Below are 246,108 nucleotides of genomic sequence, written 5' to 3'. Positions count from 1 at the left end.
TCCCTGGTCTTTTGTACCCAGCTGCTTCTAGGTCTGAGTGAGGACCTGGGAGATGATGTGTTAGGCCCGCTCAGCCAGTCAGTGGCCGAGACGGGGACCTGCTACGGCCACTGACTGGCTGAGCGGGCGTCCCAGGTCCCCACTCAGACCTAGAAGCAGCTGGGAACTGGGGGGTAGGACCCCTGCGATGGAGCTGGGGAGGTAGGTGGATGTTATGTTCTCCCACCTCCTTCCCAGCTGTTTAAAAAAAAATAAAATAAATAAATAAATAAATCTGAGCATTGACTTCTCCTTTAAGAGTGGTGCTGAGACCTCTTTATATGGGATGGGGGGGGGGGGGGGGGGGGAGTGACAGTATCCCTTTAAATGACACTATTCTTAAGCAAATGTACAATTGTGTTTGAGGAAACCACCAGAAGCGTCTACTGTATATTTTTATAAATTGTTGGGATTGTTTACCATTGTTTATTGCTCTCCAGCATTCCGGGTATTTCGAAGTTTACTAGTTTTCATGATCGAATCCGTCCATATTCAATGAATGGATAAGCGCAAACTGATTGCAGAATTATCTGTTTTTTTTTTTTGCATTTTGTCCATTTGCATTTTAGCTTTAAGGACTTTAGTCCGTCCGTTTGCAAATCAGATTTTTTCCTTCCTAGTTTCTCATTTCTTCTGCACATGCTCGGTAAAAATAAACTGATGATGGATTAGGCTGGGTTCACACTACGTTTTTGCAATCCATGTTTTTGCAAAAACAGATGCATATGTGTGCATCAGTTTTGATCCGTTTTTTTCCATTGAATTCCATTATAAAAGAAAACGGATCAAAACGCACCCGTTGCCAAAACCAGAAGTGGATCCAACAGGAAAGAGAAGTACAAGTCCTCCCTTTATATTTTCCTTCCCATTTGAATCCAATTCTGGTTTTGCCATAAAAACTACCGCGTGTGTTTCCAGCCTAAAAACTATCCATGGTACGGGCAACCTAAATCTCCTGGTGGACAAAGCTTTGCCTATCCAGGCATGATGGACACCATGGTGTAAACCATTGCTGATGTAGAATTCACCAGTGAGGCATAATAGGGGGGACAAGTTTTTACCAAAAAGACTATAAGCTGCACAGTCTTTTCCCTGAATGCCACCATGTCTGCAACATTACTGACTTATACTTACCTACTTATACTTACTTATACTTATTGTAATATTATACAGAGTTTATCAGACAAATGAAAGGTAAAGGTAGACTGAGCATTAAAAGGTAAACTACCAACTGTATTGCACCGATCCACCCTGGCCGGCCCACTCTCCTGATATTTATTAGAAAGGGGCAGGCAAGTGTACTGGGGGGGGGTTAGCCCACCCCCAGTGCACCAAAACGATTAAACTGCTAATATCATGGAACCATCACAGAGCATGAAGATAGAAAAAAACTTACCTTCATCCTCAGCTCCCTGTGGGGACATATTACTAGGTTAATAGACTTTCACTAAAGATGGTGAGGCCCAGGCATTCTTTTAAAGGAGAAGTCTGGGCAGGGACCTTTTTTTTCAAAAGTTCTGTGGAGGGGGGAGAATTGAAAAAATAACATGCACTTACCTCCCTGGCTCCAGCGCTGTTGCCCGCATACTGCTGCTCCGGTCCCCCGTCACTTACTGGTTTCCTGCCCCTAAAGAGGGGAGCTGGGGCATGATGCTCCAGGCCCGCTCAGCCAGTCACCAGCAGAGGTGGGACCCTGCTCCCCTCATCCCAGCTCCCCTCTCCAGGGGCAGCAAACCAGTAAGTGGCGGGGCACCGGAGCAGCAGTATGCGGGCAACAGCGCTGGAGTCGGGGAGGTAAGTGCATGTTATGGTTTTCATCCACCCTTTCCCCGGGCATTGTGAAAAAAAAAGGGGGGGTCAGAATACCCCTTTAAGCTCTGGATATAATAACGTTTGTAACTGATCACTTCTTGATTATAAATCCCTTCCTTTATTCTGCCTTATGCCGACTGAACACCATTTTCCATTCTTCCCTATTGTCCATCCGGTCTTCCACCTACACTTTATCGATATGTTTTCTTACCAACCCGTTAAACAGTAAAAAGTACCAAACCCTTTGGCTTAAGCTTCCGCCTTCCACTAATGTCCCATAATTTTCCACCACAGACCGACATGGAAGGATCCCAGAGTTCTATCCAGGATGGGGAGAGGAAAGTAATACGACAGCTTCCCAATGTGGTGGAAAATTCCCCTTTTTATACAAATATCCAGAGTATTTATTCAGTTTCCTAAACGCAATGAATTATGTAGAGACATAGTCGTATATTTTTGTACTATAAATAAAACTTTTTTTGCAAACTAATATATGTGATTGTGTTATTTTCCGGCACATTCTGCTTTTACAGTTACCGATGCCGGCCTTTAGCTCTTTGCCCATTTGCTCCATTCTGTATACTGTCAGACTACTGATAAATGGATACTCCGGCGAAGTATTGATTTTCTTTCAAATCAATTGGTTTCATAAAGTATATTTTGAAATGAAAGTAAATTAAAAATATATGTCTAGTCATCCAGTATTTATCAGCTGCTGTATGTCCTGCAGGAAGTGGTGTATTCTTAACAGTCTGACACAGTGCTCTCTGCTGCCACTTCTGTCCATGTCAGGAACTGTCCAGAGCAGGAGAGGTTTTCTATGGGGATTTGCTACTGCTCTGGACAGTTCCTGACATGGATAGAGGTGGCAGCAGAGAGCCCTAAGGTGTCCATGTTTTTCAGGACGCCTTAGGGCTGCATTTAACTTCAGCCACCGGTAATCAAATGCTGCATGCGCATGTTTGATATAATGGTCTAAAATATGATTTACCATCTCCAAACTTTCAGGGGCGGGCTGGGCCGGGGGGGAGGGCAGGGTGGCATCTGCCCCCCGGGCCGGTCTTCCCCAGTATACTACACGGCCGCGCTGAGGCTGCAAAACCACCCAGCGCTTTTTTCTCTGCCATATAAAGAGGCTGCAGGGCCGTTTTCTGATGCTGGCAGGCTAAAGCTGCCTCCACCCCGCCCCCGGACCTCCTGCCCCTACTGAAGGGGGAGAGGACACCCAACAGTGCAGGGAAGCACACTTCAGTTACATTCACAGACTGTCTGCTGTTAGTGTGCCATAAGTGCCTAATGCTCCAGCTACCACCAGCAGGTCCTGTGTGTGTCCTCAGCAGCTGCCAGAGCAGGAGTCCATCAGTCTGCAGATACAACTAATGTGCAGACTGCCAAACTCCCTGTATGACAGTGTGGTGAGGAGGAGGCTCCCCTTCTGGCTGCTGTGCCCCCACACACTTCTGGCTGCTGTGCCCCCACACAATTCTGGCTGCTGTGCCCCCACACAATTCTGGCTGCTGTAATATGTCTTTGTTTGTGTATGTCCATATATGTGTAATGTTTATACATGTTAGGCTTGGTTCACATTTGTGTTTTGTTTTTTTTTTTGTTTTTTTTTCTGCTCCTGCACAGCACCCGACTGCATAAGAAGGTTGATGTCTGACTGTAGGCGAACATTCCCCATATGTGCTTTAATCCATCGGTTTGTCATGGCCGCCAGGAAAAGGTTAATATCTCTTCCTAGTTTATACCACCTCCCCCCCTGTTGGGTGTTTGACTTTATGGGCCAATGTTTCGTGTTCCCGGGCTTAGGAGCTTAGGATCAGAGTGGGAAGGGAACGTAGAGCACGTACCTCATATAAAGCAGCTTGCAGCCCGTGCTTTTCAGTGACCTGCCTCTCAGAAGTGGTTTGAGAAGCGGTCTGTGTACCATGGCATCGGCTGATGAGGAGCTGCGTGCCGCGCTTCAGGGTGAGGGCTGGCTCAGCAGGTTCCTTGCTGGGTTCAGCCCCCCTCCGGTTGGCGACATCCAGCGGAGCAGTGGTCCGCGCAGTGATCCCATGCAGCTCAGTTCCAGCCCCCAGCCCCCAGCTTCCGTTTTCCGGCTCAGCGCATGGTAGGTCCAGGAGAGGCATCTCTGTGGCGCTTTCCCCCGCGGCTCCGTCATCACCTCAGCAGCGTGCCAGCACAGTCTCCCCGCAGCCGGCCCCCTCTTCAACAGCGGCATCGTTTTCTGGGGCTCCCCCTGGAGGTTTGCAAGCCCCCTTACCTCTATTGCGGTGCCGTCTGAGGCATCCGGTGCCCGTCCTACCACACCCTCAGCCTCCTATTCCCAGAGAGGGGTTGCCTTTTTTGTTCAGCCCCTCAGGCCCATACCTGTTGGCACATACTCAGCAGTGCCTGTTAGGCTGCCTTGGTTAAGGATGGGGAGCCAGGCTAGTGTGTCCTCCGATGAAGCGCCTCTCCCCTCTGCTCAGCCTACTACTGTAGAGGAAGCCCCTAGTGTGGCGCAGACTGGCATGGGGACTAGCTCCAGTGTATTGCCCCTCCCCCTCCTTTAGTTTCGGGACCACCCCCTCAGGGTAGTGTAATGCCTTCCTCAGGGCAAATACTACCCACAGCTAGCACTGATGAAGCGGGCCCTTCTGGCTCTGTGCATCCCCCTACTGGGGGAGTGTATTTGCCTACCAGGTCCTCACGGCATTGCTCCCGTTCCCACCGTTCTAGGCACAGCCGCACTAGATCACGTTCCTCGTCTGCATCCCAGGATTCTCTGCATCATAGTCGCTGTAGATCTGCTGGTCATTATCATCGCCGCTCCAGTCGTCAATACAGGGTGTCCGGTGGCTCAAGGCGTTCCAGATCTTCCTGTTGGCGCTCTCCGTCCTCATCAGACGGTTCCTCCAGTGTCTCGGAAGTTTCCGGACCCTGAGTGTCTCGGAAGGTGTCTCGGACCCCGAGGGATCACCGTGGACTCAGGGCGCCTTCTACCTCTTTCAGACGTTCCATCCTGCCTGCTTCGGTTGCAGTTCCGGCAGATGCTCCAGATCCTGATATCGCGTTTATGGCGGTTCCACAGACCGTTCCACAGGTGGCTCCTAATACTTCTGGAGGTGGTGAGTTTAATTTCACGGGGGCTTGGGGTGGGGGTGGGTCTAAGGAGTCAGACATGGTATCTGTGTTAGTCTATTTTGGGTAGGTTGCCAGCTCCGGCTTCACCGGCTGAGCAGGTTTCTTCCCCCCGACCCTCCATTGTTAGACCTCTTCCTCCTTTAGCGGGTTTGCATAAAGATTCCTTCTTTTGTGGCATTAGTCCGCTTGGCACCCACCTCGATTCCGACACCAGAGAAAAGATATGGGGTAATTAGTATCTAGATATATGGTCGCTGGTTTCTGTGGATCAACATACTGTAGACAAGGAGAGGCGTCCTTTTACTGACAGCAGTTCCAAGTTTGTGGACAGGAAGCCCCGCGTTGCCAAAATGATGAACAACTGGATTCAGACGTTCTTGGCTGCATGATGGGGCAAAAGCACCCTGAGCGCTGCTCGGTACTTTTTGTCTATTTTAACAGTATGTACAATGCATATGAGTCGCATGGGGGTTCCGCCTGGTGGCGGTATATTGAAGACTTCCGTAAGCGCCTGGCTCTTCAGCTGAAAATCGGCTGGGAGGGTCAGGGCCACGGACGCTTGGATGCCCAGATCGATGCTTTTTCATGGCGCAGCCACTGCCCATGGAGCGCCCTCTGCAACAGGGACATGTAAATTTGCCGGCATCTGTAAGTACAAGCTTGAGTGCTCCTCCTGTGGGGGTGCTCACGCCGCTATGCGATGCCCCAGACCCGCAGGTAAGCAGTTTAACAAGCTGCCCACGGCCGAAGCCAAGGCCAGTGAACGTTCTCTCGATGCGCCCTTGGCTAGACATGTACCCCAATAGGGAAGACGCTTCATTTCTGCTTCAAGGTTTTACTGATGGTTTTTTCATTCCCTTTTTGTATTCTAATTCCCCTCAGTCATAACCTCAAGTCGGCGCGTGAATCGGTTATGCGGGATAAAATCTCAAAGGAAGTTGCCTGGGCAGATTGGCTGGACCGTTTACCTCTTTACCTTTCACTAACCTGCGGGTGTCGCCACTTGGTTTTGTCCCAAAAAGGGAAGCGGGTAAGTTTAGACTTATTCATCATCTTTCCCATCCCAAAGGCTTGTCGGTTAACAATGGGATCCCAGAAGATGATGCTTCAGTCTCTTATGTTTCTTTTGACAGTTATGTTGGTTAGGAAAGTGGGTAGAGGTGCCCTTATGGCGAAGTCTGATGTTGTATCAGCGTTTCGATTGCTTCCAGTCCATTCTGAATGGCACCATTTGTTGGCTTGTCAGCTGGAGGGTAGTTTTTATTACGATATGTGTCTGCCTATGGGCTGTTCCATCTTGTGCCGCTACTTTGAAGATTTCAGCTCCTTTTTGGAGTGAGTGGTACGAGTTCAGACATGTTCAAACGCAGTTCTGCACTATTTAGACGACTTTCTTTTTGTTGGTCCTGGTTCTGATGAGTCTTGCGCTTATTTGTTAACTACTTTCCCGTTTTACATGCAATGTTTTGGTGTCCCGTTGTCAAGGGAGAAGACGGAGGGCCCCTCCACCTGTCTCACCTTTTTGGGTATTGAAATCGACATAGTCGAAATGATTTTCCATCTTCCCAGGGATAAATTAGAGAATTTGTTGAGTTTGATTGAAGGGTTTTTGGCTGTGAACAAGGTCACTCTTAGACAAATGCAGTCGTTGCTGGGCTTCCTCGTTTTTGCTTGTCGCATTATGCCCATGGGACGAATTTTTTCTAGACGCCTGTCCATGTCCACAAAAGGGGCCAAGCGCCCAGGGCACAGGATACGCTTATGGAGGCAATTCTTGTCATCCTACAATGGGCGCACTTGTCTAATGAGTGAACGTATGACAAATCAGGAGTTATCACTACTCACTAGAGATGAGCGAACCTGGAGCATGCTCGAGTCGATCCGAACCCGAACTTTCGGCATTTAATTAGCGGTGGCTGCTGAACTTGGATAAAGCCCTAAGGCTATGTGGAAATCATGGATATAGTCATTGGCTGTATCCATGTTTACCAGACAACCTTAGAGCGTTATCCAAGTTCAGCAGCCACCGCTAATCAAATGGCGAACGTTCGGGTTCGGATCGACTCGAACCCGTTTCGCTCATCTCTACTATTCACAGATGCGGCTGGTTTTTGCGGCTTAGGCGCCATATTTGGCAACGATTGGTGTGCTGCAGCATGGCCCGAATCTTGGCGGTCCCACTGATTTTGCAGTAACGTAACACTTTTGGATGATTGGCCATTGATATTTGGGGTTCGCAGCTTTCTAATCGTCATATTTGTTTCTGTTGCGACAACATGAGCATTGTTATATGTATAAATAATTTATCCTCCTCTTCCCCTCCGGTGGTTAATCTTTTGAGGCATTTGGTCCTTCGTTGTCTTGATTTTAACATTTATTTCAGGTCCAGTCATGTTCCGGGCGTGGATAACAAGGTTGCTGATGCTTTGTCTCGCTTTCGTTGGCAGGAGTTCCAGATGCTCTTGCCTGGGGCCGACAGAGTGTGCGAGGTATGCCTGGACCAGCTATGGAATTTGGTGGACCTGAAGTGATGTCCCTTATGTCAGCCTCTGTCACGCCGGCCACGTGGAGGCAACATGATTAGGCGTGGGAGGAGTGGTGTTCCTTCGTGGATTCCTGAGATGTTTCCAGAAATGAGAATGCACATCTGAAAGTCACTATTGAGTTTTTGTTGCGCTTGCGAACGGCTGGTGTTCCGGGTTCATACCAGCTGGTGGCGCGCTTAGTCACTCACTGCCCAGTAGCTTGTCATTCTTCCTATGAGAGTGTTTTGTTTGCAGCGGCTTTTGGGTTGGCCTTCTTTGGGGCGCTTCGGGTGGGTTAGCTCCTTCCCTCTTCTAAGAGTACAGCGGGCGGGTTGCTGGAGGCTGAAGTGGTTATGGGAGATGGTTCAGTCCGGGTGCGGATTAGCAAGTCAAAGACTGACCAATTTGCCCGTGGGGCCTGACTGTCGCTATGGTCTATTAATGGCCCGGTGTGCCCAGTCAAGTTGGTCGTTGAGTACATACGAGTTAGGGTTCCCGGCGGTCAGTTCTTGTTGCACGATGATGGTTCCCCCCCTACAATCTATCAGTTTAACTCCCTGTTTCGTAAGCTGCTCCTTGCGTTAGGGCTTAGTGCGAATGACTATGGTACCCACTCATTCAGGATCGGGGCGGCCTTGGCGGGCCTTTTGGAGGAGGCTGTTAAGAGGATCTGTCGCTGGCGCTCCGGCTGTTATGCGCGTTATGTTAGGCCAGAGGTGTTATAAGTTTACTAATTGTTCTTTCTTTTCAGAGAGCGCCCTCGGTGCTCATAGTTGGCCACTCATACATCTTCCAGGCTGGACAATGGGCGGAGGTGCATCCGGGAGGTCGGAATCTCTGCTTTAGACATACGGAGTGTCATGGAGAGGAATTCGAGGCCTACGTTGGCCGCAAGTGTTGCCTGAAGTCATATCTTTTGCAGCCACATCTACAGGCCCTGTAATTTTGGTTGGCCATGCGGGGGGCAATGATCTGTGCCACTGCAAGATAGGTGAGCTCATGACGCTCATGCGTGCCGATATAGAGCGATTTGGTCCGCTCTTTTCTGAGTTCGTTCTTGTGTGGTCGGAGATTGTTCCCAGTGTACTGTGGCAATACGCCAGAAATCATGCAGCTGTGGTACTGGGTAGGCAGACTCTCAATGCCCGGATGTCTAGATTCGTGAGGTCCAGGTCGTTCGTGGTTGTCCGACACCGTCAGTTGGAGGGAGAAAGCAGGGGGTTGAGGTCAGGGGATGGAGTTCATCTTTCGGAGATCGGTATGGATATCTTCTTATTCGGTCTCCAGGATGGAATAGAGCAGACCCTCTTCCTGCTGGATGGTGGTCGGAGCCCTGTTTAGATATAACAGTGCTCCTTCGTGGCGGAGAAAACCTGCTTTGCTGTATTGGGAATTAGCGGTCGTTCGTGTACAGCGGGAGTCCACCGGCTGCACACCAAGGCTACCCCACTGGTAAGTTGGGTCTCTAGTGCCTTGGTTACTTAACGGTTAAAGAATGGTTTAATAAAAGCTGTGGCCGGCCATCACCCAGCAAAGAAATCACTGTTGTCTGTCTTTATTCCTGGCGGCGGTGGGGAATAGTTAGTGTTTGGCATGGAGCTCTGTACAGTCTGATCAATGAAGGAGGAGAATGAAAAAAAAATGCAGATGCTGCACAATTGCTCCAGATAGAACGATACGCACTCATACAGAACAATATGCACCCATACAGACCCATACAGTGTAATATTCACCAATACAGTACAATACAGTGCAATATACACTCATACAGTACAATATACACCCATACAGAGCCATACAGTACAATATACACCCATACAGAACCATGCAGTGCAATATACACCACACAGTACAATACAGTACAATATACACCCATACAGTGCAATATACACCCATACAGAACCATACAGTACAATATACACCCATACAGAACCATACAGTGCAATATACAACCATACAGTACAATACGCACCCATACAGAACCATACAGTGCAATATACACCCATACAGTACAATATACACCCATACAGAACCATACAGTGCAATATACACCCATACAGTACAATATACACCCATACAGAACCATACTATTATAACATATGATTTTTTTTTTTTTTTTTTATGGTGACATTGCCCATTCCTCGCACTGATGTGGGGAGCATGATAATAAGTGAGGGCCTTGAAGGATGGGCCGCTAGCCGGCTTCTCATGGGCCAGTGCTATGTGCTTGCCCCCCAGGCTAAAATTTGCCAGCCAGCCCCTGCAAATGTTGCATCAAAGTCACCTCCCTGGAATCTGCATATAAAGTGCTGTTGAGATGGTGCTTAGTACCCTCTAAGCGCATTGTGTTCCAGCCACCCCTCCTCTTGCTTTAGAGGCAGCCTTGAAGCTAGGGACACGCATAGATGGTGTGCTTGCCCCAAGCTGATCTGTTTCAGGTCCCGCATATATGGCCAAATCCGCAACCTATTTGATGATGATTTCCATTGTGACCATTGGGTTGCTCCTTTACACCATGAGGGAACAGAGTATTACACATACCCAATTTAGCCTTTCGATTAGCGATGAGAGAAGCGTGGTTCGTTACGATTCGTACAAAGCAGCCAGGGCCCGGACAAGGAGTTTTGGTGCCCTAGGCAGAGAAGGCAAATGGCGCCCCCCCCCCCCCCCCCCCCAGTGTAGACTGTACACTATGCGGGGACAGTCAGGAGGCTAAACTGTATGTGGGGGCTGATACTTGGTCATCACAGGCTCTGCAGAGTATTACTACACTGCAGACTATATGGGAGAGTCCAGTATGTATATTGTACCCTCTAACAGGACTGTAACAGGACCGTGTATACTGTACCCCCTGACTGTAACAGGACCATGTATACTGTACCCCCTGACTGTAACAGGACCATGTATACTGTACCCCCTGACTGTAACAAGACCGTGTATACTGTACCCCCTGACTGTAACAGGACATGTATACTGTACCCCCTGACTGTAACAGGGCTGTGTATACTGTACCCCCTGACTGTAACAGGGCTGTGTATACTGTACCCCCTGACTGTAACAGGGCCGTGTATACTGTACCCCCTGACTGGAACAGGACCGTGTATACTGTACCCCCTGACTGTAACAGGGCCATGTATACTGTACCCCCTGACTGTAACAGGACCATGTATACTGTACCCCCGGAGTGTAACAGGACCATGTATACTGTACCCCCTGACTGTAACAGGGCCATGTATACTGTACCCCCTGACTGTAACAGGACCGTGTATAGTGTACCCCCTGACTGTAACAGGGCCGTGTATACTGTACCCCCTGACTGTAACAGGACCATGTATACTGTACCCCCTGACTGTAAATCACTGGTGTCAGGGGAATTAGCCTGTACACAATAAACAGAATATAAGTGTTCACCAACCTGTGGCTCCCGAGCTGTGGCAGGACTACAACTCCTATCATGCTGTGACTGTTGTAGTTTTGGAGCAGCTGGTGACCCACAGGTTGGGGGACAATATGGGAAGTGCTGTGTATAGAGGAGCAGTGCAGGGATATGGGGCAGTGTTATATGGGGCAGCCCTGTGACCTAGGTGACCTCCCTCTTCCCAGCTCTCCCAGCCTTCCTACACCTAAAGAATGATGAGTCAGTCAGTGAACTCACCAGACAGCAGCCCAGAAGTTGGTACAGCCTCCAGCAGTCAGACAGAGAAGAGGTCACATGGTGAGGAGGGGGCGGAGCCTTTGTAGGTCCTGGCAGGTCCTGCAGGTCCTGGCAGGTTAATGATTTTTTATATTTTTTTTTTAAGAAATTGAAATTGCGCCCCTGTAATTTACCACTAGATGGCGCCCTAGGGCATCGCCTACCCTGGCCTACCCTTTGTCCCGGCCCTGAAAAGCAGCCGCTCGTTTTTTGTCAGGGCGCTCCATGAAGAAGGTGGAGACAGCTCCAGGACTGCCTGGAGAACATGGACACTTCCACCTTCTCCACGGAGCGCTCAGGTATCTGGATTGAAAAGCCGAGGGGGGGGGGGGGGCTGCTTTGTACGAATCGTAATGAACTACGCTTTGGTCATCTCTATTTCCCACCTTTTTACTTTCACCCTCTCTTCTACTGTGTGTCTTGTCTGTTTCCAGCATCCTTTCAGATGCCATTCTAAGGCCTAATGCACACGTTCGCAGATTTATGTCCGTGCAAGGACTGTGTTCTGCGGACTGGACCTTGGAGCTTCCATCATAATAATTGTCAACAGCTCAGATACTGTCTAAAAGTTTGCACTAGTGTACTGACACAGCTCATGTGGCTTATGGTTTAGGAGCTCTCTAATTATGATGCTGGGAGCCCCGAGGTCCAGTCCGCAGGACAGCGTTCGTGCACAGACGGAATTCTGCAGACGTGTGCATTAGCCCTAAGTCTCATCTATTGTCTCATCTAACTTTCAAATCAACTTGTTTTAGAAACTTATATAGATTTGTAATTTACTTCTATTTAAAAATCTCAAGTCTTCCAATACTTATCAGCTGCTATATGTCCTGCACAAAGTGGTGTATTCTCTTCAGCCTGACACAGTGCTCTCTGCTGCCACCTCTGTCCATGTCAGGAACTGTCCAGAGCAGTAAAGGTTTTCTATGGGGATTTGCAGCTGCTCTGGACAGTTCCTGACATGGACAGAGATGGCAGCAGAGAGCACTGTGTCAGACTGGAGAGAATACACCACCTCCTGCAGGACATACAGCAGCTGATAAGTACTGGAAGACTGGAGATTCTTTTTAAATAGAAAATTATATAGATCTGTAATTTAGTTGTGACACCAGCTGATTTGAAAGGAAAAAATTCTGAGTTCACACCTGTACCGATTGGGAGAACGAGCAGAGAGAAGACCGGACTAAAGGGCCTATTACACGGGTCGTCAGAGGAGCAAACGAGCGCTCTCAGCGCTCGTTTGCTCCTCGTTCCCCGCTTGCTGCCACCGCTATTCAACGCGGCTACAGCGAGCGGGTGAGTGCAGGAGGGGGCGGTGGGGACTTGTGGGGGGGGCTGCCCAGGTGATCGCTGATCGTCCGGGCAGCCCATAGGATATAGCAGCGTCTGCTGCCGATGCTCCTATTCAACGGAGCGACGACAGCAGATCGCTGCTATATCAGTCGCTTGTTTTTCAACATGTTGAAAAACAAGCGACTGCAACGATCAGCCGACATGAACAATGTCGGCTGATCGTTGCACTCTATTCCACGGGACGATTATCGGCCGTAGCGGCCGAATACGGACGATAATCGTTCTGTGGAATAGGGCCTTAAGTGCGCTGCTCTCCCGGCTCTGTCGTGATGAGTCAGGCTTAGTCTGGCACAAAGTGGGGCGCTGCATGCAGTGCAGTCCTCTCTCCAGTCGTTCTCCCGATTGGTACGGGTCTGAACACTAATACCGGGGCCAATCAAAACTTGAGACATGTTTAAAGTTTTGCCTAGCAACGGGTACACTCTAAATGCTATCTGACAATATATGACTGATTCAAGTACCTAGGGGGGGATTTCTCAAACATGGTGTAAAGTGAAACTGGCTCAGTCGCCCCTAGCAACCAATCAGATTCCACCTTTCATTCCTCACAGACTCTTTGGAAAATGAAAGGTAGAATCTGATTGGTTGCTAGGGGCAACTGAGCTAGTTTCACTTTACACCATGTTTGAGAAATCTCCCCCCTAAAGCGCACACCTATCACCTATCATTTTGCTGGCATGGCAGGATATGTTGAAAAACTCCTGCACGTGCAGTAAGTGTATTACATTGCAGTCTATGGCGCTTCTGAGAGTTCCATCGATAATTTGCTTAAAAACGTGGTAGCACACCTGTAGGATTATCCTGCCATGCCAGCAATGATAGGAGTTATCCAGAGACAGCACCGCTCCTGTGTCCTGGTCAGGTGTGGTCTGTAGTTAAAGGGGTTATCCAGTGCTACAAAAACATGGCCACTTTTCCCTCTCTCGTCTCTAACGGAACTGAGTTTGAAACCCCACCCAATCTGGAGACAAGAGAGGGGGTTGAAAGTGGCCATGTGTTTGGAGCGCTAGATAACACCTTTAAGCTCCATTCCCTTCCATGGAGCGAAGCTGCAAAACCTACTCCCAAACTGGAGACAAGAGTGGTGCTGTATTTGGAAGAAAGTGGTCATGTTTTTCTAATGTTGGATAACCCCTTTAAGACACACTTTATACAAGTCATCCACAAGCGGCCTCAACCGTGAGTATAAAGTGTATAGAGACCTGAGTCCATCTACAGATTACTCGTGCAGATAGTGATGGGGCATGATGGATTTTTCACTGCTCAACCCCTTTGTTCTCCTTATAAAGAACATATGAACAGCCGTGCCAAACCTTCATGTCTATGGGGAGGAAGGAGAGAGAACATTCAGCTGAACTGAGGTGTTTAAGGCACCGGCGGCTGGGGGACCCGGAGGTTATCAGCGGCTGTGTGGCACTGGGGGAGGCTGGGGCGTCCGGGAGGTTAGTGTGCGGCGGCAGATGGGGGCGATGTCAGCCAGGGGGGGGGGGTGTTGGTGCTGGGAATCTCCCTAGTACTACTCCTCTAATCATCTGCTCATACTATGAGCAGATGATGGGGGGAGGAGGAGTAGTATCTATCTGTCCCACAGCACTGAGCAGGGAGGGAGGAGGTAGTTAGATGTACCGGCTCCTCTCTCCCTCCCTGCTCGGTGCCTTCCATTTGGGGAGCAAGTGTCCTTGCTCCCCAAGTTATTCCACACACAGTCCGTTATCCCATACCCATGGTCTACCAATAAAGTGTAGTTTTCACATTACATTACATACTCCATGTACTTCAAAACAGTACATAGGCTTTTGCATATACTGCGCCCCCTGCTGGACACTACATTGGAATTACACCTGATTCGTGACGTCATGGGATTTGAGAGAATTTGAAGTCTCCATGATCTACTAAATTAAGGGACATAGCAGTATATGTGCATTTCCCATAATTAAAGTATATTAGGAATTTGTCCTAATAATGTCCTTTAACCCACTCCTGTATGTAAAACAAACTATCTTTGTAATGACTACCTTTATGATAAACAGCAATTTTTGCAAAAGGAAAAAAAAACAAAACTGAAATCTCAAATTTGTTGCCACATTTTACATGTAAACTTCTGTGGGGCTCCAAGTTGCATTCAAATTAGAATGCAAAGTTCATGTATACTAGTCAAATTTACAACTACAAGTGCGTGTGTATACAAAAGAACAAAACACAACCTGCAATGAAATATATGTACAAACTATCCCCCTGTAAACTTAGTAGTAGATTCTTGGAGCAAACTTCCAGCAGATATGGTTGGTAAATCTACAACATGGGTCTCTAAACTGCGGCCCTCCAGCCAATAACTGAATGTAAACCTGCCTGGTATATACTGTCCTAAGATGATAAGGCAAATACTAAGAGGGCAGAATAGATGGACCAGGGGGACTTTTGCTGCCTAAAATCATGGACACTTTTACTGCAAGATATCACTTATATTCCAGTTTGTCACTAAATTTGTAACCATAACCAAGTGTACACACAATATTCTTCATAAATACACGTATGACAAAGAGAGAGATCACTAAGTTTAATGGTGATAAATACACAGTATTTAAACATACAACCTGGTAAAATGAAATGCATAGTAAAAGAGAAGCATAATGCAAAAGAAAATCCAATAAAAAAAGCTACAGTCAAATATTTATTAATTTGTTTATCAAATATACAACTTTAACCAAACGGCAGGACGTCTCACATCACGGAAGCTTCGTAACACGTGGTGCAAAATCGTAATCGTTTATTTTCCCCCAATAAAACATTGGTGCGACCCTTACAAAAGCATATAGAAAACATGTAAGTAAAGAGAATATTTAGCAGCTATTTGTGGGCGTCCGACCCTACATACATATCTGCAGATAGTTCACCATGCAAGAACAGACTTACGTATCTATACTCAGAGTCCGCAAACTAGACGACTACACCACGGCTAAAAACACAAAAATCCCTTATCAAGGTTTCCTCTTTGTTAAATAGACGCCAGGAAAAGGTTCCTGAAAGCTGTAAGTAAAATCTTTGGCTTTTTGGCCAAACAAACGTCACGATACGTCAAGTGTTTTTGTAAATATTAATATATACCCAAGATGAAAAGAGAAATCCTCCAGTACAAAAGTACATCTGTTGTGTTCATCTAAAAAAAGCACAAAATCTAGAAATGACTTGGTAGGACTTGGCGTCTGCTGCCGACTTGTGCAGTGTCCGTATACTGGAAACGTTTACATGAGCTTGGTATAATATAAAACCTAAAGCCAGCAGTATACAGCCCATATAGAACGGTCTAGCATCCGCTCCAAGTCTACTTGTGGTTTAGTGTAGGATAGGAGTATAATGTAAAGGAATAGGGTATGGCATGGGTTTTGCACCAGTATTAGAAGTCTATTATAAAAATAAAAAGTAAAAAAAAAGGGGTTTATTATATATTTGAGAAAAAGAAGCCATAACATGTCTGGACCGAAGCTGTGCTGTAAACTACAAGGAAAGCTGCTTATATGTACAACTACATAGGCATATACTTAGAAGCATGCAAACACCGTCTATACGTGTTCAATCAAATTAGCAATTTACAATATGGAAACATTAGAGTACCAGGAACGTCTCCAAGAATTGGCCATGTAAGGCTGAGTTCACACTGCGATATTGCAGTCCATTTTATTTTTAGCCGTTTTATGCACACAAAAAAAACGGATTAAAAACGGATTGAAAACCGATTGTATGTGTGCATCCGTTTTCAATTATGGAAAAAAAAATCCTATTTTTTTGTTGCTAACACAGAAAAAAAAGTCGGCACCGTTTTTGTATAGCTTTAAAAAAAATGGATGCGTTTTGATCTGTTTTTTTTTTTTTATAATGGAAGTCAATGGAAAAACAGATGAAAACAAATACATACGTTTTTTGCATACAAAAGATGAAAAAATGGACTGCAAGAACGCAGTGTGATCCCAGCCTTATTGATCAGACAAAGTTTTAGTCTATGTGGGTACAGGGTGTAAATCATATGTCTAAAGTGCTGAACTGAGCCTACCAAAGTCCAAACGTACCAGAGGAGAAAAAAAGCTAGAAAAACACACACGTGTGACCATATGTAATTTCACAGCCACTCTGGCGCAACTCACCCTCCACTGGAAGTCAATATAGGACCAGGGCTGATCCCCACACGCAATGGAGTTCTCAGTGGGGGCCAGATGCAGATCGTGCTGAAAAAGAGGGGTAAATGCCCACTATGTATATCTTCAAGAATAATGTGATATAACACAATAGATCTATCCATGCACTAATCCATCAATCAATGCTCACTTAATAAACACCAGTGCAACCCTGACCAGCGTATAGAATGTATTCCTAAATACATTTTATTCTATTTTGAGTCATTGCCCAAAAATTCACATAATCTGGAATTTGAACCCAATTTATCATTTGCGCAATAAAAAAAATAAAAATGGCAAAAACAGGCCTACGTTTAGTCAGTTACTTTTTGCCGTTATTCTCCGATTGTTTTTTTTATTTACAAATGTATGAATATTTGTTAAATTAGTCCCATTCGAAAGGGTAAAAAACAAATACTCTGTAGAAAAATTGCACTTTTTAGACTCAATAGTAAATATTCTCCTTAGATATTATTTGTAAGTTTTTTTGTTTTTTACACACAGTATGTCCCCACTCTAACATATTATTATATTACTGTTTTTCTCTGTATTCCACACCCGGTGTTATATTGCTTTGTAGCAATATACTGTGGAGCTGTTCTGGTAGGATCGGAGCCTACTCAGGGTACCGGGCAATCGCGTATGATGTATGGAGTAATTGGGAAGACAGTAACAGACCCCTCCCCCCTCTATCGAGATAACGTTCAGAAGATCTGTCACGTTCTGCACATGTTCAATGTTCAGTATATTACTCCCCCCCTGTGATTATTGATCATACATTCACATACTGATAGAAAGAACTAATAGGAAAATGACTGCGCATGACAACAAGTCTAATGATCATGGGAAAAGAAATTATATATCTAGCCCTGCTGTATGGGGCAGTTTTGGAAGAAAATCACATTTGTTTTTTTAACCCTTCACGGCCCCTTTATTGCCTGCAAGTGGTGCCATGTCTGTGATATATGCTGTAATATAGGAGGCACCAATGATGCTCATGATATGTTAAACCAGGGATGGGGAACCTTCGGCCCTCCAGCTGTTGCAAAACTACAATTCCCATCATGCCTGGACAGCTAAAGCTGTCCAGGCATGATGGGAATTGTAGTTTTGCAACAGCTGGAGGGCCGAAGGTTCTCCATTAGAGATGAGCGAACCGGGTTCGGGTTCGAGTCTGAGGATTTAAAGGGGTTGTTCACAAAAAAAATGTTTTTCTTTCAAATCAACTGGTGCCAGAAATTTGTAATTTACTTATATTAAAAAATCTCAAGTCTTCCGGTACTTATCATGTGCTGTATGTCCTGCACAAAGTGGTGTATTCATTCCAGTCTGACACAGTGCTCTCTGCTGCCACCTCTGTCCATGTCAGGAACTGTCCAGAGCAGCAGCAAATCCCCATAGAAAACCTCTCCTGCTCTGGACAGTTCCTGACATGGACAGAGGTGGCAGCAGAGAGCAGAAAGAATACACCACTTCCTGCAAAACATACAGCAGCTGATAAGTACTGGAAGACTTGAGTTTTTTTTTTTTTTTTAATAGAAGTAAACTACAAATCTCTGGCACTTCCGGGCACCAGTTGATTTGAAAAGAAAAAAATTGCTGAGCTACCCCTTTAAGCACTTTAAATGAATGTAAATAACATTCGGCATTGGTGAAGCCTTTTGAACGACAGACATGTAGCAAGAATGGAAAAAAAATGACCAACATAACCAAGATCCCCCACAATAAGGGTGAATGATCGGACTGGCGGTATATTATTTTACACATAATGATGATGATTATTATTGGTGATTATTGATACTCTAGGTGTGGCATCTATGACATCTAGTAGTCTATGAAGCACTGCATTGTGGGATAATAAAATAGCTTTATATCGCTTCTGGGAAAAACTTTAAGTATAAAATCTATTAAACTAGAGTTTATAAAAGCCTTTTCTTTCAACAGTCTTTTCCCCCTTTGTAGGACGTACTTATTACTTACATGTTACCCCTAGAGCCCTAGTGCGGCAGGACGGACCCGGCACAGTTATCGGAGGTCACAGATCCAAAAGTAACGTGTCCTGAGATGCTAGAAAAACCCCTGGAGCGATGGACTGAGGACCCCGCCAGAAGGGAAGACTTACAGTACAGCCTGATGGTGGAGAATCACCACAGCCAATGAGGAACTCAGGAAGTTTCCTTTACATTGTACATTGTGGCTTTTGTAGTTGTATCCAAGGTTTAGAGAGATTGGGTAAGTGATACAGCTTGTCCACTGAGAATCCAATATGATTTGGATACCTGCAATTTTATAGGCCAGGGATTGCGGCCTATAGCGTGGGATGGGGATTGCGGCCTATAGCAGGGATAGGGAACTTTGGCAAAGGTTCCCCATCCCTACTATAGGCCGACAACAAAGCTTGCAGGGTTCCTGTGCTTATTACACATGTCGGTCAGTATTTGTAATAGGGTACCACGTTTTTGTGTACATTAAAAAAAACGATGCATTTTGATCCCTTTTTTTTTATAATGGAAGCCAATGGAAAAACGGATGCACACAAATGCATCAGTTTTTTCATCTGTATTTTTGCAAAAAGAGGTGCTGTGGCCTTTCTGACCTGCTCTTATTAGCAGATATTCTGACGCTTGCCCCCGCATCTCCGCCTGGGCCATAGACTTTATTCTATGGTCAGGCAGATTCCGCCATCCGCCCGAAGAATTCGGGTCCTATTCAATGGGCCGATGGGGGCCCGATCAATAATGTAAACGAGCGCCGATCTGCTAGATCAGCACTCGTTTACTGGGCCTATTACACGGCCCGATAATCGTTCAGCGAGGGCTGCAGGGACATAGTTACCGATGTCCTTGCAGCCCTTGTTTAAACACCATATACTACCTAACCATGCTGCAGGGCTTCTCCTGTGCTCCTTCCTCCTGGTCCCGCGCGCAGCAGCAGCTTCGGAGCAGCCTGTCTGAGTTGACAGACCGCTCAGCCAATCACTGGCCACGGCGGTCCTGGCCAGTGATTGCCTGAGTGGTCTGTCAGCTCAGACAGGCCGCTCCGAAGGAGAAGCCCTGCAGCATGGTTAGGTAAAGTATGCTGTTTGTGAAATTGTCAGTCGCCCGCCGCGCCGCTTTTCCACATAGCAATGCGCGGTCCGTGCCAGACCATTTTAGGTTTTCACCTAAATAAACGATCAGCCGACAACATGATCATCGGCTGATCGTTGTCTCTATTTCACGGAGCAATAATCAGCCGAGTCGGGACGATTATCGTTCCGTGGAATAGGCCCCTTAACCTGTCTATTCTATGCACAGGCAGATTCTGCCGTCTTCCCAAAGAATAGAGTCTATGGCCCAGGCAGAGATTTACACGGCCGTGAGCGGGGGCGAGCTGTGGAATTTGTGGTGGGTGACACACCCTGAATAACAATTCTAGAGCATCTTCTTACAACTCTGCGTTCTTATTAGGAATTGTGAATAAATAGCAAAGTGGCCGTTACCAGTCAGGGACCGTATCGCTGTATTGTCTGACAATATCCAGTTGGGCACTTTATCTGATGGGGTGAGTTGCATCTCCCGAAACGCGTTATATATGCGCCATGTTGAGTAAACCTCCATTGGATTGTACTTCTGCAGTCTCCTGGATTATGCTTGGATAGCGCTGACCACTTTTTCTTTATTTCATAATTCTGTTATTTACCCATCAGCCCCAATTTGGGAGCCCCCTATTATCATACTATAGTGAGCCTTGGCATATCTCCGGGTCCATTGCACAGATCCCCGGAAATCATCTCAGCCTTTGGAATGATATGCGCAAAGCTCAAGTGACTACAAGCTGAGCTTAAAGTGAATCTGTACCGGATGCCACCCACCCCCAAACCGCTGGTACCATTTTCTAGACTTCATCAGGGCATGTCCGCTCCCGGGGTCGGCCTTTCCCCTGGGGCCAGTATTCTGTCTGAAAACAAGTTTTATTCCAGTGACAGGGAGTCAATAAGGTGGGACATAGAGCATCAATGCCCTGCAGCCTCTCTTCTCGCTTCTTTTTTGGCACACCCCTGGGCTGCATGAAGGCTGTAGGCCTAAGGCACAGATGCTCTAGGTCCCATTTCATTGACAACTCGCTGCGCTGCCGGAATAAAACTTTTTTGCCAGAATACTGGCCCCCGGGGAAAGGCCGATCCCGGTACTGGACATGCCGTGATGAATTCTAGAAAACCATACTGGCAGTTTAGGGGTGGGTGGTGTCATCTGTTACAGATTTGCTTTAACCATATCTTTGCGCCTGTTCCTACCATATCACACAAGGCGCCATGTCTTTGCCTATTTTTCTTCCTCTATAATATCCAATCATGGGAGATGCTCCCAACCAGTAACACAAATCTGGTCATTTAGTCATCCATTTATAGTAAGAGTAACGGCACAACACAGAGCTAAAAAATAAAAAGATCGCAAATTGTTATTTCAAGGAGAATAAAACATATATGCTGCAACAAACCGGTCAGGACGGGCCACAGCTTCTCCTTATATTACAAACAATAATCCATTGGCGTAAACCTGGTAGGTTCCAGAGTCCATGACCAGGTGTCCTATTTATTCTGGCCATCGGTAGACTGACCAGCCACATATGAACGAGACCGAACAGTGATTGGTAGAAGGTTGAATTTGGGTTTATTGGGCCACTGGATCTACAAGCTCAGGGTGTGGACCTTCAATGATGTACTACGCACAGGAACAAAATAGTAAAAAAAAAAAAAAAGTTCACATTTTATATTCCGCAATAAATTGGCGTCTATCTAACGCTCTTAATAGTCGTCTTTTCACAAATCAATCAAAAATAAGAAATATTCTGCATGTGACGAGTGCTGTTTTAATATATACAATACACGTAGCCCACTACTGTCCCGGCCCTCGTACAACAGAGTGTTAGGATATTCCCAAATACACATGTAAACTTTGCAGAATCCATCGGGACTACAAAAATGGAAGTTGTTGTTTGTGTGATGACGTGACCTGGCGCTACATCTATCCACTGTACCATCACGCTGCTGTTGGCTACTTTTCCAGAAAAAAAATAAATGGCACCAAAATCTCAGTCTATAAAGAACAGCAATGCTTATTCTGAATACACGAAAATGTTGTCAACCTCCATATAATAGCAAATCAGAGCCACTTTGGCAAATGTTCATGTGTCTGCTATACTCTCTGTATATATACTATATACACCTCCAGCAGTATAAAGGCCTTGAGAACAAAACAAGAGTGTATTCTCAAGAGAGTCTCTTTCACGCTTCCCCTACCGGAGTGTCCATACGGTACATGACTGTACGGTAAGACCATGGACTGTGACGTGTAGTGTCCCGACAGCCTCATATATATATGTGCACAGTTTGTAATATTTGGCATCAGTAAGACATATGCTACAAGCCACTTCATTTTTTTTTTTTTTTTTTGCAGTATACAATACAAGCACCTTCTCTGGATCAGTCTCCGTGAGTCCTCTGGAAGGATGAGCCCATAGTAAAGGAACTGATAACGTTTAACAACCAGGACATTAAGGTCTTTAGCGCATGCAGCAACATAAGGTGCATAAGTAGCATGCATGGTTCGGTTTACACATGGTGTGTTCACATACACACGCCCGATCACGGATGAGCCCAAGCCACGTCCCATCATGGCAGACCCCCTTCAAGATAGAACTTCGTCCTCTCCTAATTCCTGCAGGTCGCTCTCTCTCAGTATTTCTTCACCGATTTTAATCCTGGGAATTAAGCACAGTAAAAGGAAAATTGTTACATACATATCACATAGAAAGTTTATTATAAGATAAAGGACAATGCAAGAAAGCAGAGCAAAAGATGGCAAGAGAGCGGAAGAAGTGGCGGCATGCCTGACCAAGGCGGGGTGCGGTGGATAGAGAGTTCTGCTTGTAGAGCAGGGATGGGGAACCTTCGGCCCTCCAGCTGTTTCAAAACTACCAGCCTGTCCAGGCATGATAGGAATTGTAGTTTTGCAACAGCTGGAGGGTCAAAGATTCCCCATCACTGGTGTACAGTTTCAATGAAGTAACTAACTGGATGGACAATATAATTTAAGGGGATCTGTCAGTACCAGGGCTGGGCTAGTGTTGGTGTGTGTCTGTTACCCTTCTTTTTGCCATTGGTGCGGTAGATGTGTCACATGGTTGCCCAACACAAGTGTCAAAGAGGAGTAGTGGCTTGGCGTTTGTGCCGCACTTTGGCACGCCTCACTGCTACTTCCTCCTCTCTGTTATTGTGCATATATAATTCTGCCTGGCTCCCTTCTGACTTCATCTTCTGCCGCGCATGCGCTGTTTCTGCCAAGGGCTTCACAGTTCGCGCCTGTGCCTTGGATCAGTCAGGTCCTGTGTCCGAAATTGCGCATGCACCATAGTGTGGAAAAGCAGCGCAAGCACATTGAGCGCACCAACTGAGAGCCTTGGCTTCAGGTCCTCAGAGCTTCTCAGCACTACGGCGCATGCACGATTTTGGACACAGGAGCGCGCAGAGAGCTGAGAGAGCAATTGTCCTCAGTTGATATACAACCTTGTGTGAGCACAGAGGACGGGGACTTCCTGTGTTTGGTCTCTTTTTTTGAACAGAGAAAAGACCAAATATCAGCACGGAGGGAGCATGGAGCACGGTTTGGCCATAGGTATAATGTTGATTTAAACATAGAAAATGTATAGAGAAAAAAAAAAGCGAGTATACTGCAAAACTGCCTGTAATCTCAATCCCTGTGGATTTCTTAAAGAAATTGTAATAAATAGGTATAAAAGGAATTGTAGTGGTCCTACTATAGGGCTCATGTTTTAGCACAGAGTAGCTTAAGTCATGCAATGCTGTGTTAGCTTAAAGTGTCACTGTCGTGAAATTTTTTTTTGCAGAAATCAATAGTCCAGGCGATTTTAAGAAACTTTGTAATTGGGTTTATTATCAGAAAAATGCATTTTTATCATAAAAAAGCAGTTTGAAGCTCTCCCCCCTGTTTTCATTGTTCTCCTATGGAGAGAGCTAAACAAAAGACCAAAACAGGACAACAAAGAGTTAATCTACAAATATCTCACGTTATCTTCTTGGACAGTCACCAGTGACCTGTCTGAGCTCAGATTACAGCTGTCACCCAGCTCCGTGCCTGTAATCCTCTGTTATCTGCTTTCTGCTGCCGGCTAACTCCCTCCTTCCTCCTCCCCCCTCCCCTCTCCCTAGAGCAGACAGGGGACGTCTCCTGCAACAAGTCACAATTTTCAGATTTTTCAGAGTGGATGAAAAAGAGGAAGGAGGGGGGGACCTGGGAAAAGGCTTTTTAAATACAGATAATGGCATATTTGGCTAATAAACCCAATTACAAAGTTTCTTAAAATCGCCTGGACTATTGATTTCTGCAACAAAAAAAAATACGACAGTGACTCTTTAAGTGTAGACTGTTAAGAAGGAGGCGATTATTTTCCGCTCTCGTTACCTTTCATGGGTATATTCTCTGACTTGTGTTTTCTACAAGTGAAAAAAAATACACCCATTATTCTGTACATTTTAATAGAAAAAAAAAAACCAACTCCAACAATTCCAATACGTGATATTCATTGCTTGGTTAATTGTGGAGACACAATTAATCTATATGAATGCTCAATAATAACGGTCCTAGCAACCAAATTACCTGGACATATAAGGAAGCTTAAAGAGTCAGTAGGTTTATGGCGTCCTATCTCAGGGTGGCATAAACTAGTGACAGAGAAGCTGAACAGAATGATGGATCACTTACATTGTTCTGTGCAGCTGATCCAGAGATATCCTCCTGAATAACATGGACAATAAGCAGTCCTATCCATTATGTGCATGAGCCCAGTACTCCTGGATATTGACAAGAAGTAGAAAACTCCACCCACCAGTTGGTGATTGGCAGTTATCTATCCATGCTGTGTACAGGCAGTCACCTGTCAATCAGCAGCTGGAGGACGGGGGTAGAAGTATGACAAGAATTCCATTCTCCTGCATATTAGGAGAACGGCTAACCAGAATGATGTAAGTAATAAACCCATTTGTTCAGCATTTCTGTCCAGAGTTTATGGTGCCCTCATTTAAGGCGGCATAAATCTAGTGACGAATTCCCTTTAAAGGGCTCTGAAGAATTTACAATAATTAAAAGGGTTTTCCAGTCCATCCTCAGGTGAGCACTACAGCTCGCTGTAAGCAATACTAACAACGAACAGAGTCAAATCAGAAATCACATAGCACAACTCCAGATGGGTGGAAACTTACGTCTGTAAAGTACCCGGAGAAGACAAAGATCTTTCTTCTTTTCGGCTTCCGTCGAATGGATTCCCAAAAGAACGTTTCCGCAGCATAGTTTTTACCAATATCTAAAAAGAAGAACAAAGGCCACAATAATATAAAAAGTGATGGAACCAAAAGCCCAGAAAAGGCACCAGAGCTCAGAATCAGAGGAATAGGCCATGTTATTACAAAAGTCCTACTTCCCAGTATAGGTGAGAAAATTTCCCATAACACCATAATCTAGAAAACAATTATTTATTAAAAAAAAAATAAAAAATAAAAGAAATTAAGGGGTATTCCCATCTCAACCAATATTGTTAATCTCTAAAGACCCATTAAGTTAAATATTTTTGCAAATACAACCATTGAGCAAACTTTCCTCCTCCTGATACCCTGCTCTTTCTCTCCTGTTGTTAACAGCTTGTTGCCTAGGTTATCGACCACCACTCTGCTCTAAAAGCAGCGGTCTGGCTGGTGTGTATGTAAATATAGTTTTCATATTTCTATATTATATTGTATATATACACACTATATCTCTATACGTCTACATTATAACTATATATACGAACCAGACCACTGCTTTGTTGTCGGCCTTGTTTTATTAGCTATGTATATTCGTGAACTTATACTGCTACTAATATTTTTCTTCGGTACCAATGTTATATTATGTGAAAACTCAATAAAATCGTTGAACTAAAAAAAACAAAACAAAAAAAAACAACTCAATAATGGGAAGGAAAGAGCAGTCTATAAGGAGAAGGAAAACAGTTTGCTAAATAAATGTATTTGCAAAAATAATTAACTTTATGAGTTAAATAACTGAGATTAGAATACCCCTTTAAAGCATTGAGAACTTTAAGAGTATTTTTGTCAATTTAAACACATTTAGCATCCATGATTTGCAGAGCCCCAGAAACAACAGAGGATCCAAAGCAGAGACTTCCCTGATAGCGTAGTATGGGCGAGAATAGGAGAGGAGATGGGAGAATAGGGCAAATGGCAGCAGACACTGGACGACACCCATTGCTTTGCACTGGGGTTATACCTATTGCCCCTGAAGGCTGTATCCACTGACCAAATGGTTGCCACTGGGTTCAAATTTAGAGGAGACGTTGTATGTCTGTGACGACCTCTATAAACTTTGGCAGCAGGTGCTATGTTGGACTTACCACTGTCGCCAAGCTGGGAATGTGCTTCACTGAGTTTTCCACCTCTTCTTCAGTAACTTCTATTAGGGTGCAGTTTTCATCCTCACTAGGTAGAGGCTCCGCACCATGCTTGGTCACCCATAGATGTAGCTAAAAGGAAAAGGAAGAATATAAGGAATAACTTATAGTATGTTCCTATAACAGAGCGGGAGCGACACTCAACTATTTGCACTTGGGTCATGGTATCACAAAAACGCCTTGATTATAATGTTGTCGGTTCGGGTGGCCACAACCCGCCCACATCCGATCTTGTCCTGTGGCTGAACATCACTCTGGAGCCTGCCGGAATATACAGGAATATGCAGGAGGCCCCCGAGTGAATTAAAGCTGCAGGGCTGTCCCTGAGCACACGCACTAATCACGTGTACATGCGCCAATGACAGCCACCTGGGACTCCCAGCACAGGCAGCATCTGTCACACACTGTGCCGGAAGACAGAAATGGAGGGCCAAAACCGCGCCGGGACAGCAGCAGCAAAGGGGGAACGTATTGGAGGAGAGTTTTGTTTTTATCATCATCATGGGGGCCATGTACTAAAGGGCAGACTACACAGGAGGGGGTCATCTACTAAAGGGGGACTACACAGGGAGCCATCTACTAAAGGGGGTGCTACACAGGAGGGGGTCATCTACTAACATGGGGAAATACAGAGGGGGCCATCTACTAAAGGGGGACTACACAGGGGGCCATCTACTATAGGGGGACTACACAGGGGGCCATCTACTAAAGGGGGACTACACAGGGGGCCATCTACTAAAGGGGGACTACACAGGGAGCCATCTACTAAAGGGGGTGCTACACAGGAGGGGGTCATCTATTAACATGGGGGACTACATGGGGGGCCCCTCTACTTAAGAGGGACTACAATGCAGGGCCATCTACTAAGAGGGGGACTATACAGGGGGCCATTTACTATAGGGGGACTACACATGGGGCCATCTACTATAGGGGGACGCAAGCGCTCTAGATCCCGTGTCAGTACGCCTGTGCACTGTGGTTTCGGGGGCCCTGGATGGGTGGACAGCCCAGGGCCCATTAGTGGGAATCTTTACCACTAGTTGCATGTGATGTGGGGAACCCTGGTATACACTGGGATGGGATGATTTATTCAGCGTTTCCTTGGACTGTTACCCTAATGAAAGTTCACACAGGACAACAAAGTTAATGCACTTTTATACTTTACAGAAATTACAATTCTACACAACCTCCCGTAAGGAATAACCCTTATCCTGAAATTCTAATTCACCATAAACTGTACGCCCCTTCTACCCATCTCCGCTCTATGATCAGCGCACCTTTATATCAGGAACTGAAATCCTAGACTCTGGGTTTTTATCCAGCATCTTCAGAATAAGATCCTTCAGGTCTTCGGAGATCTCTGGCCTGTGGATACAAACACCACTTATTACCAGTGGGTTAAGAAAATTCAGCAGTGGTGTTAGACCTAGGTCACCAAAATTATAACAATAGAAATAGAACTTACTGGTCTGGAAACTCCAGAGGCTGATTCTTTATTTTACCATGTAGTGTTAAGATTCTCTCGTCCATAAACGGACACTGAAAATAGAGGTAAATATTTCATCAAACAAAAGCCGGCAACAGGCTGGAGAGGTCAGTAGAATGCTCATTTGGCCCTCTGCTATTTCTTCACACCCCTGCCATAGACATGCGTATTACACAGCCCGATATCCTGGGTAAGTGAGCACTGATGTGCTTGATTGGCCTATTACACTGCTTGATTATTGTGCAGCAGGGGCTGTATATATATATATGTGTGTGTGTGTGTGTGTATCTCTCTAGTGATGTCCATACAGCCCTTGCTTTAGAAGGGGTAAAATAATAAAGATGTACTTACCTCCCCACATTCCCCCGGTGTCCTCCAGCCTCCGTGGGATTCCCCATTCACCACAGCTCGCACTTCTGGTCCTCTCTGAAATAAAAGGCTGCTCAGCCAATCACTTCGCTGAGCAGTCTGTCACTTCAGAGGTAGGACCAGAAATGTGAGCTGCGGTGAGTGGGGAATCCCACTGAGGCTGGAGGACACCGGGGGAATGTGGGCAGGTAAGTACATGTTTATTTTATTTTTTTTTGCCCTCGCATCAGCCGACAATCAGCTATTAGACTTAGTGATGCATCGCCGATGATTTTTGAAGTTGCTGAAAGACAACTGATGATTGATTCCTCGGCTGATCGTTGTCTTTATTACACAGACTGATATCTGCCTAAATCGGCCCGATACAGCAAATAATCGCTCGGTGTAACAGGGCCCATAAGGTGCATATTTTTTTCAATGGGAAGAGGGGAGTGACACCTGTGTCAGGACCCAACATGTAGGATCCCACCAAGACCCTGCATACACCAGATGATCACCCAGTTTAGTTGGATCGGTCATATGTACTGACATTTAGGTTTGCACTCATTCTATATTTGTGGTGTGTGGTCATGGGCCTGTTATATAACATGTATCATTATATAAATATATATATACAGAAACATATACACTACCTGACCGAACACAAAGCAGTACAGGGTGACTCCCATGGCCCACACATCCAGAGCCTGCGGAGAAACACAAGCACATAAGTGTCCAGGTATGGGCTCCGCTCACCTCTCACATACAGGCTGCAATATTACAGGATTCTGTATCCATGACAACGTTACAGAACACTCCGCACCTCCACGCGTATCTCCGCAGATATATCACACAGGTCGGATTAGTAATAGAAGATGTGTCACATCTGAAAGCATTTATATACCTCCATGGCCGATCTGGTGACTCAGCCACCTGTACACCTCAATGGTAACCGCTTTACCGCCAAGGACACACGGAAAACATTCGGATTCGTTACACTTTAAATGCCAGAGCTTAGACTTTCAAAGGGAACCAATCGGCATGACTGTGCTCATATGGTTCCTAGCAGCAGGGGAAAAGATGCTTTATTACACCCTGCAAGGCCGGCAACTGGTCATCTGGACAGGGAGCCTCCTGTGACTAGTCACAGCTCTCTGCCTGTGTGGGGGTGAAGGCCACTAATGGGTCTCTCTGCCTGTCAATCATCTCCATCTTTTTTCCCCTTTGTAAAGCTACTGCTGCTATATGGCTGGTATATGCTCCGCGAGCTGCAAAGTAGATCTATACTCTGCTGCTGGGAACCATATCAGCACAATGCTGCCAGTTTCCAAATGCCATCACATCAGCAGCGTATACTTACCATCAGCACTGCTGTGATCCGACATCTTCACCTTCACCCATCCCATTTTGCTCTCGCTGCATCTTTCACCCTTGCTCCTCCGGCTTTCAATCACTCAAGAGAAGTGGGGATGGGCGATACAGATGCCAGAGATCGAATTTGGAACAGGACGCATGTGATACTGTCAGAAGAAGGGTGACGATGCTGAATCACAGCAGCGTTAAGAGGAGAGTATACACTGCTGATGTGATGGCATCTGGGAAACTGCAGCACTGATGTAAAAATACACGGATGTAAAAATTACATTTTCAGAATCAACATCTTTTGTCCTTTGACACTAAGGGCCCTATTACATGACCCAATGCGCCAGGTAGGCGAGTGCCGATTTGCTAGACTGGCGATTGCTTACACAGTCTATAATATGACAGGGTTTTATATATATAGTCTACAATGTCCGTGCAGCCCTTGCTGTATATAGAAGATAATAGGTGTATTACTTACCTCTCCGTCCTGTTTCCCGCTGACCACAGCCTCTGAAGCTTCATCTAAACCAGTCTCTAAAGGGACAAGCGGCTCAGCCAATCACTGGCCAAGACAGGACAGCACAGCAGCAACCAGTGATTGGCTGAGCAGTAACTTCAGAGACGGCTTTAAAAGCTTCAGCAGCGGAGGGGCGGGGTACAGGCAGGAGGACACTGGAAGCGTGGACAGGTAAGTATACAGCCTTATTATTTTTCTATATAATTTTCTACATATCTGCCACCGACTGGGCACCTCCTATTACTCATAGTGATGTGCGGTAGGCGGAGAATGATTTTTTTTAGCATACTAAAAGACAAGGATCAGCTTTGATGGGCTTCTCAGCTGATCATTGTCTATTACATGGGGTGATATCTGCCTGATTGGAGATGAATGCCCCGTATAATAGGGCCCTAAGCTTTAGTCTTCTGGCTAACAGGGCCAGTATCATATATGCCATATGTTTTCTGAAGCATTTGGGTCCACATTTGCTAAGACTGATGGTATCAAGAGGTGAATACTTTTTAAACATTCAGCCCATCTGCAAAAGAAAATCTTATCTACTCCTCTCATGATCAGCCGCATTTATTTTTACGGCAATTTTTACCATTTTCAGGTTTTTTTGTTCATAAATTTTGACTAAAGTTATCTCCATGGAGGTCAGCCCCATATTACCAACAGACAGATGTATAGGTCCTCCATCCATACAAACTGCACAGTATTATAGTATTAGATGTTTTATTTACCTTTCCTGAAAATATTTTACGTGTTTCTGAGAGGGTCTCGGGAGCCATGAACGCTGGAGTCCCCACTGTGTTAGTCAGAAAAGCGTCCGTCCCCTCAAACTGGTTACTGACTCCAAAGTCGGCGATCTTAATGTGACCATCTTCACCCACTAAGAGGTTGGATGGTTTGACATCACGATGTATGATTTTCTGATAATGTACTGTAAGATAAAAATGCCGTTTAGTATGTAAAACTACAACGTAGAAAGTACATTCTAACACTTTCAAGTGACCTGAATATTCTACATAGGCTTCTTAAATGCATTAAAGTTTTTTTCTTTCAAATCAACTGGTGTCAGAAAATAATATAGATTTGTAATTTACTTCTATTGGAAAATCTCCAGTCTTCCAGTACTTATCAGCTGCTGTATGTCCTGCAGGAAGTGGTGTATTCTCTCCAGTCTGACACAGTGCTCTCTGCTGCCACCTCTGTCCATGTCAGGAACTGTCCAGAGCAGGAGAGGTTTTCTATGGGGATTTGCTGCTGCTCTGGACAGTTCCTGACATGGACAAAGGTGGCAGCAGAGAGCAGTGTGTCAGACTGGAAAGAATACACCACTTCCTTCAGGACATACAGCAGCTGATAAGTACTGGAAGACTGTTTTTTTTTCTTTTTATAAATAAGGTTACAAATCTTAGTTATGAAAATTTTTTAGATCCAAAAGGACCTTTACTTGTAACTTGATGTATGGAAATGAGAAGATTTCTAGGTTTTCATTATTTTAAATCTGTTGAAATGTGTCCTCAGCCCTTATGGAACGATAACAAGAAAACAAAGACTCACAATACTCAATTCCCTTAATGAGATCCTGGAAGTAAAAACGTGCCTGGTCTTCTGTTAGGGGCTTGGTAGTGGGCACATCCATAACCGGCCTAGATGGTGAACAAAACATCAAAGTCACTATATGTATAGCTATACAATACATCCACATCTACTTGTTGCCCTTATAATGGACAAGCCTTGTTTTTGTTTTCCATGCAGCATGCTAAGTGCGGCTGTCATCAAATTTTATTTTTGCAGAAATCAATAGTACAAGCGATTTTAAGAAACTCTGTAATAGATTTTATATAGCAAAAAAGCCTCTTTCTGTATTCAAAAAGCTGTTTCCTACCCCCCCCCCCCCCCCCCGACTTATCCGTGCATTATCAGGCAAAATTGTCCTCATTTCTGAGGAGCAAAGTGAAGACGGGTTTGCTGAGTCCATTATAACCTATGGAGGGGGGTACAGGGTGACGGAAGGGGGGTGAAGAGTGACCAGTCTGGGGTGTGTGTGTGCGCGTAGGGGGGAAGGGGGGGGCTACAGGGTGATGAGTCTGGGATAAGGGGGGGTAACAGGGTGACCAGTTTGGGGTGAGGGGGGGGGGAGAGACAATAGAGCAACCAATTGATGACTACATTCTCCAAATATTGAGAAAACAAAACACCTTTTGATAGAAAGATCATTACCTACTGAGAAATGAAACATGATTGGTGTCGCTGAACATGGAAATGCCCCAACTATCTGCTGTGTACCTGTAACTGTATGAACAGTGACCATGAGGCAGCACTGGGTGTAGTAGTCATTTATTTATTTTTTTTATTTACTTAGATTTTGTACCTGTGCATTAGGAAATGACACTATTTGCACCAGTCTCCATCAGTCCGGGCCTGGTGTCATGCTGGAGATGGATTAGGAAGCTCTGTCTCCTAATTCACAGGTAAAAACAGCAGGGAGTGGAGACAATGGCGCCTCCATTGGTGAACAGCGTGGGGCCTATGGGAAAGTTAATCCACCACTGCATATAAGACGCTCACATGGATACAACTATTCGGTCTAAATTTTGACCATTATCCTCAGGATAAGCAATCAATATCATCTCCAACACACAGCACCCCGCCGGTAAGCTTTAAATCAGAACCGCAGCTTAAAAGGGGTTATCCACCCAAGAGTGAAAAAAATTAAATGCTAGCCCGTTTTACTCACCAAGTCCCCCTGAGTATTTTGAGACGTCTCCTGTCTTTCTAGTGGATGTCTTTCCTGAGTTACAAGTTTTTCTAAAAGCCGATCTATAACCAGGATAGGAAACTACATTTCCCATCATGCATCTCCCTGATTGGTCCGTCATGCTATCATAAATTATTGCACAGTAAACACAGGGCTGTTTTTTTCCCCGATTTTGCATCAGATCACCCCAGTATGTATTCCATACTAGCTGATGATGTAGCAGTGCTGACGCGCACATGGTGTAGCTATGTGCTGCATATCTGTTTGCTGGGGGGTGAGAGGTGTAGTGTAGGTTTAGATCTCCGCTTGCTGACCGTGAATGAAAACATTCTAGTTCAATCCAGACTCTAAGAACATCTATAATGCTTACAATCTACAGAGCTGAGACACAAAGACAGGTACATAGGCCTGCATTCACTGACAGCAAGCAGATATAGAACTAGAATGCTTCATATTACAGAGACCTAGGCTCAGGGACACATGTAAGTCTATAGAAGCAGCACAGGTGCATGAAGATGATGCAGATAATGTCTCCTGGGGGTCAATAGACAGTTAACCTGGCCCCCAGAGAGATCGCATGACCTGTGTCTACAAGGGGGAGGGGGGAGAGGGAGCTGAGCGTTGTCAGAATGAGCCCAGAGTAGAAGATTTTAGACATCCAGAGCGGATAAGAATGAGAAAAAAAAACAGGGAAAGGGTGCAAAATAGGTTATTCATGTATATTAGATATAGGACAATATTTTGAAGGGGGATTGTTTGGAATATTGTTTTTGTTACCCGGATAATCCCTTTAAGCATATACACTATGAACAAAGCTGGAAGCACAAACCTCCATTTATTGTGTAATGGCAAATGTTCTATTAGCAGAAGACATTTGTTCTATTCATATCTGAAGCATTAGTTCACATCTAGTTGAGTAACTTCTGAAATAAACTGCATTACTCATACTGTACTGGCCTTGTATATAGTATATACCACAACTGTATTTGCAATTGAATTGGACACTGAGATATCACTTACTAGTGATTGCTCCATGTAAGGGCCCATTAGCCTCTTAATGTAATGGGATCCTGCCGTCCATGACTATAAATGCGGCTTCTCAGGTCATCAATGCTCTTTCTCCAGTAATTTTTCTAAAGAGCCACTAAATCTAAATTCTCTTCAATCTCTGTTTGCTGTAGAGATGAATGTGACCGACTGTTCCTTACAAATGCAGCAAAGATGATCCAGCACCGATTGATGGAGGAAAAACTTTAAGCCTTTATTCAGAACTTCATACCGGACATAAAACCAAACAAATGCACAATGTTAATGTGTCACGTTAACATTGCACTTTTATGTGGCTTCACAGCAGTTTGGCCCCCTCTCCTTTATGAACAGTGTCACCTAGGCGGGGCTTCACGGCAGTTGGGCCCTCTCCTCTATGTACAGTGTCAGCTAGGCGGGGGGTTCACTTTTTCTACTTCAATCGGTGTTGGATCATCTTTGCTGCATTAGATTGTTTCTGGACTTGAACCTACCTTGCACCTGGAGTAGTTGTTTGGTTTGAACGGCTTCTAAATTTTTTGCTGCAATTGTTCCTCATGTGGTGTCCCTCTACTAGTGTTTTTCTTATGCATCTGTCCTAAAGTTCTCACTCAGGTTAAACAAGTGGTGGATGAGGTATTTTAAGTTTCCCCGCTAGGTGTAAGTATTTATTATATGTATACTATTGCACAGCTGAAGGAAGGTAATGGGTTAATTGTCTATTTGTACCATTTTTTATGTGCTGACCACTAGGAGGTGCTCTTTTTTTTTCTAACCTATCCTGTTCTTGCTCTCTTACACTCGCAGCCCTGTAGGAGGAGTTAGCTCAGTGTGGGAGTAAGGCTGTTCAGTTCAGACTAGGTATCCAGTGTGAACAGATGCCGGAGAGTCTAGCTCTCACAGAGAGTTCTTCTATGCAATCAACTACTTTCACTATCCAGTGCTAAGCAACAAGTAGGTGAGAGTAGCCACCGAGGAATAACGTAGTCCACGCCATGAATGTGTCAAAAAAGTGCAGGACAGACTGTTGAAACAAGAGGAGCTGATCCCAGTAGGACAAAGCTCCCGTATTAAGAAGGTCTAAGTATCCTACAGCGCAGTGCAGATAACTGGGAAATCTCAGACACCTAGATAAACTAAGATAACTGATGACTAAAGCTCGTGCTACCCACCTGGGACAGGTTCTACGATACCAGGGGGCAGAAGGTGGTCAGACATAGTCACAATGTGAGTACGAGTATCAGTTCACTACAAAGAGGGCTACATTGGGCATAGGGCTCCTCTGGCAAACTCCTCTCCTCTACCTTCTAAAAAGCACTACTACTCTTTCCAAGAATCTACCTCAAGCCCTCAAGTCTTTATCAAGATTATTTCTGTCTGCAAAACGTGTACTGTTGTATTCTCAAAGCTCTTCAGTAAAGTTCTATTTTTATATATCAAACGCATGGGACTCTGTCTGCACCTGCACCTATACACACGCCACAGGTTATTTTTCACCCTTCTGTGGGTGGTGGTACTGCCATCTCGGGTGAGTCAGTTGCCACTCCGGGTTGCCATGACAAGAGCCCAAGGGACCCACAACAAACCCGGAGGTTACTGAACATTTGGGACACAAACTGGCCATACATAAAACAGGTACCAACATGACACCTGTGTGCTGGACTAGCATTGGCGTCACGACAAATAACATCACTGGCTGAGTACCACACATACAAGCATATAGGGCAGGAATAGATTAACTGCGCTCTTACTTAATGAAAGTCCAGACGTGCAATGTCTCACAAGATCCCTACTTTACGACATCCCAAAATTTCTGCTAGGTTTAATACTCTTTAAACTGTCTGGTGTCAGAAAGTAATAAAGATTAATAAATTACTTCTATTTAAAAAAAAAAAAATCAAACCATCAAATACTTAACAGCTGCTGTATGCCCTGCAGAAAGTGGTATTTATTTTCCAGTCTGACACAGGGCTCTCTTTTGCCACCTCTGTCCATGTCAGGAATTGTCCAGAGCAGTAGAGGTTTTCTATGGGGATTTGCTGCTGCTCTGGACAGTTCCTGACATGGACAGAGGTAGCAGCAGAGAGCACGGTGTCAAACTAGAAAAAATGCACCACTACTTTCACTATCCAGTGCTAAGCAACAAGTAGAGGAGAGTAGCCACCGAGGAATAACCTAGTCCACACCATGAATTTGTCAAAAAAGTGCAGGACAGACTCCTGAAACAAGAGGAGCTGATCCCAGTAGGACAAAGCTCCCGTATTAAGAAGGTCTAAGTATCCTACAGCGCAGTGCAGATAACTGGGAAATCTCAGACACCTAGATAAACTAAGATAACTGACGACTGAAGCTCATGCTACCCACCTGGGACAGATTCTATGATACCAGGGGGCAGAAGGTGGTCAGACATAGTCAAAATGTGAGTTCTGACCTGGACAGAGGTAGCAGCAGAGAGCACTGTGTCAAACTGGAAAAAATTCACCAACTACTTTCAGGACATACAGCAGTTGATAAGTACTAAAAATTTTTTTATTATAAATAGAAGTTATAAATCTGTATAATTTCCATATTTTTCTCTGCAGTTTACCTTTAATAGTTAATATACAAGTCTGTTTTCCCACGTTCAGTACCATCCAGAGGTTAAGAGGAGCACATGGTGCTCCTGCTGCTATCTGATGTTGTCATGGTAACAGTCACCACTCTCTAAACAGACTGACTTGGTGACGGCTGTAACGTACATGTGTTAGAACAGTGAAACATGTTTACAACCAATGGAGCCATCACCAGTTTTTAGATGTGTACACCGTTTTTACACAGCACATCAAACTTTATTAGAGTGAAAAAAAGCAAAGAAAAAAAAAAAGTAGAAATGAATACAGCACTTGCATCCAGGAGCTCTAACTGGACAATGAAGGGTTAAGTCATAGATCCAAATAACAAATCCTTACAGAAATACCAGGCAGGGGACCTCTTGAAGGGTTTTTGTGTTTTTTCTTTAAGTATACTCACCCTCCTTTATCCACTGCTGTTCTGACACAAAGACGACTGGCTTTTCTGGTGTACTGCTCTAGCCAATGACTGGCTCAGCAGGGACTTCCTTGTGCCAACACAAACACCAGGAAGCGCTAATAGCAGGGAGGGGCACTTTCAGAACACAAGTGGATAAAGGAAGGTGAGTATGGCTTTGTATTTTTATTTTTTTTTTATTGCAGCGTTAAAACAGAATTATACTGTACACAAAAGTAGTCCCTGATATACCCCTTTAAAGAGTCCAAAAGCTATTGCCTAACATGCGAATGGTGAACGTATAGGGGTTTTCTGGGACTACAATATTGAAGGCCTCTTATGACTCTTACCTCTCTGCTCTTTAAAGGGAATCTGTCGCTAGGTTTATTCCACCTTAAATGAGGGCAGTATAAACTAGTGAGAGAAATGCCTAACAGATCGGCGCATTACTGACATCATTCTGTTCAGCCGTTCTCCTAATATGCAGGAGAATAGGATTCTTGTCACACCCCTCCCCCCAGCTGCTGATTGACAGTTGCTGCCTATACACAGCATGGATAGATAACTGCCAATCAGCAGCTGGTGGGCGGAGTTTTCTGCTTCTCATGAATATCCAGGACTACTGAGCTCATGCACATAATGGAGAGGACTACTTATTGTCCAGGTTATTCAGGAGGAGATCTCTCTGGATCAGCTGCACAGAACAATGTAAGTGATCCATCATTCTGTTCAGCTTCTCTGTCACTAGTTTATGTCACCCTGAGATGGGACACCATAAATCTACTGACAGAGTCTCTTTAAAAATAAAGTGAACTTCACAGTGAAGCAATTGGTTTTGGGCATGTATATAAATAATCTCATCTGACATCACATTTGCATAGCACATCTGTGAAGAGATCATGAAGTTGTCACTAGTTTCAGATGTGCGGTGAGGCCCCTTCACTCATCCAGATACACCAGCGGGCTATGTGATCACAGCTAGCTATGATTCACTCCGGGAAGTGGGAGGTGGGCCGGCGCTGACTGACAGGCCTCTCTGTACACTGGATCCAGAAACATTCCCAGGATAACAGTGACGTTTTCCAGGGCTAGGTCATCTGACGACATCCTTAGGATCCTTATCATATCCGTCTGAGGGGATCTGTGGCGCTGCTCTGCTACAAGTATAACGGCCCCTTAACCCAAGTGTGGCAGACGTGGTGTGTAAGTACAGAGCTGCACCTGATAAAGAAAGATAGCTCATCGATGTTGTAGTGTCTGGAAAAACCCTTTAAGAGACATTTACAAAATACCATGAACTGTGAACTTACCCCCGCTTAACCAACTCAAACACTGCAAAACAAAAATATAAAAAGCTGGTATTAATATGTATCCCATATACTGGCAAGAGGTATGCATTCTAGTCATATAAATATAATATGAAGAACATATGGTATTTAAAAGGGGAACTCTGGTGAAAATTGTTCTCTTTAAAACCAACTGGTGTAAGAAAGATTTGTACTTTACTTCGATTAAAAAAAAATCTCTTACAGTACTTATCAGCTGCTGTATGTCCCACAGGAAGTGGTGTGTTTTTTCCAGTCTGACACAGTGCTCTCTGCTGCCACCTCTGTCTATGTCAGGAACTGTCCAGAGCAGCAGCAAATCCCCATAGAAAACCTCTCCTGCTCTGGGCAGTTCCTGACATGGACAGAGGTGGCAGCAGAGAGCATTGTGTCAGACTGGAAAGAATACACCACTTTCTGCAGGACATGCAGCAGCTGATAAGTAAAGGAAGACTGGAGATTTTTGAATTAGAAGTGAATTACAAATCTATATAACTTTCTAAAAATCAGTCAATATGAAAGAGAATTTTTCACCGAAGTCCCCCTTTAAGGATGTGGAACAGCAATGTTATATTCTGGACCTTACAGATCTTTAGGGCCAGTTCACATGGCGCGCCTCCCCTCTCCGTGCCTCTCTGCTCGTAAGAATCGACAAGTCAATTCTTACAAGCAGAGAGGCGCAAAGGGCTGAGGTGCGCCTTGTGAACAGGCCCTAAAGATCTGTAAGGTCCATGGACCTTCTCTATAGGTAGATACATCACAGTAGGCTCAGGGTTTCTCAGAAAATTACATCTACCCTGAAAATAAGATCTGGCGTAATTCTGCAAGGTATTGGAGTAGACTGGAAATATAAGCCCTACTCCAATAATAAGCCCTAGTTAGTCAGCTGACCAGATCCCTGACACTGGGTGCACAGAAGGGGACATTGAATATGGGGGAGAGGGAGGGGGGAGGGGTATACAGTATGGGGACTACCTGCAGAGGGGGAGGGAGGTGTACAGTATGGGGACTACCTGCAGAGGAGGGATTTATACAGTATGGGGACTACCTGCAGATGAGGGAGGTATACAGTATGGTGGAAGTACTACAGAGGGGGGGATGTATACAGTATGGGAGAACAACTACAGAGGGGATGTATACAGTATGGGGACTACCTGCAGAGGGGGATGTATACAGTATGGGGACTACCTGCAGAGGGGGATGTATACAGTATGGGGGCTACCTGCAGAGAGGGATGTATACAGTATGGGGACTACCTGCAGAGGGGGATGTATACAGTATGGGGACTACCTGCAGAGAGGGATGTATACAGTATGGGGACTACCTGCAGAGGGGGATGTATACAGTATGGGGACTACCTGCAGAGGGGGATGTATACAGTATGGGGGCTACCTGCAGAGAGGGATGTATACAGTATGGGGACTACCTGCAGAGGGGGATGTATACAGTATGGGGACTACCTGCAGAGGGGGATGTATACAGTATGGGGACTACCTGCAGAGGGGGATGTATACAGTATGGGGGCTACCTGCAGAGGGGGATGTATACAGTATGGAGACTACCTGCAGAGGGGGGTGTATACAGTATGGGAGAACAACTACAGAGGGGATGTATACAGTATGGGGGCTACCTGCAGAAAGGGGGAATATGTGCAGTAAGGGGGTGAACAATTACAGAGGAGGGAGGGATGTATACAGTATGGGGACTATCTGCAGAAAAGTGGTGTATACAGTATGGGGGCTACTTGCAGAGGGGGATGTATACAGTATGGAGACTATCTGCTAATGGGGGATGTATATAGTATGGGGGACTAACTACAGAGGGAGAGGTATACAGTATAGAGGAAAGTAGTACAGAGGGTGGAGGGAGGTATACAGTATGGAGACCTAACTACAGGGGAACCTACAGTATAGGAGCCTAACAGCAGAGGGACATACAGTATGGTGGCTAACCACCATATAGAGGGAGGCTACAGTGTAGGGGTGCACCAAAAATAAGACCTACCCCGAAAGTTAGCCCTAGCCCTTTTCATAGAAACATGGTATGTGAAGGGGCTTCATGTACACATAGTAGTGCCGTGTGCACCGGCCACTCAGTGGGGTTAATGTGACTACATGACCTCCGCAATAAAAATAAATAAAATAAATAAAATATATATTCACACAACAGATTTTCCATATTTATCCATTTCAGAGCCCATGCAGATTTTGTAATTTTTTTTATGAAGTGAACTGCTATTGAAATCAATGGATCACGGATTATGGTATGTAGCCTGCAAGACAAATATACGGTGTGAATATCGCCTACGGGTTTGTAGAACATTTTCTCATTGTTCGGGATCCTGCTTTAACCATATAACCCTTCGTAGGTCTTGTACTTGGACTCTAAATCCCACATCACAGTTGTGCCGAGGGAAGCGGAAAGGGTTACAGAGCTTAAAATACGCTAAAGTTTCCCTACCCATGTACAGATGGTCCTCACTGGGGTCATCCAGCACCTAGCAACAGAAAAGAAGCGGCAGTCAGAACATAGCCATGGGACATGGAGAGCAGGAGCCATCAATGTGTTCATTACATCCGTCTAATGTAATACAGAGCAGACATAAAGGTGCTGCACATATCGGGGGAACAACACTTATTGTCCTGAAATGAAGACACGTATAAAGCAATCCAGGCCCTTTATGAAGATAATAAAAAACTCTTTCATCGTCAGATGATAAATATACAGTTCTGAAAAATTTGCTTTATATTGAAAATAAAAAATAATAATAATAATAATAAATAAACAATAATATTTTTTATTTTCTATTATTATTTTTCTATTTTTTTAGCTAATATATATTACTCACCAGTGATGATCGGTGTTCCGCGGAGCGGCCTAGTTCTGGTCCCACTGCGCCGTTCAAATCCCGCGCACGTTCACGTCACCACTTTTCTGTCTCCATGTCAATTGAAGGCTGGAAGTCATGCTCTCCAATTCAATCTCTATGGGAGAGCAGGACTTCCGGCCATCAATCGACAGGGAGACAGAAGAGGGACATCCGCGCCGCAGGACACCCATCATCACTGGTGAGTACATGTGCCAGCAAGCAGTGGGGGGACAAATAAAAAAAAATAAATATCCCTCCTTTTTGGAGACTAACAATTCCTCCCATACTTGTTATTACCTTTTCAGTCTCCTTCCCCCAGTTCTGAGCTACTGCTTTCTGCTGAAGACTCAGAAAACTGTGTGTAAAGCCGGGTTCACCCTGTGTTTTTGCAGTCAGTTTATGCCAAAAGGATGAAAAACAGATGTATTTGTGTGGATGCATTTTTTCCACTGACTTGCATTATTAAAAAAAAATAAATCAAAAAATGGATCAAAACGCATCCTTTTTTTATGCACACAAAAATATGGTCAACCACGTTTTTGTGAATGTTAAAAATGGATGCTTTTGATCCCTTTTTTTTAGTAATAAATGGAAATCAATGGAAAATGGATCTAATAAATGCAGACAAATACATACGTTTTTTGCATAACTGTACTGCAAAATCGCAGTGTGAACCCAGCCTGACCTGTATCTCTATCAGATTCAGCACACATACACACCCATATAAATAACTAAACAGGATACGAGCAGTGACAGTAAGCCCAGCCATATACTACACGGTGGCTGAAGCAGTTAATCCCATCAGGACGGACGGTGCTCGGCGTTTGCTTTCTATCACACATCTGTACAGTTTTCCACCTCGGCCGCCAAGTCAGTAGCCAATCAGAGGGAGGCAGCCATGTCGGAGAATTCCACTTATCTTATTCCGTTTAATCATGTGAGCGCCGGCTGATGCCCCCCCAGCTGTGGCGGCTGTAACTCTGTAACTGCTGTTATTGGTCTGATATGTGTACACAAGGCCCGAGCAGGAGAACAGTCACAGGATCTACAATGAGCAGGGACACCAATCTGTAGACTCTAGCCTCAATATGGGTTACAAAGTCGAATTTTAGTCACATTTTTGTGATACAAGATATTTATCACTGATTTCCACCTACAGAAGCCAATTATTGCTATGATCACCCTAAACAGGTTACCTGAGCTATCAGCATCATGTTATAGAGCAGAAGGAGCTGAGCAGATTGATATACACTGGTAACTTGGTTTAAGAGCTCAGAGTTTTTCAAAATTGTGACTTGGTGTAAGAGCAATGCTTTGGTGTAAGAGCTCCCTGTTCTGGGTGGGAGGGGGAGTGGGGGAGGGGGATGGTCTGCATAGCGGGGTCTACAGCCCTGTACTCTGACCCAGGAAGTCTCCCTCAACTTCCTAATCATAACAGATCCACATCAGACTGGGGCTTACATCAGGGGACAGGACTGTGGAGGTAATCTCTCCATAGCTGTAACCCCTCTCTCCCCGGACAGAGAGTGCTGCTATACTGTGCCCACATCTGCCCTGCTCATTCCTTCCTGCTCCCTGCAGTCTCTGTCCGCCCTTGTGTTTCCCATCCTCTCCATTACTGTACAGTAACTTATAATATCACAGATTCTGTTGTTTCTGAATGTTTGTTTCATTAGTTTTACATGTTATTAAGAATAATAAATCATTATTTTTGGGGTGTGGAACCAAAACCAATTGCATTTCTATGATTTCTTATGGGAAAATTTGCTTTGGCGCAAATACGCAGCAGATTAGATCTAAATAACTGAACACAGCATCAAATCTGCACCATCAAATCTGCTGCGTATTTGCTGCGTATACGGTGTGTGGGTTTGTACCCTAACTTGTAATTTATTGACTAAAATCTCAGATCTTTCCATGATAAGGAGTCCAGTGAGTGATCCAATCATTGAGTGACACCGCCCATTGGACTCCTTAACAGAGAATGATCAGGGATTTTTTTCCAATCTGCTCAGCTCTGTAACATGATGATGCTAGATTAGATAGCATTGTCTTGGTGACAGGTTCCCTTTAAAGGGGCACTAGGACAAAAAAGATTTTCTTTCAAATCAACTGGCTTTAGAGCACATATAAGTATGTATGAACAAAACAGTTAGATGATCTGTGGTTTGCTATGGAAGTTGACAAACATCCGCATGCCGGGCATTTCCTCTATTACCACAACAGGCCGTACTGCACACATTGGGTAATGTCACTAGGAAGTGACAACTAACAGTATACAATATCATATTACCCAGGAGGGGTTTTCTTACATCATAGTTACATCTTCCTTAAAGTGACACTGTCACCCCCTATTTGCATTCTGACTGCTCTCCACAGGTGTAAAGGGTAAATGTTACAGCTTTCATTACTTATTTTATATCACACCTCATGGTGCTTGTTCTGGTAAAAAGTCGTTTTTGTCACCTGTGGATTGGTATATGTGGGCGGGGCTCGCAGGCTATGTGCCCCATTGCTCCGCCACTAGTGTCACTTAGCCCTGCCCCATCCATGACGTCATCGCCGCATAGGCCCCCCCCCCTCAGCGGCTATTGTTATTTTAGAACAACGGCTGTTATATTGAAATAATGGCCGTTATTTACTGTTATATGGCGGCCATCCACTCAATTTCAACATTGTGTGAACAGATCCTTTCTGTATTTTTAATACACTCCTGGTTTTGGTTGCAATACTGACTGAAATATACGTAGTCTGAACCTAGCCTTAAAGCAGATGTATAACTAACTAGTAGACCTTCTCAGTTTCCAAACAAAATCAACAGTAATCCATCAAATAAAATGGCAGACAAAGGGGGGGGGGATGCAGCTGCAGGAAACATCTTATTAGAGAACACAAGCCTCACACTGTACAACAGGGATCCCCAAACTTTTCCCACAGGGGGCCAGTTCACTGTCCCTAAGACCGTCGGAGGGCCGGACCATAAAAAAACAAACAAAAAAAAACTATAATCAAATCCCAGTGCAAAATGCCACAAAGCCCCCCCCTCCCCAAAAAAGTAAAAGCATCCCTCTCTTTCCACCCCTCACCCAGCCCCCACTCAACCCCTCACTCCCCTCTCAACCAGCGTCCCCTAACTCCCCCTTCACCCCATATACTAATAATGTATCCCTGCAATGTCCCCCATATAGTTATATTGTCCCCCTGCAACGTCCCCCATATAGTTATATTGTCCCCTGCAATGTCCCCCATATAGTTATATTGTCCCCTGCAATGTCCCCCATATAGTTATAATGCCCCCCTGCAATGTCCCCCATATAGTTATACTGACCCCCTGCAATGTCCCCCATATAGTAATAATGTCCCCCATATAGTTATAATGACCCCCTGCAATGTCCCCCATATAGTAATAATGTCCCCCATATAGTTATAATGACCCCCTGCAATGTCCCCCATATAGTTATATTGTTCCCCTGCAATGTCCCCATATAGTTATTATGCCCCCCTGCATTGCTACAAAAAAAAAATAAAAAAATTATACTCACCTAATACTGTGTTCATCTCTTCTAGCCTCTACAGCCGGTCAGTCGCCGGAGGGATCCCCCAGCAGGAGCAGCAACGTCATCACTGCCCCTGCCGGAGGATCCCTCAGAGATCATGTCCAGGTTACATCCCAGGCGGGGGGTTGGTGGTCCGTGCGGCGCGGAGGAGGCAGGTGGCAGGGATAACATCTGACACTGCTCCAGGATCTGCGGTCCGTTGCACCAGACCACAGATCTCAGAGCAGGACTGCAGATCTCGGAGCAGCGTGAGATGTCGCCCTGCCGCCAGCCTCCTTCGCGCCGCATGGACCACCAACCCCCCCGTCTTGGATGTAACCTGGACATGATCTCTGAGGGATCCTCCGGCAGGGGCGGTGATGACGTCGCTGTACCTGCTGGGGGATCCCTTCGGCGGGGATGTCGGCAGCAGTGTGGATGCGGGGCAGGGGCTGGCGTGATCCGGAAGGGGGAACGCTTTTATTGGTGGTCAGTGAGAGCAGTCTTCTCACTGACCACCAATGAAAGAGTTGTTCCTTCCGGAAGTGCGGCGGGGGCCGGATAAAACGCCTCGGGGGGCCGCATGCGGCCCGCGGGCCGTAGTTTGGGGACCCCTGCTGTACAATAAAAAGTGCATCCAGCGTGTTTCCAAAGGAACATACAGCACTTTTTTATTTTTTCCCTTTGGAATAATTTATTTCCCAAACTAAATAAACCTGTTCCCGTACGCCAGGGACGGGGAATCTTCTGCCCTCCAGCTGTTGCAAAACTACAATTCCCATCATGCCTCGGCAGCCAAAGCTTCGCTTTGGCTGTCCAGGCATGATGGGCAGTGTAGTTTTGCAACAGCTGGAGGGCAGAAGGTTCCCGATCCCTGCTGTATGCAAAGTAACAGTATGGGAGTATGGTATATCCCACAGAACAGGATATGACCGGGGTCTGAGATACACGCAGTCTGGCTGTTCTGTGTCTGACAGTCGATGCTTTTCCCGTTCTTTTTAGCCATGTTTGTGGATTTGACAGTTTTTACGGCTGCAGAATAATTTATAATGTTCTATTGCACTTGGGAATATACAGCTCTCTGTAAAAACCAGGCTAATCAGGCTCCACGTATGCCGACTTTGCATAGAGCTCATCCAGTTTGCCCGTTTCCAAGGGAACTGATGTATCCGCTGTAGTGGCCTCTAAAGCTTCTCTAATTAACCCTATAAAAAAAAAAAACTCCAATGCTACAGGGGCAACATATGCTTCCCCCACTACCCACACTGACAGGGGCATTAATAATAGGTGGGAAGCAAAAACCTGTTCCAGCATCACAGCCGCCTATCACTCCAGAAAGGAAACCTGGCTGAAAGGGTTAAAAAAAAAAAAAAAGATGCAGCATCGTGAGATTTCATCCAATATTTTATAGGCATGTTAAACACTTCTGTGTATTCTACATTGGATATACAAGACTGTTACAGCAGCAGGGTACACGGGAGAGATGGCTGGAACTAGCACCAGCCTTTTTCCTGCACAGGAACATTTTACTTACATCCTTAAAGGGGTCTTTCAGTAGAAAAAAAATTCTTTGAAATCAACTAGTGCCTGAAAGTGCCAGAGATTTCTAATTTACTTCAATTAAATAATCTCCAGTCTTCCAGTACTTGTCAGCTGCTGTATGTCCTGCAGAAAGTGGTGTATTCTTACCAGTCTGACACAGTGCTCTCTGCTGCCACCTCTGTCCATGTCAGGAACTGTCCATAGCAGTAGCAAATCCTGATAAGAAACCTCTTCTGCTCTCCAGACTGGAAAAAATACACCACTCCCTGCAGGACATACAGCTGCTCATAAATACTGAAAGTCAGGAAATTTTTTAATAGAAGTAAATTACAAATCTCTGGCACAAGTTGATTTCAAAGAATTTTGTTGCTGCTGCTATTGGATAAACTGTATTGCCAGTATGAGAGTCAGCTTGGGAAGAAGGTCTGACAATCTTCCCATTAAAAGGGAACTGTGGTTAAAAAAAAAAAAATTAAACCTGTTCAACCCACACCTATAATCTAAGCTTGTGTGTAATAGGTTTCTATTACATGAATTGGTCAGTTTGTCCTGACTCACATCCTGAAGCTGCTGAAAATTCTCACTTCCTGGTCCACTCTGTCTCCTCTCTTCTGTCCTCCCCCTCCTTTCTGAGACAGAGATCACATGATCTCTGTCTCTACTGTTGCCAGGCAAGCTGTAACACCTCATCTTTACCTCCACAGACCACACATCACACAGTGATCACCTGACCAATGGTGGGGAAACAACAGCCTCTCCTGAGTAGTATAGGGTATAGGAGACACTGTTGTTCCATCTCTCTGATCTATTTATGTACATAAGTAGATCGATAGATAGATAGATAGATAGATAGATAGATAGATAGATAGGAGTGCTTACTATGTAAAGCAGAAGCAGTGGAGCCAGTGGTGGGCAGATACTACAAGACAGGGGCGGGTACTTAGCAGTTGTCTCTGAGGTGCAATGCATGCTGGGAGATGTAGTTTTCTGTCTGGGTGCCATGATGAAAAAACTGGGATCATTTGTAAAAGTGTGAATCTGGGGCTGGGAGCAGCGTAGAAAAGTGGGAAAGGTGTCAAACAGTCAGAGTGGAATCTGTGAACGCATCTATATGATTTCTGTGCATTTTTTTATGGGATTGCTGGAGTTCCCCTTTAATTCTGGACCATGGAGACAATGTTTAGGAGGATGAAAGGCACTTGGCGGTAAACCACCTTCACCTGAAGGATGAGAAAGGACGAACTACTGCAGAATGCTGAAAATTTGTGTCTTTTGGACACTGAAACCACAAAACCCACCAATACAGAGGTACAATGTAGGAGATATAAGACCTTTAAAACAAGCCATTTTGATAAAAATATATACACACCTATCAAAAGATCATAGATGTGGAGACACCCAGGCAGACATCTTATCATAGGCAAATAAAGGAAATTACCTCAATCAACTTCACAACATTAGGATGGTCAAGTTTCTTCAAAATTGCAATTTCCTGGTAGACTCGCTCTATAGGCCCCTTGGCTTGTGACCCCCCATCACTAGCTGCCTTAGTTCCCCTGGGGGGTGGACGACCTATAGAGAAGAGCACAGGATCCGATAAAGAGAATTATCTGCACCAACCAGACACAACATTAAAACCTTAAAGTTTTACTGTCATTTCATTTTTTTTGCAGATATAAATAGTCCTGGTGATTTTAAGAAAGTTTGTAATTGGGTTTATTAGGCAAATATGCCAATATCTACATTCAAAAAGCCTTTCCCCAGGTTCCTACCCCCCTCTCTCTCTCATTCACTGCTCATTATCAGGAAATCTCTTTTACATCAGTCCAGCCCTGTGTAACCTACGGAGAGGGAAGGAGATTAGTCGCCAGCAGAGAACAAAGGATTACACAGTGGGATCTGTGTGAAAGCCAGTATTCAGAGATCAGAGAGGTCAGTGCTGACCTCAGAGGAGATAGCCTGGTGATGTAGCTGTAAATTAACTCTTTGTTGTCCTGTTTTGGTGCCTCATCTCCTTCCACCCCTCCCCTCTCCATAGAGAACTTCAAACTGCTTTTTCATGATAAATTTTTCGGATAATAAACCCAATCACAAAGTTTCTTTAAATCGCCTGTACTGTTGATTTCTGAAAAAAAATGTAAACGTTAGGTATACTTTAAAAAGAGGGTTTCCAGGGTTTAAAAAAAGAAAATTAGATGTTAAGTGAAAAAAAAAAGTACCTATGCTAATATGTTATGATTAGAGAGGAGTGAATCGGGTTCAGGTCGATCCGAACCCGAACGTTCGGCATTTGATTAGCTGGGGCTGCTGAACTTGGATAAAGCTCTAAGGTTGTCTGGAAAACATGGATACAGCCAATGACTATATCCATGTTTTCCACATAGCCTTAGGGCTTTATCCAACTTCAGCAGCCACCGCTAATCAAATGCCGAACGATCGGGTTAGGATCGACTCGAGCATGCTCCAGGTTCGCTCATCTCTAGCTATGATCTGCAGTACCTGTGCGCCCAGTCCTTCCTGGTTGCTGATGACATGTCGTCCCTGAAGGAACTGCCCCTTAAAGGAGAAGTCTGGCGAAAATTTTTATTAAAGTATTGTATTGCCCCCCAAAAGTTATATAAATCACCAATTTACACTTATTACGGGAAATGCACATAAAGCGCTTTTTTCCCTGCACTTACTACTGCATCAAGGCTTTCACTTCCTGGATAAGATGGTGATGTCACGACCCGACTCCCAGAGCTCTGCGGGCTGTGGCTGCTGGAGAGGATGATGGCAGGGGGACACTGAGGGACACAGGACACTGGAGGGACACTGAGCATCCCTCTGCCATCATCCTCTCCAGCAGCCACAGCCTGCACAGCTCTGGGCGTCGGGTCGTGATATCACCATGTTATCCAGGAAGTGAAGCCTTGATGCAGTAGTAAGTGCAGGGAAAAAAGCACTTTATAAGCATTTCCTGTAATAAGTGTATATTGGTAATTTGTATAACTTTTGGGGGGCAATACAATACATTAATAAAAATTTTCGCCAGACTTTTCCTTTAAGGCAAGCAGTGACTGAAGTGTGATACTGCTGCATTGAGTGGGGAGGATTCCTGTGGGACCCCTGCATGCCTCTTATATTCAGGAGAAGGGCTTCTCTAATGGTCGGGCAAAGTGCTGATTCTGCATTGTACCTGACTGCTGAGTAACCTGTGCAGCTACTAGACAGAATGTAGTAGAGCTGTTTGTATATTGTGATGTAGCAGGTGTGGGCGGGTATGTATGCTGATGCAGCACTGTGCATCTGTGGGTATGTTTTTGTAGCAGAGCTGTGTGCGTGTTTTGATGTTGCTGTGATTAATCCTCCCTGCTACAGAGTTGCAGATATGGACTTGTTTACATCAGGAGACAGAGAGAAAAGCTCACACACAGATTTTTGTGTCTTCAGCAGAAAGCAGCAGCTGAGAACTGGGGGAAAGAGACTAAATACATAATAAGTATTCAAGGAATTGTTAGTCTCATCATGGGCTGCAAAATATCAAATGTTATGTTTGAGTGGAATACAGCAAGGGATTTAAAGTTCTGTTTAAGACACACAAAGCTCCGATAAAAAAAAAAAAAAATGCAAAAAGAAAAGTTTGAATCCATTAAGATGAAATGAAATAAAACAAAAGTGTTGAAATTCCGTTTTCCATAAAGCTTGGATAATTGCTGCCCATGTATTCTGCAATATATCAGTGTGTCACACACTCACGTGGAAATCCCGCCTGTCTCATCAACTTCTTCTTGGAAAGAACCTTCATTGCCTGCAGGAAAATGAGCAGAAAATTATCTCCATGATGTAATGATGTAATGATGTAATACCCCCCTACATTCTAGGAGATTATTTGTCTGTATGATTTTTTTTATTTTAATTGTCCATTATAAAAATGGACATCACACCATGTCCCAGCACAGCAGCCCTGACTCACTGTTATTAGGATATCGCCACTGATCTCAGTGCCAGACGGTACAGAACGTCCAAGTCATAGTCACCAGCTGACCTGTCATTACTGCCGCCAGACATGATCTGACTGCTTACCAGGAACACTATGGCCTGACCCATATAATCAATCATATGACCATATAATAACTGCCTACATACAGATTCTATCACGCGGAGTCATTACCAATGTATGTGTATGAAATATACTCACAATCGAGTGGGAAACTATCAGCGGGTTAGAAGTATCTAAGCTGCTGATAGCTTCCTATAGGGCATGGGTCTCTGAGGATGTAGGCAGTTTCTTAGCTTCATCCTCTGCTCCGTTTCTGAGATATTCAGACTTTAATTCTAAAGCAAATAGGTTGTATTGGTGCACTGGGGGCGGGGCTACAACCTTCAGTGCACAGATCCGCCCCGGGCAGCCCCCTCTGCTAATATTCATATAATCAATAGCAGAGGTGGATTGGTGCACAGGGGGCTGTAGTCTCACTCCCAGTGAAACAAAACGACCTGCAGTAATACCTCTGTTCTCAACAAAAAAAAAAATCAGTTCTGGAAGGCTGTTCCAGAACAGAGCTGTGTGTTTCCATGAGAAATAATGTAAATCAGTTTAGTTGGTTTTTACACTCCGTGGATCAGGTGCAGAGTGCCCAGCCTACAGAGTGTACAGAGTTAAGTGGTGATGCACTAGCATCACCACTTACCTCCTCTGGACTAGCAGTAAGTAGTGATGCATCGTGCACCATTACTTACTGTAAAGGAGCAGAGATTCCCACCATAGTGATGGGAATCCCCGTTCTAAACCGGTGGGTGGCAGCCAGAGAAGGGCTCCCCGCTGAGCATTTATGGTAACTCCGATCTCCTGCACAGTCATGTCCTCCCTCTCCAGGTAGCCAGCACGCTCAACTGACTAGGAGACACGCCGGCCACCTGAGGAGGGAGGACGTCACTGTGCACAAAGCTCAGACCAGCAGTCTTGTGAAGGAGAAGAATCAGAGCAGCTCCTGCAAGGTGACATCCTCCCTCCCAGCCTGCAGAGAGAGGATATCACCGTGCAGGAGCTCTGGGTCACTAGAAATGCCCGGCAGGGAGCCCCTCTCTGGCTGTCACCCACTGGTTTCGGTTACAGGAGCAGGGATTCCTTTCATAATGACAGGAATCCCCGTTCCTGTAACCTTGGTACCGGAATACTTCAATAAACGATCAACTGATTTTTGCTCAGCTAACAAACACCACTCCAGTACCGAACACAAAACATCAGGGGAAAATGTGGCTCGAATACCAATGTGTTTGTGAACCGATGTATTACTGTATTTGACCAAGGATTAAACCCTAAATATTTCAGAAATGGCACCAAGGGTGAAGTTAAAGGGGTAGTGCGGCGTTTTCGTTTTTCCGCTTAATTAACACACATACCAAATCTCTGTCGACCCTGTCCCCCTTCTCCCGGGCGCCATCTTGGGTCGGTGTCGTCACAGCAGGGGGTGTTCCTTGCGCATGCGCACCAGCAGCCTTTTCATTGGTTGGAGTGCATCACATGGCTTCCAGCTTGCTCAGCCCTGATTGTCTGAGCTTGCTGGAATCCATGTGATGCGCTCCAGCCAATGAAAAGTGGGATGGTAAGTATATTTTATGTGTGTGTGTCTGTGCTTGTTTTTTTTTTGTGTGGCTGCCGCACTACCCCTTTAAGAAACTGCCATCCTCCGCAGCTCCCTGTACCCTGCAGGGAGATCTCAGCAGGTTAGTGACTTATAACCCGCTGACAGTTTCCCTCTAATCATCAGACAAATACATACAATATACAAGAGCCCCTTTCCCTTTCTGGGCAGAGTGTTTTATCCTGGTCCACTTACATAGTACGTGTTATCATCTTCATTGTACGCCAGTTTCACCACTCCATATGAGCCCTGCAGGAAGAGGAAGAAAAGAACACTAAGACCTTTAAAATTATTATTCCCATTCCATTGTATTATGTTCTAATGTATTTGCTTTCTGATGTTCTGTATGGATATTTAGCCAAATTTAGCCGTTTTAGTTCGACACTTTATACAATTAAATTTTTTTTCTAGGGTTTATTTAATTTTTTTTAAGACGACATCTCGCTCTTCATCATCATCCTGCACTGTGTGCACTTCATACAGTGTTACATTTCCTTATTATTGAAGGGAGTGAACACATATAAACGCCCTTCACAGTGACACCAGATGAGCAGATTACAGTAATGACCGCGGTTCTGGTAACCCTCCTACTCTGTACACATCCGTCTTTTATGATGTAATATAAACCAGGAAAATCCCAAAATGAAGGGAATAGGTTATAACTGAGCCCCCGGGGCAGATCTAAGCTGCTATAATCCCCCAGATGGGCTGAATTTTAAGTCTTCACAGTCCATGTGAGCTCAGAGGTGTTTATTTCATTGCTAGATCTATGGACTGTTACTGTGGTCACTTTCAGGGTTGTGCTGGTATCTGCTATATCTGATGCTAGACGTTAAAGTAGATAAAGTGCAGCATAAACCACATGTCGCTGCAAAAGCAGTGAACTAACTTTTTATAGCAAATCTCTATCATGCATTTTGTCTGCACAAAAAGTAACACAAAACACACATACACATTCATAAAAACACACAAACATAAAAAATACATATATAAAACACACACACAAAACACAAATACTTAAAAATACACACACATACATAAAAACACACGCATATATAAAACACAAATACTTAATACACACACATACATAAAAACACACGCATATATAAAACACAAATACTTAATACACTCACATACATAAAACACACACACACATACATATATAACACACACACACACATACATACATACACATATAACACACACACATACATACACATATAACACACACACACATACATACATACACATATAACACACACACATACATACATATATAACACACACACACATACATACATACACATATAACACACACACATATATACATACACATACAACACACACACATTTATATTTATATATATATATATATATATATATATATATATAAAACACACACAAAAATCAACATAGCAGAAAAAAATATCACATAACCTCTATGTGTCAGCCCCATATTTTAAAGAGGTTATCCAGGCTTGGAAAAACATGGCTGCTTTCTTCCAGAAACAGACCCACTTCTGTCCTCCGTTTGAGTGTGTGGGTTTTGCAGTGGAGTTCCATTTAAGTGAGTAGAGATTAATTGTAATACCACACACAACCTGGGAGAGGGGTGGCGCTGTTATTGATAGAAAGTAGCTCTGCTCTTTCTAATCCTTAAGGGTATAAACCCACACACCGTATATGCAGCGTATTTACTGCTGCAATACGCAGCAAACTCGCAGCAGATTAGATCTAAATAACTGAACACAGCATCAAATCTGTACCAACAAATCTGCTGCGTATACGGTGTGTGGGTTTATACCCTTAAGGCCTGAAGTGGATCTGCTAAGAATCCCATGCACTCACCTTCCCGATTTCATCTTTAAGCCTGTACTGGTTGAGCTGGACACAATCCTTTTAAAAGAGAAGAAAATAAAATAGATTATTTCAACAGAAATTTAAAAAAACACAGTTCACAACCAAAAATGTATTGTTTGTATGACCTCTGAAAACAGGAGGCTGGTGTAATACATGGAGATTATGTAAGTGGAAGTCCAACATATCCTTCTTAATGCATCAAAGGGGTTGTTCACCAGATTTTTTTTTCCTTTAAAATCAACTGGTGCCAGAAAATGCCAGAAATTTCTAATTTACTTCAATTAAAAATCTCAAATTTTCCAGTACTTATCAGCTGCTGTATGTCCTGCCGGAAGTGGTATATTCTTTCCAGTCTGGACAGGAGGAGAGGTTTTCTATGGGGATTGGCTACTGCTCTGGACAATGCCTGACATGGACAGAGGTGGCAGCAGAGAGCACTGTGTCAGACTGGAGAAAATACACCACTTCCTGCAGGACATACATCAGCTGATAAGTACTAAAAGACTGGAGATTTTTTAACAAAAGTAAATCACAAATCTCTGGCACTTTCTGGCACCCTTGAAAAAAAAAATTGGGCGAACAACCCCTTTAATTTTAAACTTTTTCTTCTTTACCTCTGTAGTATTTATTGCTTTGTAGGCTATATAAAATGGGGAAGGTGTTGAGGTGCATACCTGAAAACCCGTAATAGAAACCCGGTTGGACTCGATGGTCGGCCTTCGTGGCAGACGAGGAGAAGACTGCGGTGAAGTCACAGGAGAATATGGAAGAGATGGGTAAATATAGCGTCCGTTCACACCTACATCATCACTCGGAGACTGAGCGGTCGGAGAACGTTCTTGAAGGGACAGTTTTCTATTGGTCATGTTGAGTTTGCCTTTATTATCCCGGACAATCCCCTCCGTGCTGTCCGTTAAACAGCCACGCTCGGTCAATCTATGGAAGTCAGGTAGTTCCTTGCAGTTCTCCCTGGGGTCCTCCACTTGCTGCCCAGACTGTCCGTTCTGGCCATGGTCCTTGTCCGAGATGCTGGAATCATATTCTGTGACCACGATAACCGATTCCATCCCTAAGTCTAAGCTCAGCGCTGAGAAACTACAGACGATATGGGGCTGACTCGATGTTTCATGGTCATCTTGCAGGATGGACCTCTCAGAAGACGCCCTCTTGGACACGCATGATGACATGGTGTAGGACCACGCTTCATGCACTCACTTAATGCGATTCCATCGGGACCTAGAAACAAATAACATTTATAATAAAAAGGCAGATTACAAAAACACGATCATTTTCTAGTATTTAGCCAAGTCTCCCTGTACTTATCAGCTGCTGTATGTCCTGTAGGAAGTGGTAATCTTTCCAGTCTGGAGAGCGGGAGAAGTTTTCTATGGGGATTTGCTCCTGCTCTGGACAGTTCCTGACATGGACAGAGGTGGCAGCAGAGAGCAGTGTGTCAGACTGGAAAGAATAAACCACTTCCTGCAGGATATACAGCAACTGATAAGTACTGGAATACTGGAGATTTTTTAATAGAAGTAAATTACAAATCTGGCACTTTGTGGAATAAGTTGATTTTTTTTCTTTTTGCTGAACTACCCCTTTAAAATGTCTGGTCAATTAACAGAGTATGGCACGCCAAATGTAAAAATGTCCCTTCCCCCTTCAGCTAAAAACAGGAACATCTGCCCTAATACACATAAACTATTAAGAAAAAGAAAAAGACTAAGTAAACAACGGAGATTTACATAATTCCATTGCTTAACCATCAGCGAGATGTTAAACGGGAGCTTAAGTCTCGCTACTTAGAAGATTATCAAAATTAGGTAATTTGACTGCGAGGATACGGGGGAAAAAGTTCCTAAATCACTAATTGCTACAATTATACATAAAGATACTGGAACCTGGGTGGTGGTTTAAAGGGATTCTGTGACTAGGTTTATACTGCCAGGGCCAGAATAAACTGGTGGCAGAAATGCTGAATATAATGATATATTACTTATAACATACTGTTCAGCCTTTGATATGACATGCAGGAGAATGGGCTTTGTGCTGCGCCACTTCCCTTATGGAAAACACGGCACTTCCTGTGTTCTGACACTTTTTTTTTCTACAAAGAGTCTGAGAGACTGGACCTGGATACAGTACGTATAGCTGTTATATAGCAGCCTTCAGGAGACTGGACCTGGATACAGTAAGTATAGCTGTTATATAGCTGCCTTCAGGAGACTGGACCTGGATACAGTAAGTATAGCTGTTATATAGCTGCCTTCAGGAGACTGGACCTGGATACAGTAAGTATAGCTGTTATATAGCTGCCTTCAGGAGACTGGACCTGGATACAGTAAGTATAGCTGTTATATGTCCTAAGGAGACTGGACCTGGATACAGTAAGTATAGCTGTTATATAGCTGCCTTCAGGAGACTGGACCTGGATACAGTAAGTATAGCTGTTATATAGCTGCCTTCAGGAGACTGGACCTGGATACAGTAAGTATAGCTGTTATATAGCTGCCTTCAGGAGACTGGACCTGGATACAGTAAGTATAGCTGTTATATAGCTGCCTTCAGGAGACTGGACCTGGATACAGTAAGTATAGCTGTTATATAGCTGCCTTCAGGAGACTGGACCTGGATACAGTAAGTATAGCTGTTATATGTCCTAAGGAGACTGGACCTGGATACAGTAAGTATAGCTGTTATATAGCTGCCTTCAGGAGACTGGACCTGTATACAAGTAAGTGAAGCTGTTATATAGCAGCCTTCAGGAGACTGGACCTGGATACAGTAAGTATAGCTGTTATATAGCTGCCTTCAGGAGCTGGTCCTGGATACAAGTATAGCTGTTATGACTGGACCTGGATACAGTAAGTATCGCTGTTATATAGCTGCCTTCAGGAGACTGGACCTGGATACAGTAAGTATAGCTGTTATATAGCAGCCTTCAGGAGACTGGACCTGGATACAGTAAGTATAGCTGCCTTCAGGAGACTGGACCTGTATACAAGTGAAGCTGTTATATAGCTGCCTTCAGGAGACTGGACCTGGATACAATAAGTATAGCTGCCTTGAGGAGACTGGACCTGGATACAGTAAGTATAGCTGTTATGTAGCAGCCTTCAGGAGACTGGACCTGTATACAAGTAAGTATAGGCGTTATATCGCTGCCTTTATGAGACTGGACCTGGATACAGTAAGTATAGCTGTTATGTAGCTGCCTTCAGGAGACTGGACCTGTATACAAGTAAGTGAAGCTGTTATATAGCTGCCTTCAGGAGACTGGACCTGGATACAGTAAGTATAGCTGTTATATAGCAGCCTTCAGGAGACTGGACCTGGATACAGTAAGTATAGCTGTTATATAGCTGCCTTCAGGAGACTGAACCTGGATTTCTGATAAGTATAGCTTTGTTTTACAGCATGAAAAAAAATAAAATGAATGTAAATTACAAACTTGCTTTATATCACATCTACTGTTGATTTAGATTTTGAAAGTTATAACTACAGGGACACTTTCAGCATACAAGTGCATTTTATAAATTTTAAATATATTCAAATGCTTTCAGAGATGACTACAATTTTCTTTAATTGTCAGTCACTTAAATGTTCTCTGTAAGTGACATTACATTCCTAGGGAAAGAACAATCTGTTTGGAATCTTTCATCAGCTTCTTCCACCAGGTAGGATAATATTTTATGCAAATCCATTCTGCATGAATATCAATTAAGAAGGAAATTATTCTGATGCATAAAGACAATGTCGGCGCACCTTGCAGCTCCGAAGTGTTAATTGGTACCATAGAAACTGGAGGCGCTAAAAGCCCAGCACGTCCCTCACTCACCAGAGAACGCAGAGGAAGTAAACTCCATGCGGGAATATGGGAAGATTCTTTTACTTGTTGGCGATATTAAATATGCAACAAAAATCATTTCTATTTCTTTTATTATATTCTCATAGCCTTAAAGGGGTTTTATCCAGCGCTACAAAAACATGGCCGCTTTCTTCCACAGACAGCACCGATCTGGTCTCCAGTTTGGGTGCAGGTATTGTAACTCAGTTCCATTGAAGTGAATGGAGATTAGTTACAAACCGCACCTGGACTGGAGACTTGAGTGCCGCTGTCTCTGGAAGAAAGTGGCCATGTTTTTGTAGCGCTGGAAAACCCCTTAAATACATTGTCCCGATACAAACAAAATCCCCCCAGTAACACACTCCCGCCAACCTCCCACCCTCCCTCGCAGGAATGGGGTCTTGCACCCACCCACATTATATCAGAACCAGTTACAGGGACTCTGTCAGCTCCAAAACACCCCCTAAACTTAGGTTATACATCAGTAGAGTATACAAGGCTGATAGCTACAATTAGTATATTTCTATGTACTTGCAATATTCCGTTGCTATAAACCACGTCTTAGTCATCCTCTCCGCTATATTCTGGGGCTCAGTAGCCCTCTCTATGCAGCCACATGCTCAGTTTGTAACTTACAATGGGGAAATACAAAGGAGTGAAAAGCTACAAATTTGGCATCAGCATCCGTTATCCTTCTTACAGGTGACTTTAGTTTAGGGCGGTGGTGACAGAGTCCCTTTAAGTCTCAGGGACACGGTCGTTTGTGGGCATATCATTCGTTAACCACCTGGCTAAAAGGCAACGTTTGGCTTCCAAGATGAAGGTACGGAGTGGGAGAGTGGCGGACACCTCTGGAGGACATCTGTGTAGTAAGATAGGATGCTGAGCAAAGGAAAGATTTAATTTACCAGTAAGTCATTCAGTTACGTCCAGAATGGTGCACGCCTCCTGCGTAGCATAGACTGGTGTACAACATGCTAAAAAAACTATGGCAATGGGGGCACAAATATTGATACACTTTGTTCACCGGGAGGTCCCGCCTCCACCATCCCATCTCTGCCCCTCTCTTTTGCACACGGGGAGTATCTTTCTTCCAGGTTTGTGCTAGGCACAGACCTTGATAAATGTGGCCCCTAAAGTGGAGCATCTTTTACACGGACAGGCTGATAATTGCCCCATAAAGGTCCTTTTACACGCCCAGATCTTCGGCTGTCCGCGGCACAAATGAGTGCCGATCAGAGAGACTGGTGCTGGTTTGCAGAGCCTTTAGATCGCACAAACATTCGTGCAGCTGTTTAACTCTATTGCTATTGGCCGCACATTCTGTTTATACTAGGAGATGTGCAGCCGATAGTGATGGATTTTAAAAAGGAGAAGTCCAGGGTCTGCTAAGACCAGGAAGCAGCTGGGGGACCAGGAGCAGAAGACTGGAACCCAGTGCAGGAGCCGGGGAGGTAAGTGTTGTAATGTTATGTTCAGCCACCTTCTCCCCGACAAAAAAATAAATAAAAAAAATTATGGATCTCGGACTTCCTCTTAAAAGCCAGCACAAAAAATTTGATCAGCTAATAAACGGACATTTTCCTGCTCCTCAGCTGATCGCTGTAAGCATTACACGGGCCGATTATCGGCCACAGGAACATTTCTAGCAACACTCTTGGCCGATAATCGACCCCTGTAAAAGAGCCAGGTTTTTTTTTGTTTGATTTTTTTTTTTTATTAGCACCAATTACCTTTTGTTCCCCTGATCCTAACTTTTACATTGTTGCCATCAAATCTGTTATTTTTTATGACTTGGATAACGTCCCTTTCCGCATCTGTTTGCTTGTGAACAAAATAGGGAGCTATGAGATTTACAAATCCGTGCGTTGTGCCTTTATTCACATTTTACCCTGTGTCCCGGTCACAGAACGGCTTATCCTGAAAAATTGTTCAAACCTTAGTGACTATTTAAACGATCAATTGTTTTGTTGGCAATACAAGCGTTTCCTGTGAGATGGTCGGGGACACATTGCTATCTGATACAAAAAGATCTGGTTACCAAGAAGATTAAGCAAGTTTCATATCAAATCTCAAATCAACATGAACCTACTATACAGTCTGCTTTATCTGCAGTCGGCTGTATGTAGCAGATATACAGCTAGAACCTCTACATGTAATGTCTGCCACCTATTACCTCCAGGGAAAATCTAGGATCCTTTTTTTCCCAAAAAGACAGCTGTTCTGCAGAAAGCTACCGGAAACATAACATTCTCAGCTAATTATTCTGAAATCAGCAGGATCTGCCAAATTCTAATTGTGGAACTATGTCGCACTAGTGGGGGGAATTAACTGTTTGTGGGGCACTATTGGGGGAATTAACCACTATATGGGGACTATTGGTGCAGTGCAGTATTGTGTTATATAGGTGGAACAGTATGTATTGGTGCAGTGCAGTATTGTGTTGCATTATACAAGTGGAACAGTATGTATTGGTGCATTGTGGATTTAGGTTAAACAGGTGGCGCAGTATGTGTTGGTGCAGTGTGGTGTAGTGAGGTGTTAGCTTACTAAAGGTGAAGTAGTACTTATTTCTGCACTGTGGTGTTAGTTTACTACAGGTGGAGCAGTATTTATTTCTGCACTGCAGGGCTGTGGAGTCGGAGTCGAGGAGTCAGAGCTAGAACTTTAAAAAATCTTTAAAAAATGTAGAATTGAATTTTGATATGAATTTTACAAGTTTTGCTCATGAATATATATTATGAGCAACATTCTAAAAGGACACTAGCCCTATTACATAAGGGTGGTCGGGGAATATATCAGTAATAGGACACTGGCCCTATTACATAAGGGTGGTCGGGGAATATATCAGTAATAGCACACTGGCCCTATTACATAAGGGTGGTCGGGGAATATATCAGTAATAGGACACTGGCCCTATTAGATGAGGGTGGTCGGAGAATATATCAGTAATAGGACACTGGCCCTATTACATAAGGGTGGTCATGGAAAAGTTGTCAGCCACTATTTGTCAGTTTGTTTCTGAGCTGGAAGAGTCCATTGTGTGGGGGGAGATCTGTGCTGTTCTCTTCCTGGATGCTGGATGACTGTATATGAGCAGCAGTGTAATATGGAGATATCCTGTGTAATATAGAGGAGGAGGAGAAGACATAAGTAGTGTAGCTGTAACCTCTGTCCTCAGTGTGGTGTTTTCTCACTGGGAGAAGATTGTTTGTTTTTCTTCAGTGTTCTATGGCTGCAGCTGTGTGTGTGTGTGTGTGCTATGGCTGCAGCTGTGTGTATGTGTGCTATGGCTGCAGCTGTGTGTGTGTGTGTGTGTGCGCGCTATGGCTGCAGTAGGCTGTGTGTGTGTGTGTGCTATGGCTGCAGTAGGCTGTGTGTGTGTGTGTGCTATGGCTGCAGTAGGCTGTGTGTGTGCGCGCGCTATGCAGCAGGCTGTGTGTGTGTGTGCTATGGCTGCAGCAGGCTGTGTATGTGTGTGTGTGTGTGCACTATGGCTGCAGCAGGCTGTGTGTATGTGTGCTATGGCCGCAGCAAGCTGTCTGTGTATGCTATAGCTGCAGCAGACTGTGTGTGTGTGTGTGTGTGTGTGTGTGTGTGTGTATGTATGTATGTATGTATGTATGTATGTATGTATGTGTGCTATGGCCGCAGCAAGCCGAGTGTGTGTGCGCGCTATAGCTGCATCAAGCTGTGTACTTACCGACTCCACAGCCCTGCTGCACTGTGGTGTTAGTTTCCTACAGGTAGAGCAGTACTTATTTCGGCACTGTGGTTTTTGTTTGTCACTAGTAGAAAAGTACAGTAGTACCTCGGTTCTCAAACTTAATTGGTTCCAGAAGGCAGTTTGAGAACCGAGCAGTGTTTTCCCATAGGAAATAATGTAAATGTATTTAATTGGTTCCAGCACCCACCAATAAATAACTACTGTACAGATTTATTACATTGAAAAGGGCCCGGTTTAATCTCTACAGTACAATGCAGAACAGCACTATATACTGTATAGGACATTATACACAAGAAACATTCAACAAAACCAGCAATTATAGTACAATAGTCACTTACTCCTCACTCATCCTGTACTGTATAGCGTCCCCCCATCCCAGCACTGTAACCGATGGGAGATGGTGGTGCACTGACTGTACTGTATATGGACTTCAGCAATCCTATACAGTACAGGATGGGAGATGGTGGTGCACTGACTGTACTACTACTGTACTGTATATGCACTCCAGCAGTCTTATACAGTACAGGATGGGAGATGGTGGTGCAGTGACTGTACTACTACTGTACTGTATATGCACTCCAGCAGTCTTACATAGTACTGTATAGGATGGGAGATGGAGTGCATTACAGTACGGTAGTAGTACAGTCAGTGCACCACCAGCAGACTTATACAGTACAGGATGGGAGATGGTGGTGCACTGACTGTACTACTACTGTACTGTATATGCACTCCAGCAATTCATGCAGTACTGTACAGGATGGGAGATTGTGGTGCACTGACTGCACTACTACTGTACTGTATATGCACTCCAGCAGTCTTATACAGTACAGGATGGGAGATGGCGGTGCACTGACTGTACTACTACTGTACTATATATGCACTCCAGCAGTCTTATACAGTACAGGATGGGAGATGGTGGTGTACTGACTGTACTATATATGCACTCCAGCAGTCTTATACTGTACTGGATTGGAGGTGGTGGTGCACTGACTGTACTGTATATGCACTCCAGCAGTCTTATATAGTACTGAACGGGATGGGAGATGGTGCACTGGCTGTACTACTACTGTACTGTATATGCACTCCAGCAGTCTTATACAGTATAGGATGGAAGATGGTGGTGCACTTACTGTACTACTACTGTACTGTATGTGTTTCTAGTTTACAAGTTCTGTGATGTTGAAAAGCAATTTGGAGTTCATGACGAGCAATAATTGTATGTTTCTGTGTGTGCGCCATTCCTGGTTTCAAACATTGGCATACAGCAAATATATGTATCCGGGTTTTCCAGGACCCCCTAGGGTTGAATCCAAAATCTTTAGCAAGCGGTAATGTAATACAAAGGGTTTGGGTGAACCCGAAGGTGCTCAAGGTTCGCTCCTCTCTAGTTTGGGTGACAGCTGTTGCATCACATCTACATGACGCGTCTTACAAACATTTTCTTGAGCAACACACAAGGTAACAATTAAAAAGCTGCGTAAAACAAGAAGCAGCAAGGAGCTCTTCCAGACTTTGACAAAGTTTAATATCCACGGTCTCGCTCGGTGTGGAAAGGTAAATCCAGCTGTTCTGACTGTGTCAGACTGGAAAGAATACATGACTTCCTACAGGACATACAGCAGCTAATAAGCACTGGAAGATTTTTAAATAGCAAAAACTTTCTGACACTGGTTGATTTAAAAAAAATGTTCTGGATAATACAAAATTATTTCTGGAGTACCCCTTTAATTTTCCATGTGGTGGTGCTGTAGGTATATTGAACCCTTAGGGAATGTGCACACTACAGAATCCCAATGGAACACAGTCACGGATTTCGCAGCTCGCACTCGCTTGTGGAATCTGGCAAACCATAGAATGGAGTCTATAGGAGACGTCGAGATACGCACGGACGCCAGAGTCTATAAGCGGGTGTGAGCTGCAGAATCCGCGGCGGGTGTTCCCCGTGCCCATACCCTAACAGTCAAGTTTCCCTGCAGATTACGGATTCTTCCTCTAGGTCCAAACAAATGTAATCACATGTAATCATGTTTATGTGTTCCGCAAATCTAACATATACTGGTGTAAAAAATACCGTAGTCACAAGCTGCCTATTTCGGGTGTTTTGGACCCTATGGGAATGCCGCGGTATACACAATACTTTGTCAACAGGATACTTAGACTTACAGTAGGGGTAGGGAACCTTGAGTCTCCAGCTGTGGAAAAACTACAACTCCCATCATGCCTGGACAGCCAAAGCTTTAGCTCTCATCATCCAGGCATGATGGGAGTTGTAGTTTTGCCACAGCTGGAGACCCAAGGTTCCCTATCCCTGACTTATAGGGTATGGCTGACACTTGATGTGAATCCACCCTAAGCGCAACAGCTTCATTTGCAACTTAAATTGAGATAAATGAGCGCCGGCACGGTGGCTGCCGTTTCTTGTCACGGCTAATCTAGGCTTCCATCATGATGAGTAAGTGCATTCTGCTCCCCCTGAAATGTTTCCGCAGCTCCTTAGCGGGAGGTTTTAGGATTGGTGCCAGACAACAAAATAAACAGGTTTCCATTAACTCAAACGTTCCTTTCCCTAAATCCATCAAGGAGCCAAAAACCCGACTGGCAAAAACTTTAGAAAGATCCTGGTACGTACAAAGAGAATACGCTGTGCTGGACGGATCAGGTAGCGGGGGCACAAGCCGCTGCCGTATACCCACACAACTCTTACTGTATATGGTGCTGATCTATGTACTGCCTCATCGACTCCTGCTGGAACATCTTATTCTCTGGAGGTAGTCAGATGCCTATTCATATGGTAAAGTGTTCAACATATCATTAATAATAAAATACACAACATGTCAAATGATCTAATGTGAAATCAAGTAACGCGAGGGGAGGAGGCGGCTGAACATAACAACATGCACTTACCTCCCCCAGCTCCAGCAATGGGGTCCGCTGTCCTCTGCTCTGATCCCCTGCCACTTCCTGGTCTGAGCAGGGACCTGGGACGTGACGTGTCAGCCGGAGCAAAACCCCACTAGAGCCGCTGACTGGCTGAGCGGGCCGGGTGCCCTCTTAAGACCAGGAAGCAGACGGGGGACCGGAGTAGAGGACAGCGGACCCCAGTACTGGAGTCAGGGGAGGTAGGAACAAATTGTTATGTTCAGCCACCTCCTCCCCGGCTGTTTTGGAAAAAAAATTCAACTCTGAACTCCTCCTTTATGTTAAAGGGGTAGTGCGGTGCTAAACAATTATTCAGTAAATAACACACATTACAAAGTTATACAACTTTGTAATGTATGTTATGTTAGTGAATGCCCCCCTTCCCCGTGTTCCCCCCCACCCACGCTAGACCCGGAAGTGTAGTGCTCTATACTCACCTGATCCGTGTCAACCCCCGTCCGCCATCTTGTGACAATGATGTAATCTTCTGGCGGTCGGCCGAACCGCTCCTACCGCCCCTCGTGTCAGCCGCCCTCTGCCGCGATTGGCTGAGCACAACTGTGCTTAGCCAATCGCGGCTGAGCAGCTGATGACGTGGCAGAGGGCGGCCGGCCTAACCGCTCAGACCGTCCCTAGTGCCGGCCGCCCTCTGCCACGAAGATGACATCATTGTCACAAGATGGCGGTCGGGGGTTGACACAAATCAGGTGAGTATAGAGCACTACACTTCCGGGTCTAGCGTGGGTGGGGGGGGAACACGGGGAAGGGGGCCATTCACTAACATAACATACATTACAAAGTTGTATGACTTTGTAATGTGTGTTATTTAGTGACTAATTGCTTACCGCCGCACTACCCCTTTAAATATTTCTATAAATACATTCATTTACCAATCTTGCCTCCTTCTCCTGATAGGGCGCTCTTTCCCACTGATTGTTGACAGCTCGTTGTCTAGGTTACCGACCACCACTCTGCTCTAAAAACAGTGGTTGGACATAGATTAACAGAGATTTAGGGGGACATTTATCATTGTTGCAGCCTTTAGCGTATGTCACTGAGAAGGTCAAGGTCTGGCTGTATTTACCAAGAGAGCACCTCTTAGTAAAACCGGCTTGGTAAATGGGGATGGGGCCTAATTCAAGAGCACCCCCTATAATAATAAAAATTATATTATATATATATATATATATATATATATATATATATATATATATATACACATACATACATACATACACACACACACATACATACTGTGATCGTTGTGAGGAAATAAAATATTTAACCTGAAAACTATGTTAGTTGAGATGGGAATATCCCCTTAAATTGAATATGTCAGGTGCAGTTCATGCTACAAACCGCTGACACTTAGCTGTTAGGACAAGAAAAACATATGGTGCCATTTATATTTGTGTCTGTGCTTGCAGAATATAGAAAGCTTTAGGGCCCTTTTACACAGAAAAAGATTATCTGACAGATTATCTGCCAAAGATTTGAAGCCAAAACCAGGAACAGACTATAAACAGAGATCAGGTCATACAGAAAAGCCTGAGATTTCTCCTTTTTTTAAATCCAGTCCTGGCTTTGGCTTCAAATCTTTGGCAGATAATCTGTCAGATAATCTTTCTGTGTAAAAGGGCCCTTAGCTTTGGCTGTCCAGGCATGATGGGAATTGTAGTTTTGCAACAGCTGGACGGCCGAAGGTTGCCCATCCCTAGACTAATCTAAAGAGTCAGAGGCTTTCCCAAGCTCCTGAGGGCTATAACACCTCCTCGCTCCCCCTCCCATCCTTGAACGGCAATCGGCAGGAACCAAAGCAGTGCATACAAATTGTGCAAAGGTGTGAGATTTTAATGTAGGACTCGACTTGCAGCTGAGCAGTAATAGGGATGGGAGAAGGAGCAAGGAGGCATTACAGCCCTCAGCACCTCTGGGGAAAGCATCATTCCACCAGAAACTGAAAGGATTTTCTATGTTACAGAAGCACAGACAGATATATGAAGGGTAACATGTGTCTCCTTGCACTAAAAGCAGTTTAACAGTTAAAGAAGCAGTCAGATTTTCTTTATTGCCCCCCTGCTGTAGGCTGGCAGGTATGCTTATCAGTGATGATCAGTTTCATTGCAGCTCTACGGCGCCATTCAAATCACATGACCTCTTTGCCGGCTTTGCAGATAAGGGGGCCAGAAATAAGACTAAGTAAGATGCAACAGAGACTCAAAATCACAAGAGAATCAAGATGGTCAGCGGGACCAGAACAGCGCCGCAGCACCGGAAAACCGATCATCACTGGTTAGTACACAGGCCAGCCTGCAATGGGGGGGGGGGGGGGGCTTCTTAAACAATGAGGAATCGTTATTGCAGCTAACAGATCCCCCTGGGTAACAGTGTGGTGTCCCACCACGGATGTTTTTGTCTCATCTGTGCACCCCTCAAAAAGCTTTTCACGCTAGGTTAGGTGGTAATGAAAGTGTTCAACAGTTTCACTACTAAAATGTCAGTATTTCTTATCTGCCTATGTATTACACAGGTGAGAAGGTTCATGGGGTAATGTTTTCGGTGTACCACATGCTTTTATTCACCTATAGGAGGTGCTTTCTACTTCTAACCAATCTCTTTCCTTCTTCCTTTTGCACCCACTCATCCCCACCACTCACAGGGTAGATTACTTAGCCCCTGTAGGAAGTTAGTAACTGGGTGGGGGAAGTGCAGGTTCAGTCCAGATTCTCGTGGGAGAAGGGCACACAGAGAAAGCGTGCTGTAGAAAAGCCAGGGCCTGGCTTGCACCAGGACCAAAGTGCAGTCAAAAGCAGTCTAGTCTGTTCAGATGCAGCAAGAGACTAGTTCTTCTACTACTACTTCTACTATATCTACTATGCAGTGCTAAGCACCTTAAGGGACAAGAGTCTAGGAGCATCCTAGGTTATGCCAAGAACCAGTCTGAAAAGTGCAGGGCAGTATCCTGAGACACAAGAGGAACTAGTCTGGATAGGACAAAGCTACCACGGAAGGTCTATGTATCATATCTCACAGTGCAGGTAACTGGGACAGATAACCACGACTGGGGCTTGTATTAACCTATTAGGACGGGTCACTCGACTCTGTAGGGCAGAAGGTGGTCAGACTGAAGTCTATACCAGGTACAAGTAACTTCTCACTCTACAAAGTATTCTCTCAAAGTTCCAGCTAAGTACATTGCTACATTGGGTTAGGACTCCCCTTACAAGCTCTTCTCCTCTACTCTCAACTTTCTAAGCACTGCTGCAACCACCTCTTCTAGTCTACTCCTTCAAGCACCTCCTCAAGCACAAACTGGTTCAAGCACTAAAGTCTACGTGAAGAGTTATCTATCCTGCTAAAGTGTATTGTACTACTGAGAGAGACTGTACAGTAAAGCTGTTATATTTTTATATCACTGGGACTCTGTCATCTTTCCTACGCACCAGCACCTACACATACTATCTGCACACCTTGTGTTACTTTCTGTGGGTGGCGGTACTGATAGTCCGGGTGGGTCAATTGCCACTCAGGACAATTGTGACAAGAGCCCAAAGGGACCCGGTAGGTCACCGACAATTTGGGTATTACGGCCAGCCACAACACTAAAGCAGGTACCAACATCATACCCGTGTGCTGGACTAGCACTAGCGTCACGACACTACGACCTTTGGCTGACTTGTACAACACCTATACTGCTACCTAACCACAACAGGGCATACTGCTACCCATATCCTTATAAAGTCAGGACAGGCTTAAAGAATTACAAGAATTTCAAGTATGGGATCTTTACATTTGTAAACACATATCAGCCCTGATTTACGCGGCAGCTTTATATCTACACAGGCCTTATCCACTGAAATATATGGAAAGCAGAAGAAATCTGCAGTTTCTCAGTGCTGATCATCATGTATGCATTGTGTAATGTACGGTATAGTCATGGTCCGCACTGTCCACAGAGGAGTTTTCAAGGAGAACGAAAAGCCAGACAGGCATGGAGGGTGCGGGTAAATAATAAAGTATACTTACCAGTCCCCGTGCCCCATAACACTGCTCCTGGGTTTTGCTGACAGCCACCAGCAGCTCCTCCAGCTGTAAAGTCCCCGGTCAGCCAATCAGTGACTTTGGTGAGACACCGCCCCAGTCACTGATTGGCTAAGCAGGCAATCACTCAGCTGGGCCGTGACGTTGCAGCTGGGAGAGCTGGGTACATGACGTACCCAGATTCCAGCAGACAATGGCCGTCAGTAAGACCTGGGAGTGACAATCAGGAGGCACAGGGACAGGTAAGTTTACTTTAAAATTAATTTAGTTTTATGGGACTTCTCCTTTAAGGAGGACAGAACCCTAACTCTCAGGATGTAATTTCTTCTCTTCTCCTTCTTCCTTTCCCGTGGTGCCGCGAGCTGTAACCAGCAGAGACAGATCACTTATCATGCGCTCAGAGTGTGAAATGCTACAATGACGCTTAACACCAATACAAACTGTTCCCCTTCCTGATCTGTAAAGCTGTCATCGCTATAAATATCCCAGAAACACTCATTCCGAGGGATCGTACCTGCAGAGAGAGTCATATACCTGGGAAGGATTCACAACCCCGACCACAAGCTCAGCGCCACACACATGTGCTATTACCTGGCTACTGGCCCTGGTTAAATTCTGGCCCTCCAGCTGTTGCAAAGCTACAATTCCCATCATCCCTGAACAACTTTAGCTTTGGCTGTCAGGCATGATGGGAGTTGTAGTTTTGTAACAGCTGGAGGGCCGCAGATTGACACCTGTGTTCTATATAAACCCTTCGTTCTTGTTTGAGCCGTATACAGTCCTGTGTTATGGTCAGCCTGTTGGCACTTTAGCTCTTATGTCACCTTAGTGTGCGGCTGTATTTATAAGCTCATTTTGGTGTATGTTTTTATTGCCTTAAAGGGATTGTTTACAAAAATTTCTTTTGTTTCAGATCAACTGATGCCAGAAAGTGAAAGAGATTTGTAATTTACTTATATAAAAAAAAAATCTCCAGCCTTCCAGTACTTATCAGCTGCTGTATGTCCTGCAGGAAGTGGTGTATTCTCTCCAGTCTGACACAGTGCTCTCTGCTGCCACCTCTGTCCATGGCAGGAACTGTCCAGACCAGTAGCAAATCCCCATAGAAAATATCTTATGCTTTCCAGACTCTGCCACTTCATGTAGGGCATACAGCAGCTGATAACTACTGGACTGTAGATTTTTTTTTTTTAATAGTAAAGTAAGTAAATTACAAATCTCTGGAACTTTATGGCACCAGTTGATTTAAAAGTATTTTTTGGGATGAACTACCCCTTCAAAGAAAAAAAAAAACACAAATTTCAAATGGAATGGTATTAGAAAGTGCCAAAAAGTGTCATTTACACTGGTACCTTGGATTAAGAGCGTTTTGCAAGAAGAGTTCACAGTCTTTCAAAATTGTGACTTGGTATAAGAGCATTGCTTTGGTGTAAGAGCTCCTTGTACAGGGTGGGAGGGGGAGGGGAGGAGGGGCATGGTCTGCACAGTGGGGTCTACAGCCCTGTACTCTGACCCAGGAAGTCTCCCTCACCTTCCAAATCATAGCAGATCCACTTCAGGCTGGGGCTTACATGAGGGGACAGGACTGTGGAGGTAATCTCTCCATAGCTGTAACCCCTCTCTCCCCGGACAGAGAGTGCTGCATGTATGTGCCCACATCTGCGCTGCTCCTTCAAGCACCTCCTTCATGCTCCCTGCAGTCTGTCAGTCCTTGTTTTTCCCCATCTTCACCATTCCTGCTATATTGTGCCTGCACTTACACTCAGCTATACACACTGCTGCTATATTGTGCCTGCACTTACACTCAGCTATACACACTGCTGCTATATTGTGCCTGCACTTACACTGAGCTATACACACTGCTGCTATTATCTGCCTGCACTCACACTGCTGTATAGAGAAGTCTCTGTCACTGTCCTCCTGCACAGCTCAGTGAATCTCACTTCCTGATTGGTCCATGCTGAACACACACCCCTCCCCAATTGCTGTCATGTGACCACACAGACCTGCTTCTCTATTCTAGCCTGTTGTACTACGCTACTGCATTATAGGGATCTGCAGCTCCATCTAGTATCTACAACCTGCTGCTGTGTTATCAGGGTTATACATTATACTCCATATTCTGATTGCTATACTGTACAGTAACTTCACATATTCAGTTGTTTCTTAATGTTAATGTTTTATCTGTTCTACATGTTATTCAGATTAAAAAAAATCATTTTTGGGACGTGGAACCAATTGTCTGCATTTCCATAATTTCTTATGGGAAAATTTGCTTTGGTTTAAAAGTGGATTTGGTTTACAAGCACAGTCCTGCAACAAATTATGCTCATATTCCAAGGCACCACTGTACTTCTATAAAAAAAAAAAGTCAAATTTTCCAGTACTTATCAGCTGCTGTATGTCCTGCAGGAAGTGGTGTATAATTTCCAGTCTGGAGAGCAGGAGAGGTTTTGTATAGGGATTTGTTACTGCTCTGGACAGTTCCTGACATGGACAGAGGTGGCAGCAGAGAGCACTGTGTCAGACTGGAGAGAATACAACACTTCCTGCAGGACATACAGCAGCTGATAAGTACTGGAAGACAGGAGTTTTGTTTTTTTATATAAAAGTAAATTACAAATTTCTAGCACTTTCTGGCACCAAAAATGAACACAGTAATGGGTGACTGCTTCCGACACTTCCTAAATCCCAGATTCATAATAGTGATTCCATCTCTGATGGTGACCTCATTTATTAGACCAGGCCTAGGGAGCCTTGCCTCTCCAGCTGTTGCAAAACTACAACTCCCATCATGCCTGGACAGCCAAACCTTTAGCTTTAACTGTCCAGGCATGATGGGAGCTGTAGTTGTGCAACAGCTGGAGAGCTAAGGCTCCCTACTCCTGATTTACACTATATACCACACGATGCAACAGCTGGAGAGCCAGGGATCCCTACTCCTGCTTTACACTATATACCACACAATACAACAGCAGACTATGGTAGGCCAGAAGGAGACTGTGCAGCCGCAGAATTCATCTACCTCCAAATCATTCATTAGCGCAGATCTACAGCGAGGCGTCGGCCTCATAAATGGGTCACAGAACATTTGTGCTTTATGGCAGGAGACGACTGGACGCTGCACTAATGAAGCGGCGGGTCCTTCATTATAGCGGGAGCGGAGCATTGTCTCCAGGATAGCGCCGGCCCTCCTCTCCTGACCCTTGGCTTCTTCCCTTACTGTACCGCTTCTCCTCTTTTATCCTCAATCTCATTAAATGGAAACTTCTTGTGTGACATGAATTCAGATTTTGGCGATGAGCGCGCGGGAATTCACAGCTCCCCGCAGGAGGAGGGGGAGGAGGACGCTCGCTCTAGGTCGCTCTTTAAAGTGAATTTGTCTCCTTTACAGACATCAGATTCTCCGATTTAACTCATTTGTTGCCATTAGTGACTATAAGGGAAGCTTCATCGTAAAAGGTGGTTATGAATATAGGGCGAATACATTGTAACCATTTTACTATACGTCAGACCCTCCAGCTGCTGCATAACTACAACTCCCATCATGCCTGGCCAGAAAAGCTAACGCTTTGGCTGTCCAGGCATGATGGGAGTTGTAGTTTTGCAACAGCTGGAGAGCCAAGGTTCCCTACACCTATTCTGGAGGGATACCATATTGGTTATCCTCTATTGGGGGATTCTTTCCAGTTAATAAGCGCACCATGTGGACCCAACCTTAAAACAAGTCAAGTCTATTAATATGAGAGGTACTTGTCAGGATCAAAAAGGAACATTAAAGAGTAAAACAAAAAAAATCTTTCAAATTAACTTCTGCCAGAAAGTGCCAGAGATTTGTAATTTACTTCTATTAAAAAAGATTTCCAGTCTTCCAGTACTTATCAGCTGCTGTATGTCCTGCAGGAAGTGGTGTATTCTTTCCAGTCTGACACAGTGCTCTCTGCTGCCACCTCTGTCCATGTCAGGAACTGTCCAGAGCAGCAGCAAATCCCCATAGAAAACCTCTCCTGCTCTGGACAGTTTCTGACATGGACAGAGGGGGCAGCAGAGAACACTGTGTCAGACTGGAGAGAATACACTACTTCCTGCAGGACATATAGCAGCTGATAATTACTGGAAGGCTGGAGATTTTTTTTATAGAAATAGAAGACAAAACAAAATCGGACCCATTTGTGTCTCTAGAAGACAGAAGCCACTGACAGTCCAGTCTGAGAAATGAAAGGTGAGCTGTGTTTTTTTACTTTTACTGGATCCTTTCCTATGGAATAGTGCTGGGGGGGGGGGCTGAGATTTCCCAATAATACAGCCCACACAGTCTAGAAACAATGTTCATAAGTATACATATTACATATGTCAACTGTACCTCAGCCACATCTCATCAGTATTGCATTAGTATTTCAGCTTCCTTCCTAGAAGACCTTCAAGCCCATCAGTGTCCCTGATCTGTAATCCTGGTGCAATAAGGTGACACTGGTGCAATGAGATGACACTGGTGCAATGTGCACAAACCATGCATGTGTAATGCTGGCCTGAGAGGCGTGATGGGGCAGTCACTTAGCATGAGTTATTAGACCTCAGGGGCAGCAGAGAATTTAGTAAGAATCAGGAGAGGAAACAAGAAAGATACTAAGTATAAATATTTCCATTGCTTTGTTTCTTTCTTGTTTCCTCTGATTCTTGCTAAATTCTCTGCTGCCCCTAAGGTCTAATAACTCTGTGACCATCCTATCACACCCCTCAGTGACAGCACTAATGAAGACCACCAGGCTTATCCGGAACATCTCACACGTTTCAGAGATATATAGAATATCATTTTTTTTCATTTGATAAGAAGATTTACCAAAGAAAAACCACTAAGGCTAGGTTCACACTGCGTTTTCAGCATCCGTTTAACGGATCCGTTTTTTTTATAATGGAAGTCAATGGAAAAAAACGGATGCACACAAATGAATCCGTTTTTTGCAATCCGTTTTTCATGCGTTTTTTGCAAAAAACGGATGCGTTAAACGGATGCTGAAAACGCAGTGTGAACCTAGCCTAACTGAAACACAGCCTAAAATATCGTCTAAATAGCAGCCTGCAGTATACAGTCTAAGTACAGTGTAATATACACAGCGGCTCAGTGGTTAGCACTGCAGCTCTGGGTTTAAATGCCACCAAGTGCAACATGTGCAAAGAGTTTGTATGTTCTCTTCTCGGGGTACACCATTTCCTCCCGCACCCAAAACATACATCTCTATGAGAAGGCTCTCTGAAAAATGCAATGAAGACCATGATCTCTGGTCTTCAAAAGCCCCGAAGAATCAAGGAGGGCCAGAGCAGCAGCAAATCCCCATAGAAAACCTCTCCTGCTCTGGACAGTTCCTGACATGGACAGAGGTGGCAGCAGAGAGCATTGTGTCAGACTGGGGAGAGTACGCCACTTCATGCAGAACATACAGCGGCTGATAAGTACTGGAAGGCTGGAGATTTTTACATAAAACTAAATTACAAATCTGACACCAGTGTTTTTTGTTGTTGCCGGAGTACCCCTTTAACGTGCCATGTAAAGTGCCACTACATTATAGCCTATAGGACAGGCTATAATGAATAAAGCAGTAGAGCACATGCTCGACCACTTTCCAGTTCAAACGCCCCCTCACTGCATTCAAACAGTAAGGAGTAAAAGGGGTTCTCGTAACTGGGACAGAGGTTGCAGCAATGGTCCCCAATAAGATTAGACGATGGAGATGTAATATGAGCATTGTAGGAAAATCCCTTTAAGATCAGACATGATGTAGAGATAAAATTACCTCTGCTTCACAAATACCGTTAACACGTTAGCAGGCGGGCGATATCTCACATATGCTTCAGTAGCTGGAGACAAGAATCCGAGAACAAATAGAAAAGCGGCCCACACAATCCAAACAGCCTCCCACACCGACTCTTATTCCAAGTACAAGGTAAGCAAGCCGGCCAACGAGGGAGGAGGAGGAGGGAAACTTAAAGGGGCACCAACCAAAAAACACATATACAACAATACAAGCCATCCTGTAAAGCAGCAGTAGGGGGCCTTTGGCCCTCCAGCTGTTGCAAAACTACAACTCCCATCATGCCTGGACAGCCAAAGCTTTAGCTTTGGCTGTCCAGGCATGATGGGAGTTGTAGTTTTGCAACAGCTGGAGAGCCATGGTTCCCCACCCCTGTTGTACACACTAAGCACACTAAAAACAGGTCTCCATCTCTTCCTAATCCCATGCACTTTGGTTGCAGAGAAGCTGAGAGTTGGGGCTCAGCTTCCTTCTAAGGTCCCATTCACCTTATTATACTCCCATAATTGGGGACCAGCAATCACAGGCAGCAGTACGGACCCGTTCATTTAAATGGCCCCGTTCACGCATTCCATACATGTTACGGGGCTGTCATCCATGTCACAAAAGTAACGGGCAGGACCTACCCTGTTTCCTCGAAAACAGGACAGTGTCTTATATTAATTTCTGCTCCTACAGGTGCGCCAAGTCTTATTTTCAGGGGATGTCTTATTTTTTTTCCATGAAGAATAATTCAGATTTATGGTTGAACACCAAAAAAAAAAAAATGAACATTTTTTATATGCTATACAGTCTGGACACGGTAATGATCTCCCACAGCAGTTCCTGGACCACTTGTACAGCAGGAACGGTACTGCAGCTTCCGGCCACCAGAGGGAGCTCATCACAGCACACTCGTACAGCACAGCAGGGACAGTGTGCGGTACGGCGGCAGGTGGTGGGATAACGGTAGGGGACATCAGGGATGGGCCTCTTGATGCTGTACCTGCACATATACAAGTGACGACTGCAGAAGGGAACATTAGGGTTGGCAGCAGGTGACGGTCTTAATGTCCAGCAGGCAGCTGCTCTGCAATGGACGGTGAGGGTAGGGGAAACAGGGTGGTAAAGACCTGCAATTGCAGCACGGATGATTAGTCTCTATAGCAGGGATAGGGAATCTTCTGCCCTCCAGCTATTGCAAAACCAAAATTCCCATTACACCTGTATAGGGTGGGTCCATGCACTGCGGACACCCTATGAGTTCTGTAGCTGGGAAACCACCAGTACCATGGTTTGCACTGGGTGCTTTACATATGGTGGGCACTGTGCCCTACCCAATGGCCCTCTATTATAGATAATTGGAATCCCTTTAAGAAATACCCCTTTAAGAGACAACCACGTTAGTCTGATCATTAATGTTTCACTTGTTTCCTAGAGCGAATACAGAATGTTGCAGTCGGTGACTATATCATCCATGTCAATAATGCATAGAAAACCAAACATGGTGAATTTTTCATTACAATGAAATCAGAAAAACCCCAGCACTGACAACTGACAACAATCCTTTCATCCCAGTGATGTATGACAGGGGACCAGGACACTGGGAGTGTATACTAACAGCCGCACCTCTATATACAGTATACACCATAATCATACTCTATATATTCATGGACTCCGCAATTACACTGAATTATTGACATAGTGATGTATGAGGCAGCACTGACCTTGTGATTGGAGGCTGGCGGAGCGGCGCGGCCCACCATGACTAGTGACAGCTCCAGCACAGCAGTAAAGCACGGCCGCCATACATACAGCTGAAGGGACCGTCACCTCATGGATATTTTATGCTTATTCCATCCCATATTCCCTCTGTATATATCCTCTCTGCTTCCCGATATGTGTGTACTCAGCGCCAGGACACCGAATGTGGCTGACGGACGTGCAAAACTGTGGGAGATCCACTGTCCAAAAATCACCGGCAACAGAGAGTAACCAACAGCTGAAATCATACGGCCGTTGCTTCAGATCACGGCCACATGCTGAGGTTATATCTCTCTGCACCATATGCAAGAAATTGCGGCTTGGAAAAATAAATCCAACAAAAAATAAAGGAGTCGGCCACTATATAGTAAAAAAAAATAGTGTACTCACTGCGCCTACGGACACCCCCTGCCTCATGTGTCCACCTAGTTCAGGCTGGATGTATAACGCTGCTAATAGATCCGCTCATCTCTAACTGGTATACTGTATAGGTAACTGGCATACCCTGTATAGGTAACTGGCATACTGTATAGGTAACTCTTATACTGTATAGGTAACTGGCATACCCTGTATAGGTAACTGGCATACCCTGTATAGGTAACTGGCATACCCTGTATAGGTAACTCTTATACTGTATAGGTAACTGGCATACCCTGTATAGGTAACTGGCATACCCTGTATAGGTAACTGGCATACCCTGTATAGGTAACTGGCATACCCCGTATAGGTAACTGGCATACCCTGTATAGGTAACTGGCATACCCTGTATAGGTAACTCTTATACTGTATAGGTAACTCTTATACTGTATAGGTAACTGACATACCCTGTATAGGTAACTGGCATACCCTGTATAGGTAACTCTTAGGGCCCTATTTCACTGGACAATTATCGTTCGCATAATCGTTAACCATTAACGACCGCAATTGCGAAAGACCTGAAAACGTTCACTCATTTCCATGGAATGATAATCGTTACTTATGATCGTATTTGCGATCGTTTTTTTCTTCGATATTTCTTCGCTATTTCGTTCGTATCTACGGCGAACGACCAAACGACGTCTTATTTAATGTGAACGATTTGCGAACGAACAACGATAAAAATAGGTCCAGGTCTTATAAAACGATCAACAATTTCTCGGTCGGTCATTAATCGTTAACTGCATTTCAACCGAACGATTATCGTTTAGATTCGAACGATTTAACGATAATCTGAACGATAATCGTCCGGTGGAATAGGGCCCTTATACTCTATAGGTAACTGGCATACTGTATAGGTAACTGGCATACCCTGTATAGGTAACTCATACTCTATAGGTAACTGGCATACCCTGTATAGGTAACTCATACTCTATAGGTAACTGGCATACCCTGTATAGGTAACTGGCATACCCTGTATAGGTAACTGGCATACCCTGTATAGGTAACTCTTATACTCTATAGGTAACTGGCATACCCTGTATAGGTAACTCTTATACTCTATAGGTAACTGGCATACTGTATAGGTAACTGGCATACCCTGTATAGGTAACTGGCATACTGTATAGGTAACTGGCGTACCCTGTATAGGTAACTGGCGTACCCTGTATAGGTAACTGGCATACCCTGTATAGGTAACTGGCATACCCTGTATAGGTAACTGGCATACTGTATAGATAACTGGCATACCCTGTATAGGTAGCTGGCATACTGTAGTAGATAACTGGCATACCCTGTATAGGTAACTGGCATACTGTATAGATAACTGGCATACCCTGTATAGGTAGCTGGCATACTGTATAGGTAACTGGCATACTGTATAGGTAACTGGCATACTGTATAGGTAACTGGCATACTGTATAGGTAACTGGCATACCCTGTATAGGTAGCTGGCATACAGTATAGCTAACAGTACATTTTTACCCCACAACAACATGAGTTCAAAAAGAAAAAGTTTATCCAATAAAAAATAATAGCCCCCCGCCCCCCAAGCGCCTTTTTTCACAAGACAAGTTCTACTGTGACACTCCACGTCTCCTGGTCTGTTCATCACCTGGTGCCATCTTAATCCTCATTGCTTACAGCCACACGGGCAGATACCAGCAGCTATATATACAGTATATATTTGCACAAAACTGATATCCCGCAATACCTCAAGGGTATTACACACCTTGTCTGCATCTACAGGCGTCTTGTATCACGGCAGCCATTCCGTTATAACACATCAGGTTAACAGCACTGATCCCGCTTAAATGGGAGCAGCATAAACTAGTGATAGAAATGCTGAACAGATGCGTGTATTACTTACATCATTCTGTTCAGCCGTTCTCCTAATACGCAGGAGAATATGATTCTTGCCGCACCCCTCCCCCCGCCGTCCAGCTGCTGATTGACAGGTGACTGCCTATACACAACATGGATAGATAACTGCCAATCAGCAGTTGGTGGGTGGAGTTTTCTGCTTCTCATGAATATCCAGGACTACTGTGCTCATGCACATAATGGAGAGGACTACTTATTGTCCACGTTATTCAGGAGGAGATCTCTGGATTAGCTGCACAGAACAATGTAAGTAATGCATCATTCTGTTCGGCTTCTCTGTCACTAGTTTGTGCCCCCTGAGATAGGACGCCATAAACCTACTGACAGGGTCTCTTTAAAGAGAAGGATCGCTGGCCCCGCCCCAGTGTTCCAAACCACCTGATTTACATATTAAATGAAGTCAACAGTTCCTGTAAAAGGCGCGAAGGATGAAGGTTAGAAAATTACCATCAGCCTCAGTGGTATGGGAACATAACAGAAGGTTAGAGTTTCCCTTTAATGATAAATCTTACTTTTTCTTAAGGCAGTTTGGTAAACTTGGGGAGGTCCTGTAGCCCGCAGTGCACCAATGCACTTAATTGTCCTAATAAAGGTATAGTATCACTCCCAGTCCTATCATAATTGTGGTATTGTTAAAGGGAAACTCCACCAAAAAAATAAAAATATTTCAAAACAAATGGTGTCTGAAAGTTATACAGATTTATAATTTACTTCTTTAAAAAAATCTCCAGTCTTTCAGTACTTATCAGCTGCTGTATATCCTGCAGGAAGTGGTGTATTCTCTCCAGTCTGACACAGTGCTCCAGTTCCTGACATGGACAGAGGTGGCAGCAGAGAGCACCGTGTCAGACTGGAAAGAATACACCACTTCCTGCAGGACATACAGCAGCTGATAAGTACTGGAAGACTGGAGATTTTTTTTATCAGCTGCTGTATGTCCTGCAGGAAGTGGGGTATTCTCTCCAGTCTGACACGGTGCTCTCTGCTGCCACCTCTGTCCACGTCAGGAACTGGAGCACTTTGTCAGACTGGAGAGAATACACCACTTCCTGCAGGATATACAGCAGCTGATAAGTACTGGAAGACTGGAGATTTTTTTTTTTGCTAGAGTGGCCCTTTAATCCCAGCTAACTTGGAAGCATTTGGCTCTCCATAGTCATTCCCTCTATGCTGGCTTCCATAAAGCGGCACATAATAATCCTATAATGTCCCCTCCTGCTGAGCTGGATGGAGTCATCTCCTGGAAATGCAGGCGGGACGGAGCAAATCTAGGACATCTCTACAGCTGTAAACGGTGATCCCTACAGCCACATAGGGAACGTTCTATCCAGAGGACCGCAGAGGGAACTACACAAGGATATACTGACACCCCCCCCCCCACACACACCCCAGCACATCTGCTATACAGCTACCGCCATACAAAGGGCTTACACCAGGGAGGGGGAACTGGTGGCCCTCCAGCCGATGCAAAACTACAATTCCCATCTTGCTTTGGCTGTCCAGGCATGATGGGAATTGTAGTTTTGCAACAGCTGGAGGGCCACCGATTCCCCCCTCCCTGGTTTAGAGATGGAATGATTGTGTTTCCAGGACCCTAAAGGGTTAACTCCATCCACGATCCCAGGGAGATGATAAATATATCGGAAAGTTTTCCATCCCTCCCTTATCTAGTGTCACCAGCAGAGAATCCACAGACGGTTCCCACAGCTCCAAGAGGAATCTCCCACCGGGGGCACCACTGCTCCCAGCATCTGCCTCCGATCCCCTGTGAGACCTCCCCCCACCGGGGGCACCACTGCTCCCAGCATCTGCCTCCGATCCCCTGTGAGACCTCCCACCACCGGGGGCACCACTGCTCCCAGCATCCGCCTCCGATCCCCTGTGAGACCTCCCCCCACCGGGGGCACCACTGCTCCCAGCATCCGCTTCCGATCCCCTGTGAGTCCTCCCACCACCGGGGGCACCACTACTCCCAGCATCTGCCTCCGATCCCCTGTGAGACCTCCCACCACCGGGGGCACCACTGCTCCCAGCATCTGCCTCCGATCCCCTGTGAGACCTCCCACCACCGGGGGCACCACAACGCCCACCTATAGAAATATACAGCGTGCTGGGGGGCATATACATGAGGGCTCCTATAAAAAACTGCAGTGGGGGAGGGGTATGTGCACAGATCACCTTAAAGGGGCACTTCGGCAAAAATGTTATTTTCTTTCAAATCAACTGGTGTCAGCAAGTTATATAGATTTGTAATTTACTTCTATATAAAAATCTCCAGTCTTCCAGTACTTATCAGCTGCTGTATGTCCTGCAGGAAGTGGTGTATTCTCTCCAGTCTGACACAGTGCTCTCTGCTGCCACCTCTGTCCATGTCAGGAACTGTCCAGAGCAGCAGCAAATTCCCATAGAAAACCCTCTCCTGCTCTGGACAGTTCCTAACATGGACAGAGGTGGCAGCAGAGAGCACTGTGTCAGACTGGAGAGCATACACCACTTCCTGCAGGACATACAGAAGCTGATAAGTACTGGGAAACTGGAGATTTTTTTAATAGTTGTAAATTACAAATCTATACAACTTTCTGAAACCAGTTGATCTAAAAGAAAAAAAAACAAACACATTTACGCTGGAGTACCCCTTTAACTATAGACACCTTTAACACAGGGGTCAGCTGTGAAACTACAACTCCCAGCATGCACTTGCTAATCCTTAATCCTGGACCAATAGCCCCTGAAATACATGTCCATCCAATCAGAACTGACATCAATGCAGAATAACAGACCCTGTACACACGGAGTTTTGCCTGAATTGCGTTTTTTCCCCCTGTATTCCGCCTCATGTGTACACTGACTGCAGCAGACATCGCACTGTGAGGTGGCAGCAGTCGGTACCGCTAGAGATGGAGCCGTTATCCCCCGTTATGAGGGCAGGCTGCTCGCTCCGGTCTCCCCTGCTCCTTACCTGCCTCCCGGGCGCCTGGCAGCGGGTCACACCGAGCATCCGATCCTGCCAGGGCAGCAGTTCCAGCGGATGGCGAGCTCGCGCTGTGATTGGCTGCCCGGGACGTCCATCCTCCCTCCTCCCGCCTCCTAGCGCGCCGCTGAGTGGCCCAGATGTGCGCGATGTAACGCCGCCTCTCATTGGCCTAATCAGCGGCTCCTGACTGAGAGCGATGCGGTTAACTCCTGAGCTGCCGGCTGACCCGGGCACGGGGGTCCGCGGACGGGGGGCGGGATGTGACAGGGCGGCGGCCGGCGGCAGGGGGCGCTCTAGCCACGACCGATAACCAGCGCTTTACCTGCTACGCGCAGACGCGGAGAGATTCGTAGACGTCACGGCAAACCAAGAGTTAAACGTAGCTGAGGAAAATACTGAAGGGGAAGATGAAGCCCAAAGATTGTGGAGAGGATGAGCAGGGAGAGGATGAGCAGGGAGAGGAGCCGCCTCGTATCTGTCCTCCTGTCAGGATATAGGATAGTAGTCAGTGTAGTAGTAAAGCAGGGCTGAGGAACCATGGGCGCTCCAGCTGTGGAAAAAACTACAACTCCCATCATGCCCTGGGCAGCCAAAGGGAAGCTCTACTTATCCAGGCATGATGGGAATTGTAGTTTTTTCCACAGCTGGAGGGCCCATGGTTCCTTATCGTTGCCGATCTTTTTCCGAGCACTGGGAGCAGGCCTGCCGCCCCCCACTGGGACCCATATCCCCTCCTCTTTGTGATTGATAAAAAAATGCAATGTATTTACTTAAAGGGGTTGTTCACCAAAAAATAATTATTTCAAATCAACTGGTGTCAGAAAGTTATATAGATTTGTAATGTACTTCTATTTAAAAATCTCCAGTCTTCCAGTACTTATCAGCTGCTGTATGTCCTGCAGGAAGTGATGTATTCCTACCAGTATGACACTGTGCTCTCTGCTGCCACCTCTGTCCATATCAGGAACTGTCCAGATCAGCAGCAAATCCCTATAGAAACGTCTCCTGCTCTGGACAGTTCCTGACATGGACAGAGGTGGCAGCAGAGAGCACTGTGTCAGACTGGAGAGAATACACCACTTCCTGCAGGACATACAGCAGCTGATAAGTACTGGAAGACTGGAGATTTTTTTAACAGAAGTAAATTACAAATTTCTGGCCAGCCATCATATATATGGTAATAAGGGGAGTGTACACATAAAGGTGGATGAGCCTGTCACCAGCCTGTATGGGCAGAAACAAAGAACGTGGACACAGGGGGATAAGTACCAGGGCTGTGGAGTCGGAGCTTCGGCTTATTGACTCCACAGCCCTGATAAGTACACCACAAGCAGATGTAAGAATATCACCGAAAATGCTGAATCTTAAAGGGGTTATCCAGCGTGAGATATTGTTTAATATCTCCCTGCTGTTATGCAGAAAACAATAAAGAACCTGTGCTTACCTGTCCGTGCTCCCCCGGGGTCCTCCGAACTCGTCTCAGGAGTGACAGCCCGCTCAGCCAATCACTGAACACTGGGCTGTCCCATCTCAGTCAGTGATTGGCTGAGCGGGCTGTTAGTCATAGAAATAACATGGAAGGAAGTTATGTGAAACAACAGTGACCATTAAATCAAGTATAGTATATGGCGATAGAAAAATATTGAATGCTACACTGGTGTAGCTACCATAGAGGCAGACCATGCAGCTGCTACGGGGCCTGTCCTGGCAGAGCTTGGTCTGCCTCTATGGGGCTGCTCACATCGCTCCCCCTTCCCCCAGCCAGTACCGGCACCCACACAGATCCCTGCCCCTCTGCCCGGGACAGCAGCCAGCCAGCACCAGTACTTGCCCAACCCTTACAAACGCCGGCCCACACCAGCCCCCTGATCCCGGCCCCACCTCTGAACAGCCGATGGCCCGCGGGCAGCCACTGGCCCACACCAGCCTCCCACCCTCAGACAGTGGTCCCCCTGGAAAGCCGCCAACACCCACCAAACCCCCACCCCCTCTGGACAGCTGGGCCAGGTGAGTATATGTGTTAATTGGGGGGGTGAAGTGTACAGAAGTGTACATAGTTTTTTTTTACTATGGGGCCCCATGGATCCTAGCTAGGCCCCTGCCTGTGTAACACCCCTTCATGTAAAGCATATACTGGCATACAACAGACCATATACTTACAGGACTATGTCTGGCCTATTAAAGATTATGGTCACACAGCCGTGGACCCAGTAACCAGTTTTTGCTCTTCTTCCTTTACACAAAACACATTAATAGCCGCCATATTGTGTCTATATATCTGTATACAATTAGATCCTCATGTACGTTGTTGGTTTATGTATTCTTACTTTTCTTGATTTCATAAATTCAACCCAATCAGGAGCTTTATCCACCCAATGATTACCCCTCCCAGATTGCTGTATACAGCCATTATTACCCCTCCCAGATTGCTCTATACAGCCATTATTACCCCTTCCAGATTGCTGTATACAGCCATTATTACCCCTCCCAGATTGCTGTATACAGCCATTATTACCCCTCCCAGATTGCTGTATACAGCCATTATTACCCCTCCCAGATTGCTGTATACAGCCATTATTACCCCTCCCAGATTGCTGTATACAGCCATTATTACCCCTCCCAGATTGCTGTATACAGCCATTATTACCCCTCCCAGATTGCTGTATACAGCCATTATTACCCCTCCCAGATTGCTGTATACAGCCATTATTACCCCTCCCAGATTGCTGTATACAGCCATTATTACCCCTCCTGCTTTCTCAGAGCAGATGTATAATTTGGAAACATTAGGGGCAGCTGGTGGTTACTGCATGCGTCTGATTCCTAGAAGTAATGCGGAGCATAGAAGAAGGGGGATGGCTGCACTACCTGGACACAGAGACATTGTATAGATCAATCTATTTATCTATCTATCTATCTAGAATAATTATATCAGGCTAACTATATTATCGCCTCTGCAGCTTACCAGGAGTCAATGCTCTTTGTTATGCAACAATTCAGTCAGTATAATGTCACTGTTTGGTTACAGAGGTTTTGGTGCTGTGTGACAGGAGAGCTGACCGTACAATGCAAGCACTCCCAGGATTCTCTGCTGCTGAATGTGGACACGCAGCATCTGTATACATGCACAGCGAATGGAGACACCTAGTGGCCGTAGGTATAACGATGATTTAAACATAAAGAAACTTTTAAAAAAAACATCCCTATTGATTTCTTAAAAAAATGTGTAATTTCATTTAATGAATATGGTGAAAAATTTCTGAACTTCTGAGTGAATTAAAAGAGCGGTGTTCCTGAAATGTTGGGGGACAGTTATTAAGTAAATTTAAACATACAGAGAAGGGAGCGCAGTGTACAGCTGTATATAGGCAGAGTAGTGATGTCACACTCACTGCCGCTCTGTGGGTTTCATCAATAGCAAAGTATGCTTAGAAAAACATGGTGGCAGCGGTGGAATAAATGTACCACTGCCCCCCCACTCCCACAGAAGATGGCCCCTTGTGTAGTACCAATATAACCTTCTACAGATGACTAAAGAAGACTGTCCCCTGTGCTGATGCCCCCTAGTCCCCATATAGTAGATGGCCCCCTGTGAGTAGCCCTTGTATACAACATATCTGAGCTCCGCTTCAATACAACTCATGTGAGCGTAACCAATGAAAAAGGTAGCACTGAAGATAGCTGGAGGGGAAAGGACGCCTAGCCTCCAGCTATCTCCAGTGCTTGTTCACACACAGCCTAACCTGTACACCTGAAAGAAATAAAGACGAGTCGTTTAAAGACTACAAAACGTGAGTGGACCTTTTTCATTGGTTACGCTCACATGAGTTGTATTGAAGCGGAGCTCAGATACGTTGTATACAAGAGTTGTAACGTGCCAACAATGGTGGATATTCGCAGTATCCTGGAGCATTACACACTATTGTGACTACGTTAGCGCTAAACCAATATTTGTGTACCCGTGAGTAGCCCACATATAGTAGATGTCCCCCTGTGAGTAACCCGCTACCCGCATATAGTAGATGGCCCCCTGTGAGTAACCCGCTACCCGCATATAGTAGATGGCCCCCTGTGAGTAACCTGCATATAGTAGATGGCCCCCTGTGAGTAACCTGCATATAGTAGATGGCCCCCTGTGAGTAACCTGCATATAGTAGATGGCCCCCTGTGAGTAACCCGCTACCCGCATATAGTAGATGGCCCCCTGTGAGTAACCTGCATATAGTAGATGGCCCCCTGTGAGTAACCTGCATATAGTAGATGGCCCCCTGTGAGTAGACCGCATATAGTAGATGGCCCCCTGTGAGTAACCTGCATATAGTAGATGGCACCCTGTGAGTAACCCGCATATAATAGATGACCCCCTGTGAGTAGCCCCCATATAGTAGATGGCCCCCTGTGAGTAACACGCATATAATAGATGGCCCCCTGTGAGTAGCCTGCATATAGTAGATGGCCCAGTGAGTAGCCCCCATATAGTAGATGGCCCCCTGTGAGTAGCCCGCATATAGTAGATGGCCCCCTGAGAGTAGCCTCATATAGTAGATGGCCCCCTGAGAGTAGCCTGCATATAGTAGATGGCCAACCGTGAGTAACCCGCAAAAAATAGATGGCCCCCTGTGAGTAGCCTCCATATAGTAGATGGCCCCCTGTGAGTAACCCGCATATAATAGATGGCCCCCTGTGAGTAGCCCGCATATAGTAAATGGCCCCCTGTGAGTAGCCCGCATATAGTAGATGGCCCCCTGTGAGTAGCCTGCATATAGTAGATGGCCCCCTGTGAGTAACCCGCATATAGTAGATGGCCCCCTGTGAGTAGCCTGCATATAGTAGATGGCCCCGTGAGTAACCCGCATATAGTAGATGGCCCCCTGTGAGTAGCCTGCATATAGTAGATGGCCCCCTGAGAGTAGCCTGCATATAGTAGATGGCCCCCTGAGAGTAGCCCCTATATAGTAGATGGCCCCCTGAGAGTAGCCTGCATATAGTAGAAGGCCCCCTGAGAGTAGCCTGCATATAGTAGATGGCCCCCTGTGAGTAACCCGCATATAGTAGATGGCCCCCTGTGAGTAGCCCGCATATAGTAGATGGCCCCCTGTGAGTAGCCCGCATATAGTAGATGGCCCCCTGTGAGTAGCCCGCATATAGTAGATAGCCCCCTATGAGTAGCCTGCATATAGTAGATGGCCCAGTGAGTAGCCCCTATATAGTAGATGGCCCCCTGTGAGTAGCCCGCATATAGTAGATGGCCCCCTGAGAGTAGCCTGCATATAGTAGATGGCCCCCTGTGAGTAACCCGCATATAGTAGATGGCCCCCTGTGAGTAGCCCCCATATAGTAGATGGCCCCCTGTGAGTAGCCTGCATATAGTAGATGGCCCCCTGAGAGTAGCCTGCATATAGTAGATGGCCCCCTGAGAGTAGCCTGCATAAAGTAGATGGCCCCCTGAGAGTAGCCTGCATATAGTAGAAGGCCCCCTGAGAGTAGCCTGCATATAGTAGATGGCCCCCTGTGAGTAACCCGCATATAGTAGATGGCCCCCTGTGAGTAGCCCGCATATAGTAGATGGCCCCCTGTGAGTAGCCCGCATATAGTAGATGGCCCCCTGTGAGTAGCCCGCATATAGTAGATAGCCCCCTATGAGTAGCCTGCATATAGATGGCCCAGTGAGTAGCCCCTATATAGTAGATGGCCCCCTGTGAGTAACCCGCATATAGTAGATGGCCCCCTGAGAGTAACCCGCATATAGTAGATGGCCCCCTGTGAGTAGCCCCCATATAGTAGATGGCCCCCTGTGAGTAGCCCCCATATAGTAGATGGCCCCCTGTGAGTAGCCCCCATATAGTAGTATACTCATACTCCCCTGTTGCTGCACCTCCTCTGGCACACGCTCTCCTCTTCTATCTCCTGGCACAGGTGGTGTGTAACAGATGCCGCCTGTGCAGGAAGTTCCGGCTGCCTTGTGCAGTGCAGCACATCACTCAGAGGCCCAACCAGAGAATCTGAGAATCCTCCGGTGGGCCCTTAATTATCTACTGCACTGCGGTACCACCTGGCACAGCAAGTAGTACAGCGGCACATTTACTCCTGGCAAGTTGGTGCAGATGCCGGGCTTGATTTCACATATTGTGTAATGTGCTTAAATGGTTAGGCTGGGTTCACACTCCGTTTTTTTCCCCCTCCATATTATGCAAAAAAGATATGAAATACAGATGTATTTGTGTGCATCTCCTTTGATCCGTTTTCCCATCGACTTGCATTATAAGATCAAAACGCATCTGATTTTTTTAATGTGCACAAAGTAGTGCTCGGCCCTGTTTTTGTGTACGTTAGAATAAGGAATGCGTTTTCACCCGTTCCTTGATTCTTTTCTGTAATGGAAGTCAATGGAAAAAAAGGATCAAAACGGACACACACAAATGAAACAACAGACTGCAAAAATGTAGTGTGAACCCAGCCTTAACATTTTACATTCAGTCTTTTACTCAGAAGCGCCATCTTGTGGAAGAAAACGGTAGCTCAGCAATAACAGAAGATCCAAGTCTCTGTTTTCACTAATATTAGGAAAATCCATTATCCTTTTTTTTTTCCTCTCCCGAAACAGAAAAGGATTCTGAAACCATTTAAACATTCACAGCTTTTTCCAAAGAAAAGGTTTTTCCACTCCCTCCTGCGGGTGTTTTGTTAAAGGAGAACTTCAGCAATTTTTTTCTTTTTTTTCCAAATAATTTGGTGTCAGAAAATAAAAAATAGATTGTAAATAACTTCTCTTTATACATCTAAAGTCTTCCAGTACTTATCAGCTGCTGTATGTCCTGCAGGAAGTGGTGTATTCTTTCCAATCTGACACAGTGCTCTCTGCTGCCACCTCTGTCCATGTCAAGAACTGTCCAGAGCAGCAACAAATCCCCATAGAAAACCTCTCCTGCTCTGGACAGTTCCTGATATGGACAGAGGTGGCAGCAGAGAGCACTGTGTCAGACTGGAAAGAATATACCACTTCCTGCAGGACAAACAGCAGCTGATAAGTACTAAAAGGCCTTTTTAAATTTATAAATAGAAGTAATTTACAATTCTGTATAACTTAATGTTACCAGCTGATTAGAAAAAAATAAATTTTGATGGAGTTCCCTTTTAATTACAGGAACCATTGGTGTGTGTGTGTGTGGGGGGGGGATTACTATATATGCCTTATATTTAAATCAATTATTAACCCATATACAGGAAACACCTGAGCTTCACCAACTAGTGGTTGCACGCAGACATGTTTTTAAAAATTCATGGCTGTAAAGCATCTATTTAAATAAAAGTCTTCATTAAAAATTACCTACCAACCTACCATTTAGCTGCTAATCAGACAGAAATGAGATTAGTCTGTTAGGGTTCCTTTACACAGAGAGATTTATCTGACAGATTTTTGAAGACAAAGCCAGGAACAGACAATAAACAGAGAACAGGTCATAAAGAAAAGCCTGAGATTTCACATCTTTCTAAATCCATTCCTGGCTTTGGCTTCAAAAATCTGTCAGCTAAATCTCTCTGTGTAAAGGCACCATTAGTCTGCTCTCTCAGTGTTAGGGCGGGTGCACACTACGGAATTCTCGCGGACAATGTCCGTAGAATTCCGTCAGCTGTCCGCCCGCACATCTGGGCGCCTTTCCGCTGGCCCCATAGACACCATTCTATGGGACTGTGTATTCTGCTATACGCTGAAAGAAGTGTCATGTCACTTCTTTCAGCGGATCGCGGAATACGCCGGCCCATAGAATGGTGTCTATAGAGTCGGCGGAAAAGCGCGTGCCCGTGCGGGCGGACAGCTGACGGAATTCCGTAGACATTGTCCGAGAGGATTCCGTAGTGTGAACCCGCCCTTACAGAGGACAGCAAAAATAACACACCAGCTCAGATAGTATAGAGACAGGTGAGAGAAACCATGCTAGAGAGAGTCACATAGGCTGTCTACATGTATAGAGAGAAATGGAAGCTTATTTAGCACCCTGTAGAGCCTGTACAGAAGCAATTTTTTTTAATAAAGACATATGGCCAAAATGTTTTTCTGTTTCGGGGGGGGGGGGGGGGGGGGGGGTATTTTCTCCATCATAATAAGTTTATAGCAATAATAAAAATAAATGCTTTTCAAAGGCATCCATAGTCTTTAAAGGGGTATTCCACTCAAAATTAAAATTTTGGGACTAACAATTCCTTCCATACTTAGTTATTATTTATTCAATCTCCTCCCCTACAGTTCTCAGCTGCTGCTTTCTGATGAAAACATAAAAATCTGTGTGTGTGTGTCCCTCCTCCTTTTTGACCGGCAGGCAGTATCTGCAACTTTGTAACTTCTTTGAGAGATAATCACTGTTCATAAGTAACTTGACCTCAGATTTACCCCTCCCAACATTACAAAGAAGCTTTAAAGTTGCAGATAAAGCTTACCAGGGACTTGTCTCAGAAGGGAGGAGTTGGGGACAGAGAGAAAAACACACACAGATTTTTGTGTCTTCAGCAGAAAGCAGCAGCCCAGAACTGGGGGAAGGAGACTGAATAGATAATAACAAGTATGGAAGGAATTGTTAGTCTCACCATGGGCAGCAACATATCAAATGTTATGTTTTGGCGGAATACAACTTTAACAACACCATACAGGGTATTTAGGAGGTAACTATCAAAGGGTTTAAAGGTAGTTACTTTGATGTTATGTTCACACACTGTCAAAATCATGGCCGTTTTCATTGGCTGTCAGTTAACGGTAAATAATGACCATTAAACAATGGCTGTTTTTTGTATAATAACGAACGTTATTTGTCATTAAACGACGGACGTCCAATAAAAATGTCTGTCATAGGAATTGCGCTTTTTTGAAAAACTATAAATTACAATGATTATAACAGTTTACCTCCATAGCATAACGTTCTTTAGCATGGACTTTTCCATAGACAAACATGTCCCTGGCACGTCTATGGCTGCAAACGCTGAAGCTCTCTTTATAATGTATGATCTCCATGTTATTTTACTTTAGTCTGAAATATCATAAATTTATATAATAGTAAAAATACCCAAATATAAAATATATCACATGCGCTCGTCAGACTAAATCACTCCCTCTCCCTTGATCTTAGAAGCAGTTTTCCACGGACAATCAAATGAACGCTTAAACTTTGGCCTATGTTATTTGTGGTGCTCGGATGAGAAATCTCTGGAATTTTTCCATGACTGCATTCGACTTCTGGTTCGAGCCGTCCCAAGAAACAATGTGTACGGACAGGAACAAAGAAGCACTTCTTATTAGTCCCAATATATAGACGATAAATAGACTTACATAGGCGTCCAACTCCATTAATTATTACATATATAAACACAAGTAATTGTTTAGAGGGAATCTGTCACTATGTTTATGCTGTGTTAAATGAGGGCAGCATAAACTAGTGAGAAATGCTGAACAGATGGGTGTATTACTTACAATATTCTCTTTAGCCGTTCTCCTAATATGCAGGAGAATAGGATTCTTGCCACACCCCTCCCCCGCCCTCTAGCTGCTGATTGACAGTTGCTGCCTATACACAGCATGGATAGATAACTACCAATCAGAAGCTGGTGGGCAGAGTTTTCTGCTTCTCATGAATATCTCGGACTACTGGGCTCATGCATATGATGTTATTCAGGAGGAGATCTCTGGATCAGCTGCACAGAGCAATGTAAGTGATCCATCATTCTGTTCAGCTTCTCTGTCACTAGTTTATGTTACCCTGAGATAGGACACATAAACCTGCTAACAGAAGGGAACGTGTCATCAGAAAATGACATTGTTTAAATAATGTTTAGATTATAAAATAATCCCGAGATCTTGCAGTTTCCATTCTCACCACTGGGGCTTAAACTAAGCTGAGACTTCTTGTTGTGTCTGTGGTGATAAGAGGAAGCTGCTGTAAAGTGATCTGTACAGCATTGCAGCGTCATGTGACACCAGTAGATAGAGGAGACAAGAGCAGCTCCCTGTGGAATGATCTCCTCTAAGGTCACTGAGCACGCTCAGTAATGTATCACATTCATCTCAAGGGGACGTAGTCCGTCTATTGCTGTCTATGTCCATGAGTCTTGCTGTAAAGAATATCACTAAGTGCTGTTAAGAACAGCTCAGGCTCTATAGGGCTTTTTACATGGGATTATTGGGCAAGAGCATTACTAGAAAGTATCCTGCGGCCAATACTCAGCCCATGTAAAAGTGACAGTGATCAGCCAATGATGGAGGAAAATGCAGCGTCCTCGGCTGATTGTGTCTTGAGAACATGCTTCAAAATGTATCGCTATCAGCCACTCATCTTCTTGTGTAAACAGGGGATATGAGGCCAAAACTTATCTAGTGCTCTGCTGCTGTGATCAGGCATCCGGTTCTTGGGCTCTCATGTCCAGCCGCTGCATCCTCAGGTCCCACCTCCTCCAGAACGATTGACAGTGCCGGAGGCAGGCCTGAAGACACAGCAACTGGACAGAAGAGCCAGAGAAGAGAATGCCAGATCACATCAGCAGCACACTAGATAAGTATGTACTGCAGTGAGGTGAAACTGACAGCAGATATATGTACTGTATATCCATTCTGTCAGTTTCCAGGGCTGCACGAACGATACACGGATCTTTCGTGCAGCCTGGCCACTCAATTTATCATGCCGTATATTTGTCAGACCATATAGGCGATTACAGTGCAGTTACATTAAGGGGCTCACAGGTGACGCTAAGAGTTCGGGTTTACACAAACTCATACTAAGTCAGTTCTCTCCTCTCTAATAACGTTCCATAGCAGAATTTTAGCTAAACTTGTTACTGAATACACACTAGGTAAGTATGTACTGCTGTGAGCTGAAACTGACAGCACAGATATATGTATATCAATGCTGTCAGTTTCCATGGCTGCAGAATATTTGTCAGACGTGTCAAACTCAGGCTCTCCAGCTGTTTTAAAACTACAATTCCCATCATGCCTGGACAGCCAAAGCTAAAACTACTGGAAGTTGAAAATGGGTCAAGAGGCCCATGTTTCCCAGCATTTGCATGGGATCTCTTCCACCATTGATTCCCACTGCCTGGAGAAGATGGATGCAGCACTGGGGCCTATAGATGCCCCCAGGTTTACTAGGCAGCCCTAGGGCGGCATCCATCTTCTCCAGACAGTATGATTCAAATGCTGAGCGTTGGGGTTCCCACAAGCTCGGACTTACTAAGTTTTCTTATCTCTAAAAACATGTCCTAGCAGAATTTTAGTTAAAGGGGTACTCCAGCTAAAATCTTTTTCTTTAAATCAACTGGTGTCAGAAAGTTATATAGGTTTGTAATTTACTTCTATTAAAAAATCTCCAGTCTTCCCATACTTATCAGCTGCTGTATGTCCTGCAGGAGGTGGTGTATTCTTTCCGGTCTGACACAGTGCTCTCTGCTGCCATCTCTGTCCATGACAGGAACTGTCCAGAGCAGGAGAGGATTTCTATGGGGATTCATAGAAAACCGAGACAGAGTTCCTGTCTCGGCCAGAGGTGGCAGCAGAGAGCACTGTGTCAGACTGAAAATAAAACATTTCCTGCATGACATACAGCAGCTAACAAGTATGGGAAGACCTGAGGATTTTTTAATAAAAGTAAATAACAAATCCATATAACTTTCTGATATCAGTTGATTCGAAAGAAAAAGATTTTCCCTGTTAAACCTCTTTTAGGGTACGTTCACACTTACCGGATCCGCAGCTTATTTTCTGCTGCGGATCTGCTGCGGATCCTGTAGGTGTGAACGCACCCTTAGGTTACAAACCCACTTGGCGGGTCTGCAGCGAGTCTCCATGCTGCGTTTTTGCAGCGAGACTCGCTGCAGATCCCGGCCCTATACTTTTAATGGCAGACAAACACGCAGCAGGGATGGACATCCCTGCTGCGAGCTTGTCTGCAGCCCTCCCCATTAACCCCCCGGCCGCCCGGTTCCCGATGTCTTCAGCAAGCCGGAGCGGGGACCAGGTGAAGTATATGCTCCAGCCAGCCGCCCGCAGCCCCGGCCGCTCGATCGCCCCCCCGCAGTCCCGGCCGCCCGATCGCCCCCCCGCAGCCCCGGCCGCCCCCCCCCCCCCCGCAGTACCGATCGCACGCCCCTCGTGTAAGCGATCGGTGCTGCGGGGGGGGGGGCGTGCGATCGGTGCTGCGGGGGGGGCGATCGGGCGGCCGGGGCTGCGGGGGGGGCGGCCGGGGCTGCGGGCGGCTGGCTGGAGCATATACTTCACCTGGTCCCCGCTCCGGCTTGCTGAAGACATCGGGAACCGCCGGAGCCGGGATCAGGTGAAGTATCAGCTCCGGCGGCCGGGGGGTTAATGGGGAGGGCTGCAGACAAACTCGCAGCAGGGATGTACATCCCTGCTGCGTGTTTGTCTGCCATTAAAAGCATAGGGCCGGGATCTGCAGTGAGTCTCGCTGCAAAAACGCAGCATGGAGACTCGCTGCAGACCCGCCAAGTGGGTTTGTAACCTTAAACACGTTAATGAATACACATATGTTAATTAACCTAAATACTGTACAGTATAAAATTATTAAGTAAAAGTTGCAGATCTTTACGGTCAACACAAAAAAAACTTACAAATGTCTATGATTCAACACACTGTAATAAAGTATCAGTGGAGCAGAGGGCAATCGGATAACAGCAAAGGCCATTGCCGGTGTTATTAAACGATAAATCACATTACTCCGTCCTCTGTGCTAATCCTCAGCTCTGCCAGATGCTTAGTTGGTTAATTGTAATACCATTGCGCTAGTCAGTCTAAAACCGTTTAATCAAAACCTATTCCGTAGAAAACCAGATTTCCTAATTATTTGGCAATGAGGCATTACATCAGGGGTGTCAAACTGCGGCCCCCTCCAGCTGTTACAAAACTACAACTCCCATCATGCCTGGACATGTGAGATAAGCTTTCGCTTTGGTTGTCCAGGCATGATGGGAATTGTAGTTTTGTAACAGCTGGAGGGGGCCGCAGTTTGATATTTCTGCATTACATAGACTAGAATCTAAAAAGTGATGGCTAACCTTGACACTCCAGCTGTTGCAAAACTACAATTCCCATCATGCCTGAAAAACCATATGATATGGCTTTGGCTGCCCAGGCATGATGGGAATTGTAGTTTTGCAACAGCTGGAGTGTCAAGGTTAGCCATCACTGATCTAAGAAATAATGACAGTAACACATTATGTATCAGAAAGTAAGCAGAAGATTAAAACAAGTAGTAACACACATCGGATTTACTTTTAGCCTAAAGATGTCTGTTTTTATATTGATTTCCATCAAGAGAAAAAGAAAAAAAAAAAAGATTATTACAGATCCAGATGCATCCTTTTTTTTTTTTGTTTTTTAGAAAGTGTGGTCGACCACATTTTTCTGTAGGCTGAAAAAACATGTTTTGATCCGTTTTTCGATTTTTTTTTTTTTTTTTTTAAATACTGAAGGTCAATGAAAAAACTGGATAAAAATGGATGCACACATATTCATCCATTTTCTCATCCCTTTTTTGCTTAAGGGTACAAACACACTGGGCTTATCGCTGCGGATCCCTGCCCTGTACACTCTATGGGCAGACAAACATACAACAGGATGGACATCCCGCTGACAGTTTGTCAGCAGCTGCCCCATTAACCCCCAGGCCGCCGGAGCGTATACATCGCTTCTCCCCGCTCCAGCTTGCTTCCGGGCGTCTTCACATCCCACTCAGCCAGTCAGTGCGCTGCGTCGGGACCGCGCATTGATTGGCCAAGCGGGACCTGCCGAGAACCCCCCAAGCAAGCCGGAGCGTCGAGAATGTGATGTATACACTCTGAAGGCCAGGGGGTTAACGGGGCGGGCCGCTGACAAACTCGCAGCGGGATGTGCATCCTGCTGCGAGTTTGTCTTCCCATAAAGTGTACAGGGAAGGGATCCGCAGCGGGTCTTTCTGCGAATTCGCAGCGAGAAATCTGCTGCGGATATGCCCTGTGTGTTTGTACCCTAAAACGGATGGGGAAAAAAAACAAAAAAAAACGGATTGAAAAAACGCAGTGTGAACCCAGTCTTAGCTACTATAGCAAAATACTTTATTTTTTCCTGCACGTTTTTTTTTCTACATTTCCCCCACCGTTATTTATCATTTTAGTGTTGCAGTGCATATACACATAGGAAAACAAAAAAATAAATAAGAGTCATTTATTATCCAAAACTTTATGTACAATTCTTTGTGAGTACAGCATATTTATATATACACATATTACATACATTTCCGCTAGCATTAATCTATAGAATACTCCATAGAAATGACAGGAATATTCATTCAGTGTCACCAGCCTAAATGGTGGAGAGAATGCAGTTCTTGATAGTATCAATGGCGTACGCAGGGATCATAGAAAACCTTATGTGCTTGCAGCTGATGAACTGGCAATAGACCCACAGAAGACCACAAATATGGATCATTAGTAATGACAAAGATCAAATCCATTCCATTAAAGGAGTAGTGCGGTGCTCGATTAATAACCAGTGACTGATCATTTGCCTGTAATTCAATGTTCCAATACTTTTTTCTTTGACACGTTCCTACTACGCAATAAAATAAGCAGTAAACCTGGACCAGCAATCTGAAAGTCCTTATAAGCGGATTAATAATGAGACCCCATGGCAGGGCAGCTCCTGGTGCATCTGTCGGAAGAGCATGGCACACTTGTTCCTCTCTTGGATTTTTCCTAATGTATTGTACAGTCTGGCTTGTAAGTACAAGATGTCTCGAATCTGTTCTTTACAGTCCACCTTAGTGAAGTAAGCTTTAGCTTCGTTCAGGTTTAGTATCGCCGATTCCAGGGCTGCAACAAAAGTCAATTGTTTAGAAAAATAGCAAATATAGGATTGCAGGATCCTAAAAGGTAAGTATGACCGACACACATGCAAATACACACCTCTCACACAGAGGGTTACAACTACAGCATTTATGGCATGAATACACAGTAATAAAGTGTCCATGTGGTTATAACTTTCAAAATCTAAATTAACAGTAGATGTGATATAAAGCAAGTTTGTAATTTACGTTCATTATTTTTATCATGGAAAACACGGCACTTCCTGTGTCTAAACACAGGAAGTCCCCTGTTTCCCAGGTCATCTGCGCTCACAGAGAAGGACAAGACAGTTATATAGCTGCCTTCAGGAGACTGGACCTGGATACAGTAAGTATAGCTGTTATATAGCTGCCTTCAGAAGACTGGACCTGGATACAGTAAGTACAGCTGTTATATAGCTGCCTTCAGAAGACTGGACCTGGATACAGTAAGTATAGCTGTTATATAGCAGCCTTCAGGACACTGGACCTGGATACAGTAAGTATAGCTGTTATATAGCAGCCTTCAGGAGACGACCTGGATACAGTAAGTATAGCTGTTATATAGCAGCCTTCAGGAGACGACCTGGATACAGTAAGTACAGCTGTTATATAGCTGCCTTCAGGACACTGGACCTGGATACAGTAAGTATAGTTGTTATATAGCTGCCTTCAGGACACTGGACCTGGATACAGTAAGTATTGCTGTTATATAGCAGCCTTCAGGAGACTGGACCTGGATACAGTAAGTATTGCTGTTATATAGCAGTCTTCAGGAGACTGGACCTGGATACAGTAAGTATAGCTGTTATATAGCTGCCTTCAGAAGACTGGACCTGGATACAGTAAGTATAGCTGGTATATAGCTGCCTTCACGAGACTGGACCTGTATTTCTGGTAAGTACAGCTTTGTTTTACATCACGAAAAAAATAATGAATGTAAATTGCAAACTTGCTTTATATCACATCTACTGTTGATTTAGACATTATAACGACAGCAAAACTTTTATGGTCTGATTTTCTTTTTACTATATGTACCATCACAGGGGTTGTCCACCAAGACGTGTGTAAATGCTAATAAGTCACTTACTGCTGTCAGCCAGCACTGTTAGACTTGGTCCCTGTTCCTAACACATGTACTTTAAGGGTAGCATTCAAGGGTGTTCATTCATTTAGTCAGATCTGCTGCGGATCCGCAGCAGAAAATCTGCTGCGATACGGTGCGTGTGAAGCTACCCTTAAGAATCCCCTACTCAGTCAGGACCTAATACATAATTGGGCGGGGGCTGAGCAGGTACATCCCACAGCAACCAGAAAAAGTAGAGCAGAGACAGAACAGGAGTTGGGGGTGGGGGGGAGACTGAGAAAGGTGAGTATGTTGTCTTTAAGTTGCTCTTCCTGCCCAGAAAACGCTTTTAACAGGAAAAACTAAGCAAAACATAGTCATGTGGGGACACTTTTTTTTTGGAAAGCAACAGCAGTCTCTTTATAAGTGTCTGGACTTGCAATGTTGTGTCCTCAAGTTACATTGCACATCAACAGTAATACTTTAAGAGAAGAATAAATGTGTCTTTTGTTGTCAGATGATTTTTTTTTCTTCAATCACTCAAAAGTGTAAAGGGGATAAAAAAAAAAAAAAAAAAAAAGAATTGTGTTATGTTCATTACCATCAGTCTTTTTCTGTGGATCATACGATGCTGCTGAGGCTACTTGACATTTAGCCACAAGAAACATTGCCCGGCCCTTATCCAGGACTGCTCCATGGGCCAGGATGGGCTCTATTGCCATGTGCAGGATATTCAGGGCTTGCTCTGGGATGTTCAGCATCAGCTGGAAAAATTTGCATCAGGTTAGTACTGGTGACAATCTAGGGTGAGATGACATCAAAGCTTTTTTTTTAAAAAATAAATCAGTGAATATGAGAATATATATTTTTTGTACATGAAAATCTACCCCCAAAAAGTGAAATAAGAAAAAATTACAGTCATAAAAAAGAAAAAAGATTACATAAAAAAATAAATAAAAAAATAAATCATGTTTTAGTATCTGACTCTAAATCGATAAAAGAAAATTTAGGTGTAACGCATCACTTCACCTGTCAGTGGTTTTAAAGGGTACCTGTCAGGAGAGACGCTGTCGGACTAGCAGCAGCGCCGACTCCTAATCCGGAAGTTTGGACAATCTTAGTAACAATCTTGGAGGCTGCGCGCATTTTCATCACGCATGGTGCATTGCAAAGAATAACCAAACATCCGGATTAGGAGTTGACGCTGCTGCTAGTCCGTCAGCGTCTCTGCTGACAGGTAACCTTTAATGCTATGGCTGATCAGTACATAGCAATACAGTACAGTATTGGAAAGAAACATCATGAGGAAAATAGAAGCCTTCTCAGTTACCAAAAATCCATCTGGATTTAGGAGCTCATATAATTTTATGCAATTATAGAGTCATGTCGATTGCTTCTAAATTTTTTGGGAAGTCTACAGAGCCTGACTTTTGTAGCGAGATGGGGTGCAAACTTAGCAAAACTGTTAGTTTATGTGAGATATTTAGGTGCTTTAAACACATTTCTGTGTGTAACATCTATCGCTGCCTAGGGAAAGATTTTTTACAACATTAAGAACTGTACACGTTAAAGGGAATCTGTCAGCTGCAATTCATGTTCCAAACTGCTGACACTGTTAGGACACCTGGTAGATTTTGTAGATCAGTCTGTGCTTCCAGAATGTAGAGAAATGCTTTCTTTCCATGTATGAAGAGTCAAAGAAACTTTCCAGAGCTCCTGAAGTGCAGCAAGCTGTAACTACTCCTTACTCCCCCCCTCCCATCCCTGATCCTGCTGGGGACTCTGCTTCTAGCTGTAAATCAATCAGGGAGGGGAGAGCGGAGAAATTCCAGCTTGCAGCTACTCAGGAGCTTGGGAAAGCCTATTTAACTCTTTATACCTGAAAATAAAAGCATTTCTCTACATCCTGGAAGCACAGCTGGATATATGAAAGGTACCGTGTGTCTCCTATCTAACAGTGTCTGCATTTTGAAAAGTGAATTCCATTTTCCTACCTGTGAAAAAGCCAAGTTGAGCACTGTCTCAGAGGCCAAGTACTGTAAGCGGTACTCCCTAGATAGAGCCAGTGCTTTAAGTAGAACCGGCAATGCCACCGGATGACATGAGGATCTCCAATAGAGTTCTGCTAAGGACAGAAGGACTCTGAAAAGACAAAAACACACACAGTGACATGCCTGTTATCACGGTGTTTGCCACAATATCGGGCAATAGGGCAGATTGCTGCAATAAAAACATCACATATGAAGAGATTAGCTGCCTCGTAAGGCAACACCAGAGCACAGGACAGCTGACAGATCTTCACAAACATGAAGCGTGACTAACCTGATCACCATCTCTATGTTCTTGACTTTCTGACAGTGAGTCAGCAGCACCTGTAGAATTTTATGAGCTTCTGCTGTTTGGTTTTGTGCTTTCAGAACAATGGCTTTCCTAAAAATAAAAGTCAAATTGTTCTTCAGAAGTGTTTCTGCTGACATCACATTAAACAAGATGATAGTTTACCAGCAGGCAGGGGAGGAACACAATAAACAAACACTACTACTACCCATGCCCCCAAAGCACCGCATCAGATGCCCCGGGACCCCCGCAACCCCCCCAAGTTATGATGTCGTCACAGTGTCTGCACCAGGCATTGATCGACTGCCAACTTCATCAGCCGAGTCATGACTTTGCAGCAGAGAGAGATGCAGGAGGCCAGTGGGAGTCCTGGAGCAGTAAGACAGCGTTGTAGAGGTGCGGGGAGAGGTAAGAAGTGCTTGATTATTATGTTCCTTCCTGCCTGCTGAAAAGTGATCTTTTTCATCGGACTTCTCTTTTAAACCTATCTAACCTGCTGATATGTACCTACTGTAGGAGGAAGAAGGTATGTCTCTTACCTACATCCTCGGCACCTTTCCGGTGCAGTTAATCTTATGCTCCACAGTTCGGTGAGATGGTTAGGAGTACTGCCCGCCCCCACAGCGCCAATCCGGCACACCCCCAGCCGCCCCATTGCATTAATCATTAGAAAGGGACGGATAGGAGCACTGCCCGCTCCCAGAGCGCCAAATGGTCTCACCTGACCGTGGAGCATAAAGACTAACGGCACCAGAACGGTGCAGAGAAGGAGGTAAGAGACATATCTTCCTCCTCAGCGTCTCCTGTGCAATAGGGACATTTCAGCAGGTTAAATTTGTCCCCTTTAAGGAGCACAGATGGCAGATGAAGAAACACTACTATACCTGTACAATCCCTCCACGCTGTTGAGGGCTGTAATTCCAGTCACAAGTGATTCTGTAATGTGATACTTTCCATCATTCATAGCTCGATCAAACTGAATTTTCTGATCAAACAGCATCCACAGCTGGGGAAAGTAATGTAATGTAAGGAAATAAGCAGAATACATTAACTGTACGAACACCAAAAACATAATCCTGGTAACTCAATGAAAGTTTACCGGAATTTATTATGGTTACCAAACAAATAAAGCCTCCTGTCTGGACCTGCAATAGTATACCTTCTGTTTTACACATGCAAACAGGCTGATCTTACCCACAGTTATAAACCTGTCATATAAGCCGCTAACCTTTAAAGGAGAAGTCCAAAATTATTTTTTAATATGTTATTACTTATGGAAAGTTAGACAAATTTCTAATGTACATTAATTATGGGAAATGCACATATACTGCTATTTCCCTTAATTTAGTAGATCATGGAGTGTTAGAATTCTCTCAGATACAGTGACGTCACGACCCAGGGTGTAATTCCTATGGAGTGTCCAGCAGGGAGCGCTCTATATGTAGAAGTCTATAGGACTTTATTGTTTCTATTGATGTCTATGTAAACTAATGGAATGGAATGTACAGTGTGCTTTATTGAATGAATACATTTATGGAATACTTTGGGGAGCAAGTGTCCTTGCTCCCCAAAGTATTCCATAAATGTATTCAATCAGTACATTTGGAGGGCACCGAGCAGGGAGGGAGAGAGGTGTCCGTGCATCTACCTCCCCCCTCCCTCCCTGCTCGGTGCTGCTGCCACCACATGTACACAGTACTACTCCTCCCATCATCCGCTTATAGTATGAGCAGATGATGGGGGAGTAGTACCAGGGCCGATCTCAATCACTGGCAAACCCGCCCAACAGCCGCCGCCGCACTGGACTATATACACTGAACTACTGCTCCCCTCATCTGCTCATAGTATAAGCAGGTGATGGGAGAAGTAGGTGGGTTATCCCTATCACATGCTTGCCGCCGCTGATGCCGCCAGGCGCAGGGGGGAGCCGCTCATCACAGTGCAGCCATCATGCCCCCTCCGCTCCCTCCTCCTCCTTCTTCCGGAATCGGGGCAAACTTCCCCCTATCCCATGGCTGACTGCCCGCCCGGCCGCCGCTCCCCGCTCACACAAACCGGATCCCAGTGCTTCCCAGTGAGCTACATTTGTCCTCCTTCACATATATGTATGTGTTCCATATTGAATTTACCTTCTTTGCTTCGTGACACTGCCCCTTTAGCAAGAATTCTTTTTTTTTTGCCAGTCATAACTTTATGACTACTTATATATAAGATCTGGTTCTTCTTTTAGGCAATACTTCTTGTATATTTCTTGGAGTGTTCAGAAGCAATAAATTCATTGCAGCTTCACACGGGCACAGGAAACCACTTATGTTCAATTAGGATCCATCGACATAAAACTTCAACTTTTAAAATATCTGTTAGAGATGAGCGAACTTACAGTAGTAGTGAAGGCTCGGCTTGTCAGACAGCTGCCTTTGAACTTCATACTGCTCCACTCAGGGTGCCTGGAAAAGCTGGATCCAGTCCTGAGAAACTTCTCCCACTTTCCCAGGAATGGATCCAGCAGTTTCGCTTCTACTGAAAAATTTTAAATATAGATACTTTCAAAACAAGGGCACAAGTGATATGTAGAAATTCACCTTTGCATGCTGAGAGTTTGGAGGGAACCTTTCTTTTAAATGTTTTAAGATCTCAGAAGCAGCAGAAAAACAACCCTGCAAAACAAATAGAATATCTGTTTATGTACCAGACACTTATTGTAAGCAATCAAAGTATAGAATGTCAGACCACATTTATCAATCTGTGTATGATAGAAATTGGTGTAAACCTGCCCACAGCATCAATCACAGCTCAGCTTTCAGAGCTAAAAACGGAGTTGTGATTGGTTGCCGTGGGCAGTTTATACCAGTTTCTTCTATACAGTGTTTGATAAATCTGGGTCACAATAATGTGCAGGTTAAAATAATACTCACCTGTTCTGCATGTAGCTCAGCAAGATGACACAAAACTACTGCAAAGGATTCAGTGTTATTCTGCTGGGCGCTCACATTGACGGAATCCAAACTGTTCATACTGAGGAGCATCTGTGCCTGCTGCAACGCCATAGTGCTGTAAGGGAAATAAAAGGTACCCAAGGCTCTATAAAACTCATCTAGGAAGTAGGATACTAAGCAGTATCTGAGGCTGCTGCAATGTCATTGTTCTGTCGTAGACTTTTTGTGCAATCAATGTTATACCAGACTTACCACCAAGGGTCTTATTACACAGAGCGATTATGCAGAATCGGGCAGATATTGCCCCATGTAATAAAGACAAAGATCAGCTGAGGAGCCGATCATGATTTACTAATCATTGACTTTCAGCAAGTTTAAAAGTCATCGATTGCCAACTGCACATCACTATGTGTAATAGGCTGATGGCAATGCAAAACGAAATAAACATTATACTTACCACCCCACACTCCCTGGTGTTTTCCTGCCTTGTTCCTGTGTTCCCCGCAGCTGCTGCTGACACTTCTGGTCCTGCCTCTGAAATGACTGTTCAGCCAACCAAAGGCCGAGACGGAACAGCACTGTGGCCAGTGATTGGCTGTGTGGCCTATTTATTCAGGGACAGGATGAGAAGTGTCAGCGGCAGCTGTGGTGAGCTAGGAACAGGCAGGAGGACACTAAGGGAGCATGTACAGGTAAGTATAGAACATTTTTATTATTTTACCACATCGCTAACGACATCAAGCCATCTAATAGGCTTGGTAAGCGAGAAATTATCTAGCAAATTGGCACTCAATTACAGTGAATGTTGGGATGTCTAATACGACTCCAAGACCAGTATCATAAAAACATGTAAGAAAAAATGTTAATGTAAATTTTAATGCTAAAAAAATTATGAAAAACTGTAACTAACCAGTTAAGAAATTTAACTGTTTGAGAAAAACTTAGAAGACCCTACTGTAAGGATATCAATATGCTTGGGGTTGGTTGGATAGAGGGATATTAGCTGCTCAATAGTAATACAATAGCTGATCATGCACTAAAATATTATAAAGAATCTATATATTATTCTTATATTCATAAAAAGAATGACCGGTACCTTTGCCCATACAATCTCCAGATTGCGGTCTTCTGAGCCGTGCTGATGTCAATAAGCTCAGATAAACTGTGTTTCCAGTGCAGGAGGTCGGAGTCTTTGAGGGCATCCATAAGTTTATCTGCAGTCTTTCCTGCAAACGCCCTTTGCTGGACCAAAGACTGAATGCCAAGGGAAGCCAGATACTAAAAGAGAAAGTATCGCTTATGTCAGTATCTAACTACTGAATGCCGTAATTGAGAAGAGAAAACAAACAGGTTTTTGACTCTGATGGGAGGAGCTTCAATATTGCAGCACCACGAGCTAGGATATTTCTGTAGCTCAAGAGGTTTATTTATTAAAGGGGTAGTTCACCCCCAAAACATTCTTTTAACTCAACTGGTGCCAGAAAGTGGCAGAGAATTTTAATTTATTTCTATTAAAAAACATCTCAAGTCTTCCAGTACTTATCAGCTGCTGTATGCCCTGCATGAAGTGGTGTATTCTTTCCAGTCTGAAGAGAAGGAGTGTTATTCTATGCAGTTTTTCTGCACAGTTCCTGACATGGACAGAGGTGGCAGCAGAGAGCACTGTGTCAGACTGGAGAGAATACACCACTCCCTGCAGGACATACAACAGATGATAAGTACTGGAAGACTTGAGAATTTTTTAACAAGTAAATTACAAATCTCTGGCACCAGTTGATTTGGAAGAAAATAAAATTTGGTGAACAATTGGTGAACAGCAGCCAGGTCCTTACTGTTAATGGAGGGCTGCCGTGATCGCTCGGTGGTCCGCCATTAACCCCTGCAGTTACAGGAGCTATGTGATCAGGGCCCCCACAATGTGACTGCGGGGGTTCCATTTGTTGTAACTGACTGCCGGAGGTCTCTTACTTTCCTCCTGGCAGTCAGATCCTCACTGTTAAGGAAGGGCCACTGTATATTGATAAAGCACTGGAAGTGTTTGATGTAGCAGAGCTGGGTGTGTATTGTGCATACTGCAAAGCTGTTTATGTCTGGGAATAATGTGCTGTCATGGAGAGTGTTAAAGTGGCCCTGTCGAACTTTAACCCTTTTATTGCCTTTGACTACTAGGGAAAACTTAATTAACATAAAATATTTATTTTAATGTTTTCAAATGTCTAAACCAGGGGTGCGTCTTATAGTTAGGAGTATCTTATAAAATGAAAAACATATATATATAAAAAATGAACAAAAAGTCTACTTACTGGCAACCCAAAGTGGACAGCTTTCTTTACAGAGTGTTCCAGTAACACACTGCTGTCTTCACCTTTTCGGCTCTTTAATATGTACAACCAACTCTGGGGAAGTAAACATTAATAATATAATTATAAATAAAATATATGAACTCACCTTAAATAGTTTCCTTATAAGCAACAGCTAAGAATAAATGCAAATTTTCTAGTTAGTTAGGAAATCATAGTAAGAGCAGACTGGTCAGTTGAATTACACATCCCAGGGTAAATGGTGACCTTACATATGAGCTTCAGTGTACAGCGAAAGAGAGAACATGCAAGAGTTTCTTTACATATATTTATAACTTAAAGTGACTCTGTACCCACAATCTGCCCCCCACAAACCGCTTGTAGCTGCTTTTAAGCCAAAATCTGTCCCGGGGTCCGCTCGGCAAGTGATGCAGTTATTGTCCTAAAAAACAACTTTTAAACTTGCAGCCCTATGTCAAAATGCCGTGGCCTAAAATCTTGCCAGTGGCATTCCTAATGATGAAGAGGGTGGGGAGAAAGGATGAAGGATGGAGGGGCGGTGAAGGCCTAGAGCACAGACACTCTAGGCCACGCCAATTTGACACAGGGCTGCAAGTTTAAGAGTTGTTTTTTAGGACAATAACTGCATCACCTGCTGAACGGTCCCCAGGACAGATTAAAAGCAGCTATCCGAAGGTACAAGCAGTTTGTGGGGGCAGATTGTAGGTACAGAATCGCTTTAAGATGTAACCTCTGTTTTACTCAGGTTTTCTGAAGCTTCAGTGTAATGCTTAAAGTGCACCTGTCATGAAATGTGCTGACTCACCGTAAAATCTATTCTGCTGCCAGAAAGTCCGGAATCCATGGATATAACCATGCCAGGTCAGTACTGTGCAAAAGCCCAATTAGATCAGAATGGGGCTCCACGTGATCGTATCTATGGATGCCCAAACTACCAGCTGCAAAAAAGATTTCATGCTGATCTTGTCGGCATACATCATGACAAGTACTCTTTAGAATGGGGTGCCGTCCTCATAAAGGGTAAAGCAAAGTGAACATACCAGACAGTGCTGCAGGCAGACATGGTCACTTGATTCTTGTGCTATTCTTATGGCTTCTTGTAGAGCTAGCTCTGCCTGATGACTACAGGAAAAATAGAAATAAATAAAAATAAAAAAACTTTATGGCAATACATTTGTGGTACAAATAACTGTGGAGAGCTGAAAACTGTTGTAAGGAAACACTAGGAGAGAGTCAGACAAATACTGTGTAATTCTTGGACAGTATAAACTTAAGACCCTATTCCATGGAATAATTATATTCCATTATAATTAGAAGGCAACGATCAGCCGACATCGTTCATGTCGGATGATCGTTGCATCGTTTGTCTTTCCAACATGTAATAGCAGCGACTGTGATAGTAGCGATCTGCCCGGGCAGCCCCTTCGCAGCTCCCCGTGACCTCTCCCGCACTCACCTGCTTGCTGCCACCGCGTGTAATAGCAGCGACAGCAAGCGGGGAACGAGGAGCAAACGAGCGCTGACAGTGCTCGTTTGCTCCTCACAGTCGGCCCGTGGAATAGGGCCTTTAGTCTAAGTATGCGTCCGAATAAAAACAGTGGCTCAGGCTGTTTAAAAACCTGCTGCATCTTTAGACTTTCTCAATTAAAGGTCCTCTTACATTACATGATTTTTGGCCAGGGGCAGCTGCAAATCAGCATTGATCAGTGAGACCGGCACACGTTTACACGGCAAAAGAAAGAGTGACCGGGCTGCATGAACGATACTTGTACCGTTCAAGCACCCATGGAAACGGACAGTATGGATATATATATATGTCCGTGCTGTCAGATTCCAGATCACACAGCAGTACATACTTATCTAGTGCACTGCTGTTGTTATCCAGTATCCTCTTTTCCGAGATAAGATTGCAGGAAGTTGTGTCGTGTTCTTGGCTACACACAAGCTGTCTGTCTCCTCTCTCTGCTCCTTCAACCCCCTTAAACGCTCCCCTTTCCATAGACCATAATGTACGAGATTGGGGGGGGGGTTGCATAACAGCTTTTGGAGTACAGAAGAAAACTCTTCTGGTATTACAGCAAATAACTATTGCATTCTGCCCAAAAAAAAAAAAAATAACTGCATTTTAAGTAATAATGTTTAAGAAGAAGGCAAATACATACTAATGTCCAAAGCGACAATGGAGTGCGGCCAGGTTGAGTGCAGCATATCGTAGGCTCCGTCCATAACCTTCATCCCCATTGCTTTTACTTTCTGCACCAGTGAGGATTAAGCGGTCAAAGTAATGAAGCAGGCTGTGTGTTGAACTGAATACATCTTGGACACGCAGACTGTTTAAGTAGCTCAGGTAATGCTAAAATAAATAAAGAGGCTTATCATTAGAAGTTTTAGTTTACACCTGACAGTCGCAGCACTTCTGCACTTTATATGGCAATTCCTGCCTTTATTCTATTAAGTTATGTAGATATCAAATTTCACTTAAGACCTCCCTCTAAGGGTCCTATAACATGGGCAGATGACGGCCCGATCAATACTATAAACGAGTGCCAATCTGCTAGATCAGCACTCGTTTACTGGACCTATTACATTGCCCGATAATCGTTTAGCAAGGGCTGCACGGACATAGTTTGCAATATCTGTGCCAGCCTTTGCCCAAACAGTTTATATTACCTGTTCCCGCTCCTCGTCTTCTCCTGCGCTCTTCTTTCTCTTTGGTTTCCTCGGTTTGCAGCTTCAGAGCGGTCTCTGAGCTGATAGGCCACTTAGCCAACCACTAGACAGGACCACCATGGCCAGTGATTGGCTGAGCGGCCTGTCAGCTCAGACAGGCCGTTCTGAAGCTTCAGCGGAGAGACAGAGGAGGAAGAAAAGCACAGGAGGAGACCAGGAGTGTGGACAGATAATATAAATGTTTGCTGGATCGTCAGCCATGCATCACTATTACATGTAGCAATGCGCGGTCAGCAGCCGATGATTTGAGGTCTTGGCCTAAAGAAACGATCAGCCGATGATCCTGGTCTCTAATTTTCTTATAGGTAATGACTCTTCCTAGGAGACTTACGGCTTCAGCAAAGTCTGGATTAAACTTCAATAGATTGTTCAATTCTTTTTGCAACAAGACAGGTGACAGAGCTTTACTTTCATCATTCTTCAGTAATGAAGCCTGGAAGACACAAGAATAAGAATATGGATGCATGAAGCTGTAACTAATATCCAATCATTTACATAGAAGAAATCAAAAAGTTCCACGGCACTAGAGGTGAGGGAGGGTGCCCGCTTTTCACCGCCCGATTCAAGGCGGAACAATATAGGATCCAAAAATGTAGCGGCACATCCAATCGTGAATAAAGTGAGGTTTATTTGCTCATAAAAAATACAGCAACGTTTCAGTCCATACTATATGGACCTTTCTCAAGCCATAGTGAACACACTAACACATCAAAATCTTATATACATGCGTGAGTAATTCAATAGAGTGACGACACAGACATCAATTAGTGAAAAAGACATGTTGAAAAACATATATTACAGGTGGGTATATGAAAAAAACATAATAATTATGAGGATAAATATCCATAAGTGTAAAGTGTACAATTAAAGTGTATACAGTGCATATATTTAGATGATAAAAGTTAATTAACCATTAAGGAACACCTGGTGAGCGATATCCATCATCCAATAGTTACCAACGTGCGTAGACGGCATGGAGACACACCTCTAGTGTGGAAGTACTGGTGGAACGCAAATCAATATGGACGCAACTGAGTGCGTGTCAGTATGACTGCGCATGTGCGGGACCAAGTCTCGCGATGGAACGGACATAGACGCAGAGCCCAAAACATAAAGTAAACTAAACAAATAAATAAATGAAATAAAGAAAAGACCTGCTATCCGCACTGGGTCTGTATTCAAGGGATCTAAAATTCTATATAAACTGGCAATGGGTCTATATTCAAATGACGGCACAAAATCGTGGCGGTGACACTCACACCATATTCGGGGTAAAACGCACAGTGTGAACCGACACTATCTGATAGATGATGCAACTCCAATTAACACAGGGGAGAGACAAGGATCCAACATTAGACCCTCAATCTCAACAGCAGACACCAACGGCTAGTCGGGTATGGTTAAATATCCGTAAGCTATGGTACCACTACCCCCGTGGGGGCACCACTAGGTCAAGATAGGAAGAGGAATCCCCAGTGTGGGTCTTCAGCCACTACGCCAAAAACATAAGAAAATAAGATTGATCAAACTAAAATATAAAAAAGAAGAAAAACACAAAATAAAATTAAAACAAGAAAAACACAAAAAAACAGGGCAAAAAATGCATCAGTCCGATGTATGCTTGGTGGCTCCACAGTAGTCTACGTGCTGGTGTTACGGACGGCGTCTGATCAACTCCACAGGTGTCCTTACAAAAAGGCTTGAGGTAAGAATCTATAATGTAAAAAAATAAGAAAATGAATAAAAATAAATGAATACAGCATTCAATAATGAATATTGTGATAATATACAAAGTGTGTTCAAAAAGACAGTCTACTCAGTGAGGAAAGTGATAGCACCATGTACGGTTCTTATACCAGGACACAACCTATGTGCCTTCTTTATATACAATATTTGGGCAATATTTTATAATCCACATTGAGTCCATGTGGTTTTAATGAATTGAGTCTGGAAATCCATTGCAACTCCAGACGCTTTAGCATAACATGTCTGTCACCACCTCGTGTAAGGGGGGGTACTTGATCAATGATCATACATCTTAAATCACGTTCTGAATGGTTGGCTTCAGTAAAATGTTTCGGGACCGGAAGATCCAGGCGACATTTTCTAATAGTATACCGATGTTGTGTGAGACGAGTGCGTGCATCATAAGTGGTTTCACCTACATATAGGAGATGACAGGGACACCATAGTAAATAAACGATCCAGTCAGAGCAACATGTCAAGAAACGTCTAATTTCATAACTTTTACCCGTAATCGGGTGAGTAAATGTAGAGCCTTTCTGTATGTGTCTGCAATTAATGCAGTTGTGACATGGAAAACATCCCACGATTTTCTTTCCAAGGAAAGTGTCCCGTGGGACATTACTGATGGGTACTTCAGTTTTTACTAGGTAATCTCTGAGATTATTGGATCTGCGATACGACATGAGTGGTCTTTCTTGAAATTGTGGAATGGACGGGTAACTGTTTCGGATGACCGGCCAATGTTTATTGATGATGTTAGCAATTTGTGGACAAGTGGAATTATATGTAGTAACCAATGGAACTCTATTGGTGTTAGATGGTATATGTTTTTTGATAAGAAGATTTTCCCTGTCAATGGCAATTGTATCTTGCATATGTTGCTGATTTAATCTATTAGGGTAACCACGTTGTAAAAATTTAGAAGATATTGTGGTGAGTGTAGATGTCACATGTTTAGGCTCACTCACAATACGTTTAGCCCTCAAAAATTGACTCTTGGGTAGGCTGTTAATCATTTGAGGAGGATGGTTAGATTCAAATCTAAGTATTGTGTTTCTATCCGTGGCTTTGGAGTAAAGTTTGGTGTGTAGTTTGTGATCCTGAATGTACACCTCTGTATCAAGGAATTGTACCACAGATTTAGAGAAATTCAAAGAAAACTCAATGTCCGGGTCGATAGTGTTTAGGAAGGAAGTAAACTGTAGTAATTCCGTCTCATTACCGGACCAAATGAGGAAGACGTCGTCTATGTATCTCCACCAGCCCAAAATGTGTCGGGCATGGTGGGACACATAGACAGACGCCTCCTCAAGTGACTCCATATACAAATTTGCATACGATGGGGCCATATTAGACCCCATCGCCGATCCCATTGTTTGCAAAAAAAATTGTCTGTCAAAGATAAAAAAATTACAAGTCAAAATCAATTCCACCAGTTGTAATATAAATGTTTGGCATTCCTGTGAATAATTCAGATCCATAAGTATCTTGCGAATGACTGCAAGGCCCTTAGCATGTTTAATCGATGTATATAAACTTGTGACATCTAAGGTAGCTAAAATGACATTTTTAGGAATGTTGACATTACGGATCTTGGTCAAAAAGTCCGTGGTATCCCTGAGATAAGATTTCATAGAAATAACTCTAGGTTGAAGTACTTTATCCACAAAGATCGAAGCATGACTCAAAAATGAGTCCCTACCAGAGACGATAGGACGTCCCGGGGGGTTGTTTAGATCTTTGTGGATCTTTGGCAACAAATACAGTCGTGGAATCTTAGGATTATCAATCCACAAGAATTCATGCAATTTTTTGTCTATAATAAGGGCGGAAAAGGCATTATCTATGACATTTCTAAACCGTTTTCTAAAAATGTCAGATGGATCCCCTGGAAGTCTACGATATACATTAGTATCGTCTAGTTGTCTGTAAGCTTCAGTAACATAAGAGGAGGTGTCCATTATCACTATTGCACCCCCTTTGTCAGCGGGTTTAATAGTGACATGGACATTCTCCGCCAATTCCTTCAAAGCCGCATGTTGGGATTGGGTGATATTAGGTTTTTTTATATATCCCTCAGGTGTATGAGCCCTCAATTCTGCAATATCCTTTTTAACCAAATCTATATATGCTTCAATGGCATGTGGGGTAATCATAGGTACAAAGTCACTTTTGTTATACAAGTCAAAGTTATGTAACTCAAGTTCAGTACGTTTAACCTCAGAAACACTGCTAGGTACAGATTTACTCCAAATATGCAATTTGAGTCTACGAAAAAATTGAAACAAGTCTAGCTCAAGATTAAACCAGTTAATAGATGTATCTGGGCAAAAGGATAATCCTTTGCTCAGTAACTCAATGTGTATAGCAGATAACGGAAAAGAAGAAATATTTACCACGGTGTTTTCTGTATCCATGGTTATTGTTTGTTGTTTTTTTTCGCTGTCGCCCTTTTCTGCTGAGTGCGAGTTCTGGCTATCGGGGTGTTTGTAAAGTCTGTGCCGCCTTCTGCCCCCTCTTCGAGTGCGTCTTTTTGGCTGACAGTCTGTTGGCCTAAAAAAGGCCTTGTAGACATATCCATACTGGGGCTTTGTGGATTGTTTCCCCGGCGAGTAGTTGTAAGTCCCTTGTTCCATGTGTATAAGTTACCGGTCGTATAATCCTTATCGTCCCTATGCCACTTTCTCTTCTTTGTCTCCTCAATGTCCTTTTCTTGTCGATCCAAATATTCCTTATGTTTTTGGATGTAGTTAGTGAAGTCACCAGATGGCATAGCATTCTTGAGTGCGGTTTCCCAGTGGGCAACGCGTTCTTGTAGAGATATCAAATCTTTTTGTAGATATTCAATATTAAGTAAAATAATGTCCAAAGCGTAGCAATTGGAAATATGTTCGAATTTCTTTTTAAATTCTTCATTTGTAGTAAGTAAAGTAGGGCGTAGTTGTGATCGCATACCTCGTGGAACACGCTGCTCACGGTAGTATTCACCTAAGGTAGCCAGGTGCAGTTCTAATCCCAAACACTTTTTTGTTTCCATCTCGTACTCTCTTTTGATGTCGATAAGAGAAGGGGCACGTAAAAAGGAAGTGTCCCGCTTTAAAACCGTCCATGATGCGCTTCGCATCCCTCTCCAGGTAAACCGATCCATGAGCAAGGGTAGTAGCTGAAAACACCGATGAGGTGGCCCCCGTAGGGGGTTCTGTGCCAGCGGAAGAATCCATAATAGAAATCAAAAAGTTCCACGGCACTAGAGGTGAGGGAGGGTGCCCGCTTTTCACCGCCCGATTCAAGGCGGAACAATATAGGATCCAAAAATGTAGCGGCACATCCAATCGTGAATAAAGTGAGGTTTATTTGCTCATAAAAAATACAGCAACGTTTCAGTCCATACTATATGGACCTTTCTCAAGCCATAGTGAACACACTAACACATCAAAATCTTATATACATGCGTGAGTAATTCAATAGAGTGACGACACAGACATCAATTAGTGAAAAAGACATGTTGAAAAACATATATTACAGGTGGGTATATGAAAAAAAACATAATAATTATGAGGATAAATATCCATAAGTGTAAAGTGTACAATTAAAGTGTATACAGTGCATATATTTAGATGATAAAAGTTAATTAACCATTAAGGAACACCTGGTGAGCGATATCCATCATCCAATAGTTACCAACGTGCGTAGACGGCATGGAGACACACCTCTAGTGTGGAAGTACTGGTGGAACGCAAATCAATATGGACGCAACTGAGTGCGTGTCAGTATGACTGCGCATGTGCGGGACCAAGTCTCGCGATGGAACGGACATAGACGCAGAGCCCAAAACATAAAGTAAACTAAACAAATAAATAAATGAAATAAAGAAAAGACCTGCTATCCGCACTGGGTCTGTATTCAAGGGATCTAAAATTCTATATAAACTGGCAATGGGTCTATATTCAAATGACGGCACAAAATCGTGGCGGTGACACTCACACCATATTCGGGGTAAAACGCACAGTGTGAACCGACACTATCTGATAGATGATGCAACTCCAATTAACACAGGGGAGAGACAAGGATCCAACATTAGACCCTCAATCTCAACAGCAGACACCAACGGCTAGTCGGGTATGGTTAAATATCCGTAAGCTATGGTACCACTACCCCCGTGGGGGCACCACTAGGTCAAGATAGGAAGAGGAATCCCCAGTGTGGGTCTTCAGCCACTATGCCAAAAACATAAGAAAATAAGATTGATCAAACTAAAATATAAAAAAGAAGAAAAACACAAAATAAAATTAAAACAAGAAAAACACAAAAAAACAGGGCAAAAAATGCATCAGTCCGATGTATGCTTGGTGGCTCCACAGTAGTCTACGTGCTGGTGTTACGGACGGCGTCTGATCAACTCCACAGGTGTCCTTACAAAAAGGCTTGAGGTAAGAATCTATAATATAAAAAAATAAGAAAATGAATAAAAATAAATGAATACAGCATTCAATAATGAATATTGTGATAATATACAAAGTGTGTTCAAAAAGACAGTCTACTCAGTGAGGAAAGTGATAGCACCATGTACGGTTCTTATACCAGGACACAACCTATGTGCCTTCTTTATATACAATATTTGGGCAATATTTTATAATCCACATTGAGTCCATGTGGTTTTAATGAATTGAGTCTGGAAATCCATTGCAACTCCAGACGCTTTAGCATAACATGTCTGTCACCACCTCGTGTAAGGGGGGGTACTTGATCAATGATCATACATCTTAAATCACGTTCTGAATGGTTGGCTTCAGTAAAATGTTTCGGGACCGGAAGATCCAGGCGACATTTTCTAATAGTATACCGATGTTGTGTGAGACGAGTGCGTGCATCATAAGTGGTTTCACCTACATATAGGAGATGACAGGGGCACCATAGTAAATAAACGATCCAGTCAGAACAACATGTCAGGAAACGTCTAATTTCATAACTTTTACCCGTAATCGGGTGAGTAAATGTAGAGCCTTTCTGTATGTGTCTGCAATTAATGCAGTTGTGACATGGAAAACATCCCACGATTTTCTTTCCAAGGAAAGTGTCCCGTGGGACATTACTGATGGGTACTTCAGTTTTTACTAGGTAATCTCTGAGATTATTGGATCTGCGATACGACATGAGTGGTCTTTCTTGAAATTGTGGAATGGACGGGTAACTGTTTCGGATGACCGGCCAATGTTTATTGATGATGTTAGCAATTTGTGGACAAGTGGAATTATATGTAGTAACCAATGGAACTCTATTGGTGTTAGATGGTATATGTTTTTTGATAAGAAGATTTTCCCTGTCAATGGCAATTGTATCTTGCATATGTTGCTGAATTAATCTATTAGGGTAACCACGTTGTAAAAATTTAGAAGATATTGTGGTGAGTGTAGATGTCACATGTTTAGGCTCACTCACAATACGTTTAGCCCTCAAAAATTGACTCTTGGGTAGGCTGTTAATCATTTGAGGAGGATGGTTAGATTCAAATCTAAGTATTGTGTTTCTATCCGTGGCTTTGGAGTAAAGTTTGGTGTGTAGTTTGTGATCCTGAATGTACACCTCTGTATCAAGGAATTGTACCACAGATTTAGAGAAATTCAAAGAAAACTCAATGTCCGGGTCGATAGTGTTTAGGAAGGAAGTAAACTGTAGTAATTCCGTCTCATTACCGGACCAAATGAGGAAGACGTCGTCTATGTATCTCCACCAGCCCAAAATGTGTCGGGCATGGTGGGACACATAGACAGACGCCTCCTCAAGTGACTCCATATACAAATTTGCATACGATGGGGCCATATTAGACCCCATCGCCGATCCCATTGTTTGCAAAAAAAATTGTCTGTCAAAGATAAAAAAATTACAAGTCAAAATCAATTCCACCAGTTGTAATATAAATGTTTGGCATTCCTGTGAATAATTCAGATCCATAAGTATCTTGCGAATGACTGCAAGGCCCTTAGCATGTTTAATCGATGTATATAAACTTGTGACATCTAAGGTAGCTAAAATGACATTTTTAGGAATGTTGACATTACGGATCTTGGTCAAAAAGTCCGTGGTATCCCTGAGATAAGATTTCATAGAAATAACTCTAGGTTGAAGTACTTTATCCACAAAGATCGAAGCATGACTCAAAAATGAGTCCCTACCAGAGACGATAGGACGTCCCGGGGGGTTGTTTAGATCTTTGTGGATCTTTGGCAACAAATACAGTCGTGGAATCTTAGGATTATCAATCCACAAGAATTCATGCAATTTTTTGTCTATAATAAGGGCGGAAAAGGCATTATCTATGACATTTCTAAACCGTTTTCTAAAAATGTCAGATGGATCCCCTGGAAGTCTACGATATACATTAGTATCGTCTAGTTGTCTGTAAGCTTCAGTAACATAAGAGGAGGTGTCCATTATCACTATTGCACCCCCTTTGTCAGCGGGTTTAATAGTGACATGGACATTCTCCGCCAATTCCTTCAAAGCCGCATGTTGGGATTGGGTGATATTAGGTTTTTTTATATATCCCTCAGGTGTATGAGCCCTCAATTCTGCAATATCCTTTTTAACCAAATCTATATATGCTTCAATGGCATGTGGGGTAATCATAGGTACAAAGTCACTTTTGTTATACAAGTCAAAGTTATGTAACTCAAGTTCAGTACGTTTAACCTCAGAAACACTGCTAGGTACAGATTTACTCCAAATATGCAATTTGAGTCTACGAAAAAATTGAAACAAGTCTAGCTCAAGATTAAACCAGTTAATAGATGTATCTGGGCAAAAGGATAATCCTTTGCTCAGTAACTCAATGTGTATAGCAGATAACGGAAAAGAAGAAATATTTACCACGGTGTTTTCTGTATCCATGGTTATTGTTTGTTGGTTTTTTTCGCTGTCGCCCTTTTCTGCTGAGTCTTTTTGAACACACTTTGTATATTATCACAATATTCATTATTGAATGCTGTATTCATTTATTTTTATTCATTTTCTTATTTTTTTACATTATAGATTCTTACCTCAAGCCTTTTTGTAAGGACACCTGTGGAGTTGATCAGACGCCGTCCGTAACACCAGCACGTAGACTACTGTGGAGCCACCAAGCATACATCGGACTGATGCATTTTTTGCCCTGTTTTTTTGTGTTTTTCTTGTTTTAATTTTATTTTGTGTTTTTCTTCTTTTTTATATTTTAGTTTGATCAATCTTATTTTCTTATGTTTTTGGCATAGTGGCTGAAGACCCACACTGGGGATTCCTCTTCCTATCTTGACCTAGTGGTGCCCCCACGGGGGTAGTGGTACCATAGCTTACGGATATTTAACCATACCCGACTAGCCGTTGGTGTCTGCTGTTGAGATTGAGGGTCTAATGTTGGATCCTTGTCTCTCCCCTGTGTTAATTGGAGTTGCATCATCTATCAGATAGTGTCGGTTCACACTGTGCGTTTTACCCCGAATATGGTGTGAGTGTCACCGCCACGATTTTGTGCCGTCATTTGAATATAGACCCATTGCCAGTTTATATAGAATTTTAGATCCCTTGAATACAGACCCAGTGCGGATAGCAGGTCTTTTCTTTATTTCATTTATTTATTTGTTTAGTTTACTTTATGTTTTGGGCTCTGCGTCTATGTCCGTTCCATCGCGAGACTTGGTCCCGCACATGCGCAGTCATACTGACACGCACTCAGTTGCGTCCATATTGATTTGCGTTCCACCAGTACTTCCACACTAGAGGTGTGTCTCCATGCCGTCTACGCACGTTGGTAACTATTGGATGATGGATATCGCTCACCAGGTGTTCCTTAATGGTTAATTAACTTTTATCATCTAAATATATGCACTGTATACACTTTAATTGTACACTTTACACTTATGGATATTTATCCTCATAATTATTATGTTTTTTTCATATACCCACCTGTAATATATGTTTTTCAACATGTCTTTTTCACTAATTGATGTCTGTGTCGTCACTCTATTGAATTACTCACGCATGTATATAAGATTTTGATGTGTTAGTGTGTTCACTATGGCTTGAGAAAGGTCCATATAGTATGGACTGAAACGTTGCTGTATTTTTTATGAGCAAATAAACCTCACTTTATTCACGATTGGATGTGCCGCTACATTTTTGGATCCTATATTGTTCCGCCTTGAATCGGGCGGTGAAAAGCGGGCACCCTCCCTCACCTCTAGTGCCGTGGAACTTTTTGATTTCTATTATGGATTCTTCCGCTGGCACAGAACCCCCTACGGGGGCCACCTCATCGGTGTTTTCAGCTACTACCCTTGCTCATGGATCGGTTTACCTGGAGAGGGATGCGAAGCGCATCATGGACGGTTTAAAGCGGGACACTTCCTTTTTACGTGCCCCTTCTCTTATCGACATCAAAAGAGAGTACGAGATGGAAACAAAAAAGTGTTTGGGATTAGAACTGCACCTGGCTACCTTAGGTGAATACTACCGTGAGCAGCGTGTTCCACGAGGTATGCGATCACAACTACGCCCTACTTTACTTACTACAAATGAAGAATTTAAAAAGAAATTCGAACATATTTCCAATTGCTACGCTTTGGACATTATTTTACTTAATATTGAATATCTACAAAAAGATTTGATATCTCTACAAGAACGCGTTGCCCACTGGGAAACCGCACTCAAGAATGCTATGCCATCTGGTGACTTCACTAACTACATCCAAAAACATAAGGAATATTTGGATCGACAAGAAAAGGACATTGAGGAGACAAAGAAGAGAAAGTGGCATAGGGACGATAAGGATTATACGACCGGTAACTTATACACATGGAACAAGGGACTTACAACTACTCGCCGGGGAAACAATCCACAAAGCCCCAGTATGGATATGTCTACAAGGCCTTTTTTAGGCCAACAGACTGTCAGCCAAAAAGACGCACTCGAAGAGGGGGCAGAAGGCGGCACAGACTTTACAAACACCCCGATAGCCAGAACTCGCACTCAGCAGAAAAGGGCGACAGCGAAAAAAACCAACAAACAATAACCATGGATACAGAAAACACCGTGGTAAATATTTCTTCTTTTCCGTTATCTGCTATACACATTGAGTTACTGAGCAAAGGATTATCCTTTTGCCCAGATACATCTATTAACTGGTTTAATCTTGAGCTAGACTTGTTTCAATTTTTTCGTAGACTCAAATTGCATATTTGGAGTAAATCTGTACCTAGCAGTGTTTCTGAGGTTAAACGTACTGAACTTGAGTTACATAACTTTGACTTGTATAACAAAAGTGACTTTGTACCTATGATTACCCCACATGCCATTGAAGCATATATAGATTTGGTTAAAAAGGATATTGCAGAATTGAGGGCTCATACACCTGAGGGATATATAAAAAAACCTAATATCACCCAATCCCAACATGCGGCTTTGAAGGAATTGGCGGAGAATGTCCATGTCACTATTAAACCCGCTGACAAAGGGGGTGCAATAGTGATAATGGACACCTCCTCTTATGTTACTGAAGCTTACAGACAACTAGACGATACTAATGTATATCGTAGACTTCCAGGGGATCCATCTGACATTTTTAGAAAACGGTTTAGAAATGTCATAGATAATGCCTTTTCCGCCCTTATTATAGACAAAAAATTGCATGAATTCTTGTGGATTGATAATCCTAAGATTCCACGACTGTATTTGTTGCCAAAGATCCACAAAGATCTAAACAACCCCCCGGGACGTCCTATCGTCTCTGGTAGGGACTCATTTTTGAGTCATGCTTCGATCTTTGTGGATAAAGTACTTCAACCTAGAGTTATTTCTATGAAATCTTATCTCAGGGATACCACGGACTTTTTGACCAAGATCCGTAATGTCAACATTCCTAAAAATGTCATTTTAGCTACCTTAGATGTCACAAGTTTATATACATCGATTAAACATGCTAAGGGCCTTGCAGTCATTCGCAAGATACTTATGGATCTGAATTATTCACAGGAATGCCAAACATTTATATTACAACTGGTGGAATTGATTTTGACTTGTAATTTTTTTATCTTTGACAGACAATTTTTTTTGCAAACAATGGGATCGGCGATGGGGTCTAATATGGCCCCATCGTATGCAAATTTGTATATGGAGTCACTTGAGGAGGCGTCTGTCTATGTGTCCCACCATGCCCGACACATTTTGGGCTGGTGGAGATACATAGACGACGTCTTCCTCATTTGGTCCGGTAATGAGACGGAATTACTACAGTTTACTTCCTTCCTAAACACTATCGACCCGGACATTGAGTTTTCTTTGAATTTCTCTAAATCTGTGGTACAATTCCTTGATACAGAGGTGTACATTCAGGATCACAAACTACACACCAAACTTTACTCCAAAGCCACGGATAGAAACACAATACTTAGATTTGAATCTAACCATCCTCCTCAAATGATTAACAGCCTACCCAAGAGTCAATTTTTGAGGGCTAAACGTATTGTGAGTGAGCCTAAACATGTGACATCTACACTCACCACAATATCTTCTAAATTTTTACAACGTGGTTACCCTAATAGATTAATTCAGCAACATATGCAAGATACAATTGCCATTGACAGGGAAAATCTTCTTATCAAAAAACATATACCATCTAACACCAATAGAGTTCCATTGGTTACTACATATAATTCCACTTGTCCACAAATTGCTAACATCATCAATAAACATTGGCCGGTCATCCGAAACAGTTACCCGTCCATTCCACAATTTCAAGAAAGACCACTCATGTCGTATCGCAGATCCAATAATCTCAGAGATTACCTAGTAAAAACTGAAGTACCCATCAGTAATGTCCCACGGGACACTTTCCTTGGAAAGAAAATCGTGGGATGTTTTCCATGTCACAACTGCATTAATTGCAGACACATACAGAAAGGCTCTACATTTACTCACCCGATTACGGGTAAAAGTTATGAAATTAGACGTTTCCTGACATGTTGTTCTGACTGGATCGTTTATTTACTATGGTGCCCCTGTCATCTCCTATATGTAGGTGAAACCACTTATGATGCACGCACTCGTCTCACACAACATCGGTATACTATTAGAAAATGTCGCCTGGATCTTCCGGTCCCGAAACATTTTACTGAAGCCAACCATTCAGAACGTGATTTAAGATGTATGATCATTGATCAAGTACCCCCCCTTACACGAGGTGGTGACAGACATGTTATGCTAAAGCGTCTGGAGTTGCAATGGATTTCCAGACTCAATTCATTAAAACCACATGGACTCAATGTGGATTATAAAATATTGCCCAAATATTGTATATAAAGAAGGCACATAGGTTGTGTCCTGGTATAAGAACCGTACATGGTGCTATCACTTTCCTCACTGAGTAGACTGTCTTTTTGAACACACTTTGTATATTATCACAATATTCATTATTGAATGCTGTATTCATTTATTTTTATTCATTTTCTTATTTTTTTATATTATAGATTCTTACCTCAAGCCTTTTTGTAAGGACACCTGTGGAGTTGATCAGACGCCGTCCGTAACACCAGCACGTAGACTACTGTGGAGCCACCAAGCATACATCGGACTGATGCATTTTTTGCCCTGTTTTTTTGTGTTTTTCTTGTTTTAATTTTATTTTGTGTTTTTCTTCTTTTTTATATTTTAGTTTGATCAATCTTATTTTCTTATGTTTTTGGCATAGTGGCTGAAGACCCACACTGGGGATTCCTCTTCCTATCTTGACCTAGTGGTGCCCCCACGGGGGTAGTGGTACCATAGCTTACGGATATTTAACCATACCCGACTAGCCGTTGGTGTCTGCTGTTGAGATTGAGGGTCTAATGTTGGATCCTTGTCTCTCCCCTGTGTTAATTGGAGTTGCATCATCTATCAGATAGTGTCGGTTCACACTGTGCGTTTTACCCCGAATATGGTGTGAGTGTCACCGCCACGATTTTGTGCCGTCATTTGAATATAGACCCATTGCCAGTTTATATAGAATTTTAGATCCCTTGAATACAGACCCAGTGCGGATAGCAGGTCTTTTCTTTATTTCATTTATTTATTTGTTTAGTTTACTTTATGTTTTGGGCTCTGCGTCTATGTCCGTTCCATCGCGAGACTTGGTCCCGCACATGCGCAGTCATACTGACACGCACTCAGTTGCGTCCATATTGATTTGCGTTCCACCAGTACTTCCACACTAGAGGTGTGTCTCCATGCCGTCTACGCACGTTGGTAACTATTGGATGATGGATATCGCTCACCAGGTGTTCCTTAATGGTTAATTAACTTTTATCATCTAAATATATGCACTGTATACACTTTAATTGTACACTTTACACTTATGGATATTTATCCTCATAATTATTATGTTTTTTTCATATACCCACCTGTAATATATGTTTTTCAACATGTCTTTTTCACTAATTGATGTCTGTGTCGTCACTCTATTGAATTACTCACGCATGTATATAAGATTTTGATGTGTTAGTGTGTTCACTATGGCTTGAGAAAGGTCCATATAGTATGGACTGAAACGTTGCTGTATTTTTTATGAGCAAATAAACCTCACTTTATTCACGATTGGATGTGCCGCTACATTTTTGGATCCCAATCATTTACATAGAAACATAGAAAATTGTCAGCAGTAAAAGACCACTCGGTCCAGCTAATCCGCCTTTACATTACTTCCTACGTTAGAATGATGTGAGGCAGAGATGAAAAAAATCTAAATGTCTCGGTTTTATTTTAATGTATAATACTTGATGTCTGTTTCACTTTCGGAATTCATACACCATGTATATACATTTATACGTGATAACAGTTACTCCTTAAAGTGATACTGTCACCCCCTCTTACGTTATGTGCGGTGGACAGTGTCACCCAAGGGAAAGGGAGCCCAACTACTGTGACGCTCCGCCTAGGTGACACTGTCAACCGATGAAATGAAGCGATTTTAGGGTACAAACACACACCGTATATGCAGCAGATTTGATGGTGCAGATTTGATGCTGTATTCAGTTATTTAGATCTAATCTGCTGCGTATCTGCTGCATATACGGTGTGTGTGTTTGTACCCTCCGAGCAGAAAGACGACAAAGACAAGTTTTACAGGTATATAATGAATGTGCATCATCTAAGTGAATAGTGAGGAGAACCCCACAGGGTAAAGAGGTGACAATATTACTTTAAACAAGCATTCTGTTTATACCTGTATATGGCTGGTCCCTTGGATAATCTTTTTGAAAATCATCCTTTATTCTCAGGTCACAGAGGTGTGTCTGTAACACTAATAGCGCCCAACCCGTTCTCCGACCACCATGTCGTTAAACACCTCCTTACTGAATGATTGACAGGAGGCTACATTGAAATCTTGTGCCACTGAAGATGAGACAGCTGTCAATCATTCAGTGAGGCGGTGTGTGTGTGTGTGGGGGGGGGGGGGGTTGCCTGGTAAGAGAATCATGGTTGGAAAGCAAGGTGGGTGCCAGACACACCTGACACTGTGCCAGAGAATAAAACATGTTTTTTACATAGATGATTAATACAAAGGTATAAACAGAATTCATGGTTAATAAGTGACTGGTAACTGCCAGCATGTTACATACACTTACAAAAACTATCTAGTAAGACGCATACCTGATGGGACAGGAAATATTCTGCTTGCTTTTGGGAAAGAGGTCCATTACATGCCAATTCTTCTTCTCTATGGTAAAACAATAAACTTAGGAATCACAGTATAATCATGTACAGTACACATTACATACAGCCATAGAGCCATTGTGTTCACAGAAAGTTCAGACTGAAGACAAAATCATCAGATCTATGGAGTGGAGTTTAACCGTAACCGTTCCATCCTAGCACAAATCTAGAACAACAACAAAATGCTAGATATTTGTGAATGTTTGTGTCAAAATCTAACTCAATGCACATACATTAAAAAGACGTGTGCTCAGTAGTCCACAATATTCATGAGCTGGTGCTCTGGCCCACCCACTGGTAATTGGCAGGGTTCTGTCTGACCAGTATTTACAAAACTCTGCCAATTGCAGATCGCACCAGCAGAGAAAAGTAACAGAGTGTTTTACTCTGGGCACCTGTCACCAGACTTGTTGCCATTAGAGGAGCATAATTCTGGTGACAGTTCCTTTGGCATTAAATGTACTTACATGTACGTGCATACTAGCATTAAAAAAAGACATACAGTAGAAGAAGCAGCCTGTGTCACTAGCACAGCAGACACAGAACAAGAGGTGGTTGACAGTTATCACCATTCGCTAAGAGATATGCAAGTGTATCAGGACCAGGACTTATGCAACCCTGCAGTTCCAGACGAAGCCACTGCTCCCTTTTTATGGCAGCCAATGTAAAAAAATTAAAAAAATATTTTTATTAAATAAACTAAAATAGTAATACATGTATACTTCCTACACTGTTATGCTACAAAGTTATTTAAAGCGATTCTGTACTCACAATCTGACCCCTCAAACCGCTTCTACCTTTAGATAGTTGCAGGTGATGCAGTTATTGTCCTAAAAAACAACTTTTAAATTTGCAGCCCTGTGTCAAATTGGCGTGGCCTAGAGTGCATGTGCCCAAGCCTTGCACCGCCTCTCCGTCCCTCCTCATCATTAGGACTGCCCTGGCAGGATTTTTCCTATTTATCACCTTTGTGAACACTGCGCATGTGCTAGATCGTCAAGGCACCTGTGCAGTGTTGACACAAGTGATGAATAAGAAAAATCCTGCCAGGAATTGCTAATGATGAGGAGGGATGGATAGACGGTGCAAGGCGTGGGCACACAAATTCTAGGCCATGCCAGTTTGGAACAGGGCTGCAAGTTTAAAAGTTGTTTTTTAGGACAATAACTGCATCACCTGCCGAAAGGACCCCAGGACAGATCTTGGATTAAAAGCAGCTATCTGATGGTACAAGTGGTTTAGGGGCGGGTCAGATTGTGGGTAGAGTCACTTTAAAGGGGTTGTTCACCCAAAAAAATTTCTTTCAAATTAACAGGTGCGAGAAAGTGACAGATTTGTACTTTACTTCTATTAAAAAAAAAAAAATCTCAAGTCTTCCAGTACTCATCAGCTGCTGAATATCCTGCAGGAAGTGGTGTATTCATGTGTGGTCAACAACAATAAATTATAGACAATACAATACAAAATCTTGGGAATCAGCTCACCCCACGCGAGCAGAGATGCATACATAACACGGTTCTCAGGAAGGCTGGAGCTCGTGGATAAAGGTGCGGGCCGTATCCCGTATGTGCAAATCCAACGTAGGAAAATTCCACAGCTCCTTGTAGTGGTAAGGAAAAAGAGGATTTTTTACTCACCGTAAAATCTCTTTCTCGTAGTCTTCATTGGGGGACACAGATACCATGGGTATAGGCTGCTGCCACTAGGAGGCGCTGACACTAAGAGAAACAAAGGAAGTGACTCCTCCTGAGCAGGATATACCCGCCCACAGGCACTGAGCTAAACCAGTTTGTACAAGAGCAGTAGGAGAAGTCAAGAACAGGTAAAGTAGGAATAACACCAAAAACGGAGAAAACTACCATACCGAGGAAAAACCCCAAAAGAAAATGGGTGGGTGCTGTGTCCCCCAATGAAGACTACGAGAAAGAGATTTTACGGTGAGTAAAAAATCCTCTTTTCTCGTGCGTCTTATTGGGGGACACAGATACCATGGGACGTCCAAAAGCAGTCCATGGGGTGGGAAAGATAACCGCTAGACAAGAGCGCTTGGTGAGAAGGCACAGAATAGCACCAACACAACCATCAACTAGGAATAGAGCAAGGGATGATGCTGAATGCATCAGAGAAAACCCCTACAGGTCCGCAGCAAAGGAAAAAATGTCTAGTCCCTGGAGCAACGTGCTGCACGGCAGACAGAGTGGGTTGTGTCCGTCCTGGAAGCCAGCAACATGATGTAACATCGAGTCCAACAGAACTAGTAGGCTAGATGTGGGGAAAAAAAGCAGACGCCCAGCCAAGTGGGTGACCACAGGCGGCAGGGACTTACTCTGAGGTAGAACAGAATAAAAGGCAAATACAACCATGACGGGAGAGACTGGAAAATGTTTCATGGCACATAGAGGTCTAAGGCGTCAAATAAAGGAGAGAGAGGACTGAGAGTCTCTCATAGAAGGTGCCACATGAGATGCAGGAGAAGCTGCGTCCTTGACTATGGAGCTGGGAAGAATGGCCAGGCTGAAAGCTCCATAGGCCTAGGAGTACAGTCTTCACTGAGAAGACAAAACTTGAGAACAAGAGAAGCCATGGCCTATGACATGAGTTATCCCATCTAAGAAACACATGTTAATAAGAAGAATCAAGCTGTCCAAGCATAATGCAGTCCAGGGAAGGAAGGAGCTGGAGGAAGGAAAAACAAGATCAGAATCTTGAGTAAGTTGTCCTGGAAGGAGTACAGTAGTACCTGGTACCCCGCAGTGCCCGGCAGAAGAGAGGAGCAGAGGAAAGCCGGTAAGCCGGGGAAAAAACAACTCCATGGGCTGTTAGAGCCTTAGAAAGGAGGTTGATCATATAAAACACTCCGCTCCAAGGAAGCCTAGAGGTACTCGAGAGCCTGGAGTCCCAGAAGAAAACTGTGAAGGGAGGTCAAGGTAAGGCTGATGGGCATGGGAGTTGTCACAGGACAATGGGCACAACAGGTAATACATAGACTAGAGTCCATATGTAAACTAGATCCAGAAACCAACGCCTCAAAGGGTGAGCAGAGACGTTGCTTGGTAAGAGCAGAACAGCAAATGTAAGTCCTGCCAGAATGGGCCAGTGAACAACCCTGTTTCCAAGGAGAGGAAACCCTTAAGGGATTAAGTTCTCAAGGAATCCACATGGGAGACAACATAAGGGAGGGGGATGGCCAGTCAACAACAAGACCAAGGACAAGGAATTCAAGCAGGAGTGCTCATAGAGGCCAGTGAGGGTCAGAAACCCACACCTGCCTGTCGGAAGAAGCTATTACGGAATAGCAGTCCTCAGGAGGATACTTATACTAAATATTCCATCCTCCTGGAGGAGGGAAGGGCTGCTTGAAGATTTTCTGACTGAGTGGTAAAAAACCAAACCCAGGATGGGGGGGGGGTCATGCACAACAGTGCCTTAAGCCAGGGAGAAGGAGTAATGGTGTAAGCGGGAGCACTGCAAAACCCTGAACTGAGAGCAATGCTTCATAGTCCATATGGCCAAGCAAGGACACCTGGAGAAGCTAGACCACGAAGAGACCATACACCTATGCTTAGGACGGTAGAGAAACAGTGCAGGCAGTAAACAGGAAATCCTCACCCTGTGAGACTGCCATAGGCAGATGCAGAAGGAGAAGTCCTAAAGTAGCACTGTGATAGACATGTAGGCAATTGATGTCCTACATACACCAGGGGTAGAAGAAACCCTTTACTGTTTTACCTGAGGAGCAGAGAGGCCTCACTTCATCCAGATCAAAGAGGGGACGGCCTAAGCAATTCAAGCCATACTACTGGGGAACAGCCAGCGAGACAAATGCCAGAACATGGTAGTTATGCCCAGACAAAGGACAGAAGAACTACCCTGACAGTACCAGGATGAAATAGTGACCGGATCTGTATGCTGCCGGCCACTCAGAGGACCAGAGTATGAGAGTCCAACAGTCCAGGGGCAGGTAAAGCGAGGGGTTCTGTACCTCGTGTAGTGGGACACGTAGCAGGATGCTTGGGCTTTAGAAAGGATACAGCCCAAGAGGAATACAACAAGGTTACGCTGCCTGAGAGCAGGTAATGAGACTTGTTAGTGGAAACATATAGAAGACAACATGGTGTAGTAACAAGTTACCCCATGATGATCCCCTGAAGTGACAGGCACAGATCATGGAAGTCCTACGAGGATGAAAGGTAATATACAGGGTAACACGAGCAGAGTAGCTGCAAGCAGTAAGTAACAGAAGACCAGCATTCAAGAGATACAAATACCTGGACTGGAAACAGGTAACGTGCCTGGTCAGACCTGTAAACAGAAGCCTACAGTGTGTGCCCTGGGAGCAGGGAAGAGATCAGGACTGTGTCCCTATGTAAATGAGGACTGAATATGAGAACTGCCCAGCATCACCAGGATAGTGAGCAAACCTGAAGGTGGTGTATTACATCGTGTAACAGGTTACCACAATCTGTGCACACCGAACTACAGGTAATGTAGTTGGAGCCATATCATGCAGCAGAGGGCAGAGGTCTGAATAACCTTGTACCACCACCTGGGAGGGGGTAACATGTCCAGTTCTATGTCTGTGACATCATGTAGTAAAGGAATCTATGTCATGAAGATGAGAGGCAGGTCTGAAGCACCGCCCGCTAATGGGTGATGTGAGTGACAGGACTGGAAGCTCTGAGTAACACCGGAACAACGACTGGCAATGGGTGATGAGTCTGGTCCCGTAACCTGTCTAACAAACCATGTAGCAGACGGTTCTGTTGTGAGAGCACAGGAACACAGCATAGTAATAGGTAATGTGTCTGGTTCCATGTCCTGCTTGCGACATCATTTAAAAAAGGATTCTGCCTCAAGAACACAGTAGTCCCCTTAGGAACGGTAATGTGTCTGGTCTCATGTCCTGCTTGTGAAACCATGTAGCAGAGGGTTCTGCTCAGAGATAGTTTGTCAACGAGTAACGTGTCTGGTTCCATGTACATACCGTGACACTGTGTAGCAGAGGGTTCTGCTCAGAGCACAGATACACTGTCTGGAAACAGGTAACGTGTCTGGTTCCGTGTACTTACAGTGACACTGTGTAGCAGAGGGTTCTGCTCAGAGCACAGATACACCGTCTGGAAACAGGTAACGTGTCTGGTTCCGTGTACTTACCGTGACACCGTGTAGCAGAGGGTTCTGCTCAGAACACAGATACACTGTTTGGAAACAGGTAACATGTCTGGTTCCGTGTCCTGCTCGTGACACCGTGTAGCAGAGGGTTCTGCTCAGAGCACAGATACACCACCTGGATAGCGGGTAACGTGTCTGATTCCATGTACTTCTCGTGACACCATGTAGCAGAGGGTTCTCAGAGCACAGATACGCCACCTGATAGCGGGTAATGTGTCTGGTTCCATGAACATCTCGTGACACCATGTAGCAGAGGGTTCTCAGAGTACAGATACACCGCCTGGATAGCGGGTAACGTGTCTGGTTCCATGTACTTCTCGTGACACCATGTAGCAGAGGGTTCTGCTCAGAGCACAGATACGCCACCTGATAGCGGGTAATGTGTCTGGTTCCATGAACATCTCGTGACACCATGTAGCAGAGGGTTCTCAGAGTACAGATACACCGCCTGGATAGCGGGTAACGTGTCTGGTTCCATGTACTTCTCGTGACACCATGTAGCAGAGGGTTCTGCTCAGAGCACAGATACACCGCCTGGATAGCGGGTAACGTGTCTGGTTCCATGTACTTCTCGTGACACCATGTAGCAGAGGGTTCTCAGAGCACAGATACGCCACCTGATAGCGGGTAATGTGTCTGGTTCCATGAACATCTCGTGACACCATGTAGCAGAGGGTTCTCAGAGTACAGATACACCGCCTGGATAGCGGGTAACGTGTCTGGTTCCATGTACTTCTCGTGACACCATGTAGCAGAGGGTTCTGCTCAGAGCACAGATACACCGCCTGGATAGCGGGTAACGTGTCTGGTTCCATGAACTTCTCGTGACACCATGTAGCAGAGGATCTCACTGAGGGCACAGAAACACTGTATGGTGATGGGGAATATGTCTGTGCGTATGTGGTTGGAGGGGAACCAGAGTGTCTGTATATAAGTATTAATGTAATCTTATATATATAAAATCTGACACAGAGGTGTCAACCAGCACCAAAAATGCTGGATCTGCAGACCAAGGGTTGCTGGAACATTATATGGAACATTGGCCATAATAAAACATGATGCAAGCCATTCTTATATATGTAATGGTGTAATAACCACTTCCACCAGTAGGTGGCAGGAGAGATGCATCAAGTGTCCCAAGCTGCTGGAATAGAAGGGCAGTGTGTGTGGTAGCTCCATCAGGAGACCACACACACACATACACATACACATGGCAGGGGGAGGGGGAAGCAGCATCCCTCAGTGCAGGCTCTGGAGAGAGCCAAAAGGGGGAATGCCACGGTCCGCGCTGCACCCGAAAAGGGGCGGGGCCTACCGGGAGGGGGCGGATCATCTTACTGTGAAGGCTCCACCGAGAGCCACAGGTAAGATTAAGGTGGGATGCTGCGGCCCACCCGACTCCCGAAGGGGGCGGGGCCTGCCGGGAGGGGGCGGAGCATTCCAGTGCAGGCTCCACAGTTAAGAAAAAAGGCGCAATTCTCCGGGCCGCGCGGCACCCGGAAGGGGCGGGGCTTACCTGAGAAGGCGGGGCATCCCCAGAGCAGGCTCCAGTGAGTCAAACATAATGAGAAGTAATGAAGAGGGCCGCGCAGCGCCCGAAAAGGGGCGGGGCATATCAGGAGGGGGCGGAGGTAGCCCTGTGTGTACTCTGGAGAGCCACAATATAGGGAAAAAAGGGCAGGATGCCGCGGCACCCGGTAAGGGGCGGGGCTTAGGGAAAAGGGGCGGAGCATCCTTTAGTATGGTCTCTAGAGCCACATGAAAAGGAAAAGTGCGGGAAGCTGCGGCCTGCGCAGCACCCAGTCAGGGGAGGAACATCCCTCACAGTGGCACCCAGAGAGAGAGAGACACTAATAAAAATAAAATAGTGGAGAGGGCTGGCCTGCTACCGACTGAGGGGAGAGGAGTATCTGCCTGGGGAGGGCTGCAAGTGACTGGAGAGGGAGAGCTGCCTATGTGGAGTAAAATGGCGGCCTGGGAGGGAGGGCAGGGAGAATATACTCACCAGGTAGGAGCACATACTCACCATTGTCGTCTTCAGCCGGTGGGTGCCTCACCTTAACGCGCCAAGCTTTGGGGGGCGAGGCGGGAAGGGGCTGTGCGGATACAGAGTCCGCAGAAAGGCGACCAGATAGTCAGACTGATCTGGGGCCCTGGTGTCACGTTGCCGGCCGGTGGCGACCGAGGGGTGACAGCCCATTTACATTTATGGTCTGTTCCCTGGTCGCATAGTGAGGGGATCAGGGTGAGTTTTAGATAACCCACCGTGCCCAAGAATCCATAGGACCTGGAAGGAAAAAGAAAAACCAACTAACTAAACATAAAGGAAGAAACTGGTCTGGAGAACCCAGACCTGTGTCTGCCTCCTACTGACACTAAGCTAAACTGGTTTAGCTCAGTGCCTGTGGGCGGGTATATCCTGCTCAGGAGGAGTCACTTCCTTTGTTTCTCTTAGTGTCAGCGCCTCCTAGTGGCAGCAGCCTATACCCATGGTATCTGTGTCCCCCAATAAGACGCACGAGAAAACTTTATTGGTACATACAAAAATAAATAAAAACTGGTTAAAACCGCGCCGACGCGTTGCGGAGGCAACCCTCCTTAATCATGGCCATGATTAAGGAGGGTTGCCTCCGCAACGCGTCGGCACGGTTTTAACCAGTTTTTATTTATTTTTGTATGTACCAATAAAGTTTTTCCTTACCACTACAAGGAGCTGTGGAATTTTCCTACGTTGAATAAATTATAGAGCCTGCTCTAAAGGCCCGATCAGCCAAGGAGAGGGTATTTTCCCACCCCTTGGCTGATCGCTGTTATTTTCACACGGGCTCATTATCAGCCAAAAGACCGTTTCTAGCAACTCTATAATCTTCCTGTGTAAAAGGCCCTTTACTGAGTGTGCACTGGACGTCTATCTTTCTCAGGCTGGAAAGAAAAAAGGCTTGTTTTATATTACCCAATAGGACAGTCAAGGTCTTCTTTCTCCATCTCTCGTTCTTCAGCCAATTCTCCTTTGTCTTCATCTTCTTCCTCAGTGTTGGCCAGTTCCATGTCTGCCTCTTCGATTTCAGCCTTTGAGGTTGTCTTTGCTTTATCACACTGGAAGTAATTCTGCAGTGAAGTGTACAATTTGTACACCTGGCTGAATGAAAGCTTGTTGTAGGCCAAGATCATGTGGCGAAGAAACAGACCTTAGTAAGTGGAGAGAAGAACAATGTCAGAGTACATCACTTCAATTTTCTGGCACGTTTAATGCATCGACTAATTTCACACAACCTTAACTCTTCGCCCGCACACATATTTGCCTTTTGTACCTACCCACAACGCTTGTTTTGTGCACATCCGGTTCAGTCCCTGAGAAGGAGTCCGAAAGTTCATCAAAAAACAGTTCCATGTCTTTTAGCTCCCCTTCTGCCATCAGCTTTATCCTAAAAGAGGAAGATAAAACTAATTCTAGCACATTGAGGTATTCACAATTCACTGGGGATTCTTGTATGACGAATGTGTTTACCCCGGTGATTTCCCCCATCAGCCACCTCCCATTGTACAATTCAGTGTAGAAAGAAAGTAAACCTGTTGGAATCATGATACAATTTAACACATATTTAGACAGTACTTCCATTTAAACGTAAGAACTTCAGTGCTGTGTAATCTTCCTGTACAGTACCTTGTGGAGACCTTCACAGCTAAGCTTATTCTCGTTTTTTATCATGTCAATCCTGATCACTACATTTCTAAGCCTTATAGCTCAGATACCAATCGTTCCACATTAAAGGGGTACTCCGGTGAAAATATTTAAAAGTTATATAGATTTGTAATTAACTTCTATTTAAAAATCTCCAGTATTCATGTACTTATCAGCTGCTGTATGTCCTGCAGGAAGTGGTGTATTCTTTCCAGTCTGACACAGTGCTCTCTGCTGCCACCTCTGTCCATGTCAGGAACTGTCCAGAGCAGAAGTAAATCCCCATAAAAAACCTCTCCTGCTCTGGACAGTTCCTGACATGGACAGAGGTGGCAGCAGAGAGCACTGTGTCAGACTGGAAAGAATACCCCACTTTAATAGGATAAATTCCTTCTCAGCTCTCTTAATAAAAGAATAAATTCCTGGATAAACTTCGCATCACGAGAAATCTAGTACTTATATTGTATTGGAGATTATATATATATTTTTTTTAATGAAATAACCATCATAGCACTGTGTGGCAGAGAGTTCCGTAATCTCACTGCTCTTACAGCAAATAATCCTCTTCTGTGCTGATGGTAAAGTCTTCTTTCCCTTATATGCAGAGGATGCCGCCTTGTTATGGTTACAGGCCTAGATATAAAAACATCACTAGAAAAACCTCTGTGTTGTCCATCGTAATCAGATCGCACCTAAAATGTCTTTTTCCAACCCAAATATTCCAATTTTGTATGCCTTTGTACAACAATCTACTTACTTACCTTGGTCGCCCTCTTCTGCATCCACACTAATACAACTACAAGTGGTACCTTGGTTTAAGAGCAACTTGGTTTAAGAGCGTTTTGGTTTAAGAGCTCACAGTTTTTTTAAAACTGTGACTTGGTTTAAGAGTGTTGCTTTGGTTTAAGAGCTGACTGTACTGGGTGGGAGCGCGAGTGGGGGAGGGGTATGGTCTGCATAGCGGGGTCTACAGCGCTATACTCTGACCCATGAAGTCTCCCTCACCTTCCAAATCATAGCAGATCCACTTCAGGCTGGGGCTTACATCAGGGGACAGGACGGTGGAGGTAATCTCTCCATAACTGTATACCCCCTCTCCCCAAAAAGAGAGCTGCTATACTGTGCCCACATCTGCCCTGCTCATTCCCGCATGCTCCCTGCAGTCTCTGTCAGTCCTGATTGGTCCATGCTAAACACACAGCCCTTCGCTGTCATGTGACCACACAGACCTCTGACAGCAGCCCTGCTTCTCTATTCTAGCCTGTTGTACTACGCTACTGCATTATGGGGGATCTGCAGCTCCAGTCTGTATCTACAAACTGCTGCTGTGTTATCAGGTTTATGCAGTTACTATACATTATACTCCACATGCTGATTGCTATACTGTATAGTATATTCAAAATATAAAATCATTATTTTTGGGGTGTGGAACCAATTTTCTGCATTTCAGTGATTTCTTATGGAAAAATTTGCTTTGGTTTAAGAGTGGATTTGGATTACAAGCACAGTCCCAGAACGAATTATGCTCGTAATCCAAGGCACCACTGTATTTCCTTTGTATCGATCAATGGTAGGGAACCTTGGCTCTCCAGCTGTTGCAAAACTACAACTTCCATCATGCCTGGACAGCCAAGGTTCCCTACCTGTTATACCAAGCAGTTTTAACTATACACAATATCCCCTGTGCAGTCCAACAAGTATATAGCATCCAAAGTATTTCTCATCATGGACACCTATGCCGCTTCTGATGCATCCTATGACTTTATTTGCAGGTTGTTTTTGAATAGCTCTATTAGTTGAGATGGGAATAACCCTTTGATGATTAAAGTAAAAACAAATGGCTGGTGTGAACGCTGTTGCTTTCATGGTGATTAGTGGTAAACAATACAGATACACATCTCCCATGATGCAAATGACTGTCCAAAGGAAAATAAATTTGTCTTGTTGGAAGTATCCTTCTGTATATAAAGCCTGTTCCATACTAGAACGCCCCCACCAATCAACTTGCTATCCCTCTTCTATAGCACAGGGCAGGAGATACCAAGTTGAGAGGGGATACCCCTTTATGTGTAAATCGGAACATACCTGATTTGCAAGGAGCTTGCCATGTCTGGACAGCAGTCATTGACTATCTTAATCAGCTTTGAAAGTGACATATCAGGACCCTAAGATAACAGAGATATATATACAGCCTAAGGTTAGTCTGCAAAAACATGTATACACAGAATAAGTATTAAAGGGGTATTCCCACCAAAATTATTTTTGCATTAATACATTGCTCACCCACAGCTTTCCATCTTTCCAATATAAAGTTATTATGGATTCTGCACAGTTTTGCTGTTATCTAGATGCATTCACCCCCCCCCCCCACCAAATGCATAGAATCATGAAATCTTAGTCCAACCCAACACGCTCCCTGCTCCTGGCCCCCACCCTCGGAGTCGGGATCACGTGTCCTCCCTCTCTTTAATGGACTGGATTATGGTGCGTTTACAGACAGATTTATCTGACAGATCTTTGAAGCCAAAACCAGGAGCAGACTATAAACAGGGATCAGGTCATAAAGGAAAGCCTGAGATTTCTCCTCTTTTTAAATCCATTCCTGGCTTTGGCTTCCAAAATCTGTCAGATAAATCTTTCTGTGTAAACGCATCCTTAGCAATTCTAACCCAGTCCACTGAAGGGATGGAGGGCACTGAGACAGTGACAGCTGCTGCTGATCACTGTCTCCCTCTTTAAAAGCAGCCCCCCCCCCAAAAAAAAAAAAAAAAAAAATCAGGGAGAAGCACTGCATGATGGGAAATGTAGTTTCCCTGCCAGTGCCTTTAGAAAAACTTGTAACACAGGAACGGCGGCAGCTAGATAGGAGATGGCTCAAAATATTGAGCTTGGTGAGTGAGACTAGCTAGGTTTAGGGGCATTTGATTTTTTAAGCTCTTGGGGTGGGGGGGGAATACCCCTTTAAGTAACGCCTACCTGTCACTACAAATCTGTCACTGCGGAGACCCGCTGTGATCAGGAGATAGCTGGGGAGATCGTGATCCACTCCCCGGCTGGCTGCGCATTCTGTTAATAGTTTTCAATGTGAGTCTATGAGAAAATATTGAGGGATGAGCGGACGGCCGGGGAGTGGATGACACTGCCGCAATCTCTCCCCGGCTATAGCTCCTGATCAGAGCAGGTGCCAGCGGTGAGAGCAGGATGGGAACTGACAGTGTCACAGAACCGCTTCTGTGACACTGTCAGCCCAAAGTTAAGAATATTTTTTCTGAAGATACCGGATCACACAGCATCACCAAAGGTATGTTTGCCATTCATCAGGAAACCGGCAGCACAGATATATGCATATCCATGAACCCAATATATGCATATCCATGCTGTCAGTTTCCCTTTAATTACTTGGATATCATATATCTGTCTGTGATTGCAGAACCTACAGAAATCCTTTTATTATATAGTGAGAAGAGTCAGAGAAGCTTTCCTGAGCCCCTGAAATGCAGCAAGCTGTAACATCTCCTCTCTCCCCCTCCCATCCCTGACCCTGCTGGGGGCTCAACTTCAAGGTGTCAATCAAGCAGAAAGGGGGAGAGGGGAGACATTAAAGCTTGTAGCTATTCAGGAGCTCGGTAAAGCCTCTGTGACTCCTTGTACCAGAGAATAATGGCTTATTCTCACATCCCATATGTTACGGTAGCTACAGACGGGAAAGCCCTGTGGTGGAGCGTCTCCCCGACTGGCATAACGTAGCAATTTGATGCAGCGAGTGGGGAAACAGTTTGAATCTCTGCTGAACTGTAGTGACAGAGCCGTGCTGCTACTTCATGACAGAGATGCAGAGAATCAAACAGTTTCCCCGGACCATATTGATACATCATGCCGAGCAGGGAAACTCTCCATTACAGGGCTTCCTCGTCCGTAGCATCTGTGCAATACGGAACATGTAAAGTACTTCTGTATATCCTGGAAGCACAGCTGGATATATGAAAGGTACCATGTGCATTTAACAGTGTCAGCAGTTTGGAGCAGGAGCTACAGCCAAAAGATTCACTTTAAGGTCATGTTCAGATGCTGTAAGAACATTGGCCACTGTCTGACACGTTCACCCGGCTGATACTGCAATTTCGGGTGGATGATGATCATTTGATTTTAATTGGAATATGGGTACATTCAGGTGTGCCCGCAGTCCAACATACCATAGCATACAATGTAAAGTATGTCCGGGAGGTGTACTTTACACTGTGAGCACAGCCGATTTGGAACGTCCGCTGTTCCCCGAACTGCGGCTGTACAAAATAAAGCTATCAGTTATTTTTTGCAGCCGCAGAGAACAACGACCATAGTGTGTATAGGGTGTATACCCTATGGTTGTTGTTTCGTACACTGCTATGTAATTAAGCAGTGCTGTTAAACAACGTTCGTTGATGCAACCTGCAACAACGTCCGATGTTTAACTACAAAATACAGTGTGTGAACGTGGCCTAAAGAGATAAATAGAAACCCAACAGTTCAAATCAAAGTTTTGTCGGCAATGAGCTGATGGCTATGGATCCAGCTTCACTAACTGCTGAGGGATGTATGATTAAACTGCGACCAATGACGTGAACGAGTGACTAGTGCTGAGCGAACCTGTCAAAATGTTCGGGCTCGGCAACGTAATCCGAACATTCAGAGGGAGATTTATCAAACATGGTGTAAAGTGAAACTGGCTCAGTTGCCCCTAGCAACCAATCAGATTCCACCTTTCATTTTCCAGAGTCTGTGAGGAATGAAAGGTGGAATCTGATTGGTTGCTAGGGGCGACTGAGCCAGTTTTACTTTACACCATGCTTGATAAATCTCCCTCTCAGTGTTTGATTCCCTCTGGCGACAGAAGTTGGATGCAGCCCTAGAAAACACAGATACAGCCTATCACCTATGGCGGTATCCATGTTTCCATGAGCAGCTTCCAAATTCAGGAGTCACAAGGAATCAAACACTGAGGGGGACATTTATTAAGTCCAGCGTTTTTTACGCCGGACTTATAAATGTCCCCGCATCTCCGGTGCTACGGGGATTTATGTAGAGGCGGACCGCCTCTACATAAATCCCGTGCGCTCTGGTGCGCACTGCCGAAAACCTACGCCAGCTGAGGACTGGAGTAGGTTTTCGGCGTATCTTTTTGCGAACGGATGGTGAATCGCGCGGACTCTGAGTCTGCGCCCTCCGTTCCGCCCCCTTCGCACCCCCTCCCGGCCCCCCGGCGTACTCGTCGGAAAGTGCCGATTTGCGAATATTTTATTCGCAAATCGGCCATTTGCCAATAAAATATTGCGCAAATCGGCACTTTCCTCCGAAAAACCCCTGTACGCCCATTGATACATGTCCCCCTGAGTGTTCAGATTACACCGCCGAGCCAGAACATTTTGATAGGTTCGCTTAGCACTATGGGTGACCACTCTATAAGGGTCACACAGGTACCCAGGACGGAGACCGTTCCTTTAAGCTGCTTCTATGAATGGCCTGATGGGATACACTGCTCTATCACTTACTGTAAGGGTATAAACACACACACCGTATACGCAGCGTATTTACTGCTGCAATACGCAGCAAATACGCAACAAATACGCAACAAATACGCAGCAGATTAGATCTAAATAACTGAACTCGGCATCAAATCTGCTGCAGATCTGCTGCGTATATGGTGTGTGTGTTTGTACCCTAATGCTGTGTTTACACAGAGCGATCATTCGCCCAATCGAATGATTAACGATTTCGAAGTAACAATGTGTTTTTTTATAACCATCAGCGTTTAGACGAACGACACATTGTTTGGAAACTTTGTTATTGCGATCGTTTTAAGATCGCTTAAGCCAATCTCACACACAGGGTGAATCTGTGAAAGACTGTTTACACGAAGTGATCTGCAAATTTTTAGCGAACGACCAACGATGATTTGAAAACATGTTGAAAGATCAAAATGAACGATTTGTCGCTCGATCGTTCGCTGTGTTTACAGGAGTCGATTATCGCTCAAATGGCATCGTTATCGCGAAAATTTGAACGATAAGCGTTCCGTGTAAACGCAGCATAAGATAGAGGTGGGGAACCTCCTGCTCTCCAGCTGTTGCAACACTACAACTCCCATCATGCCTGGACAGCCAACAGCTGTCCAGGCATGCTGGGAATTGTAGTGTTGCATTATCCGGAGGGCCAAAGGTTCCCCATCCCTGCTGTAAGGTAATCTGCCGCTTTTCTGTACACTCTGAGGTAGATTTATCAAACATGGTGTAAAGTGAGACTGGCTCAGTCGCCCCCGGCAACCAATCAGATTCCACCTTTCATTCTGTGAGGTTGCTAGGGGCAACTGAGCCAGTTTCACTTTACACCATGTTTGATAAATCTCCCCTCTGGCATCAATTCTTTATTATTTCCTATTATCAATTATTTCCATCCAGAAGCCCTACCCCCTACCTGTCACTGCACTACAACTCCCATCATGCACTGTGTGTAGTCACCTGGAGAAGCGGCAGGATGTGCTTGTTCAGCCGTCTCTCTTCCACCACCGTCATCTCGGTGTTTTTAGTCATCTCACTCAGTAACACCAGCACAGAGATCTTGTACGGGGTCACCCAGTCCTTGATACCAAACACATTGGCATGAACGACGCCATTGGTCATCATGGGGTTAAAATAGAGACTCTCATGTACGCTCGCCATGTCCGAAGGAGCATCAGCCTCCTCACCGCAGCTTCACAGCCAGGCGCGTCAATGGGCCGGCCAATCAGGAGGCAAGCCGCGCGTCATGTGACCTGCGGCGCTCGGGACGTCTGCTAAGGCTTCCCCCTGGAAACACATCGTGCGCAGTAAGTGTTCCGTGTTTAGAGTGTTCGGCGAAGTAAACTCTTGATATGAAAAAAAAGGGCCCAAAAAAGTCTTATATAAAAGCTATATACTCATGCCAAGCTATCACATTGAGCCTAAAACGAGTTTAGCCAAAAAATGTGTTAAAATAATTTAAAAAAAGGAAAATAAGTCACATTAATTATACTTCAGATCAGTGTTCCCCAACCTATCTCTCTCTAGCTGTTACACTAGTACAGATTTAAGTATAAGGCCCCCAGTATAATACATACCCAAGTATCAGGCCTCTATTATAACACCCCAGTATCAGCCTATCAACCCCCTCCCCCCAGTATAATACATAGCCCAGTATCAGGCCCCCAGTAAAATACATACCCCCGTATCAGGCCCCCAGTAAAATACATACCCCCGTATCAGGCCCCCAGAATAATACATACCCCAGTGTCATTCACTCGGTACAATACATACATACCCCAGTAACAGCGCCCCCAGTATAATACAGACCTGAGTATCAAGTATCAGGCCCCCAGTATAATACATACCCCAGTATCAGGCCCCCAGTAAAATACATGCCCCAGTATCAGGCCCCCAGTATAATGCATACCCAAGTATCAGGCCTCTATTATAACACATACCCCAGTATAAGGCCCCCCCCCATATAATACATACCCCAGTATCAACCCCCCCCCCTGCCCCCGTATAATACATAGCCCAGTATTATTCCCCCAGTATAATACATACCCCAGTATCAGCCCCACCACCACCATATAATATATACCCCAGTATAATACATACCCCAGTATCAGCCCCCCCCCCCCCCCCCCCGTATAATACATAGCTCAGTATCATTCACCCAGTTTAATACATAGCCCAGTATTAAGCAACCCGTATTATACATAGGCATACCTCCCAACATTTTGGACGGACAAAGAGGGACAGTTGTGGTTCATGCGAGGAAAATTTTATAGCCATTACTTACTTATGAATTTACACATCCAGCAGATTGATGCATTTAGTTACATTGATATCTGCAAATCTGCAGCAGATCCTGTATGTGTGACTGCATCCTTAGGTTCCATTTACACATCAGTAATGCTGTATGTAATTGCGGACCCAAAACTGCGGACAGGATTACTAATGTGTTTCAGTTCCTGTCGGCATTTGCAGGGACCCCTGTCAGATAGGTGACACAGACGCACAATGGCTTTATCATTTTGTTGCAGCATGGATCATGCCACCAAATGGATTAGAAACACCTACAGATGTGTGTATGGGGCCATAGAACTCAATGAGTCTGCATGTGTGACAGCGGCCATAATGTCACATGGGAATGTGACATGGGAATATAACAATGTTTAGGATCCAGATTGCACCACATGATAGAATAATATGCAAGTTTGGCTCTATTATACAGTAAGAAACCAAACACTTTCTAGAGCAACATAGAAGGTTTATTAATGCAAATCTAATTCCTAGGTCAAAAAGAGAGACATGTAAGGGGCAAAGAGGGACAGAGGGACATGGGTCAAAAGTAGAAACTGTCCCTCCAAAAGAGGGACACTTGGGAGGTAGTATAATACATAGCCCAGTGTCAGGCCCCCCATATAACACCCCAGTATCAGGCCCCCAGTATAATATAGGCCTGAGTATCAAGTTTCAGGCCCCTTGTATAATACATACCCCAGTGTCAGTACCCCCAAATAATACATGACCCAGTATCAGGCTTTTAGTATAATACAGGCCCGAGTATCAAGCCCTCATTATAATACATACCGCAGTATCAGGCCCCTTGTATAATACATACCGCAGTATCAGGCCCCCAGTATAATCCATACCCCAGTGTCAGTCCCCTCATATAAAACATAACCCAGCATCAGGCCCCCAATATAATACATACCCCAGTATCAGGCGTCCAGTATTATACAGACCCGAATATTAAGCCCCCAATATAATACATATAATAAATACTTGGTTGGAGCAAAAAATAATCTTTTAATCTGCAGCACTATTTTTGATACTGGCGTGGCCTAGAGTGTCTGTGCCCCATGTCTGTGACACCTCTCCTTTTTTCTCCCAGTCCTCATCATTAGGTCTACAAACGATTAATAGAATTCCTGCCTGGGGGCATTCCCATAGTTGCGAACAGTCCCGGTTTTGCCGGGACTGTCCCGATTCTGAGGAGACAGCCCTGGCAAAACCATGTCCCGGGTATGTCCCGGGAAGCCCCACACCCTTCCAGCGCGAGTGATGCACTCATGCAGAGCAAAGAGAGGAGTCCCTGGGGGACTAGAGGAACCATAGTAGTGAGGTACGTATAGCTTTTTTTTTGTTTTGTTTTTTTTAAATACAGATGAAGGGACAAGAGGATGCTGAAGGGGGTACTGGTATGGTGATGAAGGGGGAATTAGTATTATGATGGAGGGGCAGGAGGATGAGAGGGGTAGTACTATGATGATGGAAGTGCAGGAGAATGAAGGGGATAGTAGTATGATTATAAAGGGTCAGGAGGATGATGAAGGAGTAGTAATATGATAATAGAGGGGCAGGAGGATGAAGAGGGTAGTAGTATGATGATAGAGGGGGAAGGAGGATAAGAGGGGTAGTACTATGATAATGTAAGGGCAGAAGGATGAAGGGGGTAGTAGTATGATGATAAGGAGTAGTAGGATGAAGGGGGTAGTAGTATAATGATGGAGGAGCAGTAGGATGAAGGGGGTAGTAGTATGATGATATGGGGTGCAGCTGCATCATATGGGTACAAATTACCAGTATGTACAGTCAGTCAGTTGAATTCTATCTCTGAGTCTCAGCCTGCTCTGAGTGGTGTGTATGTGATGACTGACTCCCCGCCCGGCTGCCGCTCTCCAATCACAAGTGCCGGCCGAGGACACCAGGAAGCACCGGGAGCCGCTATGTGTGATCGGAGAGCGGCGGCCGGGCGGGGAGTCAGCCATCACATAGTATAAAGTTTGCCCGGATCCCGGAAGAAGCAGGAGGGGGAAGTGGAGGGGGATGATGGCTGCAGTGATAAGCTACTACACCTTCCATCACCTACTCCTGCTATAAGCAGGTGATGAGAGTAGTAGTTGAGTGTAGTCCAGAACGGCGGGCGTTCGGTAGCAGTGGCAGCGGCGGGTGGCGGCGGTTCGGCAGGCTTACTGTGATGTACTGATTGATTACATTTATGGAATACTTTGGGGAGCAAGGACATTTGCTCCCCAAAGTATTCCATAAATGTATTCAATCAAAAACACTGTATATTACATTTACATATACATCCATTGTAATTCCAAAGGAGTGTCCAGCAGGGGCGCACTATATATAGAATTCAATGAGTACTATTGACTTCTATATATAGAGCGCCCCCTGCTGGACACTCTGTAGGAATTACACCATTCGTCTGCTTCTGAGAGAATTCTAACACTTCCTGATACACTAAATTAAGGGAAATAGCAGTATATGAGCATTTCCCATAACTAATGTACATTAGAAAATTGTATAACTTTCCATCAGTAATAACATATAAAAAAATAATTTTGGCCGGACTTCTCCTTTAAGGTTGGGTTCACAGTGCATTCTTTTTATCCATTCAACAGATTCCATCTTATATATTTATTTCTTTTGTCAACCACGTATTTGTCAACGTGGCACACAATTGCATCTGTTTTTTTACCATCCGTTTGCTATGCATTAAATGGATAGCAAAAACACAGTGTGAACCCGGCCTAACTTGTATATTAGGTGACATAAATCACAAAGTAATTCAAAATGTAGTTAGAAAGACATCTAGCTCTAATATGGAAAATGTGAGAAATTTACCATTTATAATGTAACAGAACTCCAGACACACAGAAGTGTTCCTGCAAAATATACAGAGAGTATTTTTTATGGACGTCACAGATGTCTGTAATAAATATGGATCCCATAAACTTCTATAGGTAATCCGTTCTGCAATCACAATCCACACTAGGACATGTCCCTTTTTTTTACGGAACGGATTACGGATCAAAATTACCATGGACTGTATGAATAGCCTGATATAAATCAATGTGCTGTAAGTTGAACCGTGATTATGGATCCGCAATGACGGACATCTTTACAGTTCGTGTGAATAAGGCCTAAGGTGAGGAGAAACTTCTGAGGTTTGCCTCAATGACTGGTGGTCCAGGCGGCATGAAAGTGATAGCAAATTTAAATACTGAACTGAAAGATACTACTGAGTTTATTACAAATGGCAGCATATGCTAACACTTCTCCGTATAATGAGTGATGTAGATGTGAGGTAGTTTAAAGGGAAACAATTTAAAGATTAATCTAACCTGCTGATATTTCCGTATAGCACACAGGGTAGTTAAATCCCAAGGCTATTAAGAGGGTTTGGCACACTAAGGGTGGGACTACCGCAAGCTCTAATGAATATCAGCGGGAGTTCCACCCCCAGTGCACCAAACCAGCTTACTAGCCTCAGGATTTAAAGGGAATCTGTCACTAGGTTTATGCCACCTTAAAGGGAACCTGTCACCCCCCGTGCCGGGGTGACAGGCTCCCGACCCCCGTTAGAGACCCCTATACTTACCTCATCCCGCCGGGTCCCGCTTCTGGATTCGGTCGGGTCCCGGAGATCTCAGCCGCTGCAGCCCGGCACGCGCGCTGAGAGATGAGTCCAACACCCATAGAGAATGACGGAGCGCTGGACTCTCCTGTCATTCTCTATGGGTGTTGGACTCATCTGTCAGCGCGCGCGCCGGGCTGCAGCGGCTGAGATCTCCGGGACCCGACCGAATCCAGAAGCGGGACCCGGCGGGATGAGGTAAGTATAGGGGTCTCTAACGGGGGATCGGGAGCCTGTCACCCCGGTACGGGGGGTGACAGGTTCCCTTTAAATGAGGGCAGCATAAACTAATGTCAAATATCCTGAACAGATCGATGTATTACTTACATTATTCTGTTCAGCCGTTCTCCTAATATGCAGGAGAATAGGATTTTCGCCGCAACCCCCCCCCCCCCCTCCCTCCAGCTGCTGTTGACAGTTGACTATACACAGCATGGATAGATAACTGCCAATCAGCAGCTGGTGGGCGGAGTTTTCTGCTTCTCATGAATATCTTGGACTACTGGGCTCATGCACATAATGGTGAGGACTACTTATTGTCCATGTTATTCAGGAGGAGATCTCTGCATCAGCTGCACAGAACAATATAAGTGATACATCATTTTATTCAGCTTCTCTGTCACTAGTTTATGCTACCCTGAGATAGGACGCCATAATCCTACTGACAGGGTCTTTTTAACTACAAACTGCACAGAGACGGCACTGAGGATGATCTTACTTCCCCATGCCTCCATATGCCCTGCCTCTGGTTGTTTTGACAGTACAATAATGTAATTTCATTGATGTTACTGCTCCCGCTGTATTAATTTAGAAGCATGTTGCTCCGCTGTTTAATGCTTGTTGCCAAGGAGATGCTGCGCAGTATAGATTACCAGCTCAACCACCACAAGATCAATAAATCACATCATTACTTTATTAAACATAGAAGAACATAGAAATAAAAAACAATGAAAACAGGAGGAATCAGTACTGGAAAGATGTGGTTTACAGGGTATGGTACTGATAAGAGAAAATAATGTAATCCAATCTATGTGTAAGTATACAGAGTATATCTCTTCCACACTTCACTAATACAATATAGAAAGAAAGTGCAAACAAAGACAATATTCTAAAAAAAAACCTTCCCAATACCACCCTATGTTTAATATACATGTATAACCTATCTTGCACCCTTTCCCTTTTTTTTCTCATATTAACCCACTCTGGATGTCTAAATTCATCTTTTCTATGTCCTCTCTGACAATGCTCAGCTCACTCCCTCCCCCTCCCTTTGAAGTGACAGGACATGTGATCTCTTCTCTGGGGGCCGGGTTAGCTGGCTATGGACTTGGTAACCCGACCCCCAGGAGACATTATCTGCATCATCTCCATGCACCTGTGCTGCTTCCATAGACGTACATGTTTCCCTGACCCTAGGTTTCTGTAATATGAAAAGTTATAGTTCTATCTCTGCTTGCTGTCAGTGAATGTAGACATATGTACCTGTCTTTGTGTCCCAGCTCTGTATTTTGTAAGTGTTATGGATGTTCTTACAGTCTGGATGGAACTAGACTGTTTTCATTCACAGTCAGCAAGCAGAGATCTAAACCTACACTGTATCCCCTACCCCCAGTAAACAGATGGCCGGTATGCTACACCATGTGCACGTCAGCAAGTATAGAATACATATGTGATGTGATGCAAAATCAGTGAAAAAAAACTGTCCTGTGGTTACTGTGCAATAGTAATGACAGCAGTGGCCAGGAAAGAAAGCTAAGGGGGCTAGTACACAAACAGACCAATCAGGGAGATGCATTATGGGAAATGCATTTCCTGGCCGGCACCATCTTGGACATAGATTGGCAGCTAGAAAGACAGGAGACGGCTCAAAATACTCACGAGGACTAAGGTGAGTAAGAGCAGCTACCATTTCATTTTTTAGCTTTTATATGGATAACCCCCTTTAAATATTCTAAGCAGCAGAAATAGTAAAGTGCTATAAAGTACAATCAGTCATGACCAATGAATGTGTAAATACTAATAATACACAAGGGATTATCAGTTATTTATACTTTCATTGGTCATGGCTGACTGAATGGGGTGGGGTTTGTCATTTAAATACAACTGTTTGAGTTACATTCAGACACCCCTTGACATAGGAAAACGCTGAAAGCGCGTCTAGGTCTGTGGTGATCCGGGGTACAGATGCTCGGCTCGCTGAGTGATGGTGATGGCGCCTGTTACTCCAGCCTGGGGATCCGGCACCGTCCCTGTCACTCACCGTCTCCACAGCCCGCTGCTGGGTGGTCCCAAGGAGTCGAGCATCTGCGCTCCTATCAGTGGCGTAGCTATAGGGGTTGCAGCGGTCGCCATGGCGACCAGGCCCCTACGCTAGGGGGGCGCGCACGGCCCCCCCTTGCCACTTGTCTCTGAGCATCCCGAGAAGCTGCGCGGCCGCAGAGATCGCTTTGATGTTCCGCCCGCACAGTGAGCGGGCGGAACATTAAAGCGATCAGAATACAGGAGCAGCACCTGTCAGCGTCCTCCTCCTGTATTTCCTCCCATAGGCCGCCGGCACTTCATACCAGCAGCCTATGGGAGGCCGGGACGTGACCTCTCCGGCAGGCGTGAGGATGTGACGTCATCACGCCAGCCGGAGGTCCCGTCCCCGCGGCTCGCAAGATGGAGCACGAAGAGGAGGAAGAGCTGCTGCCTGCAGCCATACAGCGCGAACTAGGTGAGTAGGATGTTTGTTTTTTTAGGGGCACCTCCGGGGGCATTATTAGTTCATGGGGGGCACCTCTGAGGGCATTATTAGTATATGGGGGCACCTCTGGGGGCATTATTAGTATATGGGGGCACCTCTGGGGGCATTATTAGTTCATGGGGGCACCTCTGGGGGCATTATTAGTTCATGGGGGCACCTCTGGGGGCATTATTAGTATATGGGGGCACCTCTGGGGGCATTATTAGTTCATGGGGGCACCTCTGGGGGCATTATTAGTATATGGGGGCACCTCTGGGGGCATTATTAGCTCATGGGGGCACCTCTGGGGGCATTATTAGCTCATGGGGGCACCTCTGGGGGCATTATTAGTTCATGGGGGCACCACTGGGGGCATTATTAGTATATGGGGCACCTCTGGGGGCATTATTAGCTCATGGGGGCAGCTCTGGGGGCATTATTAGTATATGGGGGCATTATTAGTTCATGGGGGAACCTCTGGGGGCATTATTAGCTCATGGGGGCATCTCTGGGGGCATTATTAGCTCATGGGGGTACCTCTGGGGGCATTATTAGTTCATAGGGGCCACCTCTAGGGGCATTATTAGCTCATCGGGGCACAGCAGGGAATCCTACATACAGGGGGCACAGCAGGGGATCCTATATACAGGGGGCATCCCACATTCCTACTCGCTTTACTGCACATAACACCAAACAGCGCAGTTACTATGGGAGCCTACAGGAGGGAGAAAGGAAAGGAAGCTGCTAGAAATGTGCGGAGCCTAAATTGTTTGTCTCGCAGGTTCTGAAAAGATGAAACATATCTGGAAGAAATCATCTTGGAGGTCTGGGCCGGATGGAGAGGAAAAGGGAAAGTGACGCCTCAGATCAAAGAAGGCGTCACCTGTGAGTCCCCGTATGACACTTTTCTTATTTTGTAGAACATCATTTAGTAGGGGCGCCCCGAGGTGACAGCTACTACATTATCTGTACTCAGAGATATCACTGTGTTATCTGTGCTGTTACATAGGACTGCAGGTGACTACTACATTATCTGTACTCAGAGATATCACTGTGTTATCTGTGCTGTTACATAGGACTGCAGGTGACATCTACTACATTATCTGTACTCAGAGATACCACTGTGTTATGTGGTGTTACATAGGACTGCAGGTGACATCTACTACATGATCTGTACTCAGAGATATCACTGTGTTATCTGCGCTGTTACATAGGACTGCAGGTGAAATCTACTACATTATCTGTACTCAGAGATACCACTGTGTTATGTGGTGTTACATAGGACTGCAGGTGACATCTACTACATGATCTGTACTCAGAGATATCACTGTGTTATCTGCGCTGTTACATAGGACTGCAGGTGAAATCTACTACATTATCTGTACTCAGAGATACCACTGTGTTATGTGGTGTTACATAGGACTGCAGGTGACATCTACTACATGATCTGTACTCAGAGATATCACTGTGTTATCTGTGGTGTTACATAGGACTGCAGGTGACATCTACTACATTATCTGTACTCAGAGATACCACTGTGTTATGTGGTGTTACATAAGACTGCATGTGACTACTACATTATCTGTACTCAGAGGGATATCACTGTCATATGTGGTGTTACATAGGACTGCAGGTGATATCAGGTGACTTCTCCAGGTTGCAGTTCAAACTTCATTGTGCCCTGCTGACAGTTTATTATGGGAGTTGTAGTTTTGCAGCATGTGGCTCTTCAGGTTGCAGCACTACAACGCTCATCGTTTCCAAGTGTCAGTTTATGATGAGAGTTGTAGTTTTTCAGCTGGAGAGTCAAAGATTGGAATACAATGATTAGACAATGACACAGTACAGTCCATTAATTATAGGGGGCAGTAGTGCAGTACATGAGGTGGAGGCAGTGACAGGGCATTAGAACATGGTGGCACATTAGAGTAATTGGATATAACGTTAGATAGGACTTTGCCTGATCGGGTGAGATGGGGGGGGCCCCAAGCTAACATTTTGCACCAGGGCCCATCAGCCTTTAGCTACGCCCCTGGCTCCTATGTATTACCCTCAGTGTTGTGTCTCCTTCCCCCTAACTCCCTTGTCCTAGATCCCCAACACTCCCCACACCCCTGTCTTTGTTCCTGTGCTGGTAATGACCAGCAGTGGGCAGGAAAGAAAGCTAAGGAAGTGGGTACACGCACAAACCAATCAGGGAGAACTGCATGATAGGATATGTAGTTTCGCGGACGGCGTCATCCTGGATATAGACGTATTTTAGACTTATCAGCAGCTGATAAGTACTGAAAGACTGGAGATTTTGGAAGTAAATTACAAATCTATGTAACTTTCTGGTACCAGTTGATCTGAATAAATAAATAAATCACCAGAGTTTCCCTTTAATATCTGGCAGACTGAAGGAACTGTATCAAAGTGGCAAGAATTGTAGTGGCTTGAGATGTGGTGTATAAGTACAAGAGATAAGGTGGTGGTGGGGTATTTAGGAAGCATCAGTAGTGAGTAAATGTTTTTGCAAATTAACCCTGTGTAGACCATAACAGTAGAGTAAAGAAATGAGGGGAAACCTGTGGCTTTTCTTTCTATTATTGCCCCTTTAAGATCTGCAGGACCAGCTCACTATAGTGATTTACTGTCATAAAGCAGTTGTATTTGTTGACGTCAGGGACTCCTTAAGGCCGAAGAGTCAAAGTGTTTCATGAATAAAGAATGGTCTGATGCATAACTAGTAGTAGAGTAATAATGTGTAACGTCTTTTAGAGGAGGCAGCCGAAAGGAAAAGAGACATCATAGAAGAAAGGGAGAAAGGAATCAGAGACTTAAAGGGAATCTCTCACTCCTTGACCGCCCGCTGATTTGGTGACACCACTGAATATATATCAATAAAAGCATTCAGAATAAACCTTTGTTGTCGGTGTCTTTATTTTAATTAAAAAAAAAAAACACCTTTATTTCAGCTGCAAATAGTGTCAAAGAGGCGGAGCCTATTAGTTTCTAGGTCCTAACACCTCTATTCCTTACACCAAGCATGGGAAAGCTTCGGCCTTCCAGTTTTGCTCTCCAGGCATTATGGGAATTGTAGTTTTCCAACAGCCGGAGGGCCGAAGGTTCCCCATTCCTGCTTTACACCATGGCTCTACACCTAGGCAGTCTGGAGCAGTGAAACCTCTTCAAAAGACCACCTATGGAGAAGACCACCCCCTTATATAGACCAGTATTGGAGAGATTTATCAAACTGGTGTAAAGTGAAACTGGCTCAGTTGCCCTGAGCAACCAATCGGATTCCACCTTTCATTCCTCACAGATACTTTCAAAAAATGAAAGGTGGAATCTGATTGGTTGCTAGGTTTGATAAAACTGGTTTACACCAGTTTGATAAACCTCCCCCTATATATTATATATATTGGACATCATGGTTGCTCCGAGAAGACCCCTTTTATAATGTAGTTTTGGGTGGTATTCCCAAAGATATTCCACTGTACTTTAAAGAACCATATCTCATTTTAAAGAGGTTCAGAATATCAGAATTAAAGAGAATTTTAAAGAGGATTAGGATATTGGCGGGGGGCAGGGAGGTGGGATCCCCTGCCATCTGTTACTTGTCCCCTATCCTTTGGACAACCTCTTTAAAGGAGATGTCCGGGGTCGGCATTTTTTTTTCCGGTCCCCCGGAATTGTCCGGGGGACCGGGAACCGGAGGGAAGGACAGCAGACCCCAGGGCTGAAGCCAGAGAGGTAGGTGTACTTTGTTATGTGCAGCCACCTACTGGCCGTGCCCGCCTCTTTAAAAAAAAAAAAAAAAAAAAATGCTGATCCTGGACTTCTCCTTTAAGGTTTCTTGGATGGCACTGTAGGGTTGTGGGATTGGCTGGCTGGGGGCAGGGTTGGCAGTATACTCTTCATCAGGGTTGGCAGTATACTCTATATTTCTTGGTCTTTACTGTAGCAACAATCCCAGCACTCCGCTTCTGGTCTTCTCTGATGGAAAGCGCAAAAATGTGTTGTTACTAAAAAATAACAGTCTACCCCCCTCGGGGCAGTGGCCGAATCTGCTGTGACTCACAGCAGACATGACAGGCGGCGGGGCAGAAGGAGCACTCATAGAACTATCCCAATTATTGGTGTCCCTGGGCAAGTCATGAACCTCTTATCCTCAGCTAACTAGGGGCAGAAAACAGGATTTCCTGGTGCTTTTTTTTAGCAATAAGACACATAGTGCACACCTGACCACATGGGCCATGCCTGGCTACATAGGGCATACCTGGCTATGGGGCATATCTAACTACAGGTTGGTTTCACTGGCTACAGGGGGTATACCTGGCTATGGGGGCATATCCTTGTACAGGGGGTATACCTGGCTATGGTGGCATATCCTTTTACAGGGGGTATACCTGGCTATGGGGGCATATCCTTGTACAGGGGGTATACCTGGCTATGGAGGCATATCCTTGTACAAGGGGTATACCTGGCTATGGAGGCATATCCTTGTATAGGGGATATACCTGGCTATGGGGGCATATCCTTATACAGGGGGCTTACCTGGCTGCTGAGGCATCATTATAAGCTACATGGAGCATGCGCAGCCACATGAGGGATACCTGCCTACAGGGCACATACCTGACTACAGGGAGAATACCTGGTTACATGGGGTATACCTAGCTATTGGGGCATATCTGGCCACATGGAGAATACCTGGCTAGATATGAAATACCTGGCTATGGGGCATATGTGGTGTCCCACCACTGGTCTTTCTAGTCTTTACACCCCTCACAAAAGTCTGTACTTTAAAGTAAAAGTGGTAATGCAGTAGTACCTAAGTTTTGCCACTAGATGTCGCTAGTATGTATATTGTGTACCTAAGTATTGCACAGCTGGATGTAACTAAAGGGTTATTGTTTTAGGATCTGTGCACAAGTGGGAGTTCTTTCTCTTTTCTACCCTTGTCTTTCTTTTGCACTCTTTTCTCACCCACTCACAGCACACCTTACAAATGCTGTAGAAGGAAGTCACATGGGGAGAGGAAGTGTAGCTACACCCTAGCGAGTCTTACTCTGGCTGTTGTAGAGGAAGGACGCAAGCCAGAAAGGTCCCTGTAGTAGCCAAGGAGGGCTCTGGCTAATGCCAGGTCCCCTGTGGACAGTAGTTGGTTGATCTCTGTAGTGAATGGATGTACAAGAGACACCTTAGCACTCGTTTCTTGAAAGCAGCTCTTTCACACACTATTCAGTGCTGAACACACACTGAGGCTATGTTCACACTATGTAAAAGTACGGCCGTTGTTGCCATAGGCAACAACGGCCGTACTTTATGCGCCTGTGAACACTGCCTCTATTTCAATGGGATCCCGGTCGGAGCGTATACACATTGTATACGCTCCGGCCAGGATCCCATGCGGACCCGCAAATAACTGACATGTCAGTTTTCTGCGGCCGCAATTCAGTGAATTGCAGCCTTAGGAAACCCTGTTAGTTCACACAGTGAAGCGAGCGGCTCTGGACGCTTGCTTCATTGTGTGCAGTGGCAAGTTCTGATGCGGGCGCGCGCTGATGCGCCCGTATCAGAACACTGCGGCCGGAAAGATCATCTGGCCGGTACTTAAGTACCGGCCAGGATGATCTTAGCAGAGACCGGCCGTTCCATGCACGGCCGGGTCACAGAACGGCCGGTCTCTTACAAAGTGTAAACATAGCCTTAGAGAGGACAAGTCAGGGATCATCCCAACCGACGCCAAGAACCAGTCTGAAAGTGCAGGACAGTGTCCAACTGAAGAGAGGAACTGATGCGGATAGAGCAAAGTTGCTAGAAGTCTACATACTCTATCTCGCAGTGCGGGTGTCATCAGAGAACTCTGACTACTCTGCTCAACCCAGGTAACAAAGTCTGGGGCTTGTGGCTTGTGTCACCCTCTAGGACGGGCCGCCTGACACTGGTGGGCAATAGGTGGTGCAAAGACCAAAGAGTCAAAACATGAGTCACACACCTAGCTATGGCTATGGGGGCATATCCTTGTACAGGGGGTATATCTGGCTATAGGGTCATTTCCTTCTACAGGTGGTATACCTGACTATGGGGGCATATCCTTGTACAGGGGGATTACCTGGCTATGGGGGCATATCCTTATACAGGGGGTATACCTGGCTATGGGGGCATATCCTTGTACAGGGGGTATACCTGGCTATGGGGGCATATCCTTGTACAGGGGGTATATCTGGCTATAGGGCCATTTCCTTCTACAGGTGGTATACCTGGCTATGGGGGCATATCCTTATACAGGTGGTATACCTGGCTATGGGGGCATATCCTTATACAGGGGGTATACTTGGCTATGGTGGCATATCCTTGTACAGGGGTATACCTGGCTATGGGGGCATATCCTTGTATAGGGGGTACACCGGCAACACCACAACAATTGTTTTCTATATACCAGCAGTGATACAGTAAAAATTGCCTAATGCTGGACAACCCCTTTAAGGCTGATGTTATTAATTCAAAAGGGTACTCTGGCAAAATATCTTTTTTTTTTATTTCAAATCAACTGGTGACAGAAAGTGATATAGTTTTGTAACATACTGCAATTTAAAAATCTGAAATATTCCAGTACTTATAAGCTGCTGTATGTCCTGCAGGAAGTGGTGTATTCTTTCCAGTCTGACACAGTGCTCTCTGCTGCCACCTCTGTCCATGTCAGGAACTGTCCAGAACAGGAGAGGTTTTCTATGGGGATTTGCTGCTGCTCTGGACAGTTCCTGATATGGACAGAGGTGGCAGCAGGGAGCACTGTGTCAGACTGGAAAGAATACACCACTTCCTGCAGGACATGCAGCAGCTGATAAGTACTGGAAGACTGAAGATTTTTAAATAGAAGTCAATTACAACTTTCTGACACCAGTTAATTTAAAAAAAAAGTTGGAGTTCTCCTTTAAGGCTGATGTCATTCAAGTAATTTGTTAAGATGCCAAAGTAAGTATAAGCCAGTCCTCATGAAATGGAATTTGGGTATGAAAAGGGATTTTACTATGATTTCTATGTAAGGTCTATGACAATAGTCTGAGCCCAGGAACACAATGGACCAGCACCGAGTTCTAGAATGTTATGACTCTATAAAGAAGCCCCGCCCCTTTGGCACTTCTCCCAGATCTCCTAATATTCTGACATAAAGCAGAGCCGTCCTGGTGTGACGTCATCCCTGCAGTAGTAACACGTCACCGTCTGTCTCCACAGACCTAGGCGCTGTATCACTCCGCCATGTCTGATGTGACAAATAACACAAAGTACGCCGCCCAGCAGCGGAGCGCGTCCATTCACGGCTCCCACGTCTTTCCCCACAGCGTGCTCACGTGGCCCCCACCCGGTGACGTCACACACACAGCTCCGGTCACATGACCGTGATGTCACCTAACGGTGGAATTTACATGTAACGGCGGCGGCAGCGACTGATGGTTGTGTGTCAGAGACCGGGTCGGTGGGGAGCGCAAAGCGGACGGTGTCATGAAGGTAACGGGCTGGGCTCCTCTCCGGGGTTATCTGCCCTCTGCTGTATATACTATATACTGCTGCACTGTACAGACATGACAGGGCTGGTCCTGTCAGCAATACACACACTGTATAGACCAGGGGTAGGGACCTTGGCTCTCCAGCTGTTGCAAAACTACAACTCCCAGCATGCCTGGACAGCCAAAGCGTTAGCTCTCATCACCCAGGCATGATGGGAGTTGTAGTTTTGCAACAGCTGGAGAGCCAAGGTCCCTACCCCTGGTCTATACTATATACTGCTGTACTGTACAATGTCATCTGCCATCAGAGACCTGACAGGGCTCCAGTCTGTGGCAGCAGTGCTGCCATTGTCTACCTCACCATGGCGCCGTCCCCCTTGACCGTTATCGCTGCATCTGACCGTTTTTTGGCGCTTTTCCATTCATAAAATTAGCCGAACGTATGGAGACTGAAGCCCCGCCCATGTGTCACACTACGGCGCCTGGAGAGATGATATTCTGTGTAAACATTTGTATATGGTTGTCATAGGGGGCCGGATAGGGCTTCAGGTCAGTCGTGTGACCTTTTACGTCCGCCATCGAAATATAACCCTACGTCTCATTATGTAAATGAGGCTAAAGTGCCCAGGGGGCGTTTCCTATCTCATCTCTAGCTCCACCCCCTTTTTTTGATTGACAGCAGCGTCATCCTGCCGTGTGGCCAGACATCTGCAGTAATTATTCATCAGGAGAATTTATATGATCTTTGACCCCCCATTTTAGGAATCGGTGGGGGTCACAGCAGTCAGATCCCCGCACTCATGAGCTGGTTGCTCCCTATTGTTTGGGAATGATGAAAATGTGCCTTTAAAGAGGACCTATCACCCCCCGTGCCGGGGCGACAGGCTCCCGACCCCCCGTTAGATCCCCCTATACTTACGTGATCCCGCCGGGTCCCGCTTCCTGAGCCGGCCGGGCCCCGGAGATATCATCTCCCAAAGCCCGGCGCGCGCTGAGAGATGAGTCCGATGCCCATAGAGAATGACGGAGCATCGGACTCCCCATTCATTCTCTATGGGCGTCTGACTCTTCCTCTGACTCTGGGGGGTGACAGGTGTCCTTTAAAGGGGCTCTCCAGCCATCAACAGATTTACACATTTTAAAGGGAACCCTTCACCATGAACATGTTACCTAAGCTAGCACCATCATATTATAGAGCAGGAAGAGCTGAGCGGATTGATATGTAACTTTATGGGAAAAGATTCAGTATAACTTGTAATTTATTGACTGAAATCTTCATGCTAAAGAGTCCAGTCTATTGAGTGACTCCGCCCACTGGACTCTTTATCACAGAATGAGCAGGGGTTTCCATCAACATATTACAAGTTATACTAAATCTTTCCCCACAAAGTTATATATCAATCTGCTCAGCTCTTCCTGCTCTATAACATGATGGGAATAGATTAGATAACATTGTCTTGGTGACGGGGTAGGGGCGGCATACTTGCCCTCCTCACTCCCTAATACTTACCCTCCTCACTCCCTCACCGCTGTCATGGAGCCTCTCATTATGGTGTCTTGTTTTTTTTAATTTTGCATTTGTTTAATCTGAAAGGTGTAAAAAATCTGGATATCCACTTTAAGTCTATTATTGTGCCACATAAGGGGGTGATAGGGGTTTTGTCTGACCTAAGACCCCCCCACATCCCCACATCCCCACATATACACACACACACACACACACACACACACACACACACACCTTCTGTCAGAATGGAGCGGGGGTCATGTGTGCGCTCTATATAGTTCAGCCCTCATAGATAATGGAAGAAGCTCATTCATTCATTCATAGTAGTGTGCCATTATATAATGATGTCACACCCATATGATCGCGTTTATGAAGTGCTGCTCACACACGTGCCCTGCAGCTTCCTGTTGAAGGCAGCATGTTTTAGAGCAGGAGTGCCCACTTAAAGGGATGCTCTGACAAAAGTTTTTTCTTTCATATTAACTCATTTTAGAACGTTATACAGATGTTTAATTTACTTCTATTTAGAAATCTCCCGTCTTCCAGTACTCATCAGCTGCTGTATGTCCTGCAGGAAGTGGTGTATTCTTTCCAGTTTGACACAGTGCTCTCTGCTGCCACCTCTGTCCATGTCAGGAACTGTCCAGAGCAGCAACAAATCCCCATAGAAAACCTCTGCTGCTCTGGACAGTTCCTGACATGGACAGAGGTGGCAGCAGAGAGCACGGTGTCAGACTGGAGAGAATACACCACTTCCTGCAGGACATACAGCATGGAAGTTCAACGAAGATACGGTGTGGATTCCGGCACTCCAAACATGGCAACTTAAAACATAACTTTTAATAAGAGAGATTAGACACAGGAACCCCCCAAACGTTACCATATTGCATTCTTTTTTACGATTTCACCTATTTATATCTTCATAAATAATATATTTGGGATTCCATCATACATGTTATGGTAAAATGGAAGACGCCATTACAAAGTACAACTATTCCTGTAAAAAACAAGCACTTACATGGCTTGTAGATAGAAAACTGAGAGTGCTGGAGCTCTTAGAAGGGGAGGAGGGAAAACGAGAACACAAAAATGAAAATTGGCGCCGTCCACTGGGTCATTTTGAGCTTGGTCCTCAAGGGGTTAAAGATATTTCAGCAATGGGAGTAAAGCAGCTGATCTCATGCAGGGTAATATAAAGCCGGCCACATGTCTGCTGCATGATGCTGGATACTCCAGAATTTACAACTGCATCAGACCTCTCTGGTTAAGTAAAATTCAGTCTTAGTAGCGTTGTGCTATATATATGTCCTGGGTCTATGGAGAGGTTTCTGTATCTGTATTCATAGCAGCCGGGGTAGTATGATGCTTCACCGTCACCTCCCCGCTTTGTATGGGGTGCTGAAGGGGGTGATCTTTTTCTTTAGCACATTTGTCACAACTGTCTATGTAGAGGTCCCCCATGTATTGTGGACAAGTACGGATGCACACCCACAGTACAGTTCACGGGTACGGGCCACATTACAGACGTGTGAATGAGGCCTTAATGTGTACCTGTCGTTTCCTTTTTTTTTTTTAAGAAATCAATAGTACAGGTGATTTTAAGAAACTTTGGAATTGGGTTTATTAGCTGAAAAAATGCATTTTGTATCATGAAAAAGCAGTTTGAAGCTCTCCCCCCTGTCTTCATGATTTTCTATATAGAGGGGAGGGTGGAGGGAGAAGAGGCACCAAAACAGGACAACAAAGAGTTAATTTACAGCTACATCACCGGCTATCTCTTCTTAAGTCAGCACTGACCTCTCTGACTTCTGAATATCAACTTTCACACAGGCCCCGCTGTGTAATCCGTTGTTCTCTGCTGGCGACTAATCTCCCTCCTCCCTCCCTCCCCTCTCCATAGGTTACACAGGGCCCGACTGATGTAAAAGAGTCGTGATTTCCCGATAATGAGCAGTGGATGAGAGAGAGGAGGGGGGGGGAAGGCTTTTTGAATGCAGATAATGGCATATTTGCCTAATAAACCCAATTACAAAGTTTCTTAAAATCGCCTGTAAAAAAATATGACAGTGACACTTTAAGGGGGGATCTTTCTCCATGTTTATGATGTCCACCTATATGATGGCGGCATAGACTAGAGACAGAGACCCTGATGCCAGCGACCTATCGCTTACATCTTTTCATGCAGCAGAACTTATCACCTCCAGCCCTGAGCTCTAATCCTGACAGTGATGTCCATGTGCTGGACTGTTCTGGATATTCATGAGCAGACACACTCCCCTCCTGCTGATTGATAGCTGACAGACAGCGGTGACAGAGATGGGAGCAGCCAGGCGCTCAGATGGTGTGCAGTACATATACCCGGATAATATCAGATCTGCTGGCATCAGGGTCCAATGTATGCAGTATGGTTGAAGACAGCACTGTGTGGGTCTGGCGGTGCTCGTGGTGGGAGTATTGCCAGGACAGTAGAGAAGATGAATCCCGGCACTCACCAAGTAGTGGAACACTGGAACACAGTTTATTGTTGCAAAACAACCAGGACCAATTGTTTTGAACCAATAAGATGGTGTGTCTCTTGCCTTCATCCTCCGTGCCCTTCCTGTGCACTTTGTAGTGTAGGTAATACCCTGGCCCCCATATTACCCAGGTTTATACCCACTTGAGTATCTGTCGGACCACCTGGATGGTGTCAGGTCACTGTATGGATCCTCCCCTTTGCACCCTCCTGTGGGGTGCTGTGACACCTACCAGGACCTTATGGAGTCTCTCCCAACCCTTCTAGCTGCTGTCTGTGCTGCACTTAGGATATTAGCTGGTGGTAGAGATGAGCGTATACTCCAGTCAGATCGCACGGCATTGGATTACCTGTGGCTGAAGAAGTTGGATGCAGCCCTAGGGAGTCCTGGTGGATACAGTCTATAGCCCAAGGCTGTATCCATGTTTTCTAGGACTCCATAGGGCCGCATCCAACTTCTTCAGCCACCGGTAATCCAATGCCTTGCAACGCTTGCGTCACCCTCATCTATAGCTTGTGAGATGAGCGAATTTGCAGAAAGTTTGGGTCAGCTTGAACCCGAAAGATCGGTATTTAAATAAAATCGCACTGCCTGGAGAAAGCAGACGCAGCCATTGTTCTGTGCAGGTGTGGTATATAAGACGTCATCTGTGAGCCACAAGCTGTGGACGTGTATGGAAATGTCCTTGACCATCTCAGCACCATGGACATCATGTCATATAGGGATCAGTACATCATATAGGGATCAGTACATCATATAGGGATCAGTACATCATATAGGGATCAGTACGTCATATAGGGATCAGTACGTCATATAGGGATCAGTACGTCATATAGGGATCAGTACATCATATAGGGATCAGTACATCATATAGGGATCAGTACATCATATAGGGATCAGTACGTCATATAGGGATCAGTACATCAGCCACACCTCAGATTATCCGCACTATCCAGTTGTTCTATACTTTAGTTTAGCTCGCCTCCAGCCTGATATTCTACTACATATATTACTACTACAGAAAGTGCCCAGCATTGTTGATGAGGACATTGGGCATTATACAATCTATTGGGTGTCATGGACGGCATGCATGAACTCAACAACTCTTCCCCTAGACCACTCAGGAAAAAGTGGACTTGCATCAAAGGGGTATTCCACTCAAACTTTTGATATGTTGCTGTCCATAGTGAGACTAACAATTCCTTCCATATTTGTTATTATCTATTCAGCCTCCTTCCTCCAGTTCTGAGCTGATGCTTTCTGTTGAAGACACAAAAATCTGTGTGTGAGCTTTTCTCTCTGTCTCCCCCTCCTCCCTTCTGAGACAGATGATGTAAACAAGTCCCTGGCAGGCTGTATCTATAACATGTAGCTTCTTTGTAATGCTGGGAGGATTAATCACAATGAGTTCATCAGCAACTTGACCTCAGATTAATCCTCCTGGCATGACAAAGCGGCTACAATGTTGCAGATACAGCCTGCCAGGGTTTTTTGATCAGCTGACTGGTGTAAATTTGACAAGCCCCAATACCAGGTACGGCTCTCAAATGTAGAAAGTTGTGCCTGGTAAGTTATGAAAAGGGCTGCATATGTGATGGACCCCCTCCAACCTGCTGACTGCCGGGTGTGCTGGAGATCGGACCCCCACCCATCTTATATTTATAGCTTATCTGGGTAAACAGACTCTAGTAACTTCCAGACTTTATTTGGGCTATTAAAGTCAATGGGGACACAACAAGTACACTGCGGTATATACAAGGTTTAGGACACTCTGAGATGATCTAATATTGGGGTGTCAAACTGCGGCCCTCCAGCTGTTGCAAAACTACAACTCCCATCATGCCTGGACAGCCAAAGCTTTTAGCTTTGGCTGTCCAGGCATGATGGGAGTTGTAGTTTTGTAATAGCTGGATGGCCGCAGTTTGACACCTGTGATCTAACACTATAGCTCTCAATCAGAAGAGATTTCTTACATCCTTGAAACTCTGATCTGTCTCATAGGATCCATCTATGAGGCGAAAAACTCCTAGCGGACATGGTTTCCAGTAAGCAGACGTCAGGTGTAAGGGGAAAAAGTGTCGTGTAAGTGGAAAAGAGGCATCCATCACGGCTCCTGTCAATCGGCTGGAGCCCCTGACAGTTACCTGATAGAAAAGGCTGCAGTGCATCTTCATGCACTGCAGCCTTTTTGTAAACTTAAAGGGGTACTCCACTTAAATTTTTTTAATCCTGTTGAATTCCTACCCATAATCTAAGCTTGTGTGTAATAGGTTTCCATTACATGAATTGGTTGGTTTGTCTGCAGCACATCCTGACTCACACCCTGAAGCTGCTGAAAATCCTCACTGCCTGCTCCACTCTGTCTCCACTCCTCTGTGTCCCCCAACCCCCCCCAGACCCAAGTCACATGATCTCTGTCTCTTCTGTTGTCAGGCACGCTGTGACACCTTATCTGTTACCCCACCCACCACTGGCATCCCACTAATCAGTGAACACCTTGCCTAGGAGAGGGAAAGCAACTGAACAATGACAGCCTCCCGAGCAGTATATGGGAAAGGAAACACATTTGTTTCATCTCTCACACTCTAGTCTATCTATGTAGACGGATCGATAGACATTTATTTTGTATATATTGTAAAGCAGAAGCAGATTGAGCCAGCGGTGGGTGGATACTTGGCAGAGATGCAATGCATGCATGTCGTTTCCCAGCCGGCGCCATCTTGAATCCTCCCTGAATGCTGTGAAAAGCTGGATCTAGTCCTGGAAAACTTCTCCCAGTTTCCCAGGACTGGATCCGGCTTTTCCCGGCACCTGGTAGGAGCAGCAGTGGGTTAAATGGTAGCCGGCTGATGAGTGGATTGCAGAGATATTGAAGCCATTCACTTAATTACTGTAAATTCGTTTAGCTCTATTCCAGATGTGATGTCACTAGATTTTAAAAGGGCAAAATAATACTGTACCAGTATACAACCACTGTATACAGACTAGTACCCCCCGTATAGTGATAGATATCAGATGCCAGCTCTACACAGGATCTGTATACCATCTGACAGATGCCATCATCTTTCGTTTTCTTCTCCATCTGGCCCAGACCGCAATGGGGACCTCTTCCTGCCATGATTCATCTTTTAAACCATTTGCTGATCGCAGGTTTTGCAACTAAGTTCCATTGAAGTGAATCAAACATAATTGCAAAACACACCTGACCCGGAGACGAGAGCGGTGCTGTCTCTGGAAGAAAGTGGCCGTGTTTTTGTAGCTGTGGATAACCGCTTTAAGTATTTATATTCCCCAAAGTAGTAAGGTAGTTCACCCATTAGGTACTTTCTCCTCCACAGTAGACAGGTATGTCTGTGCCTGTAGGTAGGCAGCATGTCATTAGGTGTGTAGACACCCCACTTCCCCAGTAGACAGGTATATTTTTAGGTAGCCCCCATTTGTAGTTAGTTAGGTAGTTGCCCCTCCAAGAAATATGGAACTATTAACCCCTTCATGTCAGTAATACGTAGAACTGCCGAAGCAAGCTAGAGCCGGGATCAGGTAAAGTATATGCTCCGGCGGCCGGGGGGTTAACTGGGCGGGCTGGGGACAAACTCGCAGCAGGGATGTATATCCCTGCTGCGATTTTGTCTGCCATTGAAAGAATAGGGTCGGGATCCGCAGCCAGTCTCGCTGCGGATCTGGCAAGTGGGTTTGTACCCTTAAGGCACTCAACAAGCATCTGTCACAGAGTGATAGGGACGGTTGCGGGGGTCGTAGTGTGCGGAATTGTTCGATCTATTAAGATATTACATTATTGTTCCCGCACAGTGAACGGCGTAAACAAAACATGAACACACCAGGATTGCTGATTTTTTTAAACATATATATAAGAAAATTTTTTATAAAAAACGGTCAAAATTTTTCGGGCACACCAATATGATATTAATAAAAACTGCAGATCATGGCGCAAAAAATGACACCCCGACCAGTCCTGTAGGTGGAAAAATAGAAGCGCTATGGCTCTTAGAAGGCGGGGAGGAACATTGCATTGATTTGACCCGGACTTTTGTGCATCAAAGGGCTCAGTCTTATATAACGACATTTATCCGACATAGTGAGCCAATGACCCGCTCCCTTCAACAGATCTGTATACAGAGAAATAACGTTTGTAGGATCTGAATATAGTGATGCAAAATAATAGAAAAAAGTTTTTTCTTTTGTAGTAAATCGGATGGGGAACCTTCGGCCCTCTAGCTGCTGCAAAACTACAACTCCCATCATGCCTGGACAGCCAAAGCTAACCTTTTGTTGTCCAGGCATGATGGGAATTGTAGTTTTGCAATAGCTGGAGGGACGAAGGTTCCCCATCCTTGTAGTAAAGTAAAAACTTTAAAAACCCGTCACTTTTACAGTATGTTGAAAAAACAAATGCTATATAAATTTGCACCATATTTAGTTATTGTAACCCTACAAATAACTTTTTCTTTTGTTTCCTGATACATTGTATGGTAAAATGAAGAGTCCCTATGAAAAGTGAATTAATAGCTGTATTTCCTTACGCTTGTTACCTGTTCTGTATCTGGTATAGATGAGGAGCAGCTTCATTCTCTAGAGAAACAACTGGCTGCTCCATGGAAATCATCCGATGTGTCTAAACCGGTGTCAAGGCAGACGTCCTATTTTTATCATTGTGATCTTGACAACCAGGAATTTCAGAATCGGTGGATTGGAGATCTGCCGCTCTCCCTAAACAGTTGCATGAGAGCTGCTGGCGGCTGACTCCCTCCGGAGGACACAGACATATGTCAGGATATTGGATTGTACAGAACGACACCTGCTGCATAAATGTTTATTAGAATGATGTGCGAAATGTGTGGACATGGCATATGTGGCAGCTGCGCTCAATAGCTGTCACTACAATGACTATGAGCCATGATAATAAACAGAATTCAGGTTCCAGGGTTGTCCTGTGCAGTTATACTTAGAGATATACACTACTACCTGAGGGACCCCCAACTATGGGGAGGAAGGGTATGTACTGCACACCTGAGGGACTCTCGACTATGGGGAGAAGGGGTATGTACTGCACACCTGAGTGACTTCTGACTACAGGGAGGAAGGGTATGTACTGCACACAGAGTGACTTCTGACTACAGGGAGGACGGGTATGTAATGCACACAGAGTGACTTCTGACTACAGGGAGGAAGGGTATGTACTGCACACCTGAGTGACTTCTGACTACAGGGAGGACGGGTATGTACTACACACCTGAGTAACTCTGCACTACGGGGAGGAAGGGTATGTACTGCACACCTGAGGGACTCTCGATTAGGGGTAGAAGGGGTATGTACTGCACACGGAGTGACTCCCTACTAAGGGGAGGAAGGGTATGTACTGCACACAGAGTGACTCCCTACTAAGGGGAGGAAGGGTATGTACTGCACACCCGAGTGACTTCCGACTATGGGGAAGAAGGGTATGTACTACACACCTGAGTGACTCCCGACTACTGGGAGGAAGGGTATGTACTGCACACCTGAGTGACTCCCGACTACTGGGAGAAAGGGTATGTACTGCACACCTGAGTGACTCCCGACTACTGGGAGAAAGGGTATGTACTGCACACCTGAGTCACTTCTGACTACAGGGAGGAAGGGTATGTACTACACACCTGAGTGACTCCCGACTACTGTGAGGAAGGGTATGTACTGCACACCTGAGTCACTTCTGACTACAGGGAGGAAGGGTATGTACTGCACACCTCAGTGACTTCTGACTACGGGGAGGAAGGGTATGTACTGCACACCTGAGTGACTTCTGACTACAGGGAGGAAGGCTATGTACTGCACACCTGAGTCACTTCTGACTACGGGGAGGAAGGCTATGTACTGCACACCTAAGTGACTCCCGACTATGGGGAGGAAGGGTATGTACTGCACACCTGAGTGACTCCCGACTATGGGGAGGAAGGGTATGTACTGCACACCTGAGTGACTCCCGACTATGGGGAGGAAGGGTATGTACTGCACACCTGAGTGACTCCCGACTATGGGGAGGAAGGGTATGTACTGCACACCTGAGTGACTTCTGACTACGGGGAGGAAGGGTATGTACTGCACAAAGAAGAAAATCAGCGGTTTAGGGTAAAAGCTATAATGGTCCTTTTAGACGGAACGATTATCGTTCGAATTTGCACGATAACAATCGCATTTGAGCGATAATTGTTCCGTGTAAACACAGCTAACGATCAAGCGACGAGCGAGAAATCGTTCGTTTTGATCTTTCAACATGTTCTCAAATCGTCGTTGATCGTTTGCAAGAAATTTGCAGATCGTTCCGTGTAAGCATTCTTTCAACAATTACTCCTATGTGTGAGATGGGCTTAAGGCGATCGCAAAACGATTTTTCCGTACGATGTATCGTTCTGTCTAAACGCTGATCGTTATAAAAAACACATCGTTCATTCAAAATCGTTAATCGTGCAATCGGGCGAATTATCGCTCCGTGTAAAAAGACCATTAGGCACAAACCGGAAAAACTTTTTTTTTTTTTTTTTTGGAGGGTCTAGGGCGACACATTTTAAATCTGCTGGGATAAATCACACATCACTTCTTCATCACATGTTCCTGGGCAGAAAAAGAGTCCGGACTATTTCTCATGAAGAGTCACAACAAAAAGCACAGCGAGAAGAATGAAATACACAGCAGGAATCTGAGTCCACCCTGGGAATTGCTGCCGTGTAGGTTTCTGTCGTGTTCACGTACTCTAAAGTGGCCAAGTCAACTTCTCTGTACAGCACTGGCTTATATTTCCATTGCTGCCCAATTAAAGGGAAACTCCAGCAACAACAAAAAATATTTCTTTCAGATCAGCTGGTGTCAAAGTTTTATATAGAATGTAATTCACTACTATTAAAAGTCTCCAGTCTTCCAGTACTTATCAACTGCTGTATGTCCTGCAGGAAGTGGTGTATTCTCTCCAGTCTGACACAGTGCTCTCTGCTGCCACCTCTGTCCATGTCAGGAACTGACCAGAGCAGGAGAGGTTTTTCTATGGGAATTTGCTGCTGCTCTGGACAGTTCCTGACAGGGTTAGCGTCTTTTTAGATGTCTTGATATGTCACCTGCGTTACAGTCATGAAGTGTTTGTAGTTTTACATTTACACGGTGTCCTATACATCCAATGTGAACAACTCCCAAACTCTCAGCTATCACTTCACCTATTCATGTGCAACTTCTTAAACTGAGGAGAAATTCACCATTTATTCCCAACAGATGAGGAGTTGGACCCCACAGACCTCCTATAGGAAGCATTATGTGCTGTTTATTCTTAGCATTGCCCGCTCTGTGCTTGTCCTTACCTCCATGTCTGCTTGTATGTTACAGGCGGGGGCCAGCTCCATGTGGGCTTCTTGCTGTGGGTTGCTGAATGAAGTCATGGGTACAGGAGCTGTGCGAGGGCAGCAGTCAGGTTTTGGCGGTGGAGCGAGCCCCTTTAGATTTGCGCAGAGTGCGGATTTTTCACCATATCCTTCATCATCCTCGAATGTTGTATGTAAAGCTTGCGGCCTGAACTTCACAGTCTTCAGGAAGAAGGTACCATTAAGTTTTATGATGTTTTATATCATTGTCGAGTAAAATCAATAACTATAAAACACATCTGTTATTATAAGCCTTGGGCATATTGCACATTGAATACATTTATATGAAAGAGAGGGGGAAAAAATGTGTGTGTGTGTGTAAAAAGTAAAAAAAAATATAAAAATTAAAAATTTTATATATATTTTTAAATATATATTTCAGGGTTGTGTCCCCCAACCTCCTGTTACACAATCATGTTAAAATAATAAGAAAGAAAAAAAACACCTGGCAGCCTGAGCCACGACCTGGGAGAGATCAATATATGTGGATGTATTCAGCAACAAAGGAATGAAAGAAACGGTGTAATATATCTTATTAGAGAAAAATGCGGCTCACTGAGGGATGAGTTACATGCTGCCCATAGAATTTTATGGAGAGGGGAGTGGCTGTTGAGAGTCAGAGGCAGGAAGAGAAGCTGCACAGAGTAAATGCTATATACAAGGTATATAAAGGCCAGAAATAGGGTTCGTCCATATGTAGTCCTCATGTAGTCCTCATCGGCTTACCCTGCAGAGTTACCTGCTAAGCTTTAGACTTTATTGTATTCCACCATGGTAGCTGCAGGCAAACACTGTGACTGACTAATAAGAAGCAGTAATGGTGTTGGTGATGGATAGGCGGCTATTAAATATTTAGAACTTGAAAGTGTCACTAGCTAAAATGTGTGGGCAAAACACTATAATAATAATAATAATAATAATAATATTGCTGTAGACAACTGATTTATAAGCCTGAAGAGTTAGTGCATTATTGACCTCTGCTCCCTCCGCATAGTATTGGGGTCCAGTCATCCTGTTGGCCCTCATAGAAGGAGCGGGCTGGCCACAGAGACCCCAACGAGCGATGATCAGTGAGATCAGCAGCTTGTTTGCATTTCCTTTACTCAGCATCAATGTGTGAAACTGACAGCACAGATATTGATATATCCCTTCTACCAGTTACCATATCACAAGCAGCAGTGTATACTTACCATCCGGCATCTGGCTTCTCCTGTCCTCTGGCTGTATTTTCAGGCCGCCTAGTCCAGAATCATTGACAGCCGGAGGAGGTGGGGCCTGAAGATCCAGCAGGAAATAACAACACAGATATACACTCACCGGCCACTTTATTAGGTACACCATGCTAGTAACGGGTTGGACCCCCTTTTGCGTTCAGAACTGCCTCAATTCTTGGTGGCATAGATACAACAAGGTGCTGGAAGCTTCCTCAGAGATTTTGGTCCATATTGACATGATGGCATCACACAGTTGCCGCAGATTTGTCGGCTGCACATCCATGATGCCAATCTCCCGTTCCACCACATCCCTAAGATGCTCTATTGGATGGAGATCTGGTGACTGTGGAGGCCATTGGAGTACAGTGAACTCATTGTCAAGTTCAAGAAACCGGTCTGAGATGATTCTAGCTTTATGACATGGCGCATTATCCTGCTGAAAGTAGCCATCTGATGTTGGGTACATTGTGGTCATAAAGGGATGGACATGGTCAGCAACAATACTCAGGTAGGCTGTGGCGTTGCAACGATGCTCAATTGGTACCAAGGGGCCCAAAGAGTGCCAAGAAAATATTCCCCACACCATGACACCACCACCACCAGCCTGAACCGTTGATACAAGGCAGGATGGATCCATGCTTTCATGTTGTTGATGCCAAATTCTGACCCTACCATCCGAATGTCGCAGCAGAAATCGAGACTCATCAGACCAGGCAACGTTTTTCCAATCTTCTACTGTCCAATTTCGATGAGCTTGTGCAAATTGTAGCCTCAGTTTCCTGTTCTTAGCTGAGCGGAGTAGCACCCGGTGTGGTCTTCTGCTGCTGTAGCCCATCTGCCTCAAAGTTGGCCGTACTGTGCGTTCAGAGATGCTCTTCTGCCTACCTTGGTTGTAACGGTTGGCTATTTGAGTCACTGTTGCCTTTCTATCAGCTCGAACCAGTCTGCCCATTCTCCTCTGACCTCTGGCATCAACAAGGCATTTCCGCCCACAGAACTGCCGCTCACTGGATGTTTTTAATTTTTCGGACCATTCTCTGTAAACCCTAGAGATGGTTGTGCGTGAAAATCCCAGTAGATCAGCAGTTTCTGAAATACTCAGACCAGCCCTTCTGGCACCAACAACCATGCCACGTTCAAAGGCCCTCAAATCACCTTTCTTCCCCATACTGATGCTCGGTTTGAACTGCAGGAGATTGTCTTGACCATGTCTACATGCCTAAATGCACTGAGTTGCCGCCATGTGATTGGCTGATTAGAAATTAAGTGGTAACGTGCAGTTGGACAGGTGTACCTAATAAAGTGGCCGGTGAGTGTACATATGTCAGTTTCCCTTCGTGGTCATTGGTCTCACATTCCCTGTGTACACGGGTAGATGTCTGGCCAATGCCGATAAATTTTAAAGGCCGTTTTAAACAGACAATCAGCTGAGGATTGGGCGTTTTCCCTGTCCTCGGCTGATTGCTGTCACTTTTACAAGGGCCGATTATCGGCCGCCAGAGCATTCCTAGCAACACTTCTGGCCAATAATCGGCCCATGTAAAAGGCCGTAAAAGGGAGTGTGTCATCAGAAAATGACTTATTGTATGAATAATGTTTTTATTTTAGACATTTTCAAGAATTTTTGGTCATATTTTGTTCTAATTTTCTATTCTTTCATCTATATTATAAAATAATCCTGATATCTTGCAGTTTTCATTCTCACCACTGGGGCTAAAACTAAGCTGAGACTTCCTGTTGTGTTTGTGGTGATAAGAGGAGGCTGCTGTAAAGTGATCTGTACAGCATTGCAGCGTCATGTGACACCAGTAGAGGAGACAATAGCAGCTCCCTGTGGAATGACCTCTTCATAGGTCACAGAGCGTGCTCAGTAATGTCTCACAATCATCTCAGGGGGACAGAGTCTGTCTGTTGTTGTCTATGTCCATGAGGCTTGCTGTAAAACAAGTCACTAAATGCTGTTAAGTGAAATAAAAAAATGACAGTCAGAAAATAGAGACAGATTAGAATAAAAGAACAAGTTTTAGTATCGGACTCTAATCCGTAATAGAAAATTTAGGTGACACATGACCTTTAAGATTTCTATGGTTATAAGCGCACTTTGACCCTCTGCTCCTTTCTGTCTTCCAGCATGTCTGTTGTGACTGCAAAAAAGACTTTTGCTCGGTGTGCTCCACACTTCAGGAAAACCTCAGGCGTTGTAGTACTTGCCACTTACTGCAAGAAACAGCATTTCAGCGGCCGCAGTTAATGAAGCTGAAAGTGAAAGACCTGCGTCAGTATCTAACACTAAGGAACATCCCTACCGAGAGCTGCCGGGAGAAGGAAGACTTGGTGGAGCTGGTGCTCTGCCACCATGGCGCTGATCCTGAAGAAGAGATGGACGTCAGCACAGACGGCACCACCAGATCGCAGACTTCTGCCTTCTCATTCTTTTCTGCTATTTCTGCGCCTTCATCTTCCGTATCTTCATCTCAGGGAGAACTATCAGACCGAAGTGGGAGCATGGGAAGCGGATCTGCGTCCCAGGTAGTAGTAACATGGCCATTCAAAGTGGCTGATTTAGTTGTATAATATGACTTTTATCCCATCAATGCTAATACAGCATATGGCGTCAGCAGCTGTCAGAAAGTCATACAGATATGTTATTTACTTCTATTTAAAAATCTTCAGTCTTCCAGTACTTATCAGCTGCTGTATGTCCTACAGGAAGTGGTGTATTATTTCCAGTCTGACACAGTGCTCTCTGCTGCCACCTCTGTCCATATGAGGAACTGTCCAGAGCAGGAGCAAGTCCCTATAGAAAACCTCTCCTGCTCTGGACAGTTCCTGCTATTTTTGCAGCAAAAATGTTGCAATTTTGCCTAAAAATTCACTGCAATGTAGCAGGACAGTGACAACAGAAACGCCAGAGGAGCCTAAACAGGAGGTAGGTGGCCAATAACAATGTATTTAAATGGTCACATAAATGATAGAGATTGTTCATGCGTCCGGGCTGCACAATTAGAGCTTGTTCACACATTCCGTGAAGCATGGGCGACATGGACTAGGAAGCCCTGCATTGGATTCTTTCTGCGCTGTCCGTGTTTCTTAGAACGTGGGAATAAGCTCTCAGTTGTGCCATGTAAAGGCACTGCAAGCGAGCGCCGATCTCGCTGATTCTACTTGTGACTACAAACCTCCGTCTTTACTTAAAGGGGTATTTAAGGATCAAAATGGATCTTTTTTTTTTAACGTACACAAAAACGTAGTCAAACTCATTTTTTTTTGTCCGTTTAAAAATAAACAGATCCATTTTGATCCGTGTTTTTTTTTTTAAATAATGGAATTCAATGGAAAAACGGATCAAAACGGATGCATACACATGCATCGTCTTTTTCCATCCGTTTTTTTGGATAAATGTAGTGTGAACCTAGGCTGAAATATGTACAGAGCAATGTCCCATTGTGTTCAATGGGATTTCTGCTCCGTTGTTCATAATGTAGAATTTCCGAGCAGAATCCGCTTTCTGCCCAAATAATTGACATGTCAATTCTTTGGGCGGATTCTGCTAGAGGAATCCTATCGAAGTCTATGGGGGCTTAAATTTTGCTTGAATTCAGCTCCTATTCTGTCAGAGCTGAATAGGCGAGGAATTTCAAGCAGAAAACTTTCCTCTACAATTCCTCGAGAATTCCTCAGTGTAAACCCACCCTGTGCACACTGAGCAATTCTCGAGGAATTGAAGCAGAAAGTTTTCAGGCAGAATTTAAGCCCCCCATTGACTTCTATAGGATTCCTCTAGCACAGTGATTTTCAACCTTTTTTGAGCCGCGGCACACTTTTTATACTTAAAAAATCCCGGTGCACACCACCAACCAAAATGGCACAAAATGACACTAAAACAGTACATATTATACATATAGTTAATAATATAGATTCTAAATGTATTTATACTCACTGTGAAACCTGGGCCTGTTTTCTTCTCCCCACTGTGCTTCTCTCCCCCCTACTTCTCTCCTGTGCTTCTCTCCACCATACTTCTCTCCCTTGCTTCTCTCCTGTGCTTCTCTCCACCATACTTCTCCCCCTTGCTTCTCTCCTGTGCTTCTCTCCACCATACTTCTCCCCCTTGCTTCTCTCCTGTGCTTCTCTCCACCATACTTCTCCCCCCTGCTTCTCTCCACCATACTTCTCCCCCCTGCTTCTCTCCACCATACTTCTCCCCCCTGCTTCTCTCCACCATACTTCTCTCCCCTGTGCTTCTCTCCTGTGCTTCTCTCCACCATACTTCTCCCCCCTGCTTCTCTCCTGTGCTTCTCTCCACCATGCTTCTCTCCTGTGTTTCTCTCCCCCATGCTTCTCTCCACCATACTTCTCCCCCCTACTTCTCTCCTGTGCTTCTCTCCACCATACTTCTCCCCCCTGCTTCTCTCCTGTGCTTCTCTCCACCATGCTTCTCTCCTGTGCTTCTCTCCCCCCTGCTTCTCTCCTGTGCTTCTCTCCACCATACTTCTCGGCCATACATCACGGCCCGCCGCAGCGCACCACGCAACCGTCCACATTATAATCCGCCACTGATCGCTGCGCATTGCCGGGGAACAAAACACAGGGGCACTATAGTTTGGGGAACCTTCCCCGCGGCACACTCGACCATGTGTCGCGGCACACTGGTTGAAAATCACTGCTCTAGCAGATCTACAGCAGAAAATTCTGCTCGGAAATTCTGCAGTGTGAACAACAGAGCAGAAAACCCATTGAACACAATGGGACTTTGCTCTCTACATATTTTACGGGAGGAATTTCAAGCTGAATTCCTCGCCTTTTCCTCAGTGTGCACATGCCCTTAGTGATTACCCTGCACAAATAGAAAAGACTTGGATATGTTACTTACTGCGGTCACATCAATTCATCCATTTACCGATCAGTTCCATTAGATTGACAGCATTTAGCAGAAAGTCACGTTGGTCGGGCATCGCAAGTAAAAAGTAAAAACAACTACTCTAGTCTTCCAGTACTTTTCAGCTGCTGTATCTCCTGCAGGAAGTGGTGTATTCCTTCCAGTCTGACACAGTGCTCTCTGCTGCCACCTCTGTCCATGTCAGGAACTGTCATAGAAAACTTTTCTTGCTCTCCAGACTAGAAAGAATACATCAGTTCCTGCTGGACATACAGCAGCTGATAAGTACTGGAAGACTGGAGATTTTTTAATTGAAGTAAATTTCAAATCTCTGGCACTTTCCTGCACCAATTGATTTGAAGTTTTTTTTTTTGTAACAACCCCTTTAAAGAGGAGCCATAAGGAGCTCTCCTGACTTGTCTGTGTCACTGTATATACCTGTATTACCTATAGCTGCACAATTATGTAGTATCTTTTTTTTTTTTTTTTTTTTTTTTTTTTTAAACAACCTTTCATTTTATTCCTGTTATTCCTCCTGAATGTTACTATGTATTTCTACAAAATCTGTGTATTTATGAATCCTTATGTATGGGCAGAGCTGACAGGCTCTTTAATAGAGTAACAGATGAGTTCTGCTCCGGTCCTATGAATCAGTCTATGGCAGAACACAAGCCATATGCCGGCTCACTGTATTTGCTGAGTCAGACCGTGACTGTACTTCCTTGTAAAACATTTTGACGCTTATGTTGTATCTTTGTTTCCAGGGAACAAGTGAAACCATATCCATAACGCCTGATACAGAAACCCCAGAGCTGCAGGTGAGTGATGTCGCCCATTACCTTCTACAATAGACGGGAACATGACAATAGGCGTCATAACTCCCCATAAATAATTCAGAATCCAATGTCCTTTACCTTTACGTACAATGAGTGTCCCATCTGGTACATTGCTTTTTAATTTTTTTATTTACATGAGCCGATGGCGTGGTCCTTTCTGAAATGCCGCCAGGTTCCTGCGCTCTGCGCCATTCTTTTCTTGAGCCCAACTCTATGTCCAGAGGAAAATAAAGCAGCTCACCGCCTTTCCTATGGATCCTAAGGACGGTGCACAGGACTGCTGCGTGGCAATGCAGCCTCTCAGGATACCGGAAAAGATTGATGTCCAGCTCCAGTCCAAAGATCCAATGCAAATCTCTTTATTGATATAAAAATGAGCACGCCATAGTCCAACAAACCCACATGTTTCTGGCTGCAAGCTCTTAGGGCACTATTACACCGAATGATGATGGCCGAATCGGCCCTATCTGGCCGATTATCGTTCAGTGTAATAAAGACAACGATCAGCCAATGATTGTTGTCATCGGCTGATTGTTGATATAGGTTCTGACCTATAATCGCCGGGCGCCGACCGACGCTGACGATATGCAAAGAGGAATACATACCTATCCAGGTTGCAGGGCTCCTCTTCCTCTGAGCTTCTCACCGGGTCCCGCGCGCTCTGGCTTCACAGTGGCTTGTCTCAGCTGACAGGCCGCTCGGCCAATCACAGGCCGGGACTGCCGCAGCCAGTGATTGGCTGAGTGGCCTGTCAGCTGAGACAAGCCGCTGTGAAGCTGGAGTGTGCAGGACCAGGGGAGAAGCAAAGAGGAAAAGGAGCCCTGCAACCTGGATAGGTATGTATACAGTTTAAACAAAGGCTGCAAGGAGATCGGTAACGATGTGCGCAGTGCATAGAGCCAGGCTGGTGCACAGCAGAAAAACTGCACCGGGCGGCGTCTCTAAAAAAGGTCTGTGGCACTGGGATCCCTGCGCCGGCGCTGATCGGCTTGTGTACCTGATGGTCCATTTGTTGTATCGTGATGAGGAGTAGGGGGCTATGTGGATGAATTCATTATTGTGTGATTGGAGCGCACTGGAAAAGCCTCCACAATTGTTACACTGATTTATGTTTTACTTATTTTATTCCCTTTTCTTGAACTTCTTTCCATAAACCTTTCCTGCTAATAACCTGTGCTGTTCTTTTCCCCTAAGGCAAATGACTTATTGAAGAAACAAGCCCGAGCATCATTATCAGACTTATCAACCCTGGAGGACATCGAAGGGCTAACTATACGACAGCTGAAAGAAATTCTCGCCCGCAACTTTGTCAACTACTCAGGATGCTGCGAGAAGTGGGAGCTGGTGGAGAAAGTCAACCGACTGTACAGAGAGACGGAGGAAAACCGAAGATCTTGTATGTTGGGGATTTAGACATTTTTATGACTCTTCTCTGTATAAACTTTCAAGTGAATGTACCAGTTAGAGGAGTGAATTTTTTTCCCACTATCCGGTTGGCTATGGCGCGGTGATCCCGGTGGCGCAGTCCATTGCTGCCTGGTTTTCACGATCGGTGCTGGTTTCTTCATGTGCACCGGCCCCGCTCTATGTACTGCAGGTGGGCCCGGTACCCCCAGTGTACTGATATCCCCTCAGTGACACGGCTTTATTAGGATTTAGTCTGGTTGCTTTGAGGGGAGGGGATATCATTACGCTAGGAGCGCTGGGCTCACCTCCTGTGCATAGAACAAATTCACTACATCATCTGGTACATTCACTTTAAAGGAGAAGTCCGGCAAAAATGTTTATTTAAGTATTGTATTGCCCCCCCAAGAGTTATACAAATTACCAATATACACTTATATGGAAATGCTTATCAAGTGCTTTTTTCCCTGCACTTACTACTGCATCAAGGCTTCACTTCCTGGATAACCTGGTGATGTCACTTCCTGGATAACCTGGTGATGTCACTTCCTGGATAACATGGTGATGTCACGACCTGACTCCCAGAGCTGTGCGGGCTGTGGCTGCTGGAGAGGATGATGGCAGAGGGATGCTCAGTGTCCCTCCAGTGCCCTGTGTCCCTCAGTGTCCCCCTGCCATCATCCTCTCCAGCAGCAACAGCCCGCACAGCTCTTGGAGCTGGGTCGTGACATCACCATGTTATCCAGGAAGTGACATCACCATGTTATCCAGGAAGTGACATCACCATGTTATCCAGGAAGTGACATCACCATGTTATCCAGGAAGTGACATCACCATGTTATCCAGGAAGTGACATCACCATGTTATCTAGGAAGTGACATCACCATGTTATCTAGGAAGTGACACCACCATGTTATCCAGGAAGTGACATCACCATGTTATCCAAGAAGTGACATCACCATGTTATCCAGGAAGTGACATCACCAGGTTATCCAGGAAGTGACATCACCATGTTATCCAGGAAGTGACATCACCATGTTATCCAAGAAGTGAAGCCTTGATGCAGTAGTAAGTGCAGGGAAAAAAACACTTTATAAGCATTTCCAATAATAAGTCTATATTGGGGATTTGTATAACTCTTGGGGGGCAATACAATACTTTAATAAAAAATTTCACCTGACTTCTCCTATAAAAGAAACCGCTGTTCTGTTTTGTTTTTTTTTTTGTTAATATGTTATAAGCTACAATAATCAGCGATAAGATTAACATCTTATTGTGTAGGTACCCCTTGTGCTGCCAAAGAGCTGTCTTTACTTCAATTTAAAAATCTCCATTCTTTCAGTACTAATCCGCTTCTGCAGGAATTGGTGTATTCTTTTTAGTCTGGTTGGGTCGGGAGAGCCCTATACAACTTATATCGACTGCTGAACCCGTTGCAAGAAGTGGGTACGACTGACAAAAGTATAAGGTGTATGAGGAACTCTGAGACTGATCATTGTGCCACTTCCTTAAAGGGGTCGTTCACCAAAAAATGTTTTCTTTCAAAACAACTGGTGCCAGAAAGTGCTAGAGATTTGTAATTTATTTCTATTAAAAAATTTCACATCTTTCAGTACTTATCAGCTGCTGTATGTCCTGCAGGACGTGGTGTATTCTTTCCAGTCTGGAGAGCAGGAGAGGTTTTCTATGGGGATTTGCTGCTGCTCTGGACAGTTGCTGACAGAGGAGGTGGACAAAGGTGGCAGCAGAGAGCACTGTGTCAGACTGGAAAGAATACACCATTTCCTACAGGACATACAGCAGATGATAAGTACTGGTAGACTGGAGATTTTTTATCAGAAGTAAATGACAAATCTTTCTGTCACCAGTTGATTTGAAAGAAAAAAATATTTTGGTAAACAACCCCTTTAATGCTTGGCTCCTCAGACAGCGGAACATGCAATGCAGAGGCTATAGCTCACAGGCTGTAAAATATTGACCACAGCGATTGCTTTCAATTCCAAACGCATAATTCCATACACATGGTTAAGGATGCAAAAGATAAATGCGGCGATCGTTTGACATTACAAGCGCTTCGTTCTGAGCTGCTACTTTCTACTGAGAACACATAAGTCTGTGCGTGAGCTTTTCTCTCTTTCTCTTCTCCTCCCCCTCCCTTCTGAGACGGCTGATGTTAACAAGTCCCTGGCAGGCTGTATCTGCAACATTGTATCTTCTTTGTAATGCTGGGAGGAGTAATCACAGTGAGTTCATCAGAAACTTGACTCAGATTAACCCTCCCAGCACTACAAAGAAGCTACAAAGTTGCAGATACAGCCTGCCAGGGACTTGTTTGCATCAACTGTCTCAGAAAGGAGGGGGGAGACAGAGAGAAAAGCTCACACACAGATTTTTGTTTTCAGCAGAAAGCAGCAGCTCAGAAATGGGGGAAGGAGACTGAATAGATAATAACAAGTATGGAAGGAATTGTTAGTCTCACCATGGGCAGCAACGTATCAGAAGTTATCTTTGAGCAGAATAACCCTTTAAGGGTACATGATGACAAGGTCTTTTACTGCTTATGTAGTGGCTTTAGCATCTGTACACTGCTCTCTCATCTCTCTGAGGAGAGCCGGACAGAGAAGATCAGAAATAAAATGTAGCACTCGGCAGGGTGGCGTTCACTTCACCTTTCAGTGGTTTTGATGTTATTGCTGTTCGATGTATATATGTACATATGTTTTTATACATCTTTTTTTCTTTTCTTGTTCTCTTTCAGTGGAAAGCCTAGAAACCAGACATGATGCAGGTTAGTCAGCTCCACAGGCATCATTAATTATTATTTTTGTTAAAATCAAGGGGAATAGGAGTAGTATGTATTGTGTATGTAGTGGTGTCTTATAGGCCATTGTGAGTAAGATGTGACAATACAGAATTCCGCTATGGTTTTCACCAATTTCAGGCAATTATAATAGTAAGTTTGTCTAGCTGCATGAGGCCACGCCCCCTCTCCTAAACCCTGCCCACTTATCTTCCCAAATTTCAAAAATAAAAATGGCACATTTTAGAATATTTTAGAATAAATATGACATTTGCCAAAATTAGCTTTTTTTTTTAATGCTAGTGCTATAATGAAATCAGATTTCCCTGGCAATAACTAGAGGTGACCAATGTACACGATTCCACTGGCAATACTAAGTTTATAAGTCAGGTTGTATCAGTCAGGTGTATCAGGTTATTCACACTCTTTGCACTACATTCCACAAAAACATAGAACCTGGCTGTATCTACGGGATCCGTAAAAACTACGATCACTTTAACCTCCTCCCGACGTTAATTTATGTGTCATCCGCGGTGGGTCCCGGCTATCAGTGATAACTGGAGACCCGCAGCGTGGCTCCAGTGCTGAGAGTTTACCCTACAGACACTGCAGTCAGCACGACCCCAGCATTTATAGGGCTCCAGACAGAGAATTCTCCCTCTACAGAGAGAGAATTCTCTGTCCTTGTCCATCGGGGCTCTGAGAAGTGATCACAGATCCCCGATGGTAGCCATGGAAACCGGAAGCCTCAGGCTTCCGGTTTCCTGGCTACGGAGGCTGGCGGGGGAGGGAGGGAGGCAAGGTAGGGCGCGCGCCCGTGAGCTCTGCCCCCTCCCCTGCCACTGTCACAAGATTGGAACAGCGGCAGGGGACAGAGGAGAGGGGACAGACATAGGGACATCAGCTTATGGGATTATTATGATCCCATAAGCTGTTGTCCTAAAACGACCTGGGCATTGACGCATCAATGACCCATGGTTGTGAAAGGGTTAAAGGGAATCTGTTTGCTGTAGTTCATGTTCCCAACTGCTGACACCGTTAGATGCTGTTAGGTTGACGAGACATCTGGTACCTTTCGTATATCTGTCTGTGCTTCCAGGATGTAGAAAATGCTTTTATTCTCTGGTACAAAGAAGCAAAGAGGCTTTCCCGAGCTCCTGATGTGCTTTAATGTTCCCTCTCTCCCTCCCTACTTGATTGACACTTTGAAGCTGAGCAGGGTCAGGGATGGGAGGGGGAGGGAGGAGGTGTTACAGCTTCTTACTATGGAATGAAAGCATTTTTCTGCATTCTAGAAGCACAGACAGATTGTCCCTTGTTAAAGTGACAGGGATCAGCTGAGCATAGGGAAAATGCCTGTTCCTCACCTGATCGTGTCTTTAGAGCAGGCTACAAAATGTATTGTTATTGGTCGCATATCTTCTAAGGTAAACAGGGTATGTGAGGCCCATAATGATAAAGGCATACTGACAGCACAGATATATATATTTTGATCAGTTTCCAAACCACACATCAGGGCATACTTACCTAGGGCACTGGTGTTGTGATCCGGCATTCTCTTCTCCGGCTCTCCCATCCAGCTGCTGCATCTTTAGGCCACAGCCTTCTCCAGAGTGATTGACAGCCAGAGGGGATGGGGCCCTGAAGACACAGTGGGAGAGCCAGAGAGGAGAATTCCATATCACAGCAGCAGCACTAATGGTAAGTATACAATGCTGTATTATATGTAAACTGACAGCACGGATATATGTATGTTTCCATGTCCGCACGAACAATACATGGATGCACAGCAAACAAACAAAGGACCTTAAAGTGTCACTGTCATTTACATTTTTTTTGCAGAAATCAATAGTACAGGTGATTTTAAGAAACTTTGTATTGGGGTTTATTAGCCGGAAAATGCATTTTTATCAGGAAATATCAGTTTTGAAGCTCTCCCCCCTGTCTTCATTGTTCTCTGTGGAGAGGGGAGGGGTGGAGGGAGATGAGGCACCAAAACAGGACAACAAAGAGTTAATTTACAGCTATATCACCGAGCTATCTCCTCTGAAGTCAGCACTGACCTCTGAATACCGGCTTTCACACAGGTCCGCTGTGTAATCCTTTGTTCTCTGCTGCCGACTAATCTCCCTCCTCCCCTCTCCATAGGTTACACAGGGCCCGACTGATGTAAAAGAGTCGACCCTAATAAACCCAATTACAAATATCAAAACTGTCCAAATACTGATCTGATTTGCCAATTGTCCCCCATGTTCTTTCTTCCAGAGAAAGATCGGCTTCAGCTAACCGGCAATGATGACAACCTGTGCCGCATCTGCATGGACGCTGTTATAGACTGTGTTCTCCTGGAGTGTGGCCATATGGTGACCTGCACGAAATGCGGCAAAAGAATGAGCGAGTGCCCCATCTGCCGACAGTACGTGGTGCGGGCTGTTCACGTCTTCAAGTCTTAAGTATCCAGACCAAAAAAATATATAAAATAAACGTGTGTGACCCGGCCCTACATCCTGGGGCTCAAAGCGTGTACAAAGAAACCCGGTTATATGTACAATGTTTGAGTGGACTGATAGAGATGTGTTTTGTAATAAATCTAAAGGTAGGTTTTGTTTCTGAGCTAAATGAGAAGTGGTCAGACATATTGCATGCAAGTGGGTGTTTGTGAATCTGGAATGGATGACTATTCTTATCAATAAAATACATATATACTTGTGGAAATAGCTGTGTGTACATTCATAATGGGCTGGATCGTGTGTAATAAAACTGCTGGGGTCAGAGTGAGATATTGCAGCTGCAGCCAGTGATGGGGTAAGCAGCCGACCCAAGCAACGGGCAGTGGCGGAAATTGGGTGCCAGGCCTCAAGCACACGTTCCATATATATGGACAATGTGCGACGGAACGGATTTTCAGAACTCCCAGCATCATGTATCGTTTTAATGCCGGGAGCCCTGAAAAAGTTTGAATCTTCACGCTACTGTACTGACACAGCCTCACGTCTGTATCAGTACAGATCAGCGAAGATGTATGTATAATCTGGTTTTATTGGCAACCATGCAAAATAACAAATGCAAAACATATGACATGCAACAATCTGCGACCTGCAAGTCGCATGTTGTCAGGTTTTCTATTATAATAAAAGAACACAAATAGAAACAGCTATCAGTTATAGTATTATGCTGCTAGAGGTGCCTGAGGACACCAAATAGAACCAGTATCAAAAATAGCAATGATAGATGTGCAGGTATAAAGAACAAGGGTAAAGAGGAGGGGGGCGGAGCGAACCACCGATGTGAGCAGACGTGTGTGTGAGGAGCTCCGTCCACACAGCCAGCTAAAAAGGCCTATAACCTGCCCTGCCTGCCGATTCCCCTTATGGGGAAGACTTCTAAGGGGACCCCGCAACCACCCGGACCTGTCTGCCGCCCGAAATCGGGCAACCGGACAATTGACTGGTACCTGCTCCCAGATCTGGCTGTGCCCCGGCGCTCCCCGCCGCATCTGAGGAGGCCCCGCCGTCGCCTGGTCCCAAACCGTCACCGGACCACTGATCCTGGGCGCCCTGCTACTCCTGTGTGTGCCCGGGACTCTGCGGACTCTCCCCTGCACGCTCTGATGGTGACCGCCGCGACCCCGGCCGCGGACCGGGCCGAAGAGACTGCAGGGAGTGAAGGACGGGCGCCATCTTGCCCCCACAGCGTCGTGACGCCTAGCTCCCTGGAGGACCGCAGCCTACCGCGGGGAGATCACCAGCAACCCCCAGACACTCGCTCACCTGTGGCTGGCCCTGAGGGGCAAGGATCGGTCGGTGCCCCGTCGCCACCTCGGAGAGCCTCCAGCCCCAGCGGGGAAACTGTGAGTGTGGGAGAAGCAGAGCGGGAAGAGAGGCGGACGCCATCTTGCCTGGGGCCTATTGCCGGGCACAGTTCCCCGACACAAAGCACGTGGCCACCTGCCTTAACCCCTGCCGCCCAGACTCCTACCCTGCCCCCCTGTGGTCCTGCGGCTTCCCCCCCTGCAACACCCCCTGAATGTGTGGCTTCCCCTGAATGTGTGGCTTCCTATTCCTGCTCCAGATTGGACTTGCTGCGGGGCCCCCAGGATCTTTTTAGTGGCACCTCTCTCCCTGAGCCCTTTCCCAGAGATCCCACATTGCGGGATACCGAGATGTCTGCAGCCCCCAAACCCCCAAGGGGGGACAAAACTAGGGCGCAGAGGGCCTCACAGACTCCCCTTAAACAAAAGGACAAGGCTAGAGGAGAAGTCCCACAACTTGACCTTTGGCCCCGACAGGGGGACTCGGACTCTGACTCTTCCCACCCTGATCTACAAACTCAGGGGGGCATGCAAAAGCTGCTTTCTCAATTGCCCACTAAAAGTGACTTTAACGCTCTCATTACTAAAGTACAAGATGCTTGCAGGGTGGAAATCTCCGGATTGCGGAAAGATCTCCAGCACATTACTTCCAGAGTTGAGACATTAGAGGAAGAGCATGACCAATCTCGCTCCTATGTGGCCCAACTGAGGGATACTGTCGATCACCAATCCACAGCACTAAATAATATGCAACGCCATCTGGAAGATCTTGATAATCGAGGAAGGCGCAATAATATCAGGGTGCGGGGCCTTCCTGAAGCTACTCAGGATGAGGACTTACAGGACACATTGGAAGCCATCTTCAACGGCATTTTAGGAGAGCAGTCCTCGCATAAAATCAAATTGGATAGAGCTCATAGGGCTTTGAAGCCAAAGTCTACCTCTGGCACCCCACGAGATGTCATTTGCTGCATACATGACTTTGCCCTAAAAGAGTGGATCATGCAAAAATCCCGGCAGCTCAAAGACTTTGATTTTGATGGCGCACTTATACAACTTTACCCCGACCTTTCTTGGGTGACCCTGCAAAAGCGACGCTGCCTGCGCCCGCTCCTAGCCATCCTTCGTGAGCGACAGATTAATTATCGCTGGAACTTTCCGTTTGCATTGGTGGCACGCAGAGATGGAAGATCAGCCACCCTCAGGGATCTGGGGGATCTGGAGTCCTTTTGCACCTCACTAGAGATCCCAGTGCCACAGATAGAGGATTGGACTCTTTCTTCCCCCCCCCCCCTCCCCCAGCTACGGTGTGGCAGCAGGTGGCTCAGAAACGCCGCAGATCGAAGTCTCACACTCCCTCCTCTTCCCTCCAAGGCTCTCCAGACCACCCACCTTAGTTGAACTTTGAAGTGGCTACCTTTATAATTGATGGCAGGCCTACTTATGCATAAGTCTTACATAGGCCTTCTCTACCAGTATATCTTTTGCCTTATTACTGTGTGGACGGAGTCCACGGTTTAATTGTTATTTCACCTTACTCAGTTTTGCTCCTTGTTGGTTTTTCTGTTCCCCCTTGGGGTTTTTTTTCAGTCTTCCTCTACCTTTGCTAGGTTTGGAAGATTTTAGTGGTCCCACACCATTTTAGGTGTGTTACCCCTACCTACCGGTTTTGCTGTAGGTTTTTGGTCTAGTGCCATTGGTTCATTTGCTATGTTGTGCATGTTTTTGTTTGTTTTCTTGTGGCGTGTATGTCTCTTCCTTTTCCTCTTGTTTCTTCCCCCCCCTGCACAGGTGTTCCTCACTGTGGATCCTTCTAAGTTGCTTCTGGTGCCGATTATTGGGCGTAAGTTGATCCCTACCCTGTTGTTCCCGCTACTTACACTACTGGGTAAGTTAGATAATCAGCATTTTTTAATTAGTTTTGGATCTTATGGCTAAGCTAGTATCTCTGAATGTTAGGGGGCTTAACTCTAACTCTAAAAGACGCCTCCTCCTACAAGAGCTTCGCACCCTCCATGCAGATATAGCATTCATCCAAGAGACTCACTTCGACTCTTCTGCTAATTTTAATTTTGCTAGACATCACTACCCAGTGGTATACTCTGCCTCTAAGGGCTGTAAACGGGCAGGAGTGGCTATCCTTGTCTCACGCAATTGTCCTCTTCAAGTCACAGCTGCATTTTCCGACCCAGGGGGACGATATGTTATTGTAGATGGCACACTACAAGGTAGGCCTGTAACCCTCTGTAACCTTTATGCCCCTAATAGACTCCAAATTCCCTTCCTCAGGAGGGTGCTTAAGCGCCTGGCCAAGTCTTCCCCTGCCCCCCTTGTTGTGGGAGGGGACTTTAACCTGCCCTTCTCGGAGCGGGCTGATAGGCACTCTGTGCTGGGTCACCCCCCGACTTCGGAACAGGGACGGCTCTCCACGGAGTTCCGGAAACTGATTCGGTTATATGGCCTGTATGATCTATGGCGTATTTCTCACCCTCGCAATACACATACGCGCATTGACTACTTTTTTGGGAATGTACCTGTGGTGCGCTACTTAAAGACTCAGATATAGGCCCGATTTCGTGGTCTGATCATGGCCCGGTGATTGTCACCTTAGCTTCACTCCTTACCCCCACTCGCCAATGTCATTGGAGACTCAATGAATCCCTATTGAAACATCAGATTTCCCGAGACTCCATTAAGAGCTGCCTAACTTCCTATTTTCTTGAAAATGAAGGCTCTGTGTCCTCACAGACTGTCCTCTGGGAGGCACACAAGGCTGTAATTCGTGGCCATTGTATAGCGCTTAGTGCCAGGCACAAGAGGGATAGACAGGCACAGATGGTTGATACTACCAAAAAAATTAAAGATCTGGAAGCGGCTCTAATAGCCAGACCCTCAGTGACTGTCCTGCGCAAACTGATAGCGGCGCGAGCTCTCCTTCGGGACCTGGCTATGCATAAAGTAGAGCGCTTGCTCCTTTATTCGAAGCAACGGTTCTATGAGAAGGGAAATAAGGCCCACACCCTGCTGGCGCGCATGCTTACGGAGCGCACGGCTGCCCAGTCTCCACAAGCGCTGCGGGACCATAATGGTTCACTTAAATTTCATCCCTCGGACACCGCAGCTATTCTAACTGATTATTTTTCCAAGCTTTATTCTCTCCCATCTTCTCTGCCCTCAGACCCTGAAGCCAGGGCGCGAAAGATTGGAGATTTCCTGGCTCAATGCCACCTGCCTAGACTCCCTGTAGATGCGCTTGCTGACCTTAACTCCCCTATTACATCCGAAGAGTTGGAGGAGGTCTTGAAGACCCTGCCTCCGGGCAAATCACCGGGCCCTGATGGTTTCACGTACCTGTGCTACAAGGTTTATTCAGCTGACCTAGTCCCGCGCCTGGTCTCTCTTTTTAACTCTTTTCTTGACGGCTCCCCCATACCGCCCACCATGCTGCACTCCCTCATTACTCTGCTCCCTAAACCAGACAAAGATCCGCAGGAATGCGCCAGTTATCGGCCTATAGCACTGCTAAACGCCGACCTGAAGTTGTTTACTAAAATCTTGGCTAATCGCCTCAGTTATTGGCTTCCTACTCTAGTGGATGCTGATCAGGTGGGCTTTGTTCTGGGGCGACAGGGAGCGGACAATACGCGGAGAGCAGTGGACATAGTAGACGCGGTTAATTTGCAATCGGACCAGGCCTTGTTACTCAGCCTTGACGCTGAAAAGGCGTTTGATCGCCTCGGTTGGCCCTTTCTTTTTGAGACCCTACGGCATTTTGGTTTTGCGGGACCTTTTTTGACTGCCATTAAAAACCTATACTCTGGACCAACTGCATCTATTAAATCTGCTCATCACCACTCTAAGACATTTTCTCTCTCCAATGGAACCCGCCAGGGCTGCCCTTTATCTCCATTGCTGTTTGTTCTTTGTATAGAACCCCTGGCGGCGGCCATTAGAGATAATGGGAATATTACTGGAGTGAACATTCGAGGGAAAGAATTTAAAATTATGTTATTTGCGGACGATGTCCTCCTTACATTGACTAACCTGCATACTACCATCCCGATCTTACAAGACCTGTTAGACTCCTTTGGTTTAGTGTCTGGCTATAAAGTGAATACGTCTACGACAGAAGCTTTGCCCCTCAACCTACCTGATCCAATCTTTCGAACTTTATGTTCTAATTTCAAGTATAAGTGGTCCTCCACCTCCATACGGTATTTGGGCATTCGCTTGACACCCTCCTATAACTCACTTTATTCTTCTAACTATCCCAATTTGTTTAAAGAAATTAGAGTGTTACTCACTAAATGGAAAGGCCATTATATCTCTCTTCTGGGTCGCATTGCAGCAGTTAAGATGACCATTTTACCTAAACTTTTATACTTTTTTGAAACCCTCCCTGTTAAAGTGCCTATGCGTGAACTTAAATCTCTCCAAACTGCCCTTTTCAAATTTATATGGAATGATAAACGTCATAGAATACCTAAATCGGTTATGATGTCCAGCAAATCTCAAGGAGGTATGGCAGTACCGAACCTATTGCATTACTATTGGGCCGCTCATCTACGGCCTGTCGCCTCTTGGTCCAGATATCACGCTTATAACAAATGGGCGGAAATTGAGAAGAGATGGTTGGCCCCCATGCACCCCAACTCTCTCTTGTGGCACCACACTCCCCCCTCCCCTGTCACCACACGCCTACTAGGTCCTATTGCATTTACTAGATGTATCTGGTCTACTTGCACCTCAAAATTTCGGCTTGTGTCTCCTGCCCCTCCGCTCATCTCATTTCTACTTCATCCATCTTTTGTCCCCGGGCTGGAATCAAGTGTTGTGCGTGTTTGGGGAGGCAGGAGACTCTTTCAATTTGCTGATGTGGTTAGCCCGGTTACCCGTACGCTGTTACCCTTTGAGGAATTAGCTGACAAACACGACATACCCTCTTCTGAAAGGTATACTTATTTGCAGCTACAACATTATATGAGGGGGTGTTTGGGCACCACCACAGTTTCTAGGCCAACAGCGTTCGAGCAGCGGATTAGAAATAGCCCATCGGCCAAAGGTCTGATCTCGGATATCTACGGAATTCTGGGTTCCCCGTTAGACGACACCCCAACTCGTCACAAGTATATGGATAAATGGGAAGTGGCTTTGGGGCGGGTGATATCTCCGGAGTGTTGGAGCATTATTTGGGACCGGGCCGCCTCTTCCTCTATTTGCGTGACTTACAAGGAGACACAATATAAGCTACTAATGGCCTGGTACCATACCCCTGAGCTCTTGCACAAACTGAATGGGACTATCTCCCCTATGTGTTGGAGGTGTCTACAATCCACAGGTTCTCTATATCACATCTTTTGGACTTGTCCGGTTGTTAAACCTTACTGGGCAAATTTTTGCAACGCTTTCTCTACTATTTTTGCACACCCCATCCCTTGCGACCCAGTAGTGTGCCTACTAAACTTGATTCCTAAAACGTTTGGCAAAAAACCTACCAAACTCTTACTAAATTTATTGACCGCGGCCAAAACTTTAATCGCACGGCACTGGAAGCAACAGACCCTCCCTCCTTTCACAGATTTGGTGTCCAGAATTAAAGAGATACGCTCCTTGGAACACCTTACGGCCTCCCTACATGAAAAGATAGAAGTCTTTGATCAGGTGTGGGGTCCGTGGGATGCTTATTCTTCCACACAGGGTTACACTTGATGAGCGACCACCTGAGCTTCTTTTTCTTCCTTCCCCCCCCATTTCCTGGTATGTCTCTCCTAGTTTTGTTTGTCTGTCAGTCTCGTCTTGTGGTGTGTGAAGCGGAACTCTAAAGATTATTGTACTCTTTATTTCTCCTATTGTACTTTTCAATGGAAGATGATGTTTTGCCTTTGTAACTCTATGCTGGATTACCTTGTCACACGTGGCATGTTCTTTATTAGCATTGTCCGCATTGGTGTATTACTATGTTATAAAATGTTTTAAAACTCTCAATAAAAATACATTTATAAAAAAAAGAAGGTCAAGAGAAACAAGAGCCAGAAATGAAGAGAAGAGCAGAGGGAGAGAGGGAGATGACAGGGGAAGGAGGATGGCCACCACAGTCAGATAGACTTGCCAGCCCCAGGAACTAAGAGTCTCCGGATGTCAGAAGTTAGCGAATAAGAGCAAGAAACTCCTCTGAGTCCATGAATAAGTGCCAAGGAAACCACATTTTCTCAAATTTGTCAGACCTATCATGGGCCTCAGCCACTAACTCCTCCATTCTACCAAGGTGTCCGAGTTCACCAATCCATTCTGCCAGGGTAGGTACAAGGGGAGTTTTCCAGTGTCGGGGGATGACCATACGGGCAGCTGTCAGGAAGTGTCGCAAGATTCCCTTTTTGGACTTAGAGAGGGAGCCTGGTAGTTTAGACAACAAAGCCAATTGGGGAGAGTTGACGACAGTCTGTCCAGAATACGCATTGTAGATTCCTAAGACTTTATCTCAAAAGTCACAAATTCCCGGGCAGGCCCACCAGATGTGTAACATATCACCAGCTTCCGTCAGGCATCGCCAGCAGTGATCAGAAGCCTCAGGAAACATTTTATGCAAGGTGACCGGGCGGTAATACCACCTTGAGATGATTTTGTAGTTCTTTTCCTTAGCTTTAGCAGCCATGGAAATGCCGTGGGTCAGTTCGCATATCTTCTGGACAGACTGTGAGTCAAAAGAAGTGTTGAGGTCCGCTTCCCATTTATCAAAGGAGGCTCTGTCAGGGTTAGCAGTACTGACCAAGATCTGATAGATAACCGAGATACAATGCGGAATGGCAGCTGTAGAGACAACAAGGTTGTCGAAGTCAGTGAGTGCCGGGGTATAGGTGCCCCGTGGGAAGAGAGCCCGAATGAAAGAGACCAACTGACTATGTTCCAGCCAGGACAGCCGACCTCTTGTGGACTGGGCTTGGAGGGAAGCCAAGGAAGAGACTGTCCCGCCCGTCATGCAATCTCGTATTCTAGGACAAGCAGATCGGTCCCACAACAGAAACGCATGTGTCTGCCATCCGGGCTGGAATTTCGGATTCTGGAGAATAGGGGAGAGTGGCCCAGGTACAGCCTCTGTTTAGTGACCCATCTATCCCAAACACAGAGCGTATGAGACATCAGAAAAGGAAGACTTGAAAAAACATGACGGTCCCCGGAAAGTATCCAGGGGAGGATAGAGGGGCTAACCGGGCACAGGGAAAACATCAGATCAACCCATCTCTTCAGGCCTCTATAGTGCACCCAGTCCAGGACCCCACGCAGAACCGCCGCCTCATGGTAGGAACGCAAGTCAGGGAGACCCATACCACCCAGGGATCTGGACTGTGTGAGAGTTGAATATTTGATCCGTGGTTTGCTCTTACCCCATACAAATTTTGAGATAGCACACGTAGGGTCCTGAAAAAGGCCACTGGCACAACAATAGGTACAGTCTGGAAGATGTACAACAGTTTAGGAAGGACGTTCCTTTTTCACAATAGCCATCCGCCCAAACCAGGAAGCTGGTTTCAAAAAGTAAGAGGTCATTTCTGAAAGAACCTTGCTCAGCATGGGGGTATAATTCAAGGCGAAGAGAGAGCTAAGAGCGGAAGGGACTCTAACACCTAAATATACAATAGAGTCCTCATGCCACTGAGAAGGAAAGGAGGCCCTGACCACGCCAAATGTCTCCTGTGGGATTGAAATGTTGAGACCCTCAGTTTTGGACAAATTGACCTTAAAATTACTAAGGTCACCAAACCGCTGAAATTCCTGAAGAATGGAGGGAAGGGAAGTGATAGGAGAGGATATATATAGAAGCAGGTCGTCCGCATAGAGTGCCAATTTGTGGTGGTCCTGCCCAAATACTACCCCCTTAATCGTGGGATTTTCCCGAAGGGCTACTGCCAGGTGTTTTATTGTGAGATTGTAAAGCATGGGAGACAAGGGACAGCCCTGGCGTGTACCATTGTGGATCGCAAATGGGCTAGAGAGTATGCCATTGGCCCGTACACTGGCTGACGGGCAGGAGTACAACACCATGATCTTATCTACAAAATGCGGACCAAGCCCCACACCTGCCAGGACCGACCGCAGGAACCCCCAATGCACTCTATCGAAAGCCTTTTCAGCATCAACAGAGAGTAAGCACAAAGGGGATCCCGTGCGGCCAGCCCACGACAGCAGCGAAAGCGTCCTAAGGGTATTGTCACTTGCCTCCCTGCCCGGAACGAAACCAACCTGGTCGACATGAATGATTTGGGGGATAAGGAGACTCAGACGAGTTGCCAGCACCTTGGCATAAAGTTTGAGATCACAATTGATAAGGGAAATAGGGCGGTAATTTTTGCAGTATTTGGGGTCTTTGCCAGGTTTGGGCAGGACCACCACATGTGCCTCCAAGGATTGGCGAGGGAAGGGACATGTTACAGAAACGCTATTAAAGCACTCAGTCATGAATGGTACTAACAACTCCTTGAATGTTTTGAAAAATCCAGCGGTAAAGCCATCAGGCCCCGGGCTCTTACCCCCCTTAGCATCAGTGATGGCCGCCCGAATCTCTTCTTCCGTGAGGGGGGTTTCCAAGTCTTCAGCCGACTCCGCAGGAACAGTAGGCAAACCGTATCAAGCAGATAAGCGGACACCCTAGTCTCCATTTCCTCCACTGGCAGCTCCAAAAAACGACCGTTAGTATTATATAGAGAAGAGAAATAGGAGCGAAAAAGAGCTGTGATCTCTTTGGGATTATGTACCTCTTTGCCTTGGTGGTCAAGGAGACTAGGTATGTGCGTATCCTGCGTTCTCGGATGTATTAATGCTCTGCCGCTCTTATTGGCATGTTCATAGAGAAAGCTACGATACCGTTCCTGTTGAGAGGAGGAAGACTTAGCAAGAATATCTTTTAGTTGTTCCCTAGCCAGGGTTAGTGAAGTCAGGTTCTCATCAGTGGCATTTCGTTTATGGGCCATGAAAAGTGCCTCAACCCGACCCAGCAATGCTACAATTTTTGCGCTCCTCTCTCTCTTGAGCCGAGACCCATGCTGGATCAAGGTCCCCCTAACAACACACTTAAGAGCCTCCCATTTTAAAGGCAATGGGGTATCGTCAGAAGCATGATCTCGCAAGACGTCCTGTATTGTCTGTGACACAGCAGCTCTACATGCCACATCCCGAAGAAGCGACTCATTCAGCCTCCACGACCATTCCCTGGGCACCAACCCCAGCAACTTCAAGGACAAAAAGATAGGAGAATGATCCGACCATAAGGCAGTACCTATGCTGGCCACAGGGCTAAGGGTCAACGCAAACTGAGCCACCAGAAACATGTCCAATCTACCATAAGTGCGATGTGCATCAGAATAGTGAGTAAAATCCTTATCCGCAGGATGAAGGATTCTCCAGACATCAACTAAATTGTGTAGACTAAGGACCGACCGCGCCAACGCGTACTCGGAGCGCGGCACGGCGGTCTTGCCGGACGAGGTATCCAGGGAAGGGTCCATGACCAAGTTAAATTCCCCACCAAGGATCAACAAACCGTCAATAAAGGTGGAGGCAGCCCGAAGTATAGTGCGCAACGTGCCGCCCTGATTGGAATTGAGGAGATATATATTTCCAATGGTGTATACCCGGTTTTGTATTTCTACTTTGAGGAAAACATATCGTCCCTTGGGGCAGACCAGGGTATCTAGCAGTTTATGTGGCAGGGATTTGTGCAGAGCAATAGAGACACCTTTGGATTTGGCAGCAGGATTAGTGCTGTGGGACCAGACTTTATAATAGTTAAGTCGCATGCGCGGAGTCTGTGAGGTCTTAAAGTGTGTTTCCTGCAATAGCAAGATATGTACTTTTTGTCTATGCATGGAGTAGATAATTTGTGATCGCTTCTGCGGGACATTTAGTCATTCAGTGACATTGAGAGACGCCAGCTGAATGTCCATCCCTGCCATCCCCCCACCTCCAAAAGAGGCCCCAAGAGGGGAAAAGAGAAGAAGCTAGAATAAGAAGAAGGAAGAGAGAGAAAAGAAGGGAATAGAAGACACAGAGCAGAAGACTGAACCTGCAGTCGGAAATAGAAGGTTCCCCAAAGAGGAAAACCTCCGTATCCGGGTAGTAGCTACACAACCGGGAAAAAACCTAAATGGGTGCAATAACACCTAAAGCGTCTTAATCTAATGAGAGACGGACCTACAGAGGATGGTCTGCGAGTCCATGACAGGGCAGCAAAAATGGAAAATTCTAAGAAACAATACACCTTTCAGAAATGCAAGCAGAAAATGCAAAAAAAAAAACCAGAACATCACTTGGTGGGCGGTCAAGCTAGGCCGCAAATCCCTTCCCCGCAGAGATAGCACTTAATGTTGCGGATTAACTATCTAAAGTAATTGCGTATTAACAACAATTAACACAATAAAGTTAAAAAAACAAAACAAAAACAAACAGCAAAGTAAGGCAACCAACAAAAAAGATACATCCCCGGCATGGGAGCCTATGCAAAGTATAGTGATGCCGGGTCCGTGTAGTGTCCTCAATCGTCCGGGGCAGCAGTTCCAGATGGACGAACGGGCCTGCCAGTGGGAAGTGGCAATAACTGATCCCAATCCGGCAAAGCTATTTGAGGAAGATCCAATGCCATCAGGAAGGCCAGTAGATCCTCTGGAGCGTGGAGCTCAAACCGCTTGCCATTTCTGCAAACCACCAGTTGGAATGGAAAGCCGCAGGAATATGGTATATCACGTTCACGGAGCAGTTCCAGTAGAGGCTTAAGGGCACGTTGTTGGGACAGCGTAGCTCTGGACAGATCCTGGAGAAAGATCAATTGAGCTCCATCAAAGTCGACAAAGTCCATGTTGCGTACCGCCTTCATGATCTCTTCCTTTATTCTGTAATGATGGAGCCTACAGATAACATCACGAGGCCTATTCACATCACTGAGCTCTGTCAATTTCAAACTCCGCGCCCGGTGGACGTTTGAGGATGGAAGCGAATAAATCCTGGTTCTCAGCATCATCATGGAGTCTGTAAAGGTGCCGAGTCTGTCTCTCCTGAGTAGTAAGTGTAGCCTGGACATCATCCACAGTAGAGACTAAGGAATTGTGATCGGCCGTGACATCAGAAACTTTCGCCTCCAGCGTGTGGACTTCAGATTTGAGAGAGTTCAGTTCCTGTTTGTAAGAAGTTTCCAAGCGCTCCACAAACTTTTCCATATCCGAGCGCGTAGGAAGCAACTTTATGTATTCTTTCCAATCCCACTCCATAGTATTATGCACGGGGTTAATGGATGCAGTGGAGCTCGCAGGGTTAATGGATGCAGCAGTGTTCGCAAGGTTGCTGGATGAAGCAGCACTCACAGGGTTAATGGAGGCAACAGCGTTTACAGGGTTGCTGGATGAGGCAGCACACATGGGGTTAATGGAGGCAGCAGTGTTCCCGGAGTTAATGGATGTAGCAGAGCCAGCTCCGTTCACCTCACTGCCCCTAGTGGAGGAGAATGGTAGTGCAGTAGGGGAAAGTGAGGACATAGTGGGGCCCAGATAAGTTTTCACTTGCGGCAAGCTGCTCTCCCCAGCCCCCACAGTCAGAGTACCTGTAGCCCCCTTCTCTTGGAGTGCAGCCCCAGGGGAAGCAGACGGCTGGGAAGTCAGTGGAAGCCGTGCAGAGCGGCGCTCAGCAGGAGCAGCGTCAGGAAGCTGGCAGGGAGCTGCTGCGGTTCCCACACGGACGGAGCAGCGGGGGGCTGGAGCACTTACCTCCTCCGCCGCCGGTGATGGGGCGCCGTCCGGGCTGCAGGAGCCTCCTACAGAGCAGGTACGAGCTGCGGCAGCGGCCGCCCTGGTCAAGCGGAAGGCGGGGGTTGTGGAGGCTACAGGCTGGTCTGCTAGGCCGCGATTCGCGGCGGGGAAATACTGCTCCAAACTGCCGCGGGCGGGCCGGGAACGGGCAGAACTGATGCTGGATCTGGACCTCCATCGGCCACCCACCATTTGAGGGTGTCTTGGTGCCGTTTAGGGGTGTATTTGGAGGCTGTTTGGCGCCCTGTCAGCGGAGCCTACAGAGAACGTGTCTTCACCCCTCCATAGCCAAGCCACGCCCCGATCAGCGAAGATTTAAAGAGTTTAATGGTGCGTTTACACAGGCAGATTTATCTGACCAATTTTGGAAGCCAAAGTCAGGAATGGACTTGAAAAGACAGGGAATCTCAGTCTTTCCTTTATGACCTGCACCCTGTTTATAGTCTGTTCCTGGCTTTGGCTTCAAAAATCTGTCAGATAAATCTCTCTGTGTAAACGCACCATTAGACTGGTGTATCTGTATGCTGAACTAAACCCCCACTCCTGTGCCCCCATACTGAATTTATGGAGCGGCACACACTTCTCAATAATTCTGGTCAATCTGTCTCAGAAGTTATAACCAGCTCTGAGCTGGTGTAGATTTCCACCATGTTTTACCTTTGCTTCCATGATAACTCAGGTATGGGGGGAGGCCGCACACTAGGCCCAGGCCTCAGCTAAGTCTGTCTCTGCATCTCAAACAGCATGGCCTCTGATATATCCAATAGGAGCTGGGACCTTTAGAGCTCTGGCTATGAAAGAGAACTGGATATCAGGGAGATCTGTGAATCATTGATAAAACAAATCTACAGGTTGGAACTTACAGTATTTAAAGGGAGTCCTTCAAGACATTGTGCACTACTAAACTATGGTCACTGCTTGATAAGTCACATAAAAGTTCAGAGATCTCTATGGCGGCATTCATAGCCCTCTTAGTCCTAGTATACTCAACCACATGTTATCAACTGATCGTATACTGTGGGTCCAGCGCTCCAGAAAATTCTAGCGTACGTTTAATCCAAAACATTATATAACATTGTGCAAAGTTAATATTCAGACTTGTTTCGGACCCACAGGTTCTTGATCATTGTATAACACTCATCTCCGACATCTTGTGTGCTGTTAAACATCAAACAGCATCTCTGGTACAGGAATAGAGCAGTACTGTCCATGTACAAAAACTGTATACCAAAGTTTAATAACAATAATGTAAACATAGAATTCCTAACTACGTATACAGTATATATAGTGCTCAGTATATGTATAGTACCATTGCAAAAAATCCTGCACAGATTCAGATTGTGCTGAATACACAAGGCAACTAAATGGTCATAATTGAGTGAAGAGAATATTCAGACTTGGTGCATTTATAAACTGACCCGGGATTCGTGTTGCTGAACTGTTCACGTTCGACAATGTTCTCTGAACCTGAACGCTCAGCATTTGATTCCCGGTGGCAGGAGAAGTTGAATGACACCCTAGGGAGTCCTGGAAAACAAGGATCAATCAACAGAGAGACCAAAGCTGCCATGGAAGGTAAGTATTACTCTCCAGCAGCCCTAGCAACCGATTTGGATCCCCGTTCTCTGCTGAGGGGGTGCCGATCAGAGCCCTGACAGGTCCAGTACCTGTTAGGGCTTTCCGTGCATGCTCTAATCAATATTGAATGAAGTTTCTGGGATCTGACAAGTCTGCTCCTGGTATTTTCAGGCAGGTGTGAGCTGTAACATACAACTGACAGCCACTGCATATAGTGTGGTCTCATCTCCTGATCCGGCAATGTACGCAATGACCGACAGACTGCCGTAAAAAGGCGTATCTGTGGTCCTTAAGGGGTGAAACCTTGTGAACTTATTGCTGTGTGATCTTTAAAGGGGTAGTGCGGCGCTAAATAATTATTCACAAAATAACACACATTACAAAGTTATACAACTCTGTTATGTATGTGAATGGCCCCCTTCCCCGTGTTTCCCCCCACCCACGTTAGACCCGGAAGTGTGGTGCTCAATACTCCCCGCATCTCGTGTCCACCCCCGTCCGCCATCTTGGGACAATGACGTAGTCTTCGGGAGGCCGGCTGAACCGCTCCGACCGTCCCTCATGCCGGCCACCCTCTGCCGCGTCATCAGCAGCTCAGTTGCAATTGGCTGAGCACAGTAATGACTCGGCATAGGGGGTCGGCACGAGGAACGGATGGAGCGGTTCGGCCGGCCTCCCGAAGATTTTGTGAATAATTGTTTAGCGCCGCACTACCCCTTTAAAGTTCTTGACAAGAGGTTTAGAACTCCTATTCCTTCAGTGCCTGACTCCTGAGACTTCTTGTTCCCTATCGTCCATATTGGCAGCACAACAGATGGGGTGTCTCCACCCCTGTGTACCTATGGACAAGGGAATATTTTAATGAGGTAAAATTAACAACTCCACCCCCTTCGGTATAATAGGCCCCCTGTAGCCTCCTCCCCCTGAGTTTTTTTCTCTTGTCCCTGTAACCTATGGTTAGGGGATACACAGTCAGCATCTCGCAGACTGTGCTCATACTATTAGGGTAATTTTGGCTGTGGCTTCAGTTTGGGGCCATAGTCCGTTTTTATTTTATTTGCCCTGGTACCTGTTTAGACTGGTGGACCTTGCTTACTTTGTCCCAGTCAGCGGTCAGGGGCAGGGGACACGTTTGTTTCCACATTTAACTTGCCTGGCTGTAGGGGATCCTGCTGCGGTCTCCGGTGCCGGTATTTTAAAAGAAAAGACGCCGTTCGAATCTCGCGGCGGCGCCATCTTGGGTGAGCCAGGGTACAGCATCCACTTCCAAGATTCCGGCAGAGCGGCAGCGCCATCTTGGATGAGGCGGAAGTGACGTCAGCCAGGCCTTCAGCGTACACTTCCGGGTCTCCGACGCCGTTCGGGATTCGTGCGGAGAAGCGGTAAGATGCTGGGTATCCCTCTCTCAGCAGAGCGACCAGTTTTCAGCCTATATAGCTCCTACTAAACCGGGGGGGGGCAGGCGGATGGTTAATAATGAACGCCCCATAGAGGTCTGCAGGACTTCACGGAGGGGGCGGGGCTTAGGTCAATGGCGCCAAGGGTGCCTATTTAAACCGCCCATATCACTATAACACTGCTTTGTGGCGTTTCAGAGCACATGGTGGAGCAGTGTCACATTTTCAGACAGCTGGATTGCGTTTGCAGTGGAGATTTTTGTCTACAGACCTAGATTGCAGCTAAGGTAGCTGAAGGTTTGACCAGATTATGAATGTTTTGGTGGATTGCTTGCTAAGCATATTTTAATACAATGTGTTTGCAGATGTCTTCTATGGATTCCAACAGGGGTTCCCTAGGACGCAAGAGCGCCTCTAAACACAGGCATTTGGTATGTATCCGGTGCGGTAAGTCGAGGATAGTCCTCGCTTCCTTCTTTTTTCCTCTGAGAGGGGAAAATGTTTTGATTGCATGCCTCTGTTTCACAGATAAGTCTCTGCCGGAGGCCAATGACTCTATGTTATGCCAGGACTGTCGCGGTTCCTTACCTAATAGGGATGAACCTTCCATCCAGGATGTCGTGGTCTGGGTAAAAGACTTTGTTCAGCAGTCAATTGGAGAACTTAAAGAGACATTTAAGTCTAGATCTAAGAAAAGGGCAAGGAGAAGTCTTTCTTCCCCTCTACGTTCCCAGTCTGACCAAGAACTTACTATTATTGATGAGATTGGCGCAACATCCTCATCTTCTGATGAAGAAGAAGTGAGACCTGAGAAGTGTTACTTCCCAGTGGATAGAATCAGCAGTTCTGTTAGAGATTCATCCGGCTGACTCTCCAGATATACCAACATCATCCTCTAGGGGGAAAGCTTTTTACCTAGAGCATAAGATCATGGAGATGATCAAAGCTGAATGGAAGAAGCCCGAGAAATCAGCTGTAATCAGTAAAAGATTTAAACTGATGTACAATATCAGAGAAGATCAGACTAAGGAATGGCTAGCCCCTCCTAGAGTTGATGTAGCCATTGCCAAACTCTCTAAGCGCACCTTAGTGCCTGCAGAGGATGGGTCTAGTTTAAAAGACCCAATGGACCGCAGGGTGGAGGTGGCCCTTAAAAGGTCCTACTCAACAACTGCAGCCCAGACTTCGGTGTCTGTCTCTTCTTTCGAAGTAGCAAGATCACTTAGACATTGGTTGGCTAAATCCCAAGACGATCTAGAGAAAGGAGAGAAAAGAGATGGCATACTTGCCCAATTTAAAAAAATTAACTTGGCTATCGATTTCCTTTGTGATGCTTTGTCACAACAGATCAGACTAGCATCCAGGTCTATGGCCCTATCTACTGCAGGTAGAAGGGCTCTGTGGCTAAAGCCGTGGACAGGGGATAACCCGTCCAAGTATCACCTCTGTAATTTAGAATATCAACCAGGGAGGTTGTTTGGTACAGAGCTTGATACCTTAATGGAGGAGCTATCTGATAAGAAGGGAAAGTCCCTTCCCCAGATTCCTCCAGCCAGAAGGCAGTTCAGGAAACCAAGGTCGCCACCAAGAGGAAGGCAGTCCAGATACTCAAATAGAGGTAGAGGGACTTTCTCCCGTAGAAGAGGCACCACAAGACAGGTTGCCAAGGAAGGAGCTAAGAAGCCAGATTTTTGACTCCTCAGGTTTGCCGGTCGGCTGACAGTTGACAAATTTTTGGGAGACCTGGGCCTCTGCAATTCAAGATCCCTGGGTCGTAAATACCATCCGTTTTGGTTATTCTCTTCCTTTACACCCCCTTCCCTTAGAAAGATTTTTAGTTTCAAGAAGACCAGAAAGCGAAAGAAGAAGAATTCTAGAGCAACAGGTCTTGCATCTAGTAACAATCGCAGCTTTAGAGGAGGTACCTCCAACAGAAGTAGGGAAAGGGGTATATTCTCCGATTTTTTTGGTCCCCAAACCGTCCGGCAAATGAAGATTGATAATCGATCTAAGATATCTAAACAAATACATCATAACCAAAAAATTTCGCATGGAAACAATAAAATCTGTAAAATCAATAATCCTGTCTGGAGACTTCATGGCGTCCCTGGACCTCCAGGACTCATATTTTCATGTACCTATCCTTCCAGGTCACAGAAAATTTCTGAGGATAGCGCTACATTGCCAAGGACAGATCAGACACTTCCAATTCAGAGTACTGCCTTTTGGCATAAGTACGGCACCTACAGTAGACCTCCTATGCACGCAGACCAAGGTAGTCCTGGATTTCCTCCATCAGCTAGGCTGGGTGGTAAATCAGGAAAAATCGGACTTGGTACCATCAACGACCAAGGCCTTTCTAGGCTTCATTATAGACACCGTCCAAATGAAACTTTACCTATCTGTTCAAAGAAAACACAGAATTCAATTGGGTTGTCACTTGTCAGGTCTCACTGAGGACTGAGGATGACGTTTTTGGGGCACCTTTCATCAACCGCCGAGGCAGTCCCTTGGACTCTGTGGCATCTCACGCATCTGCAACAAGAGACTCTCAGGGTATGGAACAGAGACCTAGCATCCCTGGACCGAACCCATGTCCTGTCGGTCAACACCAGACTATCCCTCAGATGGTGGCAGGAGGTAAAGGACGGGATGGATCTTTTGGAGCCTGTCTGGGAGCTGGTGACCACAGACACCTCAGGGACAGGCTGGGGAGCCCATCTTCATCAGAGGCAGATTTCTGGATTATGGTCCGAAGAAGAAAGAGAACTATCTTCCAACGTAAGAGAGCTAAGGGCGGTATTCCGAGCTTTGTGTCACTTCGAGCAGATACTTTACCGCAAGGCGGTGAAAGTTCAGACGGACAACATAGCGTGCGTTTGTTATATCAACAAATGGAGGCACAAGATCCCAGACTCTTCTGAGAGAAGTGGAGAGGATCTTTGTATGGGCAGAAGGAAGGATAACCAGGTGTTCCGCAACTCACATCAGGGGCGCACACAATGTGCTAGCGGATCGTCGAGGACTCACGATTCCAGGAGAATGGTCCCTGAACGAGACGGTGTTCAGGCAGTTAGTGGATCGGTGGGGACTTCCCCAGGTGGATCTTATGGCAACCAGACAAAACGCCAAAGTAAGCAAATTTTGTTCCCTTTACAGGGAAGACAATCCCCTGGTAGTGGATGCCTTGTCTATCCAGTGGCACTTCCGTCTGGCATATGTGTTTCCACCGATCCCGCTAATACCGAGGGTATTGGCCAAGATACGCCAAGATCAGGCGAATGTGATAGCCATCATGCCCTTTTGGCCAAAGAGGTGCTGGTTCCCACAGCTCTTGAATATGAGCAGGGGAATGTATTGGAGGCTACCAGCGATGAAGGACCTAGTGACGCAGGGCAACCAGTTGTGTTGGAGCCTCAAGGCGTTCATTCTGACAGCATGGAGATTGATCGGCCCATATTGAGAGCCGGGGGTCTCTCTCAGAAGGTATTGGAAACGCTTTCTCACTCTAGGAGTGTGGCGACCAATCGTTCATACAACAGGATTGGTAAGATCTTCCAAACCTGGGCGGCTTTACACAACGTGAATCCACAAAGTCCATCAATACCACAAGTGCTGGACTTCTTGCAGGAAGGTTTCGATAAAGGGCTGAAACCCAGTTCAATCAGGGTGCAGATCGCGGCCTTGTCCTCCCTCCTAAACCAAAGACAGTTATTAGACCAGTACCACCTTGGGACCTAATTCTGGTCCTAAAACAACTGTGTAAGCAGCCCTTTTGAGCCATTGGATTCAGTGGAAATTAAGTATCTTACTTTCAAAATAGCATTCCTTTTAGCTGTAACTACAGCCAAGAGAGTGGGAGAGCTGCAGGCCTTAGCAGCCGGTGAGCCATATACAATCTTTCTGGAAGACAAGGTGATCCTGAGATACTTGCCAGGTTTTCAACCTAAGGTCTCTTCCTTTTCAAACATCAACCATTCTATCCTGCTTCCGGTGTTTGCTCCAGAAAGTCTAGAAGAAGGAGAAGACTACTCTACTCTGGATGTGGTTAGAGCACTAAGAATTTACTTAAACAGAACTTCTTCTTTCAGAACAGAAGAGAACTTACTGGTCCTTTTCCATGGAAGGAACAAGGGCAAAAAGGCCTCAAAGCCGTCTATTTCACGCTGGATTTGTGACTGCATCACCCTATGCTATACTACGGCAGGCAAACAAGCTCCGGACCTCACCAGAGCGCACTCGACCAGGGCTGTTTCCACAACTTGGGCGGAAAGATGTTCTATTCCTTTGGACCAGATATGTAACTAGGCTACTTGGTCCAATCCACTCACCTTCGTTAGACATTACAGAGTTGACTCTTTACTCTCTAGGCAAACGATGTTTGCTAGTGCTATACTAAGTTCTGTTACAGCAGTTGAGCCCTCCCTATAGGGGGGGGGGGTTTCTTGCTCAATCCCCATCTGTTGTGCTGCCAATATGGACGATAGGGAAGTTAACATTTATTATGTTAATGTGTTTTTCCTGAGTCCTATTGGCAGCACAAGAGTCCCACCCTATTATGTACTTTAAAATTTACTCAGGGGGAGGAGGCTACAGGGGGCCTATTATACCGAAGGGGGTGGAGTTGTTAATTTTACCTCATTAAAATATTCCCTTGTCCATAGGTACACAGGGGTGGAGACACCCCATCTGTTGTGCTGCCAATAGGACTCAGGGAAAACACATTAACATAATAAATGTTAACGTACTCGTCAATCTTTGTGATGATAATAAGAACGATTGCCAAGCACCAGCACTGCAATCTGCCCTGGTCCTTCTATTTGCTTCCCTTGATGCCACGATCACCTGCTAATATTCCAACCACACTGCAGCCGATCACTTAGGTAGCTGCGTGTCGGGATCAGCTGCAGAGCAGGTCATCAGGTAAAGAAAACCGAGGGATCAGTAGGGGAACTGGAGTCTGTGCTGGTGTAGGAGAGAGGATTAGGGCTTGAACAGCTCTTGCAGGCTATAATTTCCTTTTTTAACGAAATTGTTATATCTCATTATAGCGTGTTCACACATTCAGGTTTTTAATTGCAATTATCGAATACAAAAGCCGAGAATGGATTTATAAAAAAAAAAAAAAAAGAGAAGTAAAAGCAGACTTTACGACCTCTATAATTTATTCCTGGCTGTGTATTTAATCATTGCAATTAAGAACCTGAACGTGTGATCACAGCCTCAGGGTGGTATTCCACGGCCGATGGGGTCCGATAAACGAGCGCCGATCTGCTAGATCGGCGCTTGTTTACTGGGCCTATTCCACGCCCCCGATTATTGTTAAACAAGGGCTGCAAGGACATCGTTACCGATGTCCTTGCAGCTCTTGCTTAACTAGTATACATACCTATTCATGGTGCAGGGCTCCTCTTTTCCTGCTTCTCCCTGGTCCCGCGCGCTCCTCCACAGGCTGCGGCGGTCCCGGCCTGTGATTGGCTGAGCGGCTTGTCAGCTGACACAGGTCGCCCTGACGCTGGAGGAGCGCGCGGGACCCAGGAAGAAGAAGGAGAAGAGGAGCCCTGCACCATGAATAGGTAATGTAAATCGTCAGTCGCCGGCCGCGCACCGCTATTCCACGTAGCGGTACGCTGTTGGCGCCCGACAAATATAGGTCTGGACCTATAGCAACGATCAGCCGATGACAACGATCATCGGCTGATCGTTGTCTCTAGTGCACGGATCGATAATTGGCCAAATCGGGCCGATTCGGCCGATTATTGCTCCGTGGAATAGGGCCCTTAGTGACATGTACAGATGGATGTGTGGATTTCAGGTGGTAGATTATAGATATGAAACCTCCCACCTCCCCCCTACATACCAAGATCCATATGATCGCTCCCTCCACAATCTCAAGAATGGGGAACTAAGGGTCCTATTACATGGCCCGATAATAACTGTAAACGAGCACAAATCTGATAGATCGGCGCTCGTTTACTGGGCCTATTACACGGCCCGATAATCGTTTAACAAGGGCTGCATGGACATTGTTTTGCAGCCCTTGCTTTAAACAGCATACATAACCTATCCATGCTGCAGGGCTCCTCTTGTGCTCTGCTTCTCCCCGGGTCCTGCGCACTGCAGCTTCAGAGCGACATGTCTTAGCTGACAGACCGCTCAGCCAATCACTGACCATGGCGGTCTCAGCCAGTGATTGGCTGAGTGGCCTGTCAGCTAAGGGGAGAAGCAAAACGCAGGAGCACCCCTGGACCATGGATAGATAATATATGTACTTTTCAAATCGTCAGCTCAGCACCACTTTTACACGTAGCGATGCGCGGTCAGTGCCTGACAATTATAGGTCCAAACCTATATCGACGATCAGCTGATCGTTGTGTTTATTACGCGGAACGATAATCGGCCGGATAGGGCCAATCATTCCGCGTAATAGTACCCTAAGTGTCCTGTTACAATGGAGCAGTGGATTCACTTTCTATGGGAGGCGCAGAACTGTACCAGACCTTCATCCACAGGAGGATAGGGGAAAACCCTTTAGAGAGGATGTACAATCAGGTACATCCTCTTTAATATGACTCACGGATCAAACGGCGCTTCCCGTGTACGGCGCCGTTCTATCCATGGGTCCCGGCCCGCCCTTAGTGGAAGGGAATTCCCTCCCCTCTATGACGTGGCTCCATTGATTCTAAAGGAGCCGTGTCATAGAGGGGGAGGGAATTCCCTCCCACTGGGGGCCCCCTCCTGTGCCTCAGCACTGGCCCGAGACCCGTGGATAGAACGGCAGCGTACACAGGAACCAGGCCACACACCATGGCACAGCATGCTGGGAGGACAGTGTAGTAGCCGCTGCCCCTCCTTAAAGTGTACCTGTCGTTATAAAATGTAAACCGATGTGATATAAAGTTTGCCATTTACATTCATTATTTATTTTTTAGTTAGTATAAAAAAAACACAGCACTTCCTCTTTTTCTGCCTTTTTTTTTCTCAATAAACAGGAAAAGTCAGAAAACAGGAAGTCCTGTGTATCCCAGGCCATATGAACACCCAGAGAGAAGGCAGTCATGTGATTGATGGACATATTGAGCCTGTGACTCTCTGTACAGGTTGGAATTCCTGTGTTTAGTCTGTGGTTTTTTTTTTTTTTTTTTTTTCAACCAGCACAAGTCAGAAAATCTGCCTTCAGGAGACTGGACCTGGATACAGTAAGTATAGCTGTTATATAGCTGCCTTCAGGAGACTGGACCTGGATACAGTAAGTATAGCTGTTATATAGCTGCCTTCAGGAGACTGGACCTGGATACAGTAAGTATAGCTGTTATATAGCTGCCTTCAGGAGACTGGACCTGGATACAGTAAGTATAGCTGTTATATATAGCTGCCTTCAGGAGACTGGACCTGGATACAGTAAGTATAGCTGTTATATAGCTGCCTTCAGGAGACTGGACCTGGATAAAGTAAGTATAGCTGTTATATATATAGCTGCCTTCAGGAGACTGGACCTGGATACAGTAAGTATAGCTGTTATATAGCTGCCTTCAGGAGACTGGACCTGGATACAGTAAGTATAGCTGTTATATAGCTGCCTTCAGGAGACTGGACCTGGATTTCTGATAAGTATAGCTTTGTTTTACAGCATGATAAAAAAAAAATGTATTGCAAACTTGCTTTAGATCACATCTACTGTTGATTTAGATTTTAAAAATTATAACGACAGGGACACTTTAAAGCTTCCTGACTGTATACTTACTTTTTGGTAAGCAAATATACTATAACTCTGTGACAGGAACCACTAATGCTGGTGTCTGTCTCCCTCTCCATGTAAAGAGCTTGTGTGGAACAGTCCAAGCAAGTTCATTATACATACGGCTTGAAGCTGCCAGAGGTGGTCAGGAAGCTAAAAACAGTTACACAATTTGCACAACTCCCATTGCCCCTAAAGAGGTTGGTTATTTATTTTTTCAACTGGTCCCACAGATTTGTTATTTTCTTCTATTAAAACAATCTTCTACTACTTATCAGCTGTTGCAAGAAAATAGGATTAGTCCTTACCGGTAAGCCGGTTTCTTTGAACCTTCACGACGGCACCATAGGAGGATGGGTTGTACCCTAGGGACAGGAAAAAGCACGAGAGGTTAAAAGCCCCTCCCCTTCCTCCCAGCACCAGTGCCTTTGTAACAGTAATTCTAGCACCACGTGAGTATCATATAACGTATACAATACAGGGAGGGTTACTGGTGCCGTCGTGAAGGTTCAAAGAAACCGGCTTACCGGTAAGGACTAATCCTATTTTCTCTTCTCACCTTCACGACGGCACCATAGGAGTAATACCAACAATTTACCTTAGGGAGGGACTACAGCTTGAAGAACTTTGCGTCCAAATGACAAGTCTTTGTCGCTTTGTAGTTGCAGCCGGTAGTGTCGCATAAACGTATGAGGAGACGACCATGTTGCTGCTTTGCAGATTTGCTCTATAGAGGCAGATGCTCTTTCAGCCCAAGAGGTTGAGACCGATCTCGTGGAGTGGGCTCGTATTTTAATTGGAGAAGAAAGATTTTGAGACTGGTAGGTCTGTGAGATGGCATTCCTGATCCATCTGGCAATAGTACTCTTAGATGCCTTTTTCCCCTTATTCTTCCCTTGGAATTGTAAGAAGAGGTTTTCATCTATCCGCCAAGGTGCGGTTGACTCGATATATTGTAGGACCCTTCTACGAACGTCTAGAGTATGGAATTTATTCTCTAAAGGATTTTTAGGGTTTTGGCAAAAGGAGGGAAGTATGACATCTTGGGACCTGTGGAAGCTGGAGACCACCTTAGGAAGGAAGGAGGGGTCAGTCTTTAAAACTATACGGTCATCTGAGATTGTACAGTAAGGTTTCCTTATCGTTAAGGCCTGAATCTCTCCTATTCTTCTGGCTGAGCAGATAGCTACTAAGAAGACTGTCTTGTAGGAGAGGGACTTTAGATTTGCTTCCTCGATAGGTTCGAAGGGAGACATTGTTAGTCCTTCCAAAACCACATTCAAATCCCAAGGTGGATGTGTGTTTTTAACTGTGGGATTTACTCTTGTAGCTGCCCGAATGAATCTTTTGATCCACCGGTGATTGGCCAGATCCGTATCATAGACTGCTGATAGTGCCGAAACCTGAACTTTTAACGTAGCAGGCTTGAGGCCCTTAGATAGCCCTGCTTGTAGGAAGTCCAAGATCTGGGCTATATTTGGTTCTGCAGGGAACTGAGGAGGAGACTGGCACCATGAGTTAAAAACTTTCCATACTTTGAGGTATATAGAAGCAGTAACTTTCTTCCTACTTTTCATGAGGGTAGAGATTACTGGTTCTGATAGTCCCTTACTTCTTAGCATGGACTCTTCAGGATCCAAGCGGACAGATGGAATTTCTGTGGATCCGGGTGTGTTATTGGGCCCTGCATTAGTAGATCTGGAATCTGTGGAAGAAGAATTGGGTCCTCTACCGCTAGATATTTGAGAAGCCCGAACCACCCCCTTCTGGGCCAGTACGGGACGATAAGGATTATTTTCAGGTTCTCTTCCCGGATCTTTTGGAGAACTCTTGGGATTAAGGGGATCGGAGGAAAACCATATGCCATCCTGAAATGCCATCTCTGAGTTAAGGCATCCACTCCAGTAGGGTGGTCTGCTGGGTTTAGAGAGAAAAATTTTTTTACCTTTCGGTTCTGTCTGTTGGCAAATAGATCTATTTGGGGCTGGCCCCAGTGTTCCACTAGTTGTTGGAATATGTGGTCTTTCAGGCACCATTCGCCCGGGTGAACTTTGTTCCTGCTGAGGAAGTCTGCCTGGGTATTTTCCATTCCCTTTAAGTGTGTTGCTGAAAGGGACAATAGACTGACTTCTGCCCAGGAAAATATTTGTTGAGAAATTTTCCATAGACGATTTTCCTTGGCGCTTCCCTGATGTCTCAGGTGTGCCACAGTTGTCATATTGTCTGATAGGATGTGTACGTGGGTACCCTGCAAGATATTTACCGCTGAAATTAAGGATACCTGTACTGCCTTGAGTTCTCTCAGGTTTGAGGATTGTTTCAGGGTTTCTTGGTTCCAGGTACCCTGAAAAAATTGTGTTCCTACTTGGGCTCCCCAACCGTATTGACTTGCGTCTGTTCTCATAATGCGTTTTGGTTGAGGATTCCAAGGTGTCCCTTTCTCCAGATTTTGTTGGGAAAGCCACCAGCGGAGAGAGGATTTGACCTGAGGAGTAAGGCAAAATTTGTTTTCGAGGCCCGTGGGTCTTTTGTTCCATACCTTCAATATTTGAGATTGTAAGGTCCTGGAGTGAGCCTGACTCCAAGGTACCGCCGGAATACAGGCTGTCATCGACCCTAAAACGGACATTGCTTCTCGGATTGAAGTTCGTGATTTCCCCTTGAACTTCCGAATTTTCTCCCTTAGATCCTTTATTTTCCCTTCTGGGAGAAAAGACATCTGGCGATCTGAATCCAGGAGGATCCCTAGAAAGATCTTTCTGGAAGATGGGACTAGATTCGACTTTTTGTCGTTTATAATCCACCCCAAAGACTGGAGCAGATTGCGAGTGTTTTCTAGATCCAGTTTTATTTTCTCCTGGGACTCCGCTATTATCAGTAGATCGTCTAAGTATGCCACTGCGTTTATGCCTTGTAAGTGGAGAAGGGATATTACTTCTGACATAATATTGCTGAATATCCTGGGCGCTGATGATATCCCAAATGGGAGGGCCCTGAATTGGAAATGGCATAATTTTTTGTTTATCATTATGGCAAATCTTAGGTATTTTTGGGAGTGGGCATGAATTGGCACATGATAGTATGCATCCTGGAGATCTAGTGAGATCATCCAGGCGTTCTTGGCTATCAATGGAGTGGTGGATTTTATTGACTCCATCTTGAACTTTATATACCTTACGTATTTGTTTAGTGGTTTTAGATTTATTATTAGACGGTACGATCCGTTCGGCTTCTTGACAAGGAAGAGACTTGAATAATGTCCTGACCGTCTCTCTTCTCGAGGGACAGGCGAAATGACCTTCATTTGGTGGAGCTTTAGCACACTTGCCACCATCTCTGATTGTAGGGGACCTGGAGACTGTCGGGATATGACAAATCTTTTTGAAGGGGGGTGAGTAATTTCTATTTGGTAGCCGTCCCTGATGATGTTTAACACCCAGTTGTTTTCCGTGATGGTGTTCCAGGCTTTTGAGAATTCCGACAGTCTCCCCCCTACTGGACAGAGGTCATTGCTTATCTTGGGAGGGCCGGGGACTGAAAAAAATATTTTTCCCCTTGCCTCCCTTTGGGTAGCTCCAACGGCCCCCCTTCCCTTTGCCATGATACGGTTCTTGGTATCTAGGCTTCTTGAACTGCTCTTTCTTTTGGGGAGCTTTGTTCTCAGGGATTGCTTTTTTCTTATCTGCGCTCTTCTCAATAATTGTGTCAAGGGCAGATCCGAATACATATTTTCCCTTAAAGGGAATACCACACAGTTTCGCTTTTGACGTGGGATCTCCAGTCCAGTTTTTTAACCAGAGAGCCCTACGTGCTGCGTTTGTTAGTGCCCCATCTTTCGCGGCAAACCTCACAGATTCTGCCGTTGCATCTTTTAGAAGAGAAAGAGAATTTATAATTCTTTCTCTAGAACAGTCGCTATTCAGGTGTTCTTCTAACTGGCTTATCCACAGGTGTAGTGCTCTTGCCACACAAGTGGATGCTATGTTATTTTTGATTGAGTATGATGCTGTCTCCCAGGACCTCTTGAGTAGGCTTTCTGCCTTACGGTCCATAGGGTCCTTTAATTGTGACGAGTCCTCGAATGCCAGGAGGGTCTTTTTAGTTACCTTGGCAACCTGGGCATCGATTAGCGGAATCTCTCTCCAGTTAGCGGAATCTTCTTCGCTAAATGGGAGGCGTCTTTTGATTTCACCTGGAACCTGTAATTTACGTTCAGGGTCCGCCCATTCATCTGAGATAAGGGACTGAAGTGTTTCGTGCACCGGAAAGACCAGCTTTTTTCTAGGTTTAAGACCCTGAAACATCTGGTCTTTCAATGTGACTTCTTCTTGAATCTCCTCAAATCCCAAAGCACTCCTTACTGCCCTAAGAAGTGGGAGTGTATGGTCAGAGGAAAATAAATATTTTTTGGTTTCCTCCTTGTATTCAGTTTCATCGGCCGTTAGATCTAGAGCTTCGGAAATCTGGCCAGATTCACATGAGGATGCGGATGAATGTCTTTTACGCTTAGAGGAAGTTATAGATATAACTGATCCTGAATCTATAGAGCCCGACGCCAGGGGTACAGGGTCTATGATTTCTGGTACTATAGGTGGTGTGTTGTTCCCCATAGGGGCAGCAGGAGGCGTAGGAAGGGACGCTGGAGGTATGTCTTGAGGCAGGATAGCTGGAGGGGGAATAGCCGGAGGGGGAGTGGCTGCCGGGGTTTTGGCTATGGATGCTGAGATTTCATCCCTCATCATCTTTCTGATGTCTTTAAGAAAAGAAGATCTATCCTTCTTAATAATATCCCCTATACATCCTGCGCATATATTCTTTTTATAATTTGAGGGAATTTTGCTGTTGCATGACACACATCTCTTTGTTTGCGTCCCTTTTTTGCCTGCAGAGGAGGATGCTGCTGTAGATTCTTTAGTCTCCTAAGTATGAGAGCCAAGAATCCATCAGTATAAATGTACCCCCTATACCAGTACATATTAGAAGTGTACTTATCACCCTTGGTGACCCCTGTATATAAGCCATAGGGTGAACCAGACAGTGAAACAACAAGTAGGTCCCGATGCAGAGCTGGCATTGGAAGCGTACTGAAATGCAGAGATCGGCACACAGAAGCATGACTGAGGGGGGTTTACTTACGGTTACCGCCGGGGCAGTCTCTTCTGAAGCGGAGGAATCCATCTCCATAGAAGACGATCCGAACCGCTCGCGCCATCCTTTTGAATGATGGCGCCCCACCGGAAGTGCTGTGACGCGACTTCCGGCGTGTGTGCGTCACCTGAGTGGTCCGGCGTAAGACGCCACGTAATGACGTACTTCCAGGAATCCCGACGGATTACGCTCCCCGGAGACGTCTGACCACATTGCAGCAGGAGCGCAACCCGCCAGGTTACCTCGTGTTGCCGGACTCCATTAGCCCACGGTTACCCGCGCGAGTCCCGATCCCGGAGCGAGGCCTCGAGAGACGACGGATCCGTTTGGTAAGGGGATGAGGGAGGAAGGAGACCTAAGCCCCGATCGACCCTTGCCCCTTGTGTCCATCTTCTTGGGGGATCTCTTCTCACCTTCACTCGGATCCCCCCCTCTCGTGTCTGCCCTAGCAGGACAGGAAAAAGCACTGGTGCTGGGAGGAAGGGGAGGGGCTTTTAACCTCTCGTGCTTTTTCCTGTCCCTAGGGTACAACCCATCCTCCTATGGTGCCGTCGTGAAGGTGAGAAGAGAAAGTATTCTTTCCAGTCTGGAGAGCAGGAGAGTTTTCTATGGGGATTTGATACTGCTCCGGACAGTCCCTGATATGGACAGAGGGGGCAGCAGAGAGCACTGTGTCAGACTGTAGTACAGCACTTGCTGCAGGACATACAGCTGCTGATACTGGAAGAAATGTTTTTTTTTTGTTTTTTTTTTAGAAATAAATTGCAAACGACAGCCCAGAAGTAATACCCACTTCAATGTCTTTGTCTTCCTTATATTAAATCGGAAAAAGTAGAAATCTTTTTAACAACTCTTTAAGAAACACCTGCTGGCTGTAAATCGGCGTTCCTGCCAACGACATCATTCACTATGATGCCGGGAACTCCAAAACTGTTTAAATCTCTGTGCTACCGTACAGACACAGCATTTCAGAGCTCTCTGCATCCTAATGTAAGATGATGCCAATAGTTCCAATTACCAGTCCGTAGCGCATCGTCCTTGCACAGACTGTAATTAGGGAACGTGTGAATACCTGCTAATATTGAGACATAGAAGATTTGTATTGGTCACTTAGGTTTGGTTCACACTAGGTTTTTCCAAAAAACGTATGGAAAAACGTATGTATTAAAAATAAAAAAAGTTTTTTTAACACACAAACATGAGGTAGACTACGTTTTTGTGTAGGTTAAGAAAAACATCCGTTTTTTTTTTTTTTTTTTACAATGGAAGTAGATGCAAAAAACGGATCAACACAGATGGAAAGGCGTATGCATTTTTTTGCATGTTTTTTTTTCCCAAAATCGGTAGAAAAAAAAACGGTTTGCAAAAACGTAGTGTGAACCCAGCCTTAGACTTCACCAAGATGCGAAGTCAAGAATGTATTAAGCTAAATATGGCAGAATTTCGGCTCCATTTGTGCAAAAGAAAAAGTAAATACAACCAGTGTACATACCTGCACTACACTTACACATACCCTTTGTGACTGAATTGTTTCATTTTTAATAGTAAATGTAGGACAATTTGTGTAAGAAAAAAAAAAAAAAAAACTTTGCCTTTGCTAAAATCGGGTGCATGCACAAAAAAATGTGACAGAATTCTGATGCTAAATTTTACCATGTGGAATAGCCTGTCGAATAACACACTGAAGAATTAAACAAGTTTAGTAACTCTGGGCCTTTGTCACATTCAATCCATGTTCCCTTGCCTAGTGAGATGCAGAAGTGCACCAACATTGTACTTTACACCAATGTTTAGTGCCGAAATTAAAGTTGAGCCTCACACACAGATTAACCATCGTGCAGCAAGTGCAATACACACACACACATATAATAAATATATATATATATATATAAAAAAAAAAAAAAAAATTATAACAAGGTGAACTGAAGAGCCGGTCTCAAGTGACAGGACGCTCAGCCAATCACTGGCCACGACACTCATGACTCAACCAGAGATTTTGGGTCTGGCTCTGAAGTTCCACAGGTGGCCCTTGGGCAGCGGGCAGATGGCCGAAAAATACCAGGGAATGGGAAGAAGCATCGCGGTGTGTGGACAGGTATGTATATACTTTATTATTCTCTTTACAGATTCATCAGCTGTCTGCGGTGCCTCACTATTACATGTAGCAATGTGCAGTCGGTGGCTGATGATTTTGGGTCAGGACCAGAAGACATGATTAGAGATGAGCGAACCTCGAGCATGTTCGAGTTCATCGGAACCCGAACGTTCGGTATTTGATTAGTGGGTGCAGCTAAACTTGGATAAAGCTCTAAGGTTGTCTGGAAAACATGGATACAGCCAATGACTATATCCATGATTTCCACATAGCCTTAGGGCTTTATCCAACTTCAGCCGCCACCGCTAATCAAATGCCGAAAGTTGGGGTTCGGATGGACTCCAGCATGCTCCAGGCCAACCACTAGGTGGTGGAATGTTTGACAAGTGCATCCAGCATGTCTTGCAAGATGAACCTAATTCCTTATACTGCATAAGCCATAGGCTGCATCCTCTGACTGCCTGGTTCCTAGTTTACACTTACACTTGTTTACAAGATCAGTAAATCTGCCCCATAGAACTGTACTCAGGTGAAATAAATGACATGTCGTTTAGTAAAAGTTTTTAATAAATGTGTCCATAAATAAACATGATACACTTTTAAATTCCAACAACATTACTTACATTAAAAAAGTATACATCTGACTCCATGGTGCAGGAGTGGGTAGACTGGCAATGCATTGATGTAAATGCATTGACCTGTGTAGTCTCCTATACAGTTATAACCCCATTCTTATATTTCCAGTGCAAGGGGCGTCTATTTTACAAAAGGAGATTTACAAGTGGTGTTTGAAGAGACCCAAGTTCTTCTTTGTACCTGATCTGGCTCTTTATAACTATAACAATCTGTAGCCAGTAAATGGTGGTAAACATGTTGTCCTGTGAACGGTTAACACAAACTGGGAGAAGAAAACTGCTTGAGGGCATTCTACAAAAAGGAGCGGAAAAAAAAAACACCTTACAACAATGGCACTTCTGAAGGCTAGTATGTTACAGCCAGACCCAAAGCGACGGACGCAATCGTCCGGTGGCACAATAGTGGAGACTGCCTGATAGGTTTGCCCTGCATCACTGAGGATTTGTTCAACAGGCCACAAAACGTCATGCTATGCTGGATCTTCATGTGCAGAAAGGATCGGTGTCGAAATGAATAAACATATATGTCTGCTCAGCATGCATATGTCTCATGTAAAAAGCTCATTTAAACATGCTTTAGAAGTGGTCACACATCATGTTGGCTTCGCTGCCTTCACTAACTGTACATGGAAAGATCAGCAGGATCCCCCCCCCCCCCCCCCCCGAACCAAGAAACACCCAGAAAATTAACACTGGCATCATACATTGGAAATAGAACTTTCAAAGTCATATACAAAAATATTTCTGTATAACATATGACAAATTATTCTTTTTTTTTCATCGGAGTTTGGAAGGCGTCTATGTTCTGGGTGGTGGTCCACTTCTAAAGACACACAATGCTCAGAAATTGAACAGTTTAAGAGCCAATACAATAAAGGTTACCAAGCGCATGCCCTTGGATTTTTCAAAAAAAAAGTGTCCTTCAAAAAAGTCAAACTTTTGTTCCAGTGTCAACCTTGAACAGCTGGTGTATGTGGTGCTGGAGGAAGTCTCGATATAAAGGAGGCCGGTCAACCTCAAACTTCGACTTTTAAGGCCAATATTGTCTTTTCAGGTGCAGCTTTAAACAATAAAACAACAAAAAAAGTCATTTGGACGCGTCTCGATTAGCTGATCTTCTGGAGCAGCTTCTCCTCGGTTTGTCCAAACTGTACAATTACAGACATTTCTGCTATGAACTGTTCGCAGCTCTCTTTAGTCACCTGCTTGCAGTATCTGAGGTCTATCAGACAGATGTTGCCGCATCGCTTGAAGTATGTCAGGCACTGGTCTGTAACATTATTGCAGTCTGGAAAGAAGGAGGAAAAGAAATCAGCCATTCATTTACAATCAATGGGGGAAATGTAGCAATTATTAATCAATGTATCTAAATAAAACCAAAAGTGGGAGCTACAGACAGAAAAACTATATGGCCACTAATGGGTCTCGCTGCCTGTCAATTATCCCCACAGAGCGCGCTGACAGGCAGAAAGCCGTTACTAGTCACAGGCAGCTCACCGCCCATATGACTAGTTGCCCCCCCCCTCTCCTGCTAGAATAACACGTTTTTCCTACATATACACATACCACTGAAGACAACACTGGCGTGGTAGGGAAGATAAGTAGTCGGATCTATTTGGTGCAGCTGGGAGCTATAGCAGCACGATCATGCTGATTGGTTCCCTTTAAGAACCTGCTTCAAAATTTATCAGCCACACATCTCCCTGTGTAAACAGGTGTTTGTGAGGCCGAAAACGATAAACGGAAACAGACAGCACAGATATTCATAGATCCATTCTGTCAGTTACCAAATCACAAGCAGTATATACTTACCAGCTACGCTGCTTGTGATCCAGTATCTGGCTCTCTGGCCACTGCTGTATATTCAGGCCCTGCGTCCTCCATCTGTCATCAGTGGCCTGAAGATACAGCAGTGGCTGGAGAGCCAGATACTGGATCACAAGCAGTATATACTTACCAGCTACGCTGCTTGTGATCCAGGGCCTGAAGATACAGCAGTGGCCGGAGAGCCAGATACTGGATCACAAGCAGTATATACTTACCAGCTACGCTGCTTGTGATCCAGGGCCTGAAGATACAGCAGTGGCTGGAGAGCCAGATACTGGATCACAAGCAGTATATACTTACCAGCTACGCTGCTTGTGATCCAGGGCCTGAAGATACAGCAGTGGCCGGGGAGCCAGATACTGGATCACAAGCAGTGTAGCTGGTAAGTATATACTGCTTATGATCTGGAAACTGACAGCACAAATATACATACATATCTGTGCCGCAGGGCTGCACAAACTACAATCTTGTTCACGGTCAAGAAGTTTCTTTAAGTAAAAGGACCCTTAGGAACAGAAGATTGTTGGCAGCAAAAAGATAGATGTTCCCTCTAGTCCACCCTTTTAGTAATTTTACACTTCATACTAAAATTATTCACTGTATTATAATGGACAGCTTATGTTACCTATCCACACATATATATGCTTCTTCTGTGCCCTGTACTGTGACTATAAGCTACCACTCCCCCTCCCTTGCTATGCCGTTCTCCCTTAGCCAGTCTATGATATGGCTGTGCATGGAGGAGCATGTGATTATGCTCCTGGTACTACCCAAGGCTAGTCCTGTGGGTTTGGTGCACTGGGGGTGGGACTACTGATCCAGTCCTCCTGCTCATATGCATTAGAAGGGATTGGCCGGTCCAGTGCACCTAACCGCCTTACTAGCCTCGGGACTAAACTACAAACTGCATGGAAACTGTGCTGAGGATGAGGCATTAGGGACATATCAGATAGTTTCCCTTTAACATAAAATGTGATTTACACAACAGCCCATTTCTGACAAATTCCCCTTTGAATTTCACCACATATTACTGGGCTACAAGAAGACTATGTAAAGCATACAAGATGACAGTAAGATATTACGGAAGAAAATCACAGTGACTAGAAGTCATTAATAGGAGGTGAAGCCCAGCCATTGTATCCGCACAGTCATCATTCACTGAAGAGTCATAATTTTTACCTGATAAATTAATTTCTGATAAAGAATCCCTGGTAGATGTACCCACTGCGGTGAGCAGATTGATGGACTGATCGCTAACATGGTTACAGAAGCTCAGATCCAGTTTAGAAAGAAGAGGCATGTGCCGAATCATGAGGCGCAACGAGGTGTCCGTGATGTCCAGTCCTGCTAGACGAAGCTCCGTGATGTTCCTTAGTTTGCTGCGGTTGTCCATCTGACCTGGAAGAATTTCATAGTGTGTGAGTATAGGCTAGCCTCCCCGCAGCCCATTCTGCTATATACTGGGTATATATGGATATACTGGATTGCATCTGCAGAACCCCAGCGCCGTATTACCTGGCCTGTTATCTGTCGGAGGTGACAGGAGGTCCCTCATCTGGGCATCTTTCAGCCCTTCCACCCACTGGACATTGAGAGATCTTAGCAATGGACAGCTGGAACTACAAAGTGCGGAAACGGCAATCCAAGAGCAGCCGGATAAATTAAGCTCTCGTAGGGCTGGAAGAGAAGAACAAATGAGGGTTAGAAATTCTAAGTTGTCCGATAACCGCAGAAGCCTTCCGAAACCCGAACCGGAGTATGTACAGCAAATGTGTTGCCAAGTCTAACCTACTGATAGCCCCTATTGCACAGGACGCCAAGGACGCTGGTATGTCTCTTACCTTCATCCTCTGCGCTGTTCCCGTGCTGTTAGCAGTGTAATCCTTGGCCTGGAGCACAGTTAGGAGCACTGCCCGCCCCCATCATATGAGCCAGCATGCCACCTAACACTCTGGGGGCAGGGCAGTGCTCCTAACAGTGCGTACCAAGGATTACACAGCTAACAGCGCAGAGGATGAAGGTAAGACACATACCTTCCTCCACAGTACCCGGGCGCAATAGGGAGGTATCTTTGGTTAACCTGCTGATAGTCCCCCTTAAGGACAGAGACAATTTTCATTTTTCATGTTTGAAAGGCCATGGCTCTTGTATTTCTTTTCACCTACAGACCCACATGGGCTCCTATTTTTTGTGACACCAATTGTACTTTGCAATGACATACTTAATGTTTCCATAAAATGTGTTTGGAAACTGCAAAAAAAAAAAAAAAAAAATTACGCTGTGAAATTGAAATAAAAAAAAAAGGTTTTTCTTCATTTTGCAGGGTTTTTTGTTTTCATGCCGTTTGCTCTGTGGTAAAACGGACATGATATCTATGTTCCTTAAGTCAGTACGATTACAATGAGGGAAACTTATAAACAATTTATTTTGACGGCTTTTAAAAAAAAATTCAAAACAAAACTGCTCTATGACCATGCTTCTAACGCTTTTATTTTTTTGGTCTATGGGGCTATTCTGTACTTTCTATCGGTAGCTTGCTTGCGTATAAGCGACTTTATGATCACTTTTTATTCCAATTTTTCCGGATTTGATGAGACAAAAAACATCAGATGGGGGTACACAAGTATATATACACACACACACCAATAATATATATATATATATATATATATATATATATATATATATATATATATATATATATATATATATATATACACACATATATATACATATATATATATATATATATATATATATATATATATATATATATATATACACACACACACCCCTTTAGTACATATCTGACCAATACACAAGATCGAAGCTTAATACCTGGAAGCCTGTTCATGAGCCAGCTGAGTTGTTTTTTTGATATATTTGTCCAGCTTAGATCTAAGGACACTGGCTGTCTTCTGATAATCCCACTGAGCATAAGAGGAGTAATGGATTTGCAGCGGTTTAGGTCGATATGAGTCCACAATCTTTTATCACAACACCTATGAAAAAAATATATATAGAATTTGTATATCATTATGTCCATCATGAGACATCTGGGTAAATGGACGAGTTATTCTACATATGACATTTGAATAAAAATGAAAGGGATAACATTGCCACACAGGGGGCACTATTATACAGTAACTACTGCAGGGAGGCAAGTAACTACCTCCCATATGCCAAATACATATTTCCATATATATTGGTATATATATATTGGTGTTCACTGTATCACGGATCTGGCAGAACACTACGGCTTCCATTATAAGAACTGTTAATATAGCCTAAGTTATGTTCACACAACGTACACTTTGTATGACAAGAACGGCCATAGTTTTCATTTAAAACAATAGCTGTTCTTTTCATAGTGAAATGTGTTGCAACGAAGTCAATGCAAACAATGGCCGTTGTCCACACAATGTATCGAATGGCCGCAGAAATAACTGACATATCAATTGTTTCCGGCCGTTGTGCGTTGATTTCAGTGCAACAATGGCCGTTGCTTGACACTCACTGCAACAGCCGTTGTCCGTACTTTGGGTGAACATCGTTTAAAACAGTGCATGCTCAAGGTATCTTTTCTTCAATTCCTAAACAACCTTCAGAAGCCAGCAAATATCTCATCTCCTGTATCTATTCTGACAGCAGACGTCACGCTACTGCATGACTACCATTATATTTTAGAGAACTAAAATAAAAATTAGGAAAAAAAAATAACGAATATATATTAAATAAACAAACGATTCTAACTGTTCTGCTCCTGGAGTTTCTTCCCATTTATTTGCACATTTTGGGTTAGAGCCTGTAGGGGGTATACAGCACAATCCCCCCTCACTCTAGGAAACCTGCGTATCTGTACAGGCAGACAATGCTCCGCAGCTTCATTATTAATAAGCCATTTTATTTCTGGAACAAGTCTATAAATATCCAAGAAGAACGTGAGAGCAGAAGTGAATAAATGCTGATGTGCCCGTATTTACTGGAGACGGAGCAGAGGACTGGTGTAGTATTATAAGGTTAGGAAGCTAGCACACTTCTTGCTGCACTGTGCAACCCATACCATAGTAAAAAAAAAAAAAAAAAAAATCCTCCCGATGGTGGTCCTTTCATTTACTAGTCGTGTGGACAGGAAATGCTCACCGAGATCCCCTTCACTTTGGGAAATTTGCCCGGATTTCTTATCAATAGGTTTCTATTGGACACGGGTACTGTTCAGGATTTTTCATGAAGAGTTTCCATGCGGGAAAATATAAGACATGCCCTATATTTGTCTGGAATTCCGGCACGGACGCCCCATAGAACCCAATTGGGGAATCCAGAATTCTGGACAGTTACGGACGGATTGCCTGCAAGACCGGACTAGCGCCAGCACCATGACATCTGCTGCCGAGTGCTGACGCTGGTCTTTTAACTGTATGTACGCCTTATCAGGAGCACATACAGTTAATAGCGGTGTTGTGATTTACTGGGCTGGCAGCCATTGGCTATTGACCCTGTCCATCACTCTTGTAACCAGAGGCGGCATTATACCTCCCGGCCACAAGAGGCCACTACCTTCCCTCTTTGTTGCAGTGCACAAGTGACGTCACTTGTGCGCACACAGAGCAAAGCTGGAGGAAGACACCACTGCAGCAGGTGAGTATGATTTTTTTTTTACTTCTCCGCTTCTAGAGCCAGGAAACACTGATCCCTGAAGCCTCCTGAAAATAATCTGTATCCTGAAGCCTCCTGATCAGTGTTTCCTGGACGTGAAAACAGGCCTCAGTGGCTGATCTCCATTTTCATCAGTCGCTAAAATTTCCTATCTGCACAGAACTAATAACGAAGAGGACTGAGGTGCAGACAGGAGCTCAAGGACATGGCAGCAAAGGGGGAACAGGCCAGGTAAGTACACCTTTTTTAATAATTTCAATGCAGCCATGCTACATACAGATACCGCCTGGCTGGACAATGTCCTAAAGCTTTAAAATACTGCGTAAGTAGGAAAGTAAACCACAGTTACATATTTCTTATTTCCAAGACTATCAGATTTTGGGCTTTGTTTTACTGTATATAAACTACACTGTAACAACACTGTATTAGAGAATATAGGATCTGTATTCTGCATTATTGTGTGTATGAATACTATGTACATATACTGCATTAGTGTATGTATGTTCTGCATTAGGTCATGTTCCCACTCCGTAAAGACACTGGCTGTTCCATGACCCGGCCGGGTCACCGAACGGCCGGTGTCAGAGAAGTTAATCCTGACCGGTACTGCAGTACTGGCTGGATGATCTTTACCGCCAATAAATTCGGATGCGGCGCATCAGTGTGCCCCCGCATCTGAATTCCCAATTGCTCGCAATGGAGCGTGTGGCTGGAACCATATGCTCTATTATGTAAACTGACAGGGTTTTCAGCGGCCGCTATTCACTGAATAGCGGCCGCAGAAAACTGACATGTTAGTTTTTGCGGCGCCGCGAGGAATCCCAACCGGAGCGTATACTATGTGTATACACTCCAGCCGGGATTCCCTCAGGTGCAGCACTACGTAAGTACCGTCACGGTCGTGATTACTATGGTACCTATGTAGTGTGAACATAGCCTTAGTGTGTATGTATACTGCATTAGTGTATGTATGAATATTATGTACACATACTGCATTAGTGTGTATGTATACTGCATTACGGGTGGCTAATACAGCACACTGTACAATACAATCATCCCTTATTATAGTATAACATAGTAGTAGATGAGACTACAGAGCTGTCATTACCATCGGTTCCATGTTTTGCAGACTCTCATACAGATGCACAAGTCCCTGTGGCTGAGGTAGCTAAAGATGGCCATCCAGACCTCTCTCTGCATGACATGAGTGGCTCCGTTCTCCAGAGGGAGGGAATCTGGAGGGGGGCTGATTGGCGGAGGCCTTATTACATGGCGCTCCATCTGCATACATTTGGGAGGTGATAAGGATGGAGGCGGCCGTGTAACCACCCTCGGTGTGCTTCTTGGGCTTGGGACTGGCTGATGTTTGTATTCCTTTGGGGTCCCATTCAGTTTGGTGAGCCGATGGATTCTCTCTCCATTACTGTTCATACATTTCCTGCTCTCTTCGCCCTCGCTCTCCGGCTCCGATTTGATGGGATGATGGTTCTCGTTGGCCAAGCTGTTCTCGGTTTTTTGTATTTCTTGATTCAGTTCCTTGCTCAATTCTTTACTCAGTTCTTTGTTAAAGACTTTTCTTTTCCTTCGGTTCTTCTTCTTCTCCTTTAGCTCGGCCCCTTCCGTGCTGGGACCTGCGGTTGGCGAGCTGGATCTGGACTGGTCGCTTTCCTTCGCCTTCGGGACGGCCTCCTGCAGGTCATCGTCAGGCTCTTGTTTGATGCGTCTTAATGTTTTGGCCATTAGTGATTCAGGCGTCTTCCAAGGTCTCTTCTGAAATCACAAAAATGACAATTACATAGTGTTCACATGGAGAAGCGAGCCACGCTGCATATTACAGGATCTCACAATAAGTGTGAGGCTGGCTGCACACCGAGCGTTTTAGGCTATGTTCACACACAGTATTTTTGGTCATTATTTTTGCAACCAAAACCAGGAGTGGATTGAAAACACAGGTTATGTTCGCACACTCTTAAAATTGAGTGGATGGCTGTCATTTCATGGCAAATAACGGCCATTGTTTGCCATTAAGAAGCGGACATCCGCTCAGTTTCAACAGTGCGTGAACATAACCTGTGTTTTCAATCCACTCCTGGTTTTGGTTGCAAAAATATCAAAAATACTGTGTGGGGACATGGGTTCACACTACATTTTTGTGATCCGTTTTTGTGTGCATCCGTTTCCCACTGATTTCCATTCTAAAAAAAATAAATAAAATAAACTGATGCGTTTTGATCCATTGTTTTAACGTACACAAAAACATAGCCAACCTTATTTTTGTGTATGTTAAAAAAAACGAATGCATTTTGATTTATTTTTTTTTATATAAAATGGAAGTCAATGGAAAAACACATGCACACAAATGCATCCGTTTTTCCATTTGTTTTTTCATCATTTTTTGCAAAAATGTAGTGTGAACCCAGCAGAACAGATACAGAAGAAATGATCTCTGCCTAATAAGCAAAGTGTTAAACATACACAGTATATTCATCAGGCTTACATCCACCGACAATATATGTAATGTTTTATATTAACAAGTCCTTTTTAGAAGAAGAGTCTGGCTTCGGCTGGGTTCAAAATAAATTTTTTTTAATCTTTTTTTTTTTTTGCAAAAAAAACAAACAAAAAAAAACAAAACCCCAACAACAATGCATTTGTGTATATCCTTTTAGTTTAGTTTTTCCACTGACTTCTACTATAAAATAACCGGAATAAAACGCATGTGTTTTTTTTTAACTTACACAAAAATGTGGTAGACCACAATTGTGTACGCTTTAAAAAAAAAAAAAAAAAAGTTTGATGATTTTTTTTTTATATATATAATGGAAGTCAATGGAAAAAAATGGATTTAAAAAAAAAAAAAAAAGCATTTTTTTGTAAAAACGTATGGGGAAAAAAAAACAACAAACAGTGTGAACCCAGCCTTAAGGCCCTATTCCACAGGCCGATAAGAGGAGCAAACGAGCGCTATTGGTGCTCATTTGCTCCTCGTTCCCCGCTCACTGCCGCCGCTATTCCAGGAGGCAGCAGTGAGTGGATCAGTGCGGGAGGGGCTGCGAGGGGCTGCCCGGGCGATCGCCAGATCGTCCGTACAGCCCATAGCATACAGCAGCAGTCTGCTGCCACCGCTCCTATTCCATGGAGAGACGGCAGCAGATAGTTGCTGTATCAGTCGTTTGTCTTTTTACATGTTTCAAAGACAAACGACGCAACAATCAGCTGACATGAACGATCTCTGCCTTTTATTCCATGGGATGATTATTGGCCGAAAACGGCCAATAATCGTTCTGTGGAATAGGGCCTTTAGGGTGCCTTCACACCTACCGGATCTGCAGCAGATCTCATGCTGCGGATTAGCAGCGAGATACGCTGCGGATCCAGTCTCATTCATTTCTATAGAGCACATACTCGCAGCGGGATTGTCATCCCACTTTGAGTATGTGCTTTAACCCCCTGTTGCCCGCAGCCAGAGCAGGTAATGTAGGATCTCGGCGGCGGGGCTGCGGGCAACAGGGGGTTAAAGCACATACTCAAAGCAGGATGTCAATCCAGCTGCGAGTATGTGCTCTATAGAAATTAATGGGACTGGATCCGCTGCGAATCCGCAGCGTGAAATCCACTGCTGATCCGGTAGCTGTGAAGGCACCTTTAGACTGTGTTCACACTGCATATTTGTGGTCCATTTAAAATATGTGTTTAAAGGGAAAAGAAACTGATGCAAAAACAGATGTATTTGGATCGGATTTTCCATTGACTTCCATAATAAAAAATGTTTGACCAGGTTTTTGTGTATGTAAAAGTAACCAAAACGAATCCATTAAAGGGAAAGCAAATACCCCACAGTGTGAACCCGGCCTTAGGCCTGACTCCGTTTACAGATCCGTTTTATGGAACAAACAGATGAAATTTTGTACATCCATTTGATCTTGTCTTACATACAGATATACAAGATGCACGGCCAGCGGCCAATGATTATTAAACATGGATCGGCTGATGATCATTTCTTCATCTAATCGTTGTCTGCCGGATTGGTCTGATTGGGCAGATTATAACACGGCCCTTAGGGTCCATTTACACAGAAAGATTATCTAACAGATTATCTGCCAAAGATTTGAAGCCAAAACCAGGAATCGATGTGAAAATAGGAGAAATCTCAATCGTTCCTTTATGACCTGCTCCCTGTTTATAGTCTGTTCCTGGCTTTGGCGTCAAATCTTTGGCAGATAATCTGTCTGTGTGAATGGACCCTAATGCTGGGTTTACACGGAACGATAATTCGCCGAAACGATTAACGATTTCAAAGCATCAATTTGGTTTTTATAACGATCAGCGTTTAGATGGAGAAAAATCGTTAGAAGATTCGTAAGAAAAATCGTTATTGCGATAGTTTTTAAGATCGCTTAAGCCCATCTTTTACATAGGGTGAATCTTTAAAAGACTGTTCACACAAAGCGATCTGCGAAATTTTAGCAAACGACGATTTGAGAACATGTTGAAAGATCAAAATTAACGATTTTTCGCTCATCGCTTGATTGTTTGCTGTGTTTACACGGAACTATTATCGCGCAAATGCGACAGTTATTGCGAAAATTTGAGCGATAAGCGTTCCGTGTAAACGCAGCATTACTCTTCTAAATACACCTACAAAGTATAAACTATTCACCCAGAAATGAAAATTACCTTTTTCTTGAAGAGCTTCTCTTCTTTTCCAAGTTTTAGCTTAAAGAAAAAAAAAAGAAATAAACTTCATTACATTCTATATCCATAATTTCTACTTATATCCATAATTTCTACTTAAAGGAGGAGACAAAAAAAGTATGAAAAAGTATAAAAGACCCCTGTCACATATAAGAAAACGACACATCACTGATTACAAGCTATCCCTGACCCAAGCTCCCAGGTCTACACTCCCTCTGCTGTGGCAGGATGTTTCAGAGACACTGTGTAGCTCCACATCAAAACCCTAAAGGAGTCATTCAGGATTTTAAAAAAATGTCCACTTTCTTCCATAAACAGCGCCACCCTTACCCTCAGATTGTGTGTGGTACTGCAGCTCTAAACACACAAAAACACAAAAAAATGCAACAGCTCACCGCAATGGCAAGATACAGACCCACTACAGACATGAAAAAGCAGCCCCCCCAACTGCTTTTAACTTTTCGTGTCTGTAGTGGGTCTGTATCTTGCTGTCGCATTTTTTTGTGTGTTTGCAACTTCAGCTATAGCAACGTGCTCCTGCCTAGTGTGAATGGTGTTCTAGGAGAGCTGACCAAATTTGTCGAGCAGAGTTGTAATATCACACACACAACATGAGGACGGGGGTGGCGCTGTTTTTAAAAGAAAGCTACTGCATTTTTTTTTAAACCTGGATAATTTCAGGTATAGAGAAGTTGACCTTCTTTAAGAGCTTCTAGAACAAAGTAAAACACAATGAAAATGTGTCACCATCCATTAACATGGCCCCTCCGCTTGCCATTTTGCTGCCCGAATATGAGTGACAAGCAGGGCTCTCACACCTCTTACAGGGGTATTTTCACCTGTCTCAGAGACCCCCCCGCGTATACGCTAACCTCACCCTAAGCGGTCAGACTCATGCATGGGGGGAGATCTATCAAACATGGTGTAAAGTGAGACTGGCTCAGTTGCCCCTAGCAACCAATCAGATTCCACCTTTTATTCCTCACAGACTCTTTGGAAAATGAAAGGTGGACTCTGATTGGTTGCTAGGGGCAACTGAGCCAGTCTCACTTTACACCATGTTTGATAAATTTCCCCTCATGGTGCGTTTCAGAAAGTGCCTCTTTATTAATAGAACAGCCAAAGGCTGTATCTATCACAGTAACCAATCAGAGCTCAGCTTTCATTTTCTAAACTGCTGTGGTAAAATGAAACCTGTGTTCTGATTGGTTGCTAAGGGCAACTGTGGCCCTAAGCAACAGCCAGCAATGCATGATGGGAACTGTAGTCTGTCCCTGCAGACTCTGGAGTACTTCTTTATCTATATTAATACAGATTTATTGGCTAAAAAGAGATTTTAAAACTGGCTATCTCCATGACAACACTGAAGTATCAGAAGACGTATTCTGAACAGCAATAATGGGGCCTATCACCTGTGGGTTTACAGGAACATGTCAGACTAAACTGGCCTGTCAGATTTAACCCCTTTAGAGCTTGGCTAAATTTTTGCCTTAAGTGTGCGCAGTCACTAAAAATTTCCTTTTAAAACAGGGATGGGGAACCTCCGGCCCTCCAGCTGTTGCAAAACTACAATTCCCATCATGCCTGAACAGCCAAAGCTTTGCTTTGGCTGTCCAGTCATGATGGTAATTGTAGTTTTGCAACAGCTGGAGGGCCGGAGGTTCCCCATCCCTGTTTTAAAACATGTTAACAGACCTGCGAAAAGTAATTGATCAGAGCGGGTCTAATCAGAAGACATAGCCGAGAGATGGACTGTGCAGCAGCGCTGTGCAGTCCATCATTTTCTCCATTATTAACTCACTTTCGTCTTTATGTATCTGATCACTTCCTGGTTTCCTCTCTGAACTGTGACCCTGCGGTTGCCAGGCAACAGTGCAAACACTTTCCCACAATCCTCCTTGCTTGCATGTAAAGTAAAAACCATCTGCCAGTACTAAAAGGACAAATCATGTGACTGTGATTGAACGGAGCATGTGTGCCTTAACCAAGGACGACAGGTTATCAAACAGAGCAGCACATGGGGGATTAGTCAGTCTATATCTCTTAAAATGATACATTTTGGGAAATAAACATGTTACACTTACCTCCCCGCACTCCCCCGGTGTCCCCCGCTGAATGCAGCTTCACTACTTTTGAGACAAACTCGTCTCAGGAGTGACAGTCCACTCAGTAAATAACTGGTTGACACAGGACAGTGCCGCCGCCAGTGATTGGCTGAGCAGGCAGTTACTACCGAGATGAGTTTGGCTCTGAAGTAGCGGAGCTGCAGTCAGTGGGGGACACCAGGAGGTAAGTATAACATGTTTATTATGTTTATCTAGAGGGCAGCGATACATAAAAACATTTTTAAATGTTGGATAAACCTTTTAACTTATCCAAGCGATTCTGAGATGTGACATACTGTACTTCAGGTTAGGGGTATATTTTGTTCGATATTCTTACAATTTTCTGCAGTCACCATGCGGGTTAAATCATGTGATCATTTATTTTCTGTGTCATTATGCACGTGGCCATACCAAGTAAGTGTCCTTTTTTCCTACAATGATTGCGGGCATGGTGTGTGTTTTTTTTTTTAGTACAGTGATGTAGTTATATATAAATGTTTTTTTAAATTCTGTTAAAGGGGTATTTCACTCAAACATAAATTTTGATATATTGCTGCCTATGGTAAGACTAACAATTCCTTTCATACTTGTTATTATCTATTCAGTCTCCTCCCCCAAGTCCTCAGCTGCTGCTCTCTGCTGAAGTCACAAAAATCTGTGAACTTTTTTTGTCTCCCCTCCTCCACCTACCCTTCTGAGACAGCTGAAACAAACCCCTGGCAGGCTTATCTGCAACACTGTAGCTTCTTTGTAATACTGGGAAGGTTAATCAAAGTGAATTCATTAGCAACTTGATCTCAGAATAGTTGCAGATACAGCTTGCCAGGCACTTGTTTTGATCAGCCTCAGAAGGGAGGGGGGAGGAGGGGGAAATGCAGAGAAAAGATCACACACAGATTTTTGTGTCTTTAGAAGAAATCAGCAGCTGAGAACTGGGGGGAAGGAGACTGAATAGATAACAACAAGTTTGGAAGGAATTGTTAGCCTCACCATAGGCAGCAACATATCAAAAAGTAATCTTTGAGTGGAATACCCCTTTAAAAGTGAAAAATTCCCTTAGAAAGCATAGAGTATATCAAGAAATTACAGGAAAAACAGAGGCATACATCCAAGACATGATTAGTGAAGAGATAACATGATACCAGTAAAGGCTGTGTAATCTGGCCTGAGCCGCGATGTAATCGAGCACCGATCTGATAGATTAGCGCTCGCTTACAGAGCCCATTACAGGGCTCCACAATCGTGCGGCAAGGGCTGTACAAACAATCACTACATAAAATACATCTTCACATGGACACCAGTTTATTGTAATTTCTTATTAAATAGAGCAAGGCCCTTTAAGTGTTTTTATTAGCTTCAATGACTGTGCATCACAACTGGCTGTAGTGTATTTCCTGTGGTCACCGCACTGAGCTGCTCCCCCACTCACAGCCGTACAAGCCAAGGAAGGTGGGAGTGGGACATAACACCCACCACTTCTCTATTTCCACTCCCTCTAAGCCTGTAATAACATTTCTTCCACTTGCTCTGTTCGTGTCACCTAACCAATATAATGACTCACATCTGTACAGTCTGTAAAGCCCACTTGTAACTTATAACCTACTATACTTGTGGGCTCAGAGGAAAAACAACATAGTAAGGTTGGAAAAAATAATAATAAAAAAACAACAGATATCAGGGGGGAGAAAGAAACAACCACTGTGAAAGAGAAAGCCATTTTTTGCATCTTTGCCTGTTTTCTGTAGACCGAGCCATGCAGTGTTTAGTGACATATGTACATGGGCTATAGATCCTTTAACATGTAATATCTTAAGAGATTAAAGGGAAACTTAAAAGAAGCTGTCTAGAGCCAGGGAGGAGGTGGATAAACCTAACTACATGCACCTATCTCGCTGGCTCCAGCGCTGGGGTCCGCTGGTTCCCACTCCCCGCCCACTTCCTGGTTTAAGTGGGAATCGGGTCATGACATGTCAGGTTTACTTAGCTGCCATAGCGGAGTCCCCATTCAGATCAGGAAGTGGCCGGGGGACCAGGAACTGGAGCGGAGGACAACGGACCCCAGCGCTGAATCCGGGGAGGTAGGTGCATGTAGTTACATTCAGTCACCTCCTCCCCGGCTCTCTTTAAAAAATATGTCGGGCGCCAGACATCTCCTTTTAAAAGGAGAAGTCCGGCGAAAACTAGTATTGTATTGCCCCCCCAAAATTATACAAATCCCCAATATACACTTATTACGGGAAATACACATAAAGTGCTTTTTTCCCCTGCACTTACTACTGTATCAAGGCTTCATAACATGGTGATGACATTTCCCGGATAACATGGTGATGTCACGACCCGACTCCCAGAGATGTACGGGCTGTGGCTGCTGGAAAGGATAATGGCAGGGGAACACTGAGGGACACGGGGCACTGGAGGGACACTGAGCATCCCCCTGTTATCATCCTCTCCAGCAGCCTCAGCCCGCACAGCTCTGGGACATCTCCATGTTATCCAGGAAGTGACATCACCAGGTTATCCAGGAAGTGAAGCCTTGATGCAGTAGGAAGTGCAGGAAAAAAAAAGCACTTTAAAAGCATTACACTTATAAGTGTATATTGGGTATTTGTATAATTTTTGGGGGGCGATACAAAACTTTAATAAAAAATTTTCGCTGGACTTCTTTAAGTAGCAAATCTAACCTGCTGATATGTTCCTACTGCACACGGGGCGCTAAGGATGAAGGTAAGTCTCTTATGTTCAAACTTGGCATAGTTTCTGTACTGTTGCCGTTCAATACCACATCTAGTAAGGTTGTTTGGCGTATGGGGGGCGGGGCTAACTCCCTTAGCACTGATCCGCCCCCTTCTAATGATTATCAGTGGAGCAGATCGGCTGGGGATGGTAGCTCCGCCCCAGTGCTAGCCGTGGTATTAAACTATGAACTGCACAGAAACAGCACAGAGGATGAAGGTAAGAGGCATACCATCATCCTCAGCACCCCGTTTGCAATCAGATTAGATTTGTTATAAAATATATTATATATATATATATATATACACACACACATACACATATCCATTGAATATTTAAAAGCAAAGTTTTATTTTTCTGGTAAAGAGCCATAACTATTTTGCTGAATCTATGAAAACACTTCAGGCCCCCAACGTCCCCATGCTCAGCCATACTAACCCGTTTCTTGACCGTAGACTCCATCGTCTTTTCGAGTGGTCTTTTCCTCTTAAAAACAATGTCTTCAGGTTTCCGTTTTATGATGCCTTCAACGATTTTCTTTTTCGGCGGCTCCTCCGGGGTCTGCCTGGGGGTCTCTTCCCGTTCTTTCTTCTTCACCAGTTGTTCGGTCAGTTCTTTATTGTCCCTATTCATCTTTTGCTCCTTCAGCAGAGACCCAGGCAGGTTGGAGGCGTATTTAAATCCGGGACCTCTTTTTTGCTTGTAGGCCAAAAAGGTGAGAAAACACAAACGACTTTATATCTTATGCTTATAAATGTGGCTCCACTTTTGAGCTACACTGAAAATTGATCTGACCATCATAGTAAGGTCAGAGAACCGAGACTGCTTGCTCCGAATCTTCTTGTTTTCCTTCCAGTCCATCTACAGATACATCTTATATACAGTAGTCTGCAGTAAAGCTGCATCTTCATCATTTTCAAGAAAGTTAAAAGAGTTATCCAGAGTTTAAGAAGTTTTTATATATTGCGGGCCTGTTGGTAAAAATATTAAAGATATTATACTTACCTCTCCGCGGTCCCCTGTTGTCCTGATGCAGCCTCCCCAGTGTCCCCAAGTGACTCCAACTCCACTACTTCCAAGACAAACTTGTCTCAGGAGTGACAGCCCGCTCAGCCAATCACTGGCTGAGTCGGGACAGTGCTGTGGCCGGTGATTGGCTGAGCAGGCTGTTTCTTCCTAGACAAGTTTGTCTCAGAAGTAGCGGTGCTGCAGTCAGTGGGGGACACCAGGGAGGCCGCATAGGGACAACAGGGGAGTGACGAGAGGTAAGCATAACATGTTTATTATGTTTACCAACAGGCAATCAATATAGAAACACTTTTTAAACCAAGGATAACTCTTTAACCTTTAATAGCCATTAAGACTTCATCTAAACTGAAGTGTCAAGGAGGCGGGCCGATTGTCAACGCTGCAGCACTTCAGCAGTATGGCCCCGCCTCCTTAACACCTCATTCAGGAATTAAAAACATTTTTTTACTTCTGCAACGGCTCTTGGCGTGTGTTAGGCTGGGTTCATATCAGGTTTTTGCAGTCCATCTGATGTATACGTCTTATGGAGGAAAAAAAACGGATGCAATTGTGTGCATTGCATTTGGGTTCGTTTTTCCATTGACTTCTATCATAAAAGTCACATTTTTGTGTACATAAAAAAGTTTAAAAACAGATTTGTTAAATGGCAAAAAACGCAGTGTGAACTCAGCCCAACTGCACCACTATCTGTCAGCGGCTCATGCCATCTGGATGGGGTTGCCAGATTCACTTTATGCGATTCATTTAGTCAGTGTAGCTTCAAAAGTGAAGTTATAAATACAATCAATTGTTCTTGCACTCTGTATTAGTCGCAGCAAGGAGATGTATACATCATCACACTTTTACTTCAAGTTAAAGGGGATTCCTGGGAAAAATAATTTATTGTTCTATTTTCCCTACTGTGCACTGAAAATACAAAGGCTGCATACTCGCCTGGTCAGATCCCCCTCTGCTGCCCTGTGCCCTGAGATCTCCTCCACTTTGTACTTATGTCAGGTTTGGTGCACTGGAGTCGGGCCCAGCCCCCCCAATACACAGACATCTCCTCCCCTCTTTGATGTGTCCGGCCAGAGACAGACTCTATTCTGAAGGCGGCCCGCCACTGAGAGGAGGAGATATCGGTGCATTGGAGGTCCTGGGCCCGCCTGCAGTGCACCAAACTGGACATAAGTACGAACAGGAGAAGATCTCAGGATCTTAAGTGATGGCAGAAACGGACGGCACCACTACAATGTGCACAGTGGCGCAGATCAGGTCATGTGGAAATCTTAATTGAGTAGTTACAGTGGTACATTCCCTTTAAGTGTATGCTCAAATATACTATAAAAAGCCACAGCATATACACTGCGTAACTATTTAGAATGATTTACACAACGTAAAACCCACAACATAAAACCCACAGTGTGAACGCTACCCTAATATAAAGCTCTCCATGGTACTAAGGATATTAAAATTGCTCCCGATAAATCAATTATCCATTTTAAAAGGCATTATAACTTTCCATACATTTGGTCTAATATTTTATTACATCACACAGTAAAAAAACTAAAGGAGAACTCTGGTCTGGGGTGATTTTTGACAGAGTTGGGAAGGACGAAAGTAGTAACATGTCCTCTCCTCCCCCCCTCCAGCACTGATGACTGTATCCCTAAGCTCCATTTCCCCAGTCCCTTCTGGGTCTAAGTGGAGACCTATTATTTGACATGTCAGGCCCGCTCAGCTAGTCAGCGACCAAGGTAGGACCCGGTACAGCCGCTGACTGGCACATCAAGTCCCAGGTCACCACTCAGACCCAGAAGAAGTCACTTATTCGTCGACTTCTGTGCAAGCATTTAAACCACTGTTAGTCGCTGCACCTCCTCCCATGTAATGTGCATCAGAGTACAATGAACTTCATAGGCCACATGACTGACAGCTACATAAAAGGTTCTGCAAACAAGTGCCAATCTCAATAAGTAGTGGCTTTTATTTCTCACAATGTTCTCTTAAAGGGGTACTCCGGCAAAACAATTTTCCTTCAAATCAACTGGTTTCACAAAGTTATATAGATTTGTAATTTACTTCTATTTAAAAATCTCAAGTCCTTCACTACTTATCGTACTTATGTCCTGCAGGAAGTGGTATATTCTTTCCAGCTGCCACCTCTGTCCATGGCAGGAACTGTCCAGAGCTATAGGGTTTGCTATAGGGATTTGGACAGTTCCTGACATGGACAGAGGTGGCAGCAGAGAGCACTGTGTCAGACTGAAGAGAATACACCATTTCATGCAGGACATACAGCAGCTGATAAGTACTGAAACACTAGAGATTTTTAAATAGAAGAAAATTACAAATCTATTTAACTTTCTGTCACCAGTTGATTTGAAAGAAAAAAAAAATTGCCGGAGTACCCCTTTAAGAAATAAGTGCTAGAACCTAACTGGGAGGTGTTTGGTCACGGCTTCACTTTGTTTATAGCAGCCAAAGCTTCTGTTCCTAAAGCATTTATACCCAGATACATAATTACGGGTATGTGTCTTGTTTTTTTTTTTTTCTTGGTAACTGATAGGAAGAAAAAAAAGCACCAGAAACCTAAATCATTTAAAGACAACAATTCCTAGAAAATTCCCAATCTACTATTTCAAGTGAAAAACTAGATAAAACACTGCAAAGCTTTTAACCTCTATAGTAAAATTCAACACTGTTAATAAAGCCTGAACACTGAGAAACGTTCGGCCTTCCCGCAGGTCATCTTTTATGGTGCGACCATTAACTTATTATTCCCTTTAAGGCAGGCTTAATAAAACTGAATCTGTCGGAGGCCCCGAGTATAAGAAGCCATCACTGATCGAAGACTAAAACACAGACTCACAAAGTGCTCACAATCCCATGGTTAGGCTTGGCTTATAAATTGTGGTTTATCCCCACTGTTGTCAATGGCAGAAAAATAAAAACAGAAAAATACGCAATAATACACAGTTTTCATGCAATATCTAGGAGTTTTTCTAAAGATTTTAAAATAACTCATTACCTTCTGGCTCCACAGTTAAAAATAATCACAGTATTGTAGATATCGAAACATTACTTTAGCTTTGGCCGCCCAGGCATGATGGGAATTGTAGTTTTGCAACAGCTGGAGCTCATGGACCTCTGGGCATCATGTATCGCTATGATGCTGGGAGCTCTGAAACAGTTAAAATCTTTTCGGCACCGTACTGTACCGTGCTGCTGTGTCAGTACAGTACCGCAAAGATTTAAACTGGTTCGGAGCACCCGGCATCACAACGCCACATGATGCCGGGAGGTCTGTAAATCCGGCCTGTAGCACATTGTCCGTGCACAGACCAAATTCACGGAACGTGGGAATACGGCCTCAGGCAGACAAGTACAGGCTCACGAACCCATTTGGTGACATCCAGCTGGCCATTCAGTCACGTACATTTTCAGTAAGAATGCAGAGCCAGCATGACAATTATGTCACAGTAATATTCTGACACAAGAACGTTTTTTTTATTATTATTTTTTGTGTTTTTATATGCAATAAAAAGCCGCATGCTAACATTCCCTTAGGTGGCCATACACATTAGATACACAGTGGCCAAACCTGCTAATTCCTGCAGAACCACCAGATCATCTAATGGCCGGACAGCAGACCCTGGGAGAAAGCAGGATTAGACATGCTGGATTTCAGCAGATCTGACCTCGTTGAAATAAAGCCGCTGCCGAAAGCATCTGGCAGCGGCTTATTCTACACTCTCTATAGAGAACACATGCTCGTTGGGCCAAGTGTGCATAAATTTGAGGGACTAAAAATGAATAGCTGCTGCAAACACTGACTTAGTTCTCTTTATGCTGCCCATAAAATGAACCTATGAGCAAATCGATCACTACAAATACGAAGAGTTCCTATATACTCACTTTCCCAGTTTTTCCAGCATGGTTACATTTTGGACATTCCCAGCAGTTTGGAAGTTCGTCATTTACGACACCATCAGATTCCTTAATCTGCAGAGAAATATACAGGAGACTTGCTGTTTATGTGAATGGTGGTGACCTGTAAGGCTGTGAGCCTAGGACTGTCCTCCCAGGCATCTAAAGCAACCTTCCATCATATATATCATATATGCAACTACAATTGTCCGAGATGTAAATAACTAACACAGGGCAGGTGAAATATCAGGCACAGCTCGTTCACAGGTAAGGCTGGGGTCACAGGGAGTTTTTTCATCCGTTTTTGTGAAAAATGTGTGTGCATCTGTTTTGGTTAATTTTTCCACTGACTTCCTCTACTGACATGATACACATGACAAATGAATAACACACAATAGATACATATGAGATACTAGTGTATATATACATACCCGCAGTATGAACCTAGCCCAAGCTGAAAATCTAGATCAGCGCTCATTTACTGTTCCTATTGCACAACTCGATAATCGTGCAGCAAGGGCTGTATATGTGTGTCTGTGCAGACCTTGTCTTTAGTATAAAGTAATAAAGTTTATACTTACCTGTCCACACTCACTGATATGTATGCCCGCTTCCTGAAATCTTCCTGGCTTATGCCCACACCCGCCAGGAGAACTGCAGAACCGGTCTCTGAAGTGACAGGCTGCTAAATCACTGGCCATCATGATGGGTACGGGCAAGAGCCAGGAAGATACCAGGGAGCGGGCAGAAATATCTGGAAGCATGGACAGGTAAGTATAAACTTTATTATTCAACTCTTTGGTTGGAATGTGGATCCGCGACGTTATTTTCCTAACGGAAATTCCACCAAGTGAGTGGATAGCCCATTCAACATAATAGAAAAGTGAAACGTTCTTTTACGGGTGGAATCTCGAGCAGATACATTGTGCATTTGTACACGGAATTCGCTCAAAATTCAGCGCGTATTCTGTAGTAATCAGTAATGTAAGGAGAAAATATGACTACAAACACATGGACAACATAGTAAACATTTAAGAGGAAGCACCCATCATCATCATAATCAGTGGAAGACAGACAAAGCCTAGATGGGCAGAGCCGTTCTCAGCACTATAAAGCACGGCCTTTTCTAGGGCCGGGCCACCGCATGGGGCGCCCTCAGCTACGGGGCGCCCCGGTGGCGGGCCGACAGCGCCCAGCCCCCGCACTCACCCAGAGACAGGCGAATTGAAGGCTAAGGGCCGCTGCCGGACCAAGTGTCTGGCAGCTCCCTTAGCCTCCAATCAGCAGAGCGGCCGCGGTGCTGCCTTGTAATCCTTAGGAAGAGAGGGGGAGAGGAGGGGGAGAGGGGCGGGTTACCAGGGCAACTCACCTGTACCGCTCCCCGGCAGCTTCTCTCTCTCATCTTCCGGCATAGGCAGCCGGGTACAGAGACGCTGCCTGCGCCAGATGTGACCTGCAGCCTCTGTCATTTGCATCCAGCACAGGCAGCGTCTCTGTACCCGGCTGCCTGTGCTGAAGAATGACAGAAGAATGAGTGCCATGGAGGGGCTGCTAGGGAGCCAGTACTGGTAAATTACTGTTTCTCTGGTGAAGGCACTATGGGGAAGGGGGGGGGGGGGGGGGGGAGGAGGTGGAGGTTGTATGCTATATGGGTATATGAGGCACTATAGGGGGGATTGGTTATTATATGAGACACTATTGGGGAACTGGCTACTGATTCACTACAGGAGGGATTGGCCACTATATGAGGCACTATGGGGGACTGGCGCTTTTATCAAGATTCGCACTGTTGCCAAAAAGACCTAGAAACTGCCCTGCTATAAAGGTCCTCTCATATGGCACAGGCCACAGCGTTATTATGCCCTTTGTATGAACAGATGTTGGCACTGGCATATATAGATAGTTATAGGCACAATATTCTCCAAGACCTAATGGTGGAACGCTGCCAAATCTATAAAAAGTATACTGGCAGAAAGCGTGGCTGATAACATAAGAGATTGTGTTATTATGACACATATATTACATATGTTTGTATCCATGGCATGCAGCCTGGACTTGGACTATAATGCACTATGGAAAGGATCAGCTACTATATGAGGCCCTATGGGGGACTGGCCGCTATATGAGGCCCTATGGGGGACTGGCCGCTATATGAGGCCCTATGGGGGACTGGCCGCTATATGAGGCCCTATGGGGGACTGGCCGCTATATGAGGCCCTATGGGGGACTGGCCGCTATATGAGGCCCTATGGGGGACTGGCCGCTATATGAGGCACTATGGGGGACTGGCCGCTATATGAGGCACTATGGGGGACTGGCCGCTATATGAGGCACTATGGGGGACTGGCCGCTATATGAGGCACTATGGGGGACTGGCCACTATATGAGGCACTATGGGGGACTGGCCACTATATATGGCACTATAGAGGGAGGCACTATAGGGGGGACTGGCCACTATATGAGGCACTATGGGGGGGATTAGATACTATACCAGGCACTATGGGGAGATTGGCTACTATATAAGGCATTATAGGGGGGACTGGCTACTATATGAGGCACTATGGGTTGCCAATGATGTTTTTGTATTTAGTAGAACATTATTTGGGGTGCCCTATGCTGTAACACACACACACACACACACACACACACACACACACACACACTGCTCCTTCTTAGCAACCCAAATCTTGATAAAAGCTCCCTTCCTTCCCCAGGGCTGAAAACTGAGTGAGGGGCGCTTTTATCAAGATTCGCCCTGTTGCCAAAAAGACCTAGAAACTGCCCTGCTATAAAGGTCCTCTCATATGGCACAGGCCACAGCGTTACTATGCCCTTTGTATGAACAGATGTTGGCACTGGCATATATAGATAATTATAGGCACAATATTCTCCAAGACCTAATGGTGGAACGCTGCCAAGTCTATAAAAAGTATACTGGCAGAAAGCACGGCTGATAACATGGGAGATTGTGGTATTATGACACATATATTACATATGTTTGTATCCATGGCATGCAGCCTGGACTTGGACTATAATGCGGCACAGGTCGGACTTACCTTCAGACAACCTGGATGGATGATTTCATTACAGATGGAGCACTCCATTAGCATGACGTTGAACTTTGCTTCTTGGCCTTCCACACAGTCCTCCTTCCCGGCTTCTCCGCACACTAAACAGACGGCTGTATGAGGAAGGACGGGCTGAGGGGGAAAACAGTCAGGGTGTGAATGGCAGGGAAATATGAAGGGCTGAGTACACTGTACAGGTCATTGTGAAATCCAACAAAACTCCAGGGATTTCCTTATTGCGATGTCAAGGAAATAAAGTCCTATAGTATATACACATGTGGATCATAAGAGATATCAAACTCACGTCCATCCAACTGTGGCTAAACTACAAATCCCATCATGCCTGGACAGCCAAAGCTGAGGGTCCTAAGCTGTCCTATTTAACTGTAATATAATATAAACTAGTGACAGAGAAGCTGAATAGAATGATGTATCACTTACATTGTTCTGTGCAGCTGATCCAGAGATATCCTCCTGAATAACATGGACAATAAGTAGTCCTCTCCATTATGTGCATGAGCTCAGCAGTCCTGGATATTCATGAGAAGCAGAAAACCCCACCCACCAGCTGCTGATTGGCAGCTATCTATCCATGCTGTGTATGGGCAGAAACTGTCAGTCAGCAGCTGGAGGGCGGAGGGAGGGGTGCGGCAAGAATCTTATTCTCCTGCATATTAGGAGAACGCCTGAACAGAATGATGCAAGTAATACACTGATCTGTTCAGCATTTCTATCACTAGTTTATGCTGCCCTCATTTAAGGTGAAAAAAACCTAGTTACAGATTCCCTTTGAATTGAATCAAATCAAAAACTACAGTGAAGGAAGAAGCCCCTGAATTGCTGCATTACCAATTCTGGGACCCTCAAGCTTTCCCTCCTGCAACATCACTGTTCGACTGATAAGCTGCCTGCTGCCCACTCAACCAGTTAGTGACTGGGGCGGGACACCACTGCAGTCACTGACTGGCTGAGCAGGCAGTCCATCAGCCAGTATGGGTACTTTCAACCAAGTCACAACATACTAGGAGAAAATGAGTTCTGGCCAGCTGGTAATGTGGCGCTGCGGTGGCACTAGGACAGGTAAGTATACATTCTTTATTATGTTCCCTCCACTGTAGTTTTTTTTTATTTCGCCAGACTTCTTTAAATTCAACTGAATTTTTTTTTTTTTTTTTTTTAGCGGAAATACAAGGGGTTGTTCACCAAAAAGGATACACCACTTCCTGCAGGACATACAGCAGCTGATAAGTAATGGAAGACTGGAGATTTTTTTAATTGTAGTAAATTACAAATCTGTATCTGGCACCAGTTGATTCAAAAGATTTTTTTTTTTTTTTTTTGCTGAACCTCCCCTTTGATAATATTGCTCTGTGACAAGGCTCCATCCTGCTCGGCGTGTCTGTCACCGCTCTCTAAGAGAGTTAGGACCAGCCTGACATAGAATATTCCGTATAAAATAACGTAGTTTAATCCTCAAACAATTCAGATGTCATAAAAGCCAAAAAGGAGGAACAAGAAATCACTGACTGCAGTTTTTGTTGTTTTAGAATTTCTTCCTGTTTTCCTCAATTTGATCTGGAGAAACATCTGCCATTAATTACAATCATTCGCTTTGATTTGAGGTCCGAATCACGAGGCCAGAATATTCAGCCATCAAACAAACATTGCTCATATCTGAGATCTGCGGAATTGCTGAGAAGGAAAAATGCTGATTGTGTGTTTTTCATCAAATGTTCTTTATTTCACAAAAAAAAACAACAAAATTAGGAGTGAACATTCCTTAAAGTGAAGTTGTCATCACAACAATGCTATCTCATCTATCGTCATCATGTTAGAGAGTGGATTGATTTATATCTTTATGGGAAAAGGTTCAGTATAACTTGTAACCTGTTGATTGAAATCCCTGATCGTTCTGTGTTAAAAGGGGTAGTTCACCAAAAATGTTTTTCTTTCAAATCAACAGGTGCCAGAAAAGTGTCAGAGATTTGTAAATTATTTCTATTTAAAAATCTCCAGTCTTCCAGTACTTATCAGCTGCTGTATGTCCTGCAGGAAGTGGTGTATTCTTTTCAGTCTGACACAGTGCTCTCTGCTGCCACCTCTGTCCATTAGGAACAGTCCAGAGCAGCAGCAAATCCCCATAGAAAACCTCTCCTGCCCTGGATATATAGTATATATATAGTATAGCTGTTATATAGCTGCCTTCAGGAGACTGGACCTGGATACAGTAAGTATAGCTGTTATATAGCTGCCTTCAGGAGACTGGACCTGGATACAGTAAGTATAGCTGTTATATAGCAGCCTTCAGGAGACTGGACCTGGATACAGTAAATATAGCTGTTCTATAGCTGCCTTCAGGAGACTGGACCTGGATACAGTAAGTATAGCTGTTATATAGCTGCCTTCAGGAGACTGGACCTGGATACAGTAAGTATAGCTGTTATATAGCTGCCATCAGGTGACTGGACCTGGATGCAGTAAGTATAGCTGTTATATAGCTGCCATCAGGAGACTGGACCTGGATACAGTAAGTATAGCTGTTATATAGCTGCCTTCAGGAGACTGGACCTGGATACAGTAAGTATAGCTGGTATATAGCTGCCATCAGGAGACTGGACCTGGATACAGTAAGTATAGCTGATATATAGCTGCCATCAGGAGACTGGACCTGGATACAGTAAGTATAGCTGTTATATAGCTGCCTTCAGGAGACTGGACCTGGATACAAGTATAGTTTTTATAAAGCATTAGAACTATAAAGAAATAATAAATGTAAATTGTAAACCTGCTTTATATCACATCTCCTACCAATTTAGATTTTGAACGTTATAATGACAGGGACACTTTAAGGCCAAGTTCCCAAATTGAGGTCACCACGTGCAGCCAAAACACCCTCAGCTGGTCACCAATAGCTGCACTATGTTGCTGGATTGATTGGTAACGCTGCACAGCTATTGGTGATCGCCTGAGCTCGTGGTTTTGGCCGCATGCAGTAGCCACAATGTGGGAATACAGCTCGAGGGCAATGGTCTGATTTCTGCCAGGGGTTGCATTTTACTTCTATGCTAAGACATTACACAAGAGCATCCCCCAACACATCATGTTCAGGAATCCTACTCTCCTATGTGTCTTATCATTAAAAGAAAAACTAGATCATGGCACGAGGGAGAAGAGAAATTCTCTGTGGGTTACGTATATACGTGCTGGCTTTACAAAAATGGTGGCAAGAAAAGGAAAACGTTAGGTAAAGTTTCCTTTCACCCTTAAAGATGTGATCATTGTGACAAATTACATATGGGAGAGCAAATCTCCTGAACGTGACGTGGATGAGGCTGTATAAGCTTAAAGGGTATGTTCACACGGAGGAATAGGCAATGAACTTAAAGCAGAATCCGTGCTTAATTTTACACGTATTCCACCCGTAAAATATGTACATTGTGATCAATGCGATTTCCGCTCTGTTGTTCACACGGCAGAATTTACATATGGAACGTTCCACCACGGATCTACTTTCTGCCCGAAGGATTGACACCTTAATTCTTTGGGTGGATTCCGTTCCAGAAATCTCACACAAGTCATTGGGGATTTGAATTTCCACTTTCCGCTCTCATCCACCAGAGCTGAAGAGGAGGAAATTTCAAGCAAAAAAACTTTCCTCTTCCCCTTTTCTCACATATTTGCTAAGGTCCTTTTACACGGGCGGATTATTGGCCAGGGGCATTGATAGAAAAGCTCCTTCGGTTGATAATTGGCCTGTGTAAATGAGACAACGATCAGCCAAGGGGTGAGAAGGGGCGCAATCCTTGGTTGACCGCATTTTTTCGGCAGGCTTCAAATTTTATTATTGGCCACGAATCTTCCTGTGTAAATGGGATGTGTGGCCGATGACACAAGGGAAACTGACAGCACAGAAATAATAAAAACAGTATATATTATGTACTGTTAGTTTCCAGATCACAAGCAGTGTATACTTACCATCAGCACTGCTTGTGATGCAGCATCCCACCCTCTGGCTCTCCCATCCTCCAGCCGTTCGGCCTCCTCAAGAATGATTGTTGGCGGAAGGAGGCAGGGCCTGAAGATTCAGGATGGGAGAGCCGGTAGAGCGGAAAGCTGGATCACAAGCAGCACAGATGGCAAGTATGCACTGCTGGTCATCTGGAATATATGTATATCCGTGCTGTCAGTTTCAATGGCTGCACAAACAATACAAGAATTGTTGGTGCTGCCCGGCTGCTCTATTTGTGTCGCCATGTTAAGACGCTGCAAACAAGTCCAGATCTCGCAGATCTGCCCTTGTTTTTATCCTAACACTGCCTCATGGGGCCGGAGGCATTTCTATTGTACTGCTGTGAAATAACTATGTCTTAGGAAATAACTCAGATATTGTTGGGTCAAAATAGAAAAAAAAAAAAACAACAGCAAAGAAACACTAAAAGTGCCTATTGCCAGTTCCCTACAGCTCCTGTTCATCTCCTTACTGACTGTCCATTGGTCTAAACTAAAAAGCTGTGGCCAGTGATTGGCTGAGAGGGCAGGTGCACTAAGCTCTCATGTCAGAAGCAGGGAGAAGGAAGGAAACTAATGGGAGCTGCAGGGGGACAGGAGGTAGGTAAGAGGTTTAGGTATTTTTTCCCTCACCCCAGCAACACATTTTCTTCCCAAATGCTGGGAGACCCTTTCAAGTGCTGGAAATTCATGGCACCCAAAAGGACACTACTGACCAGTTGCATAATTTTTCCTAGTTTTTTTTTTTTTCACTCCATCCCTATATTGTGGAAGTGTATGCTAAAAAATCCTGCTCAATGGGAGGCTCAAATACGATTTTCACCTTTGACTGTAACGAGGTTTCGGTCCACCTTGCACAGCTATGCACCCAAAATTACAATAAGATTGCTCCCTTTAAAGGAGAAGGCCCGCCAAAAAAATAAATAAATAAATCGCTGGCATGCAAGGGGGTGTGGGAACAAAAATGTATACTTACCTATCCCCGTGCCCCAGCAGCAATGTAATTTATGTAATTTCCGTAGACTTTTTGGTATGTCATGGCCCCTCTGATGGATTGCCCACTGAGCCAGTCAGTGACTGCAGATGTGTCCCGCCCAAGTCAATCCATCAGAGAGGCCATGATGTTACAGCAGCAGGAGCTGCAGGAGGATGGCAGCTGTCAGAGCAGTGATCTGGCGCTGCAGGGGCACGGGGATGGGCAAGTACATATTCTTTAGTATGTTCCTGCACTCCCGTCTGCCAGTTATTTTTTATTTTCATGGGACTTCTCCTTTAAGGCTAGGGCTAAGCTGATATTTTTATTACTGCTACTAACTAATTTAACTATTGAGTGACAGCAGCTGTGTGAACCCAATGCAAGTCTATCATTAAAGGGGTACTTCAGCCGGGGGCACTTTTTGCTGAGTGAAAAGACGTCCACTCACCTCCCCGGTCCCAGCGGCGGGTCCCGCATCGCGGCGCTCTGGTTCCCTCCTGGTGTCTGACGCGGGCCCGAAACGTGACGTCTCAGGTACGCTCAACCAGTCAGTGAAGGAGGCGGGATCCGTTTCAAGTCCGCTCAGATCCCCCCTCCCTTACTGACTAGCTGAGCGGACCTTAGACGTCACGTCTCGGGCCTGCGTCAGACACCAGGGGGCGGCCGGGAACAGGGCACCGGAGCGCCGCGATGCGGGATCCGCCGCTGGAGCCAGGGAGGTGAGTGGACGTATTTTCCCTCAGCCACCTCGCCCCGGTCCCAGCAAAAAAGTGCCCCGCCCCTGGAGTACCTCTTTAAAGGGGTTGTTCACCAAAAAATCAACTAGTGCCAGAGATTTGTAATTTACGTCTTTAAAAAAAAAAAAATCTCAAGTCTTCCAGTACTTAGCTGCTGGAAGTGGTGTTTTTTATCCAGTCTAGAGAGCAAGAGATGTTTTCTATGGAGATTTGCTGCTGCTCTGGATAGTTCCTGACATGGACAGAGGTGGCAGCAGAAAGCACTGTGTCAGACTGGAGAGAATACACCACTTCATGCTGAACATACAGCAGCTGATAAGTACTGGAAGTACTGAGATTTTTTAATTTTTCTAGCACCAGCGGATTTGAAAACAAAATTTTTTGTGTCAACTACCCCTTTAAGGCTGGGTTCAATGAAACTAAAATGTTCTGTGAATAGAACCAACTAAAAAATCAACAACACAACTATCAATATGTATACATTACGTACAGCTATACACTGCCGCATGATACATGACTGCTTCATCCGTCCTGGTCCCCCGAACTTTTTCATGTCCTTGCAGAAGTGACATTCTCCACATTCTGTGCGCAGGCATGCTTCGCATTTCCGGCAGCGCGTCCGTCTCCTGCGCGCTCCAGCACTGGTCCTGTTCGCAGACAATTTCACGGCAGGAGAAGCAGAAAGTTTACCTTTTGGTCTCCCCACAGCTCGGTTCTATACAAGACAAAAGTCATTTGCAACTTAAGAACGAGGAAAGCAACAAGTTCAACTCCAACATATTTTACATATATAAAAAGCAAATTTAAAGGGGTACTCTACTCAAGTAAGAAACATGTTGAATCAGCCCTCCTGCTTGGAGACTAATAATTCAGCCCATACATGTCATTACATTTTCTGTCTCCTTCCCCTAGTTCTGCGCTGCGGCTGTCTTCTGAGGACACAGAAAACCTTGTGTGAGCTGTTCGCACCATCTCCCCCTTTTGAGAAGGCTTGTGTAACCAAGAGTCCCTGGCCGGCTGTTTCTGCACTCTGAGGCCGGGAGGGATAATCATTGTAAGGTCACTTGTAACTTGGACATAGACAAACCCTCCCGCATTACAGAGTGCAGAAACAGACTGTTAGGGAAACCACATCCATGCTGTTGGTTCTCCTTAATAGCTGCAGATTAACTTCCCCGAATTACGAGACTACGTTAGGGCCCTACTACACGGAGCAATAATCTGCCGGATCAGGCCAATTATAAAAGACATTGATCAGTCGGTTATCAGCTCATCGGGTCTTCCGGTCCTGACCTAAAATCATCAGACCCCAACCGCACATCGCTACGTGTAATAGTAATGTGCAGCCGACGGCTGATGACTGTATAATGAAAATAATATTACCTTATACTTACCTGTCCACACTCCACTTCTACCTGCTCCCGCCGCTAAAGCTTTTACACTGATCTCTAGAGTGACAGGCCGCTCAGCCAATCACTCCTCCGGTTCTGTGCCGCCTCGGCCAGTAATTGCCTGAGTGGCCTGTCACTGCACTGAAGTGCAGTGAGTGGGCAGAAGCCAGGAAGACATCAGGGAGTGTGGACAGGTAAGTATTACTTTATTATTGTCTTTACAGTCAGTAGCCGGATATTGATATTACATGTAGCGATGCACACCTGGCAGCTGATGATTTTAGCTCCGGACCAAAAGACCCCATCAGCCGAAAATCATTGTCATTGACTAATTGCCGTCTTTATTACACGGAGCGATAATCGTCCTCATTTACACAACCACGGGGCTGTCCACAGTTGCACTGACCCATTCATAAGCGAGAAGAGTTGGCGGATTTTCCGCATGGCGCTTCTATTACACAGGGTGATGTGCCATCCGCACCAATGAGGGTTACCTAGCTGGATGGCAGATCACTAGGTATATTCCATAGAGCAAGGATTAAAGGGGAACTATAAGCGGGGTACACGACTCTAACCTGCTGATATGTCCCTATTGCACAGGGGACGCAGGGGAGGAGGATGTGTCTCTTACCGTCATCCTCGGCGCAGTTTTAGAACACTTAGTCGCTGGCTCCTCAGTCCATTTAGATCGTTAGGAGTATTACCCCGCCCCCATATCACTGACCCGCCCCTTACTAATTATAATCAACAGAGTGGGTGGGTCAGATCGGTGCTATGGGGGCAGGGCAGTGCTAACGATCTAAACGGACTGAGGAGCCAGCGACTAAGGGCCCTGTTCCACCGGACGATTATAGTTCGCATAATCGTTAACAATTAACGATCTCAAAGGACCGCTATTGCGAAAGACCTGAAAACGTTCACTCATTTCCATTGAACGATAATCGTTACTTATGATCGTATTTGCGATCGTTTTTTCGTTGCTATTTCTTCGCTATTGCGTTCGTATCTACTGCGAACGACTGAACGGCGTCTTATTCAATGCGAGCGATTTGCGAACGTTTTGCAAACGAGCAACGATAAAAATAGGTCCAGGTCTTATAAAGCGATCAACGATTTCTCGTTCGGACGTTAATCGTTAACTGCATTTCAACCGAACAATCATCATTTAGATTGGAACGATTTAAGGACAATCGTCCGGTGGAATAGCGCCCCAAGTGTTGGTCCTATTACACAGACCGACTATTGCCCGATCATTTTAGTAAGCTAGCGCCGATCTTCCAGATTGCGCTCGTTTACTGGACCTACTAGACGGCCTGATAATTGGGCAGGACGGGCTGCACGGACATCATTAGCGATGTCCATGCAGCCCTTGCCCAAACACCTGATACCTTACCTCTCCGCGCTTTCCCTCCTGTGCTCCACAGCTTCGCGGTCTGGGACCGGGGATTTGGGGAATCGTCAGCCGTGTATCGTCGCTATTACACGTAGCCATCCGCGGTCCATTAGCTGATCATTGTCTCTATTACATGGAGCAATAATGAGCCTGATTTGGCCGATCATGGCTCCGTGTAGCACAATAGACATCAGCAGGTTAGATCAAGAGTTCCCCTTTAAACAGATATCTGTCCTGTGTAATAGATAGAGCCCCAGCAAAGACGTTCAATCCCTAGGTCTCTGTGCCAGCAGAGTGCCCCTATAGCTATGTCTCTCTACCAACAGGGTGCCCCTATAGCCATGTCTCTGTATCAGCGGGGTGTCCCCATAGCTAGGTTTCTGTGCCAGCAGGTGCCCCTATGGCTATGCCTCTATACCAGCGGGGTGCCCCTACAGCTATGTCTCTGTATCAGCAGGGTGGCCCCCTTAGCTAGGTTTCTGTGTCAGCGGGTGCCCCTATGGCTATGCCTTTATACCAGCGGGGTGCCCCTATAGCTATGTCTCTATACCAGCGGGGTGCCCCTATAGCTATGTCTCTATACCAGCGGGGTGCCCCCTATAGCTATGTCTCTGTGCCAGCAGGGTGCCCCTATAGCTATGTCTGTGCCAGCGGGGTGCCCCTATAGCTATGTTTCTGTACCAGCGGGGTGCCCCCTATAGCTATGTCTCTCTACCAGCAGGGTGCCCCTACAGCTATGTCTCTGTATCAGTGGGGTGCCCCTATAGCTTTGTCTCTGTGCCGCCAAGGTGCCCCTATAGCTATGTCTCTCTACCAGCAGGGTGCCCCTATAGCTATGTCTCTGTATCAGTGGGGTGCCCCGTATAGCTATGTCTCTGTGCCGCCAGGGTGCCCCTATAGCTATGTCTCTCTACCAGCAGGGTGCCCCTATAGCTATGTCTCTGTATCAGTGGGGTGCCCCTATAGCTTTGTCTCTGTATCAGTGGGGTGCCCCGTATAGCTATGTCTCTCTACCAGCGGGGTGCCCCTATAGCTATGTCTCTCTACCAGCAGGGTGCCCCCTATAGCTATGTCTCTCTACCAGCAGGGTGCCCCTATAGCTATGTCTGTATCAGTGGGGTGCCCCTATAGCTATGTCTCTGTATCAGTGGGGTGCCCCGTATAGCTATGTCTCTCTACCAGCAGAGTGCCCCTATAGCTATGTCTCTCTACCAGCAGGGTGCCCCTATAGCTATGTCTCTGTATCAGTGGGGTGCCCCTATAGCTATGTCTCTGTATCAGTGGGGTGCCCCTATAGCTATGTCTCTGTATCAGTGGGGTGCCCCTATAGCTATGTCTCTCTACCAGCAGAGTGCCCCTATAGCTGTCACCATGGTAAGGTCTCAGGGCACTTCTCCTCCTCATTCTGAAAGTTAAAGGGACACTCCACGCGATCGCTGTGCACAAAGGCTCGGGCTGTCAGGGACACCATGATGGCCGTGTACAATGGACGAGATCCCGGCTGTCATCGGTCCCTGTGGCGGCGGCGGCTCCAGCACATCCATCAGGCTGTGCCGTGCGGTAATAGCTGCCCGTGTGATCACTGCCCTGCACCCGCTGCGGTTACACCCGGCCACATGCTGCTGTGCAGGTCACGTCCCCGCTGCGTTATTGTCCCCGTGCACACAGCGCCCACAGCCGGGATAACGGGGGACAATGCGATCAGCCGCCCGGCAGCACGGGAAGCCCCGGTGCAGCGGTCATAAAGTGCTCCGGGGCAGGTCCCTCCCCCTCCGTGCACCGATCCCGCTCCCATCCGGGTTCCCCGGGGCCGCGGCCGGTACCGACCTGATCCTGCTCCGAGTCGTAGTCCTCCTCATCGTTACTGAGAGAGAGGGCCATGTCCGCGGGCCCGGTGTGACATGGAGCGGGGACACTGCGGGCTGCACGGCGGCGGCGGCGGCTGCTGGAGGAGGAGGAGGGCGGAGGGACCCAGCACAAAGGGGAGGAGGGAGCAGCGGCCGCATTATACATGAGCCCGGCCCAGGAAAGGGATTACCGACCGACCACCGCCAATCCGGACCGGGGAAGGGATTACCGACCGACCACCGCCAATCCGGCCCAGGAAAGGGATTACCGACCGACCACCGCCAATCCGGCCCAGGAAAGGGATTACCGACCGACCACCGCCAATCCGGCCCGGGGAAGGGATTACCGACCGACCACCGCCAATCCGGCCCGGGGAAGGGATTACCGACCGACCACCGCCAATCAGGCCCGGGGAAGGGATTACCGACCGACCACCGCCAATCCGGCCCGGGGAAGGGATTACCGACCGACCACCGCCAATCCGGCCCGGGGAAGGGATTACCGACCGACCACCGCCAATCCGGCCCGGGAAAGGGATTACCGACCGACCACCGCCAATCCGGCCCGGGGAAGGGATTACCGACCGACCACCGCCAATCCGCCCCGGGGAAGGGATTACCGACCACCGCCAATCCGCCCCGGGGAAGGGATTACCGACCGACCACCGCCAATCCGGCCCGGGGAAGGGATTACCGACCACCGCCAATCCGGCCCGGGGAAGGGATTACCGACCACCGCCAATCCGGCCCGGGGAAGGGATTACCGACCACCGCCAATCCGGCCCGGGGAAGGGATTACCGACCGACCACCGCCAATCCGGCCCGGGGAAGGGATTACCGACCGACCACCGCCAATCCGGCCCGGGGAAGGGATTACCGACCGACCACCGCTAATCCGGCCCGGGGAAGGGATTACCGACCGACCACCACCAATCCGGACCGGGAAAGGGATGACCGATCACCGCCAATCCGGACCAGGAAAGGGATTACCGACCGATCACCGCCAATCCGGCCCGGGGAAGGGATTACCGACCGACCACCACCAATCCGGACCAGGAAAGGGATTACCGACCGATCACTGCCAATTCGGAACGGGAAAGGGATTACCGACCGACCACCGCCAATCCGGACCGGGAAAGGGATTACCGACCGACCACCGCCAATCCAGACCGGGAAAGGGATTACCGACCGATTGCCACCAATCCGGACCGGGGAGAGGCGGCAGCAGCGGGCATAACACAGGAGAGCACAGCACCGACCGTGATCTACACGGAGAGGCGGCGGATGGCGACCAGATTGTCACATATAACGGATCCGTGCATTCCCCTGCATGAGGGTGCTGAAGCTGCCGTTTTATTGCAGATTTTACCCTCTGTATTAAAATTAATTGAAATCTGCCACAAATCACACCGGGGAAACGGCCATTATTTGTCATTAAAGGGGTAGTGCAGCGGTAAGCAATTATTCACAAAATAACACACATTACAGTTATACAACTTTGTAATATATGTTATGTTAGTGAATGGCCCCCTTCCCCGTGTCCCCCCCCCCACCCACGCTTAAAGGGGTTGTCCGGCGAAAAAAAATTATTCACAGAATAACACACATTACAAAGTTATACAACTTTGTAATGTATGTTATGTCTGTGAATGGCCCCCTTCCCCGTGTCCCACCACCCCCACCCGTGTACCCGGAAGTGTGGTGCGCTATACATTACCTGTCGCGTGCCGACCACGGTCTCCGATCGTCAGCAGTGACGTCTTCTTCGGGAGCTTGGCGGATCTTCCCGAGTGCCGGCCGCCCTCTGTAGCGTCATCCGAAGCTCAGCCGCGATTGGCTGAGCATAACTGTGCTCAGCCAATCGCGGCTGAGCAGCTGATGACGTGGCCGCGTCATCAGCCGCTCAGCCGC

General features: G+C 45.1%; 4 protein-coding genes across 18 annotated transcripts in view; 1 reads left to right on the top strand and 3 right to left on the bottom strand.

The window, feature by feature from the left end:
- Positions 1 to 18,090: 18,090 nt before the first annotated feature.
- On the bottom strand, positions 18,091 to 80,918 carry CAMKK2 (calcium/calmodulin dependent protein kinase kinase 2). Of its 6 annotated transcripts, XM_069960908.1 has the most exons (17): positions 80,823 to 80,918; positions 54,153 to 54,714; positions 53,467 to 53,514; positions 51,814 to 51,867; positions 49,730 to 49,781; positions 47,430 to 47,563; positions 40,505 to 40,541; positions 38,030 to 38,051; positions 31,487 to 31,575; positions 30,664 to 30,863; positions 28,713 to 28,766; positions 27,691 to 27,764; positions 27,503 to 27,608; positions 26,169 to 26,297; positions 24,985 to 25,085; positions 24,188 to 24,219; positions 18,091 to 22,466 (listed from the first exon to the last, which is right to left on the bottom strand). In XM_069960908.1, exons 2-17 carry the CDS (start codon positions 54,663 to 54,665, stop codon positions 22,441 to 22,443), a joined length of 1,671 nt encoding a protein of 556 aa, XP_069817009.1. In that variant the 5' UTR covers positions 54,666 to 54,714; positions 80,823 to 80,918; the 3' UTR covers positions 18,091 to 22,440. The 6 variants fall into 6 exon arrangements, with proteins under 6 accessions (XP_069817009.1, XP_069817005.1, XP_069817004.1 ...); XM_069960904.1 differs by lacking the exons at positions 24,188 to 24,219; positions 80,823 to 80,918 and adding an exon at positions 80,644 to 80,745; XM_069960903.1 differs by lacking the exons at positions 24,188 to 24,219; positions 80,823 to 80,918 and adding an exon at positions 73,805 to 73,890.
- Positions 80,919 to 95,034: 14,116 nt separating this feature from the next.
- Positions 95,035 to 143,229, bottom strand: ANAPC5 (anaphase promoting complex subunit 5). Of its 2 annotated transcripts, XM_069960901.1 has the most exons (18): positions 143,183 to 143,229; positions 142,063 to 142,103; positions 133,490 to 133,569; positions 131,038 to 131,147; positions 130,676 to 130,910; positions 122,488 to 122,554; positions 107,414 to 107,515; positions 106,515 to 106,705; positions 105,393 to 105,474; positions 104,335 to 104,427; positions 103,128 to 103,309; positions 102,011 to 102,146; positions 101,678 to 101,752; positions 99,980 to 100,101; positions 99,081 to 99,188; positions 98,753 to 98,900; positions 97,360 to 97,522; positions 95,035 to 95,681 (listed from the first exon to the last, which is right to left on the bottom strand). In XM_069960901.1, the coding sequence occupies exons 2-18, from the start codon at positions 142,063 to 142,065 to the stop codon at positions 95,470 to 95,472; spliced, it is 2,109 nt and encodes a 702-aa protein (XP_069817002.1). In that variant the 5' UTR covers positions 142,066 to 142,103; positions 143,183 to 143,229; the 3' UTR covers positions 95,035 to 95,469. The 2 variants fall into 2 exon arrangements, with proteins under 2 accessions (XP_069817002.1, XP_069817001.1); XM_069960900.1 differs by lacking the exons at positions 142,063 to 142,103; positions 143,183 to 143,229 and adding an exon at positions 137,899 to 138,156.
- A 9,677-nt stretch (positions 143,230 to 152,906) lies between these two features.
- RNF34 (ring finger protein 34) lies at positions 152,907 to 178,347 on the top strand. Of its 3 annotated transcripts, XM_069964013.1 has the most exons (7): positions 152,907 to 153,074; positions 164,465 to 164,674; positions 167,844 to 168,245; positions 171,357 to 171,410; positions 172,623 to 172,824; positions 175,591 to 175,620; positions 177,898 to 178,347. In XM_069964013.1, the coding sequence occupies exons 1-7, from the start codon at positions 153,069 to 153,071 to the stop codon at positions 178,083 to 178,085; spliced, it is 1,092 nt and encodes a 363-aa protein (XP_069820114.1). In that variant the 5' UTR covers positions 152,907 to 153,068; the 3' UTR covers positions 178,086 to 178,347. The 3 variants fall into 3 exon arrangements, with proteins under 3 accessions (XP_069820114.1, XP_069820115.1, XP_069820113.1); XM_069964014.1 differs by lacking the exon at positions 152,907 to 153,074 and having other exon boundaries at positions 164,456 to 164,674; positions 167,844 to 168,242; XM_069964012.1 differs by lacking the exon at positions 152,907 to 153,074 and having other exon boundaries at positions 164,456 to 164,674.
- A 32,131-nt stretch (positions 178,348 to 210,478) lies between these two features.
- KDM2B (lysine demethylase 2B) overlaps positions 210,479 to 246,108 on the bottom strand; it is a 98,079-nt gene continuing 62,449 nt past the window's right edge. For 5 of the 7 annotated variants that reach the window (XM_069960895.1, XM_069960893.1, XM_069960897.1 and 2 more), the window contains 10 exons: positions 240,057 to 240,281; positions 233,834 to 233,977; positions 230,766 to 230,852; positions 226,278 to 226,547; positions 220,984 to 221,022; positions 217,415 to 218,076; positions 214,489 to 214,652; positions 213,166 to 213,327; positions 212,830 to 213,048; positions 210,479 to 211,111 (listed from right to left, as the gene is read on the bottom strand). In XM_069960895.1, the coding sequence (XP_069816996.1) occupies positions 210,930 to 211,111; positions 212,830 to 213,048; positions 213,166 to 213,327; positions 214,489 to 214,652; positions 217,415 to 218,076; positions 220,984 to 221,022; positions 226,278 to 226,547; positions 230,766 to 230,852; positions 233,834 to 233,977; positions 240,057 to 240,281 (2,154 nt within the window). In that variant the 3' untranslated portion in view covers positions 210,479 to 210,929. The remainder of the gene's footprint in view (positions 211,112 to 212,829; positions 213,049 to 213,165; positions 213,328 to 214,488; positions 214,653 to 217,414; positions 218,077 to 220,983; positions 221,023 to 226,277; positions 226,548 to 230,765; positions 230,853 to 233,833; positions 233,978 to 240,056; positions 240,282 to 246,108) is intronic. The other 2 variants (XM_069960894.1, XM_069960896.1) reach the window with 2 other exon arrangements.

Source organism: Dendropsophus ebraccatus, chromosome 3 (genome assembly GCF_027789765.1).
Source record: "Dendropsophus ebraccatus isolate aDenEbr1 chromosome 3, aDenEbr1.pat, whole genome shotgun sequence".
NCBI lineage: Eukaryota > Metazoa > Chordata > Amphibia > Anura > Hylidae > Dendropsophus > Dendropsophus ebraccatus.
Note: the sequence above shows the minus strand (reverse complement) of the source record. Positions and strands in the feature narration are given on the sequence as shown.

What these genes read in the sequence shown, in the direction of transcription:
- CAMKK2 (XM_069960902.1), bottom strand. Translation starts at nt 54,665, where the DNA reads ATGTCATCATGCGTGTCCAAGAGGGCGTCTTCTGAGAGGTCCATCCTG. An exon ending in ATGTTGTGAAGTTGATTGAG is followed by an intron (nt 40,542 to 47,429) that starts GTAATTTCCTTT and finishes TTCTGTTGCTAG; the next exon opens with GTGCTGGATGACCCCAGTGA. An exon ending in ACTGCTTTGTGTTCGGTCAG is followed by an intron (nt 27,765 to 28,712) that starts GTAGTGTATATG and finishes CTCTATTTTCAG; the next exon opens with TGTCCGTTTATGGACGAGAG.
- ANAPC5 (XM_069960900.1), bottom strand. Translation starts at nt 138,099, where the DNA reads ATGGCGAGCGTACATGAGAGTCTCTATTTTAACCCCATGATGACCAAT. An exon ending in GCACAAAACAAGCGTTGTGG is followed by an intron (nt 130,911 to 131,037) that starts GTAGGTACAAAA and finishes CCACTTACTAAG; the next exon opens with GTCTGTTTCTTCGCCACATG. An exon ending in TCTGCCTGCAGCACTGTCTG is followed by an intron (nt 104,428 to 105,392) that starts GTATGTTCACTT and finishes TTACTTCCCCAG; the next exon opens with AGTTGGTTGTACATATTAAA.
- RNF34 (XM_069964012.1), top strand. Translation starts at nt 164,456, where the DNA reads ATGTTACAGGCGGGGGCCAGCTCCATGTGGGCTTCTTGCTGTGGGTTG. An exon ending in TCACAGTCTTCAGGAAGAAG is followed by an intron (nt 164,675 to 167,843) that starts GTACCATTAAGT and finishes TCTGTCTTCCAG; the next exon opens with CATGTCTGTTGTGACTGCAA. An exon ending in GGAGGAAAACCGAAGATCTT is followed by an intron (nt 172,825 to 175,590) that starts GTATGTTGGGGA and finishes GTTCTCTTTCAG; the next exon opens with TGGAAAGCCTAGAAACCAGA.